At 44.6% G+C, this 281,220-nt stretch overlaps 1 protein-coding gene and 1 pseudogene across 1 annotated transcript; one reads left to right on the top strand and one right to left on the bottom strand.

The window, feature by feature from the left end:
* Nucleotides 1–50,086: 50,086 nt before the first annotated feature.
* Nucleotides 50,087–54,179, bottom strand: LOC129150546 (small integral membrane protein 12-like). The gene is made up of 2 exons (XM_054722329.1): nucleotides 53,877–54,179; nucleotides 50,087–50,236 (listed from the first exon to the last, which is right to left on the bottom strand). The coding sequence occupies exons 1-2, from the start codon at nucleotides 54,171–54,173 to the stop codon at nucleotides 50,087–50,089; spliced, it is 447 nt and encodes a 148-aa protein (XP_054578304.1). The 5' UTR covers nucleotides 54,174–54,179.
* Nucleotides 54,180–71,702: 17,523 nt separating this feature from the next.
* On the top strand, nucleotides 71,703–194,773 carry LOC114231032 (cell cycle checkpoint protein RAD1-like; annotated as a pseudogene).
* Nucleotides 194,774–281,220: the final 86,447 nt, after the last annotated feature.

Here is a 281,220-nt window from a genome sequence, read left to right as displayed (position 1 = left end):
AAGAGAAAGAGAAATAATAACAGCTATTTCGTAGGATGGTTGTGCGAATATTTACAAAGAACACTCTGGCTAACAAAAGGTAAGCAAGCAATAAATGTTAGCTATCATTTAATTATAATTATACAAAGTAAATAAATCTGATTCCATGAACTTGGACTCGACCCCAGGTATAATTTCTCAATAGATTGTAAAAGGTGATCTTTAAAATTAGTATGATTCCCTAAGACCATGTCATGTCGGGCCATATAATTTTATGATTTTTGAGGCCAAATGTAAGATGGAAAACTGTAGGAAAACATACCTTGATGTCAGCACGTCTTTTGACATTTTTTCCAATACTTGTAACTAAGTCAAAGTTACATGGACAGAAGGGCAGTCCAATTGTGTTGATGCAACAGGTTAAACCAGTAAATGGTGGGACGCCCAGCTGGAACTGGTTTGAGGATTGCTTGGTGATGCAGGAAAATCGCACATTGGAGTTGGTGTAAGAATTATAGGGAAGAAACCTAGTTTCCAACTCTCAATAGGTGGTCTTCCTAAAGCATTTCCCCTTATGATTATTATGTACCATACATATGGTAAAAACTCTCACACAATAGAAACATCTATATATATAAAAGCCTAAGTGACTGTTCGACTGTTCAACCGTTTGACTAGTAGCTATGATGCGCACTGACCACCAGGGGGCAGACACTCAACACACAGGCATGGAAACATGGAACAGACTGATGAATTTCAGAGGGAAGAGGGGAGGTTGGAGGGTGGGAAGAGATTAACCAAAGATCTTATATGAATACTAGAGGGCCCTCGGCCTGGCCTTCGGGGATTGGGCTGAAACTGGCTCTCTGACATCCCCCAAGGGGTCCCGGATTGTGAGAGGGTGCAGGCCAGGCCAAGGGACCCCACTGGTGCACAAATCCATGCACCAGGCCTCTAGTACAAAATAAAAACAAAATCCTCCAAATGCTACCCAAAGGTAATCACTTTTATTACTTTCTTATCTCTTCTTCCCAAAATTGATGTGTATTACAGGAAACACGTATGTGTGTGTTTGTGGAAACATTTTGGGTTGTAAGAATGGGGGTGGGGGGACGTGTGCTACTGTCTTCTAGTGGGTAGAGACCAGACATGTGCTAAATATCCGACTGTACGCAGAACAGCGACCCGCCCCCCCCCCCCCCCCCCCCCCCCGCCAATGCATTACCAACCCCAAGTGTCAATATTGATGATGTTGACAAACCCTGCTCTAGAGCAGTGGTTCTGAAACCTGAGCGAGTGTGTCCGAAGCCCCTGGAGATTTTGTTGAAACTCAGATCGCTGGGCCCCACCCCCATAGTTTCTAATTCAGTAGGTCTGGAGGGTGGCCCCCAAATTTGCATTTCTACAAGTTTCCAGGCAGGTCCAGGGACCACGCTTGCTGAACCTCTGCCTGGGGTCTTCCCCTCGTCCACATGGACAAGGTGGGCTCACCGAGCCAAGTCTCGGTTCTGCCCGTCGAAAGGGTTACAAGAGAGGGAGGCACACTGCCCTGGCTATGAGAGAACCAAACCAAGAGCAGACGTAGCAGAAATCACTTCCATTCAGTGCCCACTGGCAAGAGCTTAATGATGGAGCCACCCCCACTTACACAAGGAAGATGTGGTCTTGAGCGGCCACCAGCTCTTCACCGATGGCGGGGATTTTCTTACTAAAAGGAAGACGAGAGGATGGACATTGTGGACAGTTTGTAGTCTCTGCTGAAAGGTGTTACCCACTCTGCTCCCCACCCCACTCTCTCGACCTGGATTCCTACCTCTCCTTCTCACTTGCTGTTCTCCAGGCACCCTATTGCCTCTGCTCTTCTGACCCAGCACCCTCAGCTCAGGGCCTTTGTGGTTGCTGCTCCTTCTGCTTTGGAAGCTCCTCCCCCAGACAATCACTTGGTTCCCTTGTCCACCCCCCACCCCCCCGCCCCGCTTTATTCAGGTCTCAAGCCAAATGTTATTCCTCAGGGAGGCCGGCCCTGATGACTTGTCTACCAGATAACCCTGCCCCTCTGCCCCTGCCCCAGCTTTCTCTGTCCATGTCACTCGTGCTCCTGACAGTGTATTGCATAGTGACTTGCTTTTCTATTTGTCCCTGTCACCAGAAAGCAAGATCTAGGAGGACACAAACTGCCTTCTTCTCTGTTATAATCCGGGACAGCACCTGGCACAGAAGAGGCTCTCAGATACTTGCTGAACAAGTGGAAGTGCATGTTCCATTTTTGACAGACGCCGCCAGAGTGCCCTTCAAATAGGTTTGCCCTTAGGTTGGAAATCCAGGAGCATGTTCAACCCTCGCTGGTTTGGAATATTTTCTTTGGGCAAATAGACCTTCTGGCGCTGGAACATTTATCACTAGTCCCTCTGCCTTGGGGGGACCTCATCTCCCCAGGTCATTGGGACTACCCTTCCCAGCTGGAGCGTGAGCCAGAGGAAACAAAGTGGGCTGGCAGCGAACTTTCCAAACTAGGCCACTCCGTTTCTCAAAGGAGCATGTGATGATCAACCCGTTTAACGTAATAGCCCAATCAAGGGAGAGGTACTGATTCATCTGATTTAGCCCCCACCAGAAACATCATCCCCTATCTAAATTAGCTCGACTTACAAGATTCTTAACGGCTGAAAAACTGCCTTATCAGCTCAAGCTGGTCTAAGAAAATAAACATTTCATAACTGTGATAATATAAGCAACTCCAGACAAAGAACAGCTCAGCTCCGACTCCGAAGGATGGTTCTTATAAATAAACCAGGCCACCGCACACTACAGAAATAACTAGAATTTCTGTGACTTCATAGGGAGCCAAATGGAAGTGCCCTTGCCGGGTGAATGCTAAAGTCATCCCATCGTCCCAATGTGGTTGGGTGCTAGATGTGAGCCAAACTGTTCTGTTCCAACTAGAGCCACTTCTCATGTTAACTTGAGCCCTCAAATCGAATTTCCATGCTTAGATTTCAGGGAAAGGGGACATGTTACAACAAAATGAGCTCATCTAAAGGGTCTGGTTAAAACCGAACAGAAACAAAATGCCAGCAGCCAGTGGCATGCCTGGAATCATCTCTGACTCAGTGGCTCAGGAGTTCTACATTAAAAACCCATGTCATCTGGACCCATCTGCAGCCTGGTGGATCCCGTATGATTAAAAACAGGCCAAAGTCCAGCTGGTGTGGCTCAGTGGTTGAGCATCAACCTATGAACCAGGAGGTCACAGTTCGATTCCTGGTCAGGGCACATGCCCAGGTTGTGGGTTCAGCACGTGTGTGTGTGTGTGTGTGTGTGTGTGTGTGTGTGTGTGTGTGTGTGATGGTTCCATTCCTGGTCAGGGCACATGCCCGGGGGAGTGGAGGGTGCAGGAGGCAGCCGATCAGTGACCTTCTCTCATCATTGATGCTTCTGTCTCTCTCTCCCTCTCTCTTCCTCTCTGAAATCAATAGAAATATATTTTAAAAAATAAACACACACACACAAACAAAAAACAAACAAACGAACCAACAAAACCAAGCCAAGCGCTGATGAGACAGAGATTTTCAGCATCACTGGTTAAAATAAAAAGTTTTCTGTCACCAGAAAAGGCCAGTTATCAGAACTTCATTTCTTCAGCATTTTAATTTTTGATATTTTTATAGTGATAAGAGGAGAGCAAATTATTTTTCAAGGGCTGTGCTGTAGCAATTTCTCTGGGAAATGTATCCTCTGAGACAAGGTATCCATGTGGTCTTTTTGGGATGGACATAAGAGAAGCCCAGACAAACCAGGGGAGGCCCCTCTTTGCCCATTGACTCAATTAAGGGGCAACTGGTACCTCTGCCAGGGAAGGGGCTGCACTTCAGCCAGGTTGTCCAGAAGAGGTCCTTTGGTTCAGACTGAGCTCATAAATTCCCTTAGGGCATAGCTGGTGATTTTTCCTACTCCCCAGATCCAAGTCCTCTCAGTCACCAGCTTGGCAGTCTGCACTGCAGGCAGGCAACAGAGAGGAGTGGATGCCTTGGAAAGCTAAGCCAGCTCAGGCTTGGGAAGGCTCCCGGCTGTGCCAGCCCCAGCAGGGCGGGGACCTGTGGGAAAACATGGGTCATGGCTTCACGACGGGTAGGCACCAGCTACACAGTCCAATCTTGGCCCCTTCCTGGGTTTTCCAGAAGGTTCTAGCATGTTCTGCGGAAGGCAGCATCATAATCCCGTGGTTCACTGGAGGTGAGTGTGGCTCATCCATCAGGGAGTGCCTTCCTGCGTGTTCAGGGTAGGATCAGGCCTCACTGAGCTCAGGTCCTCAGAGCACCAAAAGAAAATATTTTTCATGTGATGTGTTTGGAAACTATTTCTCATAGGCAGAGGCCCACCGAGCCTTCAAAGGCCACAAACCTACAAAATGTTTCGGACACTGTGGAAGCCAAAGAAACTTTTCCAGTTTCCTGAGGCTGTGTGAAAAGCTGCAAATGTTCCTACAGCTTGTGGTCCAGAGATTCTCCTTTCATTCTTTTTCCTTTCTGTTTCTTCCCCCATTAGAGCCCTTCCCTGGAAAGTTCCATGTATCCCTCAATCGTGGCGCCTGGTCATGCCCGAAAGCTTCAGGCCAGCTGTGGAATTTGGAGGGAGGTGAAGAAACCATCTCTGCTGACGGGGGGTTTCAAAGAGGTGCAGTCAGGGTTGCAGTATCCTCCAGATCTTTGGGGGCAAATGGCATTTTTAAAAAGATGTTTTAATTAATTAATTATTATTATTATTACTATTAATTATTATTATTATTATTATTATTATTATTATTTTGAGAGAGAGAGAGGCTGTGTGAAAAGGGAGAGAGAAAGGGAGAAGGGAGAGAGAGAAAAAAACATCGATGAAAGAGAAACATCAATCAACTGCCTCCTGCATGCCCCCTACTGGGGATTAAGCCCCCAACCTGGGCATGTGCCCTGACCAGGAATCGAACCAGCGACCCATCGGTGCATGGGACAACACTCAACCAACTGAGACACACGGGCCAGGGGACAAAGGGCTTTTAATATTTTATTTATGTATCATTTATACAGTGCCCATGACCCATCCCCATCCTACAATGAATACTGAGACAGGCTAGTAAGCCAGGGCAAGCAGAATAGGGAAACTGGACACATAGTTAAACAAGCAGTTTGCAGCTATTCAGTAAATCTGGAGCCAAGCAGTTTATAACCATCTAGTAAATCACAAAATCCCATCTTCTGCAACCAAGGACACTTGAGAGTAAATGATTTACACTTCTCCCCAACCAGAGGGTAAACAGTTTAAATCACCCTACTCAGGGAAATAGCAGAAATCCAATTAGTGCCATTTGCCAACCACACCCAAGGACAGATGAAGTTAAGGGAATAAATCTCATTTTGGCATAAAACTGATGAATATTCTATTGAGATCCTCCCCTAAGGCCTCCCCTAAACTCCCAGCCTTTGAAAACCTTCGGAAACAAAAGTTCCAGCCTATGCTCTCCCTCCCAGGAGCATGCCCACGCCTTTCCTTGCCTTCCCCTCCTCCTCTTCTTCCCCACAGGCACGCATCTCCTAAACTCTAAGGGACCCCACAAGGATTGCAACCAGGGTAGAATGGGCAGTGGCAGCTGGACCTGGGCTAACCCCTTGACCCTGTCGCCCAAGGCCCCCTCTTCTCTGACTTCTTCGTGAGTCAAAGCGGCCCAGCTTAGGCTCATTTTCCCGCCTAGTCCCTCTCCTGTTGCTTCTTCTACCCCGGGCCCTTTCTTGTTTCACTGTCCCCAGCTCTAATAAACGTCCTCTAAAATTTACCTGGACTCCATTTGAAGTCATTCATGCACGAAATCAAGAACCCGCACACTACCGGCCAGCCCTAGGCAGACCTTCTCGGTGTCAGGTTGTAAATATTTCTCTCTTTTCCACATTCAGCGCGGCTAGAGAGCCGTCCGGTTCCTGAGTAGGGGCGGCTGGATATTGAGAAAATGAAAGACAGAGACAGATATAGAGATAGAAGGAAGAAGCTGGGGCTGGGTGGGACCACTGTTCTCTGATGGAGAGACAGGGACCCAGAGCCAATACAGCGTGTTTATTTTATACAGCAAAAAACCAGGAAGTTTTTACTAAAGGTCAAGACAAAGGAGGTTATGTGCATTCTTGGGTGGGCCTGAGCCATATTCATTCCTGGTGCTTGGCTGGATTTAGATAACAAAACCCATCCTCTGGTGCCTGGGCTGAAGGTCAAGCTAACAACACTCCTGCCTCTAGCAAGGTGTGTTTCCAGAACATGGCTCTGCCAATGCCACTGGATTCAGCTGACAACAATTAAAGAAATGCTTATGTGCCTTCCCCGGTGCTCTCTACATCAGGTACACTGTCCTAAACCATTGGGGGGACCTGCTAGGAGAAGATCAAGGAGGAATACAGGATGATGCTTGGAGACTGGCCATCTTGTCTCTAGCTCCGTCTGAGATGGCAGTCTCTCCTGCAAGGTCTTCTTGCTGGCCTGCAATAGCACTGCGGCACCTCTCCTGACATCTCTCCATGTGAACCTCAGAGCAGGCAGCACAGAGCATTAAGCTGTAGACTCCCCACCACCCACAACAACCCAATGGCGAACCAAGCAAATGCTTTAGGACCAATCCAGTTGCTGCTGGCCACGTGTGGAACCTGAGCACTTAAATCATAGCTAGTGTGAGTGGAGATGTATGAAAGTAGGAAATACACCCTAGATTTTTAATACCTGGTATGAAAAGAGAATCTAAAGTCTCCTTAATAATGTTTGTATGGCCCGGCCAGCTTGGCTCAGTGGTTGAGCATTGACCTATGAACCAGGAGGTCACGGTCCGATTCTAGTCAGGGCACATGCCTGGGTTTCGGGCTCAATCCCCAGTAGGGGGTGTGAAGGAGGCAGCCGGTCAATGATTCTCTCTCATCATTGATGTTTCTATCTCTCTCTCTCTCTCTCTTCCTCTCTGAAATCAATAAACATATATTTAAAAAAAATAATGTTTGTATTGATCACATTTTGAAATGATACTATTTTTGATGTACTGTGTTCAATAAAACATTTAATTTTATCTGTTTCTTTTTACTTTCATTCATGTGGCCTCTAGAAAATGTAAAATGACCTGGTGGGTCCACTCTGCACAACATTTCCCTAGCACAGCGCTACTCTGGAAACCCGGAAAGAATATCCAGTGTGGCCTGGGGTCCGGCAGGTCCCTGAAGGGTAGAGTGGAGCTGGGATGAGATGGGGGGAGGGTTTCCTCCGAGAGGGAGAGGAGGGCTTTTTGTGTGGGGAGAAACTATCTAACTCTCCAGCAGCCCGGCTGGGCTGGGGCAGCAAGGCAGCAGGGTGCTACCTGGCCTTTCTCAGGTGCCTACGTCAGATGGGTGGCAGCTCGGCCAGCCTTTCCGTCTGCCGTGGCACACGAGGGCCGGGAACCAGAAACTGCGATGCGGTCTGTCTCCAAGCCTTCGGCCCGCCCGGAGAGGGACCTGCCTTCATCCTGCAAGTCATTGCTATTGGTTCGGTCAGTGGCCAACAAAGAGGCATTTTTGTATCTGGGCAAACAGTCCACTAGCAACAGCTGCGGTTTCAATGCTGTGGACCTACCCAGAGCGCTGACTCTGTATTCAGTGTTCTCAAAAACTCCCCGTCAGTCGGTCTAATTACCGGCCTGCACAACGTTTCACAAATGAGGAAGCAGAGTCCCCAGGGCTTATCACCAGCAGAAAGTCGCCCCGGGTAAGGGAGGAAATCAGGATTTGCCCCAGGTCTCTGCCTCTGCACCCGGACCAACTCTGCTCCATCTAGTTCCAACCTCCGCTTGGCCTGGCTGCTGGCATGTCCCACCCAGCTTCTGGCGGGTCCCCTCCACGGCTGGTTGCTGGCCCTGGCAAGCTCTCCTGGAGTGTGCTGGCTGCTCTTAACCTAACAGGTACAGCCCGAGTCCCTGCCCAGCACCCCGCCCTGCTGGGCCTTGGGCGGGGAGTGTAGAAGCACCCAGCAGCTGCTTTCTGAAGCTCTCCATGGAGGTGCCCTGCGCTCTGTCCCCTGCAATTAGTCTCAGGGTTGGCGTCTGTGCCTGGGGTCAACTGGGCTGGTGAGGCCCTTGCCTTTAGTCCAGGTCTCTGTGCTCGCTGGCATCTGGTATTTAAATCTTAAAAATAGCCGCAGCTAGGGTGTGACTTGGGTGGAGAGCTGGAGCCTGCACTCCACCCTGGAGGGGGAGAAGCGCTTATTTAATTCATTTCTGTGCTCTGGAAGCCTCTAGCTGTTTAGAATGCCAATTAGGCGGCAGCTGCTGGGGTTTTTCCTCTCCAGATCCCAGCATGGCCTGTCTGATTTTCTGCGCCTGTTGACTTAAGCTCTTGCAGGAGGCTGGGTGGGGCGGGCGTGGCAGGACCACAGCGGCTCCGGCTCGGCTGGCTGAGCTGCGCTCACGCTCTGCGGGAGCCTGAGGGTGGGAGTGGGCGGGTCCCACAGAGGGGCCCAACCCTGCCCTGTTTCTTCTCAGACACCGGAGTTTGGGGTGAGATGAACGATGTTTCCCTGAGAGAGGGGAGTTTGGCTGGCCAGTGCCTGAGGAAGGCCCAAGCTAGTGCCCAAATAGGTACCCCGGAACGTGGGTCTCGGCACCATGCACCGGGCACCCACCGTGTGCTGCTTTGGGGTTGTGTCCGCTCTAAGGCACTGTGTCCAAGGCCTGCGTCCTCGTTCTGGGGAGGGTGGCGCTGGGCACGGCACCTGGCACACAGGGAGGGCTCACAGATGCCACCGTTCATGAGCTTCCCCTTTAGGCTGAGACACAAAGCCAGAAAACACGCAGAGAACAGTTCCCGAAAGGTTAAAAGCAACTCGTAGGAAGACCCAAATAGAGAGCTGCCAGTTATCAGACAAATGGTAAGATCTAAAGCGATTCTTTAAATGAAAGCATTGTGTAATGAAATGTGAAATGCATATTAATACATGTGTTTAAAAGGCATTGCAAGATAAAATGACAACAGAAGAGCAAAGTCAGTTTGTATGTCAGCAGACAAAAATGAGACACACCCAAACACTCACCCTCCAGGGGTCGCCATCATTATTAGAACTCCTAGATGTGTGGCCTTTGGCTCATTTTCCATGCATGTGTGTGTGTGTGTGCGTGTGCGTGTGCGTGCATGTGTGTGTGTATGTGTGTGTCTGGGCCACTGAGGCTTTAATGCAATTAGTGGAGGAGGAAAGGATATTTGGGTTTCTGTGGACATGCCTGGGGTTTGTGCAACTGAAAAGGGAGAGATGGACATGGGGTGTGCAAGGGACCCTGCATCAACAAAAGGGATGACAAGAAAGGGATGTCATGGCCTTTGTCCTCCACCCGCCTTGAGTTTTCTCCAAGGACAGGGGTAAGAACCATATTTCAAAGAAGCGTTTGTATGGAAGACTTTGTGAGCCCGGGCCCAGGCAATCCTGCCTTTGCACCTACATGACAAACTATGGCACAGAGTTTGGGGACAGTCTCGGCACCGTCAGCAGTGGTGACAGGAGGTTTCTTTAAGGGTATGCTTGGTGGACTCTAACCATGATGACTTATTGCAGAAAAAGCCAGTGGAGAATGCTGTGTGGTTCCTGTGGCCAGGACATGGACACCCCTTTGGGTTTGCTCAGAAATGACAGGAAGATTTTAAAAGGGGCCTTGGGCACTGCCGTTTGGCAAGGGAGCCCAGGATCATTGGAATTTGGGCGTATATGCGAACATGATGTCACTATTAAACAAATATTGAGTCATCTGTCTGTCACTTCATAAGTAGGTCCTGTTGCGTGGTTAATTAGGATGGAAACATATTGATTTTAAATTAAATCTGCAGAGTGCATTCCAGCATTTTTGAACCATAGTCAGGAGGTAAGTAGTCTTCAGAGTCTCTTAGCTGAGCATCTTACATCTAATTAGGTACCCAACTAAGCCAACAATTTGAACTCAACGCATCCCAAGTTGCAAAAGTGGGCCAAGTCTCTCCGCACCCAGAACCACAGCTTTGCCTCCCCTGGGAGCTGGGATCTAAGCTGCTCCAGAGAACTTCAGGTGTGTGCCAGGCTCCTGGGAAGAAGCACACCTTCTCATGGAATGCCAGGCCACAGTCTGGGCTCCATCCTTATCCACGTGTCCAGAGTCTAAGTGCAACAGAGGAGGAAAATCAAACTATGGAAGCATCCACACTCTCCAGGTGGTGACACTGCTTTGCAGAGTGGCTTGGGAGAGCTCAGCTGTACGTTATGTCCCTCTGAACACAGTGCCTGTGTGTGATGCTCCTTAGAAAATATCAGATGAAAGGAGATTCTTGGCTGGCTGTTGGGATTCCTTTCTTTAGATAGTTCTTGCCTTGGGCCCTCCTTGGCCTTGAACGTCTTCAAGGATCCAACCTCTTGTTCTCGCTCAATGAATGAGCCTTCCTCCCCCATCTGGAGAGAGTCTCATCATATCCCCAGAACAACATTTGACTTCCTCTTCTTCATACACAAGCTTCACTGTCAGATGTCAAGATGTTTTGTACTGAGGCATCAACGCCCCTTTTCAGAGAGACAGCATTTAAAAACCTGAAGACAGAGAAGAGCACGGAATAGCTGCAGATATGGACGGTTGATTTCATTCATTCATTCATTCATTCATTTTTTTCTTTCACTGAGTGCCTATAGAAATACTTCCAGAATTTATCATCTCCTTGCTAACACCTTGTTTAAGCCGCGTTCTCTCTGGATTGCACCAGTGTGATAGTTTCTTTATGGTTCAATTTGTTTCCATTCTTGTCTTTCCCTAATCATTCTCATCAAGGTGATCTAAAAAAAGAAAAAGAAAAAAAAAAAACAAAAACCTACAGAGCCTGGCTGGTGTTGCTCAGTGGCTGAGCATCGACTTATGAACCAGGAGGTTACGGTTCTATTCCCGATCAGGGCACATGCCTGGGTTGCAGCCTTGGTCCCTATTGTGGGGTGTGTAGGAGGCAGCCGATCAATGGTTCTCTCTAACTTTTGATGTTTCTATCTCTCTCTTCCTCTCTGAAATCAATAAAAACATATTTTTAAGAAATAAAAAATAAATAAGTAAAAATAAAAAAAGCCCACAGAAAGCAAATGTGATCTTCCCCACCCCCCCCCTCCCCCCCCCCCCCCACTCCTGCTGCAAGTCATTGACTGGCTTTCCCTTCCCTTCATTGCTCATGGAATGAAACTAAACCCTTCAAGGTCATGCAAGCCGTGGCTGCTGCCTGCTCCCAGCCTCGCTCCTCCTCCCTTTCTGTACTGCAGTGGCACTGGCTGTCTTTCAGATCCTCCAATGTGCACATGCCCTCTTCTTCCTCCTTCAGACCCTTTGCCTGGACTGTCTCATTCTTTCCTTCATCGCATAAAATTAACATCTTTACCCCAGATCTCAGCTCAGACATCACTTCTTTGACAAGCCTCTCACAGCCTCCGGGCTTGACCGATTTCCTTGCAACATGTTCTCTTAACTTGGTAATTTCTTTTCATATCATTAATCAGAGTGAGTGCTTACATATTTCTCTGACTGATTACTTGATCAATGTCATCCTCCCCAGTAAATTACACATTGCATGAGAATGGGGACGCGCCTGTTTTGCTTGCCATTATAGTCTCCGTGCCTAGCATAGAGCCCAACACCAAAGTGCTCAATAAATATTTGTCAAATACTTGAATAGATCTGTAGACTTGGCTGCCAGAAGTTTATCATCACCTAAGAGAGAAAAAGATTTCTACTTATTCCCTAGAGCCCTCTCCAAATGTCATCCTCACGGTGAAGTTTCCCTGTCTAATTGCCCTTTCTCCTCTCCACCCTGGGATGAATAAATCTCTGCCCCGCAGGTGCCCCCAGCATGCTCTGTGTTCCTTAGTAACCCCCTTTTGGGCTTTTGAAAGAAGACCAGTCTGACCTCATCCAGCTGACCTTGGACCTGGACAGCTCCATGTGCATGCCTGTGTCCATTTCTTATGGCTGTCATAACAAAGTACCATAAATTGACTTAAAACAACAAAAATGTATTCTCTCACAATTCTGGAGAGAAGTCCGAAATCAAGGTGTGGCAGGGCCATACTCGCGCTGAAACATGTAGAGAACCCTTCCTTGTCTCTTCTGGCTTCTGGTGTTTTCTGGCAATCCTTGCCATTTCTTAGCTTCTAGATGCATGACTCCATTCTCTGTCTCCATTGTCACATAGCCATCTTTTTAAAAAGATATATTTTTAATTGATTTTTAGAGAGAGAGAGAGAGAGAGAGATCGAGACATCGATGAAGCATCATCGACTGGCTGCCTGCGGCACGCCCCCCACTGAAGATTGAGCCCACAACCCATGCATGTGCCCTGACCTGGAATTGAACCAGCAACCTCTTAGCTCATGGGTCAATGCTCAATCACTGAGCTACACTGGCTGGTCATAGACATCTTGGAAGGTCACCAGTCGTATTGGATTAAGGGTCCTCTCTATTCTGGATGACCTCATCTTAACTAATATCTGCAACTAACCTATTTCCAAATAAGGTCACATTCTGAACTAATGGGACTTACGCCTTGAACAAATCTTGGGGGCCACAATTCAATCCATAACAAGCCCAATAAGTAACTCAAACTCAGGTCCCAAATTGTCCTCATTGTCTTTTCCCCAAAGCCACTCATCCTCCTGTACTCTTTATCTGAACTGGTGGCACCAAGTCCAATCTAAAGCAGAATAGAAAGTCATCCTATTCTCTTCCCTCTTCCATTTCTAAATAGCCATGAGGTTCTATTGACTAGCTCTTCAACATTTCTCATGCATCTCCAGTGACCAGATTTTAGTTCCTTCATCATCTTTAACCTAGACAATTGTGGGAATTAAACTAGTCTTTCCATCTCCTGTCTGAATCTCTTCCAATTCATCCTCCATGTTGCTTCATTGCCGGGGCTGACCAGCAGACCCTGAGTGATGGATGAATGATTACTCTGACACAACGTTTGCTGTGAAAGAGAGGGCTAAGGGACTGCCTGGCTAAAGGAACCAGACAGCCTTGATCGCCTGCCTGGCTACACTTTTATTGTAGCAGCAGTTTGAGATAAAATTTATCTTTTAGATACAATCAGTAAGATAAGTAATCTTGGGAGGGCACATGTGTTTGCAGTGTCCTTTAACCAAGGACACCCAAAGATTAAGCATAAGGATTCCAGTAAACACCTGGGGGTCTGCTCGTGCATAGACTTGTTTGGAAAGGTCAAAGAATAATTAGGGGTGCCACCTTCTGTGCTCCCCTAAGTCAGAATCGCGATAAACAGGGCAGGCCGCCTTCAACACATTTCCCTTTTCTCGAAATGTCCTCCTTACAAACTTTCCAACCAAGTCTCATGTGCTCCCCAACACTTCATGACAGATGTATTTAAAACACAAATATGCCCATCACATGAAGAGACATTTATTACTCTTCAAAAGCTGTGCTCTGCACATATGGTGGCCCAAACTCCTATGCATGGCACACAAGATTTCATCGTCTTCTTACTTTCCTAACTCAAATCTTGATGCTGCCTCTCTGCACTCTCTTCTCCAACCATTTTGAACTATTTCACATCCTAAACCTGGGAAATGATTTCATGCCTTTGAGCTTGTAGTAGAGACATTTACTACTCCTGGAAGAGCCACGTGTTCCTGTACATTTCACAGGCCAGTGAGGCATGTGATTAGTTCTAGCCAATGTGCTGTGAACTAATTTATGTATCACTTCTGTGCTGAAGTATTTAACAGCCAGTGTGTTGCCTTTCAGCTTTTTGTTTTCTGCCATGCCAACTTGGAAGACACAGGTTCTGGATGTTACAGCTATATGTGTGTACAGTCTCCACTAGCCTGCTTCCCCAAGTGACTGTGTAGAGCAGAGCCCTGTTCCCGATCCTCCCTGTCCCTAACCAGCTGACCTGCATTGGACATGTGGTTTGAATGAAAAAATAAACCTTAGTTATATTAAGTTACTAAGGCTTCAGGGTCCTTTTGTTACCACAGCATAACTTGGTCTGTCCTGACTCATGCAGTGCTTTTGTATAAGCTGTTCCCTCTGTCTCCCCCCCCCCCCCTCTTCCCCTCCCCAAACACACTTAGCTGCCTGGGAGAGTCCAACCTACCCTTCCAGTCCCATAGTCTTCATTCTGTGAAATTGATTTGACCCATTACCAGATAGAGTTAGTTACTCCCTCCCATGTGCCCACTGCACTTTGTATGTAATGCCAACATGGTCCTTATCACCTGTTACTACAATAATTTAATATCCATTGTGAATATTAAATTATTGTAGTAACAGGTGATAAGATGATAGGTGTCTTGTGTGTCATTCAGCTCTGAAGTTTGTATCTTCAGCACCCCACAGCGGCATTGGCATGAAGAGGGTCCCCAATCCAATAAATGACGGATGAATGAGTATAGGCTGTCAGTGGAAGGTGATGGAAAAGACCTTAAGAGATATGAAAACACTGTGTGGAACTCTATGGCTCAGAGACATCAGGAGTCAATGATAGAAATTTTGAGCTCATGTACAGTTCAGAGTAATATCGGCCTATGTAATTACTGAGGCTCAACTAACTGAGAGGATTCTAGAAAAATAAAACTGTAATGGGTGCAACCAGGAAGAGAGGTTTAAAAAGAAATCCAAACAGCACTTTTAACTCATGAGTGAGTGTATGACTGTGGAATAAAAGCGTGTCCTATTAGTAGAAAGTGATGATTTAGGAACTAGCGTGGGACATGTATAACACAGACAGAATGATTATCAAATTAAAATCATGTGTAAAATCACACTGGAAAAGCATGAAACAGGGATTGTAAACAAAATGCAACGTTTTCCCTCTGTCTTTCTCTCTGATCCTATCTATAATCTATCTGCCATCAGAGCAGCAGGGGCAGATCCAAGTTTTGTAGCGTTCCCCCCTCCCCACTGTCTACTAAAATTTAATTTTATAGCAGCAGCATACTCTCCCTCAGTGTAGTCTTGGGGAGGCCAATGACTTACTGTCACGTTCAGGCAATAAAAACAAAAATCCTTTGAGTTGCAAAAAATAACCTCGCTTCAGATCTGAGCATCCCCAGTCCCATGTAACAGTTAAAATTCTGAATGTGAGTTAGCCTTAACTCTTCTCTCTTCCCTTGGCTCAGACCTGCCTCATCCTGGAAGCCGGCCCTGGGAAAGGGGCACGGTCCTTTTCCTCTCCTCTCACTCTGCTCACCTCCTCCCCTTTGCTAGCTGCTGTTTTCCTCCATGCCTGGAACGAAGCCCAGAAAGAGAGGTAAGGGAATAATATAGTTCTCACATGACTGGGTGGCCTAAGCCCTTTTGGGCCGGCAGCTGGCCTCCGTGGGGTGGCCTGGCAGATGATGAAAGCTGGCCCTGTTATGGGCTCTGCAGAGGCCTCCAGCTGGGCCCCTGTCTCCTGGGGTTCCCTTGACCCAGGCTGAAGGTCTCTGTCCCTCTGGGTGGTCCCGTGTGACTCCTTCCCCCGGTCCTGGGATTCCAGAGGTAGAATGGCCAGCCCTTTCTGCGAAGATCTTCTGTCCATGCCTATAGGCCCCAAGACCACTCCACACAACCCCACACCTGCTCCCTTTCCCACGGGGCCCACATCTGGTCTTGGAACACTCCCCTTGCTCTGCCACCAAAGTAGTATCCATCGCAAACATTTTTTCTTTAGTTATTTATTTTTTAATTGATTTCAGAGAGGAAGGGAGAGGAGAGAGAGATAGAAACATCAATGAGGAGAGAGAATCATTGATCAGCTGCCTCCTACATGCCCCACACTGGGGATCGAGCCCCGAAACTTGGGCATGTGCCCTGCCCGGGAATTGAACCGTGACCTCCTGGTTCATAGGTCCACGCTCAACCACTAAGCCATGCTGGCTGGGCTATCTCTAACATTAAAATGTCACTCACAATGTTCCAGCACTGTCCTATGTACTTTATGTTTATTATCTCAATTAATGCTCATACCACCTATGATGTAGGTAAATCTGTAGGCCTTCTCCATGAATGTTTATTTTAAAACTTCTGTCTGAAGTTCTATTGTCATAAAACACTGTAAGCACATTTCAATTGTCACTGATTTTTATTACAGACACAGGAAGTAAGAGATTGAAGCTTTATCTTAGCTTGTCACCATAAGGCTTAGGGCAAGTCAACACTATCTCTGCAATGAACTCATCAACACAAAGATTCCTTCTCCCACTAAAATTCTGTGACTTAAGAAATAATTCTAGGATAAGAACTTGCATGTAGGTGTCTCTGATGGGAGGTGAAAAAGGCCAGCTAGGTCCTAGGGCAGGGAGAAGCCCAGACAGGCTGTCCTGATATAAGTAACCCTTAAAATCCTTGAGCATCTTTAACCTTTGAAAAAATGATATTTAAAATGCCTCAAAATCTGGATCTTTATCGTTTATAACCCTCGTGAGCAGTCTCAAACAAAAGAGAGGTTTCAGCCGTGGTTCTCAAGAACCTTAAAAACATTTCTCCCTCTGACTCAGTAACTCCACTACCAGAAACAATTTCTAAAAAATAATCGGAAGCATACCCAAAGATTTGTGCATAAGAGGATAAACCACAGTGGTTTTTATAGTAGTAAAAAGTGGGAACAACGCACTTGGTTCCATTTCTGCTCACATGACAGGGTCTCAAACTGTGCTAAATAAGTAGTGCTCTCTCTCCTTACCCAACTTTACTCCTTACCTCCGTAAACAAAACCAAAAGGCGTTGGAGCAGAAAAAGGAGAGACTTTATTCAGGTAAACAGTTTGCAAAATGGGGAAACACAGCCTCAGGGGAAAACCCCAACATGCTTCTCCAAGACAAAGGGGAGGCTGTTTTTTTGTTTTTTAAATATATTTTTATTGATTTCACAGAGGAAGGAAGAGATAGAAACATCAATGATGAGAAAGAACCATTGACCCCCTGCATACCCGCCACTGGGGATCCAGCCTGCAACCCAGGTATGTGCCCTGACAGGAGATTGAACCCTGACTTCCTGGTTCATAGGTAGATGTCCAACCACTGAGCAACACCAGCTGGGCTGTTTTGTTTTTTAATACACAAAGTTCCTGCCCTGGTTCCTTAATTAGGTCCATCTTATGTAAATGAAGTATCCAAATTGGTACAGTTCTGATTGGTCTGAATTACGAAATTCTGATTGGTTGGTATTATGGGTCCTGAGTAGTTGTGATGGAGCAGTTCTGATTGGATGGGCAGGTCTCAGTCCATTGATTGAAAGATAAAACCAGGAACTCCTTTATAAAAGTGTAAAAGGGCAGGGCATAGTGCCAGGAAGCAAGAGTTCAGTAGAGGACTCTTCCTGGTTTTCAGAGTTATGAGTAACTTAAATGAGAAGCCCAGGCCAGCAGATGGCTGCTAGACTCTTATTTATAAAATTTGGGTCCTCGGTTGATTATGGGGAATCCACCTCAGAAGGTAAATAAGTTATTTCTTGGGGTGCACATGAAATGAATCTTTTCTGGTTCTACATGTCATACCACTTATCACCATCTTTGTTATGTTTATTCGTGTACTTGTTTACCTTCTGTCTCCCAACTAGAATGTTAGCTCCATGAGAGCAGTAGGGGCAGATCCAAGTTTTGTGGGGACTAAAGTGCGTGTAAATCTGAAGTAATTTCTAAGAAAAACAATAAAAAAATAAGAATATAAAATTAGGCCTGAAAATGAATGTTGATTTAGAATGAAAATAAAAGGTCCTTGGAAGACTCCTCATTAGCTTCACAGTGAATCTACCTCAGAGAGGAAGGGGCTTGATCTGTTTTGTTCAAAGATGCATCTCTAGGACTTAGTGCCAGGCACATAGTAGGTATTCAGGAAATACTTGTGTAATAGAAGAATGCCCAAGAATAGAGAATTGGTTTATGCATGAACTAAAAGAGATGGGAACAGTTACTTAACTTGCCTCCAAACACAGTTAGTAATGGAAAGAACTGAACTTGAACATAGTTCTGCTCTCCCCCGCATCTGTGGGCTCATGGCTGCCCAGCTAGACTCCATTCCCAGCCTTCCTTGCAGCCAGTTGTGACCACCTGATGCAATTCATGCAAGTAAATGTGAGCAGAAATCATGGTGCCACCGCTGAGCCTGAGCTGTAAGATCATGGGAGTGCTTCCTCCATGCTCTCTTCCTTCCACCTGCTGGCTAAAATCCAGATGTGGTGGTGACTCAGTTGGACAAGATCCTGAAGAGGATGGCAAAGCAACAACTTAGAAAGAACCAGGGATCCCGAATGACGGTAGACAATAGAGCTGCTTTACTGACCGGCACAGTCCATATCTGGATTATTATATGACAGAGAAATAATCTTCTTTGTTTTGTTACTCATGGCATTTTGGGACCTCTTTGTTACAGCAGCTTAAACTTATACTAACTGATATAGTTGTCAATATAGGCTCTTTTCATTGTGCAATAATGCCTCCTAGCAACACTACTAGAAATAGGGAGGGTGATTTACTTACAGTCAGGCCTGAGAGATGTCTGTGGCTTTCTCCTGGCTGTTCCTCATGATTCCCTTCCCTGATAATAATAGCAATAACTACCTAAGAGTCAGGGACTGTCCTACGTGCTTTCCATGAGAGGACTCATTTACTTCACACCTTTTGAGTAGATAATATTATGATCTCCCCTTTAAAGATGAATTCACCAAGGCATAGAAAGTTTAAGCAACACAGCTAGTAAGTGTGAGAGCTAGGATTTAGACCCATGAAGGCTGGTCCCATAGCTTCGTTTCCCAGTCACCATGCTACGTTCTTCTGACTCTCTCATTTTCTTTCTTCTGCTCCCTTCCATCCTTCACATCCATTCAACACTCCCCCATTGTGAATAGGCCAATAGAGGCACCAGGTGATCATAAATAAAAAGAAGTTCCTGCCCCTTCCTCTCTGTCAATTGTTCCACATTTGTGTCTCTTTGGTATCTTCACATGATGTTGTGAACTCTAGCATTTGGAGAACGTCATTTGGTACATATCAGGCCAGCATTTCATCAGGCACACTGAGCACAACTGAGAGAGCCCTGAGCTGTGAGCCAGAGGATCGGTCTGTGGGCCTGGCTCTGCCACAGGTTTCTGTGTGACCTTGACCATGGCACTTGTAAAGTGACAAGCCTGGATGGTTTCTGAGGTTCTTCATAACTCTGAAATACACGATCTGTGATTCTTTCCTTCCTCAGCCCTCTATCTGTCGGTCTGTCTGCTGCCTATCTTTCTGTAGGATGCCAAAGAGCAGGGGTCAGCTTCATATTTAGGGCCTGGGAAGGGTATCATGTGGCTTGGCTGGATTCAGAGATGCAAAAGGAGAAGGTGATGATAAGTCAGACTCTGCTGGTCTCCTGGTTGGTCTTGCTATCCCAGGCTCAAATGTCTCTCAGACATGCAGATGTAAATGAACCAGGATTCAAGGGTAACAGTGGTGGCCAGGAAGTTTCCAGGCTTAAAGGAGGGACTTGAACCTAACTGACTGACCAGTGATGTAATCATTGAGGTAGATTGTCCTCCAAGAGACTAACAGACGAATTTAGCTCCATTGTCCATGAACTTCTGTCAATTGTGGCAAAAGAAGTATCCCCTAAAAGAGTGAGATTGAGCAAGAAGAATTTGAGGATGTGAATGAATAAATGAGGGATATGACAATTCTCGACCTGCCAATGTCTTGAGCAATCAAACAGAGAAGACACTAGGCTCTCCAGGATGGCTGAGATGGATTCCCCCATCACCACTCCATGTTGAATTGGTCATGATTGGAACATGTCAGTGTGCAGGAGGCTAGGGAAAGTCTTTGATTCTGGCTGTCTGCTAAAATCAAACGTTCCCTCCTTCCTGATTTTACCATAGTTCCCCCTCTGGAAATTACTTGTACATGGTTGATACAGTTATCAGTTCTGGGTTAAGACTTTGGTCAGACCTTGAGCAATGGCAGATAAAAAACATGGAAGAGGTAAAACCTCAAGCTGTGTGCAGGGTGTGCCCTTACTGAATGGAGGATGTCATGTGCTCTTTTGCTTTCTCAACAATATTATGAGAATGCCTTGACTTACATAGCTGAGCAGATGTTCTCTTTGCGGCCAATCTAGTAGTTCCTTGCCTACACTGTTGAGTGGGTGGTGCAAAAAGGAAAGCTGTAAGGAAGGAGCCAGCAGAGACAGGAAAGGATCTGAGGGGCCCTGGGAGATCAGGAGCCGAGAGACAATGACCCAGGATTCAGAGGTCAGGGGCATCTGAGGGAGCAACTCTGCTTTGTGTTCAGTTAACTTTTCTCTAACAAGGGAGAAAATCTGGGCAGCCACAGCTCATTTGCAACTCAAAGAGCAAGAGCCCAATGGGGTTGAAAACATACTTTGTGTGGAAGCGTTCACAGTACCCATGTTCCAAAGACTTCCTGCCCAAGGGAAGTTGTCCCATACATTTAAGAACTTTTCATTGCCATGGGTCCCTTGGTGCCACCACTTTTCCTCTTTTCTCTTCTTTCCCTTTCTTATTTCCCCTTCTGTACTGTCTGTCACTTTAATTCAGACTAGCCATCTGGAACCTTCCCTGCTGGGTAACATTTCCACATCAAATTAAAAACAGTCCCTTTTCTACCTCTCCAGAGCTCTGGTATCAGGATGGTTGAGGAAGGTTGTTAAAATGGTACTCTGGGCCCTGACCAGGTAGCATAGCTGGTTAGAGCATGATCCCGACAGGCAAAGGTTGCAGATTTGATCCCCAGTCAGGGCACATACAAGAAGCAAACAGTGAATGCATAAAAAAGTGGAACAACAAATCAATGCTTCTCTCTCTCTCTCTCTCTCTCTCTCTCTCTCCCAACTTAATCAACAATATATATATATTTTAAATGGTAGTATGATGTGGAGATTTCTTGGGGATTTCAATCACCTTGCTCTCCCTACCCTTCATGATGAAGGTTAATCATGAGAGGGAAGTAAACAACACACCATCTTATGAGAAATGAAGGTTGGGTTAGATGGAACCCACAGAGGCTGGCTGAGATTTCAATTTTCTTACTGTAGTGAAAACTGCATTGCCATTGACAGCTGCAGCAAAAATCACTCACCAGTGGTCTCCCGTGATCCCATCATGCAGTGGACCAACAGGTGCGGACTGAGTCTGCTAGGATGGTTGCTGAAGCATTTACTCACTATCACCCTCCACCTAGTCCTGGGGATCCTGCAGGTGAGCAAAGACGGTGCTTTTGTGCAAACGAAGAAGGAGGTGCCAATCCCTGATATCATGGTGTTAATTTAAGAAATGTTTTCTTCTCCTACCCTTTCTCTGTGACCTATCCTGGCCGGATTTGAATTTATGATTTTCTGCATGTGTTCCACAGAGTGCCAGATTTGGGTCAATAATAATAAATGATAAACAGGGTTACTTTCCAAGTATCTGCTATATGTCAGGCAGTGAAGTGAGTGCTTCATATACATTATCCCTCCTAGTTTCAATAACCCTGCCTGTCAGAGATTGTCCTCCAGTGTCTGTCCTTCCCTTCTTCCTAATAACATAATCCCATGTGTTGTAGCCAAGCATGTGACTCCCTGCAATAAGATTACATATCCCAGCTTCCCTTGTAGCTATGTGTGCCCACATGGTCAACGGGACATAGCAGAAGAGCTGTGTGTAGTTTTCAGGAAATGTCCTTCATTGGGGGGAATTTGCCCTTTTTTGTGCTTTTCTTTTAATGCTGACTGGGATGTGGACATGATGGCTGGGCATGAACAGCCATCTCAGCCCATGCGGTGGAAGCCACTTGTGGACAGGGGTAAAGCAACAAGAAGGAGCCGCAGTCCTTGGTGATGGTGAGGGATAACTTTGAGATTTTAGGTCACCTGCATCTGAACCTGTCCTACCAGAAACATCCTGCCTGAAGGTAGTAGAATGAGGTATTGGAGGGTATGGGCTTTGGGTTAACACCTGAGTTAACATTCTACCTTTTCCACACTCACCAGCTTCGTGACCTCAGGCAAGTTACGTAACTGCTCTGTGTCTGATTCTTCATTTGTAAAATCAATATAAAGAAAACCTTAATGGATTAGGGGACAAAGTAAATTATATATTACTAGAGGCCCAGTGCACAAATTTGTGCATGGGTGGGGTCCGGCTGGCCTGACCCGATTGCAGCGGATCGGGCCAGGCTGGTCGGAGGGAGGGGATACGGGAGGTTGATCCTGGCCCCTGGTTGAACTCCCAGTCGAACTCCCGGTAGAGGGAACAATTTGCATATTAGCCTTTTATTATATAGGATATTTAAAATTTTCAGCATTGTGTCTGGCACATGGTAAGTGCATGACAAATGGGAGATATTATTCTAATATTATAGACTAGTAGCCCTGCGCACAAATCCGTGCACCAGTAGCTTGCCAGTAGCTTGCTGCCGCCCTCCAGCAACTCTCTACCTGCTGCCCCACCCTCCTGTAGCTCCCCCTGCACACCCTCCCCACCTCATAGCTTGCTGCCCTGCCCCTCCGTAGCTCTCTGCTGCCTGCTTGTAGCCAGTAGCTTGCTGCCACCTTCCTGTAGCTCTCCGTGTGCCAGTAGCTCACCAGTAGCTCACTGCTGCTCTCCTGTAGCTTCCTCCGCCCCCCGACCCCGCCATAGCTTGCTGCCCTGCCCCCTCCTGTAGCTCTCTGCCACCTGCTTGTAGCTCACTGCCCCACCCTCCTGCTGATCCGTGATCCCGTCGTTATGCAGTCGGTCTTTATTATATTACATATTACATCTTTATTATATAGGATGAGGAGAATCTCATTGGACTTTGAGAACAAACCTAAGAGAAGTAACATCCTTGAGGCCTCACAGTACATTCAGAGGGTTAGATCCAGGAGCCCCCAAGACTTGAAGAGTTTCCATGATCTTGACCACCATGAATGCCCAAATGTCTCCATTAAAAATAAGAAAAAAGTGGTTAACTCTTTCTCATACTTTCTGGTTAACACACCTGAACATGCGCGCGCGCGCGCGCGCACACACACACACACACACACACACACACACACACACACACACACCGTGGAATCAGACCTGGATTTGAACGAGCATTGCACACGTCTGCTCTGAGCTTTGCAGTGTCTCCTTCAACTCTCTCAGTCCCTGTCCACATTTCCACGATAGACATCTAACCTCCCCTGGGTTCCTAAGTGCCATAAAGTCTTTGAATATTCTCAGCCCCTTTGTTTCTTTAGATAGCCTGCAAGCAAAATTGCAAGAGCAAGTTTGCTGATAATTTTTGTCTTCACTGATAGGCCTAAAGATTATTTGATAAATTTCCAAATAGCAACTTAGGAGCAGTAGAGAGAGGTTATATGGTTAAGGCCAATATTTTTCAGTTTGCAATATGAAGACTGAAGTTATTGGAGAAGACGAGAGTGACTATTTCTCAAGTGATTATTAGGATCAACTGTTTGGCACTGCAAACGTGGGAGAGAAGTGAGTGGAAGACTCACTCCATGGCTAAATATGGTGCCAACCCTAATTTTACAATTGCTGATGCATTTTTCTCATCCACAAAGAATGTATGTTGGCAGGTTTCTCTCCCGCCTTCACGGAGTAGTTACTGCTCTGCGGCCTCTTCTCATGGTGTGATGATTCTCGGTCACTTTCTCAAGTTTGAACTGCGCACATGGCAGTGGCTATTTCCAGACAGAAAACTGTAGAATCCTGAGAAGAGTTGAAGAAATTATCAAATGTGAATCCACACTCTGATCCAACTGAATCACGGAAACAGATCCTTTGGGTTTTACACATCCATGAAAAGATTTGGGCTCTTGTGTACTACACTATGAGTGTTCTTCTCTGAAAAGATGCACTTTCATTATTTAAATTGTATCAGAAAACATTCATGTTGTGTTTGATGGGTTTTTATCTTTATATCTTGAAAAGAATGATTTTGAAAGTCAAGTTTCATATATCCCAATTTTAATAGTATATTTCCCACTGGAGTAGTTAGCTTCCTTCTCCCTCATCTTTTTCTGAACTCACCTAAAAAAAAAAATAGGCAAAGGATAAAGCAGGTGGAGATCAAAATATCACCTTTCCCACTGATAAAGCTGACATTGAAGGAAGTGGAGTATATCTGTGGGCAAATGGACTTCCTATTGCTGAGGCCAAGTATTGGTAGGACTGCCCACTGTCCAATAGGCAGGGTCAGATCACCAGAAGCCTCCACACAGCTCGGTATGGGCCGTGAAGCTTTACTACTGTGCCTACCATGGGTTCGAGAGCCATCTAGAGCAGACTCACCACTCAGGTAAGTCCCTCCACTGCCTGCGGCAGGGTATGAGGGCTGCATTTTGCTAATGGGGCTTATACCATAGGATAGGGAGCACTTGAGTGGGAAGAAGTATCGTCTCTCCAACAATCTTAAATGATGAAGTGTATTATAGTAGGCATCTTCAACTCAATCAGCTCTGGTTCCTATCCCTCTTACTTCCTTACTGCCCCTTGAACATTCTAATTAGAGCAAGAGAAAAATACTACGTGGTAAAAAGGGCACTGGACTAGTGTCAGGAGACGTGGGTCCTGGTTGGGGCTGGTGGGTGAGCCGATGGGCTTTCTGGATTTTGTTATGGTGCAGTCTTTGTGGTCTGACGGTGTAGGAGAGGTTGCTCCTCCTTGCTAACAACACCACTCCTATGGTCCAGGTCCCATCCCTCTTACTCTGGGAAACTTTGCCCTCTCCTGTCCATACAACTTCTTTTTTTCTTTTTTTTTCTCAACTAGATCCCTTCCTTAGGCTTTTGGACACTGTCAGGTCTTTCCCACTTAGAAGCAATGTCCACACTTGTCCCCCATTCTTTCTGGCGATTCCTATGTCTGAACCTTTCTTACAAAATAGAAAGACTTCTTTAAAATGTTGTCAGAGTATACTGCCTCTGCTCATGCACCCCTCAAAGCAGCCTGGCTTTTGGCTTCCAGCCTTATGATGGCCCCAAATGACTCTCACCGGGTGGCCAATGATCTTCTGCAGCACAATCCAATGGACACATTTGTTCTTGTTGTATTTGATTTCTCAGCATTAACTGACACTGCTGACCAGTTCCTGGTCTTCAGAAAGCTCATTTCCCTTAGTTTTCCTGACACAACACTTCCTTGGTGATCTGCCTTTGAAGGCTCGTTATCTTTTAGTCAGCTATGTCTTGGAGTTCTGCAATACCTGCGTCCTCTCTAATTTTTACTTTGTTCTCGCTCAGTGAAATGATGACTAGACAATGAGTTTATCATTCAGTAAATTTTTATGAGCACCTATTCCATGATAGGCACTATCTAGGCATGGAGAATTAGACAGTGGGGGAAAATCCCAGCTCTGATGGAGCTTACACTCTAGTGGGAGACAAGGGTCAATAATAGAATAATTAAACGAGTATATAATATACTAGGTGGTGATAAGTGTATGAAGAAAACAAAGTCAGGGTATGTGTGTGTGTGTGTGTGTGTGTGTGTGTGTGTATGTGTGTGTGTGTGTGTGTTATGCTATCTCTCTATATATAAAAGCCTAAGCGACCATCTCAACCAAACGGACGACTGAACAGGCTGTGTGGGGCAACCAGGCTGGCTGGCTGCGGGGGCATTTGAGGGCAACTAGACCGGCATGGGGGGCAGTAAGGGGCGACCAGTCTGGCAGGGGGGGCAGTTAGGGGCAACCAGGCCAGTGGGGGGGGGGCAGTTAGGGGCAACCAGGCTGGCAGGGGGAGCAGTAAGGGGCGACCAGGCTGGCAGGGGTGGGGCAGTTGGGGGCAACCAAGCCAGTGGGGGGGGGCAGTTAGGGGCGATCAGGCAGGCAGGCAGGTGAGCAGTTTAGGAGCCAGTGGTCCTGGATTATGAGAGGGATGTCTGAGGGGTCCCAGATTGAAGAGGGTGCAGGTGGGGCTGAGGGGACCCCCCCCCCTGTAGTTATATAGAAGGTTCAGAGATGGCAAAGTGTGGAAAAAAATGAGTGATGAATTTTGGTATCAGAGTAATCCTGGCTGCATACAAGTTAGGAAGTGTTCCCTTCTCTTCTAGTTTTTTTTTTTTTTCAGGAGTTTGAAAAGAATTGGTGTTAATTTTTCTTTTTTAAAAAAATATATTTTATTGGTTTTTTACAGAGAGGAAGGGAGAGGGATAGAGAGTCAGAAACATCGATGAGAGAGAAACATCGATCAGCTGCCTCCTGCACATCTTCTACTAGGGATATGCCTGCAACCAAGGTACATGCCCTTGACCAGAATCGAACCTGGGACCCTTCAGTCCGCAGGCCAATGCTCTATCCACTGAGCCAAACCGGTTAGGGCAACTTTAAATCTTTAGTAGAATTCACCTATGAAGCCATATGGCCTTGGACTTTTCTTCATTGGGAAATTTTGACTTAGTCTCTTTACTTATTATAGGTTGGATGTGATTCTCTATTTTTTCTTGAGTCAGTTTAGGTAATTTATGCATTTCTAAGAATTTGCTCTTTCATCGAGGTTACCTAATGTATTAGTGCACAACTATTCATAGCATTCTATTCTAATCCTTTTTATTTCTTTAAGGTTGGTTGTAATGTCCCCACATTCATTTAGTTTTTTTCTTTGTCAGTCTAGCTAAAGGTTTCCTAGTGTTTCAAGTGAGTGACTGAGCCGTGGAGTTGTTTGTTGGCGAGGATGACAGAGAATAGCAGCTTGCATTTACCAAGAACTTCCTGAGTACTAGGGGTTTCTTCCAAATGCTTTACCCAGATGGTAAGTGGAGCGGTTCTTTTTTTTTTTAAATATATTTTATTGATTTTTTACAGAGAGGAAGAGAGAGGGATAGAGAGTTAGAAACATCGATGAGAGAGAAACATTAATCAGCTGCCTCCTGCACACCCCGCACTGGGGATGTGCCCGCAACCAAGGCACATGCCCTTGACCGGAATCGAACCTGGGACCCTTGAGTCCGCAGGCCGACGCTCTATCCACTGAGCCAAACCGGTTTCATCAGTGGAGAGGTTCTTACGACCATCATTCTCACTTTCCAGATGAGGAAACTAGGGATGGAGAGGCACATGCATTTGCCTGAGAGCTGGTGGCTAACGTGGGCAGAGACATCATTCGAGCCAACATTCTGACCCCAGGAGCCCGTCTGCACCTCTGAACTTTGACCTTCCACAGTCTGTGAGTTCAGGAAAAAAGAATTATCATCATAGTAATATCAAAACAGAGACAATGGAACACAACCTCATGTCGTAGCATTTTTCCCTTTTTGAATTATGCGTGAAAGCTGTCATTTCCAGCTTTGGTAACAAATGGTACAACCTTTTTATCACCTAATTTTACTCCCCAGTTGGTTCCAGGATATTAATAACTGGAGTAGGACCATCCCTAATACATTTTGGCTTTCTTAAAAATCAGCTATTTTCCAATATATGCCATTTTAGAAAATATATTTTTTCCAATTATTTTTCTCCTTCCTGGGGAAACAAAAGCACGCTTTAACAGCGCACAGTCCATATGCTTCTGATTTATTCGTACTCACATCTCCAAAATGTTGCTGTGTAAGAGCGATTTCATCCTTCAGACTCTCTTGAATCAGAATTTCTTAACATTTCCTTCCTCTCAAACACTGAGTGGTATTTTGCTGAGGGAATGGATAATCCTGGTATCACCATAATGGGGTGGTTCAAAACCAAAAGCCAGGGCTCTAGAAGGGCCTTGGAAAAGTGTGCCACCTCATCCACAGCTGGATCATGGGGTGACTCAGAGCCCCCAGGCAGCTAATGGCATAGGTTAAGGATGCTGGTGGCTCCAAAGACATACTAGAAGAGTTGTTAATCATTGGCCATTGCCACACAGCCCACAGTGGAGCATTTTCCATATACTATATACACTGAGTGGCTAGATTATTATGATCTCTGAACGCATAATAATATGGCCACTCAGTATATATATATATATATATATATATATATATATATATACTGGCCCAGTGCATGAATTCGTGCATGGGTGGGGTCTGGCCAGCCTGGCCAGGGGGAAGGGACATGGGCAGTTGGCCGGCCTGCCTGCTGGTCGAACTCCTGGTTGAGGGGACAATTTGCATATTAGCCTTTTATTATATAGGATATACACTGAGTGGCCAGATTATTATGCATTCAGGGATCATAATAATCTGGCCACTCAGTGTATATGTAAAGAAAGGTGAGGGGGAGAAGAAATTTCTCTTGTCAGCTTGGACTTTAAAAATAAGAAGGAAGTATGGGTGAGTGAATGTTTTTAAGCTCAGGCACATGTTAGAAGGGGAGGAAATGAGACTGAGTGAGAAGCAAAGTGCTGACGCTGAGGATCCTCCATGACCTCCGAATGACCCAGAAATCTCACCAGTTCCTGTAACAAATGCCACAAAATACGCCTCATGCTATGAGCAAGTCTTGTCAAGGAAGCATCGGCATTGGGTGAAGTCAGCAAAATCAGGAGTGGTGCCAACCAGGCTCCTATTTAAGGGAAGATCTCAATTTCCCTCCATCAATCATCCATCCACCCATCCATCCATCCATCCATCCACCCACCCATCCATCCACCCACCCATCTATCCCGGAAACACTGGGGAAGATAGGCAGGAAGGAAAGAAGGACATGGAAATTAAATTCTACCAATCACTTGCTCTTTGAGTAATGACACAGGCTTAATCGCAGGACAATGCTGATTGATTGGTCGTCGCTGGCCGGGAATGCTGTGTTGAGAAGGATTCCGAGGTCCAGTCTGTCTTCTATAGCAAAGAAAGTTGGAATCAGTTCAGGGATATCCTGTACCGGCATGATAATAGTGTCATCAGTCTCTCACATCTTCAGATGTGTCTCAGCACCCCCTCCCCCCTGCCCCCTCCTCCCTCCTTCCCCTGCACAGAGCTGGTTAGATGGAGGAGACACCTGCCCAAGGTGGTCAGGAGTGAGAAGGGCTGGGCATGGTTAGGAGGCAACAGCAGGCTCCGAGGAGTGAGAGCGTGGCCTGGGCAGCACGTGCAGTTCTGCCAGGAAAAGCACTTACAGCTCCTGTACACGGGGAACCTCTCCCTGCTCCAGCTCTCCACGGTCCCCTGACCCTGAGGTCCCTGTGACTGTGCTCAGGAGGCGAAAGCCTCCCTGGCCCATTTGCTGAGACGCTGGGGCTGCAGTGATGGAGAGCACAGCGGTGCAGTCAGACAGTCCTGGGACCCTGACTCCGCCCTCAGAAGCTATTTCCTCCCCGGCATCCTCTGAGCCTCAGTTTTCTGGTCGGTGAGACAGAATAAAAACATTGACCTGACAAGATTGCAGGGAGGATTCAACGTGGCATACACGGCCCAGCCTGTAGCAATACTTTCTAAAGCATTTATGTTTGTATAAAAATGCCCTTGGCTTTCAATTGGCTCTTGGTTTTCTAGGCTATTATCGATGTCTCTTACACGTAGTAGGTACGAAAGGGAGTGGAAAGAGACCGAGGTGACAGGTGAGGCTGGGCAGGATGGGAAGCTGTGGGTCAGGGGCCAGAGGCCCATCTGGAAGAGGGGGGGAATGTCAGCGGAGTGAACGCTGAGGACAAACAGGAAAGGGACGTCCCTTCCCAGCCATGAGCGGAGATATCCCTCTCCTGTCCTGCGTGGGCTTTCATGTCCTTCAGAGGAGGGGCCTGTGCTCTGAGGAGCGGACAAGGGAAAGTCCAAATGCTGTTCACACAACAGCGACTCCAAACCCTGAGTCGTTTCCGGATTTGCCTGTTGACAAACCCACAGGACCCTGGGCCCATTGAGGGGGCTCCTGAGGAGCTGTGAGGGCTGCGGGGCTGGGTGTGGGGGGGCAGGAGGGGGGCCTCCTGTGACTTCCGATAAAGGCAAACTGAATATGAGGAAACCCTGCAGGCGAGGCCACCAGAAGGAACCAAAACCCCACGAGAAACCCCACTCAGCAGACCACGGGAGTCCTCCTTGCCGTCTGAAATGTGTAGCTCGTTGTGGGAAGTCTGATGATTTAGTAACGACCACAGCTGCGTTCAGGCCTCCGGTTTCCCTCCGAAGCTTTACCCCCGCTTCAGAGCAGGAACCAGACCAGCTGGGCCGGCCTCCCTCTCCCCAGCTCTCTGGCCAGGTTCTGCACTGTGCTTGGGGCAGGCAGAGCTCGGCGTCCGGAGATTTTATCAGACTCTGATGAATCGAATTCCGGTGGGAGGAAGCAGAGTGAGACTAGCTGTTTACCTTCCTGGACAATGCATTTCTGGGCATGAGGTTCAGCCCTTTATCCTGCTGTTGGAGGGAGTTCGAAACAGTCAGATGTTTTCTCATTTTCCTCTTCACTGTGGTAATGGCACAGAATGATGGAGAAGGTGCAGCTTTCCCAGACCCTGCCAGGGGGACAGTTGGCATCCGTCAGCGACCACTTTCTCACCTCTGAATTCCCCTGGTCAGTGTCTCCCCACTGTGTGCTCCGAGCATGGGAAGAGGGGACCTGAGCCAGGGAGCAGCAGAGGGAGGGGAGAGCCAGGCGAGGTGGCATGCTCTAGCCCTCACTGCAAAGTGGCCGGGTGGGGTCCCTGCATGATCTCAGCTGGCAGCTGCAGAGTGGCCTGCAGCTGGCCTGGGTGCGGCTCCGGGGGCGGCCCTGCTGGGTTCAGTCTCACTGGCCTGCTGGTGTCTACCCTCTCTTTCTTCCTCTGGAGAAGGAAGGCATGGTGGGGGCTGGGGGTGGGTTTGTTCATTCATGGATGCCTGTGTTTATCTATTCATCCACCTAAACTTTTTTTTTTTTTTTCCCCCACACTGGCTCTATGCTAGGTGCTGGGGATATGGAAACCATCAGATTAGGTTCCTGCCCTCCTGAGCTCACAGTCTTGCAGGCAGGATAGATCAATATGCAGGAACATCTAGAAGAGTCGTCTGCAGGGTGACGGGAGTGTGTCAGGTGCCCAGCCCTGCCTGGGAAGGTCCAGAGAGCTGATCTGGAAGGGTGAGTGAAGGATGCGGAAGGAAGCAGAGGATTCCGGAGGAGAGCCTGGCGCTGTGGAAGAGCATCGCCGAGGACAACGGCAAGGCCGGAAAAGATGGTGAGGAGGGAGCGGAAGGCAAAGGAGGCAGCGTGAACTATCCCGTTCTCAACATCCCGCGGAGACTCCGGTTTACCGAGAGAGGATTTTTCCTTCCCCTGAACTCGGAGACATGCTGGGGTCTTTGGATCAGGATCGCTCAACACCATTTACAAACCACAGATCAGGCCAGCGAGACTCCGCTTGCCAGGCCGGGCACGGGGAGCGATTTCTTGTTGCTGTTTCTTGACCCTGGAAAAAGCCCGAAGACTTGGTAGACGATTGACAATCTTACCCTTCACGAGGTCAGGGCTCCTTGGAGGACGGAAGGAAAGCCTTGCACAATCTCCCTGGAAAATGCACATCGTTTTGCATAAAATTTCAGGGGTTTCCAGAACCATCCCTCCTCCGATGCCCATTCATACATTCCAGGCTGTGGGTGGGAGGGTTGGAACGATCGGTGTAGACACCTCAGAGCTGCACGGTGACCTGGCCCGATGTGGGCGTTCGGCTGGGAGACTCTAGAGCAGTGGCTCTCAACCTTTCTAATGCCACAATCCTTTAATACAGTTCCTCATGGTGTGGTGACCCCCAACCATAAAATTAGGCTCTACAGCAGCGGTTCTCAACCTGTGGGTCGAGACCCACAGGATGAGAACCACTAGCAGGGTCGCCTAAGACCATTGGAAAACACAGATATTTACATTACGATTCATAACAGTAGCAAAATTACAGTTATGAAGTAGTAAACAAAAATAATTTTATGGTTGGGGGTCACCACCACATGAGGAACTGTATTAAAGGGTCGTCGCATTAGGAAGGGTGAGAACCACTGCTAGAGGAAGAACTGTCAGTGTGCCCTGGCCGGGGTTATGGGAGGGGCGGCGTGTTGACAAGAGCCCTTGCCCAGACGCCTGATGGCCCGGGGCCTTGGACCCAGCAGAGGCAAAAGCAGCTTTTCAGCCTGGCAACGGGGCTGCCTGCTAGAGCAGGAGCTGGGATGAGATCAGTGCCTGGCGAACGCTTTTTGTCAGTCATTCACTAGCTACACACTGAAATGGTTTCCTGTACTTTCTTTTGACTTAAGTTGGTGAATGAAGTAGGAGGGACCAGGGTGATCCCAAGACCATTCCCCAGCGGGAAAGAGTAAAGGCAGCTGTTTGGGGAAGCGGCAGGAACTGTGTGTAGCTTATCTATAGACCGAGCTTTGAAAGCAAATGGAATCCTTTGTCAGCGGGCTTCCGCAGGGCCAGTACTAGGGTGAGGCAAGTGAGGCATTTGCCGCAGATGTAAATTGTAAGGGGGGAGGGGGAGGGGCCAAAAGACTCAGCAATCAAGATACAGGATATTTTCACGCAAATGTAAAGTGTCAAAATAAATGCGAAAAATCCATGATGGATAAAATTTCAAAGTTTTTAATCAAGATGTACATTCATGGTCCTGCCTCACTCACCTCACCCTCACCCCAGCCCTAGGCGTTGGAGCCAAGAAGCATATGCCCTTAAAGTCCCAAACTTGGATTTGAGCAAGACTTTGAATCCCAGTGAGTGACTGGACACAGTTATTGCTTGTAGCTGTCTAAGAGAGGTCCCGGGCAGCGTGGACACCGCTCCTCCGTCTCTGTTAACTTCAGTCCAACCTGCCCACCTTTGCCTAAAGGCATATATATTGGCAGTGACCCAAATGTTCCACCAGGTGGCACTCTTGATCCAACCAGGTACCCCTGAAAAGGAGCATCTTAGCCAAACTAAAGAGATCTAAACGAGTTGCTAAATGGTTGCCAGTTTTTGTTTTGTTTTTGAAAGGCCAGAAGGAGTCCTGAGCAGGGATTGGGGTAATCAGAGATGAGATATAAAGAGGATCCGAGGAATAGTCTGAACAGCCTGGAGCAAGGCAGAGCCTTGCTCTTCAGCAGGTGAGAAAAGTGAGAAATGGAAACCTCCTCTTGTTCTCAGGTGCCATATAAACACACAGGGCTTGGGAGAGAAGGCGGGATTAGTGGTTTTCTGCGGAAGCATAGCCTGCTGGGAAGAAGCTGGGCCACCCACCTGCAGTGTTGGCTCCAGCCACGCACTAGCCGTGATTTCGGACAAATGACTGGACTTGGCAAGCCTGAGATTCTTCATCTTTCAATGAAGATTATTGTAGCTGCCCTCCTGGAGGGCTGTTAGAGGATTAAATAGACTGATGTACGTAAGGCTGTCTGCATGGTGTCTGGCTCCAAGTAAGTGTTCCACAAAGGAAAGGTCCTATGGTGGACTTTTAGGCTGAGCAGCTAGATTTTGTAGCCTCCTGGGCTGTGACATTAATTAAGGAGATGACCTCAAAGCGACCCAGAGAAATAACTTGATAATGAACCATGGCTTCAGCCGAGTCAACCAAAAGAATTTCCCACCTGGCTCGGGTTTCACAGGTGTGATTTTTGAACCAGGAAATGAAGCTGGCCTCTCCAGAACTGTCTCACCCTCCGTGACTTGGGCAACACCTGACCGCCAGGTGCCTGACCCTATTTAGACTGTGCACTGTTGTGGAAAGTATCCCTTTACCCGTGTGCATAGCAGGACCTTGCCATTCAGTCCACTCTGTCTCCTGAAATCCCGACCTCACAGAGGTGCTCCGAATGAGCTCTTCTTCAGTGAGAATGCTGTTGGTAGTGGTCCCCCGTTTGCTGAGGCTCACTTTATGCCAGTCACTTTACACACACTGTTTCATTTATGCCTTGGAACCCTCTGGGGAGGTAGTCTAACCCCTTTTACAGACAAGTAAGTTTAGGTTTAGGGACATGTAATACCTTATAAAGGTTCCTTCGGCCAGTAATTGGTATAAACTTAGGTCTTCCAGACTTCCAAATTTTATCTATCATCGATCTATCATCTATCTATTTGTTAAGTTGAATACAAACTATTCTAATCTATTACTTAAAGCAAGTTCCTTAGAGTCCTCTAGGGCAGTGGTCGGCAAACTCATTAGTCAACAGAGCCAAATATCAACAGTACAATGACTGAAATTTCTTTTGAGAGCCAAATTTTTTAAACTTCTTCTAACGCCACTTCTTCAAAATAGACTCGCCCAGGCCGTGATATTTTGTGGAAGAGCCACACTCAAGGGGCCAAAGAGCCGCATGTGGCTCACGAGCTGCAGTTTGCCGACCACGGCTCTAGGTTATATGGACTTTTTTTTTTGTAGCTTGGCTTTTTTTTGTAGTTTGGCTTCTTTCTTGAAAATACAGAGATGCATTCATGGCTATATCCCCACAGATACATACAGAACACATATATGTGATTTTGTTAGGTAGCATGTTCTTGCTCAGAGGCTCCATAACCCAGGTTAAGATCTACTCGGCATCAGCCGCACTTCTGGGAGTCCCGGAGAGCGTTTTGCTCCATGCCCACTCACCTGGGAGGCACTCAGACAATGCCATTCTCCACTCTGCACCAAGCTCCCTTTGCTGGCACGGGAAGAGCGAGCTGACCAGAATGGTCTCACTTTTCAAGGGGAAGCTGTTGGGCGAGAGAGGAAGTGTCAGAACAGGACCAGCCTGGCCTGCCTGCAGGAAGGAGCAGGAGAGCACATGCTGTCGTCCCCAAGGAAAGGTATCACCAGCCATCAGGGGAAGGGATTTGCTTTTCCAGTTCCCGCTGGAGAAGTCAGCTACCTGTCACACGGTGAGGAGTCAACTGGGGAGCCCGTGTGGGTAAGTGAGAGTTCCCACTTAGAACACGTTTGTCCCCTCAATTCAGTTTATTTCCTATGTTCATATTGTAGTTCACCTCGGATTAGTACAATTGTCTCTACTCTAGGAGGTTCATGGAGAATCTGTTTTATTAGAATAAGTGGCTTTTAATTAGTTCGCGAGAGAATTTCTTCTCCAGGACTTAAAAAACTGTTTGGTTTTTGTCAAATTATTTCAATGAAAATATGGCTGGTTATATTTCTTTAGTAACAAAACAGTCACTTCCTGTTGACATGATTAGAAATGGATTTGATCTTAAATGTCAATGAGGTTGTTATGGATTAAGAGAGGAGAAAAATAATGTTTTTCTTTGTACAGTGTGAATGGCTCATAAATCTTTTTGTTAAAACAAAAATAAGCCAACGGAGGATAATAAAATATGGAATGACTACCATGTCTTCCGGAGATAGATACATTGAAAGATGGTTTGCATTCTTCACCAGCTGCACGTGGAGATGAAGAGAGGCTTGGAGGGAGGGACCAGGTCTTACTCATTTCTTCATCCTCAGCCCCTGGCACAGGACTGACATGTGGTCTGTGCTCAACACATGTTTCCTGATTGCCAGGAAAGTCCAGCACATGATTCTCCTTTACCGATTCCCTGAGATGGACAGGGCCAGTCCTCTGCCCCTTCAGTCTCTATCAGCACGAGGCCCCTCCTCAGGGGGCACAGCACAGGAGCCTGGACACAAGCTACCGCTAAAGGGGTCAGGGCCCCGGGAGGAGAGAACTCTGGTCCCACCCCCTCCTTTTTCGTATGGATGAGTCAGAAGGACCGGACCTTGGCTGAGCTGCAGGTCCGACAAAGTGGAGGGGAGGCCCTTTGAGCACCTATGACTGTGCATCAGGTCAGGAGCTTTGTTTATTATCTATTAGGAGCATCTAGGGGCCTTATTTATTCACTATTCTCCCAACATACTATATGTGTGTGTGTGTGTGTGTGTGTGTGTGTGTATGCATGTATGCATGTATATATGTATGTATATGTATATATTTATTATATACATTTTTATTTAGCTTTGTGTATTTATATACTTATGTATTCTTCTAATACAGAATGTCAGGAGCTTTATTTATTCTTCTTCCATTGGATCCTCACGAGGAGGTTGTGAAGCCACTCACGTTCCTCCCTGCATCTCCATTCGTGGAGGAGACCAAGTCCTGCGGAGCCAAGAGGGGAAGGACCTGGGGTTCAGATCTGAGCTTGGGATGGGAAGCTCTTTCCAGGAGGCTGACTTCCCTCTCAGCAGCAGGGACATGCAGCCCGCCCAGCAACAAGGGCGCAACCTGAGTGGCAGCCGGAGTTTGTGACCTTGGGAACTAAGGAGCTGGGAGGGAACTGGTGGATTTGGCAGGTAACCCACCAGGGACGAGAAAATGAAACTGACTTGCGACTGAACGTTTAATTTCATGTTTGAAAAATGTTTTTCCCCTCCAGAAGCTTCCTTTTACACCTGGAAGCTCTCCTGCTGAACCCAGCACCTGGCCAACGCCTCACGCTAAGGCTTTTGTACTTGCCAGGAGTCCTCAGGTTTTTAATTGGTCAAAGAAAAAGGCTCCTTTGATGCTAAAAGGGAGAGAGCACTTAAGTTTCCAGGTGATTTAGTGCAATTATCTCTCCTGGGTCTGAGGGTGAAATGAGCAAGAGCGTGAGCAGGAGCCAGTTACACAACACCAGCCAGTCATTCTCTCTCCAGCTCTCTGCAGGCTGGGCATGCTCACTGAGCAGGTTCAGGGTGCTTCCTGTACAGTGTGAAGGGCGTTAAAAAAACACCTGCTCTTATGAGTTTCCTGCTCTTTCACTATCTGGAGAGAGTCTGTTTTCATTTCTAATCCATTTTGAACCTTTGTGTATTGAACTTGCACTTGGTTCCTTTGAGGAATCTCCCCATATTAGTTGCCTAGGGCCATAACAAAGTGCCACAAACTGGGTGCATAACCAACAGAAACGCGTTGTCTCCCGGTTCTGGAGGCTGGAAGTCCGAGCTCCAGGCATGGGCAGGATGGGTTCCCCATGGGTGGCGAGGGAAGGGTCTGTGCCGGAGTCTCTCCCAGCTTCTGGTGGTTTCCTGGCAATCTTTGGCATTCCTGGCTTGTAGGTGCAGACCATGATCTTTGCCTTTATGCTCACATGGCACTCTCCCTGTGTGTGGGATTGTGTCTGAATCCCCCCTTTCTATAAGGACACCAGTCACGCTGCGTTAGGGGCACACCCTACTCCAATATGACCTCATTTTAACTAACTCCATCGGCAATGATCCTATTTGCCAATGAGGCCATGTTCAGAAGCACTGGGGGTTAGGACTTCAACAACCAAGGAATGGGGGGGGACACGCTTCAACCGCTACCTCCACCTGGCACTTCTCCACGGCTGGCTGAAACCAGAGGCCTGGACACCCGCCTGCTTGCTTCTGGTGCAGGAGCCTGGGTACAGCACTGAAATCCCCCGGAGAGCTTTGGGGGGAAAAACAACAACAACAAAACAGGGTGCCTACCAGGATTGCCTCTGGCAGGTGCGGAGCCTGGCAAATGGTATCTAGCAGGCCTCCTATCTATGAAACAAGTTGATTTTAAAATGTATTTAAAAATTCATGGGGCCATCATAAGTTACAGTGATTTGTTGAAGAAAAATTCGAATAATGGATAGAGAAGAGCTACTTACATATTTATTTATTGTCCAGTATAAAACAACTTGATTACAGAATATATTATAAAATGTATGGGCCCACATGAGATACAGTGATTTATTGGAGAGAAATTAGAATAATGGGTAGAGAAGTGCTACTTCCTGTATTAATTTATTGTCCAGTCCGCGCAAGGAAGGTTCTTCAGAGGACCCAGATACCCTCTTCCCGTTCTTTATTGTCCAACCACCGTGACTGCTTCATTCACATCTCCTACTGTAAGGAGGAAGCCATGTCATTATTATTACAAGGCCAGTTTTTTAAAAAAATATTTTATTAATTTCAGAGAGGAATGGAGAGGAAGAGATAGATAGAAATATCAACGATGAGAGATAATAATTGATCAGCTGCTTCCTACACACCCTCCACCGGGAATTGAGCCACAACCTGGGCATGTGCCCTGACCGGGAATCAAACCGTGACCTCCTGGTTCATAGGTTGACACTCAACCACTGAATCACACCGGCCAGGCTACAATGCCAGTTTTTATTGAAACAGAATACAGTCGTCCCCCTTCTTCAGTAATACACCCAGTGGACACCTGAAACCTCAGATAGTACTGAACCCTATGAATACATGTTTATTCCCATATATATATGTACTTACGCCAAAGTTTAATTTACAAGTTAGACATAGTAAGGGATTAGCAGCAATAACTAATAATAAAATAGAATAATTATAACAGTGCACGGTAATAAAAGTTATGTGAATGTGTTCTCTGTCTCTCAGGACACTAGCATGACTTTTCCCCCTTCTTCACAATGCTGGAACTGCATAGAAACTGTTTCTTTAACAGGACCCTTTGTCCTTTCTGTCTGTCCATTCCCTTCCTTAATCATTAAGCCCTTAGGACATCAGATTCTGGTTGGTGTCAAACTGTCTTCAGAACAAAGCCTCAGTTCAGTTGACCACAGAGACAGTTTTGGTCCAGCTAACATCTTGACTTCGGTTGTGTTTCAGCCCCAGGCCCCTGAAAATGGAACACCCTACGGGCCACCCCCCTCAAGAAACCAGACAGAACAACGCCATGGCTGACGTCAGGACCTGCTACAGTGATCCACTACTCCCTGCCCTGGCCCCTACCGATGAGTACGGCCCACGACCCCAACTCCATTAACTACCATAATTAATGACTTTTTCCATATATAACCCGTGCCTTGGAAGGTTACATTAGCTCACCTGTGACTCTGGGCTTGGCACCATTTTCTCAATTAATAAATCTCTAGTTCTTTGCTGCAAACTCCCGTTCACCTTTTGATGCAGACAGGCGAACAGACCCCTTCAGTCCAGTAACAATGTCACGGGTAGAAACATTTGTTCTTACTGTAGATCTTAGCCACCTCAGCACACAATTTTTTTCTTAAGTCAAGAACTTTCACCTTTTCGCTGGAAGGCAGCACTTCACGGCTTCCCTTTGGCATGTCCCAACTGCCAGCATCACTCCCTCGGTAGCATGTACAGCGTGGACACGTCGCCGAAGGATGATTCCCATCCCCAGCAAGACGGAGCAGGACAGCACACAATTTAAAACTTACAAATTGTTATTTAATATTTTTGTGGGTAACTGAAACTGAGAAAGCTAAACAGCAGATAAGGGGGCTACTGCAAATGTTCTTGTGTCAGCTTTCCTTTTCTTCATTATTTTAAAGAGAGAGGGAGGGTGGGATGGCTGGGGAGAGAGAGAGAAGGAGAGAGAAACATTGATATGGGAGAGAAACATCGATTGGTTGCCTACCATCCACATCCTGTAGGGATAGGCCGCAACAGGGGATCCAGTCCACAACCCGGGCATGTGCCTTGACTGGGAATCCAACTGTGACCTCCTGGTTCATAGGTTGACGCTCAACCACTGAGCCATGCCGGCCAGGCTCGTGCCAGCTATCCCCTAAGACCATGAATTTAGAGTTTGTCACATTGTTACTGGTGAGCTGGTCCTCTGTGCTCCAGGTGAAGGTCGGCCCCAGGGCCTTCTCGAAGGTTGTACTGTGCCTTCCCCTGGATGCTGAGCACTCAGCGCCAGTGTTTGCTGGTCCACAGGAAAGTGTGAAGAAGGATTCTTTTTGGTGACCTTAGATGTGTTGTTTGAAATTCTCCACCACAAATGTAGGCTTATCTCCCACTGTGTTTTGAACTCTTCAGGCGGTAATCACTGCCTTCCCAGCATGTGACCTTTGGGGACCACACCCCTGCCTCCCAGGGCCCCCGCCCCCGACCATGGCCTGTGAGAAGACGGAGAAGAGCAGTCCTATTCCCAAAAAAGCGTCCACCCGCATCGGGCATGGCCGGAGGTGACAGGGACAGCATGAGATCCCTGCCAGTGGGAGACGAGAGGACGTTGGCCAGCAGGGTCCTTTGGCGTGGAGAAGGAACAGCCTGGAAAGTCACCTGGGAAGACTTGGGAGCCCACTGCAGGGGTGGAAGGCCACCCTGGGTGTCTGCCAGGGGCGCACAGGCACCCCCTCAGTGCTGTGGACTTGGATGGTCTGAAAGCCGAGGGGCAAGACCACGCAGGGCCAACATGTGGCTCCAGCAGGGGGACCCCGTGTAGACCAGAGCCCCACACAGGCCTGGTGTTCGGTGTGAGTGGTGGCCCCAAGTCAGGTGTCAGCACCCCTGGCGGCCTGAGGTCTCCTGCAAGACTCAGCGTGCCAGGCAGCAGGAGCCACCCGGCCGCCCTCGGGAACTGACGGGGCCACAGGTGTCCTGGTGGCTTCAAAGGCGTGAGTCACTGACGTCTGAGGTCACCTGCCTCCTGGTCCCGCTCAGGACGCCCCAGGGGGTGACGCTGACAGCTCCTTGGGGTCCAGGCACCCACTCAGGACTTGGAAAATGTCGAGGAAGCACCTCAAAGTGCAGAGCTGGGGAGTGCCAGCTCCCTTCCCAGGTCCAAGCGCCACATGGAGGCCCACACCCCAGCTGCGGAGGTTCTGACCTACTGGGCTGCTGGCCCAGCTCCCCCACCTCCTGTATGAAAACGGCCCAGGGCGATCCTAACGTGCAGCCAAGGTTGAGAAGAGGCGATCGGCCCACTGATTCACAAGCTGGCCACACACTGGAATCACCTGCGAGGCTTAATGCATTCTAGCCAATGCCTGGGCGCCACACCCAGAGTTTAATTGGTCTGGAGTGTAACCTGGCGTGAGTTTCACCTGAGGTGGCTTTTTTAAACCTCAGGGGTGCCCTGCACCTGCTTGGCTATCAACTGCACACTCGGCTTGGAATGCCTCTACCAGGTTTTGATGGAGAGAGTCCATGTTTGTTCGGCTCCCAGTCTCCCCCCTCCTCCCCCCGCCCCCCCCCCCCCCCCCCCCCCGCTCTGGTATCTTCCTCATATCACCCAACACGGCCGACAGAGAGGATGAAAGAACCAGGACAAACTTACTCCCAGAAGAGTGTTTGGAAAATGCCGCAGCTGTGGCCACACCTGGTCAACTCACCTACGCATGAATCTGAAAAATCACTGCGCATTCAGAGACAAAGCCCTGGTCTCCAGCCTCTCTGACAGGCTTTCTGGTCTCAAGCTGGGTGCAGACTGCCTTTCTCCTACCTACGGGGTCGGCCTGGAGCTCCTTCCGCCACAGGGGGTCACTGTTATTTGACGGTGTGTATTTAGAAAGTCACCTAATCTTACCGACTAGAAATTAAAAACACGATTTTAATATCAACACGTGTGTTACAAACCATCATGCATCATTTGTACTTTAAAACATGAAAATAAATATTGAAGACACTTCATGCTACCTTAACTAACATAATGTTCTATGTCAGTTACATCTCACTTAAAAAATCAGTTGATGCTTGTACTGGATGCTTCAGACCAGCCCGCCCCTCCGTTCGCTCTAACCTGCTGTGATGTTTTGTTAGGAAGGTGTGAGACCTATTGAAACGAATGGGTTCAACCTGTGTCTCCATGTCTTGAATGACTTTGAGTATGCTTTTCCCCCCGCTAGTGATATTTTTTGACGTATTAGTTTACCTGATGTACTCCTATGTGGGCCTCAAAACCCACTTCGAATCACCCATCTTTGTTTCCCTACCAGTTAGAGGTTATCACCATCTTCTCTGTACTGTGCATAGCATATGACTCTACCTTAGTCCAGGTTAGTGTGATTTGTTTCTGCATCTCTTTCATCTATAAGACTGGATACTCTTTGAGGGCAGGAATTCTTTTTATTCACTTCTCTTTCCATGGCTTAGCAGGGGGCCTGGCATAGAACAGATTTCAGTAAGAGTTTGTTGATGAAAAGTAATGTTGTTTGTTTTCCCTTCTTAAAAAATAATCGAAAAATCTCCAAGTTGCTGCTACTTGAAATCCAAGAGGAGATTGTTCGTGTTTTGTTCTGAGTCAGCTGTGTGAGGCTGAGTGTGTCCAGAAAATACAGGAGCTGCCCTGGCGGCGCTCAGGGAGGGGTTGTCACTAGACCCTGGCCCCTTGGGGAGAGGGGGCGAGGAGGGCCTTGAAGCAGGGACAATCCAGCAGCTGGCCCAGCTGCAGGGCTGCGGTCTCCGCCCCCTCCCTGCCTCTTTGAACAGCTCTGTACTTACAGGCCCTCGGACAAGCCCTGGCATTGTTTGCCTCCACGGTAGGGTCAGAGGCCTTATAGGAATGGCATGATTCGACTTCCTTAAATAGCGACTAGGGAATGAAATGAGTAACCGTGTCTTTAATTAGCCATACCCCAGAGGCCCGGAGGGGCCTGGTAAATGGTGGGCTCCCAGCCAAGATCAGCAATGCACGGCTGGCACTCGGTCCAGAGAGACTTGGTGGGATGTTTTATTTGCCTCTCTCCCCCGAGCTGTCCTGTCGGCCCTGCTCCCTTCTGCCACCGTTGCAGCCTGGTGGGCTGCTCAGGGTTGACAGAAGACATGGAGGGAGGCAAAAAGCTGACCACCTCCGAGCATCTCTCCTGCACCAGGCTCTGCGTGTCAGAGGCTGGGAACGGCACTGGGAAGGATCCGAGAAGCCCAAGGATGGAATGCAAGGAAAGACTAACCCGTGGACTCTAGTCCCAGCAGCAGCAAAGAAAGAGGGTCCCCGGGGCCCAAAGACCTTTCAGAATAATTTGTCCTTCACTTGGGTTTTCAAACTCTGTAAATAGAATCTTCAAGGACAGCCCCTCCCTGCCCTTCATACAACCTCTTCCCTTTTCCACCTACGTTCGCACAGCCTGACTCTCGTTTCAAACCCCCTGGAAAACTGCCCTGAGCTATGCGATGTTTCCCCTTCTCTCCTAGAGAAAACATCTTTCTGGCCCTGGTCCACCGGCCTCTCGTCTCTTCGAAACATCCTTCCTTCCTTCGGTGTCTCTGGTTTTCTGTCCCCAACCTTTGGTTCGATGTCACAGGAGAGAAGAGGAGGATTCTGGCAGGGAGACCTCTATCCTCAGAGATCACCGAGGGTGGGAACCAAGTGTCAAGAGCCTTTCTAGCTGTTCGGGAGAGAGGAGACAGGCTGGGAATGGTGAGAGGGGGACCATCCCTCTCTGGTCACCCAGAATCTTACAGACTATGGGACAGGCCCGCCGTGTGGTGAAAGCAGAGAGGAGGCATGACCGCCCTACCTGGGGTGCTGGGGGGGGGGGGGGGGCGGTCACCTCCCAGAGACAAAATGCCTGAGAAGAGTTTGGAAGGAAGAGGAGGAATTCACCGAGAGGCCCGGGAGAAAGGGATTTCCGCTCAGAGGGAAGTCACCCTGGGTAAGACCCCAGGTTGACGCTCTCAGTGGGCTGTGCCAGGCCCTTCCTCTGTTCTCTAGCTCCTGACCTTGAGGCTTTCTGGAAGTGGACAGGATTGCAGAGGCGGGCCAGCATCCTTCATGGCAGCTGTTCCTATGGAGGAAGACTATGTCAGTGAGCTGGTGGGCGAGGCGGGCCGCTGTCCTTTCCCCGGGGAGAGGGTGTCCGTGTCATGGCTGTGCGGTGCTGGGAGGTACATCGGCTCCCTCCTGAGGACCTCGGGCAGGTCTGGGCTGGGTGGGGCAGGGCAGGGCCTGCTTGGCCCGGACCAACGTTGGTGCTCTCAGGAATGAGGTGGGAAGGCCCGACGGTGAACAAGGCTTTCCCTGCAAGCCCTTCAGCTTCCTCCTCTCTCTCCAAGCCCCTCCTCCCGCTCTTTAGGGTTTATTCAATTGCCATTCAGCCGGGGCTCCCCTGTCCTCATTTCTCCACTCCCTCCACCTCTGGCCTCACCCATCTTTGTGTTTCTGGGATTTTAAGCATCACGTGGTGCGGGGATTGTGTTTGGAGCTGTGGCTTACAGGAATGGTGTTGCCATTGCTGACACAGCTCCAAGAATTGTACCAAAAGAATCTCTGAAGGCAGAAAGGAGGGTCCCCAGACCTGCGGCAGCCTCGCCTGGAGATTGTTAGAAATGCACGTTCCCGGGCCCCGCTACAGCACACAGCACGCCGGGTTGGAACCAGGCTGTGTGTCAGACGCAGTTCCGGGCATGCTCAGTGGTGCCAAGGGTTGCTTCATGTCACGGTGTTGGCCTGTGATGGGGAGAAATGAGGCCCCAGCTTTGGGGGAGGTTCCAGCTCACGGTCCGCACTGTTTACCTGAGGGCGTCTTCTCGGAATGGACACAAAGAACTATCTGCCCTTTCCCACCAGCACCGGCTGGTCAGATGCCAGCGGTTGCATCAGAGGCGGGATGGGGCGTTCGGCAGGCAGGACAGCGAACCTTTGCTCTCCAAGGCCGGGGGTGGGAGGGGTGCGGGGCTGGGAGCAGGATGTGGCCGGGCTCCCAGTGGCGGCAGGTGACCTCCGGTGGCAGTGTTTCAGTTCCGGGTACAGTGAGCCACGTCCCCCCAATGCCTGCTCCCGCAGAGTCCCCACCCCTTCCCGTCCCCTGTCCCCTTCTCAGAAGCGGCCACGCCTAGTTCTCCAGCTCCCCTTGGGGCCGAGGAGGGGAAATGGACTGTGACGGAAGTAGGAGAAATTCAAATTCCCTACCGGGGACGTTCTGAAGGCAAAGTCTGGAACGGATTTGGGGGGGCAGGTTGCACAATCTCCCTTGGACACCTCTCAGGGGGCGAAAGCCGGAGCCGGAACTGGGCTCAATCCAGGCTTTTCCGTGTGATTCAGCGCTGTGATCCTGGGAAAATGACTTAACTTCTCAGGGCCTTTACTTTCTCCATCATACGTTGGGAGTTATGAGGGCTAGATGTGTGGGAGGGTTAAATTAGATAATATATCCCAAATTAGCACTAGCCCGGTCCCTGGCCTGTAAGTGTCCACTAAATCTCAGCATTGGCTACTGTGATGCGGGCGTGGGACAGGCACTCAACACACGCTCGCTGAGTGAGTGACGGGCCCACACTCCCACTGCTGGCTCGGATCCCCTGGCATCCTGAACAGTCACATTACGGGGGTGGTCCCGCGCCCCAAGGCTCAGGGACACTCTCCACAGGTACTTCCCACGGGCTGTCTCCTTCCAGAATGCCTTCTCTTTTCTGCTCTGTCGTCATTCAGTGCTGCTAGGGGGGAATTCGAGTGCCTTAACTTGCTCCCTGGGACAGAGGGAGGAAACAGTGAAATAGAAATGGGAAGTGAGGCTTCTTGCGTAGAATCACCAGGCTTCGCACCACGCAGTTTCCTGACAGGACTAGGTCTGGAAGCCTCTCCGTGAGTTAGAGGGGTGACCCCTCCCTGTCTGCATCCCCAGCAACAGCTGCTCCCCCCCGACCCCCTCCTCCAAGGGGTCAAACTTCATCAGGGCTGATGTCTGGCAGGGGGCTCTGTTCCTTGGCTAAGCTTCGTAGAGGAAAAGAGACTGGGGTTTTTTCTCACCAGGGAAAGACGCCTTCAACAGCGTATCAGACCTGGGACCATAGAGATAGATACCTGGAGATTTGCATTTGCCTTTTTACCCACCTCATGCAGGTGGTTTCTCCCACCGCAATCCTGGGTACTTTGTAGTCAGACTGTTAGGAACTCAGGGCAGGGGCATAGGGTGGGGAGCACAAAGGTTGGCAGAGCGCTCTGGGGTCCCCCAGCCTGCCCAGGAACAGGGCAGCAATCTGAGAGGCATGCCTCTGATGTTGCCCAAGCGACCTGATTTCCCCTGTGGGTGAATCACCCAGGTCTTACAATGCGCCCTCCCCCTGCAGGGACCTCCAGGTCACCTTGGTGGCTGAACATTCCTCTGTGGCTGTCACTAGAACTTCTGCGTGTGAGGTGAGCTTTTAAGAAAACCCAACGTTTAACAACAGGAACTCACAGCGCTGGGGAAGTGGCTGGTTATTTGTATTTGCTATATATAGGAGTCAGTTTATAACAGAATTATTTTTACATGCTACTTTTCCCAGAGCTCAGAACAGCCTCCGATCTAATTATGCCTATAAGCGCTTATTTTTATAGCATCTCCTCGCTCCCTCCCCGGGGTCCGATGTGAGCTCTTCCAGACTCTCTCTTCTGGAATTTCGATGACTTTGCCCAGGGCCTGAGCTCCGTGTTCCGAAGTTCCAAAGGTGGTCTTGTCTGCTGGGTGTACTGGGTCTGAGCTAGGAGCTGCTGCCCACACCCCGTCTTCCAGGAACGTGCTGCCGGAGCAAGCCATCCTTCTTCCTCTCAAGGTGTCCTGGCAACCGAAGAGCAAGGCAGGTGTGCTCGCCACACCTGGCCTTCTCCTGCCTCGGCGTGAAGAATTGTGTAACATTGGAAACAGCCCGAGTGTTCTGTATGCGTCTGCCTGTGAGCCCACTCCGTGACCTGCAAACAGGCAGAGCGTGAAGAATGAAAAATATCTGAGCTCTAAGGGAGAGGAGTCTGTGCATTCCCACTGTCTGACTTTCCACCTTTCCCAGGGTCAGGCCTGATGGATTGGCTCTGATGGAGTCTTGTGTCTGTGTCTAAGGGAGTTACTTGAAAACAAAGCTTGTATCTGTGAGGACTGTGAGGGTCCAGCTGTAAGCGGGGGCTGCTCAGCCAGGGGTTCTGTACTCCCCAGGCTCGGTGTCCAGGTGCCTCTCCAGCCTCATCCCCAGGAGGTCCCCATCACACCCAGCTCTGCACCTTCGCTCCCACATGCCCCAGGCTGCTGCCTCTGCAGGCTTTGCCCACACTGTTCATCTGAACAGGACGCCTCTGTCTGTCCAAGTGGCCGGCACTCGAGGGAGGGAAACTTTCTTCTCTTCACATCTCCAGGGCCTAGGACAATGCTTGGCCTAGACTCTAGGCCAGTGATCGGCAAACTCATTAGTCAACAGAGCCAAATATCAACAGTACAACGATTGAAATTTCTTTTAAGAGCCAAATTTTTTAAACTTAAACTTCTTCTAACGCCACTTCTTCAAAATAGACTCGCCCAGGCAGTGGTATTTTGTGGAAGAGCCACACTCAAGGGGCCAAAGAGCTGCATGTGGCTTGCGAGCCGCAGTTTGCCAACCACGGGCCTAGAGAAGAGACTCCATAGATGCTTACTCAGGAAATGGATGAATGGCTGTCTCTCACCACACCCGTCCTTCCTACCTGACATTTAGGGAAACTGAAGGGCCTACCATGTGCCACATTCTATTCCAGGAACTTGAGATACAGCAACATGGACAAAAAGTCTCTGGCCTTATGGAGAGACAGTACGTTCTAGTGGGGATGGGAGGGACTAAACAGGATAACATCCTAGTAAATTATATGCTATACAACAAGGTGATGGGTGCCCTGGGAAAGCAGGAAAAGGGAGACTGTAGTGTGAGGTTGGGGCAGGTGGTGATATTATTATACAGGGTGACCAGGGAGGCCTCAGCTGGAGTAAGCAGGTCCCTCATCTGAACTGCCACAGTAGCTTATCTGAACCTTTCTGCTGGCATTATTGCCTATTCCGTGTGTGTGTGTGTGTGTGTGTGTGTGTGTGTGTGTGTGTGTACAGATTGTACCTATGTTGGCTCTCCTTTTAGGCCATCAGCTTCTATGCCTGATTAGTATGTGTACACTTCTCAGCGGCCAACACACAATAGATGTTTAATAAAAAGTGGTCAAATGAATGAATACTTAATAAACGATTTGCTGAAGAGAATGACACTGACTCATTTTTTCTTCAACCATCAGATTGTCTATTTTAGGCACATACCCTTTAACTTACTCTTTACCTTACACATCAAATACCTTTGGGCGCTTTATGAAGCACAGTTGTTTTTCAGTTTGCCTGAAGGGATGATGTGCATCCGGTGCCTTTAGGAAGAGGATATCAATAAGCCGGGAACACCTGGGGGTGGGGGTGGGGGTGGGGCATGTGCTTTCTGTCTGTCAAGGAGCTGCATCAATTCTTTTAACCTGGCCAGGTAAGCTTTGGTAAATATCTTTTCTTCAGGGAATTGATGAATGCTTTGGCATCCCCAAAGCATTAACGAGGTTTTGCAAAGGTGGTGATATATGGGCCCAGAATGAAAGCAATGGAATTAGGGCAGGTAAATCCTTGTTTGGGAGAGAAACCAGGTGCAGAGATTTGGGGTGGGGAGCAGCACTGTGTGGTGTGAGTGCCTGGGTACTGTTTAGGCTGGATTTGGGGTGAAGACTTCCCCCCCAGCCCTGAAGGGGAAGATCAGTCTTGTCAGTTGCCGAGAAACTTAGAAGAAACTTACATGCCTCGGACTGCCTCTGTGCTGTGCTAGATCCTGTTTGAAATTTCCAAAAGAGAGCAATAAAAATGATGCTATTAATAAAATAGCTTCCAACGTATGAAAAGCTGCTCACTCTCATAGCAATCTGGGAGATGCAAATTAAAACCATGATCACACCTGTAGAAAAATAGCTTCCACTTATCAAACCCTTGCCATGTGCAGTCTCCAAGTTTAATTTATATTCAATACCTCGGTTCTCATAGCCACTCTGGGAGGTCAGGGTCACTGTCTTCTTACGGACAAGGACTCTGACACTCTGAGAAGTCAGTTCAAACACAGTTGCCCAGGTAGTAAATGTCAAAGCCAGGGTTTGATTCCAGGCCTGACTCCAAAATTTGGCTTTGTAGTCTACTGTTCATTTCCACACACCAATCCTGGAACAAGTAGGCACTCTTCATGTATTTGTTTTTGTTTTTTTTCATCCTCACCCGAGGATATTTTTCCATTGATTTTTAGAGAGAGTGAAACAGAGGGAAAGACAGAGAGAAATATTGATGTGAGAGAAACACATCGATTGGTTGCCTCCTGCACAAGTCCCGACCAGGGCCCGAGCCAGGGAGGAGCCTACAACTGTGGTACATGCCCTTGACCAGAATCAAACCCGGGACCCTTTGGTCCGCAGGCCAACGCTCTATCCACTGAGTCAAACTGGTCAGGGCTGCATGTATTTATTTAAATAAGTCCCATCTCATCATATTATACTTCTACCCTCTTGTGTTAACATCTCAAGTTCATTTTGTTCAATAGCCACGGTGGGTCCATTGATGTACCAACGTCCCAGACAATAAGCCACCTTTCCAACTTCCTCTCCTGCCACTCTCTCCACCACTGTGCTCGGCTCCAGCCAGTCTCATTTCAGTCCCTCAAACCCACTACATGCTTTCCCACCTCAGGGCCTCCGCAGATACTGTTCCCTCTCCCTGAAGTGACCTCTCTTCCCTCCACCTCCCTCTGACTCCTCACAGGTCTTACTGCCTCTCCTCTTTGGACTCTCAGCCTGAACATCATCTCCTCAGAGGGGCCTCTCACCAGCAGGTCCCTGCTCCTTCTTTCTTTATCACTGTATCTTGTTTCCTTCACAGTCAATCCTATTTGCAATTACGAGTCACTTGTCTGCTTCCTTGTTCAGTGTCTGTCTCTCCCCGGGGTGTGAGCTCCAGGAGGAAAGGGAAGGATTCTGTTCTCAGCACACATACCCAGCACCTGAAGAGCCCGACCCAGAACACATGCTCAAAAGTATTAGTTGGACTGAATGGATGAATGAATGGATAGATGAATAATGGAATGAGTGCTTTTCCATAACCCCTCCCCCCTCTTTTTTTTTTTTTTAATTTTTGAAAATTACTGGGTAATTTCTCACTGTTATTCTTCTGGTTGGATAAATACATGATTTTCCCTGGGATGCGGTTTTGGGGTTTTCTCTGTGCATTTCTCTCCTTTAAGGTGCAGCTGGTCACTTTGTGTTCTCTGAATCCTGGTGGCAGATCTGGCCTGGTCTTCGCGGCCCTGGTCAGATGCACCCTTTCCTTGTCAACTGTCGTTGTGGAGTTCAAAACAAGGCTTGGTGTCCTGTCTCATGGATACATGTACTGCAATAAAATGAAACTGGGGAAACCGACATCATGACAGATACTAGTGTATAGAAGGGAGGAAATTAGGGACCGAGGCTCTTTAATATTCTGACATTGAGGCAAAATATCAAAGAGAAGAAATACTGCTGTGGGCATGGGCTCCAGGCTACCTTCTAGATAGAGATTCTGAGAGGTAGAGAGATGATGTTTTCTTCACCCCGATGACAAATCCAGCCTCGAGGTCTGTGGTGGTCACGATGCAGGGTTGATGTGACTGTTCTAAATGGGCTCTGCTGGTACCGGGGAGCTTGTTTGACATGCAGAGTCTTGGGCCTGGCATTGGACCCACTGGTTCAGAATCAGTACTTTTGACAGGCCTCTCAGGCCATTTATATGAGAGTTTTAAAGGAATTTTTTTGAATTTTGGGACTCACCGGTCTGCTCTAGATGACTGCTGAAATTCATGTTGCGAACGGCAGACAAAGCAGCTAGTGAATGATTGGCATGTGTTCCCGAAGACTCCATCGTTCAGGACGGAGGGACACTGCTCGTGTGCGCTCTCCTCTGGCCACAAGGATGGCTGAAGTCGCCATGGGCTGGGGCGATGTTAAAGGGATCTTCTCATTTAACTTGACGTTCTTAAGAGCCGAGATGGAGATGTGGGGGATAGTTATACAGTATAAGGCACAGAGGAACAGATTTCAAACTGTGCAAAGATGAGACTGATGCAAGGTTCTTCAAAGGCAGGCAGGCAGATGGCATGACGAAGTGAGAGCCCTCAAAAACGGAACCTCTCCTATGTATGAAACTAAAAATGGTGCCAGTGAGGGAGAAAAAGAGGGGGTGTCTTAAAAAGGTAGGTGTGGCCCCCAAGGTAACTGACAAAACCCAGACATGCACAGAAGGAGGGAGGAAGAACAGAAGATCAAGTATGAATTTGGAAGAGTTGCTTGGATCACTACCAGGAGCAGCAGGTGGTTTAAAAAAATAAAGAGAAAAAAAAAAACCAGAACTTGTTAAAGCGTTGAAGACAAGAAGAGCTTCTCTGGGTAAGTGTGGATCAAGAATCACTGGAGAGAAACATTTCTGCTGTGTGCTACTGTCTCATCAAGGCCTGCCCGACCACTGCCCCCCACTGTCACTTCCTCTCACATCACCCTTTTGTATTTATTTTACGGTATTTATCACTGCTTGGAATTAGCTAGTTTATTTATTGTTCTATTCATTATCTACTTCAACCTCTTCTAGAATGTCAGCTCCATCAGAGGACTGTCTTTGCCATATTGGCCACCAGATTCTCAGGGCCTAGAACAGTGCCTTGCATATGACAGGTGCCACATAAATGTGAATGAATGAATGAAACTGATGTCTGAGACAAAGCCAAATGCCTCTGTCCCTATGTTCAGAGGGAGGTATCCAAACTCTATTCATGTCTGTCCACGCTGTCCAGATCTGGACATGAGGCTAGCTGAAGGGTAGGAAGCTTATAAAGGAAAAGGGAGAGTGACCCACCTTTCTTGAGAACCCAAGCTATGTCTGCATGTGTAGCATGAATCATACCTTTTAACCCTCATGCTAATAGGGGCTGACATTCTCCCTCCCATTTTACAACTAAAGCAAGACTCAGAGAAGTTAAGTGATTTGCCCTAAGGCACTCAGCCAGTAAAATGGGGAAGCTAGATATGAATGAGGAATGGAAAGCCATGTACTTTCCATTACATGGAGGTTTGGTGGGATCTGGAGTAAAAGAGAAATGAGCCCATTTAACTGCTTTCAATAAGCTTAAGTCTCCATGTCTGGATAAGATAAGCATAAAGTATTGTCACAATAATGCTGTTTAACAAGACCATTCCAAAACTCTGTGGTGGACAACAATGAGTCCTTATTTCTGGTCCACATGTCTGAGGGCTGGCCTGAGTTGGGCTGATCGAGGCTGAGTTCTGCTGGGCACGGCTCCAAGCTGTGGGTTGGGTCCAGGTCTGCTCCGGGAGAATTTCATTATGCTGGTTCCAGCAGGCCTCGCAGGGCATGTCCTGCCCTTGGCAATGGCAGGCGCACAAATGGGATGAGTGGAAATACATAATACATAAGGCCTCGGCTGAGAAGGGCACATTGTTCCTCCTGCCCACATTCCAGTGGCCGAGGCAAGTCACATGCCAGCCAAGCTCGACACCAATGAAATAGGAGGCGCACGCTGTCTCCAGTGGGGAGGACCGCAGAGTCACATGGCCAAGGATATGGATCCCAGGAGGAGCAGACAATGGGGAATGGTGGTGCGACGGACGGACCACAGGGACAGGGGGCCATGCAGTGGCTGCAGGTGCTGTGCCATGTGCTCTATGGACGTGATTGCATGAGAGCCGCACAGAGATCCTATCTGGTAGGATTGCTGTTATCCCTATTTTTCAATGAGAAAATTTAGGCTCAAAGAGGTTGGCTACTGAAGCTGTCAGTGAAGTAAATGTCTGGCAGGGACAGGCACTCTGGTGTGTTTGGTACAGGTGCGCATGCTCTCTCAGCCCTGACTCAACTGTCTTGAAAGAAATGGCTTCTGTGATACAAGAGGGGCTGCCGGTCAGTTTTGAAAAACCAGGAGTGATAAGGAAGGGGCCAGAAGACTAGATACACACACACACACACACACACACACACACACACACACGTGTAAATTTTCTAGAAGTGGGAGAAAGCGACTGACTGAAACTATGTATAAGCTTGAGGGTCTTGTAAGGATGGATGCTTCGTGAACAGCCAGCATTCCCGTGGCTGGGCTAATAGACTGGATGCTCGCAGGAGGCCCATGGAATTCAGCTGAACTTCCTCGTGCCAACCCCTCAGCTCAGGGGGGTAATATTCAGCCACCCCTTTCGGTTCCAGGTTTGGTTTTATACTCCTGTGGTGTGTGCTGCTCTTTAATGCCTGGCTATGTTCGTTCTCATCTTGCCTGAACCCAGACCTTTGATTTGGGTCCTCGCAGGGATGGCTGGGGGGCTGTCTGCATAAATGCCCACGAGGGCTCCTGCTGTTCACTCCTGTGGCTCTCAGACAAAGCCTGGCACCTGACCCCGGACCCCTGCTCTCCTTCCCAACCTGGCATGCTGGCAGGATTCTCTCAAGTCCTATCACCCTGAGAAGAGGTAGCTCCCCCTGAACATTCTAGAACAAATTCAGAACAAATGGATGGTGGGTCATTCTAAAGGTGATCCCATGGGGCGAGCATGGGCTCAGTGAGGGTGAACAGCATGGTCTAGCAGCCCATCTAATTTCCTTTGTTAAAAACTGGACTGGCCGCTCAAGCGAGGGTCGTGAGGATAGTGTCCCGGATTTCAAGGGGTTTGACAGACTCATTCATGAACTCTTTTAGAAGATTGGGAAACACAGGCTGATTTAGGGCAAATAGATTGGTTCTTGGCTTGTTAAAAAATCATGCTGGTGTTGAACAATAGAAGTCTGTCCTCGCCCAGGGCCTGTCAGGGTGTTCCTGCCCGCCCCCAACTTTGATGGCCCCTCCTGCCTCCCTCCCAATGTCTCTCTTTGAATAACTTGGATGAAGACGCAGGAGGCCGGCTTATGAAACTGATGACTGGCATAAATAAAGGGGGTGTGGCTAATACAAAAAATGAGAGGGTCGGGAATTTTTTTGTTGTTGTTGTTCTCAGATGACACTTTAATCAAGTTTTGCACTATACAGTGATGGGGGATGAAAGATGGTGACTATTATTAAACAAATTCACCTACCCCAAGTGAACAGCCTGGGCTGCCAAGAACAGCCCCTCCCCAGCGAGTCCCCCCATTTCCTGAGCTGGTAGGACAGGATTTTAGCAAGAGTGAGCACAAAGGACTGGGCAAACGAGGGGAGGAACCAGGTAGATGTCTGAGTTCTTCCCATGCAAACGGGAACTAGACATGTGGTATCTCTCTTAAGGCAACACCCCAATCCCATGCGCTTCAGCTTGAGGCCCAACTGCCTCCCCGCAGGGACTGACAGCCCAGGTTCATTTCATAGCGCTACCCCCAGAAGTGCGCCCAGGAGCCGGGGCAGCTGTGCCCACCATACAGCAGGTGCAGCCTGCAGGCCGGAACCCTCCAGGGCCTTCCCCTTCCCTGGCCCCTCAGCTTCTGGTGTGTCCGTGTGCCCGACGGTAGGAGAGCACCCAGTATGTGTGTGGCTGGGCGGTGCCCGAGGGGCCAGAATAAGCAACAACGCAAATCAGATGTGGATTCTGGAGCTGGGTCAGCATGGTGGCAGGACCAGTCCCAGCCTATGGAAGGACCCACATGGCCCTGCGTCCTCCATTCATTCTTCTCCGGGCAGTTTCTGTTCAGGACAGCTTTAGGGGCAAATACCAGCTTGTCCTTAAGGCTCACCACCTGGGTGTGGTCCTTGCCTAGCAGCTCATCCAACTTTCGATCTTCCCGACGCTCTGAGATGCTCTTCTCCTCCTCCACAGGCTGGGGATCTTTTCCCCGGATGACCCATTCCAGGTGGTAGCCCACAGTCCCGACCACGAAGGCCACAGGAAATGTGACATAGGGGGCATAAGTACGCACCACGGTCCAAAACACAGGCCACATGACATCTGAGCCACAGCGTCCGGCCCCCGCCCTCCGCCTGCTCGCCAGGACTTCCGCCACCACACCTCCCAGTGGCCTGCGAGGCCGAGGGTCGAGATTTTAAAAAATAATAATTAGCACGCATAGCACCTTATGGAGCTCTTCTCTAGAGAATGGTTTTATTTAAATTACGTCTTTAAATAACTCACTGTGGTAGGTATGGCTAAGTATCCTCATTTTATTTATCTTTAAAAATAGACTTTATTGATTTTTAGAGAGAGAGAGGAAGAGAGAGGGAAAGAGAGAAACATCAATGTGAGAGCAAAACTGATCGGCTGCCTCCTGCACACCCCCTACCAGGGATGGAGCCTGCAACCTGGGCATGTGCCCTGACTGGGAATCAAACTGGCAAACCTTCTGAGCATGGGACGATGCTCAACCAACTCAGCCACACTGGCCAGGGCCCAAGTATCCTCATTTTAGATAAGGCTCAGGACTTACCTAAATTCCCCAAGATCATCTGACATCATCCTGGTTTTTCCAATTCCAAATTCTATGCTCTTTAAAATGGGCCAAACAAACAGGAGAAACTTATTTTCTAGAACATGCAAGCACAGGTTGGGAGGGAGACCTGATGTACCAACTGCCATGGGAAGCTCTGTCAGCGTCACCCTCTGCTCCCCAGATTTGTGAGGACAGCCACTGCCTCTCTCTGTGACAGAGTTAACGTTTTCCGCCCCATCCTGGCCTCCAGGCAATGAGTAAGCACAGGCCTGGGTTGTGCAGGAGGCAGCCGATCAATGATTCTCTCTCCTCATTGGTGTTTCTCTCTCTCTCTCTCTCTCTCCCTTCCTCTCTGAAATCAATAAAAATATATTTTAAAAACAAAGGCATTGACCGCCATGTTTATTAAAAAAAAAATACTACCGGGTCCATAATACTGGTTTTATCCATTTTAGACACGCACCCCTCATATTTTAACATTTCCTGAAATAAGAATGCTTTTCAATGAATGATATTTTAGACTCACCATTGGCCGTTTTTCCCCCATTTTAATAATGTCTCTGAAATCTTAGAATCAGGGAGATCTGAGATGAAATACGGGCTGTTGATGTCACCTACATTTGGTGGTGTATATCGAATGCCACAGCGAGGGTGCCAGTCGGTGACAATGATGGGGAGAAGGGTTTGCAGGCCACTGTGCGGAAGCAGCAGCGTGGGCAGCTTGCCCGTGGGAGGGGGGGACGGCGTGCCGTGCCACGTGATCTTGGGGTTTGGATGATGTACCTGACTTGACGTATGAGACCCAGGCGAAAGGGCAGTTCAGGATTCCACACACTTCACAGTGTGGTGCCCTCCCCACCTCCCGATCCCTTGCTGGGCGTGTAGGATTCCTCACAAACCCATTTCCATGTGGGGCCGCCCCTCTGGACACACAGGCCCCGTGGAAAGTCAGGCCTTGCGTTCCTGGGACAGTCACCCCTGACTTGCTAACTGGCTCCTGCGGGCGCCTGGAGGGACTGCGAGGAGAAGTTAGACAAAACCATGCTACCGAGGCCAGAAGCTGCCTGCTGCACCACCCTGCCTGCCGACCAGCGGCCCGAACCACGTGGGATAATATTATGACAAGGAAGTTGGGGATTGCAGGAAATGAAAACAATACAGCTCTGGGAGTTTGGGGGGTGGGGGGCAGATGCAGGCCGGCCGGCCGGCCTCAGAGCGGTGGGCTCTGTTTGTAAGAGCAGAGGTTGTCCAAGCGAAAAACAACCCGGGCAGAGACTTATAGCTGCCACTCCCCGTGGGCAGGCTGCCAGGAGCAGGGCAGAGAGTTTTCAGACGCCTGCTCCCCAGCAGGGCCCATGGCGGGGAGAGAGGGCTGCTGAGTGCTGGGAGGCTGTGTTTGGTCTGGCCGGACCCCCACAGGGCCAGCTTTCCCCAGTCTAAGTAAATAAAGGGAAGCTGGTATAGACAAGGGCTCACTTTTCAGAAAATGTATTTCTGTCTTCCTTGCTTCCTCCGTGTTCTGTTGCGTTAGCACACACTGTGGCAGTTTTTGCTTCTGACCTGATGCTGCCTGGTCAGGGCGCCCATCGGGGAGAGGTTAGGAATCGGACCCCTTAGCGTTCCATCTCTCTCAGCTGGTCCAACTCCTGGTGGCCTTGGAGGAGGCTGGGCGGGGCTTTCCCAGTTTTAGAAGGGACCAATGGTGGCCATCATAGTCCCCAAACCTGCAGGTGCCCCAGAGTGACACTTGAGCCATGGCTCTGAAGTAGTTGACTTTGCTCCCAGAATACTGTGCAGAGGGTGCCATTCCATCCTCCTCCCACCTAGACCTGAGTCCCACAATCCTCTGCAGCCAGGAGACAGCGGGGGAGGGAGGGGGGGAGACAGAGCCAGCCAGGGTCTAGGGGTTCTGGCCAATCTGGGAGTAGAGAGGAGGAGGGAAGAAATGGAGCCAGCTAGAATCATTGCCTATTTTTAAAAATATATTTTTATTGATTTCAGAGAGGACGGGAGAGGGAGAGAGAGATAGAAACATCAATGATGAGAGAGAATCATTGATTGGCTGCCTCCTGCACGCCCCCTACTGGGGATCGAGCCCGCAACCCAGGCATGTGCCCTTGACCGGAATTGAACCTGGGACTCTTCAGTCCACAGGCCGATGCTCTATCCACTGAACCAAACCAGCTAAGGCTCATTGCCATTTTTTTTTTTTTAATCATTTATTGGGAGGTTTGTTCATATCAAAGCACTATGTGATTGGTCTTTTACAAACCTTATCTCATGTAATCTTTACAAACCAATGAGATTCTCCAGAGAAACAGGCCTATAGGATCTGTATGTATGTATGTATGTATGTATCTAGACATTTAATACATATATGACACATATAGCATATCTATGTTATATATGGAGAGAGATATAAAGAGATATTGAGATTTTAAGGAATTGGCTCATGTGATTATGGAGGCTGGCAAGTCCCAAATTTGTAGGGTGGGCCTGTTGGCTGGAGACTCAGTAAGAGTAGATACTGCAGTTGAAGTCTGAGGGCAATCTACTGGAAAGAACTCTTACTGGGGAACGCAGTCTTTCTGTTCTGTTCAGGCCTTTATCTGACTGGAGGAGGCCCACCCACATTATGGAGGGCAGCCTGCTTTACTCCAAGTCTACCAATTTAAATGTTAATCTCATACCAAAAAAATCTCTCAGAAACATCCAGAATAATGTTTGACCACGTTTCTGGACACCAGGGCCCAATGAACCATCAAAGGTATGTATTTTTATGTCCATTTTACAGATGAGACAATTGAGGCTTAGACGCTTTTAAGTAACTGGACTGAGATCACAGAGCCAGTAAGTGGCAGCTATAAGATTTTTTGCCCTTATTTGTGCCAACCCAGGTATATCTGTATTTGAAAGGTGAGCTGATGGTTTAGAATAGTTTGGGCAGAATTAGTGACAAGTAAGAAAAATAGAATAGGGAAAGACCAAGAATGCCAACACCTAGAAGGTGAATGGAATGGGGAGGAAGCTCACACTCCGGAAACCTTCCCAGTTCAGACACGGGAACAAGAGGCACACCCCACTTATAAAGGTTGTCCTTCCTCACCATCCCCCGCCCCCCGCCACTTAACTTGTAAATAATTTTAAAAATTAGTTTTCTCATACACATATGCACATTAAATTTTTCATAAATGTGAATGGATCCCGTAGACTCCCCCCTTTTTATTTTATGCTTGATTCTCCTCTCCTGAGCTCCTCCTTCCCTTTCCTTGTTTATCACTCAGCCTCCACCAAGTAACACATGCTACAGCTCAGGATGCCTACTTTTAGATTTTTCTTCATGCACGTGTGACCATACAAATGAAGATGTACTATTATTATTAATTCCATAAGAATGGGTTTTTATTATACACACTATTGTTCTTCATTCAATAATGTCTCGTGGAAATTCTTCTAAGCCAACTGATAAAGCTCTAATTCATTCCTTTAATGGGTAGAAAATCTCCTTTTGTGTGGATATGCATAATTTATTGGCCTTTCCTCTACTGATGGTTTTCCAGGTTTACCACTACAAACAAGGCTACAGTAAATATCCTTGTAAACATGTTCTTTGTACTGGCGGTTTCATGTTTATGGGCTAGATTCCCAGGAGTGGAATAGACGGGTAGAAGGGTATGTGATAGTTATTAAATTTTAATAGACATTGTCAGATTGCTTTCCAAAAAGGCTGTGACAATGGACATTTCTACCAGCAGTGTACGAGAGTAACTCCTTTCTGCATCTCATAGTTTTTACTCCAGCCCATAGTCCCTTGATGTTTTCAATTTAGAAACCTCTAGGCATATAATCCAAGTACACTGATATCTCATTGTTGCATAAATTTTCCTCTTCCTGATCACAATTAATTTAAATAATTTTGCTATTTGGATCAGCTCTTCTCTGAATTGTCTATTTACTATTTCTGCATATTTTTCTGAATTGTCTTATTTTTTTTTTGGCCAACTTGTAAATGCTCTTTTTATATTATAGATGTTAATTTTGGTCTCTGTGTTATAAATTTTATCCTGAATTTGTTATTTTTCTACTAATTTTATTTAGGCACTTATTTTTTTGCTTATAAATGTATAAAAATATTTATCCCATTTAATAAACTTATTTTTTTATTTTCAAGCTTTCTCTAGTTTCTAATCTCAGTTTGAAAGGTATGTATCAACCTTAGAATTATGTGTATTCTCTTAAATGAACTTGTAAGATTTTTTTTATTATTTTGTTTTTGTATTGGGTTCTATTCAATTTGGAATTTGGGTATACATATGGTTTAAAATAGTATAATAATATTTTTCAGGGAATAATCAGTTTTGTCAGTATTATGTATTAAGTAATCCATTCTCCTTACACATAATACAATTATGAGTTTGGCATACTAAATTATCATATATGCTGGATCTATTTCTGAATTCTTATTTCTTGCCCTGCTCTATTTGTCTATGTCTATGCCAATATTTGATTGCTTTGAATGTAATGAATCTATATTATCTGCTATTATCAGATAAGGCAAGTCCCCCTTTATTATTTCTTACTTTCATACTTCTTGGTTTTCCTGCTATGTCTCTTCTTCCTTATGTATATTGAGATAGTTTTAAACAATGTCAACAAAAATTATTGTGAGATTTGATTCAAACTGCATTAAACTTGTATGCATATTAATTTTTGCAGAATTGATAATTTTATATTAACATTTTCATGCCAAAATGTAGGGAGTGGATAAGAGCATGGGCACCAGAGCTCAGCCACCTGGGTTGAATCCTGGCTCTGTCATCAGTTGGGTGTGACCTTGAGCAAGCTGGCTTCCCTGTACCTAATTGGCTAATTCCTAGGCCTAGTGCATAATCATCTGCCTGGGCCTTCTTTCTGTTAGACTGCTAGTTCAGTTTCCTCCCCAATTTCCTCCTTTTTAATAGTTTTTACTCTTGTTCTACTGGAGTACAGTCGTAATTAATTTTCTCAGAAACGATACATGGAAGGTAAAATGTTTGAGTCTTTGTTGGAAAATGACAACATTTTGCCTTCACACTTGAATGGTAGCTAGGTTGAGCATAAAATTTTAGATGGAAAACATTCTTCCTCAAGGCATTTTGAATGCACTGGCATACATAGACTTTGAGATCCAAGTTATTCAGAAAATTTTGATGCCAGAAAACATTTCTTTTCCTGTAGGTTACACTTTTTATATAATTAGTTTTAATGTGTTCAGATATTAAATATATTTGTGCATGACTGTGTAAAGTTGAGTTCTGAAAGGATTTAGAGGTTCCTTGGGAGAGATGTCACTTGAGACATTGGGGGAGATATTTGGAGCTGGAAACTTGAACTTGAAAAGGCTCATGATTTGCCAAGTTCTGGAAGGAGCTCCTCAAACCAGAAACATGAGCTCCATGGGCATTCTGGGAGCATTTGGAGTTTGAAACTATGAGGCTAAGAATCCTGCTTCTAGCTATAAGAGAGACAGCTGTTTGGTAGCCAAGTCTTTAGGCTTAAGTCATACCTAAGAGGTCCCAGAGCCATTGGTGAGAGGTACATACACTAAGGTCCCCAACCTGGATCCTGAATAAGGACATAAAGGAGCTATGCTTTATGATTGGGTACACTCAGTTCTGACAATGGCTAGTGAATCTGCTTCCAGTGAATGGACCCATCCAGTGAGAAAATTGACCAAAGAGTTATGTTATTATATGTGGGACCTGTCCCATATCCAGGGAAGACAACTGATGTCACTACAGAACGACCTGGAGATCAGATGGAGAGCTGAGGAGGGGAGGGAGACTGACAAGCAAGTGCCCTTCTCTCCCCCAGAAGCAGGGTAGGACCTGAGAGGACCAAGTCCAAGTGCTGAGGAGGAAATCAAAGCTCAGTGAGGCAATAGGACTGGCCCGAGATCACACAGCTTATTCAGTGGAAGAACTGGAATTAAAATCAGGTGTTCCAACTCAAAGACCTGTGGTTTTCTGAGATTCCATAGCCCCAACTCTTGTTAGAATTTTGATCATAGTCATAGCAGCATCACTGAAAGCTTACTATGTGCCCCACACTGTCCCAAGCACTTAGCATGTAATAGCATGTTTCATGCTCACTGCAGTATATGAGGTGGGAGCTAGGCTTTTCCCTGTGTTTTAGAGGAGGAAACTGAGGCATAAAGAAATTAAACACATCATCCAAGCTTACATGGTTAAAAAGGGGTAGGATGTCAATTCAAACTCATTGTAGCTTCAAAAAACCCTTACACTACACAGCCTTTGTTATACACTCGCTGCCTCAGTTCCTCTGTTGTGCTGTCTATACTTTGTAAGGTTTGGTATATATGGCTATTATATTTGTTTACTTTCCACCCAGTGTGTCGTTTTTAAGGTTGTTTTTCTGCCACTACAATGAGTTTGGTCGAATAAAGTTTGTTGGGTGGGGAATTGCCACCTTGGACAGGCCTTAGTTATTGATGAAATTAGTGACCCGATTAAATGTATTTGCTGATGTTCTGGATTATAAAAACAAACAAAGCCAAAAGGAAAAGCTAGGCGTGAGCAACAGAGTGAAGGCATGGAGTCTTTCTGGAATTGGCCATCCATTTCCAAACGGAGCTTACTGGGCTCCTGGAAGTTCTTCCAGACGCTTCTGATTTATTTATCCAAGATTAAGCAGTGTTAGACAAAGGGCCGGTCATTAGCTGCAGTGGCTCTCACTCAAGAGCAGAGGGAAAAAATCTAAAACAAAGCAGAGTGTTGACTGAGATTTTCCCATTCTCTGTTGGCATGCTCACATTGTCGAAGAGGTTCAGGAATTCTTTTCTTCCAGTAAAGTCGACAATTATTTTCAAGCATATACTGTGTGGAAAGCATCATGGCAGGTACTGCTGGGGACTCACAAGTGCATTAGCCTTCACCTGTGCTCAGTGTCCTTAGGGAGGCAGATACATAGTAACTTGGACATGAAACTGATTTTGTTAAGTGTCTTACTAGAGGTTAGATAAAAATACAACAGGAATGAGGTGAATTTTCAATGGAAGGCATGGGAAAACCACCCTAGCATAATGGATTTAAAATATATATATATTTATGGCCCAGCATGGCTCAGTGGTTGAGTGTTGACCTATGAACTAAAAGGTTATGATTCAATTCCCAGTCTGAGCACAGGCCTGGGTTGCAGAAGGGGGGCATACAGGAGGCAGCTGATCAATGATTCTCTCTCAACATTGATGTTTCTAACTCTCCTTCTCCCTTCCTCTCTGAAATCAATAAATGATACATTAAAAATAAAATTAAAAAATATAAATATTTGAACAGGCAGATTTGTGGAAATAGAGGGTAGGGGTTTCACTCAGGAGTTAGGAAACCTGGATTTGGCCATCCATGTCTATGAGCCTACCAGCTATGTGACCTTAGGCAAGTCAATCTCTCTGAGACTGTTTCTTCACCTGTAATGTGGGGATATAAAAATGTATCTACCCATAAAGGTACACACTTCCAGTTATAAGATAAGTAAGTTCTGGGGGTATAATGTAGACCATGATGACTAATAGCAATGTAGCGTATATTTGAAAGATGCTAAGAGAATACATCTTCAAAGTTCTCATCACAAGAAAAAATACTATAACTACATGAAGTGATGGATGCTAACTATTGTGGTGGTCATTTCACAATATATAAATATATCAAATCATTAGGTCATACACTTACACTACTACAATGTTATATGTCCGTTATATCTCAGTAACAGTGGAGGGAAAGCACCTGCCTCATGGGTTTATTGGGAGGATTTTAGCTCAGTATCTGGCACATTGGAGGTTCTGGGTAAATGCTTGAAATGAAGTGTGTGTGTGTGTGTGTGTGTGTGTGTGTGTGTTTGTGTGTGTGTGTGTGTTTGTGTATACGTGTACACATGCAAGTATGTGTTAGGAGTGTTTGCTGGTGAGCAGGAAGGCAGGGAGTAGAGCGGTGAGGGGTGGCTGTGGGTGACTGTGGGGATGCGTGGGTAGTGTTGAAAAAATTGGGGGGAGATGTAGTGAGAGATAAGACGAGAAAGCTAAAGAAGAATGAAACAGTGGGGAATGTCTGATTTTACTCTGTGGAAACCAGGAGCCAGCAATGTCTTTGATCCGATGATTAGAAAGTGCCCTCAGGTCCTGGAAGAAATGACCAGCCCCTGGGCTGTAGACTCAAATATTTACTCAGTGTCTATGTCTACAGCGGGATTGCTCCACTCCCTGAACTTGGGCTCCAACCCCACCCTTTCTCCGCTCCCCTGTCCTCCCCACGCCCCCTCCCCCCCCTTTTAAAAGGCCATCCTTCCCATGTGTTTTGAGGCCTGGAGGACAAAGGTGATTTGAAATTTTGAAAAACAAAACAAAATCCCAAATGATGTCTCACCCAGTTACATCCTCCAAACCAGCTCTTCCCAAGTTTCCTCACTCAAGCTCCAAAAAAATCATGGGATTAGGGGGGTGGGGAGGGAGGTTTACACAGAAACCACATGAGACTTGAGTTATTTCCACGGAACTGTCTTTTCTCCCCTGGTACAATACCCTATAAACTTGTACATAAGGTAGAGCAGCTAGTAAATCAATCACAGGGGCCTCCCCTCTGCCAACCCATCCTGGAGAGAATGGGATCCTGAGGGCAGGTTGGGGAATTGCAGTCGGAATCTGTGGAGCTGCCAAAGTGCCCTGTCCTGGCCTGCCAAGTTCAATGTGAACTTTTGTGAACTTCCTTCACAGCAGTTTGAATCAGTAGCCTCTGCAATGCAATTCCAGCTTACGGCATTACTGAGCATAGGGTTTTAGGGAACTAGACCAGGCCAGTGAATTTATTTAGCCCATGAAGCTTAATTGCTCACATTAAATCTATGGCTCTGGCCATCTTTCCTGATTAAAAAGCTGCTGGGAGCTCAGGCTGGCCCCCTCTCCTTTATGACTGCTCTGAAGTGCAAGGATGGAGCCTGCCATGGGAGTTATCATTCCCAGGCAATGATGAATGGCGTGATTGCATTTTTATTTCTGAATTAACCCACGGGACCCACGGCTTTGCACCTCGTGTTAACCATCAGACACATAACTGCTCCCTGAACTTATGTGGGTGCTGGCGTTCGAATGCCCATTGTTTCCCTGTGATCAGCAGGCCTTTCCCAGCAGAGTGGGGCTGGGCCTGCCTTCCGGCCGCCCTTGAGGAACCAGTTCTGTTAGCCTCTGTTTGCTCTGGGACCCAGGCTTGTCCCAGCGGGGCCTTGCAGGGTGTCATATAAATTCCCTTTGATCGTTTGCCGCAAGCATCGCTAATCCGGATCCAGCCCAGGCCTTTCACTCTTGCAAAGACATCAGGCCTCCCCCCTTTAAAGATGTCTGCTTTTCTTACAGCAAAGCATAGCATGTTCACTCCTCAAGCTCTTTCCATATTTAAGCGGGGAAAGAAGCTATCTGTAGGGGTGCTCTTGCCAAGTTATTAGTTGTGTGTGTGTGTGTGTGTGTGTGTGTGTGTGTGTGTGTGTGTGTGTGTGTCTTCTTGTAATGCCATGGGGATGTGGGGAGGAAGGATGGGGGATGTTTAGGTCATAGTCTCCTGGCTTTGGAAAGAATCATCTTTATATTAGTTGTTCCTTTACTAAGAATTGGGTGGGAATGTGGGGTACGGGGGAACAGGAAGGGGGGGTGTTAAGATTTAATTTAATGACTTGTTTCATTTAATTGCTTCAAGTGTTTAATTTGTTTTAAGTGTTGCTATTTAATTTATTTTGAGATTTCACATAACATTAAATGAGGATGTGGCTTTTTATGTTTATTGAAAGACAGCATGAATTTATATCTTTATTATTGAGACTATTGAGATATATTTGATGTATAACGTTGTATAAATTTAAGGTGTACAACATGTTGATGTTATATATTTTCACATGATTGCCGTCGTAGGGATGGTTAGCACTACTCTCACATCACATAATTACCATGTGTTTTTTTTTGTGGTGGGAATAATTAAGATCTAGTCTTTTAGACAGTGTGATGATAATAACACAATATTGTTGGCTATATTCACTATACAGTGCATTAGATCTCCAGGACTAATTTATCTGCTCGTTTCCGGTTTGTACCCTGAACAACATTTCTCCTGTTCCCTCTCCCTCCAGCCCAAAACGCATGAATTTGAAGAGGCTGGGGAAGGTTGGGATGAAGTCTCCTAATATATAAGCTTCCCTCACCTGGACGGCTCTCCTCTCAGTTCTCTAAGCCCAGCTCACATGGCCCTCCTCTGAGAAGTCTGCCCTGCCCATCCCAGCCAATCCTTTCTCCTCTAAAAACCCCACTGGCCCAGCCGTCCTGGCCCACTGGTTGAGCGTCAACCTAAGAACCAGAAGGTCACAGTTGGATTCCTGGTCAGGGCACGTGCCCCGGAGGTTCTGGCTTGATTCCCAGTAGGGGTTGTGCAGGAGGCAGCCAATCAATGATTCTCTCCCATCATTGATGTTTCTATCTCTCTCTCTCCCTTCCTCTCTGAAATCAATAACAATATTTAAAACAACAACACCCACTGCACTTTGCTCGAAGCTTCTTTTAAGCAGCGTGTTTCTACTGCTGTTATTGATCCAGACCTCTGAAGTGGAGATGCTTTTGTATTTCTGAAGCGTCTGCCGTGGTTTTGCACAAAGGCGAGTATGTACCTGAAGGTGTGCGCTCAAAAGTATTTATGGTGTAAACAAAAGGATGATTCAAAAATTCTGAGAAAAAAAGGTAGTGTACTTAGGTGCATACACAGGAAAAGGACATAAAAAGGACATAAATCTTAGAAGGCATCTCAGGTACCTGCCTGCCACCGAGCCATACCCTCTGGCTGCAGAGAAAAAAGGCCAAGGTTAGGGCAAGCCCAGCTGTGAGTTACGTTCTCTTCTCCTTCCTACGGTGCTTTCTTGTTTTATTTTCTTAAGAGAATGGGATCACCTCAGTGGTCAGTCAAGTTAGTATTTTCATGTAGTAGGTCAATAACTCATGCCGATGACACATCTGTGTGTCTTGTGTCCTAACGACCTTTTCCAGTTTCCAACTATGTCAGTATGAATAACTGTACTATATTCGAGTTGGTCAGGCATACCAACACACCTCACTGTTGGCCACAGTCATACTATGACCCACACTCTCCACTCAAGAGGCTGATCATCTATTCTGGACACCACCAAGAAGGTCGGATGGTCTTATCAAGTTCCAAACACAGTTCTTGCCAATTGTTTAGAACTCTGATTTGTGATTCTGATGTTCTTTAAAATAACAATAACAAAAACAGCAAACATTACTTTTAAAATCCTTAAAGGTTATTTCAGAGAACCAATCTATATATATAAAAGGCTAATATGCAAAGTGTCCCCTTGGGAGTTCAACCAAGAGAACAGGAGTTCGATTGCTTGCTATGACATGCGCTGACCACTAGGGGTTGGTGCAGAACATGGAGGGTAACCAGTGGCGGCTGTGGGGTGCTGAGGGAGTGAGGGAAGGAGAAGGCAGGGAGGCAGGGAACCTGATTGGCCCTGATTGCCGGCCAGGCCTAGGGACCCTACCCATGCATGAATTTCATGCACTAGGCCTCTAGTTACTAAATATCTTATCAGGAAATCTTGGATGTATGTACTCTCGCTTCATGTTCAAAAGCGGGGTTTGACATACTTGCCTAAGGTATCTTTCTCCCCCCAAACCCTACTAAAATTACAGCAAAGACTTTTTAAAGCCTAAACTCGCCAGGACAGGGAGAATAGGAGAGGAGACAGTGGCAACATAACTTAGGAAACTGGACAATGGATGGACACATAGAAACTGACTTAGCAGATTGGAAAAAGCTGTAGCTCAAAGTGGCAGTAAGGGAAGATGCTAATTCACCTGCACACGGGAGAAGATACTTCTGAATTGTGCTTAGAGGGGGAGTTCATACAGGAAGTAGGGTGAAACCTAGTGAGAAATTATTGGATCTCTAGATCACAATCCCCCATTCCATGCCTCTGGGGGTCTATTTCTTGTATACTTGAAAGATATTTGGTGGTTTACACCCTAGAAAAAGAAGGTCTCTGGTTGGGAGATACCAGATAGATGGGCACCATGGCCAAAATTAGGGAATTTTAGTCACTGTGTGCAGATTGAACACTGATTGAACACTCCTTCCCTCCCCCCAAATTATCAGGCAATACTTTAACAAGGCCCAAGTGACAAAGGGAAAATGAGCAAAAATTAGACCTCAGTGAGTGAGCCTCTGTAACCAGCAGGGTCTTGGTCCTGACAGAGTGATAGTCACAGTTTAACAATCAGCAAAGGGCCGAAACCGGTTTGGCTCAGTGGATAGAGCGTCGGCCTGGGGACTCAAGGGTCCCAGGTTCGATTCCGGTCAAAGGCATGTACCAGTAGGGGGTGTGCAAGAGGCAGCTGATCGATGTTTCTCTCTCATCGATGTTTCTCTCTATCACCCTCTCTTCCTTTCTGTAAAAAATCAATAAAAATATATTTAAAAAAAAAAACAAAACAATCAGCAAAGGCACCAGCCAATCAGGAAGATGCTAGATATAAATGTGTGATGGGGCCATACCCAGCCTGCATTGTATGGTTGAGCAAGCTGTGCACTGCACAGCTACAGGCACACAAGCTGAATATCAGTTCTAGTCTTAGGTGATCTGTTCTCACTTCCGATGTGACTAAACTGCCCTACAGGTAGGGCCTAGGATAGTCCCAAATATGTCTTTTGCAATTGGTTATTTTAATATTGGGAGCAGTCTGCAGAGCAGGATCACCTGGCTGGTCCCATTTTCTCCCCTGTTCATTCACTTTGGGGGTCCTAATAGTTAATGAAATAAGCACAAGAAACAGTTCCTGCTGGGGAAAAGGAAGATAAATATTCCAAGCCTGTCTCCAAATCAGCGTAGCTGAAAAGTGATGTTAATTGGAAACAGTTTAACTCAACAAAAATTCTTCAAGATGTGTTTGCTAAATTCATGGGTCATTTTAACACTTACCCTGCGTTCTTAAAACAAGATCAATCGCAAATGAGTGACCTGGCTTGCAGCTTCCCATTCCTCTCTGGGAAGGGGGAGATGGAGGAGAGAGGTGGGCCTGGGATGCTGCTTTGATAAAGCACCCAGCCCCGCCCCTCCTGGCTACCTTCGCACTTACTTGGAACTGCTCATCTGATGGCTATGAGCTCAGGCTCCTAACCGAGGAAATGCCAGCCTTCCATGTAACAGGGCTGATCTCTGTGGTTAAAGCCTGAATTCAGGCAAAGCTTTTAAAAAGTTGAAATTTTGAACCCACTGCGCAATCTATCTTTTAAGCCTTCTGGAGTCTTGCATTTCAACCAAGTTCTCTTGATTTATTGTGGATGAGTAATCCAGAAAGTTAACCTGCTCCTTTCTATAAAGAGTATCGCTGTAAATCATTCACTAGTTCCCTAACTGGTCTTCATGCCTGGAGGAAAGGAAATGCTTTTAGGCCCCTCCCTTCTGCCCAGGCTTCCCTGTGACCCCCTCGGATTCCTCTAGAAGGTTTGCTCTCTGGGGTCTGGCTTCAGACCTGCACTCTGAGTGTGCGCCTGTGGCAGGCAGGGTTCAAGCGCAGCTACCTGTTGTTTCTTGAGGTGGAGCCGTGGGTGTGGCAGCAAACAAAAATAATTTCATCCTGATGGACCAGCCGGGTCAGCAGGATGGATTCCTGCCGCTCTTACCCAAGCCCCAGGTCAGAGCCAGGGGTCACACTCTTTATCTCTGTCTCCTGACCCTGGGTCAGTGTGCCCTTAAACCAGCCTGTTTCACTCAGGCCTCATGATATGTCTGGACACTGGACTGTGGAACATGATTCTGAAACAAAACAAAACAAACAAACACAGATGGCCCTGGCTGGTTTGGCGCAATGGATAGAGCATCAACCTAGGGACCAAAGGGTCCCAGGTTCTATTCCAGTCAAGGCCACATGCCAAAGTTGCTGGCTCGAACCCTCAGTAGGGGGCATGCAGGAGGCAGCCAATCAATGATTCTCTCTCATCATGGATGTTTCTATCTCTCTCTCCCTCTCCCTTCCTGTCTGAAATCAATAAAAATATATTTTAAAAAATAATAAAACAGATGCTGGTCATTATTCGGTAATGACAGAGGCCCAATTTTCTTTCTTGGAAAAATCTGGAAGGGTTGTGGATTCATTCTCTAGTAAATTAAAAACAAGACTTCCCTGGCAGGCCAGTGTGGCTCAGTGGTTGAGCGTTGACCCATGCATCAAGAGGTTACTAGTTCGATTTCCTGTCAGGGCACATGCTCAGGTTCTGGGCTTGATCCCCAGTAGGGGGCATGCAGGAGGCAGCTGATGGGTGTTTCTATCTCTCCCTTCTCCCTCTCCCTTCTTCTCTCTCTAAAATCAATAAAAACATTTAACTAACAAACAAACAAAACCACAAGACAAAAGACCTGTTGAATACTAGTGTGAGCTTTAGAAGGCCAATATTCTCAATGTGAATTCCCATTGCCCCCAGCCGGCATTCTGTTTCCATTCAGACCCAGCTTCTGCCCTTCTCCCAACTGCTTTTCTCCGAATCCGGGTACGTGGCAGAGGCCGCTGCTGGGTGTCCAGCAGGCGTTCCAGGCCTGCCTGCTGGCCTGCAGGTCCCTGTCCCCCGCTCTTGGCTTTCTGGGGAAGCCCTTTCCTGGCCTGGCAGGTATAACCCTGGTGGAGAAAGTACGTAGTAACTCCTGTAAATTCCTACAGCCCAGACCTAGAGAGTCAAAGTCAGTTTCAAACAGTTATCAGACAGTAAACAAAGGCCCTGTGTGTCTCTGCTAAACACCAGCCTGGGGTGAATTTCCCAGGTTTCAAGCCTCGAAGGAACCTTCTCCCAAAAGGTGGATGTAGTGAGGACATTCGAAGTCTGATGAGTCTGAAAACCTGGTTGTCAGTTCCATTCACTGCATACACACCTGCTTCGATAAGGAGGGGCTTACGCACAGGTAGATCTTAGCTCCTTCACTTCCTGGCTGCATAATCTTGGGGGAATTACTTAACCTTTCTGATTTTCGAGTTCCTTATTAGTAAAAGGGGGATAGCAATAGCTACCCTGTAGGGTTGGGCTGTTGCAAGCATTCGATAAGATAATATGCCAGGTGCAGGTGAAGAGAAAGCATTTAATATCTGGAGATCCTGTTGCAGTAATGTAATGTGGGCCATCTATGGATCAGACAGTGGACACAGAGATGAAAAGACATGGCCCCATCCATGCAGTTTGTGACCCACGGGGAAGCTGGGCTCCTGCACAGACCATTTCAATCGGGAGTGGGAGCAGAAAGCTACAGGCATGCAGATGGCGCTGGAGGAGCTCCGCTGAGTCCACCTGGAACCTGGCACTCCTTAAACTTCGTTGTGTTGTGTAATTGCCTGATAGTGAGTCTTTTGCTGGCCAGGTGGAGTCCTGGGTGTAACTAGGCGGGGCAGGTGAGGCCAGAAGCCAGGTGCAGCCTGGGGAAGAGGGATGGGGGAGGGCGGGAGAGGGCGTGGTGTGCAGGGCCCTGCCTTCCATAAGCCTTCAGAGGTGCTACCTCCTGAGAGAGGCAAGTCCCAGTCATCATTGCCATTATTACCACCATTGTCAATGTCAGCAGGGACATTCAAACAGTCCATTGCACTACTTACAACCCTTATCCCTGCCAGCACTGGGGACAGGCTAGAATGTGAAAAGACCTCCAATGGCACGTGTTGCTGAGACAACCTCTAGCCTCTTTCCCTAGGACGAAGCCTGCTGGTAGTGCCCCTTCTTGGCTGGAGTCACGGAAAGTGACTTAAAGTTCTAAGAACAATTCAGACTCTGGGCCCAGTGAAAGGTGTGGTCAAAATGGATGTGATGGATTTAATTAGGTGTTGGGTCATTCTTGGGTTTGACAATAAACTCACCAGCCTGGCCTTGGAAGGTGTTTACAGTGTGGCCTCTACTAATCTTTTATTTTATCTTTCCACATTTTCTATCCCATTCCATTCCGTTTGAAGTGCTCTCTATTCTCGACCCCCTCTGATTGCATACAATCCTCTTTTTTGAACCCACCCCTAGCAAATTTTTGGCACTTTCCTTAAACGATTTCCCGTGTTGCCTTTAATTATAGTTATGTGAGTACTCATGTTATCCTTTCCATAAGATGGCACGCCAGTGAGTCGACAGTAGGAGCCATGCCTTCTCCCTTTTGTATCCCAGGGCCTTATATATAGGATGTGCGTGGTACATATTTGTTGAACTAAGGAAAAAGAAAAGAACATGATTAAACACCTACAGTGCACCAGATGGTGACGGGAGAGGCCTCGAAAGCCACAGTCCCAGGTCTCATGTCTTCCTGAATTGCTGTGGTCTTGGGTTATAAACATTAAACTCATTAGAGCCTTCAGAGTATTTAAACAAGTGCTATTGTTTATATAACACTGATGTGGCTAATGTTAACTCTAGAACCTGATAATGAACTATAGAAAATAAAGTGTCTGTGTGTAGCAGTGATTAATAATATTTTCTGTAGAAGGGCTGGTGTTGGGTATCTGGGGTTTCTGTAGGTACTTATATGACATGTAGATCAGTAACTTTTGTTCAGAGAGCGTCCTCCACACCCCCTTCCCCCCCCCCCCCCCTCCCCCCCCCCCGCTCTCCACCCCAACTAGTAGCTGTGAAAATACTTTGGATGGGTCAGTGAAACTCATCACCTATAGGATAATGCAGATTTCAATTCAAGAGCAAGAAAAACAGCAGAGGGTAGGTTTGGAATATAGCTCAGAAGTATGGGACTGGCTGGATTAGTCCATCTTATTGTGATAATGCTGTGTAACAAACAACTTCAGAGTCTTAATGGCCTTCAATAAAATAAAAAAAATATTGTTTGTTCTTGTAGTTCTTGAGTGGCCATGACTTGGTGCTGTGGTTTAGGGCCACCCCCACATATCTTACTACTCTGGAACCCAGATTGAAGGAACACCCCCTCACTGGCCAGCAATGTTCCCATGTTGGAGGGCAAAAGTTCAAGATATTCGCAATGGCTCTTAATGGCTTCATTCGAAAATGGCACATCATCTCCCTGGCCAGTGTGGCTCAGTTGGTTGGGTTTCATCCCGTACACTGAAAGGTTGCTGGTTTGATGCCTGGATTTCAGGCTCAATCCCCAGTAGAGAGCATGCAGGATCAATGTTTCACTCCTACATCTATGTTTCTCTCTCTCCTTCACCATTCCGCTCTCTCTAAAAATCTTTATAAAGAAATGGCATGTTATCACTTCTGCCCGAATTCTATTGGCCAAAGTATTTGACTTAACTGAGTTGCAAATTAATGGGGCAGAGAACAGGGGAGAGAGAGGATAGAGTGAAAATTGCTAAATTATAATCCAATCTACCACAGGAACACTTAGAATATTTTATCCCTTGTACTGATGGAATTCTGAACTTCTGGAAGAGAGAGCCCAGTAATGTGCCTGGCACATTATTGACCCTCAGTACATGTTTGTTGACTAAACGACTGAACTGTCATAGCTCAATTTAACAGGTGCATGGCCTTTTCTCTAGTTACATCTGTTTTTAATGTAGTAAGTCGTTCCTTTTAGAAACACATATAGAGGTTCCACGTCGTTGGATGTTCTCATCCTAGTCCGAGTCGAGTGTTTGCTGCTGGCCTCTGTGGTAGGGCCGTCAGGAGGGCAGAACCTGTCGCCAGACTCATCCTTGGGAGGACTTGTGGGTGAGCAGATGTACAAAGGTGGTTTGGGCGGCTCCCCACCCACAGCCACACCCATGGAGGGACCAGCAGTGGATGGAGAGTAAATAGCAGGTTTCACCTGGCGAGCCTTTCCCCACCCGAGGAGGAGGATGGGTGTGCCTTGCTGAGGGAAGCTCATTATATAAAGTTTAACTTCACAAAGTGGGTAGCAGGGGAGGGGCTATTTCTGTTGCAGGAACTTGCTCCTTGTAAGAGAAATGAGAAAAGGATTCCTTTAACTAGTGCTGTGGTGACAGCAAGACAGTTGGAATTGGGAATTTGGTGTCGAGCAGGACTGTGCTGGAGTCCCAGTTCTACCACTTGCTGTATGACCTTGAACAAGTCACTGTACCTCTCTCAGCCTCAGTTTCCTCAACTGTAAATGGGGCAGAATGACAGTACTTACTTCAAGGGCTCCTGTAAGGATTAAATTTGCTGATGCGTCTGAAGTTCTCAGTTCTCATTACAGTGCCTAGTAAGTAGAAAACATAGTAATTGGCAGCTATTATTATTATTACTATTATTATCATCACCACCCTTATTTTAACACGAGTGAATTTCAAATGTTATAGACTTTAATTACATTCAAATCCTCAGAAAAATATCTATTTTTCAAAGCAAGGAACTCCTGTAGCTCTTAGGAAGGGTGAGAGGCAAAAATGGAGAGAAGGGGAAGGAGAGAAGGCACAAAGGAAGACGGGAGAGGAGAGAAGAAAGAAAAGAAGGAGGCCTGGGTTTGTTGAGGCATCTGAAGAAGAGAAATGGATACAAGGTTGACTGGAAAAAGAACTCTTGGGTTTGGTAGTCCATGGGGAGTGAGAGGGGCCCATAGCTCATGTTGGGAGTTAAGCTTCAAGGGGCTAGAATTGAGAAAGGGTTTCTCCTTAAAGCAACACGAGATATGGAAAGCAAGAGCTAAATCAGACTCACCAGAAGTAAACAAGAGTCCAAGTCGTGGAGGGGAAGCACCCGTTTCACAGGCGCATGGGTGGTGGTGGTGGTAAAGGCAGGTAGGCCCTCCTGACAACCCCACCACAGAGGACAGATGAGATGTAGAAGTGATGGGCTGGGAGTGAGACCATGTCAGGAAGAAAGAAGGGGGTCTGGGGTGATTGCTGTGAGCATCTTGGGATATGCACACCTTGCCTAACAGGCTGGGGCGGGGCAGGTGTGAGAGCGTGACAGGTACGGAAGAAAGAGCAGAGGCAGGGCCCAGGGCATGGAGGTGACACAACACTGATGAGGCTAAGAGCGATCAGCCTCATGGGGGCTCAAGCTGAATCTTTGAATACAGGGGAACCGAGGCTCTCCTCCCTTCCCAAATGTCCTTTTGTTCGGCCGTGTTACCCTCCTAGCTGCTTGTACTTCCAGGACTGACGTTCTTTTAGGGTGTCATGAAACGTTGAACAGAAACCCTGAGAAGGAAGAGGCATGGTCCTTCAAGTGGCTGGAAAACATCTAATGAAAGTCACCTCTTTCTGCTGAAGCACCTCAGACCTGAGCGGGTCTGCTTTGTTTGCAGTGTGCGCTTGGTTGATGTCTAGCTCAGTGTCTGGCGCATGGGAAGTGTTCAATAAATATCTGCCAAATGAAATAAGTGGAAAATGCTGGAACATTCAGAATAGCTCTTGTTAAGAGAATTTCAAAGTTCTTGTGTGTTGAAAAATGTGAGCACTTCAAAAGAGCTAAACATTTGTGGATCGGAGAGGAGGGTGAGAGGCTCAACTCTGGACAGGATTGGTGTCACTGCAGTCTGTCTGAAAGCAGAGGGGACCGACCTAGGCCATGTCCAGCCCAGGCCCATAGTAGCATTGTCCTAGGGTTGGCCATATTATTTGGTGCATCAGTCGGGCAGGGCCCCAGTAAAGAACAAATGGCACTCTCATATGGGGTAACTGAGGGGAGTTTAATAAAGAGACTATTTATAAGGGATGGACAAGGTGTAGGGAAATCATAGGGAGGGCTTGGAAGCCTGAGAATGGTACAATAGGTCTGTTACCACCCCTGGGACTGAAAGGGCAAGGAGAAGGTGTAGCTGGGGAACCCTGTAGAGAGAGCTGTGTGAAGAGGGCTCCCTGACAAGGCAACAGCCTTCAGTGGACGGACTTGGCCACAGCACTCAGAGAGGAAGCTGAATGAAGAGATACCCCATCTCATGCTGCTTCCTCCCTTCAAAAGAGCTGGGACTCCTGCGGTGCTCCCTATTGGCTGAACTGACTGGATACCAGAGGGCTGTGGAATCTGTTGAGGCCACCCCACAGGGTCCAGCCCAAGCTGGAGAAGGTTGGAGCATGGAGATGGAAAGGTACGAGGAAGATTTCCAGTGCAAGGGGTGGGTCATTTAAGAGCTTGGGAAAATAAAATGTGAGGCAGAGCCTTCAAGTTCCTAGATGTGGTCCCTGCTTAAGACAGTGTGTGATCTGACCATGGAGTCCAGCTTCTCCAGTCAACATGTGGTCATGTGGGGTGAAAACTAGAAAGCACAGAAGTGTGATATAATACAGGGATGAAACTGACACAGGGTGGAGACTGGGTGGGGCCAGGGAGGTCAGTTTAGGCGTTGCCCATTTAATCTTTATTAATGATCTATAAGATATAAACACCTGGATGAAATTGGCCAAGCTGACCAAATTACAAGGTGTTGTGAACTCTGGCAGAGAGGAACTAATGGCTTACCAGTGGAATATGCCAATGACTTAGACGACAGGATTTTGCCAAATGAGATTTAGGGATCTAGGGGCAGTGTGATTCAAAGCACGCACATCCACTAGGAGGCAGAAAACTGGAAGGGCAAGACGTGAGCAACCAAGACTAAGTTAGAGTGAAACACGCTGCAGGAAATGCCAACCTTGTGGGGACTTTTGGTAGAAGGAAAAGTCTGTGTTGGGTGATTCATATATATATATGAATTCATACATATATATATGTATATTTGGCAACCGTGATTCAATAACCAAAATCATTTAATTAACCAGGAACTCGAACAGAGCTAAATCCAAGAAGAGTTGTATGTGCTAATGGAGGCCTCTCACAAAACTAAATTAAAATATTGGCTCTGGTGGAATAATAAGAAAAAAGAGTTGTTTCACATTTTTTGTATACCCTTTGACCCAGAATTCTACTTCAAGAAATTTATCCTAGAGAAATAATCAATAAAGTGATTCTTAGAGCTACAGGTACAAGGATGCTCACTGTAGAATTTGTTACAATAGCTCCAAATTAGAAATAACCTATATGTTCAATGGTAGGGGGTTGTTGAAAGAAATTTTGCTAAAAATGGATGGATGTGATAGAATACTTTTAATGAAATTGGGATTTGTTTAATATGTAGTTTAGAGAGGAAAGAACAGACTCTACAACACTTTGATCTCATTGTGGTTACACACATATAACACACAGAAATAAGGCTGGAAAGATCTCTGTGAAATGATTACAAGTGATGAACTCTTTTAAAGATGGTATTAAGAATAATTTTTTTCTTATCCAAATTACCTCAATTTCTACAATAGACATGCATTACTTTATGATATGAAAGCATTTTTTAAATCTGGTGAAATGTGCTTTTTCCTCCTAAGAACTCGTTAAAATATCTATAATTTAAAAAATTTCACCACCTCCTGCCCATTCTGTAGTTCATTAGCAGTGAGTGATGAAGTCCATTTGATAATTCATCTCAACCAATTGAGCTACCCGGCCAGGCCTAAAAGTAATTTTTAAAAATCCCCAACAATGGAATGCTACTTTGCTTCCCTTAAAATGAGGTTACAGAAGAATGTCCCACAGCCTTTGCATGTGGCTTTTGAGGATCCCCCTCAGGTTTGCAGGATACGACTTGTAAATACCTGTGATCCTTTGAGCTCTAAAATGCTCTGATTTTATATATTTAGGATTCCTATACCCCCAGAGAGCCCAATTTAAGAGAAATGATAAGAGCCAGGTGTCATTTGCATTCCAGGAAATAAAGAAGAAATGTTTCCTCCTCCATTAGTAAGCATTTATTGGGCGTCTACCCTATGCCAACCCTTGCACTCAGGTAGATAAGATGAAGATACAGTCTTTTCTAAGGAATTCACATTCAAATGAAGGAAACAGACCCAATAACAGGCAATCATAACAAATTGAGGCCAGTTCTATGGTAAGTGTTCATAGAAGGTAATGTGCAACACACACACCCAAAGTCAGACTTAACAACTCTAATTGAAAAATAAATTAATTAAAAAACAGAAAAAAAATGTGACTTAAGGAGAGGGACATGAGGGACATTTAAACTGGACCTTGAAAGACAAGTGAACTTTTAGCAGTCAAGGAAGTGACTGCGTGTATCTTAGAGGGGAGGCCAAGGGAGAGGGGTCCTGGGAGTAGGGGAGAGTTCCGGGAGGAAAATGCACTCATTGGCAGGATCGAAAAGATTGAAAAGCCATGTCATTTTTTGTTTACATCTTCTTTGGTAGGGTGACAAATCTTGTGCCCATTTTTTAATTGGCTTGTTTTATCTTATTATTATGTAGTTTTAGAGTTCTTTATATATTCCTGAGTCAAGTTCTTTGTATTGCAAATATTTTCCTTCTATTTCTAGCTTACTTTTTCATTAATGGTATATTTCAAGAGCAAGAGTTTTGCCCTCAGTGCCAAGCATGGGGGTGAAGGGGGCCCCTCCCCAGACCCCGGTAGTTTCAGAATGCCTCCCACAGTCCATCCATGGACACAGGAGCTTCTCAAGTCTCATTTTTATTCGGACAAAGATCAGGGGAAAAAATAAATCTTGAATTTTGATGAAGTACAATTTATCAGTTTTTCTTCTAGGAGTCATGCTTTTGTGTCCTATCTAAGAAATCTTTACCTACACTAGGATTGCAAAGATTTTTCTTCTATGTTTTCTCCTAGAAGTTTTATACTTTTAGCATCTACTAGCATTTCTAGTATTGGGGACATGGTGTAATTACAGGTCAAGGTTCATTTTATTTTTTCCCATATGACTACTCAGCTGTTTCAGAATTAGGTGTCTAAAACACTATTCTTTCCACCATAGGAAATTGATTATTAAAAATCTGGCCATATCTTATGCCAATACCAGGCTCTCTTGGTTGCAGTGGCTTTATAGTAAGTCTTAAAATCTTGCAATGTCAGTCTCCAACTCTGTTCTTATTTTAAAAAGATATCTTGCCCTGCCAGTGTGGCTCAGAAGTTGAGTGTTGACCTATGAACCAGGAGGTGACAGTTCAATTCTCAGTCAAGGTACATGCCCAGGTTGCAGGTTTGATTCCCAGTAGAGGGAGTGCAGGAGGCAGACGATCAATGATGAGAGATATCTCATCATTGATGTTTCAAGCTCTCTCTCCATCTCCCTTCTTCTTTGAAGTCAATAGACACACACACACACACACACACACACACACACACACACATATATATTAAAAAGGTATGTTAGCTATCCTAGATCATTTGTATTTCCATGCAAATTTTAGAATTAGCTTGTTAATTCCTACCAAAAATGGCTGCTAGATTACTGAGTGGCATATTGTTAAATCCACAGATCAATCGGGAGGGAAATGACAATACTATTGAATCTTTGAGTTTGAAAAGAGTTTAAAAACTCTTGTTACCAGAAGCTAAAGGATGATGGATACAGTCCTTAGGGGCAAAGACATTATTACAAACATCTAACTGGTGGAACATTGTGTTCTGGCCAAGGAATTTCCCACTCAATCCCCTCTCTAAGGGAGTGTGTCTGTGTTGGAGTCTCTAATTAAAGACTTGCAGGAGAGATAAAAAGTCATTATGTTTCACCTCAAGAAGCATTCACATTACTTAAGGTTTTCCGTAGAGGCCCCAGGAAATGTCTGTCTTCTGAGACTGAGAAACACCCCAGCCTTCCTGGACTTTCTGCACTTGATCACCAAGATGCAGACATTCTGAGGCCCCTTCAACCACCCTGTCGGGCCCTAAGTCCCAGGCTTCAGAAGAGGCGAGGAGAGGAGAATCAAGACCCACCAATCTTCTAGTCCTTGCAGAAGGAGCAGGCATAGCACTCCTGGTGAAAGTGAATCAAGACGTTGTATTAAAATAGGGGTGTGGAGTATGGGACAAAGTGGTTGAGTGGTTAAGGCCAAGGGTTGCTAAAATAGGGGTATGGGAAAAGCAGAGGTGAAGGGGAGAAAGAGGAGGAGCCTCCTGGGGCTATGTTTGACGTGTGTCTTAAAGGATAACGTGGCTGCTGTGTGGAGAGTAGAATTGGGAGTGGGGCTGTGGTTGGGGCTGGGGCTGGGCAGTGGAGTGGGGTAGGGAGACAGTCAGGAAGCTGTTGGGAGGCTTTGGTGGAGAAATGATGATGGCGTGGGGTCATTCACATTCACAGTCAGCAATGAAGAAGTGAGAACTGGTTGGGTTCTCAAAGGCCCCTGTGTATAAATTGGGGTTAACTATGGTACCACCACTGGTTGTGGAGAAGATTAAATGGGATAACACAGGAGAATCCTTACAACAGTGCCTGGCACACAGTAAGGGCTCAGCATTATTGAACATTGGCATCCCTGCAGGATTTCCCTTCAACAAGGGCACTGGGACAGCAGAAGTGGGCCTTGCTTTGAAGCCCTGGACTTTAATATATATACCATTTTCTGTTTGGCCCATTTTTTGCTTATCTGACTCAAAAACTGCTGGACTACATGAATGATTTTCACCAGATCCCTAAGCTAATGGAGGACAAAAAAGATACCTAGAATATTTGGAGCCTAGCAGTTGCCCCAACTTAGGACAAGGCAACTCAAAAAGAGGTGAGGGAACTAGTTCTGGCTTTTTCGAAAACTTCGTGCTTGGTTTCAGTTTCTTAAACAATAAAATAGGGGTAAGATGCTATATCACAGGATCTGTTAGGGGCCAAAAGCACTTAAAGCTCTAAAGCTAGACAGACTGGAGCTGAACTGCTACTCTCTCTAACCCAAGCAAAGAGCGTTGGGGAACATCATAGAAACATAGAGCTGGACTAAGCTTGATGTTTACAGTCTAAGTGAGGCATTTTACAGATGAGAAAACCACTGAAAGAAGAGGTGACTTGCCTGTGGTCACACAGCTGCTTAATGACAAAGCTGACAGGGGTGGCAGTGCGTGCTCCTGTCACTAGACCACAGTGGGAGCACAAAGGGAGTGTGGTCCCACTGATAGACTTCCCGCGGCAGCTCTTCAAGAAGCAGGTTTCCATGTCTAGCCCAGCCTTTTTGTTGTTGTTGTTTATGGTTCTGTCAGTATTAACAATAGTATACAATCAGGTAACCACCACAGTTGAAATATAGAACATTTCATCACTCTGTTTCCGGATAGGGGACCTGGCCCTGAGGGGTCTGCCTAGGGCCAGCTGGTAGTGTGTGGGTTCTTGACTTCATGCAGGAAAGATTTCAAACACAAGTCCAGATGACTATGAGGGAATATTTATTAATTTGGGGGACAGTAAAACAAGGAAGGGCTTAGCATAGAAGAAGCAACAGGAGATCCCAGGCTGGGCTGCCTTAGCTCTCAGAGAAAAAGGGGCGTTGGGGGAAGGTTCAGAGGATTAGCCTGGGATGAGCTGCTGCTGCCCGTTGCTCTCCTGGTTGCAAGCCTCGTGGGATCCTTTAGAGTTTAGTAGAGCAGGCCTGTGGGGGAAGAAGAGAGGAAAGAAGAGGGGGAAGGGAATGACTTGGGCTGCTCCCCAGAGGGAGAATGTGTGCTGGGTCCTTTGTCTTGAGGCTTCTGTGTCTCCCTTACAGACAGGAATCTTAGGGAAGGGCTTTAGCAGAATATTCATTAGTTTTCCAGGTGTGCTGTCTCAGGGTCCTGGTCTCCACTGATTGGTCAGAGTCAGGGAAGGGTGTCATTAGTCATTGTGGCCAGTCCTGGTGTTGCCCACCTGGTTTTGCTGCTTTTCTGGGCCTGGAGCTGAAATACAACTGAGGCCTAGATGTTATCTCTAGGGAGGCGAACTTCTGTATCTGCTGTAAATTGCTCTGCCAGTTTGCTCAGCTATCTGTCTCAGTTTCCCCATGCTACTTGTCCTGGCTTTACTGGCCTGTCTCAACTCTACAAAAATTCCTTCTTGCCTCTGTGCAGTCATTCTTTCTCCTCACCCTACCCCACCCCCCACCAGTGACCACTGGTCTGGTTTTGATCCCTATATTGTTTTGCCTTTTTCAGAGCATCGTTTGTCTTCATCCATTCAGGGCTGTGTATTGCATATGGCATATGTACCATAAACTGGGTTGCTTAAAAAGAACAGAAACCTCTTCTCACAGTTCAAGGGACTGGGAATTCTGAGACTGAGGAGCTGTCAGATCCAGTGTCTGGTGAGAGTGCTCTTCCTGGTTCACACATGGCTGTTGGCTTGCTGTGTCCCCACCTGGCAAGGGTGGGGAGGGGGTCTCTGGGATCTCTGTTACTGAGAGAGAGAGAGAGGGAGGAAGAGAGAGAGAGAGAGAGAGAGAGAGAGAGAGAGAGAGAGAACACTAATCCCATTCATGAGGCCTCTACCCTCATGAATGAAGTACCTCCCAAAGGCCCACCTCCAAATACTATCACATTGTGGGTTTGGATTTAGCATGTAAACTTGAGGAACACAAACATTCAGTTTACAGCATCATATAAATGGAGAATACAGTGTGTAGCCTTTGAATGTGGCTTTAGTCGCTTAGCACAATGCATTTGAGATGTATCCATGTTGTTGCCTGTATCAGTTGGTCTCTTTTTACTGGTGAAAATTTTTCCATCGTATGGATGTATTGCAATTCATTTAACCACACACCAGGTAATGGACATTTGGGCTGTTTCAAGTTTTCGACTATTAAAAATAAAGTTGCCATGAGTACTCACACATATATGCCTTCTTCTCAGGGATACAAACCTAAGAGTGAATTTCCTGGGTCATATGGCAAGTGTATGGAAGCAACTTTATGAGGACCTGCCCAACTGTGTTCCAAACCTTTGTACCTTTTTGCATTCCTGCAAGTAAGCAAAGAGAGTTTTACTTGTTCCCCATCCTCACCAGCACTTGATATTGACAGTTATTTTATTGTTTCCATTCTAAGAAGTGTGAAGTGGTATCTCTTTATGGTTTTTTTTCAAAATATATTTTTATTTATTTCAGAGAGGAAGGGAGAGGGAGAGAGAGATAGAAACATCAATAATGAGAATCATTGATTGGCTTCCTCCTGCATGTCCCCTACTGGGGATGAAGCCCAAAATCTGGGCATGTGCCTTTGACCGGAATTGAACCTGGGATCCTTCAGTCTGAAGGCCAATGCTCTATCCACTGAGCCAAACCAGCTAAGGCTCTTTATGGTCTTAATTTTCATTTCCCTTATTACTAACTAGAGGCCCGGTGCACGAAATTCGTGCACTGGGGGAGGGTGTCCCTCAGCCCAACCTGCACAGTTTGGGACCCCTTGGGGGATGTCTGACTGCCTCTTTAGGCCCGACAAGGATCGGGCCTAAAGAGGCAGTCAGACATCCCTTTCACAATCCGGGACTGCTGGCTCCCAACTGCTCGCCTGCCTGCCTGATTGCCCCTAACCACTTCTGCCTGCCAGCCTGATCACCCCCCTAACCCAGTGATGGACAACCTTTAGAGCTTAGTGTGTCAAACTTCGCCAAAAAACTGAGCATAACTCGGGTAGTGTGTCACTTTGAGGAAAAAACTAACTCCAAGACTCTAGTCGCAAATGTTTCATCCTCAGGAGCAGCAAATGTTTCATCCTTGGCATGCTGCCGCGTGTCATCAGAAATGGCTACGTGTGTCAGTGCTGACACGCGTTTCATAGGTTCGCCATCACTGCCGTAACCACTCCCCTGCCAGCCTGATCGACGCCTAACTGCTCCCCTGCCAGCCAGATCATCTCCAACTGTTCTCCCCTGACAGCCCGGTCACCCCCAAATGCCCTCCCCTGCATATTCTCTCTTTATTAGATAGGGTTTTTTCTTTAACATATTGGACAGCTCTAATGGGTTTGGCTCAGTGGATGGAGTGTCAGCCTGCAGACTCAGGGTCCCGGGTTCAATTCTGGTCAAGGGCATGTACCTTGGTTGGGGGCACATACTGCAGGAGGCAGCTGATTGATGTTTCTCTCTCATAGATGTTTCTAGCATCTATCCTTTTCCCTTCCTCTCTGTAAAAAATCAATAAAATTTATTTAAAAAAAACATATTGGACAGTGTACCTGCTGTGGTCTTGACAAAACAGTAAAAATATAAACCCAAACTAAAAGAGTCATAAAATAAACTCCTTAAACAGGAATTTCATGAGACTTGGAAAGGTGATATCCTGTGGTTGTTTCTTCCTTTTTTTCTTCTCTTTCTTTTTCTTGATGTTTCATCTTTTGTCCTTTCTTACTTTTCTCCTTCTATTCCTTTTCTATCCTCTCTTTCTCTAAACTTTTCCTTTGGTAGAATCATCAGTACTTGACTCGCTCCCTGGGGGGCACGGGTGCCTCCCAGCCAGACACCTAGGGCTGCCTCTGGGAGGGGTTGGCGGCATGGGGTTGAGGGCGCCTCCCATCCAGACACCCCGGGCTGCCTCCAGGAGGGGATGGCAGTGTGGGGTCCTGGGTGCCTCCTATCCAGACACCCTGGGCTGCCTCCGGGAGGGGATGGCAGCGTGGGGTTGAGGGCGCCTCCCAGCCAGACACCCCGTGCTGCCTCTGGGAGGCGATGGCAGCGTGGGGTCTTGGGCGCCTCCTATCCAGACACCCCGTGCTGCCTCCGGGAGGCGATGGCGGCGTGGGGGCACAGACGCCTCCCAGCCGGACACCCCGGGCGGCCTCCCGGAGGGGTTGTCGGCGTGGGGGCGTGGATGCCTCCCATTCGGACAACCCGGGTGGCCTCCGGGAGGGGTTGGCGGCGTGGGGTATACACACCTCCCAGCCTGACACCGGGGGCTGCTTCTGGGAGGGGATGGTAGCATGGGGTCCCCGGCACCTCCCAGCCGGACACCCGGCCTGCCCGGCTCTCAGCGGCAGCCCTCCCTGGGACTGGGGAACTCCGGCGGGGCTGAGCGTACTGGTCGCCGCCATCTTGTGGCTATGGGGGCCGCCATTTTTGTCGCGGAGGTACGGTTAATTTGCATACTACTTTATTATTAGATAGGATGATGTTGAGCATCATTTTATGTGCTTCGTTGCCATTTGTATGTCCTTTTGGTAAAGTTTCAGTTCAAATCACTTATCTGCTTATTAAAATTGGGCTTTTGTTTTCTTATTATTGAGTTTTGAGAATTATTTATCTATTTTGGATATAAATCTTTTTCAGATATACACTTGGCAAATATTTTGTTCTACTCTGTGATTTGTCTTTTCATTCTTTTAGTAATATCTTTTGAAGAGCAAAAATTTAAAATTTTGATGAAGTCCATTTTATCAGTTGTATTTTTCTTTTATGGATATTGGTTTTGTAGCTAAAAAATCTTTGCCTAACATTTCTAAGGTCACAACGATTTTCATGGCTTTAGATTTTATATTTAAGTCTTTGAGTAATTTTGAGTTAATTGTTGTATATTACGAGAAGTATAGGTTGAAGTTCTTTTAATAAAGAAAATTTTCATTTGTTAAAAACACTATTCTTTCTCAGCTGAATTACTTTTGTACATTTGTCAAAGTCAGTTATCCCTATACATGTGTGTGTCCATTTCTGGACATTAGGTAAATGTGTCTGTTACTGATCTATTTCTCTACCTTGATGCCAATACCACACTGTCTCAATTACTGTAGCTTTTTAATAACTCATGAAATCAGGTAATGTTAGCCCTCCATCTTTGCTCTTCTTTTTAAAAGTTGTTTTCACCATTCCATGTTCTTTGCACTTCATTGTAAATTTTAGAATTGCTACAAAAAGGCCCACCAGCATTTTGATAGGTATTACATTGAAAAAAATGGATCAATTTGTACAGAATTGACATCTTAACAAAATTGAGTCTTTTGGCCCATGAACACAGTATCATGCTCTAATTATTCAGATATGCCCTTTATTTTTCCCCCAGCAATATTTGTAATTTTTAGTGTATAGGTCAAGTATTTCATGTTTACTGCTTTTGTAAATTTTTTAAAATTTCAACTTGGCATTGTTCATTGCTAGTATATAGAAATACAGTTGATTTCTGTATATTGATCTTATATCCTGCAACCTTGCTAAACTCATGTATTAGTTCTAATAGTTTTTAATAGATTCCCTCAGATTTTCTACATAGATGATCATGTCATTTATGAATAAAGACAGTTTCACATTTTTCTTTCCTAACTAGGTGCCTTTATTTCTTTTGCTTGCTTAATTTCAGGGGCTAGAACCTTCAGTAGAATGTTGGACAAAAATGAGAGTGGACATTCTTATCTTGCTCCTAACCTAGGGAGAAAACAGAAAACATTTGATATTTCATCATTACATATGATGTTAGTGTAGGCTTTTCATAGTGCTGTTTATCAAGAGGAGATTTCTGGTTTCTGAGGGTTTTATCAGGAATGGACATTGGAGTTAATAAACTTCTTTTCCCGAGTCTAGTAAGATGTGGTTCTTCTTTTGTTAATGTGGTGAATTTCAAATGCTTAACCAACCTTGCCTTCCTGGGCTAAACTCCACTAAGTTATGATGTCTTTATATTGTTTAATTTTATTTACTAAGAGTTTTTTAGCATTTTTATATCTATCTTCATTATGCACAATGATCTGTAGTTTTTCTTGTTCTTCAAACTATATTTGTCTGGTTTTGGTATCAGAATAATGCTGGCCTTATAGAGCAAATGTGGAAATATTTCCTCTTCTTCAGTTTTCTCCAGGAGTCTGTGTAGCCCTGCGTTTTTCTTTCTCAAATAGTTGGTAGAACTCCAGTGAGCCATATGGACTTGGGGTTTTCTTTCTGAGAAGGTTTTTTTAAACTAAAAGTTCAGTTTTGTTAATATCAAGGTTATATTGGGTAAGTTTGGGTAGTTTGTGTTTTTTAGGAAATTTAGGCTACATTTTATCTAAGCTATCAAATTTATTGGCATCGAGTTTTTCATACTATTCTCTTACTTTCCTTTCAATGTTTGCAGGATCTGTAGAAACATCACCTCTCATATTCTTGATATTGGTAATTTCAAACCGGGTTTTTGTTTCATTGATGTTTCTCTGGTTTTTCTGTTTTCAATTTCATTGATTTCTGATGTTATCTTTGTCCTTCCCTTCCTCTTGCTTGCTTTCAGTTTAAATTTGCTCTGCTTTAATACTTCATAAGGTAAAAACTTAAGATAATTGATTTTTATCTTTTTTATTTCTAATATAAGCTTTTAATCTTATAATTTCCCTTTATTCTTGGTTTCAGTCACATCTTACAAATTTTTATAAGCTTTATTTTTCTTTTATTTAACTCAAAATATTTTCTAGTGCCTCTTGTGAAACCTCTCTGATCTGTGCGTTATTTAGAAGTATGTTGTTTAATTTCCAAATATTTGGAGATTTTCCTGATATATTTCTGATGTTGATTTCTAATTTTATTCTATTGTGGTCTTAGAAATCCTTTGCATAATTTCAGTTTTTAAAAATTTGTTGAAATGTGTTTTATGGCCCAGTACATTGTTTACGTTGGTGAATGTCCTGTGTGTGCTTGGTATATCCTGATATTTTGGAGTCTTCTATAAATGTTGAATAGGCCAAGTTGGTTGATAGTATTATTGAGGTCTTCTCTAACCTTACTGATGTTCTGTCTTCCTATTCTGTTGATTACTAGCAGAGGAGTATTAAAATCTCCAACTAATGGAAGATGTGCTTATTTCTTCTTCTTTCTGTTCTATTAATATTTGCTCCATATATTTTGAATCCCTCTTGTTAGATGCGTAGATGTTTAGGATGGTTATGTCTCCCTGGTAAATTGGTCCCCTTTGTGATTCTGTAATGCCCCTCTCTATCCCTGCTGGCATTCTTTGCTCTGAACTCGGTGCTTTGCAGTTTTGGCAGCAAGAAGGCATTGAAACCCAGGCATAACAGGAACCAACAGCCACCCTTCAGGGGTCCTCAAACTTTTTAAACAGGGGTCCAGTTCACTGTCCCTCAGACCGTTGGAGGGCCGGACTATAGTTTAAAAAAAAACTATGAACAAATTCCTATGTACACTGCACATATCTTATTTTGAAGTAAAAAACCAAAACGGCAAAAACACCCGCATGTGGCCCGCGGGCCGTAGTTTGAGGACGCCTGTAACTCTTTCCCTCTCTTTCTGTTTCCATGATGTAGCCTTCTCAAGCATTATCTGGGCACCCAAAACCCTCCGAGGGAGATAAGCTGAGGAAAAAAGCGGGCTGAATGCTGGAGATCCTTTGGCTCTTACTAGTAAGAGCTAACCTGGTGAGGTATTTCTGTACTGGTGGGGCCACAGCCCTGCCATACCTGGTGTGACAGACGGGTGCTGAGCCCTGCCAGGCAGGCAGGACAGTAAGCAGTACTTAGGCAAGCAGCACCCAAGTGTCCTGCAGTTCCCCAAACTAGGCTTATAGCACAGCCAACTGCAGGCACTCAGGAAGATACAGGAGACCAGAGTTTCCACCTTCAGCTGGAAATCTCCCGGCCTAGGGCACGTTAGGCAGCCCTTGGAGATTTGGGAAGGCCCTGTGTGTGGTGGATAGGGTGTTTGGAGAGTGATCTGGGGGAGAAGGATTTGGACACCCAGGCCCTAGTGGAAGAAGAACAAGCTAAAACAATCTTCTGTGCCCATTGGGGCTCCTTTCCTTTTAATATTTTTAATTTTAAATCTCCCTTACCATGTCTGGAACATAATAAAGGCTCACAAAGAACTTATTCGATGAATAAATGCCTAAACTTGAGAAGAAAGACCATAAGGAGGAGTCATAATAACGTCCTGGGTCCCTCCCACACCTATTTCTTGGGCTCCTGTCCTGTGTAGCTAAAGGTTTCTCTGTTTTGGGCCTTCAGAAGAAATGTGAATTGTCATACATTGCATCACTTCCTATGACTCCCAACATCTCCTAGAAAAACAGAGGGCATGTTGTATTACACTTTATTGACTTGGCGAACATATTTTGTGTCACTGATCCTTCCCTTCCTCTATTCTCCACTCTGTATTTCTAGGCACCAAAAAGAGAGTGCAGCCTGATTATAGATGTTCGTTCGAAGCCTCACCACCAATGCTCATGTGCTGCGTTTTACTGCAGCGTCTTGATTCCCTTGTTTGTCAAGGGCCCTGTGATAGTTTGTGTTCACCCATGGGGAAGGGAAAGAGACTTTGGAAGTTGATTTCCTTTCAAAGCTCTACGTTTGGGCCAACCCCGAGTCTGAGACAAAGGTGGGAAGAGAGAGATACTGTGATTTCTGAAACGTGAGTGCTGTGAAAATTTATGTTTGACCTCGAGTTTTGCCTTTGAATGGTATCGTAGGGATAAGGATTTTGTTTTTCATTTTGAATTTCACTGTCAGTTCATTATTAATTTCAAGTATTTTTTGTTCAGACACGTAATACTTTTCATGTTTTTTTATTGGCTCTTAACTCATATGAAACACTATGTAAAACGGAGGTCAGTGTAAGACCTTGAGTTCTTGCAAGTTTCATAAAACACGTGTGAAGCGGTTCTGGCCTTATTTGATCCATGAAATAAGAGACCTGTCCAAATACTCCCTTACCCTGGAATTGCCAACCAATGTTTCTACGAACTCCATAGTCAAATTTGTGGATTGAAAGTGATGAAATATGCCCTTTGTATTCACTCACTTTCACAGAGAAATTCCCATTTTACTTAAATCCTGGGACACAAGAGGAAAAGTGTGTGCTCATCTCACTTTCGAAGGGTGTCTGTGAAGTGTATGGGTTTAATAATCCTCTTAACCATAGGCTGCCATTTGCATCTTTCTGTGAGTTTTATCCACCATAAAATTATCTCATCGACCTCCCTTACATCCTGAAAACCACACTGGGCAGATACTGTCATGAGGAGCTGGGCTTTCACAGACCTTTTGCCTTACACTGCCCTGTACACACCTCTTAGGCCTTTCTTTGCTAGGGAAGGGAAGAAAGGAGGCAGGGAGGGAGGGAGGGAGAAAAATAAATGCTTTGTTTTTCTAAATAAATATAAAAATAAGGACATTTACACAAACCATAAAAATTGGTTCATTTTACTTCCTCAGTATTGAAAACCTCTTCAGAAGATATGATGATCATGGAAAACAGATTGGGAGGAAATATTTATAAGCACACACTTGATTAAAGACTTAAATGTAAAACCTACAGGTATAAAACTCTAGAAGAAAACAGGAGAACATTGTGATCTTAGGTTGGGCAAAGATTTCTTAAATATGACACAAAAGCACAATTCATAAAAAATTAGTAAATTGCACTTCATTAACATTAAGAATGTCTGTTCTTTGAGAAATACTGTTAAGAAATGAGCCACAGCCTGGGAGAAAATATTTACTAATCACATATTTATAAGTGATTTGTATCTAGAACAAGTAAAAAAACTCTGTAACTCAGTAATCAGAAAACAAATAATCCCTCTAAAAATGGGTGAAAGGTTTGAATAGGCTTTTCACCAAGGAAGAGATACAGATGCAAATAAGCATAGGAAAAGATGTTCAGGATCATTAGTCATTTAAAAAAAAAAAGTAAATTAAAACCACAAGATATTACTATATGCCTATAAAAACAGCTCTTTTAAAATAAAAAACAAAAAAAACACAAAAAACCCTGGCCATTCTAAGAGCTGGCGAGGCTTGGAATGGTGCAGCAACTTTAAAAAACACCTTGGCTATTTCTTATAAACATACACATTTCATATGACCCAGCAATCCCACTTCTAAGTATTTATGAAATATAATTGAAATGAAAACAGTCCACACCAAGTCCTACAGGAAAATATCTATAACAAGCAGCTTTATTCATAATGGCACAAACTAAAAACAACCCAAATGTCCACCAATTCATGAATGGATGTACAAAATGTGGTATATGTATACCATGAGCTACTGATTCGTGGAAGAGTGTAATAAATGAATTTTAAAAGTTTGATGCCAAGTTAAAGAAGCCAGACTCAAAAGGCTACTACTGTAAGATTCCATATATATACTAGGGGCCCGGTGCACGATATTCGTGCACTGGGGTTGGGGGGTCCCTCAGCCCAACCTGCCCCCTCTCACATACTGGGTGCCCTCAGGGGATGTCCTACTGATGGCTTAGACCCGCTCCCCACTCTCCTTTGTGGGAGGCAACCGGGCTGATCAGGGGAAGGCACCAGCCCCATCACCCCACTGCTGCAGCCACTACCAGTCACCACAGCCACGAAGGTGTTTTCATCAACACGGACTCCAGTCCCTTCACCAAGAAACAATGACAACTTTCTTTAGGGAGGGAGAGACAGAGAGAAACATCAATGTGAGAGGGACACTTTGATTGGTTGCCTCCTGTATGAGCCCTGACCATGGGCGCCAGGCTGGGGGGCATGCAGGGACCCCTGGGCCGCACGCAGTGGTGGCCCCCAAGGGTCTCCACACACCCCAGAGGCCAGCAGCCAGCCCCCCATCATGTGCGCCAGGCTGGGGGCGTGGAACCAAACTGCCTCTTGGTGCTGGAGCATTCCCAAGCGGCTGGGGGCACTATGGTGACAGGGGATGTTTCCACCCCGCCCCGCCCCCAGCCCCTTGGCTCCTGCACCTATAGGCTCAAAGTGGCCAGGGGGCGTTCTGGGAACCCTGCCACTCAGGACCTAAGCAAGGGGCCTACAGGCTCGGACTGGCCTGGGTCCTGAGGATGTTTGCGGGACCCAGCCCCTTGGCGCCTGCACCCTTAGGCTCCAAGTGGCCAGGGGGCATTCTGGGACCCTGCCCCTCAGGACCTAAGTGCAGGCCTACAGGCTCTGATCGGCCTGGGTCCCGAGGATGTTTATGGGACCCAGGCTGCTCAGGACCTAAGCGCAGGCCTACGGGATCTGAGAGGCTTGGGTCTGAAGGATGTTTCCCAGACCCCAGACTGCTGCAAGTGTTTGGGGGCGGGAACATAGCGACACGGGAATGTTCCCGCCCCGCCAAGGCTCCCAGTGGCCAGGGGGCTGTTCTGGGGCCCCTGCCACTCAGGACCTAAGCGCCAGCCTACAGGCTCTGAGCAGCTTTAGGTCCCAGACCCCAGACTGCTGCAAGTGTTTGGGGGCGGGAATGTTCCCGCCCACCAAGGCTCCCAGTGGCCAGGAGGCGTTCTGGGGCCCCTGCCGCTCAGGACCTAAGCGATCCGCCTGAGTCCGGAGGATGTTTATGGGACCCAGGCTGCTCAGGACCTAAGTGCAGGCCTACACGATCTGAGAGGCTTGGGTCTGAAGGATGTTTCCCAGACCCCAGACTGCTGCACGTGTTTGGGGGCGGGAACATTCCCGTGTCGCTATGGCGACACGGGAATGTTCCCGCCCCGCCAAGGCTCCCAGTGGCCAGGGGGCTTCTGGGGCCCCTGCCACTCAGGACCTAAGCGCGGGCCTACAGGCTCTGAGTGACAGGTCCCAGACCCCAGACTGCTGCAAGTGTTTGGGGGTGGGAACATTCCTGCGTCGCTATGGCGACGCGGGAATGTTCCCGCCCACCAAGGCTCCCAGTGGCCAGGGGGCGTTCTGGGGTCCCCGCGGCTCAGGACCTAAGCGATCCCGCCTGGGTCCGGAGGATGTTTATGGGACCCAGGCCGCTCAGGACCTAAGCGCAGGCCTACAGGCTCTGAGCAGCCTGGGTCCAGAGGACGTTTACAGGACTCAGGCTGCTCAGCACCCGCATATGCAAATTAACCGCCATCTTGTTCGCTCTGATTGGCTGTGGGCGTAGCGAAGGTGCGGTCAATTTGCATGTTTGGGTATTATTAGGTTAGATGAGAGAAAATAGATCAGTGATTTCCAGGGGTTCAATTAAGAATACAGAGCAGGGTAATTACAGATAGACTCAAGGGAACTTTCTTAGGGTGACAGAAAATCTCTCTCTCAATTGTGTCATATATAGTTTCAAAACTTGCAGGACTGTATACTAAAGGGTAATTTTTCCCCTTGTATATATAGAATACACCTCAAACCTGATTAAAAATAATTATCCAGCTTTACTATAACATTTGAAAAATGTTAAAGTTGAATTTTGCAAAATAACAACCAAATCAAATTCAGTATAGAATGTTTGGAAGCTACATCATAAGCCAGAAAAAAAAAATCACCTATAATTACATCACCCATAGATAGTGCTAAGAACATCCTGTATGTATGTTTTTATTTATTCATGTATTTATTTATTTTTAAATTGATCTTTATTGTTGAAAGTATTACAAATGTCCCCTTTTCCCCCATTGACTCCCTCCATCCCCTCCCCAGGCCTTCATGGCACTATTGTCTGTGTCCATAGGTTATGCATATATGCACACAAGTTCTTTGGTTAATCTCTTCCCACCTCTCCCTCCCCTCTGAGATTGGTCAGTCTGTTACATGCTTCCACGTCTCTGGATCTATTTTGTTTGTCAGTTTGTTTTGTTCATTAGATTTCACATATAAGTGGGATCATGTGATACTTATTTTTCTCTGATTGGCTTATTTCACTTAGCACAATAAAGCTTTGTAGCTCACACTTACCATTTTCTCCTATACCATCATTTCCCATGTGGCCACACGCTATTCCACTGCATTAATGTACTGCAGAGTACTTAACAAATTCTCTATGATTGGGCATTTAGGTTATTTTTAATATGTCCCTTTGATAAATAATGCTTCAATAAGCATTCTTATATGCATATTTGTGGGTAAGCATGATTTATTTCTGTCAGATAAACTCCCAGGAATGATATTGCTGGTTTAAAGGAAAGGCAATAGGGATATTGCTATAGGTGCCGTTAAATTGCCCTGCTGAGAGTTTGAAGCAATTTATATTTAAGCTCTCTTATCTTTATTTTATCCCCTTTCACAACTTTTCTTCTAAACTCATCTTACCCCCTCTTAGGAGAAAAATTTGAGCCAAGAAAGGAAGCATAAGAAGACTTTAAGAAGGGCTGCGTGTAGAGGAGGTCATACAGCAGAGTGGTCATAGGGTTCCCAGCCCCTGCCCTCCTCTCCCCTGCCCTCCTCACTTCCCAGGTGTTGGAGCTTATTTTTTCCCAGCAAATAAAATCCATTTATTTGTTAACAATTTATTTTTCTCACAGATAATTTTAGTTACCAAGCTAAGGGACTAAAGTTCAATGGGGGGAAAAATCCACCTTGCATTTATCATACAAACTTACACTAATGTGTGAATTCTAATAAACATGTTGTGCACCGAAAACCCCTTGAAGAGGCCTCATCCTGATTCCAAGGACTGCTCGAGGTCCTCAGAGAGGCCCTCTCTGACCAGCCTCTCAGCGCTGTTCACTCTGCTGTCTGTTATCCTGCCCCGTTTGGTTTTTCTCCTGTGGACATCAAGGAGCTGTTCTGATTGCAGTTAGGGGAGCTGGGGGAACCACAGTCCGATCTGAATCTGAGAAAGAGCACTGGTCCAGAGGGAGCGCAGCTCTGCAGACACCTACATTTTAACTCAGTGAGGCCCATTTCAGACTTCTGACCTCCAGAATTACCTGACGGGACAGTGAGAAATGGGGAAACAAATCTTCAGCAGCCAGAATCTGTGCCAACAAACTTGGGAGCCCAAATTCTATAAAAGAGGGCACTGGCTTTCCCAACCTCCGTGCAGATGTTCACGTTCTGCCTACGTGAGAAAACAGGAGCCCAGCCGGAGAGAGGCCTCTCGTCCGCCTGGTCACTGCTGCGTCCTTCCTCTGAGGCTGTGCTGTGGGGGTGATGTCTGCGCTGTGGCAGCCACCTTGTAGCATAAAGAGAACAGCACAGAGGTGTTGGCCAATTCCCTAGATGAACCAGATCTGGAACCAGATCTGGAACCAGCTGCACTTCGGCATCTCGCTATGTGTGATAACTAAATGCCTCCATTATTGCAACAAATTCAATTTAACAATGAAACAGGGAGGGAGGGAGGGAAGAAGGGAGGAAGGAAAGAAGAAAGAAAAAAGAGAGAGAGAGAGAAAGAAATCCTCTATCTCTAGCTGGTTTGGCCCAGTGGATAGAGCGTCTGCCTGCAAACTGAAGGGTCTTGAGTTTAATTCTGGTCAAGGGCACATACCTGGGTTGCAGGCTCGATCCCCAGTAGGGGGCGTGCAGGTGGCAGCTGATCAATGATTCTCTCTCATCGTTGATGTTTCTATCTCTCTCTCCCTCTCCCTTTCTTTCTTTTTTTTTAATTATACATTTTATTCTTTATTATTGATGGTTGTATTGATACAATTGGTAATTTAGCCTTTTATATTAATCTTTTTTATTAAATAAATATTTATTGTTCAGATTATTACAGGTGTTCCTCTCCCCCCCCCATAGCTCCCCTCCACCTGATTCCCCACCCCACCCCATGCCCTTACCCCCTGCCACTGTCTTCATCCATAGGTATAAGATTTTTATCCAGTCTCTTCCCGCACCCCTCACACACCCTTCCCCCTGAGAATTGTCAGTCCACTTCCTTTCTATGTCCCTGATTCTATTATATTCATCAGTCCATTCTGTTCATCAGATTTTTTATTCACTTGATTTTTAGATTCACTTATTGGTAGGTATGTATTTGTTATCGTTTTGTTGTTCATAATTTTTATCTTTACCTTTTCTTCTTCTTCCTCTTCTTAAAGAATACCCTTCAGCATTTCATATAATCCTGGTTTGGTGGTGATGAACTCCTTTAGCTTTTTCTTGTCTGTGAAGCTCTTTATTTGACCTTAAATTCTGAATGATAGCTTTGCTGGGTAGAATAATCTTGGTTGTAGGTTCTTGCTGTTCATCACTTTGAATATTTCTTCCCATTCCCTTCTGGCCTGCATAGTTTCTGTTGAGAGTCGAAAGGGTACTCCTTTGTAGGTAACTAACTGTTTTTCTCTTGTTGCTTGTAAGATTCTCTCTTTGTCTTTTGCCCTTGGCATTTTAATTATGGTGTGTCTTGGTGTGGTCCTCTTTGGATTCCTTTTGTTTGGGGTTCTGTGCGCTTCCTGGACTTGTAAGTCTATTTCTTTCACCAGGTAGGGAAAGTTTTCTGTCATTATTTCTTCTAATAGGTTTTCAATATTTTTCTCTCTCTCTTCTTCTGGCACCCCAATAATTCGGATGTTGGTACGCTTAAAGTTGTCCCAGAGGCTCCTTACACTATCTTCATATTTTTGGATTCTTCTTTCTTTTTGTTTTTCTGGTTGGGTGTTTTTTGTTTCCTCATATTTCAGATCATTGATTCTTGGGGTCCTTTGATCTACAGTTGAATTTCTGTATATTCTTTGTTTCAGGCAGTGTATGCTTAATTTCTGACTGGTCCTTTTCCATTTTTTTGTCATTCTCATTAAGGTCCTTGAAGGTCTCACTAAGCTCCTCATAGGTCTCATCAAGTTTCTCGGTGGTTTTTAGAAGATTCTTGAGTAACCTTATAAATGTGGTTTTGAACTCTACATCCAGCAGTCTGCCTTCCTCCATTTCTTTCATTCGTGACATGTTTCCGTGTCTCCGCATTTTGGCTGCTTCCCTGTGTTGACGGAGTGGCTTTGTGTGGTAGGTGACCCACAGGGGCCAGTGGCTCAGCCTCGCCAATCACCCAAGGTGGACACTCCTAGTGCACCCCCCTGGGCTGAGTGCAAAGTCTTGGTCTAATTAAGCCTTGATTGCTGTTGGTACACTGGGAGGAATTGACCTCCAGTCCAATTGGCTGTGAGGACCTGCTGTGTCTATAATGGAAGAATTGCTGCGCTGAAGACACACTTATGGGGCAGGACTTGCTTCAGTGGGGCTTTGGTGCTCACTGAGTCTGCCTCTTGATTGTGTCACTTATGGATGTGAGAAGTTGAAATCTGGTGTCATCTCACACTGACCACTAGGTACACTGGCTTCTGTATCTCCAATGGGGTGCAGGTCAGCTACTGTCTGAGGACACCCAGCAGGAGCTACAGCAAGAACTACAGTTTTCTCCTCTTTGCTTGGGGTTTGGGGGTTTTGGATCTGTCTGACCAGAGCTGCAGTTAGTTAGGTTAAGCTGCAATAGGGGAGGTCATTCGTATGCAAAAGCCGCTGCCTGGAGCTTGGGTGGGTTTGTAGATTGTGTGGGGCGGGGTCTCAGGGTGTTACTAGGCTAGGGCATGGCAAACAGCAATGGCTGCCAGTTAGCCGTCCCCGCATCTCGTGCCCCAGTGCAGTAAACAATGATTCCTGCGCAGAGCTCTGCAAGCAAGCCACCCTCATTTTCCGACCTGATGGCAGACAATCCAGCTTCTCCCCGTAGGAGTTTGGGTCTCCATCGTCTCCCCAGAAACTGGATTTCAGAGTAATCAGGAGCTTGTCTCCCTTCGTATTGAAAAAAGCAATGCCCGCCACCAGCCCAGTTCATGTGCCTCCGTACCTCAGCTTTTCAGCGCTTGTGTTTGCCTCAATGCTCTTTTCTCTTTACTTCTAGTTGTAGAACTTCCACTCAGCCAACTTTCCCAGGGTTCTGGGTGATAGACGTTTAGTCCTTTAGTTGTAGTTTTGAAATTGTTGTGCGAGGCAGCAGTTTAGATGTTTACCTATGCCACCATCTTGGTTTTTCTATCTCTCCCTCTCCCTTTCTCTCTGAAATCAATAAAAATATATTTAAAGAAAGGAAGGAAGAAGGAAGAAAGAAAGGAAGGAAGAAAGAATGACCACTGGTGGCAGCAGTATGGGGAAGAGTCAGAGAGGTCCCTGCAGGTTGCCTATTCACTCCCAGTCCCACTCCCCACTCTCCTGGCCCTGCCTGTTTCACAGAGAACTACATTTCTCAGGCTCCCTTGCATTTGACTTCCAGGTAGATGGGGCCTTTGGAAGGCACTGGCAGAAGTCTAGAGGGGAGGGAGTAGAAGAGAAGCCAGGTATTTTAAAGTCCTTCTGCCTCGGGCAGCATCTTCCTTAGAAGCTATGTTACTCCATTTCCTTAGTTGGAGAGCCCCTCCCTCCATTAGCCCCGACCCTGCCCTGCAGCTCCTGCTAGGTTTCAGCCCTGGCCACACAGACCCAGCCTCTGGGTGCTGACAGCCCCATTTCCTCCCCGCCCTGGGAGTGGCAGCAGCTTCCTGCAGATGCTAATCTTTACATTGCCTAAGACCTCCTGTTGGCCTCTCAGCAATTCTCTCACTTGCAAACCAATTCTCTGTGTTCAGTTCCTCCTTTTGGAAACACCTACAGTGCCTTCTGATTCCCAGATTGGACTCTGATGGATATGGAGGGGGACGATGGCAGACAGCGGTTCCGTTCAGTAAGCGTTTATGTAAAGCTGGGGACAGGCCCTGTCCCCCTGGGGAAGACAAGCACAGACATGGTGGTTTCCATATACTATACTGATGTATGGAGGGCACAGGTATGAGCGGAGACAGGGATAAGACAATTGTCCTTGTAGTGGTCCAGACAAGACACTAAAAGTTTGAACAAAGGCAGTAGTGGGTGACCAGAGAAAGGACTTGATGATCAATTAAGTGCCCCCAATGCCTACTGAATCAGAACCTACAGTTAAATAAGACCCTCAGGTGATCTGGATTCTCATTACAGTCTGAGAAGCACCAACCTGGCGAGCAGTGCTGGAGATGGGATTGCCATCTTACCTTTCTGCTTGGATAGACTGTCCCACCTCGGGTCTTGGCTGAGATGTCACCTCCTCAAGGAAGCTTTCCATGACCTTTCTAGCCCATAGTTGTCCTTGCCATGTGATTTCAGAGCACCCTACGCTTTCCCAGTCAGAGAAACTGTCACGTTTTTACAGCCAAGCGGGGCAGACAGGCAATTCAATAGGCAATTACAATAAACTCAGGGAGGCCAGGGCCACATCTGCCTGGGCCCTGGTGCTCAATGCTCACTGGATCCACCCAAGAGGGCCATGCATTCGGGGGTTATCTTCTTCCCCAAAACGATTTCAGTGCAAAGACACCAAGCACATCTCTCTAGAATTTAAGATGACCGTTTGGACCTGGCCTTTGAATGGCATCACTTAAAGGCTTCAGGGCAGTCTGTACTATTCCATTTCTATTTAGAACCCTAGCTGCCGTTTATGAGGTCTAGTTAATGGACTTCCAACAGATGGTAATAACCACACCTCAAGTATCATCCCAATAAAATCTAGTAATTAGGGCAGCACCTCTCCTATCATTTTCAGTCTAGAGGGCCCCACCCTGTCCCCTAATTATCAAGGTCCACAGGGCACAGCCCCAGGGAAACAAACAAGGAAGCCCTTTTCTGCCCGCCCTTCCTCAGTCTCCCGCCAGTTCACAGAGTGGCTCTGTCCCTTCCTGCTAAATCAGCTGTGTTGTGGTTTGGGAATGAATGGTGCCTCTTTCTAAACGATGTTTGAAGCTCTGGGCATGACAGTATTTGCAGTCATCAGAGGTCACCTGGTCAGTTGGCTAACTCATAGGATGTCACAGAGGATACAGTCCTCAAGGAAGTGAGCAGTTGGCAAATGTCACACACACACACACACACACACACACACACACACACACACGCTCACACGCTCATGGGAGATGTGTGAATTGGCTTTGGAGGCTATCCACCTCTTCTAAACAAAATGGTCAGTTCTACTGCAGCTGATGTTTGAGGTTTCCCTGGGATTAAGGCACCTCAGGACCTAAACTGAATTTATTTCCAGTCTCCTTCCCATGTTAGTCTGGTACCTACCTAACACTTTCTTGAAGACTAGAAAAAAAGGGGGTACAAATGGTGGCTTAAAAGGAGATGGAGAAGGCAATGCTATGAAGTAAATTTATACTGTCTCGGGGAACATAGGATTGGGAATAGGGCAGAGAAGCTTAGATTGCAGGTGAAAAATCTATGTTGAAAAGTAGAGAGAAGTACTTGAGTTGAAGATAAAACTTGAGTGGCTCCAGGAGATATTACCTAGGCAATTTAATTTCCTCTAGAGGCAACAGAATGGATGGCATAACCTTTATATGGACACTTTGATTTTATCTCAATTCTCTGATTTTCTCCCACTGGCAGTACCTTAAAGGATCATAATTCCTATTGGGTCCCTCCCTTTTATTGGTCAAAAGCCTTTAAAAGTCTTACCTTCTCCATAAAGCCTAGACCAGTGATGGGCAACCTTTTGAGCTTGGTGTGTCAAACTTTGCCAAAAAACTGAGCATAACTCGAGTAATGTGTCACTTTGAGGAAAAAACTAACTCCAAGACTCTAGTTGCAAACGTTTCATCCTCAGGAGCAGCAAATGTTTCATCCTCGGCATGCGGCCGCGTGTCATCAGAAATGGCTACGCGTGTCAGTGCTGACACGCATGTCATAGGTTCGCCATCACTGGCCTAGACAAACGAACTAAAAATAGATTTTAGAGCCTTTTTCTTTCCTGAAGGAAGAGAGGGGACCAACATTTAGGGAGGGCCTCCAAAGTGCCAGCTCAGTCAGGCTCCTTTGTTTTTCTATTTTATTGAATCTTATGTACGCAGTATAGCATTTATTTTATTTATTTTTCAGATGAGGAAATCTTAGAAAGATGAAATCACCTGCCTATGGTCATGCATATTAATCCAAATAATTAACTCTAAAACTCACATTCTTTTCCTTACTTCATGCTGCTTCTGAACTTGCCCTTTTTTTTTTTTTTTTTGCATGCAAATGGACAGATACATACAACCTGGCCTCAACACTGAACAAAATACAAAGATTTTAACTTATATCACATTAGATATCTATACTGTTTGTAATAACCATTTTTAAGCTTTATATGATTGGGCTCAAGTGTTGAGAGTATAAATTTTTTTTTTTGATGATACTGTAAATTCCTCAAGGGAAGGGATCAACATTTTCTGTTTCTCTTCTGACCATGCTCCTGGTTCCAGCACATTCAGTGCTTGCACTCTGTAGACATTAGTATGGGGTTGATAACCAACTGAGGACAAGGGTCCTCTCTACTGAATTTGCTTTTCCATTCGTCTTCAAAAATCCTGTCAAGGAAGCACATGTTGAGGCCAGGTTGTATGTATCTCCCATTTACTCGGGAGAGCCCACTTCATGCCTTTCATTGCTGGCATCGGGTCTCAGAACTGCTTTTTAAAAAATTAAGTTTCCTAACCAGTGCTCCAACTTAGAAATCCGAATATCCTAAAAGGAACTGGACGTCTTTTGTCAACAGCTAAGGATATAGCTGGGCACCCGTGGACGTGGCCTTGTCAAAGCCCTTTTAAGTCTGTGAGATTGTAATGCACAATGAGTCAGGACAGGAACTGAAGGCCCAGTGACATCAGGCTGAGCCATTTCAGGGACCTAAATATTCCACTGGCAGGCTGTGCTCTGTTTTGCATATCGTACAGGATTCTGACTGCAGTTGGCTATTAAGTAGGTTTTAAAATATTTCCCTTATGTAACCATGTTAGATTTTTTTTTTTTCATTAGCTCCTCAAAGGGAGTGTTAGGGCAATGTATTAGTCAGGGCTTTAGAAGGAAAAAGGAGGTATACATATGTAAATGGAGTAATTCGGGAGAGTGTGCAAGGGCGCATGTGTGTGTGTGTGTGTGTGTGTGTGTGTGTGTGTGTGTGTGTGTTTATTTTTTACTTTTTATTTTGTGTTAATCCTCACCAGAGGATATTTTTTCCCATTGATTTTTAGAGAGAGAGTGGAAGAGATGGGGAGAGAGAAACATCGATGTGAGAGAGAAACATCGATGTGAGAGAGACACATTGATTGGTTGCCTCTCGCATGCAATCGGGGATCATCGAGCCTGCAGCCTGCAAACGAGGAATGTGACCTTGACTTAAATCGAACCCAGGACCCTTCAGTCTGCAGGCTGACACTAGCTAGGAAAGAAGAATCTTTTAAAGGGACAATTTACTAAGGTGTGGGCGGAGTTAAAGGAGACTGACCAAGGATGGAATAGGAACCTGGGATTATCTACCCTGAGGAGCAGGTACCAACTATGGCCTGCAGGGCCGAGGGAAGGACTGGTTACTGGAAGCTGGAGAGAATAACTGTATATAGAGGGTCACTGTGGCCTCCAAGTAGCAATAGGCAGCGACCTTGAAAGGAATGGGCTGGGGAAGAAATACCTTGACCTACTCCCTGCCTATCCTCTTATCTCCACCTGTTGGTTGGACCAAAGAAGAGTCAGAGGGCAAGAGGCTCCTGATGCAGTTCAGGCAAATCAGCCTTTCTGAGCACAGGGCAGTGGGAGGGAGAGTGAGAATAGACCTGCGGACAAATGGAAATGACCATGGAGGCAGCATATCTCAAACCTTCTTGTTTGGAAACTATTTCCATTGGATGCTAAGTGTTCTTTCGGAATAAAAAAGAGGCTTGTATGAGAGGATAAGATGGAAAATGAAGTTAAACAGATTTCTTTACGTCAGGACTTCCTAAGAGCTCTAAAATGCTAATGCACACAGTGGTTCTTTAATGGAAATGGTCTATTTCCCAAACTTCGCTGGCCATGGCCATGATCCTTTATTTTAAGAAGTATCCCACAGGACTCACATCACCAAGACTTGCTTTAGCTTAAAACTTATTGATTAAAGGCAAAAACAAACAAACAAAACCCCACCAGTAATAATAAATTAGGAAATCTTGGAAATCAGTATTGCTAAACTATAGGCAGCAATATAATTTGTAGCAGTCAATGAAAAGGGACCCTCAAATAAAAAGGAACATCTCTGTGTTTTTCTAATCTGTGTTTGGCTTTGCCAGGAGGAATGAGAGGCCTCATGTGAAGAAGCCCTGGCCAACTCCCATGATGTCAGTCCCCCAATGGGTCCAGCCAGTGACGCTGTCACTCTCTTCTTTTTCTCTAAAACCATGGAAAATGCCACTTGCCTTTCAAGACCACCCACCGTTGCCCCATTACCCCCTGCATGTGGGTGGCCTGTGTGCGCCTGGCAATACGACAGCCTGACTCTCAAAGCAGTGTGGACTGAACTGGCCAGTTAGCCCACTTCTTTTGGTTTTCCTTATCACTCAGCTGTCTGAGACACAGTGTGGGAAAACCAACCAACAACTTAGCTTGTTGATTGATCACCAATTGCATAAGTCATAGTTTCCTGGCTAACAATGCTAACAATCTTCTATTCATCAATAATCTTTACCACTCTTAGATATTCTTATTTAAGCATCACATCAACTCTGTGAGACATGATTGTGGCTTTTTACCAGTAGGGAAACCAAGTATCAGGAGATTGAAGTGACTTACTCAAGGTCACGTGGCCACATTGGAACTGAAAACTGGGTATTTTTTGGTCCCCAAGTTGATGCTTTCCTTATCTTGTTGGCTGTATAATGTGAGGAGGAGAATTGCTATTTAAAACCCAAAGCATGTAGGGATATTGCATAAATTAAGACAGGGACTCTACCTCTATAGTGCTTGGCTTTCTCTTGCAGAGAAAAGAGGGAGTAAAGAAGAAAGGTCACATTTCAAAATGTATTTCTAGTTCTTTGTTGCTGCTAAGAGGGTAGCACCTGGAAGGGACTGCCCAGGGCTTGGCAGGGCAAGTAATGAAGCCTCAGTTATGCAGTGATAGGTTCAGATCCATATAAGGGAGGTAGAAAGGAATTCATCTATATTAATAAGTGAAGGGAACTGAGTTTGGCCATGAGAGAACACCAAAGGGTGGTGGTGGGGAACAGAGAGTAAGGAAGTCTAAGGCAAGATTGAGGGGACAATGACACACAGCCAGGTTCACTGGTAATGTGACTGGGGGACTTCTAAGAATAGAAAGGTCCATTGTTCGACTTGATGATGTTTAGAGCTTTGATGCCATAATTTTTCTTCTGAGCCTCAAATGTGAGCCTTGTGTGGGAGGTGGTTTTGCAGGAAATCATGCCCTAACGTGGGCAGCCCACGAACAACAGCAAGGGAACTCGTTCACAGGACTAATTCAGGGGAAATGAGCTCAGAAAAGGAAGTGGTGGGGAAGATGAGAAGACCCAGAGACCCTTCTTCTAGCACCAAGAGCCTCCAAAAGATTTGGAGGCATGAGTGCCACCCCTACATGTAGGATGGAGTTGAACAATTTCATTGGCTCCCCAAACAGTCAAATACTTTGCCTGACTTTGGGTTTTTGCTACGTCTGTGCCCATTGACCCATCACCGTGCTTGGATTGTCCCAGGGAACTCCTGACTCCCAGGCCCTTATTTTCCAAGCCCTCAGAGCGGTCTCTCTTCAGATTTCTGCGTAGCTGAAAGTAAAAACCAGTTCCTGCTTCACACTCCCAACTCCAAGAGCACTTTATATCGTGGTACCTACAGTTACAGGAAAGTGGGGTTTTCTTTATTGTTTGTTTGTTGTTGTTTTCAACTGCTCAGGCTTAGCTGACCTGGACAGTACTCCCAAACACCTGGTGGGAGTTGGCCTCGCACGAACACCACACCTATCTGCTGCTTCCCAGGATGTACTGACTGCACACTGACGTGGCCCAGGATGCCACACTGTTCCGGGGAAGCTCCCTGGCAACTCACCTGTCCTCTGCCCTGTTGCGATGCCTGCTTTTCCCATTATTCATTTCTCCCCTTTGGTTACAACCTTGTGAGCAGCCTGCAGGAACACACAGTACCCTGCCACACGTGAGCAACATGGTGGAGAGATCTACCTGTGGCAGGTGAAAAATGCCCCCGCCAAGATGTCCATGTCCTAATTCCCTGACCCTGTGACTATGTTCCCTTATGTGGTAAAAGGGGCTTTGCTGATGTGATTACCTGAAGGCTCTTGAAACAAGGAGATCATTTAGGCTTATCCAGGTGAGCTCAAGGTGATCACAGTGGTCCTTATAAGAGGGAGGCAGGAGGGTCGGAGTCACAGGAGGAGATGTGACAGTGGAAGCAGAGGCAGGGAAGGAGACGTGACACATTGCACTGCTGGTTTTGAAGGTGGAGGAAGGCACCATGAGTCAAGGAGTGTGGGCAGCGTCTGGATGCTGGAGAAGGCAAGGAAACAAATCCTCCTTGAGTTCAGCCCAGCGAAACTTATTTTGAACTTCTGACCTCCAAAACTGTGAGATGATAAGTGTGTGTTGTTTTAGGCCATTACATTTGTGGCAATGTATTATCGTGGCAATAGAAAATACACTACCCTAACAGAAAAATATGGAATCTTAAAGAAATAAAACATGGGTCAGAAAATGTTTTCTGGACCTGGGCTGGGTGTTTACTAGTATGTATTGTAACATTAACTTAACATGAAAGAAAAAATGCAAAGTCAAAATAAAATGTGTCCAAAGACTACGTTCCTAAGACAGTAGGTCTAGCATTTGATTCTGTTCCCTTTCAATATTTGGCCCTGTGTGTATTTTAAATGTAGTTAAAATTAGAATCCTTGTAAAATGTTGTGATTGCTTCGTCATAAACATACCTTTAAATTGCTACCACGTCTTCATAATCATCATCTTAAGTTATCCCACAAACCTCCTCTGAGAGAATCTGCCATATGTTCCAAACGTTGCCATGGTGATTATGCATTTCAGCAGGAGCCAATGCTTTGCTGTAACAGCGAATGAGTTGAGTGTGCACCACAGGTGAGCACACTTTTTGGTGGCTAAGCAGGCGAATGGCCCTGGGAAAAGTCCTTGATGCCTCTGGGACCTCACTGAAAAACGAGACTGTCATCTACGTGGTTGCTGTGGGAATTAAATGAGATCCTGATATCTGGTGATTCGCATGATGCTGAGCGCAGTAGATTATCTCAATAAATAACTTGCATTATTTCTTTTTGCCCCAAATGGTAATACCAATTGGATAATAATTCTTTATTATCCAGGGTCCACATTTTTCCAAGTCTTTCATCATCATCATTATTATTGAAATTGGCTTATCAATTGTTAAAGTATCTCTTAATCTGTAGATTCCCCTTCCATCTTCAGTCTCTATTTCTGGTGAAGAAACAGGGTCGCCTGTTTTGAGACTCTCAGTCTGGTTTTGCTGGTTGTATCTCTGTGCTGTAGTTTGACAGCCTGGCATGTTCCTGTTTCCCTGTGTTTTCTGTAAATTGGTGATTAGAGCTGGGGGCTCCATCAGGTTCAGATTCTATTCTTACGGTAAGAACACTTTCTAGATGGTGTTGTGAACTTCCATAAGGAGGCACGTGAGGTCTGCTTGCTTCTCTTTTTGTGGTATTAGTCCCACCTGTAACTTTTGCCTAGGTCTATTTATTTCTTAGGAGTTGCAAAATAATGGTATTGTAATTCTTTTATTTTTTTTTCATGTACTAGCTGAAATAATTTTATAAACTTCCTCTTATCAATTATTTGGTACCCTGAAGGACATTTTGTAAAAAAAAAAAAAAAAAAGGCAAGATAAATGCTTGATTCTTTATCTTTAATTACCAAACTAGAGGCCTGATGCACAAAATTCATGCAAGGGGCTTGGTCCTCACAGCCCCAGCTTCGTCCGGAAGTTCGTCCAGACGGTGGTTCTGCTGTTCAGTCTAATTAGCATATTAGGTCTTTATTATATAGGATATTTTCCAGTGAGTTTGTTTTCCTAGCATCTGATAAAAGGAGGAATGAATTTTTAAAATCATTATCATTAAGAACTCATAAATATAGTTTATTACAGTAAAAGTCCTTATTGATACTCAAATTTTGCTGTTTTTTTTTTTTTTTCAGATTGGCTTCTGTGTCCATTGACATGACATTTGTGATCTGATAGCTTCCTTGTTTTTCTGATATGATATGATATTTAGACTTACCTTAGACATTTCTTATCTCAGACCCCAAATCAGCCATTTCTTCAGGGAGTCCTTGTGGTACAAGACAGTATATACATATTTGTAAAATCATTTTTTAAACCCAGTATCCTGGAGACTACTGCAGGGTGTTGAAATATTCCTTATTTCTTTTTATACCTACAGAGTCCTCTGTGGTGTGGCTGTACCACAGGCTATGCAATCTCTGTGCATTAAATGGTTGCACTATAAAATTGCATTGTATGGATACATTCCCCCCATCATTGATTAAGTTTTGCTATTATAATTAACACTGAGATGAGTCTTTCTATAGATACACATTTTTTTTTTGAAATTTCTGACTGTGTTACTAGGATAAGTTCCTATCAAAAAATTTATTGAGAATACCATAAAGTTATTGCAAAACAAAATAGCCCAAAACTTGTGACTTAAAACAACCATCATTTGTTTAGCACATGATTCTAGAGTCAACAATTTGGGTTGGCACCATCTAGGTAGTTCTTATTATTTAGACTGCCCTGAATCAGGCATCTGTAGTTATCTGATAGAGGACTTGAGGGCCAGCTTATCTAAGATGCTATCAGCTAGGACAGCTTATCTGTGCCTCACAGGGTCTCACCCTCTAGCAGCCCAGCCCCAGCTTGTCACGTGATCGCTGGACAGGATTCCAAGAGAGCTAGCAGAGTGTGCCAGACTTGAAATTGGCACATCATCACTTCTGGTACATTCTACTGGCCAAAACAAGGCACAAGGGCAGTGGGGAAATAAACTCCACCCTTGGGTCGGAGTAGCTATAAAGTCACATTGCAGAAGGGGCAGAGAATTGGGGTCATGATTACCAGCAACCTACAATTTTGGGTAGAAGGATATAAACCTTTCAAAGTTCCAAGTATGTATTATAGGGTCTCGTTCTTTTATCCTACTTTCTCCCATATGAACCCCAGTTCATTCAGTGTAAATAGTCTATCCTCCATTTCTACCTGGCCATAGATCCCTAGGGGTAATCATGAATAAAATTATCAGAAACATGTACGGGGAGCCTCATTTGACTGCAGTGCCTGTGAGATGAATTTATGCCGTCCATATCTCAACCCATGTAACCACTCTGAGAATTTTCATTTGCTTAGGATCCAACCCAGTAGACTAGATTTATGGGAGGGTGGTATCAGCACTCAGATTTGATTTGGATCCCCACACTTACTCTGGAGTTACTCCAGAGTACAGCCCCAAATCCATGCCCCCTCCAACTTCCCTAGGAACATCTGGATTCTCACGGGCTGCTCCAAAGCAGAGTGGAGGTCCTCCCCAGATGGTTCAGTGGAGGAGGCAGTACCCTGGGAGACAGGAGAGATGGGTACTAGCCCTGTCTCTGTTACTTACTAGCTTTGGGTTATTGGACCATCATCGTCTCTCAGCCTCAGTTTTCCACTCTGTAGGGTGAGGAGAGTAATACCCACCCACCTCACAGAGTCAAGGTGAGGATTCACTGTCACACGGTTGAATGTAGTAAAGGTCTATCCTTCACTCCCAGCTTTACTAGTTGAGGACTGCGTCTAGCTGGGAGGAGAAAGGGGAGATGGAGTCAACTCTCCTCGGACCTCTCAAGGCACAGGGGTCAGGGCATCTTTTAGTCTAAGCACCTCGCTTGTGGCAGCGAACGTTTTACAGGTGTAAGTAGTTACTTTAAGGAGGGTCAGCAATTACACAGTTCAGGTCAAAGCTTGAAAGAACACGGTGGCCATGCCCGTACCAACGCTGTGGGTGGGTACGCTGCCTCCTGGATTTGGATGAACTCTGTCTGCCTGTGCATGCACCCCACCCTCACCACTGAGTCTGAAGCAGGTGTCAAGTAGCACAAGGCGAGCAAACCTGTTTGCTTAAATGTCTGACTCATCACTCACTCAGCCTGACAGCCTTCTGAGCTTGCTTCAGACTTAAAAAAAAGAAAGAAAGGTGAAGGGTGGGGTGGAAATAGGATCCTCTTATTATAGAACACTTTCCTGAGGGGTTGTTTTCTTGAATGTTAATCCAGACCCAGGTTGTTATTTTAAAGGTGCACTGGAACCAAAACCAGTTTGGGGCTTGTTTGTTAACCCATTGCTGACTCACTCAAGGATGGCCACCGGGTCTGTTGAAGGGCTGAGATGCTTACAGAGCTGCCTACTGGGAGCCAAGGACCCTGATTTTTCTTTGCTGACTGAGGCCCACTTTTATCATTTGCCTTTAAGACCAGGGATTCCTGCTTATAGGTAGGAAGGACCTATAGGGTCACATGCAACATCTCTGTGTCGGGCCACTGTCTGGTAATGGGTTTCTTCTGAAATTAAGGTTGGCCAACATTGGTAGCCATTTGCATGGGATGGATGGTGGCTACCCAGAGTGCCAAATGAAGTTTGGAAGCAAAAATGCAGCTCTCAATAGTGGGGTGCAGTGGATATGATTAAGCAGGAATTGGCAAATTATGGACAGAAGCTCAAATCCAGCTGCTGCCTGTGTGGGTTTTTTTTTAAAGTAATTTACTGTATTTTTTTAAAGAGCAGATTTTTGGTTCACAGCAAAATTGAGCAAAATATATCGATATTTCCCATATACCTCCCTGCCCCTTCACATGCACAACCTCCCCCACTATCTACACCCCCCACCAGAGTGGTACATTGTTAGAATCCATGAACTTATACTGATACATCATTGCTACCCAAAGCTCAGGGCCCACTCTGGGTGTTGTACATTCTATGGTTTTGGACAAATGTATAATGACAGTTTACACCCTTGTAGTATTACACAGAATAGTCTCACTGCACTAAAAATATTCTGTGCTCTGCCTATTTCCGCTTCCCACATCCACCCCACCCCCGGCAACTGCTAATCTTTCTATTGTCTCCATAGTTTGGCTTTTTCCAGAATGTCATATAGTTGGAATCATATGATAGGTAGCCTTTTCATGTTGTCTTCTTCCACTTAGTTACATGCATTTAAGTTTCCTTCATGTCTTGGCTTCATGGCTTGATTGCTCATGTCTTTTTCGGTGCTAAACGATATTCCATCGTCTGGGTGCACTTATTTATTTATTCATGTACCTCCTGAAGGACATCTTGGTTACTTCCAAGTTTGGCAACCCTGAATAAAGCTGCTATAAACAGGCATGTGCAGGCTTTTCTGTGGACATAAGTTTTCAGTTTGTTTAGGTAAATACCAAGGAGTGTGATTGCATTTGAGCTTCAAGCTGTGGACGCCCAATCCCCAGGGACTACCACCCCATTCAAGGTCTCTTCTGCATTTAGACCTTCAGGCCAAGGCTTTCAAAACCTGTGACTCATCAGCCTCACCTGAGTGCCTTTCAATAAGGGTGGACTGCACCCCAGGCCTGTGGAGTCAAGAATCTGGATTCTATCAGGTGCCTGAATTTGGAGGCAGCTGGTCCAGGCACAGATGTTTAAAAACAGCTGCTTGAAGCCACAGAAGCAAGCACCTCCTCAACAAATCGCCTCCACCTCCATTCTGAGTTTGCACGGACTCGGTGCCATTGTTGGGAACATAAAATGCTTTCGTCCTCTTCTAGCTCAAGCTCTCGGGCACTCCGAAGGCCTGATCACACTGCCCCGAGAGGGTGGCTTAGCCGGGTGGGCTGTATGCCAAGACAGCTGAGAGCCCCAAGCACTTAGCAGAGGGCCCCGGAGCGCCCCACTACAAGGACAGGGACAGGCCACCTCCATCGCTTCGGCCTCGCTCTCTGACCCCATGCACTTATCTCCTGGCAGATGTGATGAGAGTGAATTCCACCAGCGAGGGCCAAGGGCAGCAGCCTGCAGATACAGTTTACTCCCCTGTGTGGTCATAAAACACTGCAATTGAAACTTCAAAGGTCTCGGGCAGGCACTGCCCATGGACCCACCTTTCTCCAGCGCCTTCGCTAGCAGCCTGTGCCGTCTCCTCTGCGGTGACCTCAGCTCCCTTCCCTACCCCACCCTGCATCAGGGCTCCCCAGAAGAAAGCTGTTTTCATGACATCAGCGGTGATTCAGCTGACCTAATTTCTCCCAGGCTGGCAGAGGCAAGAGCCCCAGTCAATACGGCAACCCATGCTATGGGCATCAGCTAAGCCACCTGAGGTGGGGGGAAAGCTGGGACTTGTTCGGAGAGCAAAAGAAAACCAGTGTGCAGCTGCCGTTAGCCCCAGGTGACTCAGAGGCACCCAGATCTGGAGGAGAGACCCGGCCATTCCCACAGCCACACCCTCTCTCTGCTTGCAGCCGGCACCCGAAAATGCTCCCGTGGACGGATGCCGGTGAAGCAGCCTCCTCCCCTGTCATCCTGTTTGCTGTGCTACTCAGGGACGCGCAGCCTCGTCCTTCTCCCCTGTGGTTTCTGGGACCCAACCTAGCCACTCTGGCCTCTCTGGTTAGCATGTTACCCATAACTAGAGTAGCGTTTCTTTTGCCCGGTCTAAGGGATTGCTATCCACCCTGGAAAACTCTGCTCAAGCTCTGTTTTCTTCCAAAGTCTTTCCTCCCCACCAGTCAGAATTAACTCCGTGCACATGATTCGATCCAGTCTGGGGCTCTCAAGGTGCAGGCCCCAGACCGGAAACCTCGGCATCATCTGGGAACCTGTTAGAAATGCAGATGCTCAGGCCTCAGTCCTCCCCCCACCTCGGGTATGAAATCAGAACTCGGGCCCTGGGGTCTGTGTTCTGACAGGTTCTCCGGGGATTCCGCTGCACGCGGGAGTGTGAGGAAGATGGCTTTCGCTCATGCGTCGTGCTGTATTATATATGTTTTCATCTGTGTTCCAGAGAGGTCTGTGAGCTCCCGAGGGCGGGTATGGTATCGTCTTCATCTTTGCCTCTGTCATCCTTAGTCCCCGACTAAGAATAGGCAGAATGATCATTTTGAAGGAAAAAAATCTGATGCGTGAGCTTTATCCCATCCTCTCTCTGCAACCCTGCAGTGCCTACCCATTGCTCCTTACCACGACCAAAATGTCCCTGCCAGCCTGACTCCCTGTCTTCCCCGGGCTCACGGTGCTGTGGCCATACCCCCTTCTCCCTGTCCCTCAAACATGCCCAATGCCTCCTTGGTTCAGGGCCAAGCCCACGCTGCCCTGACACTTTGCCTACAAACCTTCAGCTCTCAGCTTGAGTAAACTTGCACATGCAAGCCTCTCGTGATCGACCCCCACAAACACACCAGGCAAGGACCCCTGAGACACCCACCCCCACAGCATCCTGTGCTTGCCCTTGCGGCACTGGTCACAACGGTCACTATCTGGTTCTCTGTGTAACGCCCGTCTGCCCCGTAGGCTGTACGTTCCCTGTAGGAGGGGCACTTCCTCCCTGTGCCCATCATCCTCTGTCCAGGTGTCTTCATCCCGGAGCTTCCAAACCGCCAGGTGCCACACACCTTCCTCAGGCCGGGGAGTTCCAGGCAGAGGGCTTCTGGCGGCCAGCGTGACTTGCCAGAGCTCATGACCTGGCCGGCCTGGTAAACAGGGAAAGCGCTGCTGGGGAATTTCCAAGTGGCTATTGGATAAATTTGCCTCCGTTGCGCAATTTCTCTTTGATTTCCCTGTCCTTTGGTTGCCTGGCACATAGCGAGTGCTTTCGTACCTGACTTCAGGGTTTCTGACACTCTCTTGTCAGAGCAGGGGACTCTTCCTCACCCTGTGAGGATTCATTCTGCAAAGCAGCGTCTGAGCACCTCCTGGGTGCTGGGGACGGAGCCTCCAACCAGACTGAAACTCCTGCCCTGCCGGTGTGGCTCAGTGGTTGAGCATTGACATATGAACCAGGAGGTCACAGTTCGATTCCAGATCAGGGCACATGCCCGGGTTGCAGGCTCAATCACCAGTGGGGGGCGTGCAGGAGGCAGTTGATCAATGATTCTCATCACTGCTGTTTCTATCTCTCTCTCCCTCTCCCTTCCTGTCTGAAATTAATAAAATGTATATACATCAATAAAATATATAGAGAGAGGCAGAGCCAGTATATATATATATATATACATATATATACATATATGTATGTATATACATATATATACATATATGTGTATATATATATTTATTTTTTTTTTTTTTTTTAAAGACTGAAACTTTAGCCTTATGAGGCTTATATTCCAATGAAGGTCTTTGCATTTGTGTTAAAAGAACAGAGGGACATGTTCCCGGTAGGCAACCAACTTCCTGCTAGACCCTAGAGACTATGTTCCCTATGACCGTGTGCTGTGGGTTTAGGGGTATCCGGAGATGTGGCTCATTCATGTCTTTGAAAGATAGTCTGTTTCCCGTAAGGGCTCGAGGAGTCTATTCCTGAGGCTCTACTACTCACCCTGAGGATTCAGCTGGTCTCTAGCCTGGGGTGTGGCAGACCTGGCTGTGACAGACTGGGTTGGAAGGGGATGTTCTATACTGGAGAGTTCCTGGGGGTGGGAAAGAAAGCCAAGAGCAAACTTCCTCATCCTCCAGTATAATCCACCGGAACTTGCTTTCCTAGCAGCCTGTGCTTTCTCTTTCATTTTTATATGATTATTAGTTTAATACCTCTCTCCTTCTTTCTCTCCTCTCCTCTCTCCTTCTCTCCCCTCCCCTCCCTTCACTTCCGCTCCTCTCCCTTCACCTCCCCTCTCCCTCCCCTCTCCTCTTCCCTCCTCTTTCTCTCTCCCTCCTTCCCTGCCCTTGCTGATCTGTGAGCACATCAAGGGCAGAGTTTCCTGTCTTGCTCACTGCTTATCTCTAGAAGTCAATTATGTGCCTGTCCCAGGTGGCACACTTAAAATCAGGCAGGGAGGTGGGGGAAAGAATCCTGAAATCTTTCTTAGACCTATAATACTTGTGCATCTGTGTTTATTTTAGGGAAGATGGCTTTTTATTTTTTGAAATGTAGCCCTTACCAGTATTTTTCAGCACTGTGAAGTTTTTGAGTCAAGCTGTTCCATTCATTATAAGTAATCACTGACTCTCCCAGATTTCCCCGGAGCAGGACACGTGTGTTCTGCTTCTGGCTCTGCCTCTAATGACTTAAATAATGTTGAGTAAGTCCTTTGCCTCCCTCACCTCTGACCGTTGTCCTTGTAAAGGGGGTTGACTGGCCTCTGTGATTCCTCCAGCTCTAAAAGGCATCGCTGCTCAGCACCTAGCACTCCCCCAGCGTCCCTACCAGGATGTTAGTGAGCAGGGGGGCTTTTCCAGAAGCTTCTTTTCTGGAGCTGGAGATAAGTAGCCATGAGGTGTCACCTCTACCTAACTGAATTGCTCCACCTGCCCTCCACAATGATGCCAGAAGTGCTACCAACCCCAGCAGCCTCACCTCTGCCAATTCTGCTGATGGGCAGGTTGTCAAGATAATGGTCCAGGCCTGCTGAGATGTTGGTTCTCCTCGCCTACAAGCTGGCCACTCTGATATCTCCAGGCTCTTGACTCCTCTTTGATGCGCCACACACTGATGCTCTAGAACCTCCTCTCAGGTGCTAGACCTCAACTCTTCTGATGGGTGATTGGCTCATGAACCATGCACACCTGCTGTCTAGTTTTTTAGCTGGGCTCACCACATCCAGCTCCCTGCAGATCTGCCAGCAAACCGATGGTTAGGATTTAGTTCCTCGGGAATTGCATTTCAACTCAGTTATTCATGGACTTTGAACAAGATGCTACTTAACCACTCTCCATGCCAAGGTTTTCTCACCTGAAAAAAACAGGAATTAAAAAATAGCCCTGGTTTAGATTTTTGTGTGAAATGTCCATTTGCAAAAATGCTTCAGTCACTGGATGGAGCGTCTCTTTCTCCTTTCTCCTCCTCATCTTCTCCCTCTTTTCCTCTCCTTCCTCCTTGCTCTCCCTCCACTCCTTCTTCTCCTCCCTTTTTCTTCCTCTTCTTTGTCTTTTTCTAATGTGACATTAAATACACACGCACATACAGAAAAGTACTCAAAACCCAAGAAAAGCTAAGCATATTTTTTTTGTAAAATGAATACCTGTGTAATTACTACCTAGGTCAAGAAACTAAATATTATCTGCTCCAGGAACTTCCCAGGGACCCTCTCCACAATAAATTCTTTATCCCCCTCAGCTGATTTTTTAACTGTTTTCACTTTGTTCAAAAGCCAGACACAGGTTCCTTCACAGTTTCCAGACTCCTTCATTCAACAATAATAGCAGCTTGCAATTCTCCTGTGCTTCCCGGGTCCCAGACGTTGTTAAAGTGCTTTACAAATACAACTCTTTTCATCCCTGCAACAATTTTGTCAAATAGGCCTTATGATTGTTATCTCAGTTGTACAGATGAGGAAACTGAGGCGCGGAAGGTTAAGATGTGCACACAGCTACTAAGGAGCCTGGGTTTGAACCCGGGTGGTCTGGCTCCTGAGCCCACACTCCTATTGACTGCACCGCTCCTCTTTAAAAGGGATCTGGAAGCTGCACTGAAAAGTGGGGAGACCTGGTGAAGTTCTCTCACTGATAGGTGAAAAGACTGAATAATCTTAGCAGCAATAACAGATCCAAGACAGAGGCAACCCAGCCCTGCTTCCATCTTCGTGGGGGAAACTAATTTAGGGGTGTGTGTGTGTGTGTGTGTGTGTGTGTGTGTGTGTGTGTCCTTTCTGGGCATTATGCTCATTTCAAGGTTCAGGTTTAAGGTTCTCCTTTGGTGATCACTTCCAGTAAAGATGGGGCCTAATTTCCCAGTGCCACTTCAGTTCCTACTGGCCCCAGAGAGTGACTGTCATTTCCAGAATGGCATAACTCAGGTCTCCCCAGATTTTTTACCATGATGAATTGCTTTTCATTGCTCCCCTGCCTTGACTAAGTAAAAATAAATGCCTCCCGCATTTTATTATTCAAAGACATATGGATCTGCCAAACATTGCTTCTGATAGCTAATTGTAACTGGTGAAACTCAGCTCTTACACGTATTAGCTGTGTCAACCTAGGCAAGGTACTTAACCTCTCTGAGCCTTAGTCTCCTTGTCTATGAGAGGGGGATAATGTCTTCCTTCTAGGGTTGTTTTGAGTATTAAGTAAGACAATGAGGGCAAAGTGCCTAACACAGAGAAAGTGAATATTTGTTGTTTTTATGAAGTTGAAGGTAATGGAAGTTATTTCATATAAATTTGTCTTGACCTCTAGCCCAAAGCAAGGTATTTGGACATCTGTATCAGCCTGTTCACCTTTACTTAAAATTTGTGAATTATACTAAACTTGTTAAAATATTGAAAATAATTTGTGACTGCTCCTTGCCTTATTCCTTTGTAGAAATCCAGGTACTTTGGAACCCCAGGTAAGAAACAACTGGGGGGCTAAGTTTTACTCATGGAGGGTTTTGGCTGTTTACAAACTCTGCCCTAATTGGCTTTTTACCCCAATTACATAATCAGCCCTTGATTACTTGGGGACTGCAGTCCAGTTGGGGGAAAGTCCTTGGCTTGCTCCTGCTTTCTTTATCAGTCTATTTTGTCTTGTTGGCTCCTTTCACCAAAATTCAAGGGGGATTTTGAACAGCAGAATCAGAGAATCAACTTATTATTTGTTGTTAATTAAGGTTGAAGGATGAGAGTGGAACTTCTGACCAATATGCATTTGAGATTTGAATCATCCATGTGGCTTCAGTCCTCTGTTGCTATGGAAAATGATGATTTGTCCATATTTCAGCCACTGGGCATTTGGACCCACAAGTTATAGTAGGAGAAAAGCACAGTGGTAATGGTCAGTTCCGGTCTAAATGGTGGCATCTGTCCTCATTACCTCGGTATCTTCACCAAGTCTTTCTAAGCCTCTGTTTTCTCATCTGTAAAATAGAAATGAAGGCCATCTCAGTGTGAACATTAAAGGAAATGATGTATGTAAAATGCCTGCAAACACTTTGTAAAAGTTAACTTCCTCCTCCTGACTCTTCCTCATTGGTCTGGGAAAACAAGGTGCTGAGTCAATTTGATGGAAAATAAGAGAAGTCAGTGATCTGGCTCCACTTAGCCAAGTAATTTATTCACTGACTATATTGTCATCATCTTATCAGTGTTCTGAAATGGTTTAGAGACAGCTTAAGTGTTAAGAATAGTCACAAAATTTTGAAGGAAAAAAATGGGGAAGTTGCTACAAAGGCGTCAAGACCTGGCTCCGCCCCTCCATCTCCGACTCACTCCTTGCCCTATCTTAAGTCAACGTCTCAGGAGATGATGACGGTCATCATCATCATGATCATCGCATCATCATTTTACAATGTTCCCACATATGCACTGTCTCATTTCATTCTCAGTCATAACAACTCTGTGGGATGCTGGATTACAGGTTGCTATCTCCATTTTCTGGTGAGGAAATTGAAACTCAGGACGGTCATATGACTAGCCCAAATGCACACTTCTAATCAGTGCATGGAAAAAGATTTGAACACACCGCATGACTCTAGATTCAGAGTCTTGTTACCACTTCATGTTGCCAGGCATATAAATCTGTCTTCTTTATTTCTGAATATTTTCTATATGTTCCTATTCATCTAATATGGAAAGTGGTGATATTCCAGATCTGCCTTTTGGCTACCTGTAAACATGAAAGGTGATGCTGCCAGAAACTCTCATTTCCAGATGCTGAGCCTCTGCTCTAATTTGGGCCATTATTCTTTATTTCTACCATTCCGCTCGTTCCACTGAGAGGACACAGTCTTCAACTTGTTTTTCTCTCTATTAAAAAAGTACCACAGTATCACTGAAATAATGAGAGGACACAGTCTTCAACTTGTTTTTCTCTCTATTAAAAAAGTACCACAGTATCACTGAAATAAGGCAAACGCAAGGTATTGATCAACGTGTATAGGTGTGGGGTTATTTTTAGTATCATTATTTCAGAGAATAAACTTTAAACCTGCATTAGTTCATCCCAACAGGTGCAGGAGGGCAGGGTTTTACCTGGGATGGAGTCCTGGGGTTCTCTCAGTGGAGGCTTAGGTGAGCAGCTTGCTTAAGTGATTGCCATCATGATGAAGGCTTAAAACACTCGCTCCCGCTCACTGTACAGGGGCCTCAGTGATGGTTTTATTGTTCAGGACCCAGTGACCAGTTGTCTGGTCACATGCTTGTTGCTCCCCAGTCTAGTGGGTCACCACTGTGGTGACTCCATGCGCCCTTCTCTGCTTCCACTGTTCTTACCACTAGCAGCTCTATCATATTCCTTCTTTCTCATCTAACCCACTCTCCACCTCAGCACATCTCAGTGCTTCCATGGGCAAAGCTGCTGGGCCAGGCTGTCCCATGGGTCACTGGGTAGAGGAGCCCTTTTAGGGACAGGTGCTCATCCCTGGCCCTACCGCCGCGGCCAGGGAAGCAGGGCCACATGATAGAAGGCGTGCATCTTAAGGAGTTTTAAAGAGGGGCCATGAGAGATGTTCAGAAGCATCTCAGAGGGGACCGAATTACTGGCAGGCGCCATGCATGCCTGTCCGGTTATCTGGAAAGGGCATCCTGCTGACACTTTTGTCAAGAAGCTCCTTGTCAGTATGTTCAGCCTGCAGGAGCAACAGAGAGCCACTTACATTCCATCTGATTTTAATGTGTTTCTCAGAGAAATAAATAGCCCACACTCAAGCACACTTCCGGTTGTCAATTTTTTACAAGCACCCTGGAACTCAATGACAGTTCCTGAAGATCGATAGGGTCCTCTGACAGTGAACTGATTGTTCCAGCTGAGATCTTTAATGAGATTGCTCACACTATTAAGAAGCTGCCTTCCCCAGCATATTATAATGACAATGGGGGGGACCCTGTGAATACAGAAAGGGGAGCAACATTCCTGCTCATTTCTTTTTGAAAGCACCCCCCTAGCAGCGAGGCCTTCTTGTTAATTGGTTGTTAATTATTGAGACAGCTCGTGAAATGTTTATTAAAGAGCTGGCTCACTGGCAAAGAAAAGAACGAGAGAAAAAAGACTGAATCGAAGCTCAATTAAATGTACGAGTTAAGATTTACACAGTTGACTGGCACCAAGGCAGTTCTAGCAACATACCCTCTGGTAGGAGATGAGAAGTGCTGTAGAAATACATTGTAAACAGGCTGGAATAGATGAAAATATAATAGATGCAAAGAGCTGGAAGGAGCCTTGGTAATCAACTTCCCTCATGTTACAGATTGAGAAACACATATAAGAGGACATAAATGAATTGCCCAAGGTCACACTTCTAGTTGGTGTCCCGAGAATCAGTTGAGCCCAGAGAAAGTGTTGGGGTATTTGGCTTGGACCTCCCATTGACAATGGGCCTCTATGCTCATGTTCTTCCTTTACCCTCAGATGAGGTGGTTATAACATATATTGTCAAAGCAGCATACTGACAGGTTTAGAATTTTAAACCTCTGTTCTGTTACTGTATAATCAGACTACTTTTGATGCATTATAAATGAACCCTTTTCAAATAAATTCTGTATGAACAATTATATGGTGCCATGTATTTATTCATTACGTGGGCATATTTAAAAATCCTACAGTTTTGTGACCTTGTTTTAGCATTTAAAATTGTTTCATGGATCCTTTTTATTGTAAATATAATTTACTTTTATTTAATTTTATTGAGGTATAATTGACATTTAACATTATATTAGTTTCAGGTGTACAACATAATGCTTCGATATTTGTGTACATTGTGAACTGATCACCATCATAAGCCTAGTTGACACCCATCACCAAATACAGTTACAAGGATTTTTTTTTTCTTGTGATGAAGTGGCCCAGGCCTCTGAAAACCTCTTAGATGTCTTGTCCACTGCCCCACACTCTTTCTTTGTAGGATATCACTTTTGTTAAGTGATTTGTGTTTATGTAGAGTCCGGTTGTAGTTTTCTGGGCTGCTGTAGCAGAATGCCACAGACTGGTGGCTTATAAAAAACAGATATGTATTTCTCGGTTCTTGATCCTGGAAAGCCCAAGGTCAAGGCACTGGCAGATTCCGTGTCCAGTGAGCTCCACTTCCTGGTTCACAGGTGGCTGCTTTTCATGGTGTCCTTACATGGTGGGAGGGGCCGTGGAGCTCTCTGGAGCCTCTTTTATAAGAGCACTAACCCCTTCATGAGAGCTCCACCCTCATGACCGACCTAACCTCCTCCCAAAGGCTTCTCCTCCAAATACAGAAAGGAAAGCATATTGGGCATTAAGATTTCACATATGGATTTGGGAAAGTCATAAACATTTAGTCTATAGTACAGGGCATTCTATGTTGCACATCCATAGGGTTACCATATGCAATTCAGGACATTGCAATCCATCTCCAGGTAGGTTTAGACTCTTGATAAACTCTTAGGACGGAGCAGTTTATATTTTCATTCTCTGTATTAGTTATTGTGATCTCTTTGGGGTTAGCTGTGTAATATGCCTTCAAACCCATCTCCATGCACAATCATCTCTTAACTTTATATTGCAGGTTAAAAAAAAATCAAAGTAGGAGTAAAGTAAGAAAGTTTTAAATATATTTTTACCCTCCCTTGAAAAGTTGCTATAAAATGTTGTCTTTTCATCCTTGCCTTCTGCTTTTAGGAGTTGTTTAGAAAACGTTGCTGGATTGTGTCAAGTTTATATGCAACTCTATGGAGGCTCTACGTAGCAACAGAGCATTAAAAGGAGAGATGCATCCTATTCTTGAGAAAGCCCCTGTGTCCCTGCTCTGTGGTGTCAGGGGTGTCCAGTCCCATCTGACTCAAACAATACTTCTATCATTGTCTCGTTTGTCTTCTAAGTTTTACTGCATGCACGCAGTGCTTCTCAAACTTCAGCCTGCATAAAGATCACCTGGAGACAGGTGTAAAACGAAGAACCCAGCCTTGCTCCCCAAAATTCTGATTCATTGGGTCTAGAAGGACTCCAGGAATCTGCATTTTAAAGAAACAGTGTAGGAACTTTTATGGTAGGCATCCAAGGACCATACTCGAGAAACCCTGATCTGCCCTCGTTTTCTCACTAGGTCCCTTGGAACGATGCATGTCTTTGTTTCTCTGAATTATTGGCTCTATCTCATTGGGATGATTCACTTGTGAAATATCTTGATTGATGGCCCTCTTGACCCAACCTGACTCCCAGGATTCATCTCCCTCACCTTTCCTCTGCAGGGAGGATGGAGGGAGCCTGGGGAAGAGCAGACCCACATCAGAATCTGCCCACCAGAGGAACTTCTCTTTTAGGCTCACCTGCACTGCTTGTGAACATTCTTTTGAATGGATTAGGAAAAAGCCCAGGCTATTTGGGGCCAGTTCTGTTAAGCATAGTTTGCAATCAACTTACCAGCCCAGCTGGTGTGGCTCGATGGTTGAGCGTAGACCTATGGATAAGGAGGTTGTGGTTCGATTCCGGTCAGGGTGCATTCCCAGGTTGTGGGCTTGATCCCCATGTGGGGCTTGCAGGAGGTAGTTGATCAGGGATTCTCTCTGATCATCAATGTTTCTCTCTCTCTCCATCTCCCTTCTGCTCTCTGAGATCAATAAAAAATATATTAAAAAACAAAAGAAGGACCGGCAGGAAGGTAGGGAGCGAGTGTGTGTGATCGAGTGAGAGAGTGATAGAGGTGTGTGTGGATGTGTGTGTGTGTGTGTGAGTGAAATAGGGACAGTTACACCCTGTAGTTCTTCCAGGGGGTTTCCAATCCGGGCAGTCTTAGACTGCAAAACCCCGCGGCCGCTGCAAACACTCCGGGGAGGACACCAGCGGCACAGAGACCACGCCATCTTGAGAACAGAACTGCTTGAGACTAGAATCCTAGCCTCGCCACCACCCAGTCTGGTCTCGGAAGCAAACCAGGACACTACAGCCGCTCTGGTAGAAGACCTGCCACCACAGCTGCAGACCGAGGGACACCAAGACTCCAGGCACCCGGCCGCAAATTTCTGAACTCATCAACACCACCAACCAGACAGGCCTTTGAACTGCCCAGGACCCAGCAGCCACTTCAGCCAAAATCCTGCTACCCCAGCTGCAGACTCCGGGACCCTGGGACCTCCACCTCCAAAGGTGCGCCACTTGACAGCACAAGACACCCATGAAAAACACACATGATGTCAAAACAAGCCAAAGGAAAATCATTTGGGCAAAAAATGGAAAAAGATCGCAAGTCAAATTTATAGAAAAGATTCCTTGATTAACTTTTGGTCGAGAATATGTTTGTATATTTTCAGAAAACAACTCCAAGACCATGTGGATTCCTGCAACAGAGAGAAATTGACAGGAGTGCTCCAGCCATGAAGACAGAAGAAAAACAGTCCAGAGATGGAAGACGCTGACGTCGCCTTGCCATACTAGCAGTCACCAGCTGTGTGTTGCTGAAGGTTGCCCAGGACCAAACCAGAGAGGGTCGGACCTGCATTACCACCATTTGTCCATTATCCAGAACTGAAATATCATTGCTGACATGTACACATAAGGAACTGTTTGACATAGAAATTGGGACTCAAAAGAACTGTTGGCCCAGAAAGAAACTCACTATAGACTGATTCATTCATTTGCCTCTCAGCATAACCATTATTGCTTGTCTCATTTTCGGTTCTTATAAGTGTATTTCTAGTATCACATGAGCTCACTCATCTAGGGGAAATGATGAACAACATAGACTGATGAACAAGAACAGCATCGATCAGACTGTCGGACCTCAGAGGGAAGGTAGGGGAGGGTGGGGATAAGGGAGAGATCAACCAAAGGACTTGTGTGCATGCATATGAGCCTAACCAGTGGTCACGGACAACAGGGGGGTGGGGGCATGCATGGGAGGGGTTTGGGATGGGAATGGGGGGGATAAGGACAAATATGTGATACCTTAATCAATAGAGTAATAAAAAAAAAAGAAAAAAACAATCAACTTATGAGAAGTACTGTTCAAAATCAAAGTTATGTTTAACTATACTATATGTCACGACTGACATTCTAGCTTGAGTTATAAATGCATCTAAGGCACCAGATGGAAAGTTTCAAAAACATTCCCCACAGCTAGACTGCCCCCCAAGTGGACACAGGCTGCTTACAATCTCCTGCTGTTCTAATTGATTAGGCTGCCATTTTTATTGGTCGAGTGTCTCTTTGAATTGGTTGATACTTTTGCTATGTCAGTTGTTAAATATTTACACTACTGGAATCGGTATATAATTTTTCTCTTGAAAGACAAAACTCCACAGAGAAAGACAAAAATTCTGAGTGTTTTTTAAAAATCCAATCTTGTGAATTAGTACTCACAATTTGTAAGTCAAATAAGCCATATGGCTTACATTCTAAGTGAAGGGCTACACTAAGCCAGGTTAATATTTATCTTATACCATTCCAGGCATTAATTATTAGGGGCTCCATGCATGAACTGGGCCATGCTGTCGTGCCTACTATTATAGGCATTGCCTTTCAGAGCAGGCATAAGGTTGGTGATTTAATACCCCAAATACTCCAGCAAAAAGATGCCTTTAATTTTCTGGGCCACATCCTTAGCTTGGTTTCCTACAGATGGTGCTCTGCTGATTCACTTCCTGATGGTGTACTCAAGTTGATTGTTTTATTCTTTCGAAGAATGCTATAAATTGCACAGTTTGCTTAGGGTTCTGTGATAATGGGGTAGGCCGGGATTTACAGTTGAGAAAGACCCCTTGAGCTTATAATAAGAAGTGTATGATTTAGGTTCACTGAATAAGGCTGAAGAAGTATTTATAAATAATTCTATGCCTCAGTATGTGTGTATGTATATCGTTACATTTATTTTTAACCATAAGTAGAATTGAAATTAAATAGAAAAATATTCATTTGCATGGTAATGCAAAAACCACTAGACTATTCAAAAATTCTTTACTTAAGCTCCAATTTTGGGAGTAAGAAGAGTGGTCAGTTCTCAGTCCTCATCTTACCCAACATATCAGTGGAGCACCTGACAAAATGGACTCCTTCCTTCATTTTGCTTCCAGAATATCACATGAGGTTGGTTTTCCTCCTAGATCCCTGGCTGCACCATCTGTGAGTCAGTCACCTTTGTTTATTCTTCCTCTGTTACTCAACCTCTTAGCATTGGGGTGATTAGGACTTAATCTTTGGACCTCATCTTTAGCTACACTCACTCCCCCAAATTCCCGACTTGTATATCCAGTTGCCTAGTCAACATTTCCACTTGTATATCTAATAGACATCTCAAACTGAAGCTGTCCAAGACAGAGCTCAATCTACTCTTATTGCTTTTCCCATCTTAGTAAAGGTAACTGCAGTATTCTCTTTGCTCAGGCCAAAACCTCAGACTCATAACCAACCTCTTCTTTCCTCACACTCCATATTAAACCCATCAGCAAATCCCATGGGCTCTTCCTTTGAAATACATAATCAGCCAATTTCACAACTTCCATCACCTTTCTGGTCCAGGGCTCTGAAATCTCTCTACTTTGTTATCGTCATGGCCTAATTTACAGGACTCTTTGTTTCTTGTTCCTCCTTAGTCTTTTCTCAGCACAAAACCAGATGGATCCTGTTAATACTTAATTCAAATCATCTCACTTTTTTGCTCAGAACCCTCCTATCGTTTCCCACATTGCTCAGTGCAAAAGCCAAAGCCCCTTCAATTCTCTATAAAGCCTTCTCCTCCCCCACCATCTCTAACCTCATCATCACTGCTCTCTTACTTGCTCCCTCTGCTTCAGGCCCACCGGCTACGCTGCTGTTCCTCTAACATCCCAAAGATAACTAATGCACATAAAACCTTTAAGTCCAGCCTTATCTTTGGAAACTTAGATCTCAAAACATCACTAGCCATTCCTAGAAAATTAACCTTAAATGTGATGAAGGCTGATTGTCTATTCAAGGCTTATCAGATGATTGTTTTTCCAAGAAAAAGTTATTTCATTCTTCATTATTCTTAACACATTTTATTTGTAAAGTTGCAATGAAAGGTGATGGATGTACAGCATAATTATGAGTATGGAATGTGAGTTCACCAGGTCAAGTAAGTTCATTATTGCTATGTGACAACAGCCTCAAAACTGAGTGGTTTAGTAAACTGATTTTTGACAAAGGTTCTAATATCATTTTTTAACATAGCACCAAAGCACAAGCAAAACAAGAAAAACTAGATAAACTGAACCTCATCACAATTAAAAACTTCTGTGTATCAAAAGATATTATCAAGAAAGACAACCTACAAAATGGGAGAAAATATTTACAAATGATATATCTGATAAGGGCCTAGCATCCAGACTTTATAAAGGACTCTTACAACTCAACAGAAAGAAAAACAACCCAATTTAAAAATAGATAAAGTACTTGAATAGACACGGACATTTTTCCAAAGACATAAAAATAGCCAACAAACAAATGAGAAGATGTACATCATTAGTTGTCAGGGAATGAAAATAAAAATAATTATAAAATACCACTTTACACCCACTTGGATGGAGAGAGAGAGAGAGAGAGAGAGAGAGAGAGAGAGAGAGAGAGAGAGAGAGAGAGAGGATAAAGTGTTGGCAAGGATGTGGAGAAATTGGAACCCTTGTACATTGCCAGTGTAGATGTAAAATGGTGTAGCTGCTGTGGAAACCCAATTAGTGATTCCTCAATAACTTAAACATGGATTTACCATGTGACCCAGAAATTCCAATCCTAGATATATACTCAAAGAAATAAAAGCAGTTGTTCAAACAAAAACTTATGCATAAAAATCCATAGCAGCACTATGCACAATAGCTAAAAGGTAGAAATGATCCAAATGTCCATTAACTGATGAATGGATAAACAAGTGTGGTATAGCCATACAATGAACTGTTACTTGGCCATAAAAATAATGAACTAGTAATATATGCTACAACGTGGATGAACCTTGAAAACATCATGCTAAATGAGAGAAACCAGACACAAAAAGCTACATCATGTATGATTCCTTTTATACGAAATATCCAGAATAAGGAAATCCATAGATATGGCGGGGAGGTGGGGGGCGGGCGGGAGAGGGAGAAAGAGTTGTTTCAGGGTCTTGGAGGGAGAGGATAATGAAGAATGACTGCTTGATGGGTATGAGGTTTCCTTTTGGGGTGATGAAAATAATCCCAAACTAGATAGTAGTGATGATTGCACAACATTGTGGTATACTACATACCACTGAATTGTACACTTTGAAGTGGTCAGTATAGTAAGTTTTATGTTATGGAAAAACAACAACAAAAAGTTTAGTGGCCTGAAGCAGTAATTTATGAATCATGCTGGTTTTCTTACACGGCAGGGCAGTGTTCTAAGAAAGCTACTAAGCTTTGGGAGGCCTTGGCCTGGAACTCACACAGCAGCACTTCCATCACATTCTATTAGTCTAAGCCAGTGGATCCCAGCCTTTTTTTGGCCATGCTCCACCTGAGCATCTCTAAAATCCTGATGCTCCCCCTCCCCCGTGACATACAATTCTTATTATTCAAAAAGTGAACTCCTATTCATGTGGAAGAAGCCTAAAATGCCATTAGCATGGTCTTAACAAGCTTCCAAAGAACATGGCATCCATGAAAGAGAAAAATAAAAGAACGAAAGGACAGTTGAAGAACTGAGGAAGAAATCACTAAGAAATTGTTAAAAAATAATAATAATATGAAGTGATATGAAAAAATAGCAAATAAAGTTTCAAAACATATAGTAGGGAACTGAAATGCATAAATATGTCATAATATATATTTATATACTGTATATGAGGCCTCTAGAACCATAGAAATGCAAAAAAATCACTGTTAATAACTCATTCTCGAATTGCCCCCCTTAAAAATCAAATTACCCCCCTGTGGAGTGTGTGCTCCACATTTGGAACCACTGGTCTAAGCAATTTGCAAGGCCAGTCCTGATTAAAGGAGGGGAAAATATATGTCACCTTCTGATTGGAGGAATAACTAAGTCACCATGCAAAGAGAAATTGGTGCCGTGCCTTTGAGAACCATCTTCCACCAGTAGGGTTTATCTCATTCTCATCTTCTGATGTGTTTTATCAGTTTTTTATTTTTTTAGACGAAGACAAATGATGGCTTGAAAACCAAATAGCTAGGCTTAATTATACAGCATATGAGGAATACCTTTGTGATAAATGGACCACTTTTTCCAGGCATTGGCTTAAAGCAACTTAATTTTTGGGATTCTGTTGTATTCTTGCCTCTAGATTCCTAAGAAACCATAGCAACACTCCATGCTCCCCTAACTTTATTTGTTTTATTTTATTTTTTCCCCCTAACTTTATACTGCCTTTAAATGGATTGTTGTATTGCAGAAATACACGCACACAGAACCTCACCATAATTACTAGTGTAGAGTTCTCTGAGAATAACAATAATTTTTTTCAAGGTTGTTCAAAGAACTAAACTTATTTAAGATCCATTCTTCATCTAAGATATAAATGCTGAGCTCTTCAGGACTTTTCAGAAAAGTGCAGTGTTGTCTTATCACTAAGCTAATTTCTTGATTAAATTGATCCCAATGTATTTATATAACATACATGCACATCTATAAAGTAGGAAAAGAATAGTAAAACTTTAGATTTAGAATATAATGGTGTGGGGTTTTTTTAGCCATGATATGAAGGGTGAGATATATCCTAATTCAATTTTTCAATTACAGTTTATAGTCAACATGATTTTGTTTTAGTTTCAGGTGTACAGCAGAGGGTTAGACAATCATATACTTTACAAAGTGATCCACCCCCCCGGCCCCCACAATATTTCAAGTACCTGCCTGGCACCATACATAGTTGGGAATAATAATAATAATTTATTTTCAAAAGTATCTGATTGCATCATCACCACCATGGCTATCTTTCTTTTCTAAGCCTAGCTCTCGTGCATTTTGTATACATTATTGGTGATCCTGAAAAATTGTTAAGTGAACAAATGAATCCAGTGCTAGGTAAATATTGGTGGTTTGGAGTGTAAATAATGCCAGCAGGTTTTCAGTTTATGGAAGAGTGCTCTGCTGAGAATTTGCAGAACGTTAGAATGAGGTTGAGCAGGTGGTGGGAAATGTACAGTTGAGGGGGTTTCTTCAGAGGGAGCTCTAGAGGATTTTATTTTCTGTCTGACCTGCTGTCCTGTGGGTATAACTAGGAAACGCATTCCCCTGATTCAGTGTGACTGTATCACCTGTGAGTAACGTCATTCCATTTCAGGAGTCTGGGGACCAGATTCTTTCCGTTTTGTCTGCTCCCTTTGTCGGTGGTGGGACTCTTCTGAAAGGACTCCAGGCCCAGACTTCTCCAAGCGTGTGGTCCAGCGCGGAAGGACAGGACAGAAGGTGGGCCCCAGCTGCAATTTTGCACCCTTGCGCTTACCCTCTCCTGAACTCACCTAAAGTTGCCACTGCAGTGAGATGAGCTTAGCTCAAAAGTTCTCTTACAAATACACCCATGAAGTGCCCTACGATCAAAGCTCTGAGTCAGCGGAGAGATGTGGAATGCCCCCGTGGGATAAAAACAGATCTGACTTGTAACTTTGGCTTCCCCATCCGTCAAGTGATGAAAATGAATGCAGCGGCAGCTCCACGCCTCTCTCACTTCCCTCTCCTGTTCCAGAAGGTCTGTGAGAACTCACAGTCGATCAGAAAGCAAAGCAGCAGTGGTGTCGCAGTGGAATTGTAGCGAGATCTGTGACATTTGGCAGAATCCAGGAAGAGGCCAGTTCATCCTCGGAGCGTGAGGTGGTCCAGAATCCTTTTTGCTAAGGAATGCCAAGGACAGGGGGAATCCCTGCCTCACTATTTGCATATAGATTTAGAAGGAAATGCAGATTTGATCACTTGGTTTCTGTGTAATTTTATAGTCAAAATGAAACTAGAATCTGAATATCAGAGTGTGTGAACCTTCAAAGTGGTAAGTCTGACGGCTGTGCATTCAGGAAATCATGCCCTGTAAGAGCAGCACTCTATACACACGGTGTCTTTGCAACAAGTGCCCGCGGATGCTCAGAGCCTCCTGTTCTGTAGAATCCAACAACCCACTGTTTGCGGACAACAATTTTCATTGTACACTTTCCTTGTGTTTGATTCTAGTCCTCTGAATGGATTCACTGAAAAAAAGAGTTGTTTTAAACACATGAACTGTTGATTTTTTCCCCCCTTTGGTGTACAGGAGTTATAATACATGCTGATTATTAAAATAAAATGGAATAAAGGAAGACCAGGTTATGCAAATACAACCACCGCCGACATAAATACAATAGGTTCTCTAACTGAGCTCCACTTAAGGAACCCACCAGATTGATTTATGCAGTCTCCACTCTCTCAGTAAAGCATAGGTCTGATGCCAGCTTAACACCTGCCACTGGCATTCGCAAACTACATCTGGGCGCTTCTTCCACTAGTTGTGTTGTCTGCTTACCTAGAGTCAGGTCCTGTGTTCCCAACCATGCTTTAAAAGGTTGCAATTGAAATTTTGTAATGCAATCTTATGAATGGGTGAAAATATAATTCAGAAAGAACCATCTTAAGAAAATCAAGTTGTTCTGAAAAGACTTGATAAAGAGGAGCCACACTGAAATGGGATTTTTGCTCTGGAACATGCGGTGTCCCCTGGGCAGGATGGCTTCCCTGGGCTCTTTGTCCGTCGGAGTCGAAGAATGAAACCACAGACGGAAATGGTACAGCAAAGGTGGAAATTTATTGAAGAACAAGCACAGACTCCCATGTGGGGAGGGGGAAAGAGTCCCACTAAGTCCCTCCTTCCCGGGTTTATAAAGGTTGCAAGTCCCTGTGTCCTGATATCCCCTCTGATTGGTCAATATTCCCTTTGATTTGGTCACTATAGCAACTCCTGAGAGTTGAAATCAAGTTCAAGTCTCAGGTGAGGCTCCCTCCTTCCTCTCCCTTATTGTTCTTCCATTCCCTCTGGGCTCTTTTTCCTCCCTCTTTGAATGAGGGGCTACCTTCCCTTTATTTTGTAAATGTGTATCTTTTGCCACTCTCAGCTCCCTTGTCTTATGGAAATGTAACTTTTGCTGGCTCCCTGCTCCCTTGTCTTATGGGAATGTACCCTTTTGCAACTCTGTAACCCTGTGTGTGTTTTTCCATGGACCCCTTAATTTTTAAAATTTCCTAAACCTGCCTATTTCCCCCTAAAAACTCCTTTCAACACCAAAAAAACCACCACCACCACCACAAAATACACACAAAACTGCTAGCTCAGGTATGGACTTGCAACTATAAAAGACTAAAAGCAAATCCCTAAAATCTAACAGGATTTGCCTCAGGTTTCTTCAAAAGTGTCCTTCGGTTCTTGCTCCACTTTAAAGAATCTGAACATTGTAGCTGATACATTAGGGTTGAAAAGCTGAGTAGCTGGGTATTGTGATATATGATAAGAAATGTATATAATATCTTTATTCCAGTTTCTGGCACAGAGCTCCTAAAACCCTTGGAATTTCCTAAGTGTTAAAGGTACCTTTTCTTATGTTAATGAGGTGACTTGGGGGCAGCCCCTAGGTCACCTAAGGATGGGGACTGGTTGGGAGAACATGCTTAGCTGATTGGAGCTTTCAATCCCACCCCCAGACCTCCGGGGAGGGGAAAGATTGAGTTCAATCATCAATGGCCAATGATGTAACCAATCATGTCTATTTAATGAAGCTTCCATAAAAACTCTAAAGGAAGGGGCCGGGAAAGCTTCTAGGTTGGTGAACAAGTGGAGATTCTGGGAAAGCAGTGGCTTGGAGAAGGCATAAAAGCACTGCGCATCTTCCCCATACCTGGCCCTATGCATTTCTTTCATCTAGCTGTGCCTCAGTTACATCCTTTGATAATAAACTGGGGATCTAGTAAGTAAAATGTTTTTCTGAGCTACTCTAGAAAATTAATTGAAACTGAGGATGGGGTTGTTGGAACCTCCAATCTATGGATGGCAGGTCAGAAGCACAGGTAACAACCTGGGCTTTCGATTGGTATCTGAAGTGGGTGGGGAGGCAGTCTTGTGGGACTGAGCCCTTAACCTGGGAGATCTGGCACTCTCTCCAGGTACATAGTGTCACAATTGCATTGAGTGGTAGGACACCCAGCTGGCGTTGGAGAATTAGTTGTTTGGCTGTGTGGGGAGAAAACCCACATGCTGGAATTGGTACCAGGTGACCAGAAATGGGATCAGAGTCAGAATCGTAGGTATACATGCAAAATGAGTGGAGACACTTTTATCAAGAGATTTATGCCCGAAGACAAAAGAACACACACACACACACACACAAAAAAAAAAACAGCCCAGCCAGCGTGGCTCAGTGGTTGAGCATCAACCCATGAACCAGGAGTCTCCAGTTCGATTCCAGGTCAGGGCACATGGTGATCAGCTCTATTGAAAATAGACAGAATCATATGATAGCAATCTCTGGGCTGCCCATGCATATTAATGTCAGCCTGGACTCTTGAGTCAGACCAGTGATGTTGGGGAAGACTTGGCTAACACAGCTTTGAATATGGTAGTGGTGGGTGGTGGGTGGGGGCGGGGGGGGGAGGAGAAGAAGAAAACCAGCACTTTGAGTAATCTAGTAATTGGGTTGTGCCCTCTTCTGAGCTGGCACGAGATCACAGTTGCGTAAAAACAATCACCAAAAGATGGTAACAGCTCAGCAAGAGTGACTTGGGTTGGACAAGTGCGAAGCATGCTGGGTGGGGGAACAAGCTCCCCTCTTCAGGGCCTGCAGTAGCTTTCTTGCTTGGCTGCAGGCAAGAAGGGGGCTGAAATCTGACCCGCCAGTGGCCAGCCAGGCAGTCAGCCCTATTGCAGGTATCATCCTTGCAGAAGGGGCCTCCCAGAAGGGCACGCTTTGGTAATTTATCCACCCACAAGAGGTGTCACTTTTGAATTCACACTAAGGTTTTGCGGTGCCAGATGTGACCCTGATAATTCTTCCCACTTAGGAGCCCTCAACTTGACAGAGAGGAGGCAGGAGAGTGCTTAACTGTTACTTCCCCACAGTCGGCTTCTTGTGGAATCTCCCCATCCCTCCATCTGTGAAAGTCGCTTAATGGATTTTGGAGACCTGGGCTACAATGGAAGACAACTGGTCCCCAAAGGCTGGGGGCCCCAATGTGCATTCCCTGAGCCACTCCTAAACCCCACTAAAACTCCAAACCCCACTAAAACTCCTTTCTAAATGGCTACCCCTCTCAAATACCTATCTTAATTTAACTGACCTTGTAAGCCGAATGGTTAAGGCACAGACACTGTATGAGAAATACATGCACTTGAGTTCAACCTTCACTGATAATATCGGTGTGATCTTACGTTCCTCCTCATCAGCAGATTCAGATGAAAGCACCCGACTTCTACCTTGCAGCGCTGTTGTGAGGATGAAGTGAGATACTGTGTATACCGTGCCCGGTACGTTATGTGTTCAGAAAATGTGGACATGCAGTGTTATTGCGCATCTGAACTATCTTTTCTCCCCCTCTGCATGCCCTCTGGTCCAATCTTTGGTATGGGGTGGGTTTCTTCCTCTTGCGATGGGAATCGCTTTATCTGTGTTATACAGTCTTGGTTCTGGCATTTGCAAGCTCGGTGTAGCAGGAACGGGAAGAAAACACCCCATTCATTTGGGAAGTGCCCAGCGTGGCTGTGCTTCCCTGAGCTGTGCCGTTCGGGTTTCCCCAAGTGGAGTTCTGCGCGCCTCCTTGGGCCTCCAGCACTGCTAGCTTGCACACCTCTTCCCCTCCAATTAAAATGAGTAAGTCGCAGGAATGACATGCTCCTGTCAGCACTCACTCAGGTAAATTGGTTCTCAGTATTTGAAAGGAGAGAAAGGGAATAAGAGTGATGTTCCGTGCCAGAGTCCTGGCTTAAGTGCTTCCAGCCCTCTGGCAAAAAGCAGAAGGTGCACAGCCCCACCCAGGTTGGGGGATCCCCCTCCCTCCCACCTTCTGCTTGAAATTGAAATACTGCCATATGCCAAAGAAAGGTCCAAACTTTCCCACTGCTGCTCTGTTGGCTTCTCTCACAGAAAGAGGTAGAAGATTAAATAACAGCCAAACTGTCCTTCCATTCCAAGGAGAAAATTCTAGATTCAAGTCCTGTGACGGAGTGGAAAAGTGGGGGGGCTGGAGTTGCCTCAGAGCCGAGTTCCAGTTCTGGTTCTGTCCTTCATTTGTTTTATCAGCTTGGGCTGGAACCTTCAGCTTTGGGGGGGAAAGTTGGCTTAAGCATTGTTGGGGCCTTGACTACCTGTGAAGTATCTTTGCCAGGTAATTCAATATGAATCTAATGAGACCACTAGATCTAACTACCAGGGTATAGGAAATACAGAGGACGGGAGGAACATGTTAAATGACACCACAAGAATTTAATCAGCAACATCAAAATGTGAGCATTTTTCCAGGGTGAATGACTCCATTTCTTCAACAAATGATTGGCAGGGGGAGAAGGGATCTCATACACAGTACTGGAGATTTAAGAGACTTATCAATGCATTGTGTAGAGTGATTTTGATTCCAATTCAAATAAACCAACTGTAAAAAGACATTTATGGGGCAATCTGAGATATTTGAACAGTGCTTGGACATTTGATGATAGTAAAAAATTGTTATTTTCTTTAGAGGTAATGCTGCTATTACAGTTATGTTAAGAAAGTTCTACCCTGACAGGTTTGGCTCAGTGGATAGTGCGTCGGCCTGCGGACGAAGAGGTCCCAGGTTCGATTCCGGTCAAGGGCATGTACCTTGGATGTTTCTCTCTCATCGATGTTTCTAACTCTCTATTCCTCTCCCTTCTCTGTAAAAAAAATCAATAAAATATATTTTTAAAAAAGAAAGTTCTTCTTTCTTGGAGAAACATATTAAAGTGTGTACAGATAATAACAGGATGCTATAAAACAGAAATAATTATAATTATTATATGTATTATATTACATATGTAAAATTTAATTACATGTTATAAGATAATGTGTAATAAATGATTTACTTCAAAATAATCTAGCAGTTGGACAGTTGGTTGGCAACAGATGATAAAACAAGATCTGTCATATATTGACAATTATTGCAACTGGTCAATAGATTTATGGGGATTCATTATAATATTCTCTCTAATTCTGTGTATGTTTGGAATGGTCCATTATAAAAAAAAAAAGTAAAGAGCACAAAAAGAATATGGGCTGTGGAGAGAGGGCGACAGCCTAAATTTACCTCTGGTTGGGCCAGTTAATCTTTGATTTCGTTTCCCCATGAAGACAAAAATAGCACCTGCCTCGTAGGGTTGTGGTAGGCCAAGGAGAGCACTAAGCACAGTGCCTGCCACAGAGCAGCTGACCATCAATGGTAGGTCTCTATTAATAATATGCGAGGTTTGGACCAATCCATCTTTCCAGCTGAGAGGGTATCTGCTCCCGACCTGCTTCTATCACATCTGAGCTGTCTTTATTTTCTCTCCGACTCCACGTTCACCTTTCTGGAAACTCTAACTTCCTCTAATGCTCCCCTCCCTTTGCCCGGGGCATCTGGACACTTTACCTGGGCGGCCAGGTGTCAGCTCCATAAGGTGTGTTGGACTGATTCCTAGATTGGCAGGTGCAGGTTTCTGATTTCCTCACCTGCTCACTCACTATCTGGCTCTTTTTCTAGTCGCTTCCTGTCACCTGAAACGAGGACGTGAAGCCTGAGGAGGGAGGTAGAAACCTGGGGTGGAGAAGGGCGGGCAGGACACATTACATCCTGTCTCCACCGCTCCTCAGCCTCCCCACCTACTGACGGGTCCTCTTGGGAGGTGCCAGTCCCAGCTCAGCGTCTCCCTGGCAGTGTGGGATGGGCAGGCACTTGACTCCCCTATACCTCCGTCTCCTCATTTGTAAAATGAAGATTGTAATACCCATGTTTTTGTTCATAGACAGCAGTGATTAAGTGTGCCAAGTCCAGGGCTGGACCGCCGGAGTGGAAATCCTGTGTTAACTGTGTGATCTCGGACCTCCCAGTGACACAGTTTCCTCACTGACAACATGGAGACATGACTGTACCTACCTCACAGGGTTGTTGTGAGGATTAGATGGAAGAACACCCGGCACAGATAAAGCACTCAGTAAAGGCTGCTGTTGTTATGGTGCCATAATGCTGTCCAATGCACTTTGAGAGCTCACTTAGCCCTCCTATCAGACCAGCACTTGCCATGCCGGCCCTGGGGACAGCCCCCAGGAACTCAGGCCGCCCCGTGTCCACAAGCCAGTCATGCAAGGGAAAACACTGAGTTACACCCTTCCCCATTTCAGGTCTTTCCTGCGCCCCAAGGCAGTTTTGGACTAAAATACTTCCAGAGAGGGAACCTGGGGTAACGTGGGACAGGGGAGGCGAAAGGAAGAAGAGCCATGTCTATGGGGTCACATTTTGTGTGTGAAGTAAGAGACTCCCCCCCCCGCTCCCCAAGAAGACACACGACCGAGGTTCAGCTGGGAGCATCCTGGCTTCTCCCCAGCCCTGCCAAAGAAAACAAGTCACCCCACCCAGGCTACACCGGACTCCTCCTATGGACACCCCAGGGCAGGTAAGAGGCCCCATTTGGTGCCTGGAGCTGTTACCCTCCTTGTTGGAGTGGCTGCTTCACGCCTCAAATCTTCTGGCTCTGAATCATTACTCAGCATTGGATCGAGCCCAAGAACGTGGAAAACAAGGATGGAACCCAAGAAATCTGGCAAATAAGAATGACAAGAAGCAACAGGAGACCAGAATCACAAAGGCAGTAGCCCCATGGAAAGTAGGCCCATGGTCCGAGCCCGCTGGAGGGGTTTGATGTAGGCACCTGGGGCTGGGGCCACCCAGTTCTCAATGTCATCCTTCAGAACTACAGGGCGCACATTTGGTCACTGGACTCCTCTCAGGCATCGGATCTACTAGTACTTCCTGACTTGAGACCCCACACTAATAAATATATATTTCTACCCACTCCCGGCTCCCCCAACCTCCCAGACTATAAGACTATAGAATTGCAGGGAGGGATGCCTGTCCAAACAAACAGCCCTTGTGCTCGCTTCTCTGGGTGTTGAGAAAGAACTGGAATGGAATTAGCTTTGTGGGGATTTCCAGCTGCCGAAGCTCTTGAGCATGTTTGAACTGAGCTTGGCGGCTTTCACCTGCCTGACAAGGGGCAGGCCAAGCCACACCCGGCCATGCGGGTCCAAAGTGTTTGTCACATCTTTTCAGCAAAGATGTCAGGCCAGATTTAACAGAAACAAAGGTAGAGTGATTGACAACCACAACGCCAAAGCCCAGCTCTGGTGATATACCGTTCAGCTTAGTATGTCTTCCAAAGTGAAGGTAAAGAAAAATCTCATGTCTGAGTAAAAGGAGCATGTGATTTTGTACAATCTGGGCATCAAGATCACAAATCCAATGGCCAGGTGTGTATGAAGTGGGAGAGGATGGTGTTGGAGCTTGGTTTATAGCACAATCGTTGGAGGGACTTCTTTTCTTCCTTGGACTTTATAATAAAGACAAAAAAAGTGTTTGTTGAAAGTGACAGGGACCACCCTCCATAACATTATGATTCAGTATACATGTAGTATCTATATATATAAAAGCCTAAGTGACCAGAATGACCAGTTGCTATGATGTGCACTGACCACCATGGGGCAGACGCTCAACGCAAGAGCTTCCCCCTGGTGGTCAGTGCCTCCCACAGCCAACCTCCCCTGGCCGGCCAACCTCCTGTGGCCCCTCCCCTTGGCCCCCGGGCTGGGTCGGGGAACTGGGGGTGGGTGGCGGCAAACGCGGTCCCTTTCTTAGGGGGGCTGAGGGCCGGCTCCCTCCTCAGGGCCAGCAGCCAACCTCCTGTGCCCCATCTCTCCCCCCAGTCGGCAGGCCCCAACCAGCCCACTGTCCACCCGCTACAGTGGTGGCACGGCAGTGAGGGAAGGAGGAGGGGGGAGGCAGAAAACCGTGTGGTGGCGGGGCGCCGACGATGGTGGCGTCAGCATTGGCATCTGTTCCTTCTGTGCTCAGCCTGGTGACCATCACCTCCTCTCCAGCCCAGCCCTGATTGGCCTGGCCCCAATCGGCCCTGATTGTTGGCCAGTCCTAGGGATCCTGCCCGTGCCCAAATTTCATGCACCGGACCTCTAGGATATATATGCAACAAATTACAAAGCAGGGGTTTCAAACTGCCACCCACTTTTCACAATATGTCCAATAATAGACACTTCCATAGACTCTGTATGGCCTTGTTCTTGAGAGTGGGATGCGGGTGTGAGGCCAGCACTTCTGGGAATGAGAAGGACACTTGTGGATCTGAAAAGGGATGTTCTGGGTTGAATTGTGTCCCTTCAAAAAAGATATGTTGGCATCCTATAAGAGATTTCTATTCAGAATATATAGCGAAACTATATAAAACAACAACAACAACCCAACCTGATTCAGAAATGGGCAAAAGATTTGAATAGACATTTTGCCAAAGAAGATATATAATTGGACAGTAAGTCCATAAGATAAAGATGCTCATCACTAAACAACAGGGGAATTAAATCAAACCTCAATAAGATACTACTTCAAGATGGCTACTATCCAAAAAACATAAAATAACAACCGTTGGTGAGGATGTAGAGAAATTGGAACTCTTGTGCTCTGTTGGTGGGAAAGTAAAATGGTACAGCATGGTACACTCACTGTGAAAACTGTAGAAGGCCGCCTGGGAAGACACATGGGCATTTTCTTTAATTATCGTCAGCTGAACTCAGGGCGTAGGCAGAGCCACGCCCTGGGAACATGCTTCCCCAATAAGGCTGGACATGTTATCAGTTCTGACTTCATAGCAGCCCAGGTGTCGGCAGGGGCGGGACTAGATATGTAAATCTAGGCCTATAAAAATAAACGCGCTGCGTGGCTCGGGTCGTCATCGTTGCAGCCTCTCCATCAGAGAGGAAGAATGGCGTCCCACCCAGCTCCCAGCTTTAAATCTATTTCTGCGTCTTCTTTCTTTCTTTCTATTATTTCTCAATCCCTGGCCACCTCCACTTAGAACCGGTTCGTTCATCTCTCTTTCTGCACTGGATGCAGAAAAGGGAGATGCCCGCCATGTTTGGCCCCCGCCGCATCAGGCCCCTGCAGAAAACAATATGGTGATTCTTCCAATAAATTAAAAATAGAATTACATATGATCCAGCCATTCCACCCCTGAATATATACCCAAAAGAAATGAAAGCAGGGTCTTGAAGAGATATATTGTACAGCCATGTTCATTGCAGCATTTCTCACAATAGTTAAAATGTGGAAGCTACCTAAGTGTCCATCAACAGAAAAGAATGCGCAAAATGTAATATATGTAAACATACACACAAATGGAATATTATTCGGCTTCAAACAGGAAGGGAATTCTACAAGATGCTAGAATATGCATTAATCAAGAAAACATTAAACTAAGTGAAATAAGCCAGTTGTAAAAAAGATAAATACTGAATGATTCCACTGATGTGAGGTGCTTAGAGTAGTCGTAAGCATAGAGACAGAGTGTAGAATGGTGGTTGCCAGGGGCTGGGGAAAGAAGGGAAGGAAGGTTAAAGGGTGTAGAGTTTCCGTTTTACAAAGTGGAGTTCTGGAATTGGAAGGTGGTGATGAATACACAACAATGTAAATGTATGTAATGCCACTGAACATACACTTAAATTTGGTTATGACGGTGAATTTCATGTTATGTGTATTTTACCACAGTAAAAAAATATTTGAAAAAGAGAAAGAAAAGTCATCTCTAAAATTTTATGGTTCCAGGTGAATACCATGAGAATTAAAAAAAAAAAAAAGTAGAATATATATGCCTTTTCAAATTGCTCACATTCAACTCAGAAAGCTTTATTAACAAACAGTAAGTTATGTAAAATAATAATGACAACAACAAACCTGGAAAATCTTGACTTTGGTATTTTCATTTAAGGTAAAAAAAGTACTAATAGTATGTTTACTGTTTACTGTATTAATGTAGTAAGTGGCAAGTTTTAATTTAAATAAATTCTTTAAACATCATGTAAAAAAGATAGGTTGGGTCCTAACCCCCAGTACCTCTGAATGAGACCTTGCAGGCAGGTAGGGTCTTTACAAAGGTAATCAAGCTAAAGTGAGGTTGTGAGGGTCAGCCCGACTCCATTGTGACTGGTTCCTCCTAAAAAGGGGACATTGGACAGGACACACAGGGAGGAAAGACGATGTGAAGAGGCACAGGGAGAAGATGACCATCCACAGCTAAGGAGAAAGGCCTGGAGCAGGTCCCTTCCTCCTCACCCTCAGGAGCAACCAACCCTACCGACAGCTTCATCCTGGACCTCTAGCCTTCATTACCACGAGACAATCCATTTCTGCTTGCTAAGCCACCCAGCTTGTGGTACTTTGCTATGGCAGCTCCAGAAAAATGAATATGAGGGACAACCGGGGATTCTGTGGTGCATCTCAGGCGTCTCCGAATGACCTGTCTGCGCAACACCTTGGAGACTCTGGAGCATCCCAGCTCCTCTCCAGTATCTCCTCGTGAAGAACCGTCGTAAACCCAGAACCAGTGGGGCTGCCGAGACACGCTCTGTGACGGTTGATCTGATCTGTGTCCTTTCCCAGGTCCAGAGCAGCTGTGGCGCAGGTGATCTGACCTGCATTTCTTATCTAGACCTTCCTTTCTTATCGCTCGGTCTGGTGTGTCTGCTCACAGATAGCCCCGGCCTTCTTCTCGCCATGGCCTGGGTCTGATGTCCTCTGACCTTCTGTGTTCTTTCCGGGCACGGTGACAACAGGAAGAACACCAAAGCTTCTCTTGTGGAGGAATCCTACTCGGAGATTGCGTCGACGATGACCCCTCTGTCCGAAAGGCACTAGGGCACTTCCTCCGAGTCGTCACTAACCACCCTCTGAGCAAAACTAGGACAATTGCTGCTTAAACATTTGCCCTACCATATAGCATGCAGGTTTTACTTGGATAGCTAGACGGGCTTCTGACGGTGACATAGCTAGCTGCCCCGTCAGGGACTGCCATAGTATCCCCGGGTTGACTGGCAGTGGCCATGGCTGGCTCTGGTTTAGTGGGGGGCCCTGGGTTTATGGGGCACACTCATCCACTTGAAGCCTCCATGGCTTTAACTCCGGGATTCTCGTCACACTCGCGCTGCTTGCAGATCAGTGCCTGTGATCCCTGGGGTTCTTGGCAAGAGCGGGGTGGTTTAGCAAACTCCACCACCACTTCCAGAAATCCAATTCAAAATGCATATGCTCTCTTTTTTGGTAAGACTACAAATAAATAAGAAATATACACATTTGTATTTTTTTGTATTTTCATAAAGCATCATAGGTAGGATAACAAAGTAAATAAACATGACTACCAGAAGAAGAGAAGCAAGTGGAGAAACAGCGTAAAGGGAAAGGGGGAGGGAGCCAGACTTCTCAGGTGTGCTGTGCTTTAGAACTGTGACTTGAATTGTGTAAATGAATTATCCATTAAAAATAGATTTTTAGTTTTAAACATGTACTATGTCTCAAAAAGGGCCTCAGAGTCCTATCTTTGTTTATGAACACACCCTATGTAATTTGTAAAAAGTTATGTTACTTTAAATGCTTGTGTTACCCTATGTTTAAAAATGGTGCCAGTTCAGCATAGAGAACCTGTAGAACCCGTTGGTAGTAATCCCAGAATGGGCATTCAGTGCTAGAGAAGGATTCAGGAGACCTTGACCTCTTAGTTTGGGCTTCACAGGGAATCAGCTGAGAGGCCTTGGACTAATTGCTCTACCTTTCTGCTCCTCACCTGTTCATCTGCTGCTCTAGCTTCATTTCTCTTCCTTTCTCTGCTCCTAGGGTGGTTATAAGACTCAAATGTAAAAACACATTTTGAAAAACACTGTTATCACCCTGACAGGACAGTTTCCAATTGAACATGTTTCATTTGAGGCCACTGTAAAACACGCAAAGCCTAAACATGAGCCATGGCACAAACACAGGGTTTACCTTTGTCTCTGTGGCACTGTCTGTGGACAGCAGTCACTTCAGGTGTGGCTCTCACTTGCACCAAGCATTTTGCTAAAGGTTGGAGGGGTCATTATAACAAAAAAAAAAGTGTAGGTAATGGATGCAGAAACTCATCCCTTCAACTGGGCCCAAATAGGAACTCTGTAAACAAATAACAAGTCTTAGCAATGCATGGTGATGACTTAAAATTCTTAGGCTCCCAGCCCTGGCCTGGGTTCTCAATCGTCCAGAACACCAGAAGGTTGCCGGTTAGATCCCCAGTCAGGGCGCATTCAGGAGGCAGCTCAGTGCTGTGTCTCTCTCACATTGATGTTTTTCTCTCTCTCTTTCTCTCTCAAAACAGTGGAAACATATCCTCCAGTGAGGATTTAAAAAAAAAAAATTCTTAGGCTTCTAACCCTCTCCTTTTCCTACCCAAAAAACACACAAAATTAAGGAAGAGGCAAGAAAAGTGGTAAGATTTTTCAAAGAGGTTTCAAGAATGAGACAGGAAAAACAAGAAAACAAACAAGCGTGTGTCCTGACATGTTAATGTTTCCCTTTAGTTTTAGTGTTTTTTTTTTTCTCCCCCTAGAAAAATATCTGGGATATTTTCTCCTCTTAACAGAAATTTGGAAGGAAAGTTTGACATAATCCCCAGAGCTGCAAAACATCTTTGTGTGGCTGTCACTGGAGTGCTTTTCTGACATTCCCTCCAGAAGCCAGCCTACAATGTGGCAAGTTTGCAAAGCCAGGAAGGGAGGTGGTAATCTGAGAGGAGCTGCAGGGCGGCTCCCCGAGGCGCGGGTAAGGCGGGGCCCAGCTCCTCCCGGCCCCTCCTGTTGCCACAGGGGAAAAGGAGGAGAGACCTACATTTAAAAAGGCAGGAACCTACCCACTGCAGAGAGCCTAAAAATGCCCAGTGAGAATTCCCAGGGGCAAGGAGGTCAAATCTAGGTCAAAAGAATTACCCACTCGTCTCTGAAAAGCCCCCCTAATTTAGGGGGTCGAGCTAGGCTGGCAACACCTCAAATCATTAACTAAATCGAATTAGATCTTTAAGAAACTTAACCCATGACTGGTGGTGTTTTTTTCCTTTTGCTTGAGCCAGTTTTTCTCGTGGCATTTCTGTCACTTCCTGTTTGTGACTGAGCTTTCCTTGCTCTACTTCCTTTTTGGGGGTTTAGGCTGCCTCGACTACCATTTCCACTCAGATGAATGGAAAAGGATTGTGTGTGTTGGATTAAAAGAGAACAAAACAATTCACATTAAGTTTTTATGTTGTAAAACACTTTTCTCATACATTCACATTCTTCCACTTTCCACAATGCTAGGAGTTAAGCAATATCATTAGGCCCAAATTACAGATAAAGAAACTGAGGCTTAAAAAGGTCAGTGTCTAAGATCCTTCATCAAATAAAGGAGCAAAACCTGAGTTGGAGTCCCTGATCCTGAATCCAAATCTAAAGTTCATGCCCGGCCAGCGTGGCTCAGTGGTTGAGCGTGGGCCTATGAACCAGGAAGTCATCATTCGATTCCCAGTCAGGGCACAAGCCAGGGTTGCAGGCTCCATCCCCAGTAGGAGGCAGCTAAGAGATGATTCTCTGTCATCATTGATGTTTCTATCTCTCTTTCCTTCTCCCTTTCTCTCTGAAATCAATAAAAATATATTTAAAAAATAAAAATAATAAAGTTCATTTAACTCTTAGGAGGAAGTCTATATTTAATTTATTTGGCAAAACTTTATTCAGGGGAAATTTATTTATTCAATCTTTTTATTTTATTGTTTTAATCCTCACCAGAGGATATATTTCCACTACTTTGAGAGAGGGAGAGAAACATCAATGTGAGAAAGAACCATGGATTGGTTGCCTCTTATACGTGCCCTTCCAGGGGATCGAACCTACAACCTAGGTATGTACCCTGAACCCAAATCCTCTTGGTGTATGGAATGACACTCCAACAGACTGAGCCACCCAGCTAGGCCTCTTCAGTATTTATTAATTAGTACAGAGTTTATTCCTGAAATGTAAAAAAAAAAAAAAAAAAAAGACTTAGCTTGGGCCCTTCACCCGAGCAATGAAAGAATTCTTAAGGATCTTCTATTTCATTTTTTTTTTTTTTTTATAATTTCTCTGCAATGGTTCAACATGGCTATCCCAGGACCAAGCTGGCCATTTCTAGTTCCCAGGCACCCCGGGCTGCATTGTCAATGGCAGCCAGTAGGGGGAGCATGTGTGCAAGAGGAGGAAAGCTGCTCAGACTGAGGCAGGAAGTGTCTGAGACCATGTGTCCAGAGCAGGCCTGAGTTGGAAAAGTATTTTTATTTGCTGCAGGAGCGCTGAGAACTCCAGGATTCTCTGCAAAGATTTGTGCCTACTGACTTGTAGGGCGGGAGGAATCGGCCACAGGGAGTTGTAGAAAGAGGTCACCAATGCCCAATGGGTTAAAGAAGTAAAAGCGTCCATATAGCTTCAGAGGAGGGACCCCAGGCTCAGAGGCCCTTGACCCTTTGCCTCTCTCTCTCTCTCTCTCTGTGTGTGTGTGTGTGTGTGTGTGTGTGTGTGTAGGGAGGACAGGGGGAGCAGGGGGGAACAGGGGGGGGGAGGGGGGAAGACACAGAGGCTCAGAAAATGGGCCATCCTGGGTCCAAGGGCAGTGCCACCTCTGCCCAACACTGCCTAAGAGGACAGAAATGTGCACGATCGGTAGTGAGCCTGTTTCTTCTCTGTATCCCTGTCTTCCTGAACAATGCAAGGTCAGCTGGCTCTCAGGTGCCTTTAGGAAGCCCTCGCTTTGACAGAACCTGTTAATTTATGATGCCTTTTGACAAGGACCTTGAAGTCAGATGCAAAAGAAACAAATACCTTTGGTATCCCATGACCCTAAACCCAGAGTAAGACAGGGGAGGAGTTCTGAGGCACGTCCCAGTTCTGGAGTGACCCACAGGTCATAACATTCGGGGGCACAACATTCTCTCTCTTTTCCTTTCTGGACCCAAAGTGTCATTTCTCAACTTGGTGGGGAGATGTTTCAGCAGGGGAGATACCCTGAGGGCGAACTGGCAACAGTTTCCTTCTCAGTGAAACAGAGAAGCAGTCAAGTTGCTGTTTGATTTTTGTATAGAAAATGATTTTCTCTTTTTAATGGTGATTAGTTACAGAAAACATTGTTTTGCTTTGGGTTCCAAATACACATGGAATTTGTACCCTAATGCACCTGCTCCTATAGTTATGTATTTTTTTTGTTTAAAATATTGACTTCCTGGGGTATTTTTTTCTAGACCAGTAGAAAAGACATGAACCAAAATTTCCTGTAAAAGTACCCTGTAGACATCTCTGCCTTCATGCCCTCCTGGGACCAAAAACTCCCTTTGCTGTGAATAAGTTAAGCAGACCCACAATCCGGGTAACCAAGATGGAAATGGGTAGAATGGAGACTCTCTGAGAGTAGATGGCAGTAATGGTAAGTGGATCTCCATTCTTCTCAGGGTTTTCCTCTAATACAAACTGATACCTGGGTGTCATGTATATTTGTCATCCTAGGGATATCTGTGAGTCCACATTATATGATGTCTACATGTTGAGTTGATAGATTATAAAGAACTTAAGTAGTCTTCTGGGAGTTTCCCATTTCTCACGGCCCAAAACTCCATCAGAGAAATTACTTCACATACGCGAACACTCGAGCTCAAGGAGTTGGTTGATTTAATCACCCTTGATCGAACACCCTCTATGTTCTAGGCATCGGAAACAAAGGTGACGACCCTTCCTCAAATAACTCCCAGTCCCTAAGTGAGTCACTGATCAGGTAAGTGAGACCTCACGTTCTATCATATGTGTGTTTGCATGTGTAAGTGGCAGGAAGAATGTTCCAGAGCGGAGAGGAAGGAATTCCATCTGGGTGAAACGGTACTCACAAGGGTTAGGGGCCGGGGACTGCAGTCGGTCTAGCCTTGTGACGGAGGTAAGTTTCGGGGCCTCTCTGAGCCCAGTTTCAGTATCTACATTATATGGAAAGAATAATGGTACCGGCATCATGGGTGATGTTTTTGTTTTGTTTTGTTTTGTTTTGTTTTTTTTGTTTTGTTTTGTTTTGTGAGGGTTCAATGGGACCCAGCTTGATAAGCACTCAGGGGTGTTAGTGATGGTAATGATGATGGTGGTGGTGGAGGTGGCGTGAGGATGAGGGAGAAGAGATGGAGAAGGCTACCCTGAGAGCTGTAGGGTCCGGAGCTCAGAGATAAAGCAGGGAAACGTGGAAGAGTAACGGAATTCCAGATGGGTCCCAGCGCTGCGTGTTAGCAAGCCCTCCAGGGGATTCTGACGTTGAAGAACCACCGAGCCATGGCAAGCTGGGGATTTTAAGTAAGGAAATGGCATGCTTAGATGGTCACGGAGTGAACACATCGGTGGCTGTGCGAAGGGTGGATTGGAGGTAAGGAGACAGGAGGCAGCACAGCGGGTTCGGAGCCTGCTGAGTCCCAGTGAGGAATGATGGGAGCGCGAGCTGGGGTCATGGTGGTTGGAATACGTAGAAAGGGAAAAATGCATGATATGTGCTAGTGGTGTAGTGAAGGCCGTGGTAAAGTGGATGCCTAGAAGATGGTGAAGTGTAGAATGGACCAGATTTAGTCATTGGATTTAGAGATGATGAGGAGGAGGCCAGGGTGAAGCCAGGCATACCGAACACAGGGCTTTTAATACTTTTAAGTTGGACTGAATGGTGCCTCTGTGGTCTTGCTGAGACCGCTCATTTGCCCCCTCCCTCTCTCTCTCCCTCTCCCTCTTCATGGTTGCCAAGGTGACTGACAGCACAGATTGGCATCTGTGCAGGAGGTCTGGCTCCTCTCTGGAATGCACTGCTCTCTCCAACCACAGCCAGCGCCTCCCCCAGCCCCCCCCCAGCCGAGGGAGTCATCCCACCAGCCGCGGTTACTGCCACATAGACTGGTGAGTCACTCTCCCAGGACAGCTGGTGGCCAATGCACTTCTCTCTTCCCCAGTTCAGGAGCATTTCCAGGACCTGCCCTTACTTCCCACCAGCTGCAATTTATTGCCCCCCCCCCCACAACAACAACAACAACAAAAACAAACAAAACAGCACACAAACATTCTGACCTACCCTTTGGTTCAGGCTCCTGCACACCCGCTCCTGGGGATCGAGCTGGAAACCCTGGCATGTGCCCTGACCAGGAATCCAATCTCAGCCTCCTGGTTCATAGGTCGATGCCAAACTACTGAGCCACAGTGGTCGGGCGGAATTTATCTTTTTAATAAGCATCCCCGAGTGAGTCTTAAATGGCCTACTGAAAAGGGAAAGCGGTGGCACTAGACTCTCCTCCTGTAGCTGGAATGACCTCACAGTTGTGTGGCCTTCCCAGGGGGCTCAGGAGGGCAGTGCACGGCCGGGGGCGGTGGCGGGGGGCGGTGGGGGAGAGAACGCCACTCCAGAGGCTCCAGATCAGGCGAGTGCTGTTCTGTTCTGTTCATCTCCTTGAGGTACTGGGGGCAGCATACAGATTAAGCACATGCACATAGTTCAAGTCCAACATCCCTGTTTGAAAAGACAAATTAAATGCATTTTTATATTCAAAATCATAGAGTTGGGTTACATTGCAACATTCCACTTTCAAAAGACAAATTGAATATGCTCTAAAATTCCAAGTAGTGGTATCGACTCACTTACCCTATAAAACATTTTTTTAGAGACAGAGGAATGGGGGTGGGGGAGAAACACTGATGTGAGAGAGAAAGGTTGATCAGTTGCTTCCCATATGCCCCCCAACCGGGGATGGAACTCACAGCCTGGGCATGTGCCCTGACCAGGAATTGAACTGGTGACCTTTCGGTGCGTGGGACGATGCTCAGCCACCTGAGTCACACTGGCCAGGGCACCCATAAAACATTATTTGATTGTTTATTTATTTATTTTTTTTTGGTTGGAGTGATGGATTTCTCTGAAATGAAGCTCTCTCCCACCTTTTCGCTTTATGCCCAATGACTGCCCAAAGTCAGCAAAGCCATCTATGCAGCTGGACCTAAGTGCGATGCTGTGCGAAGTTAACTGAGCCCCAATGATATTACAGGAAGGCATCATCTCTATGTGCCTTGAACTATGAGGAACATAGAAAAGCAATGGGCACATAGGTTCAGAAGATAAATTATAGTGAGAGGGTTCTGGATAATTGGATTTGGTTTCCTTGTTCAGCAAGTCTTCACTGAGGCCTGCACGTAGCGTTGAGTTAAAGGCTGAAGGGCTGGAAAGGTGGAAAAGGCATGAGCCACACCCTTGCAGAGGGCACAGTATGGCCGGCAAGATGAGACATGCACCGCAAAATTAAATACCAATACAAGGCAGTAAATGTTAATGAGTGGTTGGATAGTAAATGCTGGTACGGTTCAGAGTCGAAGGAGCGACATCACCCGGGGCCGGAAGTCAGGAAGGGCCTACAGCTGCCCCGAACATTGACGAAAGACAAGGAGAAACCAAGAGAAGCAATGGAGCTCTAGGTAGGGACCCAGTGAGCAAAACGCATGACATTGGGAGAAGACAGTCCATGCTGGGGACAGTTAGTCAATGGGTCTGGAGGACGCCTGGGGCTCGGGTTGGGAATGGTAAAAGATGAAGTTCAGATTACTTTCAAAATATTTGCCAAATATACCCTACCTGGTTTGGCTCAGTGGATAGAGGGTTGGCCTGCGGGCTGAAGGGTCCCGGGTTCGATTCCGGTCAAGGGCCCATGCTGGGGTTGCGGGCTCCATCCCCAGTAGGAGGCGTGCAGGAGGTAGCCCATCAATGATTCCCTCTCATCATTGATGTTTCTGTCTCTCTCTCTCTCTCTCCCTCTCCCTTCCTCTCTGAAATCAATAAAATTATATTTAAAAAGAAATATTTGCCAAATAGTTATAATGTGTCAGGCGCTAAGTTGAGACTTTGACATTTTATTGCTTAAGTCCTGTCACAACCCTGCAGGTAAGTATTGTCCCATGTTCCACTTTAACAGGAGGAGCCTGGGGCTCAGAGAGGACAGTCACTAGCCCAGCGTCACACAGCTGGTGGAGGGAGGAGCCAGGCTGCAATCCCAGGTTGACTTACCTCCCAGGGAGCTCTTTTTGTCCTTTTCCTCTTCTCCAGATCGTATTGCTGGTGGCAGGAGAGGCCTAGCAGGGGAGATAAAGAGAGGCCGGGAGGCTGGCGCTCCTCCTGACCCGGTGGTCCAGAGCCGCTGCCTGGCAAAGGCTGTCTTTCTTGTCCCGCTCACGTAACCCTGGGAGTGACACCGATGCTCCCTCTGTGGCCCTCATGGTCCTTTCACGTGATGCCTATGTTTTTTAGATCTTTGATGCGTATTTCCTAAAAAGCAGAAAAGAAGTGACATATGTAAGATTTTACCTACGCTACGCTAAACACACTATGTGCGGTGCAGACCCAATTCAATGTAAGGTTAATGAGTAACCAAGGACCCTCTCAAAATGAATTTCTTCAAAGGTTAGCTCGTTCCTCCCACGTGATGAGTCCAGAAGCAGGGTGGTGGCTCCCTCGAGCTTCACGGGAATCCGGGCTTCTTTCTCCTTGCTCTCTCCCCACGCTTCGTGTGCTGCCTCCTGGACCCAAAGGGCTGCTTGGGCGCTAGCCATCACGTCCACATTCCAACCAGGAAGAAAAAGAAGTGGGCAAGCAGGCATTTCCTTTTCAACGCGAGGACCTTCCCGGGGAGGGGTCCACCACATTTCCAGGTGTAACTCATTGGCCAGAATTTAGTCAAATGGGACAACTAGCTGCAGGGTTACTTAGAAATGTCGTCTTCATTTCCGGCTGCCATGTGTCCAGGTGCAAATCCATTACTAGGAAAGAAAGAGGGAAAAGATATTTAGGTAGACGTGGAGCAGCCTCTGCCGCAAGCCTATGAACTTATCTGATCCTCATGATCATGCAATACCGTGAGTTGGATACGATTGATTTGATAGATGAGGAAGTTGAGGCTCAGGGAGATTAACGTGTCAAAGGTCACACGGCTATTAACAAAGAGGTTGAGACTGAAGAGCGCTCAGCTGACTCTTAAACCGGTAAGACCCCTAACGGAGAATGGAGAAATGGAATTGTATATTCATCATGCTTGGGCTATAAATGCTTTTTTTTGTTTTTCCTCTTTATTTTTCCTAGCTAAGATGTAGACATACCCTTAATACCTTAATTCAGCTGAGAAAGAGTTAACATTTTTCAACGTAAGTGTAACTAGGATACCAAGGAGGAAAAGAAACCACAAGGTAATGAAATGGCCGGGCTTAGAAGCACAGATTTAGTGTCCTGAGATAACGAATGCCAGCCAACAACGGCCCGGGCTGGGGCAGCACAGAGGACGTACAGGCTCAACTTAAAGGGAACACAGGCCTCTCAGCCTTGCCTGGCCTGCTACCTGTGGCCCTGGAACTTGCCTGAGGCATAGTGATCACTAGATGTTCCCTCTAGCTTGACGATATACTTGGCTTTGATCTCTGCTTGTATCTGGGCCTCCCCTCACAGCCATCTCCTGCTGGTCCTGACTCACTGAGAGCCACTACCTCTACCTGATGATAAGCCTGGGATCCTAGTGGACCACCACCAGCCCAGGGGAAACCTCTACCTTGCACTCAATTAGCACAGCAGAGGTGATGGACACACCCCAGCCTAATGAATGGTCAAGACACAGTCAAAGCCCTTTCTTTCCCCCTTAGGTTACTGAGACTTCTTATTTTCCCAGGGCCCTCCACCTCCAGCCTGGGGAATGATTAACCAGAGAAATGGAAGGTCTAGTCTATTCTGTAGCAATGATCTCTCTCTCTCTCTCTCTCTCTCTCTCTCTCTCTCTCTCTCTCTCTCCTTCCCTCCTTTTTCTCAAAAGTTTTCCCTTTTCATCTTTCTCTTTGATGCAGCATGTGTGTGCTTGTATGTGTGTGTGTGTGTGTGTGTGTGTGTGTGTGTGTGCGTGTGTGTCTACAGGAAAGCAGAGTGTCCGCACACAGTCTAGAGCGGGATCGCGTGTTCACTGTGACACCCAGTAGGAGCTCTTCCCCTGGGCTGGAAGGAGCATGTTCCGAAAAGGCTCCCTGGGGGATATGGCCCCAGGGCCCCCCAAAATGTAGGTGTGGAGACAGGAAAAGTCTTCAGAAAAATAGGAGGATTATTCTCTGGCTCCTTCTGCAAATGCCAGTCTCTTTTTCTGTGTCTAGGAGTCACCACAGCGAAATCAACCGCTACCTGGAGGCTGGGAAGCATCTCACTAGGAAGTGAGCTGGGGTTCCCTCAAGCCTGCCGCCCTGCTTGTTGGAGACACGAATGATCTAGCATCGTGTGCGGCTGTTTTTCTCTCTGAAGAAGTTTTGGGCTTTTGTGAGGAGGAAAGGTTCTGGAATAAGTGGAGTACTTCACATCCCCATTCAGGCCTTTCGCCTGGAAAAGTCTTGGCTGGGACTGTACACCTTCCAGACTTAGACACAAATACCTTTATCAGGCCCAGCCCCACGTAACCCTGAATGTGAAACAAGAAAGCGCAGCTGACCTCCTCCCCCTCCTGTGTACACAGCCGCTACCCAGATTGGGTGGCGAGCTATCTGCTGTGCTCAAAAGAATAGGCGTTTTGTTCTCCCCTCCCTGTTGGAACGGCTTTTATCCACGTTGCCTTGTGAAAGCCCAGCACACGTGGGACCTTGTTGGCTTCCAAGGTTTCCATCCGAGTCCTGACTTCCACACGCAGAAGAGATGTCCCCCGTTGTATCAGAACAGCCCCAATCTTTCTCCCTGGGAAGTGGATCATGAAACAAAAAGCAAAACCAGCGTCTGCTATCTGGCTGGAAAGAGCCACAAATGTGTCACTCAACCGACCAAACTTTCTGGAAGAGGTGGTACGTTCCCCTGTCCTAGCTCCCGGTCGCTAAGGGTAGCCAGGCTGGTGGAAGAATGAATGACACAGATTTTCTTTTCCTACCATCCAGGTAAACTCATTGTTCCTCATTTTAAAATAACGACTTAAAAAGATGTTTTAAACCATCACTTCAAGACAAAACCCGACCACCACCAAGGTTTTCAGGTCATGTCAGCACGCGTTAAGTACTCCACGGAGCCACACTTATCTCAAGCACTTCTCTTTCATTCAACGCATCCTTACGAAGCATGTATCGCATAAATAGATTTATAATACACCCTGCTGGGAATTAGATGTTCGAGCGCTAGGCCTTGGCCCTACAACAAGCATGTCAAACTCAAAGGCTAACACGGGCCAAATAAACAAGGTTTAAGTTTATGGGGGCCGCAAAAAAACAAAAGCTTCACTTTTCATAGAAACGTAGGTTTATTTCCATAGAGACATGCTGAATACAAAGGGCTGAAATAAATGAGTCATCGTTAACATAAAATAATAGAACATTTTAATAAAAATGAATATTTTTTCTTGAACATTAACTTACCAGACACCGAATAACCGCACAAATTAATAAGCGTAACGCAAATAAACCTATTTGCATCTGAAAGCAAAGTATTTCCTGTTGCACACACCAAACAAGTCAGTACAAGACGAATGACGTGGCCATCGGCTGCTAAAATAGTCGATAGAAATGGTGCGCCTGCGCGTAAGGTGCATAAGGGAAATGAATGCAACACAATTATAGCAATCAGTCATTAGCGAACGTTGTAGTTCGGTATTAATAATTATGTATAACAGGATATTGTAAAAATTAAGTTGCAAAATTTTTATTAAAATGTTTCTTACATTCTGTTACATTGGCTGGGCCGCAAAAATACTCGTTGTTGGCCGCATGCGGCCTGCGGGCGGCGAGTTTGACATGCTTGCCCTAGAAGCTAACAGTCTGGTTATCATGGTGGCTACAAATCATGGCACAGGACATTGTGCCCAGCATCTCAGCGACACTCACAACAGCTGGAAACTGTCCTAATACCAGAGAACCGCGGCTGGAGGAAATTGGGTAGCTCTTCCAGGTCGAGTAGCCTGCAGGCTCCAAGAACTGGAATTCAAATCCAGGCCCAGGGACTCGCAGCTCATGCCACTGCCCACTGCTCTACACTGCCTGCCAGGTTAACCCGGGAGGGTCTCAGTCAGGGTTGTGGACCAGAAGGGATTCTATTGAAAGTAACCCCACAGGGTGATCTGGTCATAAATTCCTAACTGGGCAGGGCCTGGTGGGTAGTCACACCCCAGGGGCATATAACTTTTTAAAAATATATATATTTTATTGGTTTTTTTTACAGAGAGGAAGGGAGAGGGATAGAGAGTTAGAAACGTCAATGAGAGAGAAACATCGATCAGCTGCCTCCTGCACACCCCTACTGGGGGTGTGCCCGCAACCAAGGTACATGCTCTTGACCGGAATTGAACCTGGGACCCTTCAGTCCGCAGGCCGACGTGCTATCCACTGAGCCAAACCAGTTAGGGCGGGCATATAACTTCTTTAGTAAAAGGCTCATCTCTGCCTTAAGCTAGCCCTGTCCATAGTTTCTGTGCAACCAGGTACCTTCCAAACGCCTCTTTTCAGACCCCTCAGAAGAGAAACCACCTAGATTAACCTTTGAAATGTGTCCTTCAGATCCCTCAGCAAAACCACTCTCAAAGGAACACAGTCTAGTTAGCTGTCCTGTAATCCAGCTTTCTCCCACCTTCACTAATCTTCCCTAAATACTCTCCTTAATGCCAGATGCATAAAAGAAGCTGCAAACTGTCCCTCTGAGGAGCATTTTCTCAGTCTGTTGAGATCTTGCTTGCAGGCGTATCTTCTGTTTGGCGCAAATAAATGTTTACAAAAATTCTCTCCAGGTTTGATGTTCTGACATCCATAGGGTCTTACCGGGAGGCAGGCACCAGGCCCCTCAGTGGAAGCTGTTTGCTGGGTAACCGGAAGGGTGAAAGGGGAAGTCTTAGGTGTCTCAGAGGGAGTAACTGCAGGAAGCAGCTACTATCCCAGGGCTGTGGAAACAGAGAGAAGAGGTTGCGATGATCAAAACTTCGACACTGAGGGGACAGGCCCCGTGGAACTGAAACCCGGGCCTCTGCAGGGTGATGCTCCTGCTGGTGCTGGTGTCTCAGAGCACAAAGGAGCTGGGGCCCCGGCTCTGAGAGGCCCAGACAGGTGTCTTGGAGGCTGAAGCAATCCAGTGGGTTCTAATTGTATGGAAAACTGCGAACTGGGCTCAGGAGCGCACTGGGGAGGATTGCCACTGCTGCAGTGAAGAAGTGCTGCTGGGCCCAGCCGGAGTGGCTTGGTGGTTGAGCGTTGACCTGTGAACCAGGAGGTCACGGTTCGATTCCCGGTCAGGGCACATACCTGGGTTGCTGGTTCAATCCCCAATAGGAGGCAGCTGATCAATGATTCTCTCTCATCATTGATGTTTTTATCTCTCTCTTCCCTCTCCCTTCCTCTCTGAAATTGGTAAAGATATATTTTTATGGCTGAGGTGACACTCCTGGGACCAGGAAACAGACAGGAAGAAGCCAGTGTATCCTTCCTCCCCCAGCCTCAGCCCTCCTTCCGGTAGAACCTAACCTGGGCCCATTGGCAGAGCAGAAATATGGTTTGCAGGAGCCCAGCTGCAGCATCCCCAAAGCAGAGAAGCTGGGCTTCACAATGAAAGCTATTTGCTTAAAACTGGCCCAGGAGGCAAGAGATGGATGTAAAGTCGTGTGGGTACAATAGGGCCGTGCCTCCCATAACTCTAGACATTGTGAATCCCCTGGTACCGAGAAGCCAATTGACTACGTGGATGTCTTTTGGGGCAGGGACTATGTCCTCTTCATGCCTCCATCCCCAACACCTTTCTGGCTGGTTAAACAAAGGACCCGCCTACTGCGATGAGCTGTTACACGGCCATGTGTATTTTGCTGTTGGAGTTTGAGGGTCAGCAGTGAACCCTGGAGGCTGTTCTGATTTTTATCCAGTCTCCGAATTGTGGAGGATAAAGGGATCCGTTACTCTTCGTGAGAGCAGAAGACTGTCCTTGCTAAGGGGTGACAGGGTCTGCCCCAGACTGGCTTCAGGGAGGGGGTAGTATTGGTCAGGGGAGCCTCCAACTGGTATGTTTCTAATTCGTGATGTTCAGCCCTGCTTACAACCCCAGTCGTTCCTGTCTGTCCTTGGGTCTTGCTATTCTTAGCCCTTGGAACATGTGTGTTTGCCTGAAGTCATGGACACACACAGTTCTGTAATCACAGCACACACTAGAGATGGGGGGTAGAGACAGAGTACAGAGCCTGGTCCCCGAGCTCCTGTCTTTAGTAACCACCACGATGAGGTATGACTTCCTGGGAGCCCAGCGTATCATCTCTGTGTCAGAGAGCTGCACGGGGACTTTGAGGTGTCCTGACTCAACGCCCTCATTTTACAGATATAGAAACAGAGACTCTGAGGTGGAGAGAAGCCGTCTTCCTCAAACTCTAGAGCTGGTTAGCTAGTCCCAAGTTCTCTGCACAGTGCTCCATGCACCCTGATCTTCTTTTGAGCACATTAAAAAAAAATGTTTCTATTGATTTCAGAGAGATGAAGGGAGAGGGAGAGAGAGAGAAAAACATCAATGAGGAGAGAGAATCATAGATCTGCTGCCTCCTGCACACCCTCTACTGGGTATTGAGCCCACAGCTCAGGCATGTGCTGGGACCGGGAATTGAACCATCAATGCTCAACCACTGAGCCACACCAGCTGGGCTTGAGCACATTTTTTAATTGAATGCAAACATTTCAGTAGAACTTACGTGATGCAAGGCACAAAGCTTTTATTTATTTATTTTTTTAAAATACTTTTATTGATTTTAGAGAGGAAGGGAGAGGGCAAGAGAGAGATAGAAACATCAATGATGAGAGAGAATCATTGATTGGCTGCCTCCTGCACAACCCCCACTGGGGCAGGTGCCCTTGACCAGAATCAAACCCGGGATTCTTCAGTCCGGAGGCCGACACTCTATCCACTGAGCCAAACCAGCTAGGGCACGAAGCTTTTTTTTTTTTTTTTTAAAATATATTTTATTGATTTTTTACAGAGAGGAAGGGAGAGGGATAGAGAGTTAGAAACATCGAGGAGAGAGAAATATCGATCAGCTGCCTCCTGCACACTCCCTACTGGGTATGTGCCTGCAACCAAGGTACATGCCCTTGACCGGAATCAAACCTGGGACCCTTAAGTCCACAGACTGATGCTCTATCCACTGAGCCAAACCAGTTAGGGCTAGGGCACGAAGCTTTTATATATTGTTAGCGTCTTGAGTAAAATTAAACATTTTTCTTTTGAAAAATATTTGGGCATTCTGAATTAGTTTTACCTTAAAAGTTTTATTTAAGATAACATAAAATAATACACCATAGTATATTTTGTTCTAAATCCAATTGCTAAATATGCCCACACATACATACATAAAAATATATTAACCCTTTGCACTCGCTTGCTTTTTTCTCGATTCCTTTATTCTAATGCTAACCGTGCCGAGTCACACTCGACATCTGAGTGCAAAAGGTTAATAATAAAAGAAGTAAACACATATAATCTAAGTCCTTCAGAACTAGGCTTTCTTAGTAAAACAACATTTTTCAACTAAATGGCAATGTTAAACATAAAGTGGGTTACTATTATTCTTTAAGAATTCAGCAGGGCCCTAACTGATTTGGCTCAGTGGATAGAGCATTGGCCTGTGGACTCAAGGTTCCCAGGTTCGATTCTGGTCAAGGGCATGTACCTTAGTTGCGGGCACATCCCCAGTAGGGAGTGTGCAGGTGGTAGCTGGTCCATGTTTCTCTCTCATCGATGTTTCTAACTCTCTATCCCTCTCCCTTCCTCTCTGTAAAAAAAAAAAAAAAAATCAATAAAATATATTTTAAAAAAAAAGAATTCAGCAGGGATCAGCAATGAATTGATACTCTGGTGGCAGATCTCAGTAGCCAAGATTTGCCCCCACTGTTTCACCCTGTTTAAATCTGTGATCCTCGCAGTCACATGGCATCTGGCATCGGGACAAGCAGAGGGCCTGGAGGAGAGACAGGTCAGGTCATCGGAAGTCTCTCAAGGCCCCGAGAACAGCTGGTCAGCATCACAACACCTCTCACTGCCCGCCCCACCCCACCCCCAGCTTCCCAGCACTCTCCTGACCTGGCCAAGTTTAACTCTTGAGTTGACCTTGCCACTGCAGCACGGAGTGCTCTGTCCAGATAAGCCCGTAAGCAGTTCACGGAAATGCTGTGGAATCAAGGCTGAAGGCTGAAGCAGGACATTTCTTCCTGTGCTTCCAGCAGGTTTTCCCGGGCCCTTTGCCAGAATTCATTTCCATCCTTCCGGACAGGGATGGTTGTCGAATAATGTGGGATAATGGACACAGTAAGCTTGTTGAATAAGAGAATAACTCCAGTTGCCCAGAGATATTTGAATTTGAATCCTCAAGTGCATGTATAACAAATGTGGGCTCTAATCCAGTATGCAAGGCAAGAAGATGACATTTTAATCCAACGTTAATTTTTAAATTCTCTTTTATGATCTCTGCACTACGTCAGTCCAGCACGAATAAGGTAAAAGAGAGAAAATAAACTATTCAGAGTTAAATGTAAGAGAAGATGACAATTGAGAAAAAGAAAACACATTTCTCCCACATCCTCTGGTGCTCTTTTCTTCCCACTGGCATTTTCAGTGTTGTGTATCCACAAAGATAAATACATCTATAGCTAAACATGACTGGGGGTGGGGGAGGCCAATGTTTTCCTCTGATTATAAAAGTAACTAGAGGCCCGGTACATGAAAATTCATGCACTGGAGGGGGGGTCCCTAAGCCCAGCCTGCCCCCTCTCACAGTCCAGGAGCCCTCAGGGGTGGGAGGTGACCTGGCAATCAGGGGAAGGCAACGCCTCCATTACACCTCTACTGCTGCCACTGCCGGCAGCGCAAGCCTCGGCCAGCCCTGGTTACCTGAGCCTTGGGCGGCCCTGAGCAGCTGGGCAGCCACCATCTGAGGCTTGCCTGCGCCTTGGGCCGGCCCTGAGCAGCTGGGGGGCTGAGGGAACTGGGGGACTCCGGAGGCAGGCATGCGGAGCGGCTGGGCCCGCCTGGGGACAGGCCCAGCCTTGCTGCCTGCCACCCCAGTGGGGCTGAGGGGACTGGGTGCTGCCATCTTGTGGCTGTGGGCACTGCCATTTTGAGGGTGTGACAGTCAATTAGCATATTCCCTCCTTATTGGCTGTGGGCGCCACCATCTTTGCAATGGTGTGAGGGTCAATTAGCATATTCCCCTTTTATTAGATAGGATAATATCTTGCTGTAGAAATCTAGAAAGTACCAAGAAATATAACAGAAGGGAAAAAAATAAATCATCCATAATTTTGTTATCATTTTGGTATTGTTTCTTCTAGACCATACTGAATATATCATTTTATGGTCTTTTTTAAACAAACTATACATACATATTATATTTCAAAGCCTATTTTTTTCTATTGTATGGATGCCTTATATTTTTCTTCATTGTTCCCATCATCATTCTTAAAAAAAAAAAAAAACTATTATAGAGAACACTAAAATGAACATTTTTGTGCATATAGTTGTTGTTGTTTTCATTAGAAAAGATTTCCAGAAGTGAGACTTTTGAATTACAAAGTATAGATATTTCTAAGGCTCTCTCCATATTGCAAAATTTCTTTCCCAGAAGGGGATTATAACATCACAGTTCCTCTTGTAATGTATAAAAGTATCAGTTTCATACAACTTATAAGCCTTGAGTTGCTTTCTCTTTTTGTTTTAAAGAACTGATCTGATACAATAGTACATGATTTCTGTTTTTCTTTTTGTATATATTGGATCATTATTAAGTTTGAACACCTAAATTTAATATATAGTGGCCACAACAGTAGGGACTGATCCTATTTTGCTTATTGCTGAATCTCTAGTGCCAGGAAGAATTCCTGACAAATACAGGGTACCCAGTAAGTATTTTTTGAAGTGAATTTTAAAATTATATTCTTGCCCATTTATCTACCAGAAAACAATGATTTTAGTGACCAGATATTTGGAAATGCTAGGCTCTGATGCTGGGTAGACTAAGAGTTTGTAATTCAGTTATAAAAAGTAGCATACAAGTTACATTCCCACATATATGAATTGGCTTATCTTTCTCATCGTGGGAGCATTTGAGGGCAGAATGATGGCAAAGAAGTCACTAAAATGAGTTTGCATTCTGGCCTGACCAAGAGTTAACTGAATGACTGTGAATCAGTTCTGTATGTTTTTGTGTGCCTCATCTGTACAACAAGGCAAAATAAAACAAAAGATAGCAAATGTGTTCTGTTTTATCCCATTGAGACAATACAATGGGACAATTATAGGTAATTATTAAAGATAAAACTTTGGAAAAATCATATTCAAATATAACACCAAAGTACTAGTGTTTCATTCCCAGAGTTTCTGTTTTAGGTGTTGCTTTCTTTATTTATAAAAATGGGGAGGCCCTGACCAGTTTGGCTCAGTGGATAGAGCATCTGCCTACAGACTGAAGGGTCTCAGGTTCGATTCCAGTCAAGGGCATGTACCTTGGTTGTGGGCACATCCCCAGTAGGGGACATGCAGGAGGCAGCTCATCAATGTTTCTCTCTTATCGATGTTTCTAACTCTCTATCCCTCTCCCTTTCTGTCTGAAATCAATAAAAATATATTTAAAAAATAAATAAATAAATAAAAAGGGGGAGGGCTTGGGTAAGCATCATACCTGGTATATAAGTGTACAATAGATATTAGGTGAACAAGCTATTTTCCAAAGTTCTTGTTTTAACTCCATGATTCTGAAATGCCCTATAGATTTTAAAAAAAAGAAAAGTGAGAAATGTGGTTATGAAAAAATAACTGTTACTTGAATATTTGAAGTAAAATGTGATTACAGAGATTTAATGAGGAGAAATCTTCCCTTCTGGTCATCCCCCCACCCCCGAAATAAAGCTTTAATATGATACACAGAACTATTTGTAATATATACAAAGGAAATAGCCCCAAAAGGAGGGAAGATAATTAAGATAGTGAAATTTTTATTTGCCCAGTATTTATTACAGCAGCTAGGAAATTAGAAACAATCCAAATTCCCAACAATAAGAGATAGCACATTAAATTATCTTAACATAATAGAATGCTTCTTAGTCAATGATGGCACATATATATTCTGTGTCATTACATGAAAATGTGTATAAAAAGTGGTAGCAGGTGAAAACAGAACATAAAATAATACACACACCCAGGCTGCCATCACATGAAAACAAATAGATTTTTTTTTAAATATATTTTATTGATTTTTTACAGAGAGGAAGGGAGAGGGATAGAGAGCTAGAAACATCGATGAGAGAGAAACATCGACCAGCTGCCTCCTGCACACCCCCTACCGGAGATGTGTCCGCAACCAATGTACATGCCCTTGACCGGAATCAAACCCGGGACCCTTCAGTCCACAGGCCAACGCTCTATCCACTGAGCCAAACCGGTTTTGGCAGATATTTTTATTTTATTATTATTTTAAATATTTTTATTGATTTTTTGAGAGAGAGGAAGGGGGAGAGAGAAAGAGATAAACATAGATGTGAGAGCATAATACCTATCGGCTGCCTCCTGCACACCCCCTACCGGAGATGTGTCCGCAACCAATGTACATGCCCTTGACCGGAATCAAACCTGGGACCCTTCAGTCCACAGGCCAACGCTCTATCCACTGAGCCAAACCGGTTTTGGCAGATATTTTTATTTTATTATTATTTTAAATATTTTTATTGATTTTTTGAGAGAGAGGAAAGGGGAGAGAGAAAGAGATAAACATAGATGTGAGAGCATAATGCCTTTCGGCTGCCTCCTGCACACCCCCTACTGGAGATCCAGCCTGAAACCCACTCATGTGCCCTGACCGGGAATTGAACCAACAACCTTACGGTGCATAGGATGATGTCCAACCAATTAAGCCTCATTGGCCAGGGCTTGCTTTAAAACAACAACAACATATTTTTAAAGATGGGAAAAGAACTTGCAATGAGAAAGGCAAATAGGTATATATGCCCATCAAGTTCTCTTTTTCTTCCAAATAAAATTGCTCAGCTGTGCCACTTTTTAAAGTCACAACCTTGCCATGAGTTCAAAGGATAGCCCAGCAGTCTTATGCTAAATAAAATAGGAGTTATATAATAAGCCAAAAGAATCTCTCTACAAAAGACACATCTTCTGTCCAGGCTTGTCCATTTCTTGACATTCCCCTTGACTGAAGAATGATTAATAGGCTCTATAAACAGCATGCCAGGTTCTTGTATTTGGTTATGGATGGGAAATTATTTATAGTTGCCTGCAGTCACTGTGGCTGTCTGGTATTTCTATGAGATTGTCTTCATCTCAGAAAAGAACGAAACCCCAAAATCTTTGGTAAGAAGGAAAAAGAAAAAGAAAAAATCTGTGCAGGTATCTCTGAAATTGTTTTCTTTAAGGGAAAGAAAGGGTGGTATGTTTGAGGGCAGCCTGGAAAAAGAGGAGAGTATGAGACTGAAAATGTAAGATGAATTTCTGAACTTTGTGGGAGGAACCTTCACATAAACCACAAAAAGTTGGCTTTTACTAAGTTCCCGAAAAAAAAAAAAAAAAAAGTCAGTTTCCTGTTTGCTTGGGGTTATATTTTAATGTCATTTTTGGTCTTGGTTAGATAATTTTCAAGAACACATGGGAAAAGTCTTGGCAGTGCTCCTTCATCCCCGAAGAACTATGCAAATGAAAATGGTACAGAAATCACTTTAATTAACCAATCAAAGACAACACTCCATTTGATGTCAAAACTTCCTCTGGAGGTAATTTACAACTACAATACTGGTAAAAGAATGCTGAGCAGCGTTTTACAAAATTAAAACAGGAAGTAAAAACTCTTGAGGCAATACAACAGGAGGAAAAACACAAATAAACCAGACCCTGTTATCTAAGACTAAGTCTGGCCAGGCTAGCAACAGTGGTGGTAGTGAAAGAAATAATGGCCAAAATTTTTTAACACACTGAGTCAATAATTGCATTTATTGCTTTACATGTACTATCTTATTCAATAAGATAAATTGTTTAAAGTCTCCAGCTAGCAGGCACAGGAGCCAGGAATACAAATGCCAGTGTGTCTGATTTTCGGGGGCTTAGCTCTTAACCACAAGGTTAGACTACTGAACCCTGATGCTATAATGACAGGTTTTGGTCAAACTCAGTTGTTTTTTTTAACCACATAACTCAGGTTCTCATCCATTATTATGTATAGATTAGTAAATGGGAAAGTACATGCAATAAATGTTTCATTATATGACCCTCTAGTGGAAATGTTTTAGGAAGCCATCCATGTCAATTCTTAGCCCACAGATAAGCCAAAGCTCTCTGAATTATGCATCATCTCTAATTTTTCAGCCTCCTATCAATAGTAAAATCATCAATATATTGATTAAGAATTTTAAAAAAAGAATTTAAATTATGAATACTAAGAACTAAAGAGGGAATACTAGTAGAAAACCTACAGACATAAAAGGAAGAAAAAAGATATCTTAGAAAAAAATTTGCAATAAATTTGACAATTTAAAAATTTCTTGAGATACAACTTTGCCATACTGACACAATATAAAATAGAATATTTGAATAGCCTCATGTCAATTGGAGAAGCTGAATTTTTATCTAAAATCTTTACACGGAGAAAAAATCCAGGGCCAGATAATTTTGCTGGTGAATTCTATCAAATATTTAAGGAATAAAGACCATCAATCTTAGATAAACTCTTTCCAAAGACTAGTTTTATGAGACCAGCATACCCTGATACCAAAGCCTGATAGAAACATTAGAAATACAATAAAATTACTGACCAATATCTTTCATAAGCATTCTTTTTAAAAAATATATATTTTATTGATTTTTTACAGAGAGGAAGGGAGAGGGATAGAGAGTTAGAAACATCAATGAGAGAGAAACATCAATCAGCTGCCTTCTGCACACCTCCTACTGGGGATTTGCCCACAACCAAAGTACATGCCCTTGACCGGAATCGAACCTGGGACCCTTCAGTCCACAGGCCGACGCTCTCTCCACTGAGCCAAACCAGTTAGGGGTCATGAGCATTCTTAACAGAATGGTGACAAAGTTATTTCAGCATAAAAATGAATAATACATTATGATCACGTGTGAGTCAGAGTTCTCAAGAGAAACAGAATAAGACCTATGTAGATATAAGGGGACATTTATTATAGGAATTAGTTCATGTGTTTATGGGAGCTGGGAAGTCCCCTGGCCCACCCTCTGCAAGCTGGAGACCCAGGAAAGCTGGGGGTATAATTCAGTAGGAATCCGAAGGCCTGAGAATCCGGAAGACTGATGGTGTATGTCCAGATCTGAGTCCGAGAGCTTGAGTACCAAGAATGCTGATGTCCGTGTTTTTGTTCTATTCAGGGGCTCAACTGATCGGATGGTGCCCACCCACACTGGGGAGGACCACCTGCTTTACTCAGTTTAACAATTTAAGTGCTAATCCCTTCCAGAAATACGTACCTTCAAAGACACACAGAGAAATAATGTTTTACCGGCTCTCTGGGTATCCTTTATCAATCAAGTTGATACATAAAATTAATCATCACAGACCAAGTTGGGAATATCCCAAGAGTGAAAAATTGGTTTTACCTTTTAAAATCAATACAGTTCACCATATTAACAGGATAAAAGAGAGGGAAAAATCAATAGATGCAGAAAAACCATTTGACAAAAGTCACATTAATTATTGATAAAAACTCTCAGAAAATTAGGAATGGAAGGCAATGTCTTTAATCCGATCAAGGCATCTACTACAAAAGAACCTAAATATAGTTTCACACCTGATGTTGAAGTAATAAAAAATTTCCCTCTATGATTAGCAACAAGGCAAGAATTTTTGGTCTTGAATAAGTATAGTATTGGAGGTTGAAGCCAGTGCAATAAAGCAATGAAAAGAAATAAGATGCATAAAAATCAGAAAGGAAGCAATAAAAGTGATTATATTTGCAGATGACCCGACTGTTCACAATCAAATCCTCAAGAGCCTACAAAACAACTACTAGAACTAACAGGTGAATTTGGCAAAGTTACAGGGAGCTGTACTAATATGCAAAAACCAATGTGTTTTGTTTTTTTTAAAATATATTTTATTGATTTTTTACAGAGAGAAAGGGAGAGAGATAGAGAGAAACATCGATCAGCTGCCTCCTGCACACCCCCTACTGGGGATGTGCCTGCAACCAAGGTACGTGCCCTTGACCGGAATCGAACCTGGGACCCTTCAGTCCACAGGCTGACGCTCTATCCACTGAGCCAAACCGGTTTCAGCACCAATGTGGTTTTACATATTCAAAAGCACACAATTGAAAATAAAGCCCTTGAAATTGCATTTCCAATAGTTTCAAAAAATAGGCATTCTTAGGAATAAATTTAGCAAAAAACATGTAAGATGTTCACCGAAAAACTAAAAAAAAAAAAAAAAAAAAAAGCACTGCTTAGAATAAGGATCTAAATACACAGAAATGTGTATCACGTTCATAAATTAGAAAATTCAATATTGTTAACATATTAATTTTCCCCAAATTTACCTATAGATAAAATTCAACCCCAATCATAAATCCCCTTGGAGTTTTGCAAAAATTGGCAAGCTATTTCTAAAATTTACATGGAAAACCTAAGACTCAGTATATTCAAAGCAATTTTGAAAAAGAAGAGCAAAATGAGAGTTTAATTATCTGACTTTAGGTAATCTTTAAAGCTAAAATAATTAAGACAGTGTGATAACTGGGACAAATAAATTAATGGAAAAGAATAAAGATCTAAGAAATGGAGCAACACTTACATGATCATTTAATTTTTTTAAAAAATGTCAAATTAACCCAATAAGGAAAGAAAAATATTTTTAATAAATTATGTTAGAAAAACTGAATATCCATGTGGTAAAAATGCTCAACAAAGACATCATTTAAAGAGAGAAACTGCACAGATTCCAAGAAAATATTCACAACACACCTATCTGACAAAAGACTTGTATCCAAAATACATAAAAACTGAGACAAATAATCCAATTAAAAATGGACAAAAAAAAACTGGCCAAACTTTTAGCAAAGGAATTATGATAAGTGGTCAATAAATACATGGAAAAACTCCTCAACATGGTTTGTCATCAGGAAAATCTAAATTAAAACCACAATGAGATACCACTGCAAACCACCAGTATGGCTACAATTAAGAAATTAACATTAAAGATACTGGCAGGGTTGCAGGGCAACTTAGACATTGTCATATATTGTTGGTGGGAGTGTAAAATTCTACAATCACTTTGGAAAAATCTGACATTTTATTATAAAGGTAGACATAGAGTAATACTACTTTATGATCCAGCAATTCTATTCATAGATATTTAATCAAATGTCTCAGTTTTCCATGACTTCTATAGCAAACTACCTCAAAGTTAGTGACTTAAAACAACACAAACGTTCTTACAGGATTGGAGGTCAGAAGTCTGACATAGGCCTCACTAAGTCGGTGTCGATAGGGCCACGTTTCTTTCTGGAGGCTCTAAGCGAGAAGATATTTCCTTGCCTTTTCCAGTTTCTAAAGGCTGTCTGCATTCTCTGTCTGGTGGTCCTGCTCCTTTTTCTTCAAGCTAATTAAGTTCTGCTCACAATGAATAACTCTGATCGCAGCTTCCATGATCACATCTTCTTCTTCGATTCTCTTCTTCTCTTCCATCTGCTTTTGAGGAATTTTGTGATTACGTTGGACCTATATGAATCACCCAGGATAATCTTTCTATCTCAATGACCTCAACTTAATCACACCTGCAAAGGTAACACAACACACTCACAGGGCCCAAGAATTAGGTTATAGATATCTTTGTCCCCCAAAGATTCATATCCATTCAACATGCAAAATTCAATCGCACCATTCAAAGTTCCCCCCAAATTTTTATCTATTATAGTATCAACTCAAAGTCCAAAATCTCATCTAAATTTCTTCAACTCTGAGGTATCAAGGCTTGGTTTAGATTCTAAACCATCTAGATTGGGTATGGGTGAATCTCTCAGTATAGTCCATTTCAAGGCAAAATTCCTCTCCATCGACATACCAGTGAAACTAGAAAACAAGTTATCTGCTCCCAGAATACAATGGTGATTCAGGCATAGGATAACAGTTGCAGGCACGCCAATTCAAAATGGAAGAAAAAAAGAAGTCACTGGTCCCAAGCAATTTAGAAATTCAGCTGGGCAAACTCCATTACATTTCAAGGTCTTGGAATTATCCTCTATGACTTTTGGCTATGCCCTCTGGGCTCCAGCCTTTACTCAGTCCCTCCTCTTTATTTGTTTGGTTTTTGTTGTTGTTGTTGTTGTTAATTCTCACCCAGGGATATTTTTTCCATTGATTTTTAGGGAGAGTAGAAGAGAGAGGGAAGGACAGAGAGAAACATAGATGTGAGAGAAACACATTGACTGGATGCGCCCGACCAGGGCCCCACCAGGGAGGAGCCTGCAACCAAGGTATGAGCCCTTGACCGGAATCCAACCCGGGACCCTTTGGTTCACAGGCTGATGCTCTATCCACTGAGCGAAACCGGCTAGGGCAGTCCTTCCTCTTTGTATGAAAGGTGGCACATGTTTGTTACCTGAATGCAGAATTTTCAGGGTCCAACAACCTTCTTTGACTTCATATTTTCTGTGTCCCTTTCAGTCCAAGTTGGCAATGTACCTGCACATATAACTTTCTCAAAATTGTGTGGGTCTCTTGTATATGTCACAGAATTAACTCCATTAGATAGGTGCCTCCCTCCTCCATAGATCTTTTCTCGATAACCCATCCCTATTTTTGGCTTCTGCTGAGATGGCTAATGATATTTATGACATGGTCACATGGTTAGTCTCTTCAACAAGCTTTTCATATGAGTGAATAGTCTGACCATTGGTTTCTTTATGAGGTATTAGCAAAAGTTGTCACACTTTATCTCTAGAGCATGTTTTCTTGAGAGTGAACCTCTTATTTTTTAGCATCTTTGGAAATCTTGATAGGATGAGAATTTCCCAAATCACACGTCCTGGTTCTTTTTAATTTTTTTATCAACAGTTTTTCCCTCAATTTATCCTTTTCCCCCTCACATTTTATGGATAGCATAAGAAGAAACCAACTTGCACCTTACAAGTTGCTTCCCATATAACTGTGAGCCAGAATTTCTGCCATATATAACAAGGATCCCCTTTCCTCCAGTTTCTAATAATAGATGCCTCTAGAGCCCTCACTAGAACTGCCAGCAAAACCCATATTTCTGCTAGCAATCTGTTCATGACATTTAGGTACTCCCAAGGCATTTCATGTTTTCTCTACCACGGTTCTTACTTCCTCTGAGCCCTCGCTGTCAGAGTCTTTAACATCCATATTTCTACTAACAATTTGTTCAGAGCAATCTGGACTTTTCTATCCTGCACCTCAACCATCCTTCCAGCCTCTGCCCACTGCCCAATTCCACAGCCCGTCCATATTGTTAGGTGTTTGTTAGAGCAGCACCCCCACTTCCCAATACTAAAATCTGTCTTTGTGTTTCTCTGGCTGCTGTAACAGATCACCTCAAACTTAGTGGCTAAAACAACAAAGGTTTAAATATATTTTATTTATTTCAGAGAGGAAGGGAGAGAGCGCGCGAGAGAGAAACATCAATGATGAGAGAGAACCATTGATTGGCTGCCTCCTGGTTGCCCCTCCACTGGGGATCGAGCCCCAAACCCAGGCATGTGCCCTGACCAGGAATCGAACCATAACTTCCTGGGTCATAGGTCAACACTCAACCACTGAGCCACACCAGCCGGGCTAAAAAACACAGATTTAGCTTACAGTTCTGTAGGTCTCGTAGGCAAAAATGAAGGTGTTGAAAATCAAGGCTACATTTCTTTCCGGAGGCTCTCTAGGGGACCAAGAGAAATGAAAGCATTTGTCCACAACAACAACAAAAAACTTGTACAAGCAGCTTCATTCATAATAGCCCCAAACTGGAAACTCCCTAAATGCCCATCAACAGGAGAAAAGATATATAAAGATAGTATATTTATACAAAGATTCCTGCAACATTGTAAAAAGGAAACAAACTACTAAGTAGGCAACAATACAGATGACTTTAAAAAACATTGGCTCAGTTGGTTGAGCATTGTCCCATGCACCAAGAGGTTGTCAGTTTGATTCCCTGTCAGGGCACATGCCCAGGTTGTGGGTTTGATCCCCAGTAGGGGGCATACAGGAGGCAGCCCATCGATGTTTCTCTCCTTCTCCCTTCCTATCTCTCTCTGTAAAAAAAAATAATAATAATAATTAATAATTAATTAATTAAAAAAACCATTATGCTGACTGAAAGATGAAGTCTTACACAGAAAAGTATATAGTAGATGATTCTATTTACATGAAGTTCTAGAACAGGCAAAACTATTCTATAATTAAAAAATCCAAATAGTGATTACCTGGGGGTGGGGTTGGGGATGGGGGTAGGGGCAGGATTGACTGGAAAGGGACAAGAGTGTACTTTCTGGAATAATGGTAATGTTCTATATTTTTATAACTATTTTGATAGACAGGTACAGGCATTTGTCAGAACTTATCAAATGAAATATTTAAGATTTACATATTTTAGTGTACATAAATTTTGCCCCCAAACCCATAAAGAACTGTAAGTAAATATAGAACTCTAGCTAATTTTATGCATGGTGAAACATTAGAAGAGGATGCACTAATATTTGCAGCTTACTTTGATTTTCATTTAAAAAGAAACTAGATTGATGGATAAATAGAGGGATAAATCGATGGGTTGTTATTTGTGTGATAAAGCAAATATAGCAAAATTCTAATTGTAGACTCTAGAAGTGGGTATTCAGATAGTTACTGTAAAACTCTTTTCACCTTTCTCTGTATGTTTGAAAGTTTTCATGATAGAATGCTGGAGGAAAAGAAGGCTACCATTTTCCTTCCTTCCAGTTGGACCATGCTAGCAGTGAGAATCTAATCAGAGCCTGCAAAGACCTTTCCACGTGTTATTGCTCCAAGGAGCAGGCTGCCATGTCTTGACAACTGCCACCTAGCACACACCCTTAAAAACAAACGTCAAACAAATATTTCTACAAGCGAGTTGGAAGTTGAGGGGCGGGGAGTCACTAACCTTTAAAGAAAATGACATTTGTCCCTGGTAGGACAGATACTAAGTATTTGGTGCCATTCATGTGCAATTATTAATGCTAGCAATATCTTTAGAAATTTTCTATAATTGAAACTCAATAATTGTATGGCTGGTTCTAATTAAAGAAATATGTTACTTAAAACAATAAATCATGAAAAATTAAGTCACAGCTAAAGGCAAGACTTTCAACAATAATGTGAATATTTGAGAACTTTAAACACTCTTAACAGTTTGAAAAAAAATTATATGTATATGCTTTTCTCCTCCAAGTTTAACTTCCTACTGGTTAGAAATAAGTAAAAAGTTAGCTGCTATGGTAAGATAGATTTTTAAACTACTGTAGCAAACAAACTCTTCGTCGCACTGCTATAATTTTTAGAGCTCCTCTGGCTAAATAGTTCCTAGGACTAAACCACTTCAGGTCGATGCAGAGCCATATTTAATTCAGTCTCACAAATGCAATTATATTCTACTCGCCAAATGAATATGTTTTAAAAGGTGATTTCATTTGCAAAGCACTTTACCAAATGAGAGATAAAAATGGTTATTAATTAGAGTAAGTCATTGTTTGACACTTTCTTTATTCTGTTCCTTTTAGATCTTTAAATGTACTGCTTTCCAATTATACAATTTATAGGAGGGAGTGAGGTTTAGCTCTACTCCTGCTAAGACACTCAACGCGATTTGAAAGGCAGAGGCGAGACAACAATGGACTACCGGGCCACTTGGTCTTTTCGCAAATGCAAGAGCAGATGACTACTGTGTGAAATTAATTGTATTTGAAAGGACCACCCGCTGCAGAATGTTAAGTAATTTTTTTTTTTTAACCTTTGCTCCTTTCCTCATGATGGGCAAGACCATCAAAGAGACATCATGGCATCATAATGCCTTCTGACGGGTCTGGTGCTTGCAAGAAAAATGCTAGCCCTGTCAACACTGGTGATGAAGATCCTCTCCTTGAATGACACCCATGTGACTTGCACTGATTCTAACGAGGACAAATGCTGGGCTGCTTGCAGAAGATGGGTGGAGTAAAAGCAGAAGGATCTGGGGAAATAGATGAGAGAATTTAAAAATCAGTGTTCCAAGGAATAGGGTAGGTGTCGGGGAGATGGTAAGGGATGCAACTTCACTTGCCATCTCTGGAGTATCATTGATCTCAAACGGGGCCCCTCTCTGCTCCCATAGCCCCGAGGAGCTAACTCCCTGGTCAGTCTCCGTTGTACTAGTGACAATGAATGAGGACATGATCTGCCCAGGACAATAAGGTTGTATTTGCATATCGTCAGATAATCCACAGACATTTCCTAGGCATAGTCTCTGTGCAGGGCATGGTGGGAGCCTGGCAGAAATGAAGAGGAATAAGATAGAGCCTCTTCTCCTAGCAGTTTCTAATTTTCGAGCTTGAACAGAACATATATGTGATCTACACCCTGATAATTTGGGGACCTGAACATCTGGTTGCCTGAAAAATCGAGATACAGGCAAATGATTCATCGAAGTAAATAGTGTTAGGACAGAGTAAAATTGAGCTGCCGTGATCTCTAGTCTATTGTACTCTTCTCATAGAAAACTTTGCTCTATTAATGTAAAACAAAGTATGAAATACAAGGGGGAGTCATTGAGTAAAACTGGAGGGGGAAAAACCCTAAAATATTACCTAGTCTAGCAGTTTTTAACTCTGTGGAGCTCTTAGGTGTCTCAGAGGTGGAGGAGAGGAGAGGAAGGAAGGAAGGGTGGAGGAGAGAAGAAGGAAGGAAGGGTGGGGGGAGGGAGGGAGGGACTAAGGAGAGGAAGGAAGGAAGATCACTGATCTAAGCTAGCTCTCTAATTCTACCTGAGGGCAGAGAGATTAAGTAACTGACCCGAGGCTACACAGCTAGCATGTAAATCTGATTTCCAGATGAGGTCCCTTTCCTAAGAATCAGAGGGATGTATTAACATCGGTGGCACTCCCTATGGGGTCACCTTCCCAAGAGGCATATCCTGCATAGCCCTCCCTGTCCCTGCCCCTTTCTTCCTTGCCATTGGAGCCCTGTGTGAATGAGGTTTGGGGTGTCCATATATTTCAGGGATGGCTGAGTCCCTCTCCAGCCCCCCTGGGGTGAATTTTAATCGAGCTATGGTGATTATGGTATAGCAAATAGTGGCTATCTGTTCTAGGCATGGCTGCCCATCACCTTTTGGATAGCCTCCCTATCTTTGGGGAAAATTGGGACACGCTACATGCTGGTATTATAAATTCTGTGTATTTGCTAATGTATAAGCCAGAACTGAAATTCAGACTCCATTGCAGCTAGGACACAATATAGACTCTACTCATCAGTGTCAGACTTCAATTCAAAAGTGAGCCGTGTGAGGAAACAGGCTCGGTGTGGTTTCCGTCTTTTGCTGGCCGGGAGGAGTCATTGAGATGCCCGGCTTTCAGGGGCAGTCGTGTCAGAAGCATCAGTTTCTCTGTGGTTTCAAAGTCAAGTTCCTGGTGCAGAGGAGGCACAAGCAGGGGCAGTACTTTCCTTTGGTGCTCAGGGGGTGGGCCTACTGGGGCTGTCTCCTGTCATGCCAGTTCGAAGGCATAGTTTGGAGGATTGGCGATTGGGAACTTACCTTCAAGCCTAGTTCTCAGGCGCTCCCCCCAATACTGTGAGTTGCCCAGTATTTGTTTAACTTTCTATAATGAAGTATAGAAAGCTTGAAAGCTAGATAAAAGTAGAGGATATCGTAAAATGAATTTCTGTACACCCATCCCCATCTTAAAAAATGATCAACAATTTTGCTAATCTTGTTTTGACAATCTCCTTCCACCACTTTTCCCCCTAGAGTATTTTAAAGCAAATTTCAGGCATCATGTCCTTTCACTAATGAATACCTCATGCCATTAGTGACCACAAGATTTAATAGCATCCAATATCCAGTTACTATTTGAATGTCCCTGCTTGTCTCAAATATGTCATTTTGTGGTTGGCTTGCCTGAATCAGGATCCAAAAAGTTTCACATATTTTGGCATTTGATTGACACATCTCTTAAGTCTCCTTTAGTGTGACCGTCTCCCTCCCTCCAATTTGTTTTTTTCATGCCATTGATTTGTTGGAAAGACTGGACCATTTGCCCCATAGCATCTCCTATATCCTGGAGTTAGCTCATTTTCTCCTCGCGTTGCTACTTGTTTAGCTACTTCCTCTACCTCCAGTATTTCTTTTAAATTGGTGGGTGGATCTGGACTTCAGAACATTCAGGTTCAGGTTCATGGTTTTGCGAGATTCGTCCCAGGAGGTGCTAGGTACTTGTATCCCATCACATCACGGGGTGCACATTGGCTGGTCCTCCTTTTAATGGGGCGACGGTTGATGAGTGAGTTATGCCCAACATCTCTGGAAGAAACTCTTTTCCTGCTTCATCACCTAGAATTCGCTTCTGAGGTTTGTGGATGGGGCATTCTACCTGATTGATGTGGCCATTCCCTTCCTGGAAAGGGGCCTGGTGATATTCCGGCCATGGGGATGACATGGGAAGTTTGTAAGGAAGCTTCCAGGAGAGCCTTCCTAGCCCCCAGGGTGGGCCCAAGTAAAGGACATTCTTTTCTCCCACCTTTGGATGTGGTTGCTTGAGGATCTGAGGTTGGAGGCTGCTGCAGCCATCGTGCAACCTTGAAGAGACAATCTGAGGACAAGAGACAAGCTACAGAGGAGGGCGGAGCCAGAGATGGAAAGACCTGTAGGCGCCTGATGACACCATTAAGCGCTTAACTTAATCAAGCCTGGAACTGCACTTCTTCCAAACTAATGTGAGATAAGAAATTGCCCTGTTTCCCAATGTCTTGCCTGTTTTTATGACATGGCACACATGGAAAATGATAATGCTTGTATGGTACATTGCATAGGAGCTCTCTGAGAGTTTATAGTACATAAAATATATAGACATGGAAAATAAGTGCAAATTACTAGGGAATATATTAAATACAGGGCTTACGTAAAAATTTCGAAAAATAAAATTGCAAAAGATTTAATGAGGAGCTTAAGCTTTATTTGTGAATATAACATGCTTGAAATGGCTCCATGAAATTACTGATCAAAATATACAGTGATGATGTTTTAAAATACTAATTGAATGTGGCTGCCAACAAGACACTTTGCAAAAGGAGGTGATAAAAAAGTTAAAATCATCTAAAAAGCTACTAAAAAATACAATAGTTGAAATTATATTTGACAAGTTCCACAGCTCCTTTTTCTGTCATCGGCAATTTAGTGCTGAAATTTCAAAAATTATTGCAAATAGATTCCTCAGCTAATGAAAATGTTTTCATGTCAAATATTTCAAACCCAGGTAAAGTTCTAATTTACAGATGCCCTGTTAAAGTAGAGGCCCTGCAGCTAGCTCAGATGCCACTAACTGATCATAGCAGCTCTACAAAGGGACAGGAGAATCAACTATACATAAAGACAAACGATTGGGCCACCATTTGGAGTTGTGCTGCTCAGAGCCCCAGCCCTACCCTCTACCCCTGTCCCCAGAGTGTAGACTCCATGCTCCACGCTTCGGGCTCCTAGAACATGAACCTCCCCAGGAGCTGCACTGGAGCAGTCCAGGTGTGGTGGTAGAGTGCTTCCCTGGCTAAACTCCGCATGTCAGAATGGAGCTGTGGAACCCACCCCCACCCCCACCCAGGCCACCCTGTGAGGAGCCCCTGCTGAGTCTTCTTCTGGCAGAAGTCGACCTGCAGAGGGATCCCCGCTGGCTGCCTGAGGCGAAAACGATCGATGTTTCACCGCACAGGATGCCATACCAGACTCTAATCTTCTCTTCACACCATCTTGACTTGGGTCTTCTTGCGCTTGCTGCCTAAAGCAGCCTAGCTGATACAACATCATATAAATTACGTTCGGGTTACAATACCTTAAATATATTTTACTTTAAAAAGAAATATACAACACGCCACTCCTAATTCATAGGGCAGTTAACTTTCGGATTATGGCCACAATGAAGATCATATCCTTCCTGAAAAGAAGGAAAAAGAAATACTGGAGGTAGAGGAAGTATTCGAATTCCTTCTTTTCAGGGAGAATATGATCTTCATTGTGGCCATAATCTGAAAGCAGGTGCTTCTGGTGTCTGTGTCACCTTCCCTTGGCCCACCTCTGACTGAGGCCATGGCTGTGGTGGACAGGTGCATGTGGGTTAAGTCTCATCGTGTACTGTCAGCACCTCATCTGAAGCACAGTCTGCTCCAGCACCTTCTCCCAGATCAGAGTGTGAAGGTGTTAATGGCCCAGAGGCAAGTCCTCATTTGATGGAGAGAAGGAGCTCAGGGGATGCTCCAGCTCAGAGGACGATTTGGGGGAGGTATTCTCTACAATTCCCCAAAGTCCTAGAGGACAAAGCCTCCACTGCACACAGCAGCCACCTTTATAAGGCACCTCATTTTGGCTTTTCCTCTCCTTGCTCCCTCTCTCATAGTTCCCAGGATCACTTCTCAGATAAGCTACCTGGACCATGACCTTGTCCAAGGTTCTGATTTTACATGAACCCACACTAAGAAATAAAATATTTAAATCCTTTGTATGTAAGTTAGAATCTTGTCTAAAAATTGGACTGACATTATATGAGCCTCTCCCAAATAAAATTTTAATATTTGATAATGACACTCATTTTAAAAATTGCAAACAGACAGCATTATCTGGAGGGATTACATTAAAGTTGGATCCCCACTGTGGCTCTGATGATAGTCCCAACCCCTGCGTGGCGCCTCATTAACAATGCAGGCATTCCTAAAAATAGTTTGCAAATTGAGTGTTTGCAACTTGAAATGTGTTTTCTAAGAGAAAATATCATATTTTCCAATAGAAAGTGTTCCAAATGGCAAAGCATAAGGCAAAGAATTATGCACCCATGGTGTTTTTTTTTTTTGCCAAGGAGGAAGCAAAACAATAAAGGGTTGGGCTTCCAAGCTTTCCCTGGCACAGGCGGCTGAGCCTCAAGGTGCAGGTAAGAGCTAGAGGGACAGACAGGTGCCAACATCAGAGGACCAGTGGACAAAAGATAGTGATGACCTGAAGCCACAGTTGGGAAAATGTGGCTGTAAATAACTGTACTGGGTCAGACAGTGTCCCCCCAAATTTATGTCCACCCAGAACCTCAGAATGTAACTTTACTAGAAGCACAGTCTTTGCATATGTAATTCATTAACTTACGATGAGATCATACTAAATCAGGGTGGGCCCTAAATCCAATGACTAGTATTCTTATAAGAAGGCCATGTGAAGACACAGAGACATGTAGCCAAGGGCAAAGGTCATGTGATGACAGAGACAGAGATTGGAGTGACACAGTTACAGCCAAGGGATGCCAATGATTGCTGGGAGCCACTGGAAACAGGAGGAAGCCTGGAAGGATTGTCCCCAGGAGCCTCATGCCCTAGAGGGAGAAGGGCCCACCCAACATCTTGATTTCAGACTTCCGGCTTCCTGAACTTCGAGAGAATACATTTCCATTGATTTAAGCCACCCCGTTTGTGGTAATTTTTATGGCAGCCCTAAGAAATGACTATAATAACTAACTAACTAACTAACTAACTAACTAACTAACTAACTAACAAATACTTGGAGCTGGGTTTTGGATCAAAAATAAAAGATTAATAATTTATTCTCAAATATCAGTTTTCTCCCCTATTCTTGGGTGGGAGAGGGGCGCTAGTTGTTGCCACTTCTGGTTTCCATAGCTGCCAACTAGCTGGCATTTTCCTTCCAGATGTGCATATAATATGGTAAGATATGATATAAAGTAATGTAATATAATGTAATGTCATATCTAAAATAAGGTGTTAAAATGGTGCTGGGGAATTTGGACAGATACATACAAAAAAAATGAAACTAGATGACCAACTTACACCATACACAAAAACAAACTCAAAGTGGCTAAAGGACTTGAATGTAAGATGGAAAACCATAAAAATCCTACAAGACTCCATAGACAGCAAAATAGGAGATACATGTCGTAACAATATCTTTATAGACACAGCTCCTAGGGCAATGGAGACTAAGGAGAAGATAAACAAATGGGACTACATCAAAATAAAAAGCTTCTGCACAGCAAAAGAAACCATCAACAAAACAACAAGAAAGCCCACTGCATGAGAGAACATATTTACCAATGATATTTCCGATAAGGGTTTAATCTCCAAAATTTACAGAGAACTCATACAACTTAACAAAAGGAAGATAAACAATCCAATAAAAAAAATGGGCAAAGGATCTAAATAGACACTTTTTGAAAGAGGACATACAGAAGGACCAGAGACATATGAAAACATGCTCAAAGTCACTAATCATCTGAGAGATGCAAATCAAAACAACAATGAGATACCATCTCACACCTGTCAGAATGGCTATCATCAACAAATAAAAAAAATGAGAAGTGCTGGCAAGGATATGGAGAAAAAGGAACCCTCGTGCACTGCTGGTGGGAATGCAGACTGGTGCAGCCACTGTGGAAGACAGCATGGAGTTTCCTCAAAAAACTAAAAATGGAACTCCCATTTGACCCAGTAATCTCACTTCTAGGAATATATCACAAGAAAACAGAAACACCAATCAGAAAGGATATATGCACCCCTATATTCAAAGCAGCACAATTCACCATAGCTAAGATTTGGAAACAGCCTAAGTGCCCATCAGCAGATGAGTGGATTAAAAAACAATGGTACATCTACACAATGGAATACTATGTCGCTATAAAAAAGAAGGAACTTTTACTATTTGCAACAGCATAGATGGAATTGGAGAGCATTATGTTAAGTGAAATAAGCCAGTCAGAGAAAGATAAATATCTCATGATCTCACTCATATGTGGGATATAATGATCAACATAATTTGATGAACAAGAATAGATCCAGAGACAAATGGCAGGGGAGGGGGAGGGTTTAGAGAGCAACCAAAGGACTTGTATGCATGCATATTAGCATAACCAATGGACACAGACACTGGGGCAGTGGGGGCTTGCCCCGGGGAGGGAATGGCTGGGGGGCGGGGAGTGGTCAATTGGGGAAAAAGGAGACATATGGAAAACTTTAGACAATAAAATAAATAAATAAAGTCAGGGTTAAACTCCATCTGAATGCTTCTGGTAGTGGAAATGATGAACATTTCTTGATTGATTCTTGTGTGACAGAAACAGTATAATTCATTCATCTTTACCACAACCTTATTATTATCCCCATTTGACAGATGAGGAAACTGAGCCTTGCCTCTAAAGGTCCATGCCTGGTAAGTGGCCATAGCCAGGGTTTGACTGGGAAGCTGGCTCCCGAGCCTGTGCTCCTAACCACATGCCATGGTTTAGAATTCTTCTAAGAATCCTAAATGATTCTTCTAAGCAAATACAATGTCTCAGCTACTCTTCTCCAGAGCCATCCCCAAGCCTGTCTCAACTGAGTCTGCTAGACCAGTGGTCGGCAAACTCATTAGTCAACAGAGCCAAATATCAACAGTACAACGATTGAAATTTCTTTGGAGAGCCAAATGTTTTAAACTTAAACTTCTTCTAACGCCACTTCTTCAAAATAGACTTGCCCAGGCCGTGGTATTTTATGGAAGAGCCACACTCAAGGGGCCAAAGAGCCGCATGTGGCTCGTGAGCCGCAGTTTGCCGACCACGGTGCTAGACAACTTGCTCCTGATTAGAATCTGGGAAGGTTTGAATCTCTAAAATCTGTCCTGCTTACAAAGTCAGTAGTCTTCCCTTAACCACAGGGATAGGTCGCCACGACACACCAGGGGATGCCTGAAACCATGAATAGTACGGACCCTGTATATATGTTTTTTCCCTCTGCATACCCACCTTTTCCCTTGAAGGAAGCACTTTATGGCTTCTCTGGCATATCTGATTGCCACTGTCACTACTCTTGTGCTTTGTGACCACTTTTAAGTAAAATAAGGGTGACTTGAACACATGCACTGAGGTGTGACAGTCAATCTGATAACGAGAAGGCTACTCAGTGCTTTACGGGCAGGTAGACTATCCAGCGTGGAAAGACGATGGGCAAAGGGATGACTCACATCCTGGGCCGGATGGAGCAGATGGGCGTGAGACGCCAACATGCTACTCACTATGGCGCACAATTTAAAATCGTTTCTTTCTGAAAATTTTGGACCAGAGTTGACGGCAAATAACTGAAACCATAAACAGTGAAACCGTGGATACAGGAGACGTTGCATTTCTTGACCTAAAGCAGATCTGTCTACAGGTAGCTCTAATTTGAAACTGTCCTCCCTGAGGTGAGTGTGTTCAATCATTTGTACCTTAAGGAACTTAAGGCATGCCCAATCATTTTTACCTTAAGGAACTGAGACTAGTATTTGTGAAGTAAGCTTTCCAAGGATACCCTGCTAGTTCTCCTGTCTTTTAAAAATCCTTCACTGTTTCCCTTTAAACTATAAAATAAAATTCAAACGCCTTAGTATGTTCTACATCAGAAGTTGGCCGACTTTTTCTGCAAAGGTCCAGCTAGTAAATATTTTAGACTGGCCATGCGGTCTGGGACCACTGCTCGACTTTGGTGATGAATGAGAAAGCAGCCATAAACAATATGTAAAAGAATGGGCATGGCTGTGTTCCAATAAAACTTTATTTACAAAAACAGTCCAGAATTCAGATTTGGCTAAAGGGCCATAGTTGGCCTACGCTGCCATCATTCAAAAGCTGGATGCTGCCTCCAGGCTTAAGTCCTATTTCATCCTGAATTTTAAGTTCCATTCCAGTGAAGTGCTTGTACCTTTTAAACCGGCATGACCTTTTATTTCTCTACACCTGTGCACAGGCTACACCCTTTGTTTGCATGCCCTTCTCTGTTTCTTCTCACTCCACGATCAGGTTACCAAACTCCTATGCATAGCAGACTGTTCTGTATGAAGCCCCAGCAACATTTGTCTCACTGTTCTGTAATGACTCGTTAATTAAGCTATAATTATCCATAGCTGTGATTACCAATTATGGCACTTAGGACTTCAGGAAACACACTTGCTTGCTGATTCCTTCCAGCCAGCGCTCTTTCTGTCTCTGTCACCTGTACATTACATTTGTCATAGCCTGGTGTAGTGGGTATGTGTGCCCTTGAATATTTTCTTTGAGGATGGGAAGCTCAGAGGTAAAGAAGTAAAGCAGTAATTTTAGCAATCATAGAAAACTTTTCAGCCTGTCTGTCTGTATCCTCTGCTGTACCCTCGTCTGTCTCTGTACTCTGTTTTCTATAGTTTTGATGTTTCTTTTTGCTATTTTCCTATAGGTATTTCTTAAAAGCAACCTCAAGTCTTTGTGTAAGGAAGCAGAATTTGTTCACTCATGTATTCATCCACAAATAAATCATTATTTCCCCTGAATCACGTTTTGTACTTTTCTTTGGAGTAGAAGCCCTAGAACCCAGTGGTATACCTAGTTAGTATATCTGATACCCAGAATCTTTTACCCTCCTCCCCCTTATAGGACAAAATTATTTTCAGGAATAGTCATGAAATGAAACAAATAATAATAATGGCCAGAAGAGCAACACAGACAGTGAAAGTTTTCTTTTAATGAACTTTGTAGCACAGGGACTGGAGAAAGAAATGCACCAAAACTCAGCAGCAACAACTCTGAACCATTAAAAACTTTCCTTCAAAATGAACAGTGTACGTGGCTCTTGCGGGTGTGTAAAAGGTAACGGTATCCCTGTGTATTCTACAAAGAAACTTCCATGTAGAATACAATGCTTACTAAAGGATAGGTAACAAAATGTGCAAATTTAAGGCTCACCTATATATTATTAAACAGCAGCATGTGTGTAGAAGTTAGACCAATAACATAACTTTTTGAGGGAAGGTATTTTATCTCTCACCTTGTTGAGAATTACTCAGTACATAGTGATAAATAAAAAGTAGCCTATCCCTTAGTTGACATTATTATTGTTTTTTTAATCACTTATTTTATTTAAAAATATTTTTATTGATTTTTAGAGAGAGGAAGGGAGAGGGAGAAAGAGAGAGCCACACATAGATGGGAGAGTGAAACCTGGATTGGCTGCTTCCTGCACACTCCCTACCGAGGACTCAGCCCACAGGCTGGGCATGTGCTCTGACTGGAATCTAACCAGCAAACTTTTGGTGCGTGAGATGACTGCCAAACAGCTGAGCCACACTGACCGGGCAGGTCCATCTTCTCCTCCACCACACACACACACACACACACACACACACACACACACACACACACGATACTAGATCCTGAGCTGGTGGACTGAAACTTCAGATTTAGAAGATTCTTTATGAAAGTATAGCAAAGTGGGATCCACACTGTTTTGCTGGCATGCCTTTCCCCTCGGGCTCTGATCCTCCTCATGCAATAGCTAACCATTTCCTGGTGTCATAGCTCCAACTTTGGGCCTTCCAATAAGCTTAGATTGACTTCATGGAGCTTCAGATGTTCTAATATGATGATTCTCCTTTAGACGTGGACTCATGATCCCCGCTCAGGTAAGACACATCCCCAAATTCAGAGGAGCAGTGAGCTGCCTAAATTGGAACAAATCAGCATGTGTAAATCACTGCTTAAATGAGTTGTGGTAAATGAGGGTTGGTGAACAGAACTTGCTTTATTAAGACTGACATCTAAATGTGATGGGGCCACCAGGATAGGAGCTGGCAGGCTTTTGGAATGACGGCACAACAATCTTTGTGTTTTATTTTACAAAGCAGTTGAACTTTGGTTCAAGGGAGGCTCAAAGAAGGATGCTGGACTTGTTTATCTGAGTATCTGAGTCCTGGGCAAAATTCCCTTCTTGTTTAAAACATGTAAGTCCATTTTCTCTCCTTAGTAAATACCAACGATCTATGCCATAATTAACATTGAAGAACCGCATTGCCTTCTAACAAATTCATTTAACAGCTGTAGAATACTGTGCATGTGGAGGCCGCACAGGTTCAATTCAAAGGAGTTCAACCTGTTTTCCAAGGGTCTATTATGATTATCTAGATGTGTCACTGTGATCTGTCCTAGGACAGATTTTGGTCATTGCTGATCTGTTCTGCTTATCATTTGCTTCTTTCTTTCTCTTATAAATGAGAAATAGACGATGTGAGCCTGGTGCCATTGCACGGAACCAGACAGTGAAAGCAACTGTACAAATTTTGCATCTAAAGAAACCATTTTTGAAACATGCAGGCATATACATTGTTGGTCATCCCCACTCCGTGAAAACTGAACCTTCATGGGTTCTCATACTCTCAAGCTGTAATGGAGATAGTGGAGGACCCCAAACTCTTTACATCCCCTGAAGGGATAGTTGGAGTTGGGCTGCAACAAACATCTCATTAACGTGAGGAGTACCCTGACCTGGATCCCCTGAACATTCCTACTGTTCTCTCTCCTCCTGCAGATAATGAGATGTAGCATGTACCATATGGGCTTCCTGTCCTCTTGGAAGATCCTCACCGAAGCCAAAGGGAACAGCAATAAAACAGAAGATTGACTAGGATGGAACACCCTTTGGTGCTACATCTGTTATGATTAACAATTTATTTTGGCTACACCCAGGACGGGTTCATATGGTTTTCCTGACTTTAGGAGGACTCTTGCCAGTAGACTCAGGAACACTAAGAAGTAATCCAGGCTGAGGGAGCAAAAAAATATGCCATCCTGCAAAGTGTCTCATAGCGTTGACTCTGTGACCTGGAAAGCATCCATGGCTCCATCTCTCTATTTCCAGCTGCTCTTCAACTATTGTTTTCCAAGACTCGGGTTGATGGGTGGTTTTATAATTAGCAGAGTAGATAACCTCGAGGAGAAAGCACTGTAAGAAGGGAGATGAAACGTGTGACAGCCAAATATTTTGCAACATATAAGTATTCTTAAAATATGGATGTTTCATCCAAGTCATCATCTTCAAGAAGCACAATTTTACGGTTATTGTGGGTTTCAGAGTGAACTCCTCTTCCAGGAATTCACTTTGGGGCTGAAAAAATAGTTGATCTGTTAGAGGGGAATGCTTCTCAGGGCTGATGTTTCCATCCATATGAAGTGATGGCCATATGAAGCATATTTTTGGATTTTCTCTGCTCTCCTTCCCTTACTCCTCCTCAGGGTGCGTTTGAAAGGAGGGGCTGGAAATGCATTCCTGAACTCCTTCCTCTTCTCTTTCTCTGGGGAGGGAGCCCACTTGCAGAGAGAATAAATCACCATTGTTCTCAGACATGGACTAAGCCTGCAGGGGAGGAAGCCCATTTGCTTGTAGATATAGGCATGCTCATACTAAGTATTAGAAAGTATTGGGAAGCCCAGTTACTTGTAGTTAATAGCTTAATATTAGCATTGTCAATAATAAAGGTGATGCTTGGTTTCTCTACCTGCCTAAACCTTGTGTTTTATTTCTCAATTGGTTCAGAATATGAGCAAGAAAAAGTGGTGTTAATTATTGGTTCCTTACAAACCCCAACAGATACTTAGCCAGTGGTAGGTTCCCTCTGATAGAAAATATGTTTTCACATTGTTTTCTATTCCCCTTCCAGGTTTATCAATAGATTAACATTGCCGTCACCCTCCACTGGATTAAAATAAATAGCTAGGTATTCAGTTTTAGACTTACACAGGCAAATGGATTCTCAGGACCAGTAAGACTGATATGAAAAATCATTTGGCCTTCACATTTTGCCCTTGTCCTTTCCTTTCCTCCATTCTCTCAGAGCTTCCATACTGTTCCACATTTCCCCGTATTGTTCCTGTGACTGAGATTCTCAGGATCATACTGGGGTATAGGTAAGCCTCTATATATGGACTTGAAATTGGCAATGGGACTCTGTGCTTTGATCTGTAATTGAGAGGTCAGCCAAGAAGGGCATGGCCACAATTAAATTAAATATTAAATCTAGAGAGGAGGGGAGGGAAGCCAAGAAAGAAAGGATAGCTCCCAACCCTGATTTGAAGCTAAGATGTTTGCAGATCGGTATTTGAAGTAAGAATATATTTGAGGTCCTCCAATGTCAATGAGATATTAATAAATAAGAACATTTATCCATGGCTATAACACATAATCAATCAAGTAAGATCCTGATATTAATTTTCCCCAAGCTCTTTCATCCACACTATCTCAGTTGATCCTTCCCCTGTCAGGAGATGCTATCATTCCCCTTTTAAGAGTTTGACAAACTGAGGCCCAGAGGGAGAGAATAACTTGTTCAAACTTCCCCAGCTACTAAGGTTCAGAATTAGATTCAAACTTACGTTTTCTGACTCCACGCACAGTGATCTTTTTACTACTATTGCTTCCATGCCTCTATACTTGTGATTACATTGAGACTTGGATATATTTAAAAGAAGTAGATAAAACAGCTGGGCTTGAAATAATTGAATTTTTATAGAATGTATCATAGAAAACACAATGGATTTCACTCCATTATTTGAAAGGTGACTAATATTCTTTTGGTTCTATGATGGAGTACTGGTGATGGAGTATTATTCCAAAGGCATTAGGGCCTCCTTCATAAATCTTTGCCATTCAGATTTGAGAATTACACTGCCAAGGATCTGTTTGTGCATGTGTAGCTAAAACCTGATGTCAGCCAAGATTCATTTGATTTCTATTTAAATGGAGATTAGGACATCTGACCCCAATAAATGGAACCCTAGTGCTCTGGGGTACAGAGAGGATTTTTCAAAACACTGATGCGAGTAAGAATGAGGTTTGGGTGAGACTGGAAAAGCACTCAGGATAATGGAAAGGAGGCATGGACTTTGGTATCAGTGGGTCCCCATAACTAACAATTAACCCCACACTTGTCCTCTGTCCCTCAGTCTTCAAATGTCTGAGGCTCTCAGCTCTGCTTGTCCTCCATCGTCTTTTCTAAACAATCCATGTTCTCTCTGCTCTCTCACTCATGCATCCTGAAAGTCCAAGTCCACCCTAGTGCCTTTAAATCCCACCCACCATCTCCACATGGGGTGTGAGGTCAGGAGCCTCCATGGGGAGGGTAATAGCCCTTGAAATGCACCTCACTCCTGATGCTTTGCAAAAGCCCTTTCATGCATAATATTTTATTTGTTGTTCACAATGACTCCATGACGTAGGCAAGGAAGAGACTGACCCCACTTTGTAGATAAGAACATTAAGTACAAGGAAACTAGGCTTATAAGTGGCTGAACTACCACCATGTACTACATCTTCAGAATCTTTCCTTCTCAACAAACTTCTTAAGCCTCTGTAGCAATGGCTCTTGAATATCCATGGGAATAACTCCCTGCTGATGATAAAATAAATTCCCTTCACTGTAAAGCATTTTTTTTTTAAAACCATAAAATTATATTAAGTCTATTGAAGCTAACACTGTATTCAAATGCAATAAAGTAACTATGTAAATGCTTTGCTTAAAAGGACAGCATCCTAATTAAGAAGATTGTTAAAAGGATGGAGCATATGAATACAACTATTACACAGGATTTACTAGAACTCATTGTACCCACAGCAATAAAGTGGGACCAGCTGTTGCCTGGAACATGGAAACAGACTTAGAAAGTAGAAACTGGTATTTTAGTGATTTTTGTTAAAAACAACAACACTGAAGGTGCAATGGCGGGAGGGTGGAGAGGGGAGAGACATTTCTAATACTTTCAACAATGAATTCAAAAAAATAAAATTATACCAGGTTAAAAAAAAAACCCACAAAAAACACGAAGGTGGCTGCCCATTATCTTAATCCCTTCTTACACTGTGCATCATTCAGCCAATAGTTTCAGAGTATCTTCTGCATTCTGCACTTCATGCTTGAATTTGCAGGGCTTGGCTTTGCAGCTTTGGCTCTGTCCTTCTCTAACAATGATAGCTTTGTTTGAAAGGAGGCATTTTGCTTTTGATAGCTACGAATCCAAGTGGCTTAAATTTCTAAATGTTCACTGCTCCTCTCCATCCTTCGGGGGTGGGATTCACGGGGCCCATAATGCTTTTCTTTTGTTCACTCTGCTTTTGGTGCCTCCATCTTTGGCTGACACTTGGCCAATTGCCAGTGGCCAAGAGCTCCTCCTGCACATCCGCTTGCCAGAGAAGCCTCTTGTCAATGCACTTGGTCAGGAAGTGTCCTGACCAGCTGGTGGGATTCCAAGCTTGCCTCTACATAGTGGATCAAAAAGGTGGAGGATAGGTCTATTCTGGGACCAACTGTCATGGTTGGAAAGGTTGAGTATTGCAATCCGATAGCAAGACACAGCTCTCAGCCCTCTACCTCCAGAAGCAATACCCAACTGGCCCATGGGCCCTGGTTTTCGTGGAGGAGTCCTCTTGCTCTCAGGGACTTGGTTCATTCTATGTTAATCTCTGGTTGTGGTTGTATCATGGGGGTGGGGATGGACAGCAGCCAGTGCCTCTGGCTTCAGGCTTGGGGCACCCTATAAGGTTCAGCACAGAAAAAAGAAAACCATTGTAAGTGGTTCAAGCAGAAACAGGTTGGCTCAATACAGGAAATGAAGTGCTTACACAATTTTTGGAAGGGATGGAGGAGAAGAAATTAGGGCACAGCTCCTAGCCTTTTGGTTTCAGGACCAACCACTGTAGCTACACACCAAAGGTCAGGAAACTATTGCTGTTCCTGTTGCGTCTGTCCCTGTCACTGGTGACCAGCAGAGGACATGGAGTCTGGCTCCTGCTATTGACCTTTGTCATCGGTGCTTGCTTGTTCACCATCCCAGTTGTAGAAAAACAGTCTCCACCTCACTCTGTCTTCCAAATACCATGAAAGTGCATTTCACTGGCAGACTCAAATCCCACCAGAATCTGAAGGGAACATAAGTGAAGGTAGGAATATAGGCCTCATGTCAACAGGTATTATCGAGCTTGGGGCTTTGGTCCTTGTTTTGAGGCCTTTTGTGCACAAGAATATAGAGTAAGATTCATTCACAAATGGTGGGTCCATTGTCCCAAATCCTAGCTAACTTTAAGCGTTCGCGAGAAAAGTTCCAAAAGTGATGTGCTTCATAATCTTAAGACTGGCCCGGCTTTCCTCTGGCTCTTGTGTAGCTTGTCTATTCTTGAGGGTGTGTTTATTCTCTGCAACATTTGATAGAGGGCAGGCACAGAAACACCATTTGGAATCTTAAGACTAGAGTGTGAGTTTCACTCTCAGCACTTTCTAACAGTCATTTAATATTTCTGAGCCTCAGTTTTCATTTGAATTGTGAAAAAAAGATAAGGAGATTATTATTAGAATAGAGGCCTGATGCATGAAGATTCATGCAAGAATGGGCCTTCCTTCTCCTGGCTGTGGGCACCTCCTTCGCTTTGGCCAGAGCGGAAAGGCCACTCTGGCCAGAAGCCACCTTTCCACCTTCCCACGCTGCCCAGAGGCCCAGAGTGGCTGGGATGGTGCGAAACACCTGCGTCCTGCCCCGTCCCTGGCCGCTCGGGGCCTTTGTATGCAAATTAACCTGCCAGCTTTGTTGGGTTAATTTGCATACTCACTCCTGATTGGCTGGTGGACGTTGTAAAGGTATGGTCAATTAGCATGTTACTCTTTTATTAGGTAGATTCCGGGGTGGGGGGGAATGATGGATTTGCCCCTTGCAAAGCTTGTTGCAGAGATTTGGAGTACTGGTGGCTGACAGCTTTCACTGCATCCCTGGCCAGGAATGTCTTTCAATGTGAGAGTCACCTTGTCCAAGGACATGCCCCCTCCTTTGGGTGGCCTTTGCCCAATAACTGGGCAATGGGGAGAATGGGGGGGGTAGAAAAAAACCAGCTCCCTTGTCTCAATTAAGGGCAACTCTGAAGGGCCCCCCAGCTCCAGCGCTCCCCATGGGATCAGATGCAGGTTCTACTGCACCTGCATCCAAGTTCAAGCTCTTCCTCTGCCTTCTCCTGCATTCCTCACCCCTCACGGATGTTGATTCTGAAGCCGCTCTGCCCCCAAACTTCCTGCACATAAATCCCTATCTGTCTGTTTCCTGGGAAACCTAAACATCAACACTGGCTTAGCAGAAAGGAATTTATTAAAGGAGAATAGGTGCTCCAAGAAGGCCAGCAAGGGTGGTGTGGAGAATGGATTCTAAGAAAGAAAGCTCCAGGTGACTCCATAGACACTCCAGTGGAGACGCTCCTGCTTCACCGTGCACAGAGACACTTCCGTGTGTGTCACTGACACTGTTAGGACGCTGCATGTGACTGCTGCGGCCTCTGCCACTCCTGACTCTGGAGTGAATGGGGTTGCCACTACCTTCTCCAGAATGGATTGGATTCAGTATCTGCTGCTCTGCCATTCTAGCTTTCGGCTTGAAGTCTGGGGTAAGTGAATCTGATTGCCAGAGACCAGATCATCTGCCTCTAGCCTAGGAGATCAGTAAAGGAAGGGGGAACTCACAAAGTGGGGATTCTTTCAATGCTGGACCCACCATTGGGAGAGAGAATGGTGAATGCCCCCTGGAAGCATCATTGCGATGCTAGTGATGGGACTGTATGGGAATGGGTCCTCGCAAATAGCCCAATTGTATTTTATCGGGAGCCTTTGTGAGGTCATCATCTTAACTCACAGTTAAACCCTATTTTACCAGATCAGCAGAGGGACTTCACTGCCTTTGGAAGCACATACCAACCTGAAAGTACAGACCAAAAAAGTGCACAATAACTAATCAAAATGTAATTCGTAAATTCTCAATCTCCTTATGGTTCAGAACCAGGCCTTTCTTTTCTGTGCAAACACTGCTCTTGGTTTATCTCACACAATCCCAAGGCCTAAATACCATCTCTGTGATGGTGAATCCAGCATTTATACTACTAGTCTTAATTTCTCCGCTGAACTTCAGATTCATCTATCCAAACCTCTCCTTTTTAATACCTAAAGGGCAGTAATAAAACTAAAATATGTCTTGATTCTGACTCAAATCTATCTCCAAGACCACTCTCCCATCTCAGCAAATCACATTGCCCTGAGTCATTCTAAGACTGTTTTTTTCCTTCATGCTCCTTAATTATAGTTTCTCAGTCCTCTCTGGAAATATGTCCTGGATTCATTCACTTTTCTTTATCTGAATCATGACAATATCCACAGTCACCAGCCACCATCACTTTGCACTTGAATGACTAAAGCAGCCTCCTGCATGAACTCCCCGCTCCCACTTTCCTTTTTAATCCATTCTTCACCAACAGGGTCACTTAATCCACCTTCTACTCCAAGTGGACTTAAAATAAAATCAAAGTTCCCTGACACCTCAGATGAAGACTCCACAAATTCCAGCACTGACTTGGGCCTTCCCCACTCTGATCTTGATTCTGTGGTGCTCACTTGTGTTGATTACACGGTGCCAATCACAGGAACCTCGTTTAGCTCTAGGTCTCCCGATTTTGCATGGCTGGATCCTTTCATTCAAGCCTCAACTCAAAGTCACTTTCTCAAGTGACCTTGCTGATCACCCCATCTAAAAGAGTCACAATTCCTCGGAGTCACTATCACTCTATTACACTTTCTGCATAGTATTTATACTACCACCTGAAATTACCTGATTATTGACTCTTCGTTTCCCTCCTCCACTGAAATATAAACTTGTTGAAAATTCCTACTTTGTCTGTCTCATTCACAACTGCAACCCAGTGTCTAGAATAGTACCTGGCAGGTGCTAGACATTCCATGAATACTTCTTGCATGCATTAACCTTACTCATCAGCCTGTCTTGTTTACATAAGTCTAGAGCGGGAGTTTTTAGCCTGGCTCCATGTCTCCCCAACAGGTTTGTGAACTTGGATGGGAAAAAGTGTGCATGCTTATTTTCACAAACTCCTAACTGAATCCAAACTGTAGTCGTATTAGGAGTACATGTGACTTTATCATCAATAGAAATCATAGATATTTTCAAATCATATTACATTGTATCAGATATCTCAAAATATTGCTTATTTTCATCTCTCTTCAAAATTAGGCTCATTGCTAAGTTGATATCTAATACATTAGTAAAGAAGTACATAGAGTACTACATCAAAAATTTTAAGAATTAAGTAATTTTAATTAAAGACTAAAGAAAATAGAAATACTAAATTGATTGGTTTCTATTGTAATCCTATAGATTTTAAATGCTAGTCTGAGAGGGGTCCATGGGCTTGACCAGAGTATCGAAGGGGTTTGGGACACATAAAAATTAAGGTATAGAGCTGGACTGCCCTAGCTATAGGTGGCTATTTAAATGTAACTTTAAATTAATTAAAATTAAATTAAAAATTCCAATTCATAGTAGCACTAGTCACATTGAAGCGCTCAAAAGCCACACGTGGCTCATGGCTACTATAGTGGACGGTGCAGGTACAGATGTCTATCATTGCTCTCTATTGGGTAGCACTGGTCTAGAGCTTAATGATTACTTCCTGATTTGTCATACTTTGCCCTCACCTCACCCCCAATATTATGAACTACATTCTTCAACAGAAATATTGAGAGTGGGTTGGAGATACAATGACCTTTTCTCAGGATTCTTGCTGTTCTCCTTTCTACATAAGCCCTTACTCCATGACCAGTCTCTGCCCTCCCTCATGGTTCAGAGAGTAGAGCTATCCCGGGCAGTGTGGCAATGAATTATTTCTTTTCATCATTTTCAGGCTCCTGCCCTGGTCCTGGGCAGAGGACATAGCTGAGAATAAGTAATTAAAGACAGGTAGCATTGCTCAAAATGGGAGAACTAGAGCGATAAGCCTCTCTCTCCTTGAGGGTCCCCAGTACCTGCACCCTGGCCCTTGAGGGGGTAGTGTCCATGCTGGGACATGAGGTGGACCCCTCCACCAAGCTGGGGCCTGAGAGGAAGTCCTAGCTAGAGTGCCAGTGCTGGTGGTTGTGGTGACGCTGAGTCAGCAGGAAGGACTTGAGCCTTATCCAAGGAAGGAGAGAACAGACTAGAAGTGGCCCAGCTGCACACTTCAGCAGTGCACTTCCTCCAAACAGTCTGGGCTAATAGCGGCCTAGCCACCCTCACAGACATCAGCTGGCTCGGAGCTGTGCAGCAGCATAACTCCAGGGGCCTCCCTCTCTCCCACAATGGCCCAAAGCTTTCCACATGCCCAGATACCATCTTGGAGAGAAACAAGGAGAGTGATGCAAATTGGAAAAACTGACTCATTCAAAAGAGACAGCTTACTGGAATTGCCTGAGTCTTGCAGATTGGACTAAAATTCAGTCCTACCTGCACCCCTCATTAGTCAGTGGTATAGAGGTCAGGGAAAATTGGGTCAGTTGTAGAAAGTTCTCTTTGCACATGTAAGCCTGGTGTGAGTAAATCTGAGGCTGGACCCTACCTGACCTGAATCACACAGACCCTTGCTCAGGCAAAATATGGTCCAAGACATCTTCTGGCTCTTGGTGAATGAGGGTCCTATAAGACCTTCTTAGCTAAAAGGGTGGGGTATCAAATACTGAAGCAGTATTCCAATGTCATTGTACCCATTCCATCTTCCTGTGCCCTCACAACAAGATAGCCCAGTGGCCCCTGGTGTTCCAGTCCTCAGCACTGCTTCTGGCCAAACCTGAGATCCATGCTTTTCAGAGAGACCCTCCCTCTGTGTCAGGTTGGTTGCTGATGGGGCTAGTCCTGCGTCTCCAAAACAGAGGGAGCCAAGTGCTGCGTCTGTAGGTGCTGGGGGTGGCGTGTGTACACAGGCACCGGAGTCTCCCTTCTCCTGCTAGTGGTGGTGTGTGTGTGCATGTGTGGGGGATGTGTAGGGGAAGGGTGGTTTGGAGAATAAGGTCAGCAGAAAAGTACAGCACATTGCTTGAGGTGTGGTCTGCTGGCAGGAAAGGACTAGAGAAGTTGACAGTTTCACATCAATTCCTTCCCCAAGCAAAATTTCACTGGTTTTGTTTCCCAGCCTAACTAACTGGAGCATAAATACTAAATTTAATTAGTTAATCATTTTAATTAAATTGTGTGAATTTCTCTGTTGTGTTTTGTACTGGGTTGAATAATGTCCCCTCCCTAAATTTAGGTTCACCCAGAACCTCAGAATACACTTTTATTTGAAAATAGGGTCTTTGCAGATGTAATTAGTTAAGATGTGGTCATACTGAATTAGTACTCCCTAAACCAACATGGCTGGTGTCCTCATAATAAAAGGTAATGACACACGGAACACACACACACACACACACACACACACACACACACACGAAGAACACATATGATGGCAGAAGCAAAGAATGGAAATGATGTATCTGCAAGCCACAGAACACCGAGTATTGCCAGCAACCATCAGAAGCTAGGAAGAGACAAGGAAGGGTTCCCCTACAGTTTCAGACAGGGTGTGGCCCTGCTGACTCCTTGCTTTTGGGCATCTAGCACCCAGATAGTGAGAGAATACATTGCTGTTGTTTTAAGTCACACAGTCAGTCTGTGGTGCGTTAGTTGTGGCAGCCCTAGGAAATACATGCTGGGGGAGGAGATGTCATAATAAAACATACTATCTAATAAGGAGGGAATATGCAAATTGACTGTCATACCGTCACAAAGATGGTAGCACCCATAGCCACAAGATGGCGGCACCCAGTCCCCTCAGCCCCACCAGAGTCTCCCAATCCTTTCAGCCCCGCCTGGGGGGTGGCAGGCTGCCCAGCCACCCAGGGCCGCCTGAAGCTTAGGTAACCAGGTCTGGCCGAGGCTTGCGCTGCTGGCAATGGCAGCAGCAAAGGTGTGATGGGGGCATCACCTTCCCCTGATCACCGGGTCACCTCCACCCCTGAGGGCTCCTGGACTGTGAGAGGGGGCAGGCCGGGCTGAGGGAATTTTCATGCACCGGGCCTCTAGTGCTTATATATAATAGCACATGCTTAGGGATGATCAGAGTGATGTAAATCCAGCCTACACAGGAACATTAGTCTTTATTAACAATTTCCGCTAACATTTAAGAAGTCCAATAGAAAGTGTGGAGCAACAGTTATTAAAGTCCCCTGCCCTATTCTCTAGCTTCAACCCCACCCACCCAATTCCTATCCCCCCCCCCCCCCCAAACCCTTTATCTAAGGGCATTCTGTTTCCCTCAGTTCCTCTTTCATCTCCCCTATCAATGAAGAGCTCAATCTGCCAAACCCAGTCTCTGGCCAGATCCACTCTCCTGACCCAGGCCTGTGGGGAATGTCCTTCTACTTTCCTGTGAGCCTCTCTGTCCACTTGACTACAAAGCTTCACCTTTCCTTAGAGGATGGGGGCAGGGCAAAAAGCTAAGCAGGGAGGGGAGGAGGAGGCTCTGAATCCCACACATTAAACAGTGATCCCCCATCACCCTCTTCCCTACACACACAAAACTTAACTTTTGTTCCCTTTGAAGGAATATTTGGATTAATGAAGCAGTTAGTAGAAGTCAAGCCTTACAGAAATGTCTACAGTGTTCACTGAATAACTGAAGCTTACAGTCCTTGCCAGTCATCGATCTATACTAATAATAGAGGAACATGTAAATTGTTCAGGATGCCATCACAGTAACAGTAACGACCAAACAGCAGGCTGTGTGGGGCAACAAGGCTGGCAGCGGGGTTAGTGAGGGACGACCAAATGACTGAACAGCAGGCTGCATGGGGTGACCAGGCCAGCAGGGGTGTTAGTGAAGGATGACCAAATGACTGAACAGCAGGCTGCGTGGGGCGACCAGGCCGACGGGGGTTGGGGGCAGTTGGGGGCAACCAGGCTAGCAGGCAGAGGCAGTTAAGGGTGATCAGACTGGCAAGGGGGGCAGTTAGGGGTGATCAGGCAGGTAGGCAGGTGAGCAGTTAGGAGCCAGCAGTCCTGGATTGTGAGAGGGATGTCTGACTGCCAGTTTAGGCCCGATTCCCGGGATCAGGCCTAAACTGGCAGTTGGACATCCCCCGAGGGGTCCCAGATTGGATAGGGTGCAGGCCAGCCTGGTCACCCCTAACTGCCCTCCCCTGCAGGCTTGATCATCCCCAACTGCCCTCCCTTGCAGGTCTGGTCCCTCCCAACTGCCCTCCCCTGCTGGCCTGATTGCCCACAACTGCCCTCCATTGCAGGCCTGTTCCCTCCCAACTGCCCTCCCCTGCTGGCCATCTTGTGGTCATAGAGACTGGTTGTTCGGTTGTTCCACTGTTCGGTCTATTTGCATATTAGGGTTTTATATATATACTAGAGGCCCGGTGCATGAAATTCACCGTGCACAAATTTTGTGCACCAGGCCTCTAGTCCTATCTAATAAAGAGGGAATATGCTAATTGACCATTACACCCTCACAAAGATGGCGGTGCCCACAGCCAATAAGGAGGGACTATTCTAATGGACTGCCGCACCCTCAAAGATGGTGGCGCCCACAGTCACAAGATGGCAGCACCCAGTTCCCTCAGCCCTCCCAGGGTGCAGGTGTATGGCACGGCCAGGCCTTCCCCCAGGCGGGCCCAGCCCCTCTGCACACCTGCCTCCAGAGTCGCCCAGTCCCCTCAGTCCCCAGCTGCCCAGATCTGGCCCGAGGTGCAGGCAAGCCTTGGATGTCAGCTGCCCAGTGGCCCAGGGCCATGCCAAGGTGCAGGCAAGCTTAGGATGGTGGCTGCCCAGCCGCCCAGGGCTGGCCCAAGGCATAGGCAAGCCTCAGATGCTGGCTGTCCAGATGATGCCTGAGGTGCAGGCAAGCCTTGGATGGCAGCTTCCCAGCTGCCCAGGGCCACCTGAGGCTCAGGTAACCAGGGATGGCCGAGGCTTGCGCTGCCGGCAGTGGCAGCAGCAGAGGTGTGATGGGGGTGTCGCCTTCCCCTGATTGCTGGGTTGCCTCCTGCCCCTGAGGGCTCCCGGACTGTGAGAGGAGGAAGGCTGGGCTGAGGGACCCCACCCCCTCCAGTGCATGAATTTTCATGCATCGAGCCTCTAATCCTATCTAATAAAAGAGTAATATGCAAATTGACCGTCACTCCAACACACAAGATGGCTGCCTCCATGTGGACACAAGATGGCCACCACAAGATGGCCAGCAGGGGAGGGCAGTTGGGAGGGACCAGGCCTGCAATGGAGGGCAGTTGTGGGCAATCAGGCCAGCAGGGGAGGGCAGTTGGGAGGGACCAGACCTGCAAGGGAGGGCAGTTGGGGATGATCAAGCCTGCAGGGGAGGGCAGTTAGGGGTGACCAGGCCAGCAAAGGAGGGAAGTTGGGAATGACCGGGCCTGCAGGGGAGGGCCATTAGAGGTGACCAGGCCTGCAGGGGAGGGTAGTTAGGGGCAATCATGCTGGCAGGGGAGTGGTTAGGGGGTGATAAGGCTGGCAGGCAGAAGCAGTTAGGGGCAATCAGGAAGACAGGCAGGCAAGCAGTTGGGAGCCAGCAGTCTTGGATTGTGAGAGGGATCGGGCCTAAACGGGCAGTCAGACATCCCTTGAGGGGTCCCAGATTGGAGAGGGTGCAGGCTGGGCTGAGGGACACACCCCCATGCACGAATTTCATGCACCGGGCCTCTAGTATATATATAAAACCCTAATATGCAAATAGACCGAACAGTGGAACAACCGAACAACCAGTCTCTATGATGTGTGCTGACCACCAGGGGGTGCGCGTGGAACATGGCAGGCATCAGCCGTGGTGGGATGGTAGAGCAGGTGAGCAGGGTTGCCAGACCAAGTCGGGGCGCTGGTCACTGTCATCAGGGCGAGCTCTGGTGGTTACTAAAATTCTTTGCTCCTGCATGCTGTGGTCCCACCCAGAGTTTGCACCTGCTGCCAGCGCTGGCCCCAATCACTTGGCACCATCAGTGGGTGCAAGCGGTGGCTGCCGGCCCTGATCACCCCTGAGGGCTTCTCTACCTCCCCCTGCTCCTGAGGGGTGATTAGGGCAGCAACTGCTGCTTGCACCCACTGACGGCGCTGGCTCTGCTCACACCCACTGCTAGTGCTGGCCCCAATTGCTCTACACCATCAGAGGGTGCGAGCGAGGCCGGCACCGTCAGCACATGGGAGTGGCGGCAGCAGGAGCAGGGGTGCCAGCAGACAGAGGACAAGGGGCTGCAGCAGGAGGGGCTGGGTGGGGACACAGAGGATGGGTCAAGACCCGCCCCTGTACCCACCACAGCCTCACGGCCCACAGTTCATTTCAAGGTGCACAAATTCATGCACTGGGCCCCTGGTTTATTATAGTCTCCCATGGACTATCATGGTTTTTCTCTAAATGTAGGTCTAGGAAGGGAACCAGTGGAGGAAGAAAAGGGGGCTAAGGATTAAGTACTCTAAGAGGAATCTTCTACCTCCCTCTCCCTTTCCCCCCTTCTCCCTCCCTTCCCCTCGCCCCTCTCCCCTCCCCTTTCTATCCCTCCTCTTGAAGGTTTTCATGCAATCTCAAATGATGCTATTTATGAGCACTGGTAAGAACATACATTAAATGCATAACATTTTCTTAAGAAAATGTATCACAGCTGTTTTATAATGAAGGCAATAATTAATTGGAGTAAAGAGAAGGTGTGGAATATAAAACATAAACTCTCCTTAGAGGTTTAAAAAGGAAGATAAAAATGCAACATCAACAGGGAACTCTTTTAGTACTCATTTTTAATAACATGACTTACATTACTTTTTTAAAGAACATTTTAACTCGTGCCTTCCTTTTTTATTTTTAAAATTTTCATGGGGCTGTGGAGACTCATGCTAGGTCTTGGGGGAGACATAGTAATTAGAGACATAAGAATAGCTAGCACAGCTTCACATGGAAAATGTCTCAACTGTGGTCGTCATGACATGGGTTTGGGAACAAGCCACCTCATTCCACAAGACAAAATTGGGTGAAAATAACTTAGTCATAAGGATGCAGAACTGAATCCCCAGGAAAGCATAAAATACATGCTCCAAGGCACACCTTTGAAGATGCCACATTTATCTTGGGCCAAGGATTGTTTACAGAATGCCGTGCGATCCACCCCCAGCTGAAACAAGAGACATGGAATGAATATTTTTAGGTCAATGAGTTTCATATTTTACATTTTCCCAGGTCTTCGGCTTCCTTGATTACTCATGTGGAAAGTACTTTAAGAAGAGAGAGTTCGAAGTTGTTGACTGTGACAAACAAACTGGAAGGTGGCTCCCATGAGCCTTTGCTTTTGGTGTTCATGCCCTTGTGTAATTTTGTTTCCTTGAGTGTAGTTAAGACCTGTGACTTGCTTCTAACCAATACAATATGGCAAAGTGATTGGGATGTAACTCCCGTGATCACATTACATTACATAAGACTCTGTCTTGATCGCAGATCACTCCAGAGTCTGACTCTCCTTGCTGGTTTTAAAGAAGCAAGCTTCTATGAGTCCTGCAGCTGCAAGAAAATGAACAATGCCAACAAGTGGGATGAACTTGGAAGCACGCCTCTCCCCATTTGAGCCTCCAGAGGAGAACCCAGCTCTGGCAGACAGACTTATAAAAGACCCAGGCTGGATGTGCCCAGGCTCCTGACCTATATAAACCGTGAGGTAGCCAATGAGTGTTGTTTTAAATCAGTAAGCCTGTGGTGATTTGTTACACAGCGGTACAAATGCATCCACTCGATACCTTATTTTTCAGCTAAGTACTCTTATACTGGGTTTCTCGCTTCAAGAGTTTGGAAACCATTGATTGGAATCCGGAACTCAGAATTTAAGAAGTACAGGAGGCCATATTTAAAATAAATTTTTTTTTAATATTTTTATTGAGGTATTATATGTGTACATATCTTACTATTACCCCCCCACCCCACACCCACACATGCCCTCCCCCCCCAGAGTTTTGCGTCCATTGTTTATGCTTATATGCATGCATACAAGTCCTTCGTTTGATTTCATAACTCCCCCACCTTTTATAGGGCCGAGGTGGCCCGGAGATCTGAAAGCACTGGCGGGAGCTGGTCCACTTCCTCCCCGCTTCCCCGGGAGCTGCACCTCGCCTCCCGGTGACCTGGCTGGGAAGGGCTCTTAGGCGTCTGGAACCCACTGTGAAGGTGTTTGTGTCCCGCGCAAGCAGGTGCCCACGCCTGAGCATCCCTGGCGCTGATGGAGCAGTAGACAATGCCCTCCTCAACCAACGGGCCCCAGACAAGAGTGGCTACAGCGTGGTGGCAGCCTCGACAACATTAGGAATCTCTCCACTGTCCCGAAGGCCGTTCATTTCCGAGAACAGGCCACCTGTTTCAGTACTAAAAATGGAATCCAGGTGACAGTGGGAAACGCAAAGTGTGTGCAAGCAAATGCTTGTATTCAGGCTGGAATATTTCAAGACTTTAAAGTTCAGGAAGAGACTGCTACTTTCCTAATTAATTTAACTGTCCTTTTAGACTACTTACCTATTTTTGGATCAAGTCCCGTGCCAGTCAGGGGGGCTCCGTGAAGCATTTTCTGAATTGGATATGACAAGTGAGGTCCTACAGGTCACATTGTCTCCTGGCAAGCCTTATTTCAGGTTATCTACTTTAGGGAATGCAGGAAGCTCCCACCTTGACTATCCCAAAGATTCTGATTTGATGGAATCCACTAATTGTAATGAAACCCAAGTCAACAGATTTCTTTACTGAAGTCCTCTACAAAGGCATTAGTCCTGTCGTGCAAGGTGCCTATTTGGACAGATAACCGAGGCTTCCTCTCATTACAGTATATGGTTAGAAATGAAGATGGACAGGTATGTTTTGTAGAGTATTACTGCTGCCCTGAGGAAGAAGTTCCTGATTCAGAATCTAGAGTATGACAATGCACCGTGACATTTTATGTCTGCATTCATGATAGGTCACATTCACATTCTCATGATTTTGTACTGGATTTCCTAAACAGAAGAGGCATGGAGGAGACAGGAGCAAGATCCCTGTGCCTTAAGTCACTGTGTAAGTCAATGTTTTCATGTAGTCACAGATGACCCAGTACTGGACTATCCTGTGGTTCTGTCTTTTGAACTCATAGGAATTATGAACCATGATGAAGAAATTATATATTCTATTTAAGTAGGACATTTCAAAAGGCTGAAAATTTAAAGTTTGATAGAGCCATATGTGAAATGTTCTTTTATTTATTTGCTGTAGAGGGCCGCCTGGGAAGGCACATGGGCATTTTCCTTAATTATTGTCAGCTGAACTCAGGGCAATAGGCAGAGCCACGCCCTGGGAACATGCTTCCCCAAGAAGGCTGGACATGTTGTCAGCTTGACTTCATATCAGCCCAGGTGTCAGCAGGGGCGGGTCTAGATATGTAAATCCAGTAATGCTGGGGCCTACTTAAGAATGCAAATAAGCTCCTTTGATCCTAAGTTTTGGTGTTCCTTGATTTTTGGGATATAAAAATAAACGCGCCGCGTGGCTCAGACAGTGTCTGTCCCTCCATCAGAGTGACAGCATCCCACCCAGCTCCCAGCTTTTAAATCTATTTCTGCGTCTTGTCTCTTTCTTTCTTTTATTTCTTAATCCCCAGCTCCTCCACTCAGGAACCTGACCTGTTTTCCTTTTCCATGCGGGATGCGGAAAAGAGAGAAACACCCCCCACAATTTGCTATGAGAAAAAGCAAAGGCATATGGGTATTGCTTATTAACTTGAATTCTGGAGAATATATCTTAAAGCAGTGTTTCTTAAAGGGTTGTGCCCAGACCAGCACCATCAGCATCACCTAGAAACTTGTCATAAACTCTGCAGAAATTCTGATATATGCCAAAGTTTGAGGAACTGTGTGAAAGGATACTTAAAAAAAAAAAAGTCATTTAATTGCATTGAAGTGGTTGCTTTCCTATGTAATTTCTTCACAAACCTTCTGAAGCTTAGTCATCACTAAACAAGTCTGAATAATTATATGATTTATTTTGAAAGTATTCATTTTGAAGAAATCTATGAACAAGATCTAAATAAATAAATAAGTAAATAAATAAATTTTATGAAGTAGTCAAAGTTAATCTTTGAATTTCCCTCTGACCACTCCACAGTTTCTTTAAGTGCTTCCTGCTTCATTTGCTGCTACGTCAGGCCTCAGGCCTCCTTCCTTCCCTCCCTTCACCCCCTCAAAGCGCACCTGCTCAGCATCATATTCTCTTGTGACTCCATCATGATCTTTCAACAAACTTTATTTTATTTACTTACCAAACATATAAATCCATGCTGTATTCAAAGTATTTTTACGGTTGACTCACATACGTTTGATAACAACCCTATAATGTCGGTACTATTGTTATCCCATTCTTCGGATGAGGAAGTTATGCTGTTACAGTTATTCTAATAAAATGCATGCACTTCTGTGGAAATAGGCAGTAACAGTGAAAGCTTCCAGTGATTCTAGAAATGTTTAAAGGGCTTGTAGGAAAACAGAAAGCAACTCTAGCTCCTCTCCTGGTAGAAGTTTCAGGGTAACAGAGAATGCACCTTTGGAGAAAGAGATCCATTAACATTCTTTCCGTCATTCTCCTAGAATCTCCTACGTGGTCAGGGAGAAGGGTTCAACTCGCCCCTACTGCAACTCCAATCCCCTCTGAGTAATTGGCTGATGGTCCACAGCCAGGACCACATTTCGTTCACTGCTGTATCCTTTGTCCAGTGGTGCCCAGTTCCTCACGGGGGTCCTAAAGTACATCGAATGACTGGCTGACTGAATGGGAACTAAGAAGCTTCAACATTCACTTAAGCAAGAAAGTGTTCCTGGACTAGAAAACATAGATGTCATTGCACCTTAAAGGATGATAAGCCTCAGTGCAAAAAGGAAGGAAATTATTCCAGATATACAAGATAATAGAAGAAAGGAGAAGCAAATGGATATTTTTAAAATAATTTAATTAGGAAAACAACAGAAATGAATCAGAAAGAGGAAAGAGGATGAAGTTGAGGGCACACTAGAAGTTTCCAAGGTTAATCAAAATAAGTTGAACATAAAGTAAAAAGGCAACAGATAAAACTATCAGGCAACCAGAAATGCTGAATTCTCTGGTTCCAGGAAATGACTAGAGAAGGAAGTTGACAGGAGGTGGGAGAATATAAATAACTAGAGGCCCAGTGCACGAATTCATGCACCAGTGGGGTCCCTCAGCCTGGCCGGGAGGATCTGGCTGAAACCAGCTCTCCAACATCACCCAAGGGGTCCCAGATTGCGAGAGGGTGCAGGCCAGGCAGAGGGACCCCATGGTGCACTATTGGGGCCGGGGAGGGACACGGGAGGTTAGCCAGCGGGGAGAGATCACAGGAGGGCTCCAGGGCGTGTCTGGCCTGTCTCACTCAGTCCCATCTCACTCAGTCCCAATTGACTGGACCCTAGCAGCAAGCTAACCTACTGGTCAGAATGTCTGCCCCCTGGTGGTCAGTGCATGTCATAGCAAGCGGTTGAGCATCTTAGCACATCATTAGCATATTATGCTTTGATTGGTTGAATGGTCGACCAGTTGACTGGACACTTAGCATATTAGGCTTTTTTATTATATAAAATGATAATGGCTACCTTTTATGGATAATATTCTATTCTAGGCAGGATTCTCATTGTTTTGTGCTTATTAATTCATTTCAGCACAACTCTGTGAGGTATTTTATTATTATTATCACCACCATTTTACAAATGATTAAAGGGAGTAACAGGGAGATTAAGTAACTTGTTTAAGGTCACACAGCTTAAAAGTGGCAAAGCTGAGGATTGAATCTAAGCAGTTTGCTCAGCCTGTACCATTCATCATTACCACTTATCACCTCTCCTATAGTACAGACAACTTCTATGTAAGTGCAGTAGCCATGTCAAGCAAATTAACTATTTAAGTTGTTTTTAAAAGAGTTTTTGTTATGCAAAAATCCTCTTACCACAAATTCCTTATAACCAGATTGCACCCCCTCTGGATCCCCTCCTTTATAGAAATTCTAGAGCTGCCATCTTACTAACATCTGGCTGAGAGCTAAAGGTAGCCACTAGTGGAGACTCTTAGGAATAGGAAGCAATTAAACTCTTCCAAAACTAGAGGGATTCTCCCTAAACTAAATGAGATTGAGGGAATAAAAAAGATGGGGCAGGAAGCTGTTCTAGATTATAAGTAATGGAGACATTACTACCAATACAATGCATGAAATTTGATTTAAAAAAACAGCTATAAAAGACAGTTGGGGCCTGGTTAAGAAATTTATTATTGGACTAGGTAGTGGATGATATTAAGGAATTACATATAGTTCATTTTCTCAGGTCTGATTATGATGATAATGTGGTCATGTCAGAAATGCTGCTCCATATTGTTAGGAGATGGGCACTGAATGAAGCATTTAGGGCTGAAGTGTCATGATTTCTGAAATGAACTTTCCAATGGTTTGGAAAGAAAAGTAGATAGAAAGATGAACTGCTTAGTAAGTAAAATATGGCAGAATATTAACAGTATTACATTTGGTGGAGGCAAGCAGATGTGCGCTGAAATAATCTTTCAGGTTTTCTGTAACGTATTTTCATAAAAAGTTTTGCAGGAAAGAACTTAGAGGGAGGAGGCAGTGATTGCTTACAGATAGGCCACTGTGAAGGCCTTGGAGGTGAGTTACAAACCTCCGGTTGACCACGGGGGATTGAATGCAAATACTTTCTCAATAAAACAAATACAGCACTGGACCGCGGACCGGATGGGAGATCTGGTGGCTTTTCCAATAAAGATAGCAGGGGCAGCAGGCGCGGCAATAAAACTGCCTGAACTCAGCCGGAAAGTCAAGAAGACCAGACCTGAGATGGGGGAATATACGTGTTCCGGTGATTTTCTGTGAACAGCTGGAGCTGGGCTGCTGGGGATGCAACCCTCCCTCCACGCTCACTCCTCCCGTGACCCGGGCCAGTTACTTAACTTCTCTGACACCTACTTTCCTCTACTAGGACCTAACCCATGGAATTGCCGTGTCTGACAATTAGACAGAACAGTCTATATAAAATGCTTAACACAGGGTAGGCCTCACAGTGAGCATTTAACAAATGTTAGTCCCATTTTTGTCACACGCGGGGGAAGGATGCGGTAAAAGAGATCACTTGTTTGCCACTGACGACAGCAGCAAAAACATCCCAACCCACATCTCCTGCAGCTCCTTACAATGTGTGTTCGGGTTATTTCATTTCTTTCTTTTAAGTGCAATTGTGTGGCCCGGGGTTAGCAGTGATGCTGATGGAGTTAAACAGTGGAGATTACCTGGTAGCATGAAAAATAAACACTGAGGTCTCTGCTCAGCGTTTATCTGCAACGATCCCTCATCTTTGCCAGGTAGTTATCTCTCCCCAGCAGACAGTTCTCCAGCACCAGTGGAGGCTTCCATTAACATCACCACTTGAGCCCAGCCTCGGCAGGCTGCTCAGGGGCCCCCGGCTGCTTGTGAAGTCTTAGGGGCCTCATGTCCTTTTGGAATGAAAAAGAGAAAGTAAGTTATTCAAGCACATTGATTTTAACCTCGGCACATCCTTGACTCGTCCTTCCTGAAAGTGTATCACTGCCAAGAATACTATCTGTAGCAATTCAGTGCCAGCTTTATTGAGGATTCGAGGGTTGGGGATAACAGAACATTACTAGTGGCTGGTTTCTAACTGTTGGAGGGTGGGAAAGGGGCAGGGGCAGGTGGGGTGGTCTCAGGAGACTTTGAATCACCAGGGAAGCCTTCTGGCCATACAGTCCAGATCATATATACACTCAGCAAACATCATGCTGACCCAAGAGATTTACCAAAAAAAAAGTAAACGAAATAAATTTCCTAAGAAATTCCACCTAAACTTCCGTCATTTATTTATTTATTTTTAAATATGTTTTTTATTGATTTCAGAGAGGAAGGGAGGAGAGATAGAAATATGAATGATGAGAGAGAATCATCCATTGGCTGCCTCCTTGATGCTCCCCACCAGGGATCTAGCCCACAACCCTGGCATGTGACCTGACCGGGAATCGAACCGTGACCTCCTGGTTCATAGGTCGACGCTCAACCACTGAGCCATGCCAGCCGGGCCTAAACTCCCATTATTTAAAGCAAGTGTATTGTGGTTATCAAGGCCTTTGATCTGAAGCCCTGTCTTTTCTGGTCTCACGGCTGGTTGGCAGCTTTAACAGAGAGTTAAACTAGCCATCCTCGCCCATGTGTGAGGAGCCTCCAGTCTACAAGGCGCTTCTCTTGACCCCCAAACCCTCACAGCAGCCTTTCGGGTTGGCACTGTTACCACCGCTTGCACACACCCTGCTCCTTATCACGGGTGCGGACCTTGACCAGAGCAGTTAAACAGGGCGCCTGACACCGCAAGTCACACGTGGCGGAGGGAGGGCTGAGTGGAAGTCTTTGACCTCCAAAGGTCCCACGTGGCTTTTCTTGGAGAAAAGGGAAGTGTTTCCCATTCCATCTTCCTGTGTGCAAGGGGCTTCGGTGCTACAGATTTATCTTCTTTCAAAGATAGGAAGTCCGGGTGTCTGCAGAGCACACATTTCCCCCACCGGACTGACCCCCAGATGACCTTTGCACTCATCTCCACTCTCTGTTAATCCTTGTGTCTGGGTTCTGCGCTGGTGTTGACAGAATGAGTGAGTGAAGTGGGATAACAGATGCATCTCTTGCGAAGCGGACACATAGTAGGCATTCAAAAAAGACTTCTTTTCATTTAAAAACAATATTTATTTACTAGCTCTGGCAGCAGATTTGGTCAGGAAGGAGGTCAAAGGGTGGACTTAAATTAGGTTTGAAGGTTGGCTGGAATTCAATTACCCATGACCCTCTAGTCTTTCCTGCCAGCCATGATTAATGGAGGCTGGCTAAAGTAGGTTGGGATTAGTAACACTGCAATCAACCGTTTTTGGAGGATGAAGACGTGGGAATTATCTAAGAAGCACTCCAAGGCCAGATGAGCTTTCTTAGGTTGGAAATATCCTTGTGATTTAGCCTAATAACAGCAGGGCTCAGCTTTGGAGACAAAGGGCATACCCGAGAAAGCTGGGTAGTCTTTGCTCCTGTTTTTCTCACAGTCCCGCTGGCCTCGCAGCCCTGCCTGACATGGATAAATTAGCATCAAGGGCTGTGCATGGTCTGGATCCAGCTCTTTAAAGAACACCTTGCTCTTGGATGTTGGGACATATATTAGGGAAAGAGGCCAACTGAAAACCAGAGAAGTAAGCCAGCTAAAGTAAGAAAAGAGTCTACCCTGATCATCAAAGCTTCCCTTTATTCCCATACACATTTCCCTTCTCAACCTCACCCTGAGGTTTATCTAATCTCATTCCAACCACGGAGGAAGGCCTTGAGAGCCTGGGACTCAGCTACAAGTTTCTTTTCATGCAAAAACATTCTTTTGGAACTGACCACTGGGAAGGTATTTTGAAAATATGACGATAATAGTTGCTCACTTGTTTGTTTTTTTCATTATCCACTTGTTTGAATCAGTTTTCAAAATGTTCTAGCTCCTTCACTTTTGTCTAGCAATAATTCATCTTTTTGTTAGTAGGTGAGGGAGGCCCAAGGAGATACAACATATATTTTCCTTTTTTTGTAATAATTCCAACTGTGCACCTCGGTTTCTGTCCAGTCTTGATTTCAGAGCTCCAAACTTTAGCCTGTCCTAAATTGCACAGCTGGCTGATGAAGGCAAGTTAAGGAATCATTAAGGCATCTATTCTTTGCCCCCCTCCTCGGACAAATTGTTTAATTAACTTAGTGTTATGAGAGTAATTGTACTTATGTGTCTTAATAACTTATCTGTCCCCATGCAACAGTCCACTTCTCGCTAATGAAAAATATATACGTGAGATTTGACGTATGGATCTTCAAGCTCACAAAATGAGCTCAAACTTGAAAGAGATCCAGACTTAGAACAACGTTTATTATTTTTAGAGCATTACCTAGTCATTTTGATTAATTTGCTTGGAGTGCTTTTCCCTGCAGCTCCCCAGGGAGAGGTGGAGGAAAGATGGTAAAACATAAATTTCCTTTGGTGACGAGTTCACATCTGTTTAGAACTGTAACATGGCAAATCATTGTGAAATCTTCTAATGGATGCCTGTCCCATGCCAAGTAAGCCCAGGACCAAAAGCACATAAAGAAATAATTGAAAGACACTGGACTGGATCCAAGAGGCCGTGGCTAATGTTTCACCTAATCTCTCTCCCGGTCTCTCCTAGGACCAGCCCAGGGCCAGGGAGAGGTAGCAGAGGGACTGGTGGTGGCATTGGGTCAGATCCCATGAAGTTGCAACTTAGGGTGGGGGGAGGGGGGGATAAGAGCTGGGAACAAAAGTTTTTCTTAAAAACTCACTTTGTTTTCAATTCATTTTATCTTGGCTCTATCTCTTGCACCACTGACTCCAGAACTTTAGAAGCTCAGGGTGGGGTTGGGAGGGGCTGAGTGACTTTTTTTTCTTAAAGGGGAAGAACAGGAAGGTCTCTTGGAACATTTACACTTTGCTCGAACTTGCTGGTAGTGCTGGGTAAAACCACTGAGCAATGTCAGGTCGTATCTCTTTGGAACCAGCATTTGCAAAGGTGGGCAGAAAGGACTCCTGTGCTACCCATGGAGGAATTTGGACCTGTGAGGTAGTCATGATGTTAATAATTGATGATTTCGGCTGGCCTAAGCTTGGAGCTTTAATACAATATGCCTAGAATTGGCAACAAAAACAGTCATTTATTGCTAGGAAGGGCTACTGACTTGGCTCTTTCAGGATACACAGAGAGCTCTTTAGATCCTGCATCTAATACTAAAAAACAGCACCCCTCAAAAAAAATTAGCTAAATTTCAGGCATGGAATTATTTTTTTGAACACTAGAGACACACTATATTGTAAGAAAACACAGAATGTGCAAACTCAAACTTGCCAAGTTAAATATAGAGAAATAAAGCATTTTACAGAAGGATTTACTTTATGGCATTTTAAATAGAAACTCCTTAAGAATCTTTAAGTTAGGGATTGATGTATATGTTAACCTTTAGGATCATGCATAGGGAAGGTCCCCTATATAAACACTAGAGGCCTGGTGCAGAAATTCATGCACGGGTAGGGTCCCTCTGCCTGGTGGGCGATTGGGGACGATCAGGGCCATCTCTACCAGTCCTGATCAGGGCCGATTGGGGCTGGCCAGCTGAAGGAGTGACCGCAGGAGGTTGGCCGGCTGTGGATGGTTGACTGTGGGAGCACACTGACCACCAGGGGGTAGCTCCTGCGTTAAGCATCTCCCCCTTGGTGGTCTTTGTGCATCATAGAGACTGGTCAACAAGTCGTTAGGTTGACCGGTCATAAAGGTCTCTTAGGCTTTTATATACATAGATCATTCTTCACATGGAATATGCAGGCTCTGGAGTCTCATGTCCCTGGAGTCGAATTCCAGCTCCACCTCTCGAAAGGCATGTGACTGTGGTCAAGTTACTTGACTCCTCTGGGCCTCAGTTTCCCCATCTGTAAAATGAGGGCAGTGGTAGCACCTGTCTCACAAGATTTAAATGAGCTGTTCACTACACATAAAGCGCTTGGGGAGTCCCTGCCACCCAGGACGTGTTTCACGGCTCTCAGCTTCCTTCCCCTGGGTTCTCTTTTCCCACCACTGAGACCATGTGGGGCAGCCAGCAAGAACAAAAGAAAACCCAGCCATTCTTTGTAGCTTCAGCTGTCTCATTTATGTCAAGTAAGATGTGAGTTAAACAAATAGAGCCCAGACTGCTATGACTGTTTCCGCCTTTCTCATATTTATTTTTAAATAATACTTATATAGCACTTACCTGTGACAGGCACATACTAAGCACTTGACAAATACGGAATCATCTAATCTTTTAGAACAACACTAGGTAATGTGTACTATTTTTATTCCCATTGTACAGTCGAGGAAGCAGAAACACAGAGAGCTTAAGGAGGTGGCCCAAGGTCACCTAAGAGCTAAGGGGCACAGCCAGGATTTGAACCCAGGCCTTCTAGTCCATTCCCTAGTATGTATCATGGGCATGTTCTTTATCTGGGAAGCCCTGCTGAGAACAAAGCAAGTCGAATGAAAAGCCACACTATAAAGGGTGCAGAGCTAGAAGTCCTGCAGTTGTAGAAGTCTCTGTTCCATAAGCTTCGTGTAGCCACCACCTCAGACCAGAGGGGCCTAGATGAGTTGGCTGAACAAGCAACAGGCAGATTTCCCAGGCCTTTGGCACTCTGCCCATCTCTCTACTCCCACCGCCTGGAGGTTGCAGCCTCCTCTCAGGTTTCTTCATTCTTCCTCACACCCTCCGCGCTGTGGATGTGAATTTGCTGGCTGTCGCTGCCTGAATGTGGAGGGGAGGTAGCAGAGAGAGGAGAGCATGAAAGTAATCAAGAAAAACAGAAATAACTTGTTTTAAAATTTTAATACTTTTATCATTTTTTTTTATTCAAAAGCAATATGTGCTTGTGGTAAACATTATAAAGAGGCTGACTCAAGCCCCTCCTCCCTGCTTTCCAGCCAAGGTCACATGATACAAACTTGGCCAATTAGGCCTAAGTCTGCTATGGGGCTCCTGGTTACGCTCTTGTTTCATGCCGCCCTTTCTTCTCTGAGTGCATATGTGATGACTGGAGGTGCAGTGGCCACGTTCAGGCCACGGAGGGGAAGCCATGCAAATGTGAGGCCTTGATCCTGGCCTTGCTGAGTGGCTGCACCACAACAGTTTGGATTTTTATGACTTGCAGCCAACGACAGTCTTAGCTATACAAAGTGCATGTTGTGGAAAAGTTAGAAAATACAGAAAGAACAGAAGAAGGGGGAATAATATCACCCATAAGCCTACCATCCAGATATAAGCAAAATTAATATTTCAATATATAGCTCTTCAATTTTCCCTCTTCATAGTTTTACAAAAATATGAAATAAAGTTTTATGAATGGTCTCTTATAACTGATTTTTAAAAACTTAGCAATGAGTTAAGGCCATCTTTCAATATCAATCATACGTATTACTGCCACTGCATGGATATTCCAATGTTCATTTACCCAATTCCCTGTTGCTGAACATTTGTTATGTTCAGTTTTATCTGTTGTGAACAATGATGGTGTAAACATGTTTGTAGATATATCTTTGTCTGATTACTTCCTTTGGATTATTTTCTGAGGATAAATTCCTAAAGTTGGTGTGAACTGCTGGGTCAGAGAGAATGAACTTACTTCAGGCTTTATAGTCCTTAGGTAAAATGCCCTTCAGAAAGGCTTTACCAAAGTTTATACCTTTACTTGTGGTGTGTGTCTCTCTGCCACATCATTGTCAACACTGGGGATTATAACCTTTTTAAAAATGTCTGTCACTTTAACAGGCAATAATAGATCATTTAACAGTGTAATTATTGAGTTTGACATATTTCCATGACATTGTTTGCCATTTTTAACTTCTGTTCATCACCTTTTATGTGCCAAACATTGGACTAGGTAGTTTGCACATATTATGCCTTTGACTTCTCATATATCCGTTGTCTTTTGTTTCGTGGATGAAGAAACTACAGCTCAGAGATGTTATACAACTTGCTCAATATCACACAGCTATTAAGTGATGAACTGGGCTTCATAACTAGGTCTTCATGACCCCAAAGAAGATACTATAATAAGTAAAGGTTTAAAAGGGGGTGGTGGTGAGGCCCTGTGTAAGTTCTCAAGTCCTATAGGAACGAGTAGGAAAGAGGGTTTATGGAAGGAACTATTTACAGGGTATGGGGAAGGTTAAGGGACCAGTCACGGGCTGGGGAAGCACCAAGGGATCATCGACGGCAGGAAGCCATGGTCACCCCAGTCCTGAAGGGGCCGAAAGAGGGACCCTCTTATGGGAACCTGTAGCCATGAGAGAGCAACTGCCCAAAAGGAGCTTGGCCATCAACAGAGGAGCACAGCCCCTGCTCCAACACAGAGCAGTTGGGACACAATAATACACCCAACTCTGATCTCCTGCTGGGGAGTCCCACTGGCCAAATCCAACTTGAAGCCGGAGGACAAGAAAGTCTGGATGGGTCATCCAAGGAAAGCCAACCTCAGGGACACACACACATGGGAAAGAAGGGTGGAGGATGGACCTGCAGGGGCACATTTGCTCTTTATTACCTTCAGAAGAGCAGAAGTACATCATCCTGCAACTCACTGCTGATACACTTCAAAACCCACGAGCAAGGCTGCTACAGGATTAACTGTAACCAGGTCGGGAAAGGGCTTAGTACCATTTGGTACATCGTAAGTACTCAATAAAAAATGAGTTATTGTTTCTACACTTAGAATCAACACTCCACTAATGGACATGGACCACTCCGGAAGATTCTTCATCTTATCTTTTTTTTCCATTGGCAACTCAGCCCTCAAACCCCTGGCCATAAAACAGCAACAACAAACTACAGAAACAAAACGAAAGAAAAGAAAAGGGGGAGAAAGACAACTTCTTCTTGGGCACATTTCTCAAACCCCCTTGTTCTAAAGCATGGCCATGTAACTGAGTTCCAGCTAATGGAATGTGAGCAGAAGTGGTGAGCACAACTTCCAGGCTTGTCCCATAAAAACCTCTCACATGCATTCTTCATGCCATTTCCTCTTTTGCCAGCTCCGTGTCAGTGAACAGGTTATCCTCAGATCCCTGTGCTGAGAAAGACACAGCCCCTGTCAGTCTGTGTTTAAGCAGAGCCCCCACTCCCTCCTGACCTGGAATCACCTTGGCCCTTTGTAGAAATGCAATATAAAAGTTGGTGAGGTTGAGCTATCAATATATTAAAGCTTCTTTGCAGTAATATTTAGTGGTACCACCATTAGGACAAAGACCAAACACATTAGTGCAATATTCAGACAAGGACCCAGACCAGCACTGATGGACATAAATGAATACACACAGTAAGGCTTCTCAGAAAGGAGCCTCCAGTTCTAAGGCTCCCAATTTTCCTTCCCCTGACAAGAACTTAATGTTGGTGTACTTTATAATTATTTCTCTCTTTTCCACATCCAGCACTGCTGGAGAGTGGTCCGGTTCCTGAGTAGGGGCGGCTGGGGATTGAGAAAATGAAAGAAAGAGACAGACACAGAAATAGAAGGAAAAAGCTGGGGCCCGGGTGGGACAGCTGTCCTCTAATGGAGAGACAGTGACCCAGAGCTGATGGAAGTTTTACTAAAACCCAAGACAAAGGAGATTATGTGCATTCTTGTGGCTTCTTTGTAATTGTCACTTCTGGGTGGGCCTGGGTAATCATGTTTGTTCCTGGTGCTTGGCTGGATTTAGATAATGAAACCCACCCCCTGGTGCCCGAGCTGAAGGTCAGGCTGACAACACACCTGCCTCTGGCAAGGTATGTTTCCAGGGCATGGCTCTGCCAGGCACCGCTGGATTCAGTTGACAATCAGCTCAGGGGCCTTTCCCAGGCACTATCTATAGTACTTGATGTACTATGTTCTACTACGAATCTCTACTTAAAATCCCTTAAAATGAGTAGAAAGTACCAAAAGGGGGAGGCCTGGCACTGCATGCCAATAGTTTGCTAAGGTTTGGGTTCACATCCACTCCCTTTAGAGGAGTGGACCTTGGGCAAGTGGCTCAACTTCTCTGACTTAATATATATACAAATAACTGAAAACTGTCCAAAACATAGGTGGCACTCAATGAAGACTTGATAAACAAGAGAATAACCTGAGAAGAGACAGATGTCTGGTCCCTCTCCTCTCTTACCTTTCAACCAGGGTTACCTTTGACTTCTGTGTTCCTTGCTTCTCAGAGGAGTTGGTAGACAGTGATCTGGAGGAAAAGGGAAACAAAAGGAGGATAAGGGCATGGATATGGCCATCAACATGTCCTACTCCCTTCTCCTCTGAGGTTGATGCAAAACCCAACTCTCTCAGTGAGAGTCCCTCTAGCCCACCAGTGGCTTTCAAAGTATAGCACTGGACTTAGAAACCAGACTATGGATACAGATTGGTCTGAATCCTGACTAAACAGGAACACAAGCACCAAGACAATGCCTTGTCTAAGTGTCTCCTATAAGCATTACTTATGTCTACTATTATTGCTTTGGTCAAACCCTTCAGTACCTGTCAGCATATAGAGGCCTCTGGACAACGTTGTTTGCCTTCCCTTCTTGGCAGATGCCAACACTGGTCCTACATTGAAGTGGCATCTTGTTTTGAAACCCCTGCCCCCATCCATCCATGTCGTATTTGACTGAATGCCACCAATTCAGAAAAAAAAATTGTAAATGATTTGTGAGCTTCAGAAATATATCAGAAGAAAGGGAAACTTTCAGAATCACTAGGGCACAGTCCCCAGCTCTAGTCCTGTGAAGAGAGTGATGACCAGATGGATGATCTGGTGACAGGTTTCAACTGCAGCAGGGCAGTACCACCAAAGTCATCTTTCCCATCTGTTAAGTGGGGAATCATCCATCCCAGAATGACAAGAGAAAAGTAATGGCTGCGGAGCATTAAAATATGTAAAGCTGCCCTGATCAGGTAGCTCAGTTGGTTAGAGCATCATCCCAATATGCCATGGTTTCAGGTTTGATCTTTGGTCAGGGCACATACAAGAAGCAACCAATCTATAATAATAAAAGGATAATATGCTAATTAGAGCAAAAGTCATTCTGGACATCATTCCGGACATCCTTCCAGACGAAGCCGGGGCCAGAGGAAAGCCCGGGTCCCAGGTGCCTGCTGGTGGCCAGAGGAAAGCCCGGGTCCCGGGTGCCTGCTGGTGGCCAGAGGGAAGCCCGGGTCCCAGGTGCCAGAGGGAAGCCGGTGCCGGCAGCCAGGGGAAGGAAGGCCTACTCTTGCATGAATTTCATGCATCGGGCCTCTAGTGAATGCATAAATAAATGGAACAAAATCTCTCTCTCTTTTCTTTCTTTCTCTCTCTCTAAAATCAATAAATAAACATTGAAAAACACACACACACACACACATATATATAAAGCTAAGAGTACCTATAAAATTCATATAATAGCTAGGACACATTTTCTGTCAATTTAAGCTCCCTAAAACCTAACATTCCCATTCAGTGAAATGACAATACAACATGGTTAGTGTATAAAGAAAGCATCAGAGCTGCAGAGCTGCTGAGGTGAACACAAACTTCCCTGAGCTGAAGTCTCGGTGTCATGCCATAGCTTGGGCCAGGAGGAACACTCTAGATAAAAGAACAGGCTGAAAAATGAGACAGAGAGATTACTCAGGCCCACCTACTATGTGCCAGGTGCTTCATGAAAATTGCCCCATTTCATCGTCACTTCATCTGTGTTTCACAGATAGCTTTCCGGAGGAGCTCACCTGTCCCTGTGATGAGAGCATGCCTCAGGAATTATAATGCCCTGGATTTAGAGCTACACTGCCACTTCCCAGCTGTGTGATGTTTAGAAAAGTTACACAGCATCTCTGAGGAGTAAATGGGCTAGCACACGCATGTAAAACACCAGCCCATGGGAGGTACCTGTTCAGTATGAATTTGTTTCTCTTGCTTCTAACAGTGGTTTTCAACTTTGGCTGCACATTGCAATCACTTGAGGAACTTTAAAAAAAATACTCTTGACTGAGCTCTTCCTCCAGAGATTTGCATTTAATTGGTCCAGGGTTTGGCCTGGCCATAGGCATGGGGAGTTTTAAACGCTCCCCCGGGTAAACCTAAAGTACAGCCAAGGTTGAGAACCACTTGTCTTAATTGAATCATCCAGTATCACGGGGGGAGCTAGTGGGTGATGCAATGAGTGTATTGCTAATCACATTGGGCCCAGTTATCAGAACTGGGAATTCTGGGAACTGCTGACACGCCCTTCGGCCATGAAGGGAAAGGACAAAGGAAGCGTAGCTCTCTCAGCCATGTGTCTTCCAGGGAAGCAAGTTAGGAAGATGAAGAAAAGGCCAGACTGGCAGTTTTATCTTGAGGCAGGATACCATTTGGGGGAAACCAATTCTTCCGAATGAATCATATATGAGTTGAAGAGCCTGTGGGTGTAATTCTTCGAACTAAATTCATAGTCCAGGAACCAAGAAAATAATTGGTGCTGCAGTCTTAATGGAGGACTGAGATTCTGGAGCCAGGGTTGTTATTGCCAGATGCTCAAGGCGAGTTCCTTACACTCTCTGAGCTTCAATTTGGGGCAAGTTCCTTACATTCACTGGGCTTCAATTTCCCAATCTGAATGGTAATTAGGGATATACTCCCTTTTAAAGATAGCTGTCTGAAAGCTTGACCTTCTCAGAAAAGAGAATAAATCCATATCCACATTCCCACAATCTCACATACATCTTACTTGTAGGGAAGTTCATGAACCACATTACATTTTTCTTAATTACATAAGCCCCTTTGAACTTTATAAAATTATTTTGCTGTAATTAAAATATTGTTTAGCGATTATGCTACATGGGTGGGCTCTACTGGGAGGCTGCAGAAGGAGAGGGACTTCTGGGGCGGGGGAGGGTTATTTCAGCAGGAAATAATGGGGCCAAATCTCTGGCTAGGGTGAATTATTTCAAAGATCTTGGGTCTGGGCAGCCCAGTTAAGTATCTAAAAAAAATCTCTTCAGGAAAAATAACCGGGCCAAAGAATTACCATCCAAACTCGTTCTTCTGGAATCAATGCCTTTAAAATGATCTTCAAAGTCTAGTATAGAAAATCCACATGTGATTATCAGGGTCAAGGCCACACAGCTCTGTGGATGAGGGGTGCGGGCTGGAAAGGAGGAAGCTGTGCGCGCAAATCCCACTTCTCCCAGCAGCTCGTTGTGTGATCCGACCTGGGCAAGTTGCTTCACCTCTGGGTGCCCTCGCCTGTAAAATGCAGATAACAGCGCTAACCTCACAGGGCTGGTATGAGGAATAGCTAATAAAATGTGATAGTGACACACCCAATTTAAATGCAAACGGCTGTAAAACAACAAAAAGCATATTTAAAGATTTCCACTGCTGGGAGGTTGGGGGGGGGGGGCGGGGGATGGTGGAGGAGGAGGAGGAAGAGAGACAATAGGGCTTTGAGGAGAGATCCTTTATTTTGCTTTGTAGTGTACACTTCAGTTAATCAATGAAAATCTATTATTTTATGTGCCAAATACTGTGCTACACTCTGGGAAATAGTAATTTGTAGTCGGCCATTCCAGGAAAGACATATAAAGCCCATTGGAAAATATTCTAAATCACAGCTCTCTTTCTATATTTAACAAACTCTATCTGGCTGCATAAGATAGTGCTATGAGCTTTGGGAAATGTACATGCTTAGAAGACACATCACTAACCTTGAAGAGTTCAAAGTCTCACCTTAAAGAAAAGACATATGGAAAAGGGAAGTTGTCCAAGGCAGTGTAAGACCCAATGCCAAGTGAATATTCAACTTCTCTCATTTGTTCAACGTTTCCATTTGAGTGGCTCCCTCTCCACTCTCTCCCTCTGAGGATCTCTTCCACACCCTCTCCCTGATTTCTAGATCTCTCTCAGGACCAGTGTGAAGCAATTCACGTATTTGCAACTCTATAAATAGCCAGGACCTGGGAAGTGCATGCCCCATTTAAAGCATTCAAATTCATGTTTATATGATTGTTTACATGCAATAAAATGCTCAGGTTCTAAGTGTCCAGTTTATCAATATAAAGAAAACTGGAAGTTTTCTCGTGTCCCTTTCTATTAATTGTGCCTCATCTAGAGGCAATTGCTCTTCTGATTTCTATCACTGTAGCTTAGTTTTGCCTGTAGCTCTTCATGTAAATGTAATTACACTGTATGTGCTCTTCTGTGTCTAGCTTCTTTGATGCAACACATTTTTGAGATTTATCCATCTAGTTGTGTGTATTGGCAGTGTGTTTCTTTTTACTGCCATATCATGTTCCTCTGTAGGAATATACTGTAATTTGTTTATCCATTCAATTGTTGAGAAACATTTGGTTTGTTACCAGGTTTTTGCCATTCTGATAAACTTGTTATAGACATTCTTGTACAAGCCTTTTTGTGGACATATTTGGGGTTTTTCCAGATATTTTTTGAGATGTAATTGGCATAATATTATGTAACTTTAAGGTGTACGACATAATAATTTGATATACTTAAATATTTCGAAATGATTACCACAGTAAGGTTAGTTAACAGCTCCACCACCTCATATAATTACTATTTCTTTTTTGTGGCGAGAACATTTAAGACCTACTTTTGTAACAACTTGCAAGTATCATCCTATATAATAAAAGGCTAATGTGCAAATCGACTGAATGGCGGAATGTCCGGTTGCTATGATGTGCACTGACTAGGGTGGGGGTGGGGGGCAGACACTTAATGCAGGAGCTGCCCCCTGGTGGTCAGTGTGCTCCCACAGGGGGAGCGCCACTCAGCTAGAAGCCGGGCTCATGGCTGGCGAGAGCAGCGGTGTGGCAGGAGCCTCTCCCACCTCCACGGCAGTGCTAAGGATGTCCAACTGATGGTCTGGACATCCCCTGAGGGCTCCTGGACCGTGAGAGGGTGCAGATGGGGCTTAGGGAACCCCCACCCCCAGTGCACAAATTTTGTGCACTGGGCTTCTAGTATATAGTAAAGAGCTAATATGCTAATTAGACCAGATGGCCGGAACAACCTTCCTGAATGACCAGTGGGTGGCGGGCAGGGCCTTGAGGCCTCAAGGCAGCCAGGACTGCGAAGGCCTACTCTTACATGAATTTTGTACATCAGACCTCTAGTATAATATGGTATTGTTAGCTATAATCACCATGCTGTGCTTTAGATCTCCAGAACTTATTCATCTTGTAGCAAAAGTTTGTACCCTTTAACCAACATCTCCCCCTCTCCCAGTCCCTGGTAACCACTGTTCTATTCACTGTTTCTATGAACTCTGCTTTTAAAAATTCCATATATGTAATATCATATAATGTTTGTCTTTCTTTAACTTATTTTACTTAGCATAATGCCTTCCAGTTCCATTCATGTTGTAACAAATGACAGAATTTCCTTCTTTCTTATGGCCAAATAATATTTATTCCATGGTATATTCTTAATTTTATTTTTCAGTTACAGTTTGCACTCAACATTATTTTGTATTAGTTTCAGGTGTGTAGCATAGTGGTTAGATAATCACGTACTTTACAAAGTGCTCCCCCTGATATTTCAAGTACCTATGTGGCACCGAACATAGTTATTACAATATTATTGTCTATAATCCCTAAATCTTCAACACATGCTGTACTTTACATCTTCATGACTATTTTGTAACTACCAATTAGTACTTCTTAATCCATTCACCTTTTTCATCCAATCCTGCAATTCTCCTCCTTTCTGGCATCTATCAGTCTGTTCTTTGAATCTATAAGCCTGTTTCTATTTTGTTTATTTTCTAGATTCTACACATAAGTGAAATTATCCTGTGTTTGTCTTTCTCTGTCTGGTTTGCTTCACTTAGCATAGTATTCTTTAGGTCCATCTATGCTGTCACAAATGGTAAGACTTCATTCTTTTCTTATAGCTGAGTAATATTCCATTGTATATATGTACCTAAGCTTTTTTATCCACTCATCTATTGATGGGCACTTGGGTTGCTTCCATATCTTGGCTATTTTAAAAAAATGCTGCAGTAAACATAGGGGTGCATATGTTCTTTTGAATTAGTGTTTTGGTTTTTTTCAGATATGCATACAGAAGTGGAATCGTTGGGTCATAAGGCTGTTTCATTTTTAATTTTTTGAGGAAACTCCATACGGTTTTCCTCAGTGGCTGCACCAATCTGCGTCCCCAGCACCAGTACTCTAGGGTTTCCTTTCTCCACATCCTTGCCAACATTTGTTGTTTGTTGATTTATCAATAATAGCCTCTCTGACAGTTATGAGGCAATATCTCATTGTAGTTTTAACTTGCATTTCTCTGTTGAGCATTTTTAATATGTCTATTGGCCATCTGTATGTCCTCTTCGGAGAATTGTTTATTCAGGTCCTCTGCCCACTTTTTAATTGGGTTGTTTGTTTTTCTTGGTTTTGAGTTATCTGAGTTCTTAATAAGTTTTGGATATTAACCCCTTATCAAATGTATCATTGGTAAATATCTTCTCTCATTCAGTAGGTTGTCTTTTTGTTTTGTTGATTATTTCCTTTGCTGTGCAAAACCTTTTTAATTTGATGTAGTCCATTTGTTTATTTTTTCTTTTGTTCCCCTTCCCCAAGGAGATATATCAGAAAAATATTGCTAAAAGAAATGCCAGAGATTTTACTATGTTTTCTTCTATGAGTTTTATGATTTCAGGTCTTATATTTAAGTCTTTAATACATTTTAAGTTTATTCTTGTATATGGTGTAAGAAGGTGTTCTAATTTCATATCTTTGAATGTATCTGTCTAATTTGCCCAATACCATTTATTAAATAAATTGTCTTTACTTCATTGTATGTTCTTGCCTCCTTTGTCATAGATTAATTGACCATATAGGCATGGGCTTATTTCTGAGCTCTCTATTCTGTTCCATTGTTCTATGTTTTTATAGCAGTGCCATGCTGTTTTTATTACTATTGCCTTATAGTATTGTTTGATATCAGGTAGCATATCTCCAACTTTGTTCTACTTTTTCAAGATTGCTGTTGCTATTTGTGGTCTTTTGTGTTTCCATATTTGTTCTAGTGCTATATATCACATCTTCTTTTTAAAAAAGTCTTTATTGTTGAAAATATCACATATGTCCCCTTTTTTCTCCCATTGAACCCTTATAGCCTGCCCCCGCCCCAGGCCTTCACCACCCTATTGTCTGTGTCCATGGGACCACATCTTTTTTACTCATTCATCCATTATCCTATCTGTCCTACCTATTATCCTACTCCAGGATGTTCTCTATGTACTATCTTAAAATAGTTTTGGTGGGTGGAATGACAAAGGGTCTTCTAGCATCATTTTTTGGAAAGACTGTCATCTTTGAATTATATTGATGCCTTTATCAAAATCAGTTGACCATAAATGTATATATTTCTGGATTCTGTTGTGTTCTACTGATATATTTGTCAATTCTTACATCAATACCACACTATCTTTATTACTATAAGTCCCAAGTAAGTCTTTATGTTCATTTTCTATTCTGCATACCAAATTGTCCCAAAATTTAGTAATATAAAACCATGAACACTTAGTATTTCCACATTGTTTCTGAGAGTCGGGAATCTGAGAGCAACTATGTTGGGTGGTTCTGTCCCATGGTCTCTCATAAGGTTTCTGTCACGCTATTGGTCAGGATTACAGTCATCTGAAGGCTGGACTGTAGCTGGAGGGTCTGCTCCTGAGTTCACTGAGGTAGCTGTTGATAGAAACCTCAGTTCTTTGCTGACTATTCCTCACCATGGGCTTCAGTTCCTCACCATGTGGTCCTCTCCATAGGACTGGTCGAGACTCAGTGACTGGCTTTCCTCAGAACAAGTAACAAAAGAAAGAGAATGGGGTGGGGAGAGAAAGAGAAGATGGGGGTGGGGGCGGTCACAATGTCTTTTATAATTTAATCCAGGAATCAACATATCATCACTTCTGTCCTATTCTCTTGGCCACACAGACCAACCCTGATAACATGTGGGAAGAGACTATACAAGAAATTAATACCAGGAAGTAGGGATCATTGGGGGCCACCTTGTAGGCTGGTTACAATCTTAAAATCACAATCTTGAAATCATAATCATACGGTATAAGTCATCACCTAACTTGTCTTTTCTTTTTCAAGATAGTTTTGACTACTCTAGATCCTTTGCAATCAACTTCTTTGTTTTCAGTCATGCAGTTTGTAACTCTGGAAAGCTACTACAGCCACCTTACCCTTTGAGTCCAACTATCATATCTTCTCTAGCTTTCCCAAATGACCTACCTTTTTGGTTCTCATGAAATCTGGCTATTAGACTGCTCTGCTCTTTCCCTCCTGCATTCTCCCCAACTTGTGCTCAAAAAAATTCATTCAGTAAATACTGTACGTATTGAGGCCCTACTATGTGACAGGCATTGTTCTAAGGGGATGAAGATATGGCAACATCTCTAAAGCCTTTATTTCTCATAGTGACCATGCAAAGTTTTGGCTGCTTTTATTACTGTCTCCTCTAAATTGTTGATAAAGTTCAAGGGAATGTTTCACATTTTCACCACATTTCTGCCCTTTTTTTAACACTCTAAAAAAATATAATTCTCCACTTTTCATCTAGGTTTAGAACTTTCACACATAAAATGGCACTTTTAGGTTCATAGATGCATTTCATCAGATGTAAATTACAGCATGCTAGAACTATGGAAATTGGGTATATTATAACATCTTTTCCTCAAACATGAGGTACTGTGATTTTGTGCAGGATTTTATTAGTGCTCATGTAAACAGGTGTGTGTGTCTTATAAAATAGACATTATTAATCATTATTTCCCTTAATATCTCCCTTGCTAGCTGCTAATTAAAGGTCAGGTGGTCCCCTACTTCCAGATTTAGCCAGAAATCTCACTGACTGATCACCTGTCCTTCAGGGGAAGCAGCAGTGAACTCACTGGGCTTTGAGGACAGGGTTGGGAATGAGGTCTGCAGGGAAAGCTGGAGCGAGAGTCTGGGTGGTCTGCTTTTCCTGCTGTTTGTCTTGCACAGTTTGAGTTCCCTCTGAAATCACAAAGAAATATTTGAGCAGAAGGATAAGATACCCAACTTGAAAACTGAAATTATTGAATTATTGAGAAGGCATTTTCTAAAGACTGAAAATTTGTGCTACCCTCCTCCCCTCCCTCCCCGCCCCCCAGTTAATACATGGACACCTAATCCCCAATGTGATGGTATTTGGAAGGAGGGCCTTTGGGAGGTCATGAGAGTGAGGCCCTCATGAATAGGATTAGTGCCCTTATAAAATAGACCCCAGAGAGCTCTCTCACTCCTCCCCCCCAGAAAAAGACAGCTGTCTATGAACCAGGAAGTAGATCCTACCAGACACTGAACTGGCCAACCCTTAGATCTTGGACTTTCCAGCCTCCAGAACTGTGACAAATAAATATTTTGTTGTTTATAAGCTATCCAGTATGTGTATTCTGTTCCAGCAGCCCCAGTGACTAAGGCAGAACTCTTTGGAACAGTTCTGGGACACAGTCAGAACTGTACCTTAGATACCGGTTCAGATCAATTGGCAAGAAACAAATGCCTCTGGGTTATGTTCAACAAAAGCTCTTGTCAAAAGTTCTATCAACATATGGTTGAATCAATCATTCCATCATGACTATTTTCAATAGGTCAAATAGTTCAAAGTTAAAATATGCTGCAAACAACATTTAACTTTTCATGTGATCTTCAAAATAAAGGAAGGAAGAATAGTAGTGAGGAAGAGGGGGGAGGAAGGGAAGGAAGAAGGGAGAGAGAATAGTATGTAAAACTTCCATATTTTAATGCTTCAAGTGTAGCTGCAAAGCAAACATCGCTTGTCCCTGTCCCTAACAGCAAACCTCTCACCTCCATGGTTTCTGATAAACAAAACCATGCCTGAGGCTGCATGCTTTGAAATATGTTTGGTTAACAGCAACTTTTCTTGAGACACAACGAAGAATTTGTTTTACTCTAGAATAGAGGCAGAGTCAGAACTGTTACATTTTTCAGTCACTTTGCTATGCAGAGTTAATCACGCAGCCACACCATTGCAGGGTGCTTCTGTCAAGGCAAGTTTGCAAGGGATGAGAAGACTGAGGTCCAGTATTGTCCCTAAGGTCTGAGACCTGAGTAAGACAGAGAGGTTTACATTTGGGTAGATCAAATATGAAAGAGGAGCCTAGGATAGCTTGGATCTGCCCCTTTGAACTTTTCCTATCTGTCTGGCCCATTGGGGTAAGTCACTTACCTCATCTGAGGTTTTCTTTTCTCCCTTATAAGAGGGAGATTACAATTCCTGTCCACAAAGGTCACATATGCCTGATACAAAGTGGGAACCTGATATACATTTGTTTCCTTACTCTGTTCTTCCCTCACCTCCACTGCTCATCACATCCATCTGGGGATGTGTGGACCCCCTTCTCCCGCTCAGAGCAGGTTTGGGAATGAGTAACAAGGAAGAGAGCATGAATTTTGAGGTCAAACAGAGAGAGGTGATTCTCAGTGGCCAATTACTACTTGTGTGACTTTGGGCAAAAGACTCAACTTATCCACGCTCAGTTTTAGTTGTAATGTGAAGACAGTTAACAGTGTCTGTCTCATGTTTTGCAAGGCTTAAATGAAGTAATACATTTAAACTGCTTGGCACGTATGCTCCATAAAGAGTGGATATCATTATATACTTGGCACAGAGTAAATGCTCAAAACTGAGGGCCATTGTTATGATTTATTCATTGAAAAATGAATTATCAGGATAAAATCATCTCTATCTATGTAGGGTTACAGTGTCGTTTTTTAAGACCTTGTGTCAACCAGTAAACACTTAATTTGTATCCATTGGCAGGTGTTCCCAGGAAATAACCAATCAGAGCTGTCACCCTGACCTGTATGGGAGTTCCCTCCCTGCTGCGTGAACTGGGGTACAAGGTGAGGGGGAGGATGACCGCAGGAATGAGACTTCCTGCCTAGAGCAGGGATCTAAGATAGCCTAAGGAAATAGGCATACTTTCCCACTCATCAATATGTATTGTTAACCTACGGGGAGGTTGTTTTGAGATTCTGGATGGAGCACAAAATAGACATGGATTTGCCCCCATGGAGTTTACAATCTAGTTGAAGAGACAGATAAATAATCAAGAAGGAAACCCAGTAAACCTATAATTACCAGTTGTTATGTGCTATGGTGGAAGAAGGATAGGGTATTCTAGAAGAAGAATAAGAGTGGGCAAATTTAGTTCAGGGGCAGGGAAGTCCTCTCTGAGGAAGTGTCCTTTGAGCCAGAAGGAAGAAGAGGAGTTGGCTAGGGAGCAAGTGGCCCAGCCACTTCCTGTCCTTCAGCCTGCATGTTGCCCCCATCTTGGCTTTTCCTCACCCTTCACTAGGCACTGTGTTTGGAGCTAGGAACAGATGAGGAAGCCATTAACTGCTTCCCTGCGGTGGCGGGTGGAGGGAAGGACAGACAGGTCGACAGATATTGCCAATAGAGTGTGGAGTGGGACCATAGAGGAGTGGCAGCAGGGAACACTATTTACTGGCTGTCCACCCTTGAACAGTTTTTGATCTTCATTGTTAACAGTTTCTTAGTGTGTGAGGACAGGTGCGGCTGTGTGATTGGGGAAGGCCATTGGAGAGGTGGTGGTAATGGAGGGGAGTAAGGAGGAGCAGGGTTGATGCCTTCTTCCCATGCTATGTCCTCTCATAGTAGGAAGGCTGAGCTGTTGCTACAGGAGCCTCATTAAGATGCTGCTCTTCAATCCCTGAGCCACCTTCAACTGGGTTTGGAATGAGGATGTAGACCACATTTGCCCTCCCTAGGGAGCAGGTATTTCAACACTTATAATTTCATATTTAGAAAATAAAAAGCAACTTTAATTATGATGTAATATACATCCATCCATTCTCTAAACACATATATATTGAGCAGCTACAATGTGCCAGGCACATCTTCACTGCTGAATAGATAACAGTGAATAAATCAAATGAAATATTTGCTACCAAAAGAAAGCTTGATTCTGTACAGCAAAAGAAACCATCAACAAAACAATAAGAAAGCCCACTGCATGGGAGAACATATTTACCAATGTTATCACTGATAAGGGTTTAATCTCCAACATTTATAGGGAACTCATACAACTTAACAAAAGGAAGATAAACAACCCAATCAAAAAATGGGCAACAAACCTAAATAGATACTTTTCAGAAGAGGACATAAGGAAGGCCAAGAGACATATGAAAACATGCTCAAAGTCACTAATCATCTGAGAGATGCAAATCAAAATGACAATGTGGTACCATCTCACACCTGTCAGAATGGCTATCATCAACAAATCAACAAATAACAAGTGCTGGAGAGGATGCGGAGAAAAAGGAACCCTCATGCACTGCTGGTGGGAATGCAGACTGGTGCAGCCACTGTGGAGAATAGTATGGAGTTTCCTCAAAAAACTAAAAATGGAACTCCCATTTGACCCAGTCATCCCACTCCTAGGAATATATCCCAAGAAACTGGAAACACCAATCAGAAAGGATATATGCACCCTCATGTTCATAGTGGTACAATTTACCATAGCTAAGATTTGGAAACAGCCTAAATGCCCATCAGCAGATGAGTTGATTTAAAAAACCATGGTACATTAACACAATGGAATACTATGCTGTGCTAAAAAAGAAGGAATTCTTACTATTTGCAATAGCATGTATGGAACTGGAGAGCATTATGCTAAGCGAAATAAGCCAGTCAGAGAAAGACAAATATCACATGATCTCACTCATTTATGGAATATAATGAACAACATAAACTGATGAATAAAAACAGATCCAGAGACAGAGAAGCATCGATCAGACTGTCAAATCTCAGAGGGAAAGTAGGGGAGGGTGGGGGTAAGGGAGAGAGATCAACCAAAGGACTTGTATGCATGCATATAGGCCTAACCAATGGACACAGACAACAGGGGGGTGAGGGCATGAGTGTGTGGGGGGGGGGCCTGGTGGAGCAATGGGGGGTTAAGGACACATATGTAATCCCTTAATCAATAAAGAAAAAAAGAAAAGAAAGGTTGACATCCATCTTGGATGTGCCAAGAAAGCATTTGGAGGGGTTAAATTAACAAGTATATGATCAATGTTGAGTGCCATGCTGATCCAGACAGATACAATTGCTGTCCATCTCAAAACATAGAGCCAGAATTTCTCACATCACCTCTGGACATTGAATCACCCGGTGAGGTTGTTAGTGCAGGTTCCCAGCACCACCCCAAACCTGCTACAGAATCTCCTGAGGAAGAGACCTAGGAATCTGCATTTTAAATGAGCCCCCCAAATGATTCTTCCACCCACTACTATTTGAGAAGTGCTGGTGTTTGGCTCTTTAGTAGACTTAACTCTTACCATGTGTGCAAATGTGAATGTTTTCTATTTAATTCTCTAAAGCAGAACATTGATCCTAATTCTATTGATGCTTTAGGATAAAGATTGATTTTGCAGTGACCATGATGTAGATCCAATAAGGAGAACATATGATTCTTTAATTGATCAAAAGGGAGACTGGTTCTGTTGAAACCCTCCATACACCTGAGTAAACAGACACAGATGCTAAAAGACTTGCTTAAGGTCACACATTAGGGGCAAGAAAGTAGCTGCCCTATAAAAGGCACTGCGGTTGGAGCCTCTGGTCTTGACTACAGGAAGACTGATAGAGCTGTGCCCGGGATGTTGCTCCTCCGTTTGTGAGCTGATTTTTAGGGCTTAGAGACAGAACTTCCCCTTCTGGGTGGGACACAGCTCCTATTCCCAAGACCCCAGCACAAGTTCCAAGAAGTAACAAACCAGGAAAGTACAAATTACCCCGAGGCCAGGGCTCCTGCCCGCTGCCTCCTAGTATGGGCTGACCCTATTAGGGGTGCTGGATCTTTGGAAGCCAAACTGACCTTTAAAAACGGACTTCCTGAAGTGAGGAATAATGATTTTCATATGTGAACCTGGAAAAATGTAAGTAGTGATGACAATGAACAAACGCAGGTTGAAAAACAAAATGTTCTTGCTGCCAAAAGAATTCTTTCAGGATCTTCTCATATTTTTCATGCATTTCCACAGCAAGAGAGTATAAGACAAGTTAACCAAGTCAGAAGAAATAAAATTTTAAATTTGCAAAATTACAACATGGATCCCAAATTTGTTAACATGTGATCACTTTTAAGAGCTATGTTTTCCTCTTAGGTTCTCGAGAACTACATTATGCTCTTAGAAATTAAAGGTGTGTGTATGTGTGTGTGTGTGTGTGTGTGTGTGTGTGTGTGTGAGAGAGTGAGAGAGAGAGAGAGAGAGAGAGAGAGAGATTTTACTGAGTTCAAAGATAAATATTAAATGACAGTGCTGCGCAAATGATAGGGCTATTTATGATTACATGCTTAATTTAGAATTGTCAGCCAATTTAAGCCAAATGATTCTCTCAGATCTGATTTGCCCCAACTGCTTCCTACATTGATTAAATAAGCTGTCATTTCTTACTTGTATTCTGTGATGTATGGGCAGAGCCAGAAGTTTCCCTGCCCACACATATCCTAAGACAGTGGTCGGCAAACTGCGGCTCGCAAGCCACATGCAGCTCTTTGGCCCCTTGAGTGTGGCTCTTCCACAAAATACCACGTGCGGGAGCGCACGTACAGTGCGATTGAAACTTCGTGGCCTATGCGCAGAAGTCAGTTTTTGGCTCTCAAAAGAAATTTCAATCGTTGTACTGTTGATATTTGGCTCAGTTGACTAATGGGTTTGCTATCCACTATCCTAAGAGAATATTAGCTTTTTCCCAGGTAGAAAAGTCACTTGTTGCTCTGCTGTTAGTTACTTTCATAAGATTTGGTCCTTTTGGTTGTGTTCCACCCACTCTATTGGGTATCTACAGATGTAGATGACAGGAAATAAGGTTTATGTTTCTATAGTTTTCCCCTGTAGTAAAGAACTCTAACCAAATCCACTCTTCTTCTATTCTAGTAGTAAGTCTATGACACCATTTACACATATAGTTTCTAATTTTTAGGTCCTCCTTACTTTGCAAAGAAAACACACGCACACAACCTGAAGTTCAAGCACTTCAGTGAGTCTGTGGTCTATTGCTATAGGTTTTGTTTCCCAAGATTAAGTCACAGAGATTTTCAGCCAACCTAACATAAGTATTGTGTTATGGGAGCTGCAAATAGAAACGCCCACAGAATGGGACAGGTAACAAAAAGAATGCACTGGCCCAGTAAGAAAGCAGTGGGAGCACAGGGTCTAAAAGCAACACTGTCTAATAGGACTTCCTGTGAAGATGAAATGGTCTATACTTGTGTGGTCTGATATGGTAAACACCTGCTACATGGAGCTATTGAAAGCTTGAAATGTGGCTACTGTAACTGAAGAACTGAATGTTTCACTTAATTTTTTAAACATATTTTTATTGATTTCAGAGAGGAGGGGAGAGGGAGAAAAATAGAAACATCAATGATGAGAGAGAATCATTGATCAGCTGCCTCCTGCATGCCCTCTCCTGGGGATCAAACCCACAACCCAGGCATGTGCCCTGACCGAGAATTGCAACGTGACCTTCTGATTCATAGGTCCATGTGCAACCCCTGAGCCACACGGGCTGGGCCTTTTAATTTAATTTTAATGTAAAGAGCCAAATATGTTGCTGGCTCTCCCATGGGACAGCTACTCACTCCCTTGATTGTTACTTCACATGAGTGCAGACTCCGAGGTGCCAGGCCTTTTGACCTTTCTTGAGAAACTAGAAATCCCAATTTTAATGGAAACGTCCTAATATTTAAAACACCAGGCCAGCAAACACATGTATGGTTCAGTTTTAGCCAATAGACCTCAGTTTGCTACTCTAGGTCCATTTCCTCACCCTGTTCTCTCCTGTAACACAGGTGTCCCCCACTATTCGAAAGTAGAGCATTCCTGTGAAACCTTTCATAAGCTGAAATGGCATAAAAGGAAGGAGCTATTCACATTAATTTACATGATTGATATTGAAAACATTTTGAGCATTTTCCAGACCCAAAAAGTAACCTACCAAATCATACCAAATAACACGAAACCTAATATATACGGCAAAAGCAGGAATGACATAACTCTACACCACACTTTGTACATCAGTCAATCCACTCAAGCAGCAGACTGTCCGTTTTATCCATTGCTGGAGAGACCACTTCGCTACTAGTGAAACCGATAGTAACTCCGGCAGCTTTCAAGGTTCTTTCTCTCTACATATGAATTGTAGGAGAGGTGGACCAAGGCAAGTTCAATGCACGCAGTGTCTTTATTTCGTTCATCATGATCAAAACGCTTAATTACATCCAGTTTTCCGCTGAGGCTATGCACTCTTAGGACACATCTCGCTGAGGGATGCACACAATAAACCAGATAAAGCACAGGTGCTCGCAGATACCGCTCACAGCCCTGGCGGCCTGAGGCTGAGATGCTGAGAGTCGTTCCCGGGAGGAGCTTGGCCGGGACACTGCCGCTGCTTGGTGCCACGGCCTCTAGAATGACCACTGCCAAACACATGTATGGTTCACCTTTTTTTCATAAGAGCGAACATCCCCTTTGGACTTCTCTCAGTGAGAGAAAGCAGGTATGACTGCAGGTTTTTTGTAAAAGCAAAGAGGCATAATGTGAACTTTCGAAAAGCAGAGGACCCCTGGACCTGTTCAGAAACACATTTTCTCACGATGTACCTTCATCAGCCATTTGCACCTTGGGTCTTGGTCCTGCCAGCCTGCGGTTGGAGCAAGCTCTGTTTCATGTCTTCCTAAACTTCGGCCTCTCTCTTCAGAATTCTTTGCCTTCACCTCAGAAGTGCACTCCCGTGGGCAAGAATGCACTCCCAAGGGTAGAGTCACTCCTATAGCAATTCACTCCTCCCTGTAGAATCACCTGCACAAAATTCCTAATATATTTAGAACATTACCAATTGCCCTTTCTGGCTTGTAGTTTAAGTTCTCAGAAGGTAGAGAAGACGCTGTAGTTGGTTCTAGTCTGCAGACCAGAGTTTTTCAAGTTGTTTTGCATGGAATGCATAGTAAGAGATACATTTTTCATTGCAACTTAGTCTACACATTCTGCACACACACATTTAGGGAAGTTTCCCAGAACACTGTCTACGTGTACTCTGTGGCAAGCATTCTGAGGTTTTCTACTCTCCTCTACCTTCTTATCTTTCGATTTCTGTCAGCACTGATCTCAGAGTCCACTGAGGAGTCCCAGTCTAGAGTTTGAAAACATTGCTATAGAGACTCCAGCTCATGTTCTGTAACACAGAAATAGTCATCGACTAAATGCTGTTAGCCATTCCCGCTAAGAGCCCTCAGCCTCCTGCCTCCCCAGTATACACACCCCATTGGTAGGAGTGAATCAGAGATCAGAAAAGAGGAATTATTCTCTGATACTTTGGGGTCTTTGTCGTCTCCACTAAAAGAACCTCATTAGACTAAGATTGTTCTTCATGGGAAGTGGTTTACATTGGGGGAAAAAAAAGGAGATCAAAGACTATTTTCCCTGCACAGTATATTACTTCCTGCAATTCATCAAAATTCTTGTCATGGATAAAGGTCACCTTTCATTTATGTATGGCATCTGTGTGTATTTTCTTGAAAAGGGTGTGGCTCTCAAAACATAAATCAGGCCTTAGATGTTGAAAAAAGTCATGAAAAGTGACCCCCAGGAGGTGATGGGAGTAACATGGTGAAAACAGACACAAATGCCATCAGACTTCCCAGAATGATGAACTCAGCCCGTCTGACTTGGGCAAAAAAAAAAAAAAAAAAAAAAAAGCAAATAAAATACCTGAGCAGGATTCTGGGACTCTGCATTTGCTATGAGTTGTAATATGTTTCATAAAGTACTTTGGGGGTCAGGGGAAAGCACTTGAGTCTGATGTAAACAGAGGCAAATTGGTGTGAGTGCTGGAAACATGGAGCTGACTCATCAGAGACGTCTTCAAGCAGGAAACCATGCCCTGTTTTTCTTCTAATACAACAGATTGGATGCAGGACCTGACTGTCTGGATCTGAATCCCACCCCTCCTGCTTACCGGAGGTATGACTTCATGCAAGCGACTCACCTTGTGCCCCATCTCCTCAACCACAAAATACGAAGAATAATAACACCAGCCTCATAGGGTTGTCCTGGGGACTGAGTTCATTAGTGTCTGGAAAGTGCTGAGCACGTGTGCCTTGCATATGGTAAGTACAGCATCAGTATTTGTTAAATAAATTGTCTAAGAGAAGATCAGAACATATCAACTCTCTGTCCTCTAACTTCAGGCTGCAGATGGCCTCTGGCCCGTACAGTTCAGCTCTTATGTAAAAAAAAGAAGAATGGAGAAGTCCTGTAACTTGCTGTCCTGTTTGCTCAATGATGCACGGATTTGACACCTAAGATGACAAAACTTAAATGCCATCTTCAATGAAAAATAACAAGGCATATTAGAAGGAGGAGAAGGAAGTGGAGGAGGAGGAGGAGAAAGAGAAAGGGATAATATCTCCATCCCCGAGCCAAGGCGGAAAAGTGAACTGTGTGAAAAACATAAAACAGAGCTGTTCGTGATAACTAGAGGCCAGACATGGCCGAGAGACCGCCCGTTATCACCTGAGGGAGAAAGAATGAGCAAGCGGAAAACACAAACCCTGGGGAATATTAACTCATCAAACACAATGTGGAGAGGACAATTGAACGTTACACGGGGAAATTTGGTTTACAAGTTTTCTGGGTAAAGCTTATAAATATGAGTGATTATATGCGCAGAAGTCAACTGAAAGAGGCAAAATTAAAAACCACACGAGACAGGCCCACTTACATGTAGTTGGTTAATCATCTAAGAAACCATTGAAATACATCTTATTGTGAGGTGTGCTCTTTGAAATGAAAGAGGGAATCTGGATTATTGGAAAACACCTTGCAATGCTTTGTTCTTGGTTTCCTGGAAATTGAATTTGGAAGCGGATATATATATGTATACACACACACACATATATATATATGCATATGCCCACAAAATGCTTCCATATTCAATATGCTTTAAAGAAATATCTTCCTTTTTTCTTTTTTAAGTTCTTTATGCTGTGACATTAAGAGGTGAAAAGGTCACCTAAGAACCAATTGGCTCATTAAACTAAATGGTAATCCATGCCCTAGAAAATATAGAAATCACGTACAAATTTGGACATAGGGCCAACTACCCTTAAAGTAACTAGTTTAAACAATTGCAAAAATGGCCTGAGACTGAAGCAGGGGCCTCTGAGCTCAGGGCAGTGAACATGAGTCCTAGGGAGCCACTTGGATGTCAATAGCAGCTTTGTGTAAAAATAGCAAAGACAATGCAGCCTCTGACCATATGGAGGCCCTCCCTCTCTCAGGCTGCATTCTGCCATCGTCCTCTGTGTGAGACGCCCCTGACCATGGCAAGCAGCGCGAGGCTCGGACTGATGGCTGCAGATGGCCTCTGGCCAGTCAAGTTCAGCTCTGCACTCAGGGTCAGTCATGGAGAGAAAGGAGGTTTACTTTTAGACCCACTACTGCTTTTGCTTTTTGTCTCTCTTCCTCCCCTACCTTTCCTTCTGAAGCCCTTCAAATTCCAGACCTATCAACCCCTCCCTCCCTCCCTCCCTTCCTCTTTCCCTCCCTCCCTTTCTCCTTCCCTCCCTCCCTTCCTTCCTTCCTTCCTTCCTTCCTTCCTTCCTTCCTTCCTTCCTTCCTTCCTTCCTTCCTTCCTTCCCTCCTCTTTTCTGGGAACATCTCTTTTTATTTTTACAGTCCTCTTTTTTATATTCATTCTCCTCTTTCTTGACACCTTACGCCTGTTTGTGCACTTGCCCCTTCGGTTCCTCTGCCCTCTCAGTCCCCATTTCTCTTCTCATTGGGGTCCCTGCCCCAGAGGCTGATCACCCTCTTCTAAACATAAGATCTGCAGAGCCTCAGAATCACAAACACTGGTGAAAGCAAATCGTTCCAGCCCAGAATTTCATTGGTGCTGGGCATTCTAGGGGAACATGGTGGGTGACTAGGAGGAGAAATGGGCACTCAGATGTCTTTTTCAGGGCCACTTTTAATCCCGTGATTCATTGGACCTGTGTAAAGAATTCTGGTCCCTGTCTTTCCTTCACTGCACATAGGTGGTGCCAGGCGCCACGCTGCCTGCATTCCTTGGCTTGGGGGCCCCTCCACCTTCAAAGCCAGTCGTCTGGCTCAGGTGCATCACTCTCACATTCTGCTTTTGTCCTCACATCTCCTTCACTGACTGGCCTTTGAGGACCCTTGGGATTCTACTGAGCCCGCTCGAATAGTCCAGGGTAACCTTCCCATCTCAAGATTCCTAACTTACTCGTATCTGCAAGGTTCCGTTGGCCACATAAAGTAACATATCCACAGGTCTTGGGGGTTAGGATGTGGCCATCTTGGGGAGGGGGTATTATTCTGCCTACCATAGGGCACATAAAAATGTTTCCATTTAAAACTAGAAAGAAATTTTTTTTAAAAAAACTTTTAGATAGAGAAAATGGTTTCATATGGAATGGTGATGTTTTTGTCTTTATCCCAACAGAGCAAGACATTTTTCATATTATGGAGGAAGGGGGCCCCAGAGTACGAAAAAGTGCTTCCTACAAAGTGGCCAAAGCAGCATCTCTCATAGGGAGCTGCAGGGAGGGTCCTCACCTCAGAGTCACGGGAGCCAGGCCCTGGTCCCGGCACTGCCATTAACAGTTCATCTTGGTCAACTTTATCAAGGAAATAATGGGCTGATGGGAAAAGCAACTGATTAGCGCCCTCCAGGACCCCATGGTGATGACAGTAGGGGCTTTGTATGTAGCCAGACAGAACTGGGTTCACATTGTGGCTCATTCACTCATTACCTGAGTGATTTCAGAAGCCACTTAACCTTCACAAGCCTCAGTTTCCTTATATAGGCTAATACCCGCTATCTCACAGGATTAAGGTGAGTTAGTGGGAGACAGTATACAAAGTACTTATCACAGTGCCAGGTACATAGTGAGCACTTCTTAAGTGGCTGCTATTCTTGTTACTATTTTATTACTTTTATTACTACAATTAAGTAATAGTAATAGTTTTTAACCTATATCAGTGATGGCGAACCTATGACACACGTGTCAGCACTGACACGCATAGCCATTTCTGATGACACGCAGCCGCTGAGGCGGCCGCATGCCGAGGATGAAACATTTGCTGCTCCTGAGGATGAAACATTTGCGAAATAATGTTTTTTCCTCAAAGTGACACACTACCCGAGTTATGCTCAGTTTTTTGGCCAAGTTTGACACACCAAGCTCAAAAGGTTGCCCGTCATTGACCTATATAGTTCAAAATCACACAATCTGCCTCAAGCAATTTTTAATTTGAGAACCAAACACCATGGGCATAAGAATTTAGAGTTGGATCATTTGTGTCTTGCAATAATCTGGACCAAAAAAAAGTCAACTATGCCTAGCAGACTAGATACTAGCCTTCCTCACCCTTTGGTGTGCAGTGCCCGAATATGATGATTTTGTCAGACCAAAGGGCATTCTAGTGCTGAAAACAAGAAACAGAGGCATCCTCTTTTCAACATACTGGTTCTAGAATCCAGAGCTGTGCTCTCCAATATGGCAGCCACTACCCACATGTGGTTCCCTGAGTTTAAATTCATTGAAATTAAAAACCCAGGACCTCAGTCACACTGGCTACATTTCAAATACTAAAGAGCTGCATGTGGCTAGTGGTTACCAAGTGACACAGGGCAGACACAGAATTTTTTCATCATCACAGAAAGTACTACTGGACAGTGCTGATCTAGTCTAGAGTATACATTACCCTAGTAACCTATGTAAATAAATCTAATTATTACTTAATGTGATCTAACTTAGAATCATAAAACTATGCAATCTGGTAGATCATAGGTCTTAGAAACACCAAGAAGATTTATCTCTCTCTTTTTAATTTCAATTAGATGCTTTAATTTTTGTTATTACAAACCTTCTACAGCAGCGAGTTTCGACCTTTTCATCTCACAGCACACATAAACTAATTACTAAAATTCTGAGGCACACCAAAAAGTATATTTTTTGCCGACCTGACAAAAAAAAATAGGTATAATTTTGATTTCATTCTCACCAGATGGCTATTGTTGTATTGGCTGTTGTCATTTTTTTATTTGACAATCTAAGGGAAAAGAGGTCAGTGTTCCTGACTAAATAGTCAAGTATCACATGTTTTAAAAATTCTTGAGGCACACTGGTTGAAAATCGCTGTACTACAGCATTAATAGGGATCCATATTATCATGTTTGTATAAATTCTGTGGTTTTGCTTATATAACAAATATCCCTCTTTTGTAAAGGAAAACAAAACAAAGACAGTAAGCAAATATGGCAAACTAACCGGTTAACCAAAAGGTTGGATTATCTAAATTTTCATCAGTCTTGGCTTTCAAACATTTTTATTGCAAATCACAGGAGAAACTATGTTTTACAATGTGAGGGCCTTGTGCAAGCACACAAATACAATGGAGACAAAGGTTTCACAAAGCAACACTAACCCCGACTACAGGTGATCTATTCTGTAGTGTCTATGTCCTCCTCTCTCTATCCCCCCTCTTCCTCCTTCTTTAGGGCAGGGTACCCACTACACTGATTTCATGACTCACAAAGAGGTCATGGCCTGGAGTTTGAAAGACAATGATCCAGACCAAGATTGCAAACTCAAATGCTTGAAGTTGTTGGGCAAGTCACATAAATGGATGGAAGGGCTGTGTGGGAACCATGGGAAATGGAGAGGACATGGCCCCTTGGAAAGTCACAATGGCTGGCTACTCGGTTCCAACCCAGCTTTACCCTGCGAGCATAGGTCTCTGTTCCTAGAATTTGTCATAGTTCAAAAGAGGCCAAAAAATACCCAGATACTTCTGTGAAGCTTCCCAATTCAAAACTGTTGCAAAGAATTCTTAAAATGTTTAAATGCTTGTCAGCCAAACAAAAGTCTCTCGTGTAATATCGATTTGATTAAGGATTAATTTACTAGTTCCAGGGGTAGAATGGGAAGCTGCCTCTAAAATGAGAATCCAGACTCCTCCCCACACCCTGCCCTCCCCACCCCACCCCACCCCCACTCACCAGCCCCAGTCCCGAAAATGGATACAGCACAATCCTTCTGTCTTTCTGTGACTGGCGGGGAAGAGAAGAGGGATCCTCAGCTGATGAAGGGGGTTGGACGCCATCATTTCTCCTGGAATGAGACCATGCTGGGTGTCCACTGACGGCCAAGAAGGGCAAAGGGAATCAGTCATTCCAACAGCATAGAGTCCTCAAGAAACTGAGTTTAGCCCTAGCCAGTTTGGCTCAGTGGATAGAGCATTGGTTGGCCTGCGGACTGAAGGGTCCCAGGTTTGATTCTGGTCAAGGGCACATGCTCAGGTTGCGGGCTCCATCCCCAGTAGGGGGCCATGCAGAAGGCAGCCAATCAATGATTCTTTCTCATCATTGATTATTTTATCTCTTCCTCCCTCTCCCTTCCTCTCTGAAATCAATAAGAATATATATACATATTTTTTTTAAAAAGATGAGAATCATTGATCAGCTGCCTCCTGCGCACCCCCTACTGGGGATTGAGCCCACAACCTGGGCATGTGCCTTGACCAGGAATCGAATCGTGACCTCCTGGTTCATAGGTCAACACTCAACCACTGAGCCATGCCAGCCAGGTGGAGTCTCTCTTTATGAAGGTCAACTCAGTTCTCACTCTTACCTAAATGGCCAGGCATCCAGGGTCTGGACTGCCAAGGCACAAATAGTGAACCAATCACTTGAAAACATCTACAGCTAAAACATAAATCTTACTACTGTATCATTAAAAGGTTGAATCAGCCTGTTTAACATACAATGCTTCTAGGCTTTAATCTATTGGTAAAACTGCCAATATTCAAACATTAAAAAAACCCACTTTATTTTGGAATGATTTTAGATTTATAAAAAAGTTGCAAAGATTCTATAAAGAGTTTCTGTATATTTTTACCCAGTTTTCCCATAATGTCAACATGTTACATAGTCATGGTATGTTTGGCAAACTAAGAAATTCATATTGGTACATTACTATTAGCTGAACTACGTCATTTGGATTTCCTCAGTTTTTTCACTAATGTCCTTTTTCTGTTTCAGGATGCAACCCAGCAAGCCACATTGCATTTAGTTCAATTTTTTTTGACCCACACAAACCTAATACTTTAGGAATAAGTCTAGGAACCAAAGAAGAAAAGTCTTATTACAATGCAGCCATTAGGTCCTAGGGAGGAGATGGATTGGGGGACACCTCATCATGCCTCAGTGGCCAGTTAGAGATGCTAATGTCATCTAGCACCTGGACACAGCCACAGGCTTCTGAGTCTGTTTATTGGCCTAGCCCAGTGATAGTCGTGAAGTAGGTGCCCAGGGAACACATGCTGAATATCTACTGCTTGTCAACAAATAAGAATTAAGTGCCTGGAAGCCCACACAGGGACAGAAGAACCACTTCCTGCCCAGAAATCGGCCTCTGAAAAATGTCACTTTCCATCTAGGACTAATGCCACCTTGAGATATCAGTGTTTGTGTTAGTCTGCTAGGGCTGCCGTGACAAAGTCCCACATACCTGGGTGGCTTTCAACAACAGAAATTTACTTTCTCACAGCTCTGGAGGCAGGAAGACTGGGATCAAGGCGTGGGCAGGATGGGTTTGATCTGAAGCCTCTCTCCTTGGCTGGCAGATGGCCACCTTCTCCCTGTCTGCACCTGGTCTTCCCTCTGTGTCCCGTGTCCACATTTCCTCTTCTTACAAGGATACCAGTCATAGTGGATTACCCCCCAATACCTCAGTTTAACGTAACCCTTTAAAGACCCTGTCTCCAAATACAGTCACATTCTGATGTACTGGGGGTTAGGACGCCCCATATAAATTTGGGGGGGGGGGCACAATTTGGCCCATAACAATGCTGAATATATCTGAAGGGTAGGAGTTAAAAAAAAAAAATCAGAGGAAGAATTTTCCTAAATCCAAATGTCACTCATCCTCAGAGGCCCAGTCTGTTCTCTTCCTTCCTGACTATTCTGACTTTACTTCGCGACCATGTTAGCTACTCTCAGAGAGTGTTACCTCATTCTGTGATAATCCAGCCCCTCAACCAGACTGGATCTCTCCAATGCCTTCAGCCTGCTCAGTTCATGCCTCCAGAAGGCACTCTCTACATATTTGTTTGGCTGACTGGATACCCTTCCCAACCACCTGCCAATCAGGGGAGCGGGCATTCACAGTCCTGTTGCTGTCAGGGCCAAAGGGCAGTGCATAAAACCCTTTCATCATTGAAATTCCGTGCTTCTAAGAATGTGGGTGGGTCCAAAGCACATTTTTCTAACTCCTGTGCATGAGTGTGAGTGTGTGTGTGTGTGTGTGTGTGTGTGCGTGCGTGTGTGCGTGTGTGTGCGTGCGCGCACGTGTGCCTGCAATCATAATTTTTTTAAAGCTTATCTACAGGGTTGCAATCTGTGTTTAGAGGCTTTCAAACATGAAAACCATCACAGTGTGCAGACGTTGCCTGACAGGCAGGGGACTGGGAAAAAATTAAATAATGAACAGGCCAAGGGCAGCAGGGGCAGGAATCTGAAGTGTAAGCCTTCAGAGCAGACACTCTGATAAAGAAAGGCTGCAGGGAGAAAGCAATTAATGGGGAAGAGGCCATGGGGAAAAACATGGGCCCAGGAAAAGCTGCTGGGGGACAGAGGGAAGGGGGAGCCTGCAGGGTGGGGGAGCCGTGACCAGTGTGATTGCTGGACTGTCATTAGCCCAAAATTATCAGGCACCTGAATCAACAGGTCAAGAATGTGACCTGAACATACATGAAATATTTGTTTAGGAAACCACGTGGTGGGGGGAAGACTCAGAGTTGAATTGGGGCGCTTACCTTTGCTGATGGCAGACTTAAACAACAAAAGTTCAAGCCAAGCCTACGGGGCTAGGGGGAGTCTTTTTATTAATGTGCTGAAGAAAACTGATCGGAGACTGAGGGTGGGGAGTGGGCAGGGCTCGGACCCATCTCTTGTTGTGGGGGACCAGCGGAGGGCAGCGGGGAGGAATGCAGGGGACAGGCGGGGGCCCCCATCCCTCCCCAATGGCCACCAGCCCCGCCCCCCCAAAGCATCCGGATTCCAGGCCTCCAGGCATTGAGGACAAAGGGCCCTGCCCCCTGTCAGCCTTCCTGTTCCCGGGGATTGTGTAGCCAGGCCCTTTGATCAAACTAAGGGCATTATGTCTGCAGATAGCTGCTTTAGAAACCAAGGTTTGAGGGCTGCCTCTGGGTCCCCTCGGTGTTCCCAGTGAAAGGGATTATGCCTGGCTCTCTTAAGATTTCTGCTTTTGCCCCCTGCCACCAGGTCCTTCGCAAAGCTTTCGGACACTGTTCCAACCCTTAAAATGTGTCCTTAAGAGATGGGCATGGTGCATGCATTCTCAACACAAATCCTTCTTCTTTAGTGTTTCTGGTGGTTGTGGCTTACACGTTCTTTACAAATTCCCACAGGGAAATGAGAATCCACCCCTGGCCAAAGTGCATCTCTAACAAAGATGTACTTAACTTCCAGAACTGGGAGCAGGACTCGAGTTCTAGACCTAATTCTCTGGCTTACTTGCTGAGTCAGTTTTAGACATTTATCCTCTCTGGGTCTGAGCGTTCTCTTTCAAAACAAGTTAGAAATAGCCTGGGACCATATGGCTCAGTTGGTTGGAGCGTCATCCCATACACCAAAAGGTGGCGGGTTCCATTCCTGGTCAGAGAACATACGTACCCAGGTTGTGGGTTCGACCCCTCCCCCGTGGAGATGCGTGCAGGAGGCGGCCCCTAGATATTTCTCTCTCACATTGATGCTTCTCTCTCTTTCTCTCTGTCTCCCTTTCTTTCTCTCTAAAAATCAATTTAAAAAGTTTAAAAATTATTTTAGAAAGAATGTCTTTTTTGAAAAATTAGAAATATAGACTCGGCAAGCTCTGGAGCTAGATTTACAAATACTATGTTTGTTTGTTTTTTCACTGTTATGTATTCCCAAGAAAAACTGTTGGCCCTGCAATGACATAAGTACTATGCATTTCATTGGCTTCAAGAAATAGAGGTAAGTGGCAAGTGGAAAATGAACAATCCCTTCGAAAACCATTTTAGATGGCAACACTTTCTCCACAACTCACCAATTTACTAGGGAGTAAGATTGTAATGCCTCTGAGTAACAGTTTTTTTTTTTATTTTACTTAGAGGAAATATAATGACAACACTATTCTAGAAGGATCCATTTCTCTTGCTCTTGCTCCATGAACCACTTCTCTTCCTAGTCACGGGGAATTCCCTTTCTCACAGGAGCAGTAAGAAGAAACGTGAGGCAGGTGCAAGACAAGCGAAATGGATCAACTTGAGACCTACTAAGAATTATTCAGGATTTGCCATAAGCTTTGTTCTTGAACAAAGCAACAAATTAGGATCTATATCTGAAAGCAGCTTTGCTAAGTAATAATTGAAATTCAGGAATGTGCTGAGCATGTCTTAGAGTTGTTTTGTCATTACTGTTGACCCATTCCTCGGCCTTGGATTAACTGAAGTTGATGAGATTGTACCATAGTAGGTGTAGGTATCAGAACTTAAGTAGTTCAGGAGTTCGCGCTCGGCGTCTTTCCTTTGAGATTGTACGGGGAAAGTTTCTTAACATAAGAATCTCGGGGTTTATTTAATTATTTTACTGATCTTTGTTTTCAGATTTTAAAAAAAGTGCTGTGAGACCTTCCCAGTCTCTCAGAGCTTTTCTTGTGTAATATTTGGGATGAACTAGAGAGATGCTTTGGGGTTTCTGAGGAGAGCCCTGCCTCTGACTGTGTCCCTACACCATGTCCTTATTTTGATCTTCAGACCTGGTCCGGAATCAACACTTCACCCATTCTGCTGAGCCATCACTTCTCTGAGGCTGATCCCCGAATATCTGCTTCCAGATGCCATTTCTTTCTTGAGCCCCCGTTATTGCACTAACCATTTCCCCTTGGATGTCCTTCAGGGACTCTAAAGTCAAGCACTTAAGACTTAATTTACGATGCTTCCTCCAAAAAGCTGCCTCCCTGACGTCCTTTATTCTATCAGCAGCCACTCTGTTCTCCTGCCACCCAACTTAAACGTCAGCCTCATCTCTAACTAGTCCCCTCTGTTACCTGCACTCAGTCGTCAGGTCATGTAAGGCTTCCTTCGCCGTGTCTTTTCCAGATGCCTCTCCTGCCGATTCGAAGTGCCGCCACCCTGGTCTGAATCTTCATCCCTGATCTTTCCTCGACCACTTTCTCCCCAACCCTCATGCAAATCCCTTCAGATGCATTAGTTCACTCAACAAATACCTGTGGGGTGCCTCCTCGGTTATCTTGGAAACCCTCAGTAGCACACAGACTGACATCTACAGAATAAAATGGAAACTCCTGAACCTCTACCTCCCCCCCTAAATGTGGCCTCCACTCGCTCCTCATAGGCACCCCTTCTTCCGCAGACAAACAGTTCTACTCAGCTTCCTCTGAAAATACGTAGCACACCCCCTTCTTTGAATCACCTGGAAGTCCTTCTTCTTTCCTCCCGTCACCATAACCATTTCTCCAGGGGCAGCTGTTCCCTTCACACAATTCCTATAACTTCCTGTGAATTGCTCTGTTTCCTTTATGATTGACGCTTGCAAAATTGTATTGTTCTCTCTCTGTTTTCCATGTCTTGTGGCCACAACTGGACCGTGAGCCCCTCAAGAGAGATCCAGTGTTTGTGTGCATCTGTGTGACCCATCAGCCTAATGGAATAAATTGCAAGAAGGAGGAAAAGTGAACAGTGATTGAGTCTCTGAGTCTGTACAGTTAACCAAAGACCTTTATATATACTGGGGTTTTCTTTTCTTTCTTTTTTTTAAATCCTCACCTGGGGATATGTTTTCATTGATTTTCAGAGAGAGGGAGGAAGGGGGAGAGAGAGAGGAGGAGGAGAAGAAGAGAGAGAGAGAAACATTGATTGATTGCCTCTCGCATTCGCTCCGACGGGGGATCAAACCTGCAACCTTTTGGTGTACGGGAAAACACTCCAAACAACTGAGCCACCTGGCCGGCTTTTCCTTTTCACATCTCACTTCATGTTCTAAGCCTGGGTCCAGCCATCTGTTTTTATAAACGAAGTGTCATTGGAACAGAGCCATACCTGGCCCTTTATATATTGTCCCTGCTGTCTTTGTGCTACTGTGGCAGAGTCCAGTTGTTGTGACAGATAGTGCATGGCCAGCAAAGACTACAATATTTACTACCTTTCTCTTTAGGAAAGTGTTGTCCCTGGTCTAAACAGCCAGAGGAGGCAAGACCCCCCCCCCCCCATCCTCTTTCAGAGAGTTTGAGTAAAATGCTGAAGGTTACACAGCGAATAAGGAACCCAATAAAAACTTGAAGTCAGTCTATGTGATTCTAGGAACCCTCCCCTCCCCTGCCCCCATCCCTGGATATATTCAGTGATTGTTAATGTTCAATGATAGTAAGGGTATTGTCTATGTAATATCCGTTGGCTTATCTTCAGACTTTTGCCAGAAGTAATCTAGGGACTGGAATTAACTAGGATTTTTCAGGCACACATTACATCGCTACGACTGATGTATTCACATTATTTTAAACAATATTTTCTGTGATTTCCCACCATCGCAGTTACCTCGTGCTACTGTAATTACCTCCAGAAGGACTAACCGCTTGAGGGCAGGGGCTGTGTCTTGTGCCCTGAGCTACCAACATGGTCTGGGCACAAAATAAACCCTCAACATATGCACATTGCAGGAGATCAGTTGTACAAATGACTATTCTTTTGAGAGAGAGAGAGAGAGAGGTTATTTGCACAACTACCAGGTTTCATAGAAGTTAGTACGGGAGAGCTCCCAGTGAGGGGACCACCTCAGTTTTATTCCCTGTTCACCATTTACAAGCTTTGCTCCCATGGACAAGATGCCTGGTCCGGATAAACTTTCCTATTTTTATCCGGAAAATGGAAATGATACAGTTATCTTGATGAGATGAAGTAAGCCGAGTAAAGCACTTACAGTGATTGCTGGCACACAGCAAACAATCAAAACGTAAGTTAGTTATTATTATTGGCTAACCGCCTCGCATCTGCGCTCAGAAACTTGAATTCACTTGAAGAGCCATAAAATTACACAAAGTGGGAAAGGCAGCCAAAGCAAGCAGTAAGCAAGCAAGGGGAGAAGGAAACAAGAGAAGGACAAAGGAAGCAAGTAAGTCCCTCCTCTTGCTTGATCTCGGCAAAAAGTCTCCAGAAGATATGTTTGGCCAATAAATAAAGATACCTGTGTTCTCAGAAATATATCCTGCCCTGCCGAGGGAAATGAGGGGAAGGAAATTTTGCTCAAACAATGGTTTCAGAAGACAAGCCCCACATAATAGTACAGAGAAGGGGAATAAAAGAGTTTGCAAAGCAGCACACTTAATCATATTAATTATCGCACATAATAGCCGGCAATGCCAAAACCGGCCCCTCACTGAGATTTGCATCATTACCCTAAAGTAATTAAACAGCTGCCAGGCTCCTGCATCATGCGAATCAGTTCTACCTGGAATAGCTATTAACATTAGAATCATGCCCCATTTGGAGCCCTGACTTCATGAATGTGATTGAGAGCTTGTTGAAGGAGGCGGGATTGGCCTAAGCCTTCCAGGGAGGAAAGGAGTGGCCGTGCTGCGGATGGCGGGCATCCATCACTGCCTGACGAGCTCAAATCCAATACAGAATGAGTCCCTTCTGGTCTCTTGGACGATTTCAGAAAAGCTTTCATTAAGACGTGATTCCCATTGATTTTCTGTTCCCTTTATTCTTGGTTTAAGTTCAGCTATAGACGTCTGCACTCTAAATGTCACTTAACAGACAAAAAGCAAAAGGAGGCGTGGAGGCAACTTCTCAGACTCTGGTCTTTTTCCTACAGGTTTTCTTTTTTCCTCCAAAATATCAAATTGTTCTCTTTGCACTTTCCTCTTCAGTGATGTGGTTTTATATCTTCATTAAGTGGTTTCGAATGACATAAAGCAGAGGTCTATGTATTACCTAGTTTTGTAAAATTTAATTCTTGGAGTTGGGGGATCCATTTGTTCTCCAAAATGGATCATGCCTATCTGGGAGCAGGCGACCGGCCAAAGGAAGTGAGATTTTTCAATGTGCTGACTACTGCGCTGACATGATGTAAGTCTTCACAACGGGCCTCAGGGAACCCCAGAGGGCTCCAGGGTCTGGTACCTGCCCTCCTACACCCTCTTCCTAGGACATGGGTCACTTGGGTTTCTTCTAAGTCACTGTGTTTGTACCATGAGACTCTATTTTCCTAAGCATCTCTCTCTGTCATTCTCTCTCTCTCTCTCTCTCACTCTCTCTCTCTCTCACACACACACACACACAATTGTTGTTTGAAGTATACTTCAAAATGCCTCCCTGTTCCTGGATTATTTTTCTAGTAGGTGTGTGTGTGTGTGTGTGTGTGTGTGTGTGTGTGTGTGTGTGTTTGGTGGTGGTGGTGGGGATTGGAGGTACAGTTTACAGATTGAGAATATGAAGCAATTCCTATGTGCCTGACACTTGCTCTGATTGGCTTCCCGTAACCATTAGACAAAGACAACTTCATAGAACTTGAGTGAGCTTCTTGCCTTTCATTTCTGATCAGCTAAGCTAGTCTCTTAGCACAGTCCTAAAGAAATGGTGCCAAACTGGCAGAAAGCTCGAGGGAACAGCCAGGCAGAAAAGGGCCTGTGCATCCTCTCAATAGTGAGAGGTACAGATGGGTGGCCCTGGGCAGCAGGGCCTTGACTGGGGGATAAGAGGTATTAAGGGCTGGATTATATCCCCCCTCCAAATCCATATATGAAAGCCCTTACCCCCAATACCTCAGGACGTGACTCCATGTGGAGACAGGGCCTTTTAAAGAGGTGACCAAGTTAAAATGAGGCCATTAGGATGGGACCTAATCCCGTCTGACTGGTGTCTTCATGAGAAGATAAAATTTGAACACGCAGAGAGACGCCAGGGGTGTGCACATAGGGGAAAGGCCACGTGAGGACACACCGAGAAGACAACCATCTGCCGACCAAGGAGACGGAGGTCTCAGAAAAAAGCAAACCTTGACGTTGGACTTCCAACCTTCGGAACGGTGAGAAATAAATGTCTGTGGTGTAAGCCACCCGCCTGTGGCACTCTGTTAGGTAGCCTGGCATCCAGAGGGACTCCCTCTATAAGGAGACCCAGCTGTAGTGACTGCGGTCACTGCTAGTCCTCCGAGAGCACGATGGGAAGGGGAGGAGCACCCACAGGGAGACAGATACTGGATGCGCTCGCATTTAATCTCCGCATGAGCGGGTAAGGCGATTGTCCTCCTGTTGTGGAAGAGGAAGCCGAGGCCCAGCGAGTGAAGAATGGCGCCTGAGGGTACAGAGAGGGTCAGGTGTGGCAGGCTCCCAGGCAGACACCACGCAGACTCCCCGGAGCCCCTGACAGGAGGAAAGGTCTGGATCAAAGACAGAGTCCAGATGGGCTGGCTCTGAGCCTGTTCAGTATCACTAACACCGAAACCTGTCAAGGGCTGGCTAGTGTGGTAAAGTGACCCAGGCCACAACCTGGGGCTTAGAATCACGGCTCTGCCACCTACTAGCTGGGAGATCTCGGGCAAATCACGTTATCTCACTGAGCCTCCTTGCCTTCCCTGGGAAACAGTAATGCCTCTTTAAAGCATTGTGTTCAAACATCATAGGCTTATTGACAACATTAGGTAAATTAATGAATTGGTATATTTAAAATACGTATTGCCATGTGTATCACTCAGAGGAAAAAAAAAACAAGAGGTATCTATAGGGAAAGATTTCTTTTAAGGAATTGGCTCATGTGAGCGTGGAGGCTTGACAAGTTCAAAATCTGATAGGGGAGGCGGACAGGCTGGAGTCAGGGAATAGTTCCAGGGCAAGTCCAAAGGCAGCCTCATGCAAGAGCAATGTTGCAGGCGACGTCCAAAGGCCGTCTGCTGGGGAACCCCTCTTGCTGGGAGGAGGTCTGCCTCTGGTTCTATCTAGGCCCTCAACTGATTGGATGAGGCCCACCCACATTATAAAGATTAACCTGCCTTACTTAAAGTCCACCATTTTAATGTAAACCCCATCCAAAAACACACTCACAGAAACATCCAAAATAAAATATGACCAAACATCTGGGTACCTAGCCAAGCTGACACATAAAAATTATGCAGTGCTTGGCACTTAGTAAATGCTCACTGTGATTCCTTTTATCATTCTTATTAACAGGAAAAGAAAAAAAGAACATCCTTTCTCTTATGAACCTAATTGTGGTCAAACACAACTAGCATGTTCAGAGTTAAAGGAAGAAAAAAAATGCATGGTCTAAAAAGAAACAGAACTGACCAAACTGTTATTAAGTTAACTCTTTCTCAGAAAGTGAAGAAGAAAAAGGGCTGGTACATCTAGAAAAGTAGTAGCTGTTTTACTCTCTCTCTAGATAAAAATATTATCAATATTATAATTATGAGATCTGTTTGAAAAAGAATGTAACAGTATTTTTTATTATTAAAATACTAGAGGCCCTGTGCATGAATTCATGCACATTGAAAGGAAATTAATTAGAAGAAATATTTTAGAGGCCAGGGAGGGACAAGGGGAGGGCTCCAGGGCATGTCCAGCCCATCTCACCCAGTTCCAATTGGCCGGACCCCAGCAGCAAGTTAACCTACTGGTTAAAGCATCTGCCCCCTGGTGGTCAGTGCACATCATAGCGACTGGTAGAGCAGTTGACCACTTAGAGCGGTTGGACACTTAGCATATTAGGCTTTATATATATATATAGATAGTTGATGCAATATCATAGTTAGTTTCAGGTGTACAACATAGTGATTTGACTTTTGTATATCTTACACTGTGATCACCATGATAAGTCTAGTGACCGTCTGTCACCATACAAAGTTACTACAATATTATTGACTATACAGTAGGTCCTCGGGTTACGTCGGAGATCCATTCCTATGGCACGATGTAATGTGATTTTCACTGTAAGTCGGAACCCACCTACATAAGCACCTACATCACTCACATGGAGCACATTCACAGCAGTAATGAAGTGAAACAGTAAAAAAAAAAAATTAAAAGAAAGATAACAATTCCTGACCTTTACTTGTGGTAAGTAAGTAACAAAAAACATAAAGCAAATATGTACATACGTCGAAATGATGGAACTTTTATATATATATATAAATAAATGGGAGATGGGCGACGTAACCACAAAATGACATACATCGAGTCCAAAGTAACCTGAGGACTGTCTGTATTTCCTATGCTGTATAATATAACTCGAAGTTTGTACCTCCTTTTCTATTATAAATGGGTCTACTTTTTCTCAGATAACTAAGATGTGGTCAGACCTTCACCTCAAACCCCTGACCTAACTGGGCTGGTTTGGGTGAAAACTTCTCATTCATGACCTTCAATTGCTCCCACTGCAATGAAACATTTATAGAATTTCAGAATTAAAACAAGTCATCAACACAAGGAGGTACTGAAGGGCCACAACAGTAGGTAAAAGATGGAGCCAAGTAGGCAGGACTCTGAGTCCCCAACTTCTTTTCAAAGAAATAATTCATTGTCTTCTCTAAATATTTGTCTGTCACATAAGATTCCAATCATTTACAGAAAGATTTTTGTGGTTAAAAAAAAACAAAAAACCCACTGATTTTGGCCCAACACCTCATATGATGCTAGTATAGCCCTGTCGAGTGTTCATTTAGTCCATGCTGAGGGATCACTGGATGGAGATTTTATGAAACAGCTTGTTCCATTGCATCTTTAGAGAGCAGAAAATGTTTACCTCTCTGGTGGAGTCAACCCAATCAATACAGCCATTTTGGGCTTTTAATTAAAAACAGAATAACAAAGCTCTATTCTCCTCTCTTACAAAGCTTCACTTTATGTCCTAAATTTTGTGTTTCAGGAAGGAAGGTGGAGACTGAAGACATTAAACTTTGATATCCAAGCCCCACAAGGAGGTACAGCACCCAATAGTAATGGAAACCTTTTCCTGACTCTTCCTGCCAATGCCCACGAAGAGTTAACTGTCTCCCCAAGGCCTTCTAATTCCTTACAAAGCAGTTCTTAGGGCAGTAGTTCTTTCTTAATCATTGACTTTACTGTGTTCACAGGGAGCACAAGCACAAATAGCCTATAAGGCCAGGTATAGAGAAATCCTCATCACAAAGATGTGTGGCATTTGACATGCATGCTAGTGTTAGGGAAAGAGGGGCTCGAGTCGGGGGTCTGTGTGAGGCAGAGAAGGTCTGACCAGACTGAGAGCACATCCTGAGTGCCAGCTGCTTGTGATATGAGTGTTGCTAAATCTCTTGATTTGTAAAATAATCTGGAAATACAGATTTTCTTCCATGAGAAATTTTCTGATACTAAAGTGAAAAAAGAAAAAAAATAATAATGAAGATTCCAACAGCATAAATCAGTGAACTGTACCATAGGCCACTATTTGACAAACTTTTGGCAAACCTTTATCCAGGGGACTCTGTATGTGAAATTTCTCTGATATCGTTGTATATAAAAAAAACTGATCCCTCTTTATCAATTGGGCAATGTTGTGTAGGGAGGGGAGGGGGTCAAAAGTTATTTTAGGTTAACCTGTATTGAGGTTCAGCTTATTTTTAATCAAAACGGATCATATACCTACAGTTCCACGAAGTTCAGCCTAGCCCTAGCTGGTTGGAATCAGTGGATAGAATGTTGGCCTGTGGACTGAAGGGTCCTGGATTTGATTCTGGTCAAAGGCACATGCCCGGGTTTCGGGCTCGATCCCCAGTAGGGGGCATGCAGGAAGTAGCCAATTGATGATTATTTTTATTATTGATGTTTCTCTCTCTCTCTTCCTCTCCCTTCCTCTCTGAAATCAATAAAAATATATATTTTTTAAAAAAGTTCAGCCTAGTGGAACTGTCAATAAATACAGTGACCTTGAGCAAAGTCCTATGATCAAGTTAGACAGTTCTTGATATTTAGTGGCTGAGGATCAAGAGTATTAGAGAGGATATAAAATATGAAATGGCCCAAACACCATCAAAGTGTGTGCCTCCCTCACTTACACAGTCCAAGGCAGTTTGGGGTTGCCTGGGGGCTCTGCTCAACACATTGTCCAAGCCGACGCTGGAGGAAAGGTTCTACTATGGTCAACAGTCAAATTTCAAGGTCACTTCGTGTGCCAATATCCAGCAGCAGAAGGAGCAAGTCTGTGGAAGATTTCTACAGGCCAGGTCTGGGAGTGGCCTCCATCATTTTTGCTCACATTCCACCACAAAGGAACTTGTGTTCTCGTTGTGTGCCAAGAACAAAAAGAAAATCAATTGGTGACCCGCTGGCAATCTCTGACACATAAGGGAAGGCTCAAAGTAAATTTTCTATTAGGTTAAAACTTAGGAGATGAGGGAAACCAAGATGGCGGCATAAGGTATACACCTGTACGTGCTGCCTCTTACTAACACACCAAAACTACAACTAAAAGACAAAACGTCTATCACCCAGAACCACAGGAAAGCTGGATGAGTAGAAGTTCTACAACTAGAAGGAAAGAGAAAAGAGCATTGAGACGTGCACAAGCTCTGAAAAGCTGAGGTATGGAGGTGCGCAAATTGGGCTGGCGGCTGGCTACTGGGTGAGCTGTTTTTTTCAACCCAAAGGGAGACACAAGCTCCCAATTACTCTGAACTCCAGTTTCTGGTGAGACTCTGGGGACCCAGAGCCCTACGGGAAGAAGCTGGACTGTCTGCCATCGGGTCGGAAAGTGAGGATAGCTTTCTTGCAGAGGTGCGCGCAGGAATCATTGTTTACTGAGCTAGGGCGCGGGACACGGGGACGCAGAAACTCGGAGACGCAGAGAGGCTGAATGGCATCTCCATCGCTGTTTGCCACGCCCTAGCCTAGTGATTCCCTGAGACCCCGCCCCACACAATTTACTAACACACTCAAGCTCTGCACAGCAGCTTTTGCATATAAATGGCCTGCCCTATCACAGCTTAACCTAACAAACTGCAGCTCTGGTCAGACAGTTCCAAAACCTCCAAACCTCAAGCAAAGAGGAGAAATCTGCAGATCTCGCTGTAGCTCCTGCTGAGTGGCCTCAGACAGTAGCTGACCTGCACCCCATTGGAGATCCAGAAGCCAGTGTACCTAGTGGTCAGTGTGAGATAACACCAGATTTCAACTCCTCACATCCATAAGTGACACATTCAAGAGGAAGACTCAGTGAGCACCAAAGCCCCACTGAACCAAGTCCTGCTCCATAAGGGTGTCTCCAGCACAGCAGTTATTTCATTATAGACACAGCAGGTCCTCACAGACAATTGGCCTGGAGGTCAATTCCTCCCACTGTACCAACAGCAATCAAGGCTTAACTACAACAAGACTTTGCACTCAGCCTACAAAGGGGTGCACCAAGAGTGTCCACCTCAGCTGATAGGGGAGGCTGAACCACTGGGCCCTATAGGTCACCTACCATAGAAAACCACCCCATCAACACAGGGAATCAGCCAAAATGCAGAGACACAGAGGCATGTCACGAATGGGGGAAATGGAGGAAAGCAAACTACTGGACACAGAGTTTAAAACCACATTTATAAGGTTACTCAAGAATCTTCTAAAAACCTCTGAGGAACTTAGTGAGACCTTTAAGGATCTTAATGAGAATGCCAAAAAAAAATGGAAAAGGACCAGTCAGAAATTAAGCATACACTGTCTGAAATAAGAATATACATAAATTCAACAGTAGACCAAAGGACCCCAAGAATCAAACCAAAGATTTGAAATATGAGGAAACAAAAACACCCAACCAGAAAAAAACAAAAATAAAAAAGAATCCAAAAATATGAAGATAGTGTAAGGAGCCTCTGGGTCAACATTAAGCATACCAACATCCAAATTATTGGGGTGCCAGAAGAAGAGAGAGAGAGCAAAATATTGAAAACCTATTAGAAGAAATAATGACAGAAAACTTTCCCTACCTGGTGAAAGAAATAGACTACAAGTCCAGGAAGTGCAGAGAACCCCAAACAAGAGGAATCCAAAGAGGACCACACCAAGACACATCATAATTAAAATGCCAAGGGCAAAAGACAAAGAGAGAATCTTGAAAGCAGCAAGAGAAAAAGAGTTAGTTACCTACAAGGGAGTACCCATACGACTGTCAGCTGATTTCTCAACAGAAACTATGCAGGCCAGAAGGGAGTGGCAAGACATATTCAAAGTGATAAACAGCAAGGACTTACAACCAAGATTACTCTACCCAGCAAAGCTATCATTTAGAATTGAAGGTCAACTAAAGAGTTTCACAGACAAGAAAAAGCTAAAGGAGTTCATCACCACCAAACCAGGATTATATGAAATGGGGTATTCTTTAAGAAGAGGAAGAAGAAGAAAAAGGTAAAGATAAAAATTATGAACAACAAAATGACAACAAATACATGCCTATCAACAAGTGAATCTAAAAATCAAGTGAATAAAAAAATCTGATGAACAGAATAAACTGATGAGTATAATAGAATCAGGGGTATAGAAAGGGAGTGGACTGACAATTCTCTGGGGGAAGGGGGTGTGAGGGGTGCGGGAAGAGACTGGACAAAAATCTTACACCTATGGATGAAGACAGTGGTGGGGAGTAAGGGCATAAGGTGGGGTGGGGAATCAGGTGGAGGGGAGCTATGGGGGAAAAAAAGAGAAACATCTGTAATAATCTGAACAATAAAGATTTATTTTTTTAAAAAAAACTTAGGAGATGAGACGCACCAACATTTAGGAGATGTCTTTGGCCCTGATACATCAGAATTCAAGCAAATATTTGTGAAGGACACTTTTTTAGGGGATTTACAGAATTCTAGATTTGGGGGGGAAATTTAAGCCATTTTGTAAACCCACTTTAATGATGGTCAGTAGAAAGAGCATGGACTCTACTAATTCGCTCTGTGATCTTTGGCAAGTTTTAACTTGTCTGAGACTTAGATTCCAGGTTCCCTTTCTATCAAATGGAGATACAAATATATACTTTTTAGTGTTATTCTAAGAACTTGAGACAATTTATGTAATATTCATGCATGACATGCAGTCATTATGAAATCCAGTCAAATGGTTGTCCAGGCTCTGTTAAGCCATCTCCATGAGCAGCGACTTCAATGCCTCCAGAATTGCCTTGTCCATTTCTATGCAGAGTTGACAGCCAGAAATGTTCTTCATCTTATTAAGCAAAATCTCTTTTCACCTTGAGTCCCACTTCTGTCTACTAAAACCACACAGAATGAGGTGAATCATGCTTTCGCATGCCAGTTCTTCAGAAATTTGAAAATAACACTCCTACTTTGAGACTGCTCTTTCAGTTTCTTTAGCTTTGAATCTCTCACTATTTGTGTTGCTCTTATCTGAAAACCTCTGCTTTGCTTTTATGTTTCTTAAACTGTGATCGACAGATAGAAATATACTCTAAGGAATATAGCATAGAGCACAGTAGTAACTTCCTCTCTGTTGTTTAATAAATGTGTTAGTCAGGGCTAGGCTATCAGTTAAGCTGCTGTAACAAAAAGACTTCAAAATGCAATTGTTCAAATAAGAGAGAAATCTATGTTTCTCTCTTGTAACAGTCTAAAGATAGACAGGTGTGTGATTTGTCCAGGCACTGAGATTCCATTTACTATAAAGCGCTTTCTGTCTCCTAGGATTTGCCCATGTCTGTATGGTTATAGCTGGCTCTCAGTGCCACATACAGATTCCAGTCTACAGAGAAGAAGGTGAAGAGGAAGTGGAGGGTGAGCAATGTTCTGATATGGAAGTGAACACAAGCTGGGCTCATCACCTCTGCTCCATTCCATTAGTGAGAACTTAGCCACGTGGCCACCAGCTGTAAAGATGACTAGACAATGTAAATTGTACACTGGGGGTGAGGGGAAGAGAGTGTAACACTGTGCTTTGCTAAAACTGGAAGTGAGTTCTATTACTAGGAACAAGGGAAGAATGGAGTCAGAAAGAAATCTAAGAGTCACTGCCATGAGAAACAAGGAAAAACTACAGTCCCAAATTTTAAAGGAATTAAGAAGCCCTGGCCAGGTAGCTCAGTTGGTTACAGCATCATCCCACTACACTGTGGTTGTGAGTTTGATCTCCAGTCAGGGCACATATAAGAAACAACTAATGAACAACAAATTAATCTCTCTCTCTCTCTCTCTCTCTTCTCTCTCTCTTCTCTCTCTCTCTCTACCACCATTTCTAGCTCTAGCTCTCCCCCCCACCTTCCTATCTCTCTCTAAAAAAATAAATCAATAAATTTAAAAAAAGAATAAGTAAAAATTACAAGAGGGAGTGGGCGAAAATAATAAACAAAGTGTCTATAGCTCAGCTATGTGGCAAGTTAGCAGGTAACATGACAAATGGGTAAATAAACTGAATTGTTGTTGTTGCCTGGAAAATGAATGACTAAATTTGATAGATACTTTAACCAGAAAGTTAAGTTAGAAGTTTTAAAAGTTTAAAGTCCTGCGTATTATAGTTTTGAAACAGTCTAGTAGAAATCGTCTTTCCTAGGGGCGGGGGGAGGGGGAAAATGACAAACCAATGTAAAATGAGAAAAACTATTATCTTTCCCTTTCTCTGAGGAAGAGTGAGATTGACTGAACTAAACAGTACTTTCCAAACTCTAATTTCAGTCATCTTACCCTCCACTGAACGGTCAATTTAATCTGGAAATTCCCAAAATGTCAATAAATGAAAAAAGCAAACTAATTGGGGGAAACAAACATTTCATTTTGGAAATAATTACTGTAAAATATACTAACTGCTTAGTTTGATTTCTGGTGGTTTTCTTGGGGTTTTAAGACTTCATTTTCCTGATTGATTGGCCACAAATCATTGAAAATAGCAAGAAGCAAAATGTGCTTTAGGCTAAAGCTCAGCTTTTAGTAGGACCCAAATATTGACATTTAGAAGGAGGAATTTTTCCCCATGTGGTAATGACAATCAAACCTCAATATTACTGATAAGGTAAAACTCCAAGTGTATGCTTTCTTGAACATTGGTCAATTTGGCAGCAGCAGCATCTCATAAAAAATGATACTATGTTCATTAATGTAATTGCTTCTACAGATGAGAAGCAAATGCTGAAGTGACCGCATTTTACATTCTCCATTCTGAAATTATAGTTGACGGTTAGTCCAATAGCAAGAAGCAGCATCTGAGAACATATAGAGAACCAGGGGACAGAGCTGCTACGGGCCCTGCTCAACAGCCTACTATAATGCCAAAATTTCCCTGGGTGAACTTCCTATTAGAATCACTTTCAGAAAAGCATAGAGGTTATCAAATCTGAAATCATCCTTTGGGATGGGAAAGTCCCTACTCTTGAGCAAGAGTGCAAGAGAAGGGGTTTAGAATTATAAAATTAATGTAAAGGCAATTGCTCAAGGAGGACTTAGTTCACTTCTCTCAGCACCTGTCCTGTGGGATTGCTTTCTTCCTTTTTCCCCCCAGAGGTAATTCTCAAAGACCTTCTAGAACTGGCTTTGAAGTTCTCTGCACACCTGTGTAGCTTATAAAGAGGGCAGGCAGAGCTTCCACACCCAAACTCTAAATTCACAATGCAACGTGACAGTTGGGACATGCCCTCTAGCATCTTCTTTAAAAGGTAAACCCCAGCTTGATATAATCTCCTGAAATGGTTAACCCTTGCCGGGGTTGAGCACACATTCCCCCATACTGGAGAAAGAGAATAGACCGTCCTTGTATGTTACAACTCTGTCTTCAGAACGTACTTGATCCTGGAGACAAGCTTTTGTGATAGGTGCTCTCAGAGCATTATGGAGACTTCATGACTGTTCTTTATTCTTGGCTCAGGGGCCAAGAGTGACACAATGTGCCTTCCTGATAGGTCCCTCCACCTCTTTGTCTTCTTGGATTTTGAATTAACCTGTTAGTGACGCTACTGGAGAATAAAGAAAAGGGCATTTCTCATTCTAACATGACCTGAGTCACAGCCTTTACCCCATTCTCTTTCACCTTAGATACCCCACCCCTTCTCCTGAGTGAAGCACTGGGAGCTGGCCATAGTCCCTGATGTAGGTACTAGGCTGGAATTGAAGGGTCACAACAAGAGTGCAAGAGGTGGGACTGGAAAAGCCAGGACAAAGCGTTAGGGCTTGGATTGGGTGGGGCTGAGGGAATTCTAACACCAGGGGCTGGGAGCCTGAGCAGCAAGGGGTCAAAGAGCTGGTCGTGCTGGCCAGGCATAACAGACAAGGGGAAATAGCAAGGAGGATGTGATTCAGAGCCAAAGGTTTGCCCTGCACTGGAAGCTCCTTACACCCCCCCAATCCTGGGCCCAGCCAGCCGGGGTCTCACAGGTCCAGGCAGGGAAGTGGCTGCACCTGGCTCAGGTGGCTGTGTAGGTGGAAACTACAGACGGGCATCTGGTTCTGATCCAACACCACTCCCTGCCCCCATCCACCAACAATGAACTTTCTGACTTCTGCCTCTGAGGGCAAGGAGCCCTCTCCCCAGCCCATTTCTCAGTCTGGCCTTTACCTTGTGATTTCAGCATAGCCATACTTCCTGGACTGGTCTTAACTTCACCATCTGTGCCTTAGGTTAATCCTACTCCTGCTCCTGTTCCTGAGAGGGCTGATAATGACCCCAGATGAGTTCTTTCCCCTGTGGGTTCTAGACCTAGACTATTTTCAAACTCTAGTTCAGATGAATCTCTAGGCAGCAGGTACTATCCTGTTACCAAGAATCCTTTTTTTTTTTTTTTTTTTTTTTTTTAAATATCTTTCTCCCAGTTCATTCTTTCAATCTCTGATTCTGGCCTTTATGCATAGGAAGAAATCATGGTATGGAGATTTGGCCTGGATCCCAAATCTCCAACCCTCAATTCAGCTTGTACAAAAGATCTCCTGGGGACACATTTCACTTGGTCCACCTGCCCTTCTCTGTCCTCCTCTCTGGTGAGTTGTAAGCCTGCTGACCCTCAAATGTAGAGAGCCTGAGAGGCTGTTCTAAGCTGCCTTTCTTCTGATTGGTACCAGAACCACACATCTCCTGTACCCTCCGCCCCCTTGGAGGTTGCCTCCAGTCTGTCTCACTGCACCTGCCTCACGACATGGACTCAAACAAGACACAGTAAAAATAGAACCAAGATTATTCTACATAACATTTTTGCTTCTAAATTGTATTTCCTCCTACCATTGTATGTTCTACTCCCTAGAGTACACAGAATCCATTCTCTACCACATCCATTTCAGAGTTCTCACCTTGTGAGTGGAGTTTTTCTTTCCAGAAAAAAAAAAAGTGCATAAATGTGTACACACTTCTTTCTGATAGCTCAATGGACATTTCTTTCTTTTCAGATTTAACCCATTGGAATTAGTAATTATTCAAAGTATATATACATTTTGGAGGCATACCTTATATAGTATATACTAGAGGCCCAGTGCAAGGATTTGTGCACCGCTAGGGCCCCTTGGCCTGGCCTGTAGGGATCAGGCCGAAACTGGTTCTCTGATATCCCTCGAAGGGTCACAGATTGTGAGAGGGCGCAGGCCAGGCCAATGAACCCCACCAGTGCATGATCAGGGCCAGGGAGGGACCAAGGGAGGGCTCCAGAGTGTGTCCGGCCCCTCTCGCCAAGTCCCGATCGGCCGGACCCCAGCAGCAAGTTAACCTACCAGTCAGAGTGTCTTCCCCCTGGTAGTCAGTGTGCGTCATAGTGACTGGTCGAACAGTTAAACCGTCGGACACTTAGCATATTAGGCTTTTATTATATAGGATTTCAGGGTACCCCTGGAGTCCCTGAAGCCCCTTCATGAACCCTGGGCCAAGACCCTGGCCCTAGGATTAGTGTGTGCTTTCTGATCTCCATAAATTGCCTTTTAGACACTTTTTGCCAGGCCATGTCTGCTCAGTTTTTATCCAAAACAATTTCTCATCAGGCAGTGGGCAGCTCCTGTTTCTAATCTCTCTCTGTACAGTCATATCTGCATTGTCATCATCCACATTATCCTCATTAATGTAATTCCACTTGGGTCCCATCTTACATCCTAGACCAGTGATGGGCAACCTTTTGAGCTTGGTGTGTCAAACTTCGCCAAAAAACTGAGCATAACCCGGGTAGTGTGTCACTTTGAGGAAAAAACATTATTTCGCAAATGTTTCATCCTCAGGAGCAGCAAATGTTTCATCCTTGGCATGCGGCCATCTCAGCGGCCGCGTGTCATCAGAAATGGCTACACATGTCAGTGCTGACACGCGTGTCATAGGTTCGCCATCACTGTCCTAGACCTTTTCTAGGGGATATCTTCTTAGTAGGGAAAATCCAAGTTTTCTTGATTGGAAGCTTAAAGGAGCCCTTTCTAAGGAAGAGCATACTGATTATCTTACCATTGCAGGTTTTACAAATTGTATTTATAGTATACTAGAGGCCCGATGTACAAAATTCATGCAAGGGTAAGCCCTCACGGCCCTCATGGCCCCAGCTACCCTGAGGCCCCAGCTGCCTCATGGCCCAGCTGCCTTGCGGCCCCACACCCACCTTGGCCTGGTGCTGCCAGCATCCACCGCCACACACCCCTGGTTCCCTGGTTCTGCTGAGCCAAACCCTCCCCACCCCCCCACCCCAGGATCGATCGCACTGCTGGCCGGTGGCCTGGGCCTCCCTCTGCAGGGCAATCTTGGGGCGATGGTGGGCTCCCTGACCAATCACATCACACCCGCCTTGGCTGGCCTGGTGCCAGTACATGTCATAGCGTGGTTGTCCGGACATTTGTTCTGCTGTTCGGCTGTTTGGTCGATTTGCATATTATGTTTTTATTATTATAGATTATAATTAAATGTATAATACATAGAATAGGTATTATATAAGAAAAAATATACTATAAATATTTTCTATATGCCCAGCTCAGTGGTTGAGCATTGATCTATGAACCAGGGGGTCATGGTTCGATTCCCAGTTAGGGCACATGCCCTGGTTGCGGGCTCAATGCCCAGTATGGGGTGTGCAGGAAGCAGCAGATCAATAATTCTCCCCTCATTGATGTCTTTATCTCTCTCTCTCCCTCTCCCTTCCTCTCTAAAATCAATAAAAATATATTTTTTTAAATATATGTTATATATATATATATATATATATATATATATATATATAGCCAAGTATACTATTACATATTTCAAACATACTCTGAAGTCCCCCACCATGACCTTAAAAGGGCCTCAGCAAGTGAGCAGCCCAAACTGTAAGCTTCCTTAACTCCATGGTAAGTCCATCTCTGTGTATTACCCTGAAGTGGATAATCCCAATCCGGACCACCAGGAGGATTCCCAGTTTAGAGATTCACCACCTGTTTGGGGGTTGGGGATATTCTATCACATGCAGCTCAGAGCTTCTGTAGCTTCATGTTCTCAGAACTCTTGCACCTTACTGCCGAGCACAGCACCAACAACTTATTATGATTAATTAGATTTTTAATTAATGCCTCACCGCTTAATTAAGAAGGATCCCTTGGAGTAAAAGCTCAACTAAATATTCTTTCTTTTATTAATCCTCTGCCTGACACCAGAGGAAAAGATGAGAGAAGGAGTGTGTGTGTGTGTTGGTTTTTATTCTCCCAGAAGGTCATAAAGATAATATCAGAACATCTGGGGAGGTTCCAATTCCTTCCCATAAAACTTTCCCATTCTCTGACTGGTGTCCTTTTCCTGGAATTTATGTTCATTATTTAACTCATTTTGATCCAGCAACATTTATTGAGCAGTTATTATATGTCCTGGGCATTGTTGTAGGGGCTCTAGAGATTCAAAGAGGGTAACTTCAGCCCCTACCCTACAGGGAACCCCAGTCTCAGACAGGCAGAAAGATACACCAGGGTGAAAAGATAACTAGTACAAGTAAAGTTAAGACAGAATAATAAAGACATGACCACCAATAGAGCTTGATACTGGCTCTGATGACAGTTCCCCGAGAAGAATCCCAGAGCTGGTTTGAGCAGTCACAGTGCCATCATGGACCAAGCTTGGTGCTGTACACTTTACATACCTTATCTCTAATCCTCACAATGTAGAGTAAAGGGCAATCAGAAAATACGTGCCTTGTCCATGATCCCTCAGCCTGGTTGAATCCCCTTGCTGCATTCCCATGCCAGTATTGGGGGGTTGCCTGTCATTACACACATGCCCCCTGTAATAATTGTTCGATGCCTTCTGCACTGTAGGCTCCATCAGAGAAGGGACTGTGTGTCTGCCATGTTTGCCACTGTATCCCCAGCACCTAGCACAGACCAGCATAAAGTAAGAATTCAATAAATATTGGGTGAATGAATTGATGGAATGAGGGGAAGGAGGAGGCAGGGAATAAGGAAGGGGGTGGAAGGGAGAGAAAGGATGGAAGTAGGCAAAGAGGATGGGAAGAAGGAAGGAATGGGGGTGGGTGAGGCTATGGGAAAGGCTCTGTACAGGGGGCCAAGTGAGCTGAGCTCTGTCCAGATGGTGCTGTGTTAGCATCTAGGATCTGGCCCCCATTCATGTGCTCATCTTTACAGTTGACATTTTCTTTCTGTTCTGGAGAGTTGGAAAGAGGTTGGAGTGTTTATCTTCGTTTTCTTGGTAAAGTCTGTTTGGACACAGATTCTACAGGAGGTAGGAGGGTGACTTCTCCTGCACCAGGATGGCTTGGAGGTCCGAGTGACCCCGGAGGTTAGAGAAAAAAGTGGCAGCTACTATGATCCTCTCCCCTGCCACCACCACCAACCTCCTCTTCCTCTGTGGCTGGAGGGAGAGAGGGACAGGCTAGCCAGCAACACCGATTCAGTTACTCCTGAGGTTTTCTCTTAAGGGATAAATCTACCTTAGTCCATTGTGGAGAAAGAAAACGATCTATGCAAAATAATATCTTAACTTCTCCCTCACAGTAGGACTTAAGGTTCGCCGTGCTCCCAGTCTCATCTTCCTGGCCAGTGAACACTCTTGGGCAAGACCCAGGCCATCTTGGAGGATGCTGGTGCCGGTCCCTCCCAGGAAGCTAGCTGAGGAGTCAGGCTGAGGAAGCTCCCCGTGTGCCAGGAGGCCTCGCGTTGTGCTTGCTAATCACATTATTCACGGTGAGACTCCGAGGATATTCATGTGGATGACATACTTCGTGCTGATACAATCTCGAGTGATTTGGTGAGAACGTTTTAAAAGGCACTGTGAAGCTTTTTAGACATAAACGTAGCCAGTCTCTTATCACACCTGAACTGCTAACTACTACCTTGATGACGCTAACTCAGAAGAGGTTTCAAAGATTCACAGAACATCCCAGGGAACATCTAATTGGTGTTCAAGGAAAAGGCAACCAGGGAGCACCCTGATGCTGACAGTTGGACATTTTGGTGATGTCGCTTCCCTGTCCCAGGAGCACCCAAGGCCCTATCTACAGAAAATAAGTGACTCAGAGCCTGCCCAGCCAAATCCTGATTCATGACACCCCTCCCCCATCCAACTCCACCCCACTGTTCCCAAAAGAGAAAAAGTCAGAACATCTCCTTGCTCAGCTCAACCCAGCCTACTCCAGGTCCCACTCAATCACTTAACCTGTTGGTGCATCTCCTCCTTCTCTGCATGTTGTTCAACCAGGTTGCCTCATGTAACTGGGTACCTTTAAAGCCACACGTGTGGTCCTGTGGCCAGTCTTTTTTTGTTGTTGTTAATCCTCACCCAAGGATATCTTTCCATTGATTTTTAGACAGAGTGGAAGGGAGAGGGAGAGACAGAGAGAGAAACATCAACGTGAGAGAGACACATCAATTGGTTGCCTCCCGCACACACCCCAACAAAGCGGGGGGCGGGGGGCTGTTATAGAGCCTACAACCAAGGTACAAGGTACGTATCCTTGAGGGGAATTGAACCCAGGATCCTTCATTCGGCAGGCCGACGCTCTATCCACTGAGCCAAATCAGCTAGGGCCGTGGTCGGCAAACTGCGGCTCACGAGCCACATGCGGCTCTTTGGCCCCTTGAGTGTGGCTCTTCCACAAAATACCACGGCCTGGGTGAGTCTATTTTGAAGACGTGGCGTTAGAAGAAGTTTAAGTTTTAAAAATTTGTCTCTCAAAAGAAATTTCAGTCGTTGTACTGTTGCTATTTGGCTCTGTTGACTAATGAGTTTGCCGACCACTGAGCTAGGGCATGGCCATTCTTGACTTAGGTTTATGTTCACAGTGTTTTGCTTAAAGATACTTTCTAAGTTGGCACAGAAATCATTGGGAGTAGCTGAAGTTCCGTACGACCAATCCAAATTTTTCTATTCCTCTCTCCCTTTTCAACCTAGAGTGGTTTTTATTTTTACTCATTTTTAGCAGTGACCTGTTTAATGGGAGTGAACGACTACATCAGAGCAGACAGACTTCATTCAGAAAGAAATGGCACACACACACACACAAAAAAAACAACCCTATTTAAGAACAGCCTCCCAGTATAAGAGGGTACTGCCTGCCCGCACGCTCCCCGCCCCCAGGGCCTGGCACACGTTGATGAGCTGCTAGCTAACATCTCCATCTGATTCCCTACATTTCCTACTTTGCCCCAGGTCCTTGGCTACATTAAAACAAAATTTACTTTTACCAAGAGGCAGATCATAAAATGATCAACTCTCCTTTTTCCTTTTGGGATTTGTTTGGCATGGGATCACCCCAAACCTTGTTTTCTACAAACACCTAGTGGAATTACTCATTAGTTACCCCACCGAGGGAAGAACGCTATGAGGAAGATGTACTTAAATCCAGCAGATAATCAAATGCCTGGATTCGATTGAATTTTGCCTACAATTCTTTTCAAACAGCACTTAAGTGTCTCATTCTGGCTTCAGGGCAAGCCATAAACCAGGTCATTTAAACAATTTTTTTTAAAAAAGCAAAGATATTACACACCATTTGTATGACATGGTGTGGATAGTAAAACGTTGATCAAATTTCAGGTGGACTAGGGTCACAATTTCCAGCAAAATCAAACCTGACAGCACTTGGTCTGCAAGGACAAGCTGCGGCCTCCACGCACTGCCTGCGCTGATAGGGAGCCAGCCACCCAGCCTGTAAAATGCTAATTGATGACCCTAAGACCCACTCTTGTAAAATGGCAGCTAATTATCAGTTGCCCTGCTCGCACTTCCCAGACTGCTTCACTTCACTTAAAGTCGAGTCACTTCGCTAGAGTAATTGAGTGGGGTGCAGCCAAGCCAATGAAAGCCCTGCACCACCCAGCCTGCCAGCACCCAACCCAGCCCAGTCCCAGCCCTGCCCCAGCCCTGCCCCAGCCCCGGTCCCAGCCCTGCTCTAGGGCAGGCTTGGCCGCAGCCCCACCTAATCACGCTACCGATTGTCTTCGGGGAGGGACCTAAAGAGCACTCCTGCCAAGGCATCCTTGTTAGGACCTGTCACTCCTTAGGCCTAAGCCGGCCACCACTGCCAGGGCTTGTCTCTTGAGGCAATACGGGGACAATTAATTGCAACAGCTGTGGCTTAATGTGTCCCTAAGCACCTGGTTGATCCTGATGGTAATGAAAACAATGGAAAGAATAATATCAATATATCCGAAATGTTCAAGGATATTCCCCCAAGGTTCAGTTGGGTGTGGTTTTTACTTAATTGTGCCGGGATCACAGGAAAATCATGTTGGTTAATTTTTAAACGTTAGCAGTGACCGTTGAAAGGCACATAATGATTGTTTCTCAAGAATTGTTGTGTTTCTGAGCATTTACTTACTTAATCTTTTTAATATTAAGCATATAATTTTTACAACTCATGTTAAATACCTGCTTTGAACTTAATACAGCACATTAAAGTGTTTCTAAGAGTTGTATGCATTTCTAAGGTCTTATTTAATTCATCAAATACATTTGTGTTTTTTTAATGTCTGTCCACTTATTGCAAAGTTTAAAAGTTTTTAAGATGCATATATGAAAACTCTAAGAAACACAGAATAAATTCCACGGAAGCATCAGAAGAAAGATCAAATGGATTCTGACTGAGATGCAGGTCTGTAAGATAGAAGGCAGAGAACTTGGAAGAAAGAAGAGAATAACTGAAAATAATAAGAACAAAACTGGGATAATTCTGAATAACTAGATCCATATATGAAAACTCTAAGAAACACAGAATAAATTCCACGGAAGCATCAGAAGAAAGATCAAATGGATTCTGACAAGGTTGCAGGTCTGTAAGATAGAAGGCAGAGAACTTGGAAGAAAGAAAGGAATAACTGAAAATAATAAGAACAAAACTGGGATAATTCTGAATAACTAGAGACATGAAATACTAATAATGCCCAAGCTGTATTCAGTAAGAAAGATATAGCATTAAAAAATCTCTTATAAATGAGAACAAGATTTTGGAGCGAAATAGTAAATATAGCAAATAAATTTTAATGTAATGGAAATGTTTCACTCAATCCACTGTATGTCAGAGTCTAGTCAGGTGCCCATCAAACCTGAGCCCAGGCAGCCTGGCTGGCACACTTGCTCCATAGCTCACTTCTTCTACCTCTGTGACTTTCTAAATAAACTTTTGCTTGTATTTGAAAAAAAAAAAAAAGCCCACCAATCCATTTTCCGGTTCTTCCTAGACACACAGCTAGACTATAATTCCCAGCCTTCCTTGCACTTAGCTGTGAACATGTGACTGAGTTCTGGTCAATTGAATGGGGGTCAAAAGCATCTTCAGCACCCCAAGTCTTGGTCCATAAGGCCTTCCATGCAATTCTCCATGCTCTTTCTCTCTTCTCTTATCTGTTAGTCAAATGCTGAGGACCCAGTGGGGACTTCAGGACATTAGGGCATAATGGAGCTGCTTGATGAAAGAAACTATGATGCAAACAAGAAATAAACTTCTATTGGATTAAGCCACTGAGCTTTGGAGTTTGGTAGATTAAGCCAACTAACACACACTGAGAAGTCATCTCTTCAGATTGCTGACTACAAGATACATGTAAAGTAAGCAAAGTCAGTAGACTACATGTACTAGAACATAGCTCTGTCCCCATCACTGGGGCAAGATTACTTCACCCCTTGTATTTAACCAGGGACAATTTTAGGTTGTTCTTACAAAGGTTTGATTGTTGGACTATTCAATATCTTGTACTGGTGAAGAACAAGATTCTTCATGATGTTTAGAATGAATTAAGTAAACTAATAAACAAATGAATGAATACATAAAGAGATGAGTGGCTATTTTATTAATAACAGTTACATGTACTAAGTACAATTATAGCTTTTTAAAAATCATATGGAAACTTTTAAACTAATTATATGGAAAATGAAAAGACTAAATCTTCTGTAGACCATCTTCTTTCAAACCCCTATACTCTCTCCTGTGGGAATTCTCTCCATCCCCATGACTTAAAATAATTATTTTCTATGTGTTGCCAATGCTCAGATCTCTACCTCCACCCCAGGTCTGTATCTCTAACTTAGACTATTCTCCTCAGTATTTGAACCATAAGTGATAAACACACAATGCGATATATACTAGTAGATGATGTATTATAGAAGTGTACACCTGAATTCAATATTAATTTATTAACCAACATCAGCCCAATCTATATATGTTAAAGCCTAAGCGAACGGACAACCGGTAGCTATGACATTAACTGACCACCAGGGGGCAGACACTTAACGCAGGAGCTGCCCCTGGTGGTCAGTGCACTCCCACAGTGGGAGTGCTGCTCAGCTGACAGACAGGCACCAGATGCTGGGCTCACAGCTGGCGAACGCAGCTGTAGTGATGGGTGTCGCTCCCGTCTCTCCTGCCTCCATGGTAGTGCTACGGAGCCGAGCCGTGGTGGCAACAGGCGCAGCAGGGCTGGATGAGCAGGAGTGGTGTGGCGCCCAGCCCAGGCTTGGGCTCCTCCCCCTGCCTGCTGCTTTGTGCACTACTACATCCCTCAGGGGATGTCGGACTCGATCCCCTGGCCTGCGAGGATTGGGCTGAAACCGGCAGGCCAACATCCCCCGAGGGGTCCCACATTGTGAGAGGGTGCAGACCAGGCTGAGGGACCCCATTGGTGCACGAATCCATGCACCGGGCCGCTAGTAAATTCAATAAAAAAGAAAAAATATTTGAACCATATATGCATCCTAGAAATTTTCACTTGTGTGCCCAACATAATAGGCATTCAAATGAATGAATCATTGAACTACAAAAGATTAATAGAAATTGCTTTTACTGGAGACTGTTGGTTATCTTCTCAGCACCAACCCTTGTACATCCCCTTTTCCTTCCAAAGAGAATCAGGGTCTGGTTCATGTGTCTACACTCTCCCATGCAGCAATATCCCGGGGGAAGCTGACTCCACTCACCTCCAGGGGTGTCCTGTTTGAGCTAAGGAAATCTAATTGGTTCAGGAGTGGGCATATGCCAATGAGATGTGAAGAGTTGTCTGCTGGGAAAGTTCTGGGGAAAGATTCCTTAATCCTTAGAGAAAACTACAAGAAAAGACAAGAAAGAAAGAAAGAAAGAAAGAAAGAAAGAAAGAAAGAAAGAAAGAAAGAAAGAAAGAAAGAAAGAAAGAAAGAAAGGAAGGAAGGAAGGAAGGAAGGAAGGAAGGAAGGAAGGAAGGAAGGAAGAAAGAAAGAAAGAAAGAAAGAAAAAAAGAAAGAAAGAAAAGAAAGAAAAAAACATAAGGAAAAACAAATATAGAGTAGCATTTAAGTGCACATATTATTGAGCCACGTTGGCTGGATTTGAATCTACCACTTACTAATTACCTAACAGTCAATAAATCACCTAGCCTTTCAATGCCTTAAAATTTTCATCTACAAAAGGAGTTATAAAAACAAAAAAATGAGTTAATGTAAAATGCTGGCACATAGTCAGCACTGTATAACTGTTGCTTATTATTATTTTGTTCTGGATGTTGTTTGCTTCAAACTTCTGAGCCTGAGGATTAAACAAACTCCAAGGATACAAAGAGAATTTTAAGTAAATGTCTTCAAAATTCATTGAAGCAAAGAAACAGAAAGAACCCAGGTCTTCAATGACATGGTTGAATTTTGTAATCAATCAACACCCTACTCTGCTGGGCATTCTGTTATAGGGGCTAATAAACTCCCTTGCTGTTCCAGCCTCATTGTTCAGATTAGGTTTTCTGGTGTTTGCATGCAAAGGCATCCAACTTGAACATCAACTGGACAGGGCTTTTACATTTGATCTTAGCCAAAAGGCCGAGAAGCAATTAGACAAGGCTTTTACAACTTTCTGAAATCGTGGAATCTTTTTTTAAAAATGTAATAACATGAATAATAAAAATGTAATTTTCCTTATTAAAAAGTGAAAGCATTTCAGATAAGTTTTTTCCAATTAAATACCTCCACTTCTTTTTCCCTTCCCAGAGGTAACCACCATTATGTCTCTTGTACGTGTTATTTCCTGATTTTTTTCTTATTTACTTGTATAAAAACTTCCATATCCTAAGAAAATATCTTGAGTAATTTTGTGTGTGTTAATATAAGTGGTTATATATTGTTGTACACATCTTTCTGCAAAGTCGCTTTTTCAGTCAATACATTTTAGAGAGTTAGCTGCATTAATATATAGATTAACCTTATTCTTTGTAACTGTTATAAAGTATTTCAAAGAGTTAATATTCCACAGCTTATTTAGCCAATCACCAGTTAATGGATTTTTAGGTTATTTTCAATTTTGTTTTCATTAATGTTCTGTAACCAGAGACAAGACTACAACATACTAGTATGTCCTCAACCTGTCTGCCTGTCAGAGATACATCATCGGGTGCATACACGCTCATGGTGCCATCTATTTTTAGGGAACTGTTAGTTTTGTCAACACAAAAGGCCTTCTTTTCTTGAATTCTTTGTTATCTGATATTATCCTTTTCAACTTGACTCTATTTTTCTAATATTAATCTTGCTAGTGTCTCTTTCTGTTAGCATTTGCTTAGTACGTTTTATTCATCTCTGTATTTTCAATTTTTTGGTTATTTTGCTTTAAGATGTTTCTTATAAAAAGCATAGCTGGCCGGGCTAGCGTGGTTCAGTGGTTGAGCATTGACCTATGAACCAGGAGGTCATGGTTTGATTCCAGGCCAGGGCACATGCCTGGGTTGCAGGCTCGATCCCCAGTGGGGAAGTGGGTACAGGAGGCAACTGATCAATGACTCTCTGTCATCATTGATGTTTCTCTCTCTCTTCCTCTCTAAAATCAATAAAAAATATATATATTTTTTAAAACTTAACGGGATTTTAAAAAATCTAATCTGACTATACTTGATTTTTAGTGCAGTTGTGTATTTTTTTCAATATATTTTCTACCAATTATATGGCCTTGGCATAACAGAGAAAGCTGTGGAAAGCTTCTGACCAGGCTTGGGTAACTAGGGCCCGAAGGTTGGGGTCTGTTTCCAGAAGATAGGGGGGTTGGGGGGTGGGGAAACCCAGAAAACAAAAGCTATCACCCCTTCATGACTCAGCTACCCTGTGACTGGGTCTCTACTACTGCTAACTGACTGTCCAAGCACATCATGAGTTTCAGCTCACTGAGAGTGACGGGGAAAGGGAGCCACCGTTATTTCAGACAGGCAGAGATGGGTGTAACTTCACAAGCTATTAAGCAGCCTATAGGATGACTGACCTTGGGTCCAGTGCCCTCTCTGTCCAATCTGTAGTAGCCAAAGGGATTGGGCCTTGGAGTGCAGACATGGCTGTACCACTATCTATCTCTGCTTTAATGCGTTTTTCATCTCCCTCTCCAATTACTGAAGCAACAATTACATACCCTAAAGCTGAGCACAGTGGAAAGGAAAAGCCATCCTTCTACTTAGCTCCTTCAGCCTTTAATTTGGTTCTTTTGCCCCTCAAGATCACCCGGATGATTGACAGTGGTGGGTTAAAGATGGCAACAAATTCTTGGACAGAATTTTTCTTGGCCATATGTGCCCATTCTGGTGTGATGTATGTGACTCTAGTACCAACAGCTGCCGCTGAATCTAGTGTTCTTACTCAGTCCTGTAGTGTTGGAATACCTTCTGTTGTCAAAGGTTTGGAAGAAGCGTGCATGTGCTTTGACTGCTGAATTCACTTTTGTGCAGTTTTTTGTAAATACAAATGTCTGTATTAATTTCATGTTTAAAAAGTAGATGATGTACCAACCAGAAGCACAAGAGTTCCTACACAAAACTCTCTATGTTATTAGAACTTTTGTAGAGTAAAAGTAGTTTACAATCTTGTGCTCATTGTCCCTTAGGTACATCTTAGGTAAATGCAGAACATTTCATTTTGACTTTTATGAAAGTGGCAATTCGTCTAATTTATAGAAGCTATGTTAATGCACATACCTTTTACTTCCACAGTCAATGCTGGGGACACTAGAATAAAAGGTTTCAATATTTAAAAGCAATTGCTTAAAATCAAATATCAGTTAGTTCATTTAACTAGGATAGATTAATATATAATTTTCTTTTATTAGGAAAAAAAAGGCATATTTGGAAAAACTGAAGGCTTGCTCTAAGTTCTCCTCAATCCGTCCTGGGAAATGTAACAGGACGCCAAAGACAGAATTCCCACTGAATACAGGGGTTCAGGTCACATGTTTCAAAAAAAGAAACAGTAAAGTCCTTTAAGTTTCTATTTTGGAATTTTCCTTTTACGACAGTTTCTAATTTTATATTCTGCATATCCTTAGTTTTATACTTGTCCTCGACATAGAAGTTTTTGAACTATCATCCCTCAAAAACAAAACCAGAAAAACAGCCCTCAGTACAGTCTCAGGACTTCCTAAGGAAATGAAGTTTATAAGGTACTTCATAAGGAAGTGCTCGGGGGGGCCGTGGGTACTGCAGGCAGCCTCTGGCTTCCCCTGAGTGAGCATTGGAACTGCCTGCACCTGCTGGACGGGTCCAATGCAGAATCCAGCTGTTGAGCACTGTCCTGCTCACTTCACACACATTTCATTTCCTTCTCTGAGCACAAATACGTGTGTTAAACCATTAGGGCAAGACTTGAAAATCTGGATGATGTAAGATTGCAATAAGGGCTGCAAAAGACTCAACTCGGTAAGACAGAAGGGAACTTAACCTTCCAGCAATGCACAATTAAACACCCACCCAACCCTAAACAGGGCCATGGCCAACTGCAGCATCAACATCTGGCAGGTCCAGTACCCAAAGCAAGATTGTAAGAATGAAAATTCAAAGAGTTCCTAAGGATTTTGTTTTTAACACCCAAACATTTGTAGAAAAAAAAGTATGGATTCTATTTTAGGGTGGCAGATCATCTTCATTAATTAAAAACCTTTACCAAAGGTCTCCCATATTAGTCTCAATAGTAAGAGTGAGAAGTCATCAGTCATTTCCTCCCCGATATCAGCTATAAAACCCACAGGCTGGCCATCCCCAGGACGTAGTGAAGTAAGGAATCGCTTTAATTTGATAGTGTTTGTGTTATTTTCTCAAGTAGTTCGAACACTACAAGACTTGGGGGAAGAAACGTTATTAGGAGGAGTTTTGGGGAGCTACCAAAAAATGGTAGAAGTTGGTTAGACCCTAAGGAGAACACATCGCCAAAAAGCTTCTGCCTCTAACGGCATCTCTTAAGCTGTCCGAGAAGCAGGGCCAGGGAGACTCACATACAGTCTGAATTTACACAGGAAATGTTCCTAACCAGAAGAGGGCTGCTGGGCCCGCTGACATCTCCTGAAGTAGCATCGACTGCCTGGACTCCGTGCCCATCCACATTAGTCAGAAGTTAGCATTACAGTCAGTTCTCCAGTCGATTCTGAGGAAGAGTTCTGCCAAGCCAAACTTTTTTTTTTTTTTTTGGTGCTCACTTTTTTTCATTATGAAGATAATCCAAATTAATATAAGAAAATGTAGAAAATAACAACAGGAAGAACAAAAGAAATCACCCACAGTCCCACTACTCAGATAACCTCACATGCTGATGTATTTCCTTCCAGTCTCTCTTCTACACATACAAAGTTTTGTTTGGTATTAGTGTTGCTTGTTTGGCCAACACATTCGCTTTGCATGCTGCTTTATTTTTTCACTTAAAATCGTATCATGAGTGTCTCGCTGTGTGGTATGCAGCTGCCTATAAGTTTTAAAATTGCTGCATGGATTCTTCATCCAGGGTGGCTCCTGCTACAACCCCCAGGCCAGCTCTTCCCAGAGTCAGCTGGCCTGTGCTCGGAAAGGGTAGGTTCATTTTATCATAAAACAGCCTTGGCTGGTAAAGGGAACCTGCTGTCCCCCAAACTTATAACGCATTTCATTACCTTTGGGTTATCTGTGCGGAATTATGCACATCGCTGCCCTTAATTATCCACCTCACTGCCTTCTTCATTAGCGTGGAGGGTGGAACCCAGGCGGCACTGCATTCTCCTCAGAGCCTCGGTCACTTCTGATTAGTGAGTTGCTTAGAAAATGGCCTCAGCTCCAGCAGGCCACTGCCAGTTAGTGCTCTGTACAGGCAAAGCACGCCATTTATATTCTCTCTCCGGGTCAGCAGGAAGGCGATGGCGTAGTGGGGTGGGGGCTGGGAGCAGTGCGAAACAGGCCGAATGGCCACACCAGTCCCCTCGCCTCTCCTCTTGTCCCCTCCCTCTGCCCTGTCCCCAGAGCCCTCTCCCTTTATCCAGTTTCCTCCGACAGAAGAAAACCTTGTGGTTGTGCAAGCCTGCGTGTGAGACAATAGCAACCTACAGTCCTATATTATAATACTTGTCATTCCTCCACCTCCCCGGCCCTCCCCGCACTTTGGATGGCCCCTAACAAAAGGCCCCAACTTGACCCCCACGGGAGGCCCGCTGAAGCCAATTCAAAGCAGGGATTTGAATCCATTGAAACTGAGCAAACCAATGACCACAAACCCATCCTACTCAACTTACTAGCCTCTAAGTCAAGCAGAAACCCCCTTTTTCTTCATCTTTCTCCTTTTTTTTTTTTTAATAGGAGCCAAGTAAACTAGCACAATCTCAAATGTATATACAGTATTTTTAAAGGCTTGAAGCAGGATATAAACACAATCTCCAAAGTAAAACAGAACCATAACAATCCTCCACCATTATTTAGCAGGCGCTCCTGTCAAAAAGCTCTTTATTTAGAAATGACACACCTTTGCAAACCACTTAAAAGGAATTCCTGGTAGATCGGCATTTTTGTTTTCTTAAACACCAGCCTGGCCAATGCTATTGCTGAGTGCTGCTGTTTAAAAGGCTGGCACTATCCTAACCTACTGGTTTGCTTCCCATCCACGGCTCAGAACTATGTGTGTAAAGTCTGCTGTCCCAGGGCTGGGGCTCGTCTGTCGCGCACCAGCTGGGACAGTCAGAGGCTGTTTCCTCCCCAGTCCCAAGGCGAACAGAGGCTCCTTGTCTGGAAGGAGCCAGCCAGGAAGTGCCTGCTGCTCTAGTGTAAACGTGGACGTCCACTTACGAAGTCAGGCTGTCTAGAGAATGAACTCTGATCACACAGGACGGAGCAGTTAGGGCCGGGAACTGCGACAGTGACAAATAGGAAATCGCAGGTAATATCTGAGCTGTAGGCTGCTTCTGGGGCAGTCATTTGCCTGAAACTTCAGCAAGGTTGTCTGGGGGACTAAAAGAAGTGACCGGCTCCTATGACAGAATATTCGATCTTCAGGAAAAATTCTCTCAACTTCTCTGAGTCACTCTTTACTAGTAAGAGATGCTGAAAAAGGCCTGTGTTGTTTCATAGACTAAACTTCCTTTGATCCCACCGGTAAATGCATTTTCCAATAGTCTGATTTATGTATTTACATACTTGCTTTTTCTTTTTTTAAATTAAACTACATTGTTAGAGGAGGTTAAGGTTGGTAACAAAATTGAAGGGAAGAGCTTACCCATGTACCTCCTGGCTCCACACATGCATAGTCTCCCACATCATCAACCACAATGGTACATTTGATAAACCTGCATGGACACATCATGGTCACCCAAAGTCCCTAGTTTACATCAGGGTTCACTCTTGGTGTTGTACATTCTATGAGTTTGAAGAAATGTACGCTTGACATATATGCATCATTATAGAATCATACACAATCTTTTCACTGCCCCCAAAATCCTCTGCTCATCTCTACCTCCTTCCTCTACCCCTGGCATCCTCTGACCTTTTTTACTGACTCCATAGGTTTTCCAGAATGTCATAGGGGTAGAAACATAGAGTATGTAAGATTCACTTCTTTCACTTAGTAATACACATTTAAGGTTCTTCCAAGTCTTATCGTGGTTTGATAGCCCATTTCTTTTTAGCACTGAATAATATTCCACTGTCTGGATGTACGAAGTTTATCCATTCATCTTGGTTGATATCAAGTTTTGGCAATGATGAGTACAGCTGATATAAACATCTGTGTGCAGGTTTTGGTGTGAACATAGGTTTTCAACACCTTTGCATAAATACCAAGTAGTACAATTGCTGGATCATATATAGTAAGAGGATGTTTAATTTTGTGAGAAACTTATTATTTTTTTAGCAATTATTTTGTAAGTATAAACTGTGTGCTAGGCATTATGCTGAGAGAGAGTGTGTGCAGTAAATATGAGCACGGGTCCTGGCAGAGGGCATGGATGTGTTCTCTCTCTCTCTCTCTCTCTCTCTCTCTCTCTCTCTCTCTATATATATATATATATATATATATATATATGTGTGTGTGTGTGTGTGTGTGTGTGTGTGTGTGTGTGTGTATACTTATCTATCTTATCACTTTATCAGCATTTGCTAGGTTGCAGTCATGCCTCCCAGTACTTCACATGCATTATCTTTTTGAATCCTCATGACCATATGTGGTAGAAATTGTTTTCCCTATTTTCTAGATGAGGAAATTCAGGATCAGAGAGGTTACACAATTTGCCCAAGATCTTCAACTCACAGATGGCTAAGTTAAGATGCAAAACCAAGTCTAACTGGTTCCAAAGTCTGTGCTTTTACCCACGGGGTAATATGGCCACTCCAGTGCTCACTAAAGATAAGGATGACCCCACTGGTCCAAAGTCAGACTTCTGGTCGTCTTACTCACACCCACAAGGTATGATTTGCAAAAGTGGACACCTGAGAACAATGGAAAACACCAAATTTGTTGTTACAAAACTTCTTCAGAAAAAATCACACTTTTATGCCAAATTCTAGAAGGCTCAAACTGGAAGACACCTTAAAATTTCTCTATGTTGAACAACTTTAGATTCTTCATTAGAAGAATGGCAATAGTAGTATAGTCATTTAATGGGATACTATATAGAACAAACCAGAGCCAGAGGCATCAAAATGGATTAACCTCAAAATATGTGACTAAATTTTTAAAAAGAAAATTGAAGAAGTCTAAGACTAGTCATACCATCCATTTCAAGTGTAAAAATAAGCAAAATGATGCATACCTTGTTCATGGGCAGGTGTGGTCGTGGTGTAATAAATATACATGGGCATGATAAACCTCAAGAGTGAGATAATGATGATTTCTGGGGATGAAGAGAAGAGAATAGGATTAGGGAAAGGTTCAGAAGAGGCTTTAAAGGTATCTTAAAAACATGTAATAAAGCAAATATGGCAAAGTAATAGGAGTTATTAGAGGGGATGGTAGGTACACACATAATTGTTATATTATCCTATATGAATTTCTGTTTAAACTATCTTAGTTTTATAAACCACCTAGTCCATCTTTCTTATTTAGAGTTAAAGAAAAAGACAAGAGAAGTAAAATAACTGGGCCCAGATCCCATGGCTGGTGAGAGAGACAGTATTAAACACAGGTTTTCAGGGCTCTGAGTTGTTTCTGTTCTGCCTTTCGATACCTAGCAGACTTCCTGGGGCTCTTGCTCCATCCCTACAATTTAAAAATCGAGAGGCTGCAGTGTACCCAATGGCCTACCATCTTCTCCATGATTTACATTTCTGGGCTCCCAGTTTCCAAAACCCATGACCTAAGAACCACAGACATTCGAATAATCAGAGACCTTGAAGCTAGAAGTTCAGAAGACCAAAAAGCCACTAGCCCAATGGGTAGAATGATCATGAACCACAATTCTAACAAGTTTGGTTAGCAGCTTCCCCAGCTCAAATAAACATCCTCAGAATATTTGAATTAGAAGAAGGAGAGGAAGGGGAAGGAGATAGGGTGGCTGACAGCAACAACAGAGAAAGCAAACATTTAAATAGCAAATAAAAGCACTAGAAGTCCTGTCTGTTCGGTGTAAGTGGTCATCAGCTCATCTAAAATAAGTTCAATTTAAAATATTTCAGGGGCAGTGGCTCCCAAACTGGGACATGCAGAAGGATCATTGAGGGATCTTTTTTAAAAACATCCATGTCTGGCATCTGCCCCACCAAATTCTAGTCATTGGTTGTGAGTTTGGGCCCAGGTATCAGCATTTCTATGAAGCTTCTCAGATGATTTTCGCTTGCTGCCAACATTGAGAACCATCATTCTGGGGTGTTAATAGTAAAAATCAGCCATTGAAAAACACATAATTTTGAGGAGCTCTTTACTTTCCAAGAGAATCTGATATAAAGATTGTACTGTGTGTGTGTGTGTGTGTGTGTGTGTGTGTGTGTGTGTGTGTGTGTGAGAGAGAGAGAGAGGGGGGGGAGGGGAGGAGGGGTAGAGAGAGAGAGAGAGAGAGAGAGAGAGAGAGATCAGTGTGGCTCCTTCAGCCCAGACTCTCTTGTCAAGGACTCACTCCCTGGGCCTCCTCCTGCCTGGAAGTAAAGTTCAGGCAATGTATACTGCTTCTTACTAATTTAACTTGACAAATGAGTATAACTTTTCGCTCCAAGTTCTCTTGAGCAGTAACTTTATTAGACACTTGAGAATGACCGATTTAAGAACTGTGACGTAGGATGTGCAAAATGGATTGGCCAACCTTCATGTCCATGACCCATGGGTCCCGGGAGCCTCATTTCAATACCTATGAAATGGGTGTTTTAAAGTCTGGAGGCCTGAAACTCAGGTTAACAGCTGTTAAGATTCACTGGCCAAATGGATGAAATAATAAAAAGCTATCGAACTCTGCAACTATGGAAGTGGGCCATGAATTCCATACAGTTTTTGAGCTTTCATTAGAATAATAAAAATTGTCATTTATTGAATAGCTTCTCTGCCTGTTAGGGCTAAACAGTTAAGATGATACCCATTTTACAGATGAAAAAATTGAAGTCATCAGTTTTTAATTTGCTCCAAGTCACTTAGTGAATAAATGCTGGAGGTAGTAGGATTTTAACCTGTGCCTATCTGATTCACAGATCCTCTATTTTACTAGTTATGTAGCAGCAACTTTCATCACACACACATACACACTTCTATCTTCTTTTAACTACCTCTTCCAGTTCATTCTGTTTTAACTTTTTAAAATCCCAGAAAGCATTAAATTCATTAAAATGGGAACAATAATCTAGGGGTACTTTACATGAAAAGAAAAGAAAATGTCCCTGAAAAAAATAAAATTAATTCTTGCAAAACAAGTCAAATTTTCCCACCTGTGATTCCAGAGATGGGTACTTATTAAATGTTTTGACCTCAAGAAAAAAATATGTAGTTCAAAACTGAAATGTCCTTCATCTCTGAAAAGTATCCTTCATCAGTCAGCAGGAAATGCTGCTCAACCTGCAGAAGAACAGAGTTTGAAGTATCCCTCACATCCTAGAGCTCACCCACCCAATCCATCCATGTCCATGCAGATCCTGAAGGGGGCTGATCACCTAAGTCCATTTCTTTCCTTAGAGCAATTACCTATGGCTCTTGCAAGTCTAATATGAAATAAAGAGTAGATCTATCAAAGAGGAAGGATATTTATGATGTTCCCAGGCCATCGGGGTCAACTCCAGCCCACGTCCTCATGCCAGGGTGGTGTCTTGATGTCCTTCTGGCACATGCAGATCATTCTGGTGAGTGTCTGATCATCTGCAGAGAAGCTCTAATACAAACCACTCTAGGACCTCTGGCGCTGTGAGGTCTGGGACTCCTCCCACAGCAAGTGAATCCGTTTCATTTGTTCTTCTGTTGGAATCCTTATAAGGCAGGCCTTCTTACACCCTTTCTCCACCAAATTAAATAGGAAACCTATAAATGTGCTTTTGTTTTTTAACATGGACAATTAAGAAACACTTTCAAAAAATTAAGTATGGAACTGCCATTTGACCCAATGATCCCACTTCTAGGAATATATCCTAAGAAACCCAAAACACCAATCAGAAAGAATATATGCACCCCTATGCTCATAGCAGCACAATTTACAATTGCTAAGATCTGGAAATAGGCCAAGTACCAGATGAGTGGATAAAAAAGCTGTGGTACATTTACACCATGGAATACTGTGCAGCAGTAAAAAAAGAAGGATCTCTTACTCTTTGAGACAGTCTGGAGGGACCTGGGGAGCATTATGCTAAGCGAAATAAGCCAGTCAGAGAAAGACAAGTTTCACATGATCTCACTCATATGTGGAATCTAATGAACAAAATAAACTGATCAACAAAATCGATCCAGGAACTTAACAGCATGGAACAGACTGTGGAATCTCAGAGGGAAGGCAGGGGTAGGTCCGTGGGTGTGAAGAGATTAACCAAAGAACTTGTATGCATCTACAGTGTGGCGAAGGCCTGGGGTGGGGGGTGGTGCAGGCTGGAAGGGGTCAGTGGAGGAAAAAGGGGGACATACGTAATACTTTCAACAATAAAGATTTATTGAAAAAGGAAACTAAATGACTTTAACCTAAAAACAAAACAAAACACTTCCTTACACAAATGAAGGATCTTAAATCGTATTATAATGCCACCTGAATAAAGCCCCCTTCTAATAAGCAAGATTTTGAGTCTTTAGTAAGTTATAAAGTTGTATTTAAAAAAAAATGTTCCCTGTACTTTTCCACTGACCTCTCATCAGCCATGGGAGCATATGGTCTCTGTCTGATCATGAGCATAGATAGCAACTAGCATGTCCCAGCGGCCACAGAGATCTAGAGCACAATAGGGATTTAATGAGTGCTTTGTGATAGATTTATTGATTGGTGATTTGAAGAACATGCTCTGTGGTCCTGGATCCATCCTTTTTGTTGAGTTTATGGCATTCATTGTCCCACAAGCGTGGCCCTCCCCCGGATACCCATCGTCCCTCTCTCCTCAGTTACTGTGATCTTGCCAAGAAGAGTCCGTTCTATAGTGAATTAAATAATGAAGACATTAGAGGGGATTAAAGGTTTTTAAAAACCACAAAAGCAACAAAATAAATAAAATAAGCCTTCAACAAAACAGTCTGTTAATACTTAAAAAAAAAAATAACTAGTGTCTAACTCTCCTCCCTCCCACCCCCAAATCCCACAGCTTACAGCAACAGTCATTTCGAAGGACCACAAAATTACTGACGTTGAACCGCTCTGGCCTCTGGCTTCATATACCCCCGCCTCCCATCAACAACATCCTCTTTGAACCAGTGAGGTGCCAGTGGGGTTACTTCTGAGTCATACCAGTGGGGAAAGTGCCCCCACTTGTGCCCTGCGGTGACCACAGGAGAATTACTGCTTCCTCCGCCCTGAGGTCCTGATGGAGCCTCAGGAAACATCACCGAAACCGTTGCCAGATACCTTGAATGGAGTGGCCTCTGATGGCTCTGACGTGGCCAAGCTTGTTGGAGAAAAAAAAAAAAACACCTTTTTATTAAAAATCTCTTACAATTTTGTCAATTATACCTCAATAAAGCTGGGGGGAGGGGGGGGATAAAGTCACATAACCTATTTTTCTTAAAAAGCAAATGATTCAAACTTGTGCACAATTGACAGCACCGGATATTATTCATATCATTAATTCATAGAACAATGAAATGCATAGAATGACGAGGTGGTGGCTACTGTAATGAACAGTGGTTTGATTTAATTCGTCAAAAATTTGGATATATCAAACCAAGAGACTGTCATACTGCCATTAAAAGTACAGTGACAAATAGAACAACAGAACATTAAAGTTTTGTTTATGATCTACACTAATAAAAGAGAAACATGCAAATTAACCATCACTCTGCTACACCCACAAGCCACGCCCACCAGCCAATCAGGAGTGAGCATGCAAATTAACCCAACCAAGATGGTGACCGGCCACAGAGCTGGAGCAAGCAGGAGGCTTGGGTTGCCCTGGCAATGGAGAAAGCCAAGCTTCCCGGCCTGGCCGGCCCTGGCTTCCACTCAAGGAGGTGCTGAAAAAAAGAAGAAAAAGAAAAAAAAGGAGGGGCTGGGACCTTGGGTCACCGGGGGTGATCAGGCCAGGATGGGATGGCAGGGGCCGTTGGGAGTAAGCAGACCAGCAGGGAGGCCAGTTGGGGGTGAGTAGGCCAGTGGGGAGGGAAGGTGGGAGCAAGCAGGCCAGCAGGGGAGGGCAATTGGGGGTGAGCAGGCTGGCGGGGGGGGGGGGGCATTTGGAGGAGAGCAGGCCGGCGGCGGTGGGCAGTTGGGGGTGAGGAGGCCGGCAGGCAGAGTGGTTAGAGGCATCAGGCAGACAGGCAGGCAGGTGAGCAGCTGGAGCCAGCAGTCCCAGATTGTGAGAGGGATGTCCGACTGCCAGTTTAGGCCCAATCCCTGTAAACCGTCAGTAGGACATCCTTCGAGGGATCCCAGATTGGAGAGGGCGCAGGCCGAGCTGAGGAACACACACACCCCCATGCACAAATTTTGTGCACCAGGCCACTAGAAAATTATAATAAAAATGGATGTGAATACAGAGGTTGTAGGAGTGAAAGGATTTCCTTTTCTCAGCATGGAGAAGCCACACCAGCCATGACTTCAATTCTAACCGTGACCTCTGAGACCTAGGATTTCAGGTAGAGTGGCAGAACCCAGCGTGGTTTCTACCTCAGCAATAACATCTGTAACGTGAGCTACTTGAGTATATGCACTCATTTAAAAAAAAAAATTGGATGTCATTAAAATTGTAAAAGTAAGAAAACTGGAAAAAAATTAATGCTTCTTTCTTTTAAAATTTTTTTGGGAAACATGGACTAATAGAATAGAGTGATGATTAGCAAACATGGCCTAAGAACAAATTTGGCCTGCTACCCTGTTTTTTTTTCATCCTCACCCAAGGATATGTTTATTGATTTTAGAGAGAGAGGAAGAGAGAGAGAAACATCAATGTGAGAGAGAAACATCGATTGATTACCTCTAATATCTGCCCCGACTGGGTGGAACCCGCAACCTTAGTGCACGGAGAAGATGCTCCACCTAATGGAACTATGTGGCCAGGGCTGGGTTTTTACATTTTTAAAGGGTGGTGGTGGAGGGGATCAAAAAATAATAATATTTCATAATGTATGAAATTCAAATTTCAGTGTTAAAAAAATAAATCTTTATTGGAACCCAGCTATGCCCATTTATTCATGTACTAGAGGCCTAGTGCACGAAATTCGTGCACTTGGGGAAGGGGGGGAGTCCCTCAGCCTGGCCTGTGCCCTCTCACAGTGCTGCCGCAGAGGTGAGAGAGGCTCCCATCACCACCGCTGCGCTCGCCAGCCGTGAGCCCGGCTCAGGGCTTCTGGCTGAGTGGTGCTACCCCTGTGGGAGCACACTGACCACCAGGGGGCAGCTCCTGCACTGAGTGTCTGCCCCCTGCTGGTCAGTGCACATCATAGTGACTGGTCATTCCGTTCAATCAATTTGCATATTAGCCTTTTATTATAAAGGATTGGCTATGACTGCTTTTGCACTATAATGTAGGGTAGAGTTGCTGCAACAGAGACCATATGGTCTACAAAGAATAAAATATTTATTATCTGGCCCTTTACAGAAAAGTTTTCAAAGTCCTGGAATAAGAAAGAAAGAAAGAGAAGAGAGAGAGAGAGAGAGAGAGAGAGAAAGAAAGATGGACGGAGGGGGGCAGGGAGGGAGTGGGGCGGAGGGGAGGGAGGGAAAGAGGGGAGGGAGAGTAGGGGAGGGAGGAGGGAGAGAGGGGAGGGAGAATAGAGGAGGGAGGGAGGGAGGAAGAATAGGGGAGGGGAGGGAGGGAGGGAGGGAGGAAGAATCCACAAAGTCCCACTTTCCCAAAGTATCTTTTTTTAAAAATATATTTTATTGTATTTTTACAGAGAAGAAGGGAGAGGGATAGAGAGTTAGAAACATCGATGAGAGAGAAACATCGATCAGCTGCCTCCTGCACACCTCCTACTGGGGATGTGCCCGCAACCAAGGTACATGCCCTTGACCAGAATCGAACCTGGGTCCTTTCAGTCCACAGGCCAACGCTCTATCCACTGAGCCAAACCGGTTAGGGCCCAAAGTAACATTTTTAATATTTTCCCTGTTTTATTTCTATTGGTGGAGAAGGCTTTGCATTATTTTAATTTGTGCTTTCTTAAAGTCATATTTTTCCTTAAGGGAATACAACCTAATCACTGTAAAAATGGACAGTGGCACAAAAAATAAAGAAGGTAAATATCACCAATAAATAATCTTAATATACAGGGAAAACAAATGCTAATTTTTTTAGTATATATTGTTTTAATATGCATTTTTCCAGTGTTTACAAAATTGGACTTATGATATTTTGCATTTTTCTTGTTTTCACTTAAATTAAAATGATGAACATTTCTTGCAAAGTTTTCAATGTTAAAATTAACTACAATGAAATGTTTGTCCCCATTCCTTGAATAATGCCTTATGGGCCATTTTACCACATCATAGAAAAGTGGTCTTTTTTTCTAGAATAAAAAAGAGTTAAAGCCAACCAAGTGCAGTGAGTTTAGAAGAGCAGTTTTGTAGCTCTTTCAAGTTGCCAGAATCTTTATGTTCTGTTTCATATTTCCTTGAAGAAATAAGACATTTTTCTTTAATAAGCAAACCATTAAAAATACAGATCATCCTTCTCTAGGCCAGTGATTTTCACCCCATGTGCCACAAGAATTTTTAAAACTTGCCGTAGCTGACTATTTAATCAGGGCCACTGCCCTCTTTTCCCTTAGAGCCGTGGTTGGCAAAATGCAGCTCTTTGGCCCCTTGAGTGTGGCTCTTCTACAAAATACCACGGCCTGGGCGAGTCTATTTTGAAGAAGTGGCGTTAGAAAAAGTTTAAGTTTAAAAAATTTGTCTCTCAAAAGACATTTCAATCGTTGTACTGCTGATATTTGGCTCTGTTGACTAATGAGTTTGCCGACCACTGCCTTAGAGTGTCAAATTAAAAAAATGACAACAGCCAACACAACAATCTCTGTCCAGTGTGAATGAATCAAAATTATACCTATTTTTTGTCAGATTGGCAAAAAAATACATTTTTGATGTGCCACAGAATTTTAGTAATTAGTGTATGTATGCCGTGAGATGAAAACGGTTTAAAAATCACTGCTCTAGGCTTTTTTTTTTTTTAATCTAACAAGAGAATGAGAAGCTTTCCAAGTGGGGTTTTATTATGTTATGAAGTATAATATTTCTGCATATCTATAATGTCTTCCCTGTATCTATGTACAAATACTAATACGAAACATAAGTATACTCGTGAAGTTATGCCAATCCCTTCTGTGAGCGTGATTGTTGAAAAACATTACTAATGACCAGAAGGGTCATGTTATTTTATTATCAAAGAACATATATTGGAAATAAAAACTGTTTTGAAACCACACCTAGCAACAGGTTATGGTAATACACAACTATTGTATTTAAGCCAAATTATTTCCTTAGGTTTAAGTAGCAAAGGATCAACATAAAAAGATTAGAGGATGCGGGGGGCGGGGGGAAGGGGGTCTTTGCTGCCTCATGCTAGCTTTCCTTGTTATCACAAACCGAGAGCCCCAAAACTGTCGCTGGAAAATAAACTATGTTGCAAAGGAATGGTTTCAATTCCGCATTTGGCCCTCATTCTGTGCAGAACCCAGAGTTGCCTTTGTTTTACATTGCAGCTTCTATTCTCCAGATGGAATTGAGGGACATTGAACCAATTTGAGAAACCACAGTTTTTACTGTAAGTGATGCATATCAAGGGATAGGTCCCCATTGTGGGTAACCAGAGTGTGCAGTTGAATTCATTTTGGTTCCCTTCACGGTGCAGAGGGCATAAAGTAACCTTACTACAGTGAGGACCAACTAGTGATTATCTATGATCCATCAACCTTCATACACTGAGGCCCCAAAACCTTTTGGCTGTTTACTGCAATCACAGTGATTTCCATGCACTCAAAAAGAGAAAGACAGCAAAGTGGGGGGAAAATGGGGAAATGGAAGAAAAGAAGAAAGAGGAAAAAAGGGAAGGAAAGAGAGAAGGAAATAAGAAAAGCTATTGACTTAACACATCTTTCATCAGTATCTCTGCGTGTTAACAATGGAATCCTCGCAGCTGAGGAATTCTTTGATGATTTACAGCCAAGAAGAACTTTGAACCCCTGTCGATAAAAATGTATGCATGTTTCAACGGCCCTGGGCCCTTCGTCTTTGCTGCCAGATGTAGTGATGAAGTTGGGGAGATAATTCTTTCCATGAGGAGAAATGAGGCGAGGAAACAACATCCTGAGATACTGAAAGAATCATGACACCCTGAGGTTGAAGTACGCTACGTGGTCAGATTGCTCGTCTACAAAAGCAGGTTGCTAATGCCAGTCCAAGGAGATGGGAGACCCAAGGGTTTTCAAAGAGTTTGGCACCCAGGAGGCTACGATGAAGGATGGCTGACTTTGAATTGAGGATGTTCAGCAAAACTGTGGCCACTTGAAAACAAGAGTGCCTGTAGAACACACATACGGGAAAGCTGGTGTTTTATATAAGCCACGGCACCAGTTACCCCTCCGAGGGGCTGAGGTAGCTTCTCTTAACTCCAGATAGTTTACAGGGTCTTCTAAAATGGATTAGACATTATAGGGCAAATGCACTCTCACACAGGGTCGAAGCCGCACTTCCTCTCTCCCGTCGGGTTTAGCACCTGCTTTGTTGCTCAGCCTTGTAAAACAAAGCCAGCAAAAGGCAAACTGGGCGACTGTAAAAATGATTTTCTGATAAGGATTCATTGCTAACTTCAAGCTAGATGTGGCTGGCTCTGTGGTGGGCTGGACAGGGGCCAGGCTGTGGAGAATGGGAGCAAAACGCACGGTGTGGGGAGTTGGCAAACTTCAGCCTGAACCCGGACTGCTGGGTTTTAGAGATGAAAGGTGTGCCTTGGGCATGGCTGGGCAGCAGAAGAGGAAGCCAGGAGGTGCTCCTCACCTCCATCCCCTACCCGCAAACCACGGTCCTCCATACGCTTGTGAATGGGCAAAGAAATCATAGTCACTGCCAACTCCTTTATCCTAGGAATAATGTGGAAGGCACCTTTTGCTTTTCATTGTTGGTAGGTAATTTTTGGCCACTGAACCCTAACCAGAAAGGTCTAGAGAGGATTCGGACATGAACTTCCAGTGAAAAGGAGTGGCAAGGTCAGGATCCTGGCAAGCTAGGTGGGTAGTGCCATAAATTCTCCCAGCCTCGGTAAATCAATAATAACCATAGCTATCTTTACGAGTGCTTAAACACATTCCTCTTTAATTGTCTCTATGAAGTACTTTTCTTTTTTAAAAAAAATATATTTTATTGATTTTTTTACAGAGGAAGAGAGAGGGACAGAGAGTTAGAAACATCAATGAGAGAGAAACATCGATCAGCTGCCTCCTGCACACCCCCCACTGGGGATGTGCCCGCAACCAAGGCACATGCCCTTGCCCGGAATCGAACCAGGGACCTTTCAGTCTGCAGGCCAGCGCTCTATCCACTGAGCCAAACCGGTTTCGGCTGAAGTACTTTTCTTATTCCCATGTTACAGATGCAGCAACTGAGACACAGACGTTTATTGACTAGCCGGAAGTCACACTGCTGGTTCCACAGTGACAGTGTCTCTGATTTCCTGGACATATAACGTTTTAGAATAAAGACTTCATTTCCCAGCCTCCCCTACAGTTGGGGACAGGCATAGACTAAGATCTGGCCAATGGGAGATGAGGGGAAATCGTAGAGTATGGACAACTTCCTGGACTTGCCTTTAAGCTTCCTCCACTTTCTCCTCTTTGACCATGCTGCTGCTTGAAATGTTGATGAGTAGTGAGACATCTTGGGCCTCACAGTGGAAGGCATCATGCTATGGAGGGTGGAACAAGATTGACGGAGCCTGGTTCCTGACAGCCTTGCAGAGCTGAACAGCTAGACCATTCCTGGACCATATACCTCAGACTGTTAAGTAGGAAAAAGAGTAGCCTTCTCCCTTGTTGAAACCTTTGTTAGTTTGGATTACTTTTATATAGCCCATCTATGCCCTAACTTCTTCTATAGCTGAGTTGGAATTTGAGTCCTGTTCTGCCTAATTCTAAAGCCATGATATTATTTATTACATAGTTAGACTCCTAGGTGCTATCATCAAGCAGTATGAAACCATATGAATTCTTTATTGTCTGGGGGCAGAGGGGACATAATTAACTCTTTTTATTACTTAGGAATGTAACATTTTTAATTATACCTGATGTAGAATTTCATATTAGTTTCAAACAAAATGAAACAAAACCTTCTCAGTTGGCATGGCTTCTGGTTGAGCATTGACCTATATGGTAAACCAAGAGGTCACAGCCGAGTCTGTGGTCAGAGCATATGCCCGGGTTGCAGGCTCAATCCCCACTACGGGACATGCTGGAGGCAACCAATCAATGATCCTCTCTCATCATTGATGTTTCTATCCCTCTCTCCCTCTCCCTTCCTCTCTGAAATGAATAAAAATATATTTTTTAAAGAAGAAACAGATCCTTATGAATTCTTAATAAAAGAAATATTTGTAATCCTTTCTTCAAAATGTAAGACCACTCTTTGACACTTGATCTAAAGGACAATGGTGTCCCAATTAAAGGACTCTCTCAGTATGAAGCTTCTATCAAATACAGTTTACATGGCATTCCCAGGTATCAATAGGGCCAGTGGTCTCCCTGAGCTACTCACATTCATGGTTTCCATTAAACATGTCACCTGAAGAGCGTCCCTCTTATTTTTCTGATACAGTTGAAAGTTAGCAGGGTAAGCCCAGAGAAAACTTTACACAGACGTACTTGAGGTGAGCTTTCAGTGCTTGCCCACTTTCTGCACCTTTTCATCCCTCCCAGAGGTGATTTCTCCCCTAATCCTGGTTCCCAGGGGCTTTTCCTGCTAGCTCACCCTCTGCCAACATAGGAAAGGATCTGATATCTAGAATCCATCACTGTCAGCTGCACCCCAGCCCCCCTTTTCCTGTACCTTTTTTCCTAGCCCAAAAGTGCCAGGAATGGGCATCCTATTCCTAAGAAGTGCCTAGGACAGAAGTGCCCATTTTTATCCCCTTTAGGGGCATGCAGACAAGTGTGGGCTTTGCCACTTAGCTAGTAATGGTTACTAGCTGCAAAACCACAGCCAAGTCCCTGATCTCTACTTGGTTGAATTAAGCAAGGTGATATATGCAAATGAACCTGGCTCCTATCAGATGCTCGATAGATGACCATTCTCTGAACTTCATTGGCTCTCCCCTCCTTACTCCTCCTCTTCTTCTGAGCATAATAAAATATCATCTTCACATTCCAAGGCACAATCCCTCTTACTCTACTATTTTCAACAACCTGGATAGTTTTTAGATGGTGCCTTCTGTCCTGTAATTATATCTTATATTTTAAGTATCCCAGCACATTAGTAATTCATACGCCTGAAAGGATAGGGAAGGTAGTGGTTACAGGAACCCAGCAGGACTGTAACTGTAGCTCTGGGAGGGGCTGTCTGACAAGAGCAGAGGCCTTTCCTAGAAGAACTGAACGACTGCACCTCCGGGCCCGGCAGCCGAGCAGCCAATGGAATAAATAACCCATCTCTCTCTCCTCCCACCTCTGACCCCACCTGGCACCTCCCATTGACTCATTCTAACCAGAAGTTGGAGGCTAAGAGGTGCCCCTTGAAGTCTCCACACAGCCTGCTTCCCAGGGCCAGAGCACGGAGAAGAAGAATGGGGAGCAAGTCTGGGCAAACAAAAGGCATCCAGCACAGGAATCTAGGGTGCAGAGCATACATTTCCATGCCTGGTGGGATGGGGCAAAGTCCACATAACCAAATACATGAACATGTCTGACATTTCATATATAGTCAAACATATGAAAATTTGCACTATGTGAGATAAAGAGTAAACAACCTCTTATCACGTCAGGTGCTGGTGCCAAATAAAGGTGAGGACCCCAAAACCCATCAGAGGTGTAGGTGGAAAAAAAAATAAAAGAGATCTGTTCTGGGACAGGGGTGGCTTTATGGTGTTTCCAGAGACACTCCCTCCTCCTGCACTCCCAGGGGGAGGGTCCCCTCAGCTTTCTGAGTTCCCTCTGCCTCTTCCTGTTCTGCCAAAGACCACAGCCACTGTGCTGATGGCCATGCCTAGGATTCCTGAGCATCTCCTTGGAACACAAGTCCCAGCAGAGAGGAGAGAGAGGAGTCTCCTTGGAACACAAGTCCCAGCAGAGAGGAGAGAGAGGAGTCTCCTTGGAACACAAGTCCCAGCAGAGAGGAGAGAGAGGAGTCTCCTTGGAACACAAGTCCCAGCAGAAAGGAGTCTCCTTTGAACACAAGTCCCAGCAGAGAGGAGAGAAAGGCAGCCCACACTTGAATTGCTGGCTCCCACTGAGAAG

The sequence above is a fragment of the Eptesicus fuscus genome, chromosome 2 (genome assembly GCF_027574615.1).
Source record: "Eptesicus fuscus isolate TK198812 chromosome 2, DD_ASM_mEF_20220401, whole genome shotgun sequence".
NCBI classification, from domain to species: Eukaryota; Metazoa; Chordata; class Mammalia; order Chiroptera; family Vespertilionidae; genus Eptesicus; species Eptesicus fuscus.
This window is presented reverse-complemented; position numbering and strand designations above follow the sequence as displayed.

Coding starts and splice junctions, on each gene's coding strand:
- LOC129150546 (XM_054722329.1), bottom strand. CDS start 54,173: ATGTGGCCTGTGTTTTGGACCGTGGTGCGTACTTATGCCCCCTATGTC. Junction 50,237..53,876: donor AATGGAGGACGCAGGGCCAT/GTGGGTCCTTCC, acceptor TCGGCTCTTAAG/AACGTCAAGTTAAATGAGAA.